The sequence below is a fragment of the Phocoena sinus genome, chromosome 9 (assembly GCF_008692025.1).
Source record: "Phocoena sinus isolate mPhoSin1 chromosome 9, mPhoSin1.pri, whole genome shotgun sequence".
Classification (NCBI taxonomy): Eukaryota; Metazoa; Chordata; class Mammalia; order Artiodactyla; family Phocoenidae; genus Phocoena; species Phocoena sinus.
The window spans coordinates 6,495,144-6,740,158 of NC_045771.1; the positions used below are offsets into that span (position 1 = coordinate 6,495,144).

At 54.3% G+C, this 245,015-nt stretch overlaps 11 protein-coding genes and 1 non-coding gene across 44 annotated transcripts; 2 read left to right on the plus strand and 10 right to left on the minus strand.

Annotated features, from left to right (window-relative positions):
* Positions 1 to 21,911: 21,911 nt before the first annotated feature.
* Positions 21,912 to 27,646, minus strand: LOC116759312 (zinc finger and SCAN domain-containing protein 2-like). 4 transcript variants are annotated; one of them, XM_032642913.1, is made up of 4 exons: positions 27,055 to 27,216; positions 24,263 to 25,150; positions 22,818 to 22,929; positions 21,924 to 22,639 (listed from the first exon to the last, which is right to left on the minus strand). In XM_032642913.1, the coding sequence occupies exon 2, from the start codon at positions 25,120 to 25,122 to the stop codon at positions 24,511 to 24,513; it is 612 nt and encodes a 203-aa protein (XP_032498804.1). In that variant the 5' UTR covers positions 25,123 to 25,150; positions 27,055 to 27,216; the 3' UTR covers positions 21,924 to 22,639; positions 22,818 to 22,929; positions 24,263 to 24,510. The 4 variants fall into 4 exon arrangements, with proteins under 4 accessions (XP_032498802.1, XP_032498803.1, XP_032498801.1 ...); XM_032642911.1 differs by lacking the exons at positions 22,818 to 22,929; positions 27,055 to 27,216 and adding an exon at positions 27,484 to 27,646 and having other exon boundaries at positions 21,912 to 22,639; XM_032642912.1 differs by lacking the exon at positions 22,818 to 22,929 and having other exon boundaries at positions 21,912 to 22,639; positions 27,059 to 27,216.
* Positions 27,647 to 34,799: 7,153 nt separating this feature from the next.
* ZNF775 (zinc finger protein 775) lies at positions 34,800 to 55,026 on the minus strand. The gene is made up of 3 exons (XM_032643991.1): positions 54,936 to 55,026; positions 44,657 to 44,737; positions 34,800 to 37,008 (listed from the first exon to the last, which is right to left on the minus strand). The coding sequence occupies exons 2-3, from the start codon at positions 44,688 to 44,690 to the stop codon at positions 35,477 to 35,479; spliced, it is 1,566 nt and encodes a 521-aa protein (XP_032499882.1). The 5' UTR covers positions 44,691 to 44,737; positions 54,936 to 55,026; the 3' UTR covers positions 34,800 to 35,476.
* Positions 55,027 to 58,667: 3,641 nt separating this feature from the next.
* Positions 58,668 to 64,589, minus strand: REPIN1 (replication initiator 1). 8 transcript variants are annotated; one of them, XM_032643715.1, is made up of 3 exons: positions 64,440 to 64,589; positions 62,999 to 63,184; positions 58,668 to 61,454 (listed from the first exon to the last, which is right to left on the minus strand). In XM_032643715.1, exons 2-3 carry the CDS (start codon positions 63,141 to 63,143, stop codon positions 59,740 to 59,742), a joined length of 1,860 nt encoding a protein of 619 aa, XP_032499606.1. In that variant the 5' UTR covers positions 63,144 to 63,184; positions 64,440 to 64,589; the 3' UTR covers positions 58,668 to 59,739. The 8 variants fall into 8 exon arrangements, with proteins under 8 accessions (XP_032499606.1, XP_032499609.1, XP_032499604.1 ...); XM_032643718.1 differs by having other exon boundaries at positions 62,999 to 63,113; positions 64,440 to 64,568; XM_032643713.1 differs by lacking the exon at positions 64,440 to 64,589 and adding an exon at positions 63,865 to 64,003 and having other exon boundaries at positions 58,668 to 61,451; positions 62,999 to 63,113.
* Positions 64,590 to 79,910: 15,321 nt separating this feature from the next.
* On the plus strand, positions 79,911 to 84,262 carry RARRES2 (retinoic acid receptor responder 2). 2 transcript variants are annotated; one of them, XM_032642765.1, is made up of 6 exons: positions 79,911 to 80,041; positions 80,988 to 81,185; positions 81,386 to 81,490; positions 82,435 to 82,530; positions 82,701 to 82,836; positions 83,034 to 84,262. In XM_032642765.1, the coding sequence occupies exons 2-5, from the start codon at positions 81,012 to 81,014 to the stop codon at positions 82,824 to 82,826; spliced, it is 501 nt and encodes a 166-aa protein (XP_032498656.1). In that variant the 5' UTR covers positions 79,911 to 80,041; positions 80,988 to 81,011; the 3' UTR covers positions 82,827 to 82,836; positions 83,034 to 84,262. The 2 variants fall into 2 exon arrangements, with proteins under 2 accessions (XP_032498656.1, XP_032498657.1); XM_032642766.1 differs by lacking the exon at positions 79,911 to 80,041 and having other exon boundaries at positions 80,579 to 81,185; positions 83,034 to 83,153.
* ZBED6CL (ZBED6 C-terminal like) lies at positions 83,420 to 95,314 on the minus strand. The gene is given in 8 exon segments (XM_032642758.1): positions 83,420 to 84,913; positions 89,746 to 90,009; positions 90,012 to 90,138; positions 90,141 to 90,286; positions 90,289 to 90,411; positions 90,414 to 92,854; positions 94,738 to 94,837; positions 95,297 to 95,314. Coding segments are annotated over 6 exon segments (975 nt in total). The 5' UTR covers positions 90,649 to 92,854; positions 94,738 to 94,837; positions 95,297 to 95,314; the 3' UTR covers positions 83,420 to 84,833.
* LRRC61 (leucine rich repeat containing 61) lies at positions 83,420 to 97,789 on the minus strand. 5 transcript variants are annotated; one of them, XM_032642761.1, is made up of 5 exons: positions 97,640 to 97,789; positions 95,555 to 95,628; positions 95,297 to 95,451; positions 94,738 to 94,837; positions 83,420 to 84,913 (listed from the first exon to the last, which is right to left on the minus strand). In XM_032642761.1, exon 5 carries the CDS (start codon positions 84,750 to 84,752, stop codon positions 83,976 to 83,978), a length of 777 nt encoding a protein of 258 aa, XP_032498652.1. In that variant the 5' UTR covers positions 84,753 to 84,913; positions 94,738 to 94,837; positions 95,297 to 95,451; positions 95,555 to 95,628; positions 97,640 to 97,789; the 3' UTR covers positions 83,420 to 83,975. The 5 variants fall into 5 exon arrangements, with proteins under 5 accessions (XP_032498652.1, XP_032498655.1, XP_032498651.1 ...); XM_032642764.1 differs by lacking the exon at positions 95,297 to 95,451 and adding an exon at positions 95,084 to 95,255 and having other exon boundaries at positions 95,555 to 95,770; positions 97,640 to 97,750; XM_032642760.1 differs by lacking the exon at positions 95,555 to 95,628 and having other exon boundaries at positions 97,640 to 97,785.
* Positions 97,790 to 105,854: 8,065 nt separating this feature from the next.
* On the minus strand, positions 105,855 to 111,196 carry ATP6V0E2 (ATPase H+ transporting V0 subunit e2). Its single transcript, XM_032642830.1, has 4 exons — positions 110,913 to 111,196; positions 109,088 to 109,135; positions 107,942 to 108,059; positions 105,855 to 107,536 (listed from the first exon to the last, which is right to left on the minus strand). Exons 1-3 carry the CDS (start codon positions 111,107 to 111,109, stop codon positions 107,966 to 107,968), a joined length of 339 nt encoding a protein of 112 aa, XP_032498721.1. The 5' UTR covers positions 111,110 to 111,196; the 3' UTR covers positions 105,855 to 107,536; positions 107,942 to 107,965.
* A 96-nt stretch (positions 111,197 to 111,292) lies between these two features.
* Positions 111,293 to 144,635, minus strand: ZNF862 (zinc finger protein 862). 5 transcript variants are annotated; one of them, XM_032642825.1, is made up of 10 exons: positions 144,392 to 144,635; positions 137,967 to 138,078; positions 137,549 to 137,764; positions 136,428 to 136,532; positions 134,235 to 134,932; positions 132,627 to 132,783; positions 119,283 to 119,387; positions 116,322 to 118,436; positions 114,531 to 114,717; positions 111,293 to 113,925 (listed from the first exon to the last, which is right to left on the minus strand). In XM_032642825.1, the coding sequence occupies exons 1-10, from the start codon at positions 144,413 to 144,415 to the stop codon at positions 113,913 to 113,915; spliced, it is 3,732 nt and encodes a 1,243-aa protein (XP_032498716.1). In that variant the 5' UTR covers positions 144,416 to 144,635; the 3' UTR covers positions 111,293 to 113,912. The 5 variants fall into 5 exon arrangements, with proteins under 5 accessions (XP_032498716.1, XP_032498717.1, XP_032498719.1 ...); XM_032642826.1 differs by lacking the exon at positions 137,549 to 137,764; XM_032642828.1 differs by lacking the exons at positions 136,428 to 136,532; positions 137,549 to 137,764.
* Positions 144,636 to 152,911: 8,276 nt separating this feature from the next.
* LOC116759725 (SCO-spondin-like) lies at positions 152,912 to 179,389 on the minus strand. The gene is given in 75 exon segments (XM_032643773.1): positions 152,912 to 153,126; positions 153,445 to 153,491; positions 153,595 to 153,713; positions 153,816 to 153,943; positions 154,089 to 154,246; positions 154,400 to 154,424; positions 154,427 to 154,537; positions 155,070 to 155,186; positions 155,323 to 155,381; positions 155,383 to 155,458; positions 155,707 to 155,909; positions 155,911 to 155,959; positions 156,230 to 156,276; positions 156,520 to 156,644; positions 156,926 to 157,030; positions 157,686 to 157,831; positions 158,199 to 158,339; positions 158,637 to 158,882; positions 159,241 to 159,279; positions 159,282 to 159,390; positions 159,393 to 159,432; positions 159,936 to 160,105; positions 161,056 to 161,140; positions 161,276 to 161,391; positions 161,441 to 161,568; positions 161,571 to 161,664; positions 161,869 to 161,989; positions 161,991 to 162,165; positions 162,898 to 163,116; positions 163,444 to 163,535; positions 164,319 to 164,488; positions 164,618 to 164,685; positions 164,688 to 164,743; positions 164,908 to 165,424; positions 165,528 to 165,732; positions 165,799 to 165,938; positions 166,051 to 166,203; positions 166,335 to 166,566; positions 166,651 to 166,742; positions 167,433 to 167,651; positions 168,102 to 168,317; positions 168,525 to 168,591; positions 168,593 to 168,759; positions 168,966 to 169,135; positions 169,201 to 169,238; positions 169,240 to 169,295; positions 169,409 to 169,518; positions 169,520 to 169,562; positions 169,906 to 169,951; positions 169,954 to 170,020; positions 170,073 to 170,200; positions 170,312 to 170,398; positions 170,400 to 170,514; positions 171,160 to 171,260; positions 171,262 to 171,293; positions 171,622 to 171,878; positions 172,109 to 172,203; positions 172,326 to 172,361; positions 172,363 to 172,516; positions 173,317 to 173,435; positions 173,437 to 173,552; positions 173,787 to 173,952; positions 174,150 to 174,354; positions 174,395 to 174,501; positions 174,503 to 174,573; positions 175,232 to 175,349; positions 176,172 to 176,316; positions 176,735 to 176,975; positions 177,202 to 177,373; positions 177,646 to 177,701; positions 178,146 to 178,325; positions 178,447 to 178,468; positions 178,470 to 178,539; positions 178,935 to 179,093; positions 179,322 to 179,389. Coding segments are annotated over 75 exon segments (9,339 nt in total). The 5' UTR covers positions 179,372 to 179,389.
* A 2,125-nt stretch (positions 179,390 to 181,514) lies between these two features.
* ZNF467 (zinc finger protein 467) lies at positions 181,515 to 190,539 on the plus strand. 9 transcript variants are annotated; one of them, XM_032642945.1, is made up of 5 exons: positions 182,133 to 182,577; positions 184,123 to 184,314; positions 184,563 to 184,638; positions 185,117 to 185,233; positions 188,646 to 190,539. In XM_032642945.1, exons 3-5 carry the CDS (start codon positions 184,605 to 184,607, stop codon positions 190,148 to 190,150), a joined length of 1,656 nt encoding a protein of 551 aa, XP_032498836.1. In that variant the 5' UTR covers positions 182,133 to 182,577; positions 184,123 to 184,314; positions 184,563 to 184,604; the 3' UTR covers positions 190,151 to 190,539. The 9 variants fall into 9 exon arrangements, 8 of the variants coding, with proteins under 8 accessions (XP_032498839.1, XP_032498836.1, XP_032498841.1 ...); XM_032642950.1 differs by lacking the exon at positions 184,123 to 184,314 and adding an exon at positions 186,050 to 186,163; XR_004351415.1 differs by lacking the exons at positions 182,133 to 182,577; positions 184,123 to 184,314; positions 188,646 to 190,539 and adding exons at positions 185,810 to 185,915; positions 186,050 to 186,163; positions 186,521 to 187,111 and having other exon boundaries at positions 184,615 to 184,638.
* Positions 190,540 to 210,948: 20,409 nt separating this feature from the next.
* On the minus strand, positions 210,949 to 236,731 carry KRBA1 (KRAB-A domain containing 1). Of its 6 annotated transcripts, none has more exons than XM_032643235.1 (18): positions 236,514 to 236,731; positions 228,843 to 228,969; positions 228,330 to 228,449; positions 227,534 to 227,668; positions 226,763 to 226,915; positions 225,915 to 226,046; positions 225,526 to 225,708; positions 224,487 to 224,642; positions 223,629 to 223,847; positions 222,989 to 223,162; positions 222,396 to 222,497; positions 220,117 to 220,269; positions 219,385 to 219,567; positions 218,391 to 218,585; positions 218,177 to 218,308; positions 217,131 to 217,235; positions 216,464 to 216,709; positions 210,949 to 214,926 (listed from the first exon to the last, which is right to left on the minus strand). In XM_032643235.1, exons 1-18 carry the CDS (start codon positions 236,523 to 236,525, stop codon positions 214,022 to 214,024), a joined length of 3,432 nt encoding a protein of 1,143 aa, XP_032499126.1. In that variant the 5' UTR covers positions 236,526 to 236,731; the 3' UTR covers positions 210,949 to 214,021. The 6 variants fall into 6 exon arrangements, with proteins under 6 accessions (XP_032499126.1, XP_032499122.1, XP_032499124.1 ...); XM_032643231.1 differs by having other exon boundaries at positions 220,117 to 220,368; XM_032643233.1 differs by having other exon boundaries at positions 226,763 to 226,918.
* A 2,247-nt stretch (positions 236,732 to 238,978) lies between these two features.
* TRNAC-GCA lies at positions 238,979 to 239,050 on the minus strand. Its single transcript has one exon. It is a non-coding gene; the product is annotated as a tRNA-Cys (tRNA).
* Between the last annotated feature and the right edge of the window lie 5,965 nt (positions 239,051 to 245,015).

The following is a 245,015-nucleotide window of genomic DNA, read 5'->3' on the forward strand; positions in this document are numbered from 1 at the left end:
ACTAGAGAAAGCCCTCGCACAGAAACGAAGACCCAACACAGCCAAAATTAATTAATTAATTAATTAATTAAAAAAAAAACCCAGCCATCAGACAGAAACCTGTCATGTGGCCAATCAGTCATCCCAGCTGTGTCACTCCCAGATGTGGAGGTCAGGTGAAGGCAGGGTCACAGGCCTGGTGGGATACCATATCCCCAAAACAGAGAACACAGTAAACTGAGATCAAGAAAAGCTCCCTCTTTCTTAGATGAAATATGAAGCTTTGGGAGGGGCTCTGAATAAAACCAAAGCCTCAGATGACTCCTCGATGAATCAGCAGTTGTTTATTCGCTGAGTCAACGATTTTGCAAAACGATCCTCAGCACACCAGCTTTTGGAGAATGGACTTCTGTGGGCAAGGCGGCTGATTCTGGTTGGGCCCGGATCTGGGGAAGGATGGGGCTTTCCTGCTCCCTAGTGGCTGTGTGGGTAATGACAAGGGCAGCAAAAGCACTCCCCAGGTGGCTCTTGCAAGGACTCTGCAGGTAAGACACCCCTCTTTCCCCTTCCCCTCCGAGACTCTCAAAGGGGGCGGGAGGGAGAGGGACTGGATTTCCAGAAAGTATATATGTAACATGTGTACTTCCTCCTGGAAGGCACAAGTTATGCGAACAAGGAGGAAGCTACCAGGACCCAGCACTGTATCAGACACAGAGGTTCAAAGACTCTCCAGACACATCCCTGGCTCAAGGAGCTCAATCAAATGATGGGAAAAGAGACTAAAGCTGTGGATATGAAAAGTGTACATGCGCTGCCATAGAAGCGTGTTCAGGAGGCCATGGGAGCAAAGAGGAAGGCTGTCAACTCTGCAAGATGGAGAAACAACCAAGTGGGAAGCAAACTTATCAACAAACCCATAAACCAGCCCTTTACTGTGCCAGGGACTTTAATGGAGGAGATTAGCAGGCAGTAGAGGCAGAAGCTACACACGGGAGCTTAAGCCTACCCGCAGTCTTGAAGGGCAGGTAGAAATTTCCCTGGGAAGGACACTCAGGCAGAGGGAGAGTGGCAAATGCCACAGGCAGTCAGAGTGATGAGAGCAGCTTGGGCACGTGAACGAAATGGGGTCAGGCTGCAGGACCACTGAGAGGCTACTGCAATAGTACAAGCTAGAAACAAGGACATGAACGAAAATAGTGACAGTGAAAATGGACGTGGAAAAAGGAACAGATTTACGATAGATTTAGGAGCTAGAAACAGCACAAGAATAAAAAAGGGTCATTCATGACTGCTTTTACAAGTGTTCCAAGTTGTCACATCGAAGGGAGTGCTACTCACAACATAGACATTCCTTATTTCAAAAAAAAATTTATAGGTTGTTTTATTTCCAAGATAGGACATGTGTGCTTACTACAATTTTGACAGATGGCAGTAAAAGTGTCTTGTAACTAAATTTGTACATGTTGATAGTTTTCAGATGTAATTAAAATGTCTTATTCAAACAGACTCCTTGTTTGTTACAATATTTATTATTAAGAAATAATATGCAGCCCTGAACCAAGATGGCAGAGTAGAAGGACGTGCTCTCACTCCCTCTTGCGAGAACACCAGAATCACAACTAGCTGCTGGACAATCATGGACGGGAAAAAATTCATCGACGGGAAGACACTGGAACTCACCAAAAATTATACCCCACATGCAAAGACAAAGGAGAAGCCACAATGAGACGGTAGGAGGGGCGCAATCACAGTAAAATCAAATCCTACAACTGCTGGGTGGGTGACTCACAGACTGGAGAACACTTACACCACAGAAGTCCACCCACTGGAGTGAAGTTTGAGCCCCACGTCAGGCTTCCCAACCTGGGGGTCCGGCAATGGGAGGAGGAATTCCTAGAGAATCAGACTTTGAAGGTTAGTGGGATTTGATTGCAGGACTTCGACAGGACTGGGGGAAACGGAGACTCCACTCTTGGAGGAAACACACAAAGTAGTGCGCGCATCGGGACCCAGGGGAAGGAGCAGTGACCCCAGGGGAGACTGAATCAGACCTACCTGCTAGTGTTGGAGGGTCTCCTGCAGAGGCGGTGGGTGGCTGTGGCTCACCATGGGGACAAGGCCACTGGCAGCAGAAGTCCTGGGAAATAGTCCTTGGCGTGAGCCCTCCCAGAGTCCGCCATTAGCCCCACCAAAGATCCTAGGTAGGCTCCAATGTTAGGTTGCCTTGGGCCAAACAACCAACAGGGAGGGAACCCAGCCCCACCCATCAGCAGTCAAGCGGATTAAAGTTTTACTGAGCTCTGCCCACCAGAGCAACAGTCAGCTCTACCCACCACAGGTCCCTCCCATCAGGAAACTTGCAGAAGCCTCTTAGACAGTCTCATCCACCAGAGGGCAGACAGCAGAAGCAAGAAGAACTGCAATCCTGCAGCCTGTGGAACGAAAAACACATTCACAGAAAGACAGACAAGATGAAAAGGCAGAGGGCTATGTTCCTTCATCACAAGATGAAGGAACAAGATAACACCACAGAAAAACAACGAAATGAAGTGGAGATAGGCAACCTTCCAGAAAAAGAATTCAGAATAATGATAGTGAAGATGATCCAGGACCTCGGATAAAGACTGGAGGCAAAGATTGAGAAGATGCAAGAAATGTGTAACAATGACCTAGAAGAATTAAAGAACAAACAAACAGAGATGAACAATATAATAACTGAAATGAAAACTACACTAGAAGGAATCAATAGCAGAATAACTGAGGCAGAACAATGGATAAGTGACCTGGAAGACAGAATGGTGGAATTCATTGCTGTGGAACACAATAAAGAAAAAAGAATGAAAAGAAATGAAGACAGCCTAAGAGACCTCTGGGACAACATTAAATGCAACAACATTCGCATTATAGGGGTCCCAGAAGGAGAAGAGAGAGAGAAAGGACCAGAGAAAATATTTCAAGAGATTATAGTCGAAAACTTCCCTTACATGGGAAAGGAAATAGCCACCCAAGTCCAGGAAGTGCAGAGAGTCCCATACAGGATAAACCCAAGGAGTAACACGCCGAGACACATAGTCACCAAACTGACAAAAATTAAAGACAAAGGAAAATTATTGAAAGCCTCAAGGGAAAGACGACAAACAACATACAAGGGAACTCCATAAGGTTAACAGCTGATTTCTCAGCAGAAACTCTACAAGCCAGAACAGAGTGGCATGATATACTTAAAGTGATGAAAGGGAAGAACCTACAACCAAGATTACTCTACCCGGCAAGGATCTTATTCAGATTCAATGGAGGAATCAAAAGCTTTACAGACAAGCAAAAGCTAAGAGAATTCAGCACCACCAAACCAGCTCTACAACAAATGCTAAAGGAACTTCTCTAAGTGGAAAACACAAGAGAAGAAAAGGACCTACAAAAACAAGCCCAAAACAATTAAGAAAATGGTCATAGGAACATACATATAGATAATTACCTTAAATGTGAATGGATTAAATGCTCCAACCAAAAGACACAGGCTTGCTGAATGGATACAAAAACAAGACCCATATATATGTTGTCTACAAGAGACCCACTTCAGACCTAGGGACACATACAGACTGAAAGTGAGGGGATGGAAAACGATATTCCATGCAAATGGAAATCAAAAGAAAGCTTGGGGATTCCCTGGTGGCGCAGTGGTTGAGAGTCCACCTACCGATGCAGGGGACACGGGTTTGTGCCCCGGTCTGGGAAGATCCCACATGCCATGGAGCGGCTGGGCCCGTGAGCCATGGCCGCTAAGCCTGCGCGTCTGGAGCTTGTGCTCCACAATGGGAGAGGCCACAACAGTGAGAGGCCCGCGTAATGCAAAAAAAAAAGAAAAGAAAAGAAAGCTGGAGTAGCAATACTCATATCAGATAAAATAAACTTTAAAATAAAGAATGTTACAAGAGACAAGGAAGGACACTACATAATGATCAAGGGATCAATCCAAGAAGATATAACAATTATAAATATATATGCACCCAAGCTTCCCTGGTGGCACAGTGGTTGAGACTCTGCCTGCCGATGCAGGGGACACGGGTTCACGCCCCGGTCCAGGAAGATCCCACATGCTGTGGAGCAGCTGGGCCCATGAGCCATGGCCGCTGAGCTTGCGTGTCCGGAACCTGTGCTCCGCAATGGGAGAGGCCACAACAGTGAGAGGCCCGCGTAACGCCAAAAAAAAAAAAAAAAAAAGACACATGCATCCCAATGTTCATTGCAGGACTATTTACAACAGCCAGGTCATGGAAGCAACCTAAATGCCCATTGACAGATGAATGGGTAAAGAAGATGTGGTACATATATACAATGGAATATTACTCAGCCATTAAAAGGAACGAAATTGGGTCATTTGTAGAGAGGTGGATGGATCTAGAGACTGTCATACAGAGGGAAGTAAGTCAGAAAGAGAAAAAGAAATATCGTATATTAATGCATACATGTGGAACCTAGAAAAATGGTACAGATGAACCAGTTTGCAGGGCAGAAATTGAGACACAGATGTAGAGAACAAGCGTATGGACACCAAGGGGGGAAAACGGCGGGGGGGTGGTGGTGGTGGTGGGATGAATTGGGCGATTGGAATTGACATGTATACACTGATGTGTATAAAATTGATGACTAATAAGAACCTGCTGTATAAAAGAAGAAATAAAGAAAAGAAATAATATGCCTTTATACATTTGTATAAATTTATACATTTATTTATTTATTTTTGGCTGCCTTGGGTCTTCGTTGCTGCGCGTGGGCTTTCTCTAGTTGCAGAGAGCAGGGGCTAGTGTTCATTGTGGTGCACGGGCTTGTTGCAGAGCATGGCCTCTAGGTGGGCGGGCTTCAGTAGTTGTGGCTCGCGAGCTCTAGAGCGCAGGCTCAGAGTTGTGGCGCACGGGCTTAGTTGCTCTGCGGCATGTGGGATCTTCCGGGACCAGGGCTTAGCTGTGGGATGTCAGGGGTCACAGCACTTTCTAGTGGCCTTTGTGCAGCTGTGGCTGTGAGAGACTGGGGTTTTCCGGGAAGACAAGCACCTCAGCTTGGGGACACTGAGTCTGGGGCACTAGAGGCAGGGCAGGCAGAGAAAGCCAAAAGGTCATGACTGATTCCTGTTTCCCATGTTATTCACACCAACCCTCCCACTGAAAACAACTAAAACAAAACAGGATAAAGATGAGTATGTGTGTATAACTCAATCACTTTGCTATATAGCAGAAATTAACACAACATTGTAAATCAACTCTACCTGAATAAAATAAACTAAAACAACAACAACAGCAACAGCAGCAGCAGACAAAGGCGACCAGGCCAGGAAGACTGTTCAAGGCTCTGATAACAGGAGAGAGAGGCCAGAACTAAGACCGAACCCACCGCTGAAACACCAGGAAGGATGTTCAAGGCTGGGGTGAGCTGCTGGAAAAGTACTGGGGGATGTCAGAGGAGCTGTCAGTGTAACAAGGCCATGTGTGCTGACTGGAGCCCATCAAAGTCAGGCTTGACCCTCCCGGGGAGAAGGGAGATGGGGCGCTATCTCCCTTGGTGGTTACATTTCAAAGGGATGGACCGCTCCCACATCCTTGAGAAAGATAGATCTGCGTTGTAAAACTGGCAGGAGGCTTTTAAAAAGAGTTACATCTCAAAGGGGCAGAGAAAGAGTTTGCAATTACAAGTTTTCTGAAGTAAATGCTTCAAGGAAAGGGAGGTCAAGAGTCAGGAAGAGGGCAGTCTAAGGCTGTCAGGCGGAGGAGAACATGAACAAGCTGGGTGAAACGTGGGCCGATTCATCAACACCATGCCTGCGCCTGCACCGCTGAGGGCGCCGAGGGGAGACACACAAACCTACTGGCGGAAGTGACTTTACACTAAGGTCACCATCCTCAACGGGCTCTAACGGGGCATCATCCCTCTGTGTTGTAGTCCATTCACCTCCCCCGCCCCCCAGCCCCATAACTCTCCTACCTTCTCCTCTCCCATCTTTAAAGAAGAATATTCTCTCACCCCGCTTCCCCCTCCAGCTGCCATCTGACTTCTCTCCCCTTTCTGTCTCATGATGCTGAGGTCAGTGTCTAGACTCAGCATCGCCTTGGGAAGAGGCGTCTCTCGGGGCTGTAGTCCCCTCGCTGGGAGGGAGGCAGGATGGTGAATGCCAAGGGCCGCTGCTCCATGCGCAGGTGCTATCATCACATCTGGCAGGACTTTTCTACCACCTTGGTATTATCAGAAGGACATCTGTCCCTGCAACCCAGGCTGCTGGCTGGTGGGGAGGCAAGAGCAGGATTTTTAATGAGCAGAGGAAGGCGACATGGGTGCACCAGGAACAAGTGGGGCCGAAACACAAGTGAGAAGCCAGGGACTTCCCTGGTGGGGCAGTGGTTAAGAATCCGCCTGCCCATGCAGGGGACACGGGTTTGAGCCCTGGTCCGGGAAGATCCCACATGCCGCGGAGCAACTGAGCCCGTGCACCACAACTACTGAGCCTGCGCTCTAGAGCCCGCAAGCCACAACTACTGAGCCCGCGTGCCACAACTACTGAGCCTGCACTCTAGAGCCCGTGCTCCACAAGAGAAGCCACTGCAATGAGAAGCCCGCGCACCTCAATGACTGCTCACCGCCCGTGCGCAGCAACAAAGACCCAACGCAGCCAAAAATAAATAAATTAATTAAAAACAAAAAAAGAAACAGGTAAAAAGCCAGGAGCCAGAAGGGACCTCAGAGGCCGATTACTTCTTGCATCTTAAACCCAGGTGCTCCTGCTTCATTGGCTGAGGGCCAGCGCCCGGGCTCAGACAGACCACAGCCCAGCCATGGCCCACTTCCAGAGCATTTTATTTATTTTTTAAATATTTATTTATTTGGCTGTGTCGGGTCTTAGTTGTGGCACACGGGATCTTCTTTGAGGCACGTGGGATCTTTCATTGCAGCACATGAGCTTCTCTCTAGTTGCAGCATGCAGGCTGGAGAGCGAGTGGGGTTCAGTAGTTGCAGCACACGGGATCTTCTTTGTGCCACACGGGATGTTTCATCGCAACACATGGTCGTCTCTCTAGTTGCGGCATGCAGGCTCTAGAGAATGTGCACTCAATAGTTGCAGAGGGCGGGCTCTCTAGTTGTGACATGGGCTCTAGAGCACGCAGGCTTAGTTGCTCCGTGGCATGTGGAATCTTAGTCCCCTGAACAGGGATCAAACCCGCATCCCCTGCATTGGAAGGTGGATTCTTAACAACTGGACTGCCAGGGAAGTCCTCCAGAGCATTTTAGGTAAGTATGGATAGATAATGAAGAACAATTCAACACTCCTAAGAACTTTTATTTTTAATTTATTTTATTTATTTATTTTTAGCTGCATTGGGTCTTCGTTGTTGTGAGCGGGCTTTCTCTAGTTGTGGAGATCAGGGGTAACTCTTCATTGAGGTGCGTGGGCTTCTCATTGCAGTGGCTTGTCCTATTGCGGAGCACGGGCTCTAGGCGCGCGGGCTTCAGTAGTTGTGGCGCATGGGTTTAGTTGCTCCGCGGCACGTGGGATCTTCCCGGACCAGGGCTCGAACCCGTGTCCCCTGCATTGGCAGGCGGATTCTTAACCACTTCGCCACCAGGGAAGCCCTCCTAAGAACTTTTGAGATAAACAAAAACATCCCCAAAAGCCTAGCTTGAGCCGGTGGCCTTGGGGTCCCCACAAGCCTCTCTCTTTGGTGCCCAGGACTGAGTCAGCACCTTCTGAGAAGCAGAGAATGAGGTTAACCTCATTATATACTTGAGAGTCGTTAAGAGATTAGATGATAAACGTTATCACTACACACACAAAAAGGTGAGGGGCAGAGGTGTTAACTAACCTCATTGTAGTAAACATTTTGCAATATATACGGTTATGAAATGATCTCATCATACACCTTAAGCTCACATATATGATATGTCAAGAATATCTCAATAAAGCTAGATAAAATTAAAAAGTTACCCTTCTATTTAATAAAAAATAAAGTTCACCACAAGGTGTGACACCCAGGTCCCCTGACTTCTCATCACAATGTTTTCTGTCTTTCACTACATGCGTTCCAGAAGCCTAATGAATTATAAGAGAAGCCGGGCATCAGGCATCCAATCTTCCTGCAGCTTCTCCAGGGCCCCACAGAGCACCTGGAATTAGCTGTTCATCGGAAGATGTTGGCAACTCTCCTAAAAATAACCCACCAAGTAATCACAATCTACATCAGTGAAAACAGGAAGCAGGTTTTATTATCTTGCTTTTAGAAAGGGAGAGCTTGCCTGGGGAGGTACAGAAAATCCTGCGGGGTCCCAGCTGGCAACAGTGGAGCAGGTGTCTGGCCACTTCCTGCAGCTCTGGGCTTTCTCCAGAAGTGACCCTTTGGTCGCCAACTTGAGGGCATCACCCCTCCTTGCAGTTGGAGGACCTGTGGATCCAAAGCACTCCTCAGTCTCAGCGCCTCTCTGCCATCTCCCACCAAGGGGATTCTGGCTTTGGGCCCTAGCATCTTCCCCGCAACCTCCAATCCCACCCTGCCTGGAGCCGCCTTCCAGGCACACTTGGTCTGACTTTGCCCTTCTCTCCTCCAACTGCCCAGGGCCCAGAAACCCACTGGGCTGGGCCTGTTGCAAGAGTCTAGCTTGAGTGGACCCTCCTTTGGGTTGGTTCAGGCGTTTCCCCTGGGAGCCCAGCACTAGGCTTTCTCCACACCCACCCTCCTGCATCCTCTCTCCATCTCCACACCCACCTCCTGCATCCTCTCTCCATCTCCACACCCACCTCCTGCATCCTCTCTCCATCTCCACACCCACCCTCCTGCATCCTCTCTCTGTCTCCAGGCCTACATTCTTTGCATCCTCTCTCGGTCTCCTCCGCACCAGCCCTGTACGTGGTTTTACTTTTGTGCAATGAACTTACAGCACTTCCCTCAAACATCTTGTACATTGCCTTCAACCAAGATATACCTGTTACAGATGAGGCCTCAGACCCAAACAGACTGGGGTCTTTCCAGCCCAATTGGACCTCCTCAGCTCCCCTGTTTCTGGATGGCACAGTGCCCACCACAGCTCACGGCCTTCCTCGGATCTCATCTGGCCCCAGGACGATTCCAGCCAGAAAGGAGGGATCCGGGCCTCACCAGGTGGGACTGCAGTATCTGGAAGGGGAAGATGAGGTGTGGGGGCCATTTCAGACTCAGCATCCCACCCAATGGGGGGGACTAACAGCTGGAAGGTGGCACCAGTAGAAGGGTTTCAGGCACTAAGTCCAACCCAAGGAAAATTTGCCTCCATTCTATTCACTGTGGAAGCGAAGAAACGTCTGGAGCCCCAACTTCCATTTCTAAAATCCCTCAAATTAGAGAAACAGAAATTCCTCATTTTATTCTTCCAGCCTTGAGTGAAAGTTCGGGAGGGTTTATTGGGGCCCTTTTAGAAGTCCTGGAAATCTCAACCCACTGACAATTCCACTTCCATCCCCCTACCCAGGTTCAGGTCCCTGGGGCCAGCCATGCCCCTCCGGGCCCGAGGGTCCCCCTGACTTTCCCCATCATGCAACTCCTCCACCTGCTGGGTGGGAAGCAGGTGGCCAGGAGGGGGTGGTGCCTGTGCTCAGCTGGGACGGAGGATTGAGGGGTGCAGCCTGGAAGTGGACATCGAAGGAAGTGCTTTGGAAAGAGGGGGACACATCATCCTGAGTGAAGTGAGCCAGGCAGAGAAAGACAACTACCATATGATAGCAGTTGCATGTGGGATCTGAAAGGATGCAGATGAACTTACTTACAAAATAGAAATAGACCCACAGACATAGCAAACCAACTTATGGTTACCAAAGGGGAAAGGTGGGGAGGGATATTTTAGGAGGATGGGATTAACATATACACACTACTATATATTAAATAGATACCCAATGGGGACCTACTGTCTAGCACAGGGAACTATACTTAATATTTTGTAATAACCTATAAGGGAAAAGAATCTGAAAAAGAACAGATATATGTGTATGTATATATATGTGTGTGTGTGTGTGTGTGTGTGCGTGTGTGAGTCACTGTGCTGTACACCTGAAACTAACATGGCATTGTAAATCAGCTGTATTTCAATTTTTTTTTAAGTTAGCAATAAACAATAAAAAAAGAAAGAAAGAGGGGGACGCTCGCCAACAGGCATTTGTGCCTTACTTCAGGCAACCTTTGGAGTGCAGAGAACCAGACAATTCCTGTTAGGAGCCAGTTTCCCCAAGATCACAGCTAGAAGTGGCAGAGCTGGGATTCTAACCCAGTTTTAACACCAAGACCCATGCTCTTCCTACCACAGCCATTTCTGTCTAGTGGCCACTGAAAAGTCAGCGGAAGCCTCTTCAATCCAAATACCTGCTTCTACCAGTCCCATGGCACCACCTCCCGCCCCACCTTGTCCAGAAAGAAGACCCAGAGCGTGGAGCCCAGAACCTGTCTCTATTGGAAGTTGACATTAACGCTGCATTTTTTGTGTGATCCCTAGTCATTTCTAGTGTTCCTCAGAATTTTTCTAAATTAGGGCAAATACAGAAATTACTTCCAAAAATTCACTCACAGTATTGTTACAGCTGGGCATCAACCTCTGAATTACCGGCAGGGGCTCAGTTTCCCCCACCTGCTCTCTTACTGTTCCAGAGGCACCGCGCTGCCCTCCCCCGCGGGATCAGAGCAGGGACATAGTCACTCTAAAGAACTGGGATTCTCTCACAAATTATTTATGTCATTTTTCCTTTTAAAAACATTTAGTTCAAAAACAACAAAAAAGAGCTTCCCTGGTGGCGCAGTGGTTGAGAGTCCGCCTGCCGATGCAGGGGACACGGGTTCGTGCCCCGGTCCGGGAAGATCCCACATGCCGCGGAGCGGCTGGGCCCGTGAGCCATGGCCGCTGAGCCTGCCTGTCCGGAGCCTGTGCTCCGCAGCGGGAGAGGCCACAACAGTGAGAGGCCTGCGTACCGCAAAAAAAAAAAAAGAAAAAGAAAAGAAAAACAACAACAAAGACCCTCAAAGCATTCCAACGTAGAATTAACATTCTAGAGGTCAAAAGTCGGTTCATACTCAACTATCTGATGCACAGCAAAGAGATCTTTGCTGCAATCTTATTTCCTCAGTAGCATTTGGAAAACTTTTCAGATTTTCCAGTTAATCTATCCGTAAGTCAATCCGACCACAAAATGATTTGGCTCAGTTATCTAATGAGATCATCTTTCCCCATCTTGAAAGGACTAGCAGAATGACATTACCCCCTATGTAACTTAAGCAGGGCATCTTCTTAGCCCCTCCCCCTTCTCAGCCATCCTGATCTCTTGGACAAAAGGAAAGGGCTCAAAACCAACACTCCCAGTCAGCCTCAAACACCTCCTCTGCCCCAAAACATCCACAACACTCCCGCTTTTTCGGGAGTATTAAGAAGGGAACTTTCAAAAAGCCAGAAGGATTAGGCAAAAACATACCTCAGCTGGTTATTAAGGGAGTTTTCCAACACACGACAATGGTAGACAGAAGGCGCTAATGAGTCCCGGTCCCCTCTCGCCCAGCCTCAGATCATCAACACATAGTCAATACTGTTTCATCTCTAACTGCACCTTCTCACGCCCATGCCCCAGACGATTCTGAAACAAATCCCAGAGATCATTTCATTCCCTATGTATCTCTGAAAGCTAAAGATCCTTTTATTACGTAAGCACAATAACCTAATTGTAACTGAGAAAAGATTAACAATTCTGTATTATCGAGTATCCAATAAGTGTTCAAATTTCCTCAATAACATCTACATTTTATCAATATTTTTTATTGAAGTATAGTTGATTTACAATGTTGTGTTAATTTCTACTGTACAGCAATGTGATTCGGTTATACATATACACATTCTTTTTTATATACTCTTTTCTGTTGTGATTTATCACAGGATATTAAATTTAGTTCCCTGTGCTCTACAGTAGGACCTTTTTGTTTATCCATTCTATATATAAAAGCTTACATCTGCTAACCCCGACCTCCCACTCATCCCTCCCCCAAGCCCCTGCCCCTCGGCAACCACCAGTCTGTTCTCTATGTCTGTGATTCTGTTTCATAGATAGGTTCATTTGTATCATATTTTAAATAAATTTATTTATTTATTTTTGGCTGTGTTGGGTCTTCGTTTCTGTGCGAGGGCTTTCTCTAGTTGCGGTGAGCGGGGGCTTCTTCATCGAGGTGTGCGGGCCTCTCACTATCGCGGCCTCTCTTGTTGTGGAGCACAGGCTCCAGACACGCAGGCTCAGTAGTTGTGGCTCACGGGCCTAGTTGCTCCGTGGCATGTGGGATCTTCCCAGACCAAGGCTCGAACCCGTGTCCCCTGCATTAGCAGGCAGATTCTCAACCACTGCGCCACCAGGGAAGCCCCTGTATCATATTTTAGATTCTGCATGTAAGTGTAACATCTACATTTTAAAGATTTGCTTACAGATGAAAACAGTCCACAACTTTTCAGCTAGTGGTTGTTTTTTCCCGCTCTTATTACGTGCTTCCTTCTCTCGCATACTGTGGTCGACTCAGCCAGCCGATGGAGTTGGCGTATCAACTCCTTTGGGGTCTACTCCCTTTTTAAAAGTCCCTCTAACACTTTCATGAGCAAACTTTCATTGCCGGCTTTTTGGCTCATTCTGTTTGGAAAGTTACTCTATGTTTTCTCCTTCTCCCTTCTGGAAACTCAGAAAAGAAACGTGTCGAATTTCATTACCTCCAATTTTCTCCCCTGTATTAGCCATCAACCTTCACTTCATCTCTAAGGGGACAGTTAACTTTACAACTCTGATTTAATTTTATTTTTTTACTCACTTCCATAGGGCACTCTGCAAAGCCTCATGGTTCCATTTATTCATTCAGAAAGTATTTACTGACCGCCTACATGGTCCCTGACTTGTGCATTATAATAAAAACGTGGCCAGGCTGGCCTTAGAGAACAAAAGTCCAATTCACTCAGCATCAGTTCTCCAAATGTGCGCTAGAGGGCGCCACTCTCCCATTGGCATCTGTTAGAAAAGTCTGGCGTGGCTAACTCACCATGCAGCTTATGTAAGCTCTCTATACCTCACCACATAGTCAACCAAATAAAGAATCTCACACAACTTTCCCCTTAAAAACGAAATAAATTCCATTTATTGGATGCACAGACAAAAAGAGAGAGAAATTACATAATTCCCCCCAATAGGTCCATTTTTCCATTAGACATCATAGACAGAAAGCCTAGGGCTTATAGGTTTTGCAAAACTATAAAAATGTTGCAGACTATTTTTTCATTGCAAAATACCAAAAGAAAACTGAAAAGTTGAAATCAATAAATATCTACAGAGAGCAACATATCAACTTTGCTGTTACATGTAGTCTCAAAAGTATTTCATTACATTTGAAACTATTAATAAGTTTAATTTGCTATATTATAAAATTTCCTGAATATGCCCCAGTAATGGCCAAAAAACCCGTGTCAGTTAACACAACAAACATTTATATAGCACCTGACGTGTGCCAGGCATTGTACTGTCCTTGGTGCTTACATCTGAAGGCGGAGATAATGAACAAGCAAACAGGTAAATAAACAAGGTCATGTTTGTGATAAATGCAAGAGAGAAAATAGAGCTGGTTGATGTGAAAAAGAATAGATGGGGAGTTATTGACCTAGAGTGTTTAGAAAAGGCCTCCATGAGATGACAGCTCTACTCATACCTCAGTGGCAAGAGAGCCCTGGGAATATCTGGGAGCAGAATATTCCAGAATATTCCAGGAAGAGGGAACAAAGGCAAAGGCCTAGTGGGAGGGAGACGCAAAAGGGAGGAGATATGTGGATATATGTATATGTATAGCTGATTCACTTTGTTATAAAGCAGAAACTAACACACCATTGTAAAGCAATTATACTCCAATAAAGATGTTAAAAAAAAAAAAAAGGGCAAAGGCCTACCCATGAAAGTGTGATAAAGAAGAGTAGGAAGAGACCACAACAAACAAGTGTTGCAGAGGATGTGGAGAGAAGGGAACCCTCCAGCACTGCTGGTGGGGAGATAAACTGGTGCAGCCACTATGGAAAACAGTATGGAGGACCCTCAAAAAATAAAAATAGGGTTACCCTATGACCCAGTAATCCCAGTCCTGAGTATATATCTGAAGAAAATGAAAACATTAATTCAAAAAGATACATGCACCCCAATGTTCATAGCAGCATGATTTACAATGGCCAAGATATGGAAGCAACCTAAGTGTCCATCAACAGATGAATGGATAAAGAAGAAGTGATGTATATATACAATGGAATACTACTCAGCCATGTAAAAGACTCAAGTTTTGCCATTTGCAGCAACATGGATGGACCTGGAGAGTATTATGCTCAGTGAAATAAGTCAGACAGAGAAAGAAATATACTGTATGTTATCACTTATACGTGGAATCTAAAAAATAAAACACGTGAATGATATAACAAAATAGAAACAGACTCACAGATATAGAGAAATAGTAGCTACAAGTGGGAAGAGGGAAGTGGGGAGAGGCAAGATGGGGTAGGGGGACAAGAGGTACAAACTACAAGAGGTGTAAAATAAATAAGCTACAAGGATACATTGTACAGCACAGGGAATATAGCCGATATTTTATTATAATAACTTAAAGTATAATTTATAAAAATTTGAATCCTTATGTTGTACATCTGAAACCAATATGATGTTGTAAATCAACTATACTTAAAAAAATTTTTTTTAATTAAAAAAAAAAAGCAGCAGAGGAGGAAGGTATAGTGTAATGGGAAGGGGGAAGGATTGCACAGAACAGACAACAGAGGTAACCCTAAAAAGAAGCTCTGTTTGGGCTTCCTTGGTGGCGCAGTGGTTAAGAATCCGCCTGCCAATGCAGGGGACACAGGTTCGAGCCCTGGTCTGGGAAGATCCCACACACCGCAGAGCAACGAAGCCCGTGCACCACAACTACTGAGCCTGTGCTCTACAGTCTGCGAGCCACAACTACTGAAGCCTGCGCGCCTAAAGCCTGCGCTCCCCAACAAGAGAAGCCACCGCAATGAGAAGCCCACATGCCACAATGAGAAGCCCGCGCACTGCACTGAAGAGTAGCCCCCGCTGGCCGCAACTAGAGAGAGCCCACATGCAGCAACGAAGATATGATGCGTCCAAAAATAAATAAGTAAATTTTTTTTAAAAAGAAGCTTTGTTTGGCTTTTGTTTTGTTTTGTTTGCTTGTTTGGGGTTTGGATTTTTTTATTGCAAATAAATTGAATTTTAGCAAATGCTTTTCCTGCATCTGTTGAGATTTTCATGTTTTTTCTCCATTACCTGCTGCAGTGGTATATTTCTTTAATAGAATTTTCTGATGTTGAACCATCTTTATATATGTCTGATAAAGCCTTCTTGGTCATGATGCATTTTAAAATATATTTCTGGATTTTATTTGCCAATATCTCATTTTGGATTTTTGCGATTCTACTCATGGGTGAGATTGGCTGAAAATTTTCCTTCGTTGTCCTGTCCTTGTCTGGTTTCATTGTCAATGTTTTACCAGCCTCATTAAAAGAGTTTGGGAGTATTTTTCACCCTATTCTCTGGAACAGTTTGTATATGAAGAATTACCTCATCATTAGAGGTTGACAAACCCTCCCAGTTAAAGCTATCGGGGCTCCTATCTTAATTTACTTTTATCTTTCTTATTATTTTTCTCCTTCTTTGGGCATATTCTGTTGTTCGTTTCCTAACTTCTTAAGTTAAACTCTTGACTTTTTGATTTTCAAATTGTCCTCTGTTCTGACGAATACATTTAAGGGTAACATTTTCCTCTCGCATGACACAAGGTTTGAAACATAGTGTTTTCATCGTTATTCATTCATAAATATTTTATCATTTCCATTACAATTTCTTCTGTAATCTGTAAATTATTAATAAGTGTGTTTTTACATAAACACATAAATTCCTGAATGTACAGAAGCTTTTGTGGGTTTTTTTGTTAATTATCGGTACATATCGTTTTACTGCGCTTCACAAATTGAAGATTTATGGCAACCCTGCGTCAAGCAAGTCTATCTGCGTCATTTTCCCAACAGCCTTTGCTCACATCACATCTCTGTGCCACAGTTTAGTAATTCTCGCAATATTTCAAACATTTTCATTATTATAATATGAAATAATATGTTAACACTTATGTTACAGTGATCTGTGATCAGTGATCTTTGATGTTACCACTGCGACTTACTGAAGGCTCAGGTGGTAGTTAGAAGGTTTTAGCAATAAAGTATTTTCAGATTAAGGTGTGTACACTATTTTTTTAAAGACATAATGCTACTGCACACTTAACAGACTACCGTATAGTGTAAACAGAACTTTTATATACACTGGGAAACAAAAAAAATTCATGTGACTTGCTTCGTTGCGATATTTGCTTTATTGCGGGGGTCTGAAACCGAACCAGAAATATCTCAGAGGTGTACCTGTATTTCTAATTTTATTGCATTCACAGAATATTCACAGATTGTATTCACAGAATACGATCTATCGGTGATATCTGGTTTTTTTTTAAACGTTGTCCAATAAGTGGGACTGCTGTATTCACTGGCTCTGTTTCTTGATTTTCTCATATTGCAAGATTTCCTGAATATGCTCCAGTGATGGCCAAGAGAGCAGTCCCATTTTATATAACCCTCTCTAGGCATTAGGGAGAAGTGACTGTAAACATATACCAATCAGGGAGAGGCAATAGGAACAGAAAGAAGATCCAAAAGGGATATTTTTGTTCCAACTCCAGCATCCTTCGCAGGGCATGAATCCAATCAAAACCAACATTCACGCAACAAGGCCATCTACCGGGTCACTGGGGGGCTGCAGAGAGATTTGCACAGTAAAAGTGAGGGATAAACCAGAGCGCCGGCTGGACAAGCCAGACAGCCCCGGACCCTGTCAGCCCCCTCCTGGGAACATGTGCTCAGGCATCCCTCAGAGTTCCCGAGGTTCATATTTTGCCATCACCCTGGCCGGAGCTACTGGGTCCAGAGTGTACCTGCCCCCGGGATGCCAGCTCAAGGCTCACAAGCCACATCGAAGTGTGGGGAGAATGAACTCTGTCCAAGGGATGGTGACTAGTCACACCAAATCTGTCTCTGGGATTCTGTGGGGGAGACAGAGAGGGACACACAGAGCAGAGGGCGGAGATGTCAAGGGCAGCAGCAGAGAGAACAAGCGTTATCCTCGAAGCAGCAGGCACCGTGAGCTAGCGCGGAGACGAGGTGGGAAAGTGACGGCCATGGTGTCCCGCTCCACCAGCCTGAAGCATGTTGCTTCTTATGTGCAGATACAGATTGAGTGCTCCCCAGCCCCCGGAACTCTATGGCGTCCATTCCTCCTGCAGGAGACCACAACGCACACACCCCCAGTAATTTCCGGGAGTGCTTGCATGCAGTGGAGGCTGCCTGTCCCCTCCGTCCCTCAGCCACTGTCTCTGCCACCTCTCAGGACCCACGTGCACCATCATGCCACCTGGCTCCGGAACGCCTCTTGTCCCACACACCGACACAGTTCACGCTGCTCCTATAAACTAAGGCGCTCTTGAACCTGCGTGCTTGAAACCTGATCTCAGGAGTTGCTGCTTGTCTCCTAGCAGATTTCCACAGGCTGGGGAAGGACCAGCTCAGCCCCTCGGGTCTTTCCCACATCTCAGAGGCCCCTGTCCCCAGGTGTTCTGACCAACAACAGCCTTTTAAAAATGATTGTTATTAAACACAACAGCTAACATGCTGGTCTGAAGCATCTGCGTTTGAAATGCTACCCAAGTCTAAAGCTAGGTCGAGAAAAGCAGTGGGTATTTGCTCTACGTGGGTTTCACCATCTCACAAAGCACATGGCCACCTCCAGTCTGTCCATCTACCAGCAGCTCTTTGATGAAAGCCTACAGCACCACGCAGAAGTAAACAAAGATACTACTCACGATCTCTTGTCTCTGCAAGATCCTTGGAGCGTGTATCTCGCTGAGACACTGCCTTAGGTTGGGGTCCTTGGAAGCAAAGCCTGAGTCAGGGATTCTGTTCAAGGGGAACGAGAACTGTTGGGAGGTGCTCTCTGCAGAAGGGAAGTAGGAAGTGGGATCAGGTGGGGGAAGGAGCCAGGGATGTGGTCTCAGCAGGAACCCAGTGTCGCCTGTTCCCTCGAGAGCCCCGAGCAGAGGCTGCACTTGGAGCTGGCCCCTCTGGGGTCAGCAGTCACTCGCAGTGGCAGGGGTGGGCCGGGGGCAGCCCCCTGAGCTAGGCAGCTGTGAACCATTAACAGCCGATGCCCACAATAGCTTGGAAAGGGGATCCAGCGGGGCACACAGCATCCATGGCACACATCCTCTCACTTGGGCGTTATTAGGGTGAGGAAAGTGAGGCTTCGTGATGTTTTGAAGGGGGGTCATAAGGTGGGTACAAGAGACCAGGTGGAGGAACTGCTCTGCTTTCTCGGGGCTGGCCTTTTCCTGGGCTTTTCTCTCCTGTGCTGTGTTCTGTGCTAATGGAAAATTCTCATAAAGCCAGGCTGGGCCGGCCAGGTCAGGATGGGCACGGCTGATGAATGCTCTGGTCCCCAGGGCAGGGGAGGGGGGGCGACCGTGGACGGGATCCTGGACCCTGGTGGAGGCAGCGTCTCGTCTCTACACCCCACAAGCTGCCTAAGAGAAAACACACTTCAGTCTGCTCCCTTTGGACAGTAGGGTCGATGGCATGTCAGAGTCAAAAGGTCCCCCTCAAAGAGGGGGGAAGTGAGGTAGGGCAGACCACCTGCACACACGATGACGGCCTGGACATCTTGTTAAAAGGCAGTTTCTGGGACTTCCCTGGTGGTCCAGTGCGTAAGACTCTGCACTCCCAGTGCAGGGGGCCCGGGTTTGATGCCTGGCCGGGGAACTAGATCCCGCATGCATGCCACCAACTAAAGAGTCTGTGTCCCCAACTAAGACCCGGCACAGCCAAAATAAATAAATATTTTAAAATAATAATAAATAAAAAACCCAGTGGTGTTTTTGTATATATTTTTTTAAATGCCGTTTCTGATTAGAGTCGGGAGGGGGGCTGCGATCTTGCCGTTATAACAGGCCACCAGGTTGCTGGGCAGCCACCTGGAGTCCACTCGCCCGCCTTCTCGCTTCTGGGCTTCCCTGGTGAACCATCCCTTCCCCACGCACAGACCACAGGCTCCAGGCGGAGCTGACCCTCTCCAGGCGGTGTGTGCCCAGGCCTGGCCATCCAGTGCGTGGCGTTCCCCAGGCCTGGTGCAGTCACTGCCCTGGCAGCAAGCATCGACCGATTCCAGCAGAAGAGAGTCAGCCCTGCAAGGGGTTCAGACCATCAGGGAAGGAGCTGAGCCCAAGCTGGCGGAGGGCCCAGCTACTGCCCGCGCCTTCCTGCCCCGCGAGGTGGGGAGGCAGCTGACATGGAGGAGAGCAGAGCCGGGGTCACGGTCAAGTCCCCGCCCTTCTCAGTTACGGAGCCTGCGGTTCCCCTTTATGGTGTTCGTGGATTTGAGTTGAACAAGGATCCTGCCTGATTCACCTACATCAGCCCCGGGTCTCAAAAGACCCTGTCGTTGCATTACTACCACTCAGGACCCTCTTTGGCTGATAGAGACAATTGATGCAACCCCAAATCTGAATCAAAGAGTAAGGCACAGAAGGAAGGTTCTGGAGTGAGCCTTGGCCATGAGCAGGCCCAGCCCCTCACCAGGAACAGGAGGAAGATCGCTCATCCGAGTCTCGGCAGCGCGGTGGCAGGCCTGGCGTAACTCCAGTCTCCAGAGCCTTCTGCCGCAGAAGACTCCCGGGCTGTGAAGTGCCAGTGGCCAGGCCCACCCGCAGCAGGAGACAGTGGCAGGACAATGACGGCACCCCTGTCCCTACGTGGGGCTTTGCAGTGCGCACAGTGTATATACACATTCATCCGATTCTCACAACCCACGAGGCAGGAGGAACAGATAAGGAGACCAGAGCGAGGAGAGAGACGCGACCAGCCAGGGCCTCTGGGTGGGGATGGGCCAGCCCTGGAGCGGCCCAGCACTCAGGTGCTGAGGGAACCACCTCGAAGGTTCTCAGCAGGTCTGCCTCGCTGTGCATTGAGCAAGCTGCCGGGGGACTACCACAAGGGGCCCCGGTATCCATTACGCACATTCAAGTAGTGGGCATTATCCATATGGGGGAGGCCGAGCTGACTCACTGCTGTGGCTTTGGAGCTATGTGACCTTGAACGTAACTCCTCAAGAAATGATGGAGGTGGAGCTGGAGGCCACCTCCCTGCTCCCAGCTGAGCCCCAAATGACCACTCCTCACATGAGCTGATGTTGAGAGAACATTGATTCCCCTTGGTCAGCTCCAGCAAGCGTCAGCAACCTATGGAGACGTCCAGCCTGGACATCCATTGACACACGCTCCCGCGGAGTCGATGGGGGTGGGGTCTCTCCTGTCCCACTGCCCCGAGGAGGGGAGAACCCAAGGCCTCCTGCAGCTGTTACTGCCCAGGAAAGCCAGCCCACAGCCAGTAAGATACACTCACCAGAGGACCCACGTCCCCCTCCCCGTCACACCTCCCATCACCTCCCATCCCACAGCCTCCAGCACTGGACCCACCAGCCAGTCGGCAACTACTTCCTGAGTGTTGTGAGCCCAGCCCTGTGCTAGACCCTGCTGGGGTTCAAGAAGGAATGACACAGCCCTTGCCTTCAGGGAGCTCCCAGTCTCAGTGGAGATTTCACACACTCACACACACACACACACACACACACACACACACACACACGGGAAACGGGAGTACCGTAAGTCCCCTACATACGAACGGGTTCTGTTCCAAGAGCATGTTCGTAAGTCCAATTTGTTCATAAGTCCAGCAAAGTTAGCTTAGGTACCCAGCTAACACAATTGGAGGGCAAGCTGCAATTTCATTCACGCCAGACGCTGATGGAATGGACGCTCACATCTTTGAAAGTTCGCAATTTGAAGGTTCGTGTGTAGGGGACTTACTGCATAAGACTCCACACGAATTTCAGGCGTGTGATAGTGTGTTAACACGGGGACTGTTCAGAGGGCGGAACGCGTGGGCTTGGTGGTCGGGAAGGCAGCCTGGTGGAGAAGAGGGCTTAGCTGGGGGGGGGGGGGGCACAGGTCAGAGCAACAGCAGGGGAAACAGAGGCAGGACCGAGGAGGGAGATGAGAGGAGAAGGGGCGTCTGTGAAGGTCCCCTGGGTTGGGCCAAGGATCAGAGAGAAGGAAGTTCTGGAAGCACAGGGCCTCATTTCTCTGACCTCCCCCAGAACAGCCTGTTATCCCAGAGCCTGGCATGTGGCAGACGGTAAGAACCTACAAGCGAACTGCACTGGAGACAGGAGCCCATGGGGGCCTCCTGGCAACCCTGACCAAACCTCAGCTCAGCCCTGGGACCTCTCACCTCAGCACAGCTCCCCACGCCCCGCAGCACTCACGTCCCTGGGATTTGACCTACATTTCAGGACTAAAGGCCTCTCTCCACCTCCAAGGGTTTCGCTAACCATAAGCTACTTCATGAAGTCTGGTTGTCATCAAAACCCAGCCCCGCCCTAGTCGGTCCCACCTTTTCTGATGGGTGGTCCAGTCTGGGGAGGCTGGGGAGCTCCAGGCCAACCTGTTCTGCTGTGAAGTCCGGACACACAGAAGCTTGTCTGCCAGCCTCTCTCCCTGCCCGGAGCCAGGGGGCCCCAGCAGGGAGGCTCTACTTCCTCCCCAGCCCTCCCCCTATCCGGCCGAGCGCCAGCCAGGTACAGCCCCAGCAAGCAACCGCAACCCAGAGAAGACCAGCCCAGCCCAGCGAGCTTCCAGCAACATCTGGGGAAGGGAAGCGAGGCTCCAGAAACCTGATGCTCTGTTTGTTAGGTTTGGGAGAAAAGAGTGACTAAAAGAGGCCCCTCCTCAGAATTCTTTATTCCTGAACAAGGGAAGGAAGGGCAGGGATTGGGGAGGGCAGGGGATGAAATGCTACTCGAATGGAGGCCCTGACCCGGGGCTCTGTGTCAGGTAAGGAAGGAGTGGCGGGTTAGTCCCGGGCCCAAGGATCTCGGCCTGAAGTCCAGGAGCTCCTGGGATTGCTCGTAGATTCTTGCGTCTACGTGACTATCTGTGTCTTCCTGGGGAGAAGGTTCATAACCTTTGCCATCTTGTCAGACGGCTTCACGACCCCGAAAGTGTTAAGAACGTTGTTCTGAAAGGAGAGTGAGGCCTGCAGGTATGTGCACACCCGGGGGAAGGCCTTGTCTCTGGAGCCGAGTCTGCTACCAACTTGCTGTGTTCTCCTAGGCAGTTCACCTCCCGTCTCTGGTGGGCCAGGCGGGAGCAGAGAAGCAGGCGTCCCACACAGGCACCGTCCCTGCTGCCACGGGAGAGCGGAGGTTCACAGTCAGGCAGTCAGCACGAGCTCTTCTGCGGCTGTGACTCCCAGCAGGTCCGGGGAGTTTCTTCACCAGGGCGCAGAACCTGCCTCCAATTCCAGGCTCCATGTGTCCCTCTGCTGGCACCTCCCGAGGTAGGTCTTCTTAGGGGACGTGTCCTCATGCCGGGGCACAGGCCCAGGGCCCCATTCCTAGTCACTGTGTCAGATGTGCCTTGCACACAGCCCGGAGGTCCTGTAAAGTCCTCATCTGTTCACAAAGGCAAAGAGACCAGGGTCAGGTCTGGAGTGGGACGTGGCCCTGCCCAGCCCCCGTCAGCCAACTCTCCAGGGCTACGAGGGAGCAGTCATGGGCCCCCTGCACCCGTCCAGGGCTTTGATTCCTCTTAGCCCCTACCAAGCACCCAAGCATTACTAATCCCATTTACCAATGAGACAACGTGGGTTCAGGGCACTTGGTGACTGGCTCCAGATGTCCTGGGTCCCGATTTAATCTCTTAATCTCCACCACTAAGTACTAGTCCACAGTGCAACAGCCACCTAGGGGCAGCAGGCAGAGGACAACTGATCGCTGAGAAGCCCCGTGGCTCTAAGGAAGGGCAGAGCGCAGGGATGGGTCTCCAGCGCTGAGCATGGGACTGGGCGTGGAACAAGGGCTCTATGAGAGCAGGTCCTCTGCCAGCCCCCAGCTTCCTTCCTCCCAACCCACTACCCAGGATGCCATGTCCCCTTCAGACACCCACAGCCCCTAGCAATGCCCCTGCCCAGGCTCACATTCCCACATCCCCAAAGTCCCATTTGCCCACCTGTAAGAGCCTCTCTTAACAATGATACAGTAGAAATGAAGGGTCTTGGGGTCCAGAACCCAAAATGAGGTCCAGGTTTCTACCGCTGCACCGCTAGCTCCTACGTGTGATTTAGGGTCAGCTTGGGTGAGTCTCAGTGTCCTTGTCTGCCAAATGGCTGAGAAGCCCAGGCCTCCGAGCATCAACTTGGAATCTGAGGCCCGGGGGACGGGTCCTGGCTCTCCCCTTTCTCACTGCATGACCTCGGCCAAGCCTCCTGGGGAGCCTCCCTTTCTTTTGCCCAGATGACCCCAGGACCTCGAGGCTCCGGCCCGTCCCACTTCCATCTCTCCTCAGTGCTTCCAGCTGTCCCTGAGCCGCACTTGAGATCACTGGGCTCTTCCCATTAAACATCTCAGTGTCCCCTCTCTCTGCCGCAAAGTCCTTTGTAGAGCAAATGTGAGTCTCCAAGGTAGGACCCCTGCCTTGGAAACCTTCCACACCCTTGCTCTCCCTGTTCGTCCCCAGGACCCAGTTCAAGCCATCAAACTGCCTTGGGCGACACCATTCACCTCGCCTCCCAGAGCACTCTGCAGTCTGTCCCCACAAGAGCCGACAGTCGGCATCACCCTGTATGAGCGAGCACCCCAGGGGACAGGGCCTGTGGCTGTGCTCTTCCCGAGAGCCCTGCACAGCACACTGCTTGGCACACTGGGGCGCTCAATTAATGACATCACCCTCTCTTGTCTGCTAACAGCAATTACAATCCTCACAATATACCAGGGAGGAGGACCCCTCACCGTTAGCCCCAACTCACAGATAAGCAAACTGGGTCATGAAGTGAAATGACTTCTCAAGGGTACCAAATAGTAAGCGCTGGTGCCAGGAGACCCTAGGGGCTGGGGGTGGGCTTGAGGATTGTGGAGAGTACCCTCTCCAGGTCGCTTTCAACTCTGACATTCAGGAAGTGAAGATCTAGTAAGAAGCTAGTCGTAGACCTAGGAGCTCACTACGCCCCACCTCCCTCACCTGTCCCCACCTGACCCCGAACAAGTCTGAGACGGGCTCTGGCCAGCGCCGGGTCTCACCTGCTCTAAGCTGGGTGGGCCTGCGGAGGAAAACCAACGCAGGGGCCCAAAGCAGCCGTGTGCAGCCAGCCAGAGGGTCCTGGGGAAGGAGCGGAAGGAGGCGGCCCACTCCTTTGAGACCCCAAGCCAGCCCTCCCAGTCTCCCGGGATCCCAGCCACAGAGGGGGCCGAAGCCCAGCGCCATCTCCAGAGGTCACGGATGCGGCTCTGGGGCAGAAAACAGCCGGAGGCAGCAGGTCCAGCGCGCATCAGAGCACGCGGCCTAAGTGGGCCGCCTGGCCCTCGGGCCCGTGGCCGTGGCTGCGCTGGTGGGTCTTGAGCGAGCCTTCGCGCGCGAAGCTCTTGCCGCAACGGGCGCAGAAGTAGGGCCTCCGCTCCCCGAAGACGCCGGGGCGGCGCGGGTGCGGCGCGGGCATGCGCGCGTGGGTGCGCTGGTGGTTGAGCAGGAAGCGCGGCTCGCGGAAGCAGCGGCCGCACTGCGCGCACTGGTGCGGCTTCTCGCCGCTGTGGATACGCTGGTGCGTGAGCAGGTTCTGCTTGAGGCTGAAGCAGCGCCCGCACTCGGGGCAGGGGAAGGGCCGCTCGCCCGTGTGGGTGCGCTGATGCACCTCGAGGTTGTGCTTGACGCTGAAGGCCTTGCCGCACTCGGGGCACACGAAGGCGGCCGCGCGGCCCACTCCGGCATGCGCCTTCTGGTGCCGCACCAGGCTGGGCTGCTGCGAGAAGGTCTGGCCGCACAGTGGGCAGCGGTGCGGCTGCTCCTCCGCAGGGTGGTGGATGACCAGGCCTCGATCGTCCCCCAGGCCCTCCTCCCCGTCCCCCACAGGGGACCTGTCCCCAGAGGATGCCAGTTCGGTCATGGGCACTTCCGGCTGCAATCACCGGCCCCTGGGGAGGCAGAAGCAGAGAGAGTAGTCAGGGGGCACCCGAGGATCATCCAGGCCCCAGCCTCAGGGAGGACACTCCCCTGGGCTCCCACGGCTTCCAGAACCCGCCACTCTCCAGTCCTGTTCGAGCCTGTGTCCCCCTGCTGGAATGCCCTTCTTTCTCCTCTACCCCTAATCACATCCTACCCCTCCTTCAGGCCTTTCTAAAATGACACTTCCTGCTAGAATCCTTCCTTGACCTCTCCAGCCCCTCCGGAGCCACGTGACCCAACCCTACGACCCTCACCCATCACGCAGCATGCTGCTCTGTCAGACCGCCTCTGTCTCCCTGCCCCGTGAGCACCTAAAGGACAGAGCTGCGTCCTTTTTTTTTTTGCGGTACGCGGGCCTCTCACTGTTGTGGCACAGGCTCTGGACGCGCAGGCTCAGCAGCCATGGCTCACGGGCCCAGCCGCTCCGCGGCATGTGGGATCTTCCCGGACCGGGGCACGAACCGGTGTCCCCTGCATCGGCAGGTGGACTCTCAACCACTGCGCCACCAGGGAAGCCCAAGAGCTGCTTCCTTTTATGCCCCGCATCAAACACTGTGCCTGCCGCACAAGGCATTGAATAAACGCTGATGAGCAATATTCAGGGACTCCTGGTATTGTAAGTTATACTGAACCTGGATGCGTCTTATCTCTCCAACCAGATTCTCAAGAAGGGGGGTAGGGAGGTGCATCCCCAATCTGGAGGGAAGGGTGGGTCAACAGTGGTTTAAAGATATTTTTGCAAAGCTTCAAAAAAGAAACAAAAGCCCCGTAAACTTGAAAGTAACCTCAGTTAAACATTAAGGCAGCAGCTCTTTGTTTATCAAAATGAGGCATGCCTGTAAAAGGTTTGCAAGTCACTGAACCACACTGTGAGCTCCCAAAGGGCGGGTCTCAGCTTGATTCCTCTTGGCATCTGGCATCGCCCCAGCAAAGCCTGGCCCAAGGCTGAGGAACACTCAAAGCTCAACAAACACCCCCGAGTTCAGTTCCATCCCGTTCACACTGGTTCTCCTAAGGATCCTCTTTCCCAGGGCACTGTGTTCCTCTTAAATTGTTTCCCACTGTCCTCACAACAGCCCTGAGGAAGGGGCAGGTGTATTGAACCCCATTTTATAGATGGGGAAACTAAGGCTCAGTGGGGCCCACTTACTTGCCCAGGGTCACACAGCAAGGTGAACCAAGACTAGGCCTTAAGTTTCCTCACTGTCAAAATCCCTTTTCAACACAGTAGCTGCTCACCAGCTAAGTTCCCCTCAAAACACACACACACACAAGACCACCACCCTCCTGGCCACCATCACAGAGCCATCAATACCCAAAGGACCACTGCTTCTGGGGCACTGTCTGCGGCCACCACCCTCATGCCTCCCCAAAACCCTAGGCTCCTGCTCTGTAGAGCGCTGGGGCCTGCTGGGAGGGAAGGAGCTGGCCACTCCCCTGCATTCCCCCACCCCCAACTGGGAAGCTTGCTGGCCCTTCCCCTGTTCCTCCATGCAGACCTTCTCCACACTTCCAGATCTCTCTGCTAACCACAAGCTCAGTGGACCTATCGGCAGAGTGGGGTCCCAGAGGCACCCCCTCTGTCTCCCCCTACCCTCAGGCTGGGGTGGAACGCCACTCACCCAGGAGAAGGGGACAAGTACTACTTGCAGTAGACCCCACCCACAAGTCTTTCCCCAGGCAGCTGCATGGACGTTTGCAAAGACAGATCATCGCCGTCCCCTTGGCCAATCTCAGCCCGGCCTTGTCTCTGGGCAGCCTCCCCACTCCCCAGCTATACCCCTGACCAAGGGCCCCGCCCGCCGAGAGGGTCCAAGGCCTTGCCCCCCCCCCCCCGTCTCCCCAAGGTTCCTCCATCCCATCCCACACTCACAGACCAGGCTGCGCCCCAGTTCCTCCGGCCTCCAACAGTGGCTCTTTCCTCGAGTCTGCGCTGCCCAAGGCAAATACGGTAACTCTCCGCAGCGCCTCCCGCGCCCCTTCTCCCTCACCCTCATAAAGACGGCCAGCCTCCCGCACCGCTGTCCTTTTCAAATACCGGCATTAATCAAAAGAGCTGACCCCACCCACCCGACCCCCCCGCGCACAGCCTTGCCAATTCCTGAGGCCGGAGCGATCCTGGAGAAATATGGTAAACTCTGCGTCGCAACCCCACCCCCACTAAGATATGTAGGCCTCCCACTCTGCTGCAGCAACCCACCCCATTCCGCTACAAGCACCGGCTCCCTTAGGGAATTCATGCAACCCACGCCCTCCCGCTCCCGCAGCGGCCAGGGGGAACCACGCAACCATGGATAAATACATAATTAAGTCGCTGCGCTCGCCACTCCCGGAAAGGGTCTGCGCGGCTCCCGGCAAATACGGTAGCGCGCCTGCAGTGACCCGCCCCCACGGGCCGGCACTGGCCTCGGTAAATACGGTAATCTCCCGCCGAGGCCCCAGTCCTGGCCTGGCCCGGGACTCACGTGGCGCCGCCTCCCCAGCCCTCCGTCTCCTCCGCAACGCCGCAGTCGCCGACGTCGCCGCAGCCGCACAGCAGCCCCGTGAGGCTGGGAGGTCTAACTCGCCAACAACCCGGCTGGCGGAACAAGGAGGGCTGCGAGCCCAGCGCCCGCCGGGACAGGAGAGGGAACCAGGCGGGGGCCGGTTCGGGGGCAGAACGCCCCAAGGGCCGGGTCGCCCCAACTCCCTCCGGGCCCCCTGCCCCAGCCATTCCCGGTTCAGGATTCCCCGAGGCCCCAGTTCAGCAGTTAGAGCCTCATCCTCACCTCCCTCATCCTACGGCAGGGCTAATAGCCTGGTCAGGCCCGCAAACTGACCCCAGCGCCTAGGAAACTGGGTCTGGGGGCGCTGGAGGGACAGAGCCTTTCCTTGCAAGAGAGAGAAGGGAGTGAACGCAGGAACGCCCCCGGCAGAGCCTTTCTGAGCAGGGGTTTCATGGGTGGAAGACAGAGCCCACCCTACCATATGGCTCGGGTTATGCTATTAGGATGAATGGGGGAATAGAGGAGACACTTACACCCCTACGGTCCAGTCCTCTTCAGAACTGAGCCCATTATAGTCAAGACAAAGATATCCTGTGAAAGAGCCATTTATAACACCCAGGGGAACCAGCTGACGTGGACAGGGCGGGGCTGAATTCGTTTCCAAATGCCATTTAATAATACCGCTTACTTATATATTACTTCTCTTATTACAATGTCCTTTGTCATATATTATCTCGCGGGAGCCTTCCAATAATCTTGTGCCGTCTAAGTTATACAGGTATTATCATCCCATTTCATGGATGGGAAAGTAAAATAAAACTGAAACCCAGAGCGCCTCCCCCACCCTCCCTACTCCCCTGCGACCCACAGCTCTGAGTGGCAGAGCTCAGTAGGCAGGCCCAGCTCACTCTCCCTGGCATCACTCTGGTATCTCGACCTGCAAACAGAAACAGTGTGCCAACCAGGATGAGAAGTAATCATCTCATCCAGAGTGAGAAAATGCCTCCAAATTTACATTTTATAGACAAAGAAACTGAAGCTGGAGAAGGAAAATGAGTTTTTAAATTAAAAGTGCTAGAGGAACATCAGCTAGCCTTTTCTTTCCCGGCCCTCTGTCGCTGCCAGGTGGATGAAACAGCTGGGATTCCGGAAGGTCCAGGCAGGGCTCCTTACAGCAGACTGTGGAATATGGCTGTTAGGGTGGCATTATCCCTGATGAGGGGCTCTAGAAGACACAGGCCTCCCAGCCTCAGGAGGTCCCTCCTGCAACTCTGCAGGCGCCCAGTGTGCCTTTCAGAGCCTGCGAAATGAATTCCAGGTGGGGCCCCACCCTCGGAGTAAAACCAATCCCTTTCTCCCGACACCAGACCTGAAGGTCAGGCCTGCCAGCTTTCACAGCTCACCCCGTGGACCAGTCCATCCCAGCAGGTCCACCCTGGGTCACTCTCAGCCTCTCAAGGACCCACCCCCACCCCTACCCCCATCCATGCTGCTCCTGTAGCCCGTCACCGAGGTATGTGGAGCTTCATGAGTGAGACATCCCAAGGAGATTGGTATTTCAAATAGAGGCAACAGGGAGGGAATTCTGGGAAGCCCAAAGAAATGAACCCACCAGGATAGATGTTTACCCCAGGGCGCTCCCCTGGCATTAACAAAAGGACCCCCTAACCACTGATGATAATCCATACCCACACTCCGCCCCGGGGCCTGTGGAGCTTGGTCCATGGAACAGCCATGCCTCCCAGCTCTCCAGCTCTTGTTGCAAAAGTTATCACCTGCCAGAGGGATCAGCTTTCATCCTTCCCGCAGGCCGCAGGAGAAATGGGGACACTTAGTAAATGACCAGATTTTTTCAAAGGCAAAATCAATAATATACCTGAGGATGTCACCTATACTTTTAGCAGCATTTTCTAGGTAACCTGTGCCAACATAGAAAGGAACACAGCTGGGGACGGGGGAGGGGAAAGCCGACAACACCACCTATAACTCATCTCTCAGTGGGAATGCCGAGGGCTCTGGGAGGCCTCCATCCCCTGCCCTGCGTCTGTGTGTGTGACTTCTGCTGAGTCACTTCGTTTCTCTGCTTTCATACACATACACTCCCACACGCATCTCCCCTTCCGTTTTCACGTGCTGTGGTGAGCACAATAGAATGGAAGCGCGGAGACATTCTGCAAATGCAGCCATGCTTCTTCGCACAGGCAGGGCCAGAGGCGGGCATGGCGATCCCCTCCACTCCACAAGGCTCATGTGACAGCTGCACTCCGGCCCTAACAAAGGCCTGGGCTTCTCACAGCCGAGAACAGCTGGCCCGTGACCTCATTCTGGGAAGAGGCATCAGCTCAGCCGAGTCCTGCCCAGGGCACGGTATTCCCTCCCCCACCTCCAGGGTACACCAGCTGGACAAACGATCCCCAGGTACTCTTCCGGACCCGCGTGGTCCCTCGCAGAGATCAGCCTGGTCATCCTCTGGCTCCCCCGGCTCTGGGTTGCATCCCCAGGGCTTCTGCACTCAGCTAGGTGACCATGCTGCCCCCCACCAGCTCCTCCCGTCTCCCCAGATTGGACAGTGATCCCTAACATCCCTCCCTAAGGCACCTGTGCTGACTTCAGATAGGGATTTAGCTCACTTTTGTTTTCCCACCAGGTCCTGAGCTCCAAAGGGCAGGGACTGTGTTTTCAGCATCTCTGTATCCCAAGTGCCCAGCATATCATAGGCCCTTGGTCAATGTCTGCTGAATAAACGAATGCATGTCTGCAGATTCCACCTAAGAGTGGTGGAGGGAAAAGGTGGCCCCTCGGCCAGCAGGTGTGCCGATGTAACGTAAGGGATGAGGGGCCCCAGACATGGCTCTGAGGGCTGGGAGGCACTGCGAGACCTGAATGGTGATGTGGGGCTCTGGGCACGAGTTCATATCTGCTTCAAAGTTCTTTTTCCTTGAAGTTAAAACCCAAGATGTGACCTAGGACATCAGTTCAACCTCTAAGCTTGCAGTGTGCTTCATACCAGTTAATTTCTATGGCGACTGAGCTCTGTTTGGGGAAAATCCTTTCCTTCGTCTTCCATGGTACAACTTCCATTGCCACAAATGCTGTGCAAGTAGCCACACGGGGAGGTTATTTTTAAAATGACCACAGCTATCATTTATTGCCTGCCGTGTGCCAGGTACTACACTACATGCCCTACATAGGCCCCTTGCCCAAGGTCCCTCAGCTTACATGGTAAAGCCAGAATTTAGCCCCAGAACTGACTCTACCCACTATTCCCACCGTCGAAAGAAAGCTCTTTCTAGATTGGGGTGAGGGGCAGGGGTGAGAGAAAACATTTCTACTTCTTCTCTATAGAAGCATTATTCCCAGGGCTGTACTGTCCAATAGCCACGTGTGGCTTTTTAAATTTAAATTAATTAAAATCAAATAAAATTGAAATTTCAGGTCCTCAGCCTCACCCGCCACACTGAAGGGCTCGACAGCCCCACGTGGCTGGTGGCCATGGTTTGGGGCAGCACAGATACAGAACATTTCACCATCACAGAAAGTTCTCCTGGACGGTGCTGCTCTTGGGTACCACCCCCTCCAGATCTGAGTGACCCGGGAGACACCATTCTATTTTTTTTTTTTTTTTTTTTTTGCGGTACGTGGGCCTCTCACTGTTGTGGCCTCTCCCCTTGCGGAGCACAGGCTCCCGACGTGCGGGCTCAGCGGCCATGGCTCACGAGCCCAGCCGCTCCGCGGCATGTGGGATCTTCCCGGACCGGGGCACGAACCGGTGTCCCCCGCATCGGCAGGCAGACTCTCAACCACTGCGCCACCAGGGAAGCCCACCATTCTTTTTTTAATCCAGAGTTCAGCCCATGGGGACCCATTCATGTCCCTCCCTCCGCTAGGATCTAGTAAGAGCAGTGATATGAGAAAACATACTATCTTCAGCCACAACACTCCTCCTCTTGCCAAAGGTCAAAGATAGTTCTTTACCAAACCCAAATTACTTTAAAAAGAAAAACCAAAGGCCTCAGCAGCAGCCCCTACTCCTGCCAGGCGCTCTCTACGAAGTCCCTGCCAGTCCCGCTCTCTCCCCTGGTCAGGGCACCTCTCCCTGTAGCTCCCTCGGCCTGGGCAGCCTGGAACCACACCCTCCCAAGCAGGCTGCCGCCTGGCCAGCTGACTCGAAGCTCACGTTCCTTGCCAAGAAGGAGCATTTTCCCCGTACCTGAGTCATTTGTCTTAGCTGCCAGGCTGCCCCTAACAAAGGACACAAGGATGACGTGGGCAGTTCCTGGAACTCCAACCCCACCAAGCTCATCTGGTGTGTTGCAAGCTTGGCCCTGGGTCCCCATCGCAGACAGGCACTTACCTGGCTGTGGACAGGCTATAAATAAGTCTTTTAAGATCTTGGTTTATTTACTCGTGGTTGTTTTCTGTTCCCCCATGCAAGCCTTTAATCTCAGCACGCTCCGGAACGTTTTGAACTGTAAACCACGAGGGTAGGTCTGACCTTCTTGTCTTTGATTTTTATGGCGTGTCTTTTCCTAAATTTTCTCTGACCTAGTTTATTTTTAAATGAAATGGAATTAAAATTGAAGTTGACAATGCCAGGCCTCCCTCGGAGAAGACTGCCATCGTGACAGCGGAAGAGATTTAGGCTAACAGGAGACCTGGGACCTGCCATCCACTTGCAACATGACCCACTGGACTAGTACCACCGTCCCCCTCCCCCTCCCCTGTATCACTGCCCTGCCCAGGTCATAACTCGCCATGAGATGGTGAATAAGAACGCCTTGCTGACAGAGCTGGGGCTGGGAACGATTTGTTGAAGAGTTGATCGTAGAGATTGTTCCAAGCTGTGTATCAAAATGAGTTTCCACAAAGGCCCAGGAGCTCCTCAAGGGCAGGGTCTGTGACTGCTATGGCCTGCATTGTGTCTCCGCAAATTTATGTGTTGACGCCCTACCCTCAATGTGGTGGCATCTGGAGATGGAGCCTTTGGGAGGCAATTAAGAATTAGGTTTAAATGAAGTCGTGAGAGTGAGGTTCGCCTGGTGAGACTAGTGTCTAAGAAGAGGAAGACAGAGACCAGGTCCTTTCTCTCTCTTTTACTTCTCCCCCACTCCTTCTCGCCCTCCCACCATGTGAAAACCCCGAGAAAGGGTGGTCGTCTGCAAGCCAGGAACCGAGCCCTCACCAGGAAAAGTCTCTGCCAGCACCCTGATCTTGGACTGCCAGCCTCCCGGACCGTGAGAAATGCATGTCTGTCATTAAAGCTCCCAGCCTGTGGTGGTGTTACGCTGGCCCGAGCCGACTAAGACAATGGCTTATTCATCACGGCATCCCTGAGGTCTGACACAGTGCCCGGCACACTGGAGACTTGTTTAGTAAATCATTGCTGTGCTACCGTGCCATCCCAACCTGGTCAATGGGACGTGCACCTCGGTAATTCTTCACCCTGATGGACTTGGCCTTGTCCCCATTGTGACGCAAAGCACCCATTTTTGAAGAGGCAGGTCCCCTGGGGTCAGTGAACAGGCATTCATTCTCATGACTTTGGTGGGAGAGGGGAGCTGCAATCGGACCTCATCGACCCCAAGTCTTACCAGTGCAGCTGTCTGATCTGATCACTAAACACAGGCCATTTGGGAACGATAACACATCCTATTGTATGGAAACTCCTGCTCAACTGATCTCTTCAGTATCTGCCTGCCCTGCCGCTCAGGAACGTGGTTTAACAGGCCTCTAATGCAGACATGGTACTTCTGGGACGCTTCCTGGAGGAGCAGGGCTTGCTTGAGTTGGCCTCAGAATTTCAGGAAGCAAATACCCCATCATTACAGTGGGTTTTGATGAGATCCCAAGCATTTTGCTTCCCTGAGCAGGGCCGGCAGGAGAGGGGCAGGGCTTTGCAGGGAGACAGAGCAGCACGTAGGGCTGGGTCAGAGCGTGCTTAGGAAAACCCTTCTGATTTGGCCCCCGGCTGGTCCTCAGACCTGAACTCCCAGATGGGCACACCTCACCCATTCGTGAGGTTTCACACAGCATGGTTTGTGATCAAAGGCCTGGACCACGAGTCAGCGGCCCTGGCTGAACATTAACCATCACCAGAATTGTGTTACCCAGGTAAGCTGGATCACCTCCATGTCTTTTTTTTTTTTTTTTTTTTTTTTTGCGGTACTCGGGCCCCTCACTGTTGTGGCCTCTCCCGTTGCGGAGCACAGGCTCCGGACGCGCAGGCTCAGCGGCCATGGCTCACGGGCCCAGCCGCTCCGTGGCATATGGGATCTTCCCGGACCGGGGAACGAACCCGTCTCCCCTCCATCGGCAGGCGGACTCTCAACCACTGCGCCACCAGGGAAGCCCCTCCATATGTCTTTTTGTGATGCTACAACACTTCGAGCTCCTGCCAGATGAAAGGGATTAAACAAAACCTGAGAAGAGGGGTGAACGGAAGCCAGGGTGACCGCACAGCTCCTGGAGAAGATAACACTTCTCTGAGTTCAAGGGAGAACCAGGCGGGCCCTTGGAGGCAGGAAGGCACAGTTTCTCCTCCTACAGAATCACCCTAGGGTTCCCCTTTTTCCTCTCACTTCCCAGCTATCCAACCCTGGTACCCCGATACCCACGCCCTCTGCAATCCCCTCCCCTCCTGTGGGAAGACATGGTCCAAGGCTACAGCCGGGCTGGAGTCCCGGGCCCTTCTGCTAGCACTAGGGCCCCAGCCGACCCTGCTTTTGGAAGGGTACGAGGGGTGACTTTTGAGGAGCTAGAGGTCAAGGCGGGTATGTGGGAAGTGATCAAATTGTCTTGGAGAGGGAACAGGGGAGAGAATACTGCCCTCCACCCCCAGCAAGAACTGGCCATGGGGACTGGCTGTGCTCATGGCCAAAGCTCCCTGCCCTCGTCCTGGGGCAAATGGATCCCTCCAAGCACACAAGGACCCAGAGAACAGGAAGGGTGGCTTAGAAAGGAGACCACATGAGACAATCAATCCTTCATTTCTCTCTTCTGCAACACCGGCGTTGATAGGGATCCCGGGCAGTGCCCACCGAGTCAGGGCAGCACATTCGCTGCTCTCCTGCTGCAGGTCCCTCCCCAAGGTACCAAACCCCAGCTGAGACCACCCCCGCCCCCCAGTCCCAGCCCCTGACCATCACACACACATACACACACACACACACACACACACCAGTCCTAGGGTCAAGCCGGCCACCACAGCACCCTGGGCAGCAGGGCACTTGGTGTTGAGGACCATCAAACCATTCCCTCCTTCCAAAAACATGTCTTGAGTAGCCATTAAGTGCTCAGCACTGGCCTCGCACGGGCATAGGCGTGCCCCTCCCCAGCTCCAGCTCCCATCTGGGCACTCAGTCTGTTGAGACTCCCCCACAGGGACACCCCTGGGCTATCTGGCAGCTGAGCACAGCTGGCTGGTGCCACAGCTGACCAGTCCAGACCTGCGCCATCTCACCCAGGGAGCCTCGCCCAGGGCCGTCGACAGCCCCCGCACTCAATGCCCGAGGGCTGCCGTCCCACCTCCAAGGAAGGACACAGACGGGCCTCAACCATCACAGACACATCCAGGCTCCAGGGTGAGGATGTCTGATCTTACCTCCTCCCTCAGCCCTTCCCGGGACTCTTCCCGGCCCCCGTTTTGGGATGCTTGTGGAATTCTGGTCTCAGGTCTGAGAGCCTTGAAGAAAGCACCTTTTGATAGGGTCTTACCCCCTGGGGTTCTAAAAGCCACCATTCCTGGTCATTCCCCACACGCACCACGCAAGCATCCCATCCCGCCCATGGGTCTGCTTGGGTCCAGGCCCCCTAGAGCGCCGCGCCCTTGGCGCTGGGGGTGGGCGCCAGGGCGCCCCGGTGAACGCGCTGGTGCTTGAGCAGGTGCTGCCTCTGGCTGAAGCCGCGGCCACAGGAGGCACACAGGTAGGGCCGCTCGCCCGTGTGGTTGCGCCGGTGGCGCGTCAGGTTGGGCTTCTGGCTGAAGCGGCGCCCGCACTCCGGGCACGGGTAGGGCCGCTCGCCCGTGTGGATGCGCTGGTGGATGGTGAGCGCCGACCACCACGAGAAGCTCTTGCCGCACTCGTTGCAGATGAACTGGCGCGGCTCGCCCGGCCCGCCCGCCCGCGCCCGGCCCCACGGCACGTCCCCGGGCCCCCGGGCCGGCGAGGGGCCGTGCGACGGCGACGGCGGCGGCGGCGGCGGCGGCAACAGGCCGGGGGCGCCCTGGGCGGGCGGCTCGGCGTCGTGGGCCTGCTGGTGGGCCCGCAGCGCGGCGCGGCCGGGGCGCGGCGCGGCCGGGGCGCCGGGCAGGTGCGTGCGCTGGTGCTTGAGCAGGTGCTGCTTCTGGCGGAAGCTGCGGCCGCAGTGCGCGCAGGGGTGCGGCCGCTCGCCCGTGTGGTTGCGCAGGTGGCGCGTCAGGTTGGGCTTCTGGCTGAAGCGGCGCCCGCACTCCGGGCACGGGTAGGGCCGCTCGCCCGTGTGGATGCGCTGGTGGATGTTCAGCGACGACCACCACGAGAAGCTCTTGCCGCACTCGTTGCAGATGAACTGGCGCGGCTCGGCGGGGGCGGCGGTCCGGGCCCCGGGCCGGCGCCACCGGCTCTGGCAGAGCCCCAGCCAGGCCCACTCGGGGCGCCCCCGCCGGGGCCCCGGCCGCGGGCGACAGCCCCGGTGGGCCGTGGCGTCCCGCAGCAGCGTCTGCAGCCCAGCGCGGGTGCCCTGGCGGTCCCGGGCGTGCGCGCGCTGGTGGATGCGGAGGCCCACCTGGTGGCGGAAGCAGCGCTCGCACTCGGGGCACGGGTGGGTGGCGGGCCGGGAGTGGGTCTTCTGGTGCTTGAGCAGGTGCTGCTTCTGGCTAAAGCGCCGAGCGCATTCGGGGCAGCAGAAGGGCCGCTCGCCCGTGTGGTGCCGCTGGTGGCGCGCCAGGTTGGGCTTCTGGCTGAAGCTCTTGCCGCACTTGCCGCACGGGTACGGCTTCTCGCCGGTGTGGGTGCGCTGGTGGATCTTCAAGGTCGACCACCAGCTGAACCTCTTCCCGCAGTCCGGGCACACGAAGTGACCCTCGCCGGCAGAAAGAGCGGGGCGCAGGGGGCTGGGGGTCACCCCCGGAGCCCGGCCTGCCGGCCCGCCATCCTGCTCAAGGGGAGGGGCCCACCTTGGACCCCCAGTCTCCTCCTGTCCCCCCCAGGCTCGAGGCTTCCCCACGGTCTGGCATGGCGGGAGGCTCCTACGCTGCCGGAAAATGTTCTCCTTATCCTTCTGGGAAAGCGCGGCCTGTGGCCCCAGCGTCTGCAGCAGCCACTCTGGCTTCTCTTGCTTGATCTTCATGACCAGCACATCTCCTGCCGGAGGCAGAGGGAGAGAGACGGCGAGAGTCATTCGGTGCTCGGTGGGGTGGAGGGAAAGGGCGGGAGGGCGGGAAGACGCGTCAGGAGGGCAGAGCTTGGCAGAAAATAGGGCCGGGAGAAAAGGATGCAGAGGAAGAAGAGAGGAGGGAGGGTGGAAAGGACAATAAAGGGGAGACTGGGGTGTACAGGAGGGCAAAGGAAAAAGACAAGGAAGAAACGATAGGTGAGCGTTGCCGTGCCAACGACCCCGCTGCCCGCCTCCTCCACCCTGAGGCCCAGAGGAGTCTTCCGACCCAGGAAGCAAGCAGAAAGTGGCCACGTTTCCAAACATCTCCTTCTCTTCCTAAGGGGATGGATGTGCTGGACACTCGCTGGACGAGTGCACGTCCAGTCCCCCCAGGGGTTGGGCAGCCAAGCCCCGCATCACTGCCAGGCCTCTCCGGGGCAGCAGCCGTGGTGCGTGCGCACCTCACCTTCTTGGCAACCTCACCTTTCTTCAACGAAACCATGAACAAGAAAGTAGGCCAGAAAGGTCTCGGCAGCCAGAACGCGTGCTGCGTCGTCCTTGTATTAAACGAATCCTACACAGCAGCTGCACGCTGCGGTACTAACCCAGCCCTTACACGGTGCTCAGGCCAGAGGCCGCTTGGCTTCGGGGCTCCTGGACAGAAGCCATGATGGAAAAGGTTTGCCGTAGACACTGCGTACAGACGGTCTGATTCCATTCATACGTAGGTCAAAAGCTGGCAACTAATGGACGAGTTAGAAGGGTAGCGGCCCCCCGACAGAGGGCACTGCGGTTGCAAGGGGGCCTGGGGCACTTCTGGGGCTCTGGCAATGTTCTCCTTCTGGATCTGGGTGCTGGTTACATGGGCGTGTTCACTTGGGGAATTTATACAGCCCGCGACCTGTGCACTTTTCTGTGTTACACTTCAAGAAAAAGTTTATGTTCAATAAAAAAATAAATGAAACGGGAACAAAGAAGAGAGACTCTAAACAACAGTTGCCAATCCACCTGCCAATGCAGGGGACACGGGTTCGATCCCTGGTCCGGGACGAGTCCACGCCCCCGCAGAGCAGCTAAGCCCACGCACCACAACTGCTGAGCCTGTGCTCTAGAGCCTGCGAGCCACAACTACTGAAGCCCGCGTGCCTAGAGCCCGTGCTCCTCAACAAGAGAAGCCACCGCAATGAGAAGCCAGCGCACTGCAACAAAGAGTAGCCCCCGCTCGCCGCAACCAGAGAAAGCCCGCGTGCAGCAACAAGACCCAACGCAGCCAGAAAAAAAAAAACAAAAAACCGCTGCCAATATTAAAAAGACAACAAAGCAAACCCCAAGGAAGTAAGAGGAAGGAATTAATAAAGACAAAAGCAGAGATGATAGGATAAAGGGAACATAAAGATAAAAAAAGGATTCTGATAAATCGCAAAATACCATGTATAGACATTATATCAATTTGAAAAATCTATATAAAATGGATGATTTTGCGAGGAAAAATAAATTAACAAAACTGACTCAAGAAAAGGTAGAAACCATGTCTATAGAAACAATTAGAAAAGACTGAAAAGAAAGCTAAAGTTCAACCTCGAAAATGGGTAACTGGCCACTGAACCGTACAAAGAGGTTCTACTAAAACTTCACGGCAAGGACTATTCCCAGCTTACAGAAACTGTGACCATGACTAGGGCAGGGGGAGGGGGGAAGCTCACATGTTAACATGACCCAGAATAAGACAAGGGTGGGGTAGCAGGAAAGTATAGGTTTATCGTTCTTTGAAAGTAGATGCAAGAAACAAACAAGCAAAAACATTGGCAAAGCAAGTGTGGCAGTGTTACGAGAACAATCTATCATGGCTTTGCTGGATGTTCTCCAGGAAAGCGAAGATGATTCAACACAGTTCATGACATTAACCTTTTAAACATTAAAAACCTTATACTATCTCAATAGATGTGAAAAAGTCCCAGGATAAAATTCAACATCACTTCTGGAGGGAGAGAAGGAAAAGGGAAAGGCGGGAGGAGGAAGAGAGGGAGGGGTAAAGAAAAAAGGAAGGAAGGAAGCTCTTAGCAAACTAGGAACATAAGGAAATTGTCTTAGGTTGACAAAGGAGCTGTATTAGAAACGGCAGCAAATGTTATAACCGAAGGCAGAAGATTAGAAGCCTATTCAAGTTAGAAGCAAGGTGAAAAAAGAAAGATATATATAAATCTTGGAAAGGAGGAGAGAACTGTCATTTGCTGATAATTATTAACCTAGAATGTGCATGAGAACCCACTGATGAAGTTTTAGAAATAAAAGTTCCAACAAAACTGCCAGATGAAAAACATTAAAATGCGTAACTTTTCAAAATGGCAATAAAGTAGCTGTAAGTATACCTAATATACCAGCAAAACATAAAGAAAACTATTAAACTTTACTGAAGGGATAGAATGTAAATAAAACAACAGGTACATCATATTCCTAGATAAGAAGCTCTCCATACCAAAATGTTTAAATTCAGTGTAGGGGCTTCCCTGGTGGCGCAGTGGTTGAGAGTCCGCCTGCTGATGCGGGGGACACCGGTTCGTGCCCCGGTCCGGGAAGATCCCACATGCCGCGGAGCGGCTGGGCCCGTGAGCCATGGCCGCTGAGCCTGCGTGTCCGGAGCCTGTGCTCTGCAACGGGAGGGGCCACAGCAGTGAGAGGCCCACGTACCGCAAAAAAAAAATAAATAAATAAAATAAAATTAAATTAAATTAAAAAATTCAGTGTAATCCTAATTAAGTAAATTATAACATTTACTATGTGTGTAAATCACCCAGAAATTCTAAAAATGAGCAAGGAAGAATTTGGCTTATGCAACATTAAAAGCTAAAATACTAACACCACACACCCGTTAGAATGGCTAAAATCCAAAACACCGACAACACCAAACGCTGACAGGGATGTGCAGCAACAGGAACTCTCATTCATCGCTGGTGGGAATGCAACATGTTAAGGCCACTTCGGAAGACAGTTTGTCTGTTTCTTACAAAACTAAAGATACTCTTACCATACGATCCAACAAATCACTCTCCTATGTATTCGCCCAAAGGAGCTGAAAACTTACGTCCACACAAAAACCTGCACACAGACGTTTATAGCAGCTTTATCGATAACAGTCAAAACGTGGAAGCATCCAAGAGATGTCCTTCGTTGGGTGGATGGATACAGTGGTACACCATACAATGGAGTATGATTCAGTGATAAAAAGAAATGAGATCTCAAGTCATGAAACGACATGGAGGAAACTTAAATGCATGTGACTAAGTGACAGAAGCCAACCGGAAAAGGCTACACGCTATGATTCCAACTCTGTGACGTCCTGGACGAGGCAAAACTGTGCAGGCAGTAAAAGGATCAGTGGTTGCCAGGGGTTGAGGGGTCAAGGGGAAAGGGATGAACAGGCAGAGCACAGAGGATTTTTAGGGCAGTGAAACTCCTCTGTATGACACTGTAATGGTAGGTACAGGACATTAAGCATCTGTCCACAGAATGTACAACACAAAGAGTGACCCCTAATGCAAACTATGGACTTTATTTAATACAAATGTGTTAATAAAGGTTCATCTATTGTAAAAACGGCACCATTCTAATGCAAAATGTTAACAACAGGAGGAACTGTCGAGAAGGGTATAGGGCACTCTTTGTCCTTTCTGCACATTTTCTCTGTAAACCTAATACTGCTCTAAAAAATAAAGTCCATTTAATAAAAGTCTTGACTGATGCAGTTGTATTGACATGGCTGTTCCACACTGAGCCAGGTGAGGTGAGGCTGTGAGAGTCCCTCCCACCACCAAAAAAAAAAGGCTAAAAACAATCATTAAAAGTGTAGAATAGGGTTTCCCTGGTGGCACAGTGCTTGAGAGTCCGCCTGCCGAGGCAGGGGACACGGGTTCGTGCCCCAGTTCCGGAAGATCCCACATACCGCGGAGCGGCTGGGCCCGTGAGCCATGGCCGCGGAGCCTGCACGTCCGGAGCCTGTGCTCCGCAACGGGAGAGGCCACAGCAGTGAGAGGCCCGCGTACCACAAAAAAAAAAAAAAAAAAAAATCAGTTCCAGATGGATTTAAGTGCTGGTTTAAAAGAAGCAAATACAGTATTAGAAGAATTAGGAGAATTTGTTTCCAATCTAGAGGTAATTGGTAATCTTCTTCAACAGGATGCAAAACATAAAAACTAAATTTAAAACCCCTGTACAACAAAGGATACTGCATATGAGCGAACTAGAAATGATCGTGTGGGACAGCCTTTTCCAACAGAGCTTTCCACAGAGTGAAAACATTTTACATCCAAGCTGTCTGATACATGTGGCCTCTAGACACAGGTGGTTACAGAGCACTTGGAATGTGGCTAGTACTACCGAGGAACTGAACTTACTTTTTAAAATTTAAATCTAAATTTAAATTTAAATAACCGTATGTGGCTATTGGCCACCTACTGGACAGCACACGTCTATGCAGAGTATATAAAGGACTCAGTATCCACAGTATTAATATCCAGAGTATATAGAGGACTCCTATAGATACGATGAAAAGAGGTGCACCCTCGCTAGTAACCAGCAAAGTGCAAAGTAAGAGTGTAGCATCTTTTCACCTATCACAGCAGCAAATGTTGAAGAGGTTGATAATATCCCGACTTCACAATACACATGGAAATTACATAGGAGGATAAGTACAACATGGGGGCCTAAACGAATTCAGACTCTTAGAGGACGACTTGACAGTGCTTATTAAAATTATAAATGTGTACAATCTCGCACCTCTTCCACCCAGCAATTTCACTCTAGGTGTTTATCCTAAGAAATACATATGAGTCCAAAGAGGAACGCCTAAGTATATTCACTGAAGTGCTATCTGTAATTAGGAAAAAGGGGGGAACAACCTAATTACCCACCAATAATAGTCTAATAAAATTTTCACTCCCGTCATAATGTGGACTACTACGCGGTGATTGAAAGGAGCTGTATACGCTCATGTGAAAAGATTTCAAAACATTTTAAGAGAAAAAAACAAAACTGAAAGTCAGTATCAGTCGTCTGATCCAACTTACGGAAAATAAAACCATACCTCTCTGTGTACATACACATGCCCGATCCAGGACGGTTCACACCAAACCCAAGATGGTGGCCACCCTGCAGGTAATATGGACCATAGCAGGACTAGATGGAGAAGTCAAAGGGGATTTACACTTTATATGTGTTATTTGAATATTCTCATAAAAATCCAAACATTATAATTTTAAAGTCTTTAAAATATCTTAGGAAACAAAGAGAAAACGTCCCCTCTAATCTGGTGGCCTTTAGTTTTGAGGCCAAAGAGCTCTGCTCCACTCCACAGACTCACTGGCCACGTGGGGGCAAAGAAACCGATGTGGTGCCCATGGGGGCAGAGGTGGCAGGGTTGGAGGGTCACAGAAAGCACCTGCAAGGGGCCAGCTTTCCACCTGGCGAGACGACGCTATGAGGCCTCCCCAGATGCTCGGTTGTGAGAGGTCATTTTATCAGGAGGAATAATTTGAAAATGAAAGTGGTGATTTAAATTGTGTTCGGTAGGAATCGAAAGCCCATGTGTAATGAGCTTCGCTGATTCAAAGAATGTTTCCTTAGATGCACTGAACTGTTGGCCAGCGGAAGTATTTAACAGGGCTAGCTGTCCAAATTGGTGGTCATGTACTGAATCCAAAACATACTCCAGTCAGAGGGGCACCACTGTCCCCAAGCGACAGGGCACCCGCTAGTGCCCCAGAGCCCCACAAAAGCCACTGCCTTTCCCTGATCAAACCTGGCCTTGATATCCATCACAGTGGCTGGGCTGCATGAGGAGGCCCTGAAGCCCAGGGGTGGCGCGTGTAGACCTGTGACGTGTGTTGCTGGGACTTCAGTCGTCACGGGCACCTTCCCGTAGGGATCAGGCACTGATACAGAGGAAAACAGGCTTGTGCCTGCCTGTTCCAAAGGTACTGGTCCTCAGTCAGCATAAAAAGCTCTAAGTGGTTCAGGTAAAATAAAAAGGTGCTAAAAGGAGAGCTATTGCTTAACGGGTAGTTTCTGACATTACGGGAAAATTCGAGAAATGGATAGTGGTGACGGCGGTGCCACAACAAGAACGTGCTTCACGCCACTGAACTGTACCCTTAAAGATGGTTAAAATGGTAAATGTCATGCTACGTATATTTCACCACAATTTAAAAACACACATAAAATAAATATAAAGTAAAAGGTATCTGAAAGAGGTGAGCTCCCAATTATCTGAAAGCTCTGGCCTTCCAGAAGAGTCATTCCTTCAGCCTGGCCAGCAGGCGTGGCAGCCTGTGGAGGCTGAGCTCACGGGGGCCCCCAGGCCCCAGTGGCTCCAGGGTCCAGGCCGGTGTTTTTCTACCTCTTCCCGAAGCTGCAGCTGCGGTACGGGGCAGAGAAGGCCCTGGTGGAGCCCATCTCTCATGTCTGCATTAGGATCTCCCTTATGAGTTTACATGGGCAAAAGGGTCCTTCAGCTGAAATGTTTGGAACTGTCTGCCCTAGGTTTTCCTGTAATTACTGTAATGTCAGCCACACACACACACACACACACACACACACACACACACACACACACACACACCTCAAGTGCTCTCAGCGTTCAAAGCGACAGCCTGGGGCAGGGGTTGAGGGGGACTGGGAAGTGGGGTGGCTGAACTCACTGCCCCAGAACAGTGTGGTGTCCATATATCATACTGCCTCCTTTGAGCTGGTGTTTTGTTTCTTTTTTATCCAATTGCCTGATTTTTGTCTCATCTTAGGCCCACTGCAGTGATTGCCCTGGGAGGGCGGGGGCTCTGGGGTCCATAGGGCAACTCCCCTGGAAGGGGTGGGAGGTAAAGAAGCCTGGTCACTGTGCCGAGCGAGGGGCAGAGTTCCCAGGCCTGGGCCGGTCCCCTGTCCTGGGGCCAGAGCCACCGTGCAGCCCAGCTACACCCAGAACAGGGCCTGCCACAGAGGCTGAGAGCGGGTCTCAGACCAGGGGCTGCTCCATCCCAGAAGCGGTAAGCGGGTGGCTGGGGAGGGGTCTCCACAGGGTACTTCCCACTCTCAACGGCACCTGCCCCCTGCCCAGGAGACACCAGGACTAACTGCTGTGTTTCCTCACCACCAGCTCCAAGTGCATCAGCTGACGCAGACCATGAACTGTGTGACCCCGGGAAGCTTAATGGACCGAACTGGAGACACTCTCCTGACCAACGAACAGCAGGGCTTGTTGCGACCACGTGTCCTCCCCGGAGCGCTGGCTTTCGGTGTGTGATCAGCGCCAACACCAAGCACTCCCTGATCTAGCGCTTGACAAACACCTGATCTTCCCCAGCAGATTTCTGCACGGGGTGTGTGTGTGTGTGTGTGAGTGTGTGTCCGTGTGTATGTGTGTCCGTGTGTGTGTGTGTGTCCCTGCCGGGCAAGCACAGGCTGGGCTTTGTCAGTTCTTAGCCCCCTAGTCTGTGTTTGCTCCATCCTTGGACGTGACCTCAGTGTCCTGGTCCCACCGTGTGGTTCTACAGGCCACCAGCAACTCCTGCTCAGCTACAGAGAGACAGGGAAGACAGGGCTGGGGAGGGGGCCGTGGTGGGCTCCCACCTGCCCCTCTTCTCTTACCTGTGCTGCTGTCGCCAGCCAGGCCACTCTCCATCCCCGGAGGCCCCTCGGCATCAGCACAGCGGCTCCCTGCCCGGCCGTCTGTGGGTGAGATGGGAGCAAAGGAAAGAGAGTTGGCCTGTGGGACAAGGACAAATGCCACTCACAGGAAGCAGTTCCTCTTTTTCAAAAGCTTTTCTATGACCTCTGTCGAAATGAGCAGGATTATTTTTAAAAGCACATATACCTGCCAGGCGGGTAAAATGTGTATAATTCCCGTTTTATGAAGAATAAACTGAGGCCAGAGAGGGCCGCTGACATGCCCCAAGCCACAGAGGTGGCCGAACGGCAGAGCTGGGCAAGGTCCCTGGGCTTCTAACTCCCAGACCAGAGCCTCATGCCCACACTCTCATCACCTGCGGGGTGGGGTGTGAAGGGTGCCACAAGAGAGAACCAGGAAACTCAAATAAGTTTAGAGACACCCCCTACCCTGCAACGTGGTCACGAGGACACCCTGGAGGGAAGAACCGTCCCTCCAAAATCGCCAGCCACCCCGTCTCTCAAAGCCCCCGTCTAGGTTCCAGTACAAACCCTTCTGGGGCCTCACAGCCACCCCCCACCCCTGGGCAAGAACACACGTGGCCAGCCTGGGTCCTAGGGACCTGATCCCTCATCCACCAATCTGGGGCTCATCTTTTGTTACTCTTCAGTCTTTTTTTTTTTTTTTTTGCAGTACGTGGGCCTCTCACTGTTGTGGCCTCTCCCGTTGCGGAGCACAGGCTCCGGACGCACAGGCTCAGTGGCCATAGCTCACGGGCCCAGCCGCTCCGCGGCATGTGGGATCTTCCCGGACCGGGGCACGAACCCGTGTCCCCTGCATCGGCAGGCGGACTCTCAACCACTGCGCCAGCAGGGAAGCCCCCTCTTCAGTCTTTTGAACATCTCCCGACTGGCTCATTTGGTGCCTGGAACGTGACTGGGATGGGTCCTGCTGGTCTGACCCCTTGGCGCGGCCCCTGCCCCTTCCAGGCCCCAGCCTAAACGTCACCTCCTCTGACTGGCCTTCCCTGGCAGCCCCGTGTAAAGTCACAACCCTAGCCCCACCTCCCATTCCTCTGACACTTTTTGCCACCGGACAGGATATTTACTTCTCTGCTTATTCCCCGACAGGAATTGAGGACAGGACTTCCCGGCCTCACTGCCGAGTGCCAGGGTCCGGGCCAGAGCCCGCACGTGGAGGGCACCAAACAGCCGTGTGTGGCACGAACATGCCGCTGGTTACGTGCGCTCAGGGATGTGGCCGCTGCACGTGGTGCTGTGGGCGGCCTCCCCCGAGGTCGGGGATCTCGTTTCCTACGCCTGCACCCCCGGGCCCCCTGCACTCCCAAACAGGCCCCAGCCTCTGCCCCACGAGACGGGAGGTTGGGCTCACGCTGCAGGACCAGGAACCTCTCCTCGGCCACCGCTCGGGCTCGGGGAAGCCAGTCTCCCCTTGCTCCACACCTCAGGCCCCAGAGAGCCTCCCAGAAACCCCATTTTAAGGGTCTCCCCGCTTCCTTCTCCCAGGTCCCCTTCCAGCAGCTACTCCGGGGACAGGGACCCAGGCTGGAGATATGGACCCTGCCCGGAGAGGTGGGGGGCAGGGGTGTCAGGGAGATACGAATCTGAGAAATAGAAAACTCACCCTCCCTGGTGCAGAAAGGGAAAGAGAACCCTCCCCTTTCTTTCAGAGTATTTTCTTTAGAAAACTTCTAATTGGAAGTTCTTTCTCTGCCCCTTAGAGGTGTATATAAATCTTTTTAAAGCTCACTAAGCCTCCTGCTGGCTTTACAACCCAGGACCGTCTTTCTCGAGGACCTGGGAGCCATCTCTCCGAAATGCAAACATCAAGGGAACAGCGGCCAGCGTCCCCTGCCCGTGGGAGGTGGGAGCCTAACTCTCCAGCAGCACCGGGCTCGGGGCTGCAAACCTCGTCCCATCACCAAGATACAAGAAGTGGATGTTTTCTTTGCATAAAGGCAATTAGCTATCACGGGTGGCCTCCCAATTCCAGGCGAATTTAGGGTGAACTCTGTGTGACAAATGGTGCTGTCAAGTCCTCTTACCCGAGGGCTGGCTGTGCTTTCCCTGGAGAACACGTGTGCAGTGGGGCTGCCCCTGCTGGACTGTGTAACAGGTGAGATTTCTGTCTACAGTCTCTCAGCAAATTGCCTGTGATGTGCACCACGTTCCAGTCTGATGCTTATTCAGTTAAAAACTTGTTTTCTTTCTCTCCTTTTGCGGGGAGTTTTTCTGAGTTGGCAGAAGATTTGGTTTTTAATTCTATTTCCCCAAAAGGGGTCTGTTACGCGCTCCTGCTGTGGGTTACTATAGACACTGACACCTGCCTGTGGTGTAGAGAAAAGGGGGCCACAAATGAGGGCAGGAGAAGGCCCCCCCTTGGGGCCCCTGATGGATGCCAATGCTCCTGCCTTAGCACCACATTTTCCTTCCAGGTCACTCTGCATCCCAGGCCGTGGGGTAGCCTCTCACCAACTGGAGATTTAATGTCTGCCTAAGGAGACTCAAAGGACTGGCGGACAAGGAGGCCGCTTTGATATGGGGAACCTCAGACAGGGGGGTGGAGGCTCGGGCCACAACTCAGGGCGAGGACAGCGGGTGGGACTTGAGCTCATTTACAAAACCCCTACACAACACAACTGAGGCCCCTTAAGCCAAATCAAATCAGTCCTACTTGATCCATTCTGTCTTGAGAGGTGTTACGGACTCAAAATCGCCTCAGGTGGCAGAAGGGCTTCAATTCTTGGTGACCAGTTCACAGGGAGTCTCTGAGCTGCACCAGAGCTCATGGTCCGAGAAAGAAGAGAAGTGGAAATGGAAGGAAAGGACCCTCGTGGGCCCGAGGGGAAGAAGGAAGAAAGGAGAGGGCAGGGGCTATGTCTTGGGGGGCCCATCTCCACCTGTGTGCTCAGGTGGGATGTGTCTGGAAAACAGGCCAACAGGTGTCCTCAGACAAACCCCTGAGACAAGCCGAACGGCAGAAGGTCCCTGCGTGTGGCAGCATCTTTCCAGGCCGACCAGGCCCCCGCACACCCCACCCTGATGCACCGCACTGCACACCTCTTCTCGCCCCACCAGACACATCACTCAGCTGACTGGAGAGAGAGATGCCCAGGGACACGGCGAGCAGGCCGCCCAGCAGAAGACCCTGGCCAGAAAACAGGAGGCAACGGGGGCCGATCCCCATCCACCAGTGCCCACACCAAGTCCCTAAGGGCCACACCCAGCTCCCCGACCCCAATCTCTGATGACCTTTGCCCTCCCTGCCCAGCAGGTCCCCTGGAGGGTGGGACACATGCAGGGGGTGGGTCTCAGGACAGGGCCCCAGTCACCTCCTCCTTCCCAGCCCCTGGCTCTGGGTCAGGCCGCAGTTGGGATGAGAGCCCCTTGACGGGGAGGCTTTGCGGGACAGATGCCATGACAACTGCCATGTCACACAAGGCGGGACTGTGGCCTGGGGCAGGTGCTGAGGTCTGGGGGCAGGGAAGGTATCAAAGGGGTTCGATCTTAGCAGAAATTTGGGGGGAAGGCAGACAGCAGCTGGGGGTGCACAAAGGCCATGGGCCAGGAGAGGCAGTGCAGGGACACGTCTGGGTCACTCTTTACCCTCCAGATCTCAGGGCCCTGGACCTTTTCCACCAGCCAAGTACACCTCTCTTCACAGACTCAGGCCCCACATGGGGAAGAAGGAGATGGCACCTCATGTGTCCTCTGTCACCAGTGGAGTAGGGACCGGCCATGTGCCCTCCACCAGTAGCTCAGGCTTTGAGGGATGCATCTCCCCAACTCCAGCCGAAGGCCCAGCTCACAGGCCCTGCTCAGCTAGAAGCCCCACCCAGGGCGACACCATGTGCCACCGTTCACCCATGTGCACGGTCCCTCCCCACAGGAAACCGCGCACAGGAGGCAGTCTTCCCAAGGTACGCTGCCCACCAAGCTGACCGCCCTCACACCAGTAGCTCAAGTCCCGCGGGGAGCAGCCCAGGCCAGCCTTTGGAAGGGGATGGGCGAGGGCCCGCAGCCTCCAGCTAGCCCTCACCCTGAGGATGTGCTCTCGGAGTCCTCTGGGGGGATGGAGACTCTGTCTGTCCTTCCCTCATTCACTGAGAGGGCGGGGGCTTCCCTGGTCACCTCGGTATTGACCTGGCTCTGGAAAGAAAAGGGGGTGACGAGCCAAGACTCGGTAGGGACAGGGAGACCGACTGTGTACCAGGCACTCAGCAAGCTCCGCCCACTTCATCCTAAGGAGCCACGGCTCTGAGACGTTAAGCGGTTTGCTCAAGGTCACACAGCTAGTAAGTGCTGGAGCCAGGACCGGCGAACTGGGGTGGGCCTGCCCCAGCCAGAGGCCCTGCTCCTGGACCATGCTGCCTCCAAGAGAAGGTGCAGAGTGTACCAAACCTCAAGCCACCTGGGCCTCATTTTCAGGAGTCTGGCCTCTAGACCCACATGTTGGTTATTTAAGTGTGTATAAATTAAGTTTAAAATTCAGTTTCTCTGGGGCTTCCCTGGTGGCGCAGTGGTTGAGAGTCCGCCTGCCGATGCAGGGGATACCGGTTCGTGCCCCGGTCCGGGAGGATCCCGCATGCCACGGAGTGGCTGGGCCCGTGAACCATGGCCGCTGGGCCTGCGCGTCCGGAGCCTGTGCTCCGCAACGGGAGAGGCCACAGCAGTGAGAGGCCCGCATACCGCAAAAAAAAAAAAAAAAAAAAATTCAGTTTCTCATCCACACTAGCCACGCTTCAAGTGTTCAACAGTCACACGTGGCTAGAGCCACCATAACATCCAGCAGAAAAGAAGACTTCCAGGTTCACGAAGTTCTGCTGGGCGACACTGCTCTAGATATAAAGCTCCAGGATGGCGGTGGCCCTGCCTGCCGGGGCCTGGGATGCAGAAGGCGCTCAGTTTATACTGGGTGAATGAACGAATGAATGGAAGAAATGGGAAGACGGGGCCCCTCTGGCCCCAGTGCTTCATCACCAACAACAAATACCTCAGGACAGGTTAATGATGTCCGCGGCCTGGGAAATGGATTTCAGTTAATATCAGTGGATGTTTCATTTAAAATATACAATCACAGGTGGTTGCCAAGGGGGAGGGGGTTGGGGGAGGGATGGAGTGGGAGGTCAGGGTTAGCAGATGTCAGCTTTTATATATAAATGGATAAACAACAAGGTCCTACTGTAGAGCACAAGGAACTATAGTCAATATCCTGTGATAAACCATAATGGAAAAGAGTATATAAAAAAAGACGGCTGCCCTGGTGGCGCAGTGGTTGAGAGTCCGCCTGCCGATGCAGGGGACGCGGGTTCGTGCCCCGGTCCGGGAAGATCCCACATGCTGCAGAGCGGCTGGGCCCGTGAGCCATGGCCGCTGAGCCTGCGCGTCCGGAGCCTGTGCTCCGCGAAGGGAGAGGCCACAACAGTGAGAGGCCCGCGTACCACAAAAAAAAAAAAAAAAAAGAATGTATACATGTATAACTGAATCACTTTGTTGTACAGCAGAAATTAACACAACATTGTGAATCAACTATACTTCAGTAAAGAATATTGATAAAATACAGTCATAGGCATACGCGAAGAAACTGATCTAAACACTAAATGCACACAAACATATCCAGAGACGATCATATCTAACATCCAAGGCGGCTAAGTACACAAACGTTCAAAGATACAAAAATACAGAGATACTCATACACATGAGAATACCTGCAAAATTGCATATGCAAAGCACCGAGAGATTGAAATATTAAAACATCCACCCATACACCTACAGATCCAGAGACACAAGTGTGCCAACGTGAACCACACGAGCACAAATCACTCCCCTTTCACACTGGAGAAAACAGCAATGGACTCCCTGCTGACACAAGTAACCTCACAATCCATGACCATCCCTCCAGGTCCACTGCTCCAAGGAACGGAACTCAGGGGATGATGTAGCCACCGGGAGAGGGAGCGACAGTGGGTGATGGGGAACAGTCACCTCCTGGGGTACCGGTGGGGTAGGCTGAGGGGAGGGGGGCGGCGTGAGGCAGCAGTGCTGCAGCTGGAGGGGAGAAGCTGGAGGGGCACAGAAAGCCCTAGAAAGAGGACAGGGCTCTGCCCGGCCTGCCAGTGCAGCCCCAGCCCCAAGGCCACGCTGCAGGGGTCTGGCCAGGAGGCGGCGGCAGGCCGTTCCCCTCTCCCCTGGGAACCTGAGCCCAGACTCCTCGGCCGAGTCTGCCCCTCGCAGTGCACTCACATTGGCTGCCCCTCTCCTCAGACCCACGCACGCCTGGACCCAGGATCAGGGGCCCTGAGTTCTAGCCCACCTGTCCTTGGCAAATCACTTCACCTCTAGGCCTAGGTTCCCAATGGCGAAGGTGACTGAAAACGCCTGCTTCGGGGGCTTGCTGTGAGCATCAGGTTGGGGTACACACTAGGCTTTCGAAATGGTCTTTTCTCTTTCTCGCGGCCTGAGAACAATCCACACCCGAAGGTTCTGAGCCCTCTCTCCGAGCACCCCATGGCCAGCTCACCCTTCCTAAACCGTTACCCTTCAAGCTGCTTCAGAAGCTCTGGAGGCCCCCCGCGCCCACACAGGAAGCCCAAACTCTGCTCAAAACGGGAGCCCGCCTCGCAGAGGAACCGGGCGTGGACAGCTTTCATGGTCAAGGCTGCCTGCAGAGCTGTGCTGACAGAGCAGCTCCAGGTACCGCCTCTCCCGGGAGATGGAGACTGGGTGGGGAGACGGCCTCCTCCGGGCCAGGCTGTGGGCCAGGGGTAAGGAGAGCAGGGCTGGGTCTGGGCCCTGAGCGCCAGGCAGGGGCTGGACTAAAGAGAGCCGCGGACGCTTCTGCCGGCTCAGCTCAGGCGATCCCCACGGCCTCACACCCCGACTTTGTTGCAGGGAGGAGCTGGTGTAGCCTTTGTCTCCCAGGACTGACTGCACAGCCCCCAGGCCCTCTCCCAAAGCCAGTCCTACGCAGGCCACTCCCGCGCGAGGCCTGGTCCCTGGGCTTGTGCTCTGGCTCATCTCTGGATGATCAGCGCTCTCTCCAGGCATCGGTCCCCCATCCCCGCACCCACTTCACCTTCCTCTCCTCCAGCGTTTCTGACCGAGGAGGAAATGCAAACCATTCCCAACAAGTGGCTTTAAAATGGTATCAGAAAGGCAGGGCAACTGCTGTTCCCACCTTCTATGGCCCGGTGCCCGAGGAGAGACAGGCAGGCCGAGGTCCTAGCCCAGACCAGGTGAGCGTCACCTCCACCCACCACCTAGAAGCCTGCCTCCACCCCACATCCCAGCATAAGGCATGCCCGGCATCCTTCTACAACTCCCAGAACAATCCCCGAGCCCCTCCAGGGCCCCCACCCCATCCTTCTCTCCCATCAGCCTCCCTGCTCCTCCCTCATTCCTCTCCGACTTCCCAGATCTACTCACCACCGGATCAGGTGTCCCCATGCACCCTCACTGTTACCTCTTCCAAGCCCTCGCCCGTCCTCCCCCTTCTCCCCATCCCCCCCTTCCTACTCCAGCATCTGCAGACCTCAGCCTCCCAAGCACCGTGGGGTCCTCAGTCCCAGGAGAGGGGACAGCGGTGGGGAGGAAGAGGGCGGGGCAGGCCATCGTCCCACAGAAAGACCACACGTAACGGAAGGAGCCCAGGACAGGGAGGCCAGAGACCTTGGGACCGGATTTGCTTCTGGTTAGTCACGTGACCCCGGGCCAGCCACTTTCCTTCCCTAGGCCTCAGTTTCCCCATCTGCAAATGGAAATAGTGCTTGGTCCTCTGTACAGAACTGTTATATCAAGCAGTGGGAGGGAAACATTGCGAAAGGACTCTGGAAAATGTTCACAAAGGTGCAAGATGAATTCTTTTTAGGTCACTGCATTGCCATCACCCCCTCCCCACTACCCAGTTGTCAGAACTGATAGGAAGAGCCCAGTTCAGTGACTTCAGTTTGCTTCCGCCAGCATTCCCTGGGAACCAGGTCCAGGGCCGGCCAGGGCAGCCAGGGCAGCTGCCTTATCCCATCATGCCCGCCCACCTCCCAGAGGTCCCGGATTCAACCCCTTGCCAGTCCCCAAAGCACCTCCTTCCAGGACCCCTGCCCCACCTGCCCTGCCCAACAGGCACACCTTTGCTGGGACTGTCACTCCCCCACCTCCCCGCTCCCAGGCCTGTCCCCCACCCATGGCATCCCCATCCCCAGTCTTTGCTCACCTGTCTCCCTTTAGAGGATAGAACGTCACCCACATTCTTCTGCCCCAAATCTAAGACTCAGGAGCCCGCCAGGGCCTGGGGATCCCCATTACCTGATCGAAGGCAAAGGATGAAACCAACTGCTCACAACACTTTGGACAGTTGTCATATTTTGATTTATAAACACTTTTTCACCCTTGCTGCATTCAAAGGAGCTTGGCAAGGATAAGGAGTGTTTCCCCCTTTTTGGATGAGGAAAGCAAGGCCCAGAGGGGACATTCCCTGCCTCAGAGAAAGTTAGAACTCAGGTCTCCTGCCCACCTGGCCCACTCTCCCTTGCAGGCCACCCCAATCCTAGGAAACCTTAGATTCCTCAGCTTAACCCTCACCAGGGGAGTAGGTGCCTGGACCAGCTCTGCACTTGGCCCTGGGCATCCTTTGCCCCTCCAGGCGGGACTCACGAGGCCTCTCAAAACTGCCACCACCTTTCACTACCGCAGAGCACAGCCCTCACAATCCACAGGTCACTAAATCATACCAGTGCTGTTTTAATACCTCCAGCGTCTGCCACCGCTGCTGCCTTGGTTCAGGCCTCAGCACTGCTCACCTGGAGACTGCACTGCTATCATACCTCATCTTGCCTCTCCAATCCATCCACCACCCAGACTCAAAGCAATTTTCCTAAAGTTACAATTTAGACATGTTACTACTTTGCTTAAAACACTTCAGTGGGTCCCCAGCACTTTCAGGTACTGCTAAAGATTTCTTGGCAAGACCATTTAAAATCTGGCCTCTGCTCACCTCTCACTGTACCACCAACCTACCCCCATTGTCCCCAGATGCAACCCCTTGACCTTGCCGTGTCTAGGGACACCTGTGATCAGTCTTGGACTACCCTTGCCCAACTCTTCTCTGCCCAGCCCAGGTCCAGGATCACTTTCACCAGGAAGCCTTTGTGGATACACCAGGCTCAGTTAGGGGCCCTTCTCTGTTTAACCTGTGTACCCACCCAACCCAGTACCATCTACATAGTATAATAATAATTTGTCTCCACAAGAAGACTGTAAACATCTTAACACAGGGAGTGTTTCTCTCTCCCCAACACCCAGCACAAGGTCCAGCATACTGTAAACCATTCGTAAAAATTTTAACAAAGGAACATTTAGATGAAAGAAACTTAAGTCCAAAACAGATTAGAAGCATAGAGTCATGGAACCTTAGCATTGAAAGGAGACTAATACCCTCTAATATTCTCATTTTACAGGTGAACACCTGGACCCAAAATGCACACCTAATAGTGGAGCCTGGACATAGCCGGCCTCGAGTCGGGGCTCTGACCACACCCCACCCCAGGTCTGGTGGACCAAGACACACACCAGGCTCCATCCTCCCAAAGGGCTGGAGGGGGCGGCATCTCTATACCCTCCACCTTCACGAGGGAAGAAACCCCCAGCCCCACTGAGATCTTTGCTCCTATGCCTGTCTTCCTAGGATGAAGGTTTTGGGGAGACCCCTACACACACACCTCCAATTTCTGTGGTGCTTCCCTCTCATTGTTCTCGCCCCCGATCCTCAGGCCCACTCATTTAATCATTTATTAAGCACCTACTATGTGTCCCTCTGCGGCGAGCACTGGGGTTCCCGCCCTGCAGGAACTCGATCTTTGGGGGAGGCTGACACCGCTCCCGAATATCGGGACAGGCTCTGGCAGAGCGCGCCCGGAGGAGCCGGGGGGGGGGGGGGGGGGCAGTCCCCGCGCTCACCTCCGCGCCTCTCCCGCTCTCACGCCCCGCTCCAGCTCTGACCCGGCCTGAAGCCCCTTCCCACGCACGACCCGGGCCCCTTTCCCAGTGAGCTGTGCGGGGGTAAAGTTCGGGGCTGAGAACGCGGGGGGCTCGGGGGACCCCGAGGCCGCCTCCAGCCCGAGTCTGGGTGGAGACAGCGCTGGAGGAGCGGGGCCGGACGGTGGCCCCGCGGCACGGTCCGTCCCTCCGCACGCCCCTCCCCGCCCGGATTCAGAGGGACTCGGAGGGAGGGGACGGGAATAAATACCTTTGACTTTGTGGCTAAGGTTAACGGGAACTGCCACCCCGGGGCGACTTGAGCACTGAGCTCCCCGGCCCCGCCAGTCCCGGGGCAGGCGGGGCGGGCACGCGCCCCTGATTGGCTGGTGGGCCTGGCCGTCCCCGGGGCCGCCCCGCCACCTAATTGGCTGCACCTCTCAGATGACCAGCTCAGCCCTATCGGAGAAGTCTGCGGGGCGGCTCCTTTGTTCTCCGGAGCCAATGGCCTGCGTGGGCGGGCTGACCTCGCCTCCCGAGGGGCCAGTCGCGGCCCCGCCAGGCATTAAAGCGTTGGCCGTGGGGCGCTGGGCCCGGTCTCCCAGGGGAGGAGGGGCGGGGGCAAGTCCGGAGAGCTGGTGACCCGACGGCGCTGCAGCACCCTCTCCTTCTCTCCGTGGAGCTCTCCCTCCCCGTCCAGGCCGCGCAGACGCGCGCTCTGAAACCGATCCAGTCGCTCGGCAACTCTCGGTCCGACGCCTGCGACGCGCCCGCACCGCCCTTGGTGCCGGGATCCGGGGGAACAAGACGCACGAACCCCGATCCGACGATCACAGTCAAGTGTGCATGTGACATGGTTGTGGCACTTGGCACTACGGCACACCAGGTGTTAGAGTGAGATGTGCGAGTCTCGTGCGACGGGAGAGAAATCGCCCTCCGCACTCACGCGGCCCTAGGCACGTCGTAGCCGCGTGATAAATGAACCTGGGGTCTCCAGGAGAGACTTAGACATCATTAAGTCCAACCCCTCCCTTTTTGTTGAGGAAAGAGCGACCAACGTTCCTAGGTCGAGTGTTACTGCTGATTTAGAGGCGGGGTCCAGATGGCCAAGGAGAGTTTTCTGTTCCCAGAGACAGTCAGGAAAGAGAATTTTCACATCTACTCACCCAGATCGGAAGGAAATGCTCCTTTATGTCAATAAAATTCCTCACACTGCTACCTCAAAGGGGGCCGGCCAGCCAGGGAAACTCCCACTGGTAGATTCTCTCCGGAGCTGCCCAGAAACCGCCTTTGGGACAGGAGGTGGATATCAAGAGAAGCTGGCCTCACTCTGAGACTTGCTACAAACCTTACTGTTAAGCCTATGGACCTTATTCTAATGGGTCAGCAGCTGCCTACTAAGCGTTTGCCATGGGCCCAGCTGCCGTTAAGCCTCATAACACAACAGAAACGGGGGTGCCAATTCTATCAGTTTTGCCACAATCTTCTCGTGCAGTTTTTTTTACAAAAGATACTTTCTGTCCCTGGACTTTGACTTATTCATCTGTAAGAGTTAATAATTTTCTAGTTACAGTCGGCCTTCCGTATCCACAGGTTCCACGTCTGTGATTTCAATCAACAGCAGACTGAAAATATTCGGTGGGGGGGGAAACTCCAGAAAGTTCCAAAAAAGCAAAATTTGAATTTTCCCAGGCACAGGGAACTATGTATATAGCATTTACGCTGTATTAAGTATTGTTCGTAATCTAGAGGTGATTTAAAGTATACAAGAGGACATGAGTGTGTAGGTTATATGCAAATACAATGCCATTTTATATATAAGGGACTCCAGAATCCAAAGATTTTGTTATCCACGGGGGGGCGGGGAGGGGAGTGTGGGGGGATTCCTGGAAACAATCCCCAGAGGATACTGAGGGACAACTGGGTTTGTGCCGGACCCTAATTGGTTCTATCCTCTACAGAAGCATTTGTAAAGTGTAAAACCCTGCCCAGAGGCCAGAAATCACTAGGCCATCAACTCTTTAAATAGAGTCTCATTCATCTTATTTTCTGAGTACCTAGTGAGAGTTCAACCAAGACTTGTGGAATTCCAGCATTGTAGCTCCACATCTGCCACTGGCTATGAGTGGGAAAGTCATTTCCACTCTCTGGGCCTGTTTCTTCCTTCCACAGAGTGAAAGACTTCCTCCAGATTGACATTTCATGACCAAGGGTACTTCAAGGATGGAAAAAATGAAGCACACCTGGGATCCTATTTCCATTAAGCAAAAAAAGGGGAGGCTGCACGTGTGAGTTTGCAAATGCACAGGAAAAATGTCTGGAAGGCCACCCTCAAACTCTTTACAGGATTCAAAGAGAAAAGCCATGGGGTCGGGGGAGTGGGGGAAATAAAGAACTTTTACATTAAAAAATAAATCTAAATTTTGTCCGCATTGTTTAATTTTGACAAGATAATTTAATACTTTTGTGATTATAAAAGAAGGAGAAACAAAAACAAAAACCAAACCTGGACTCTTTAGAAGAGGGCAGCTCCCGTCAGCAAAGGGCTGACCCCTCGAACGGGGCAGTCCCTCCTTCAAGACTGCTGTCAGCATGTGCTCTGCTGAGCAAGGACTTGGGACCCACTTGGCCCCCTAAGAGACTTGGGGAGGAACCATGGGCAAGTTCACTCTGTTCTTACTTTACCAGCCCCTTCAAGGCCACTTCCATGGCTTTCCCTGAACTTTGGTCCTCTCCTCACCATCTCTGCTCAAAAGCAGCGGACAGCATAGCATTAGAGGACACAATGCCGGGCATTTCCTTTACAAGTAATGATTTTTCGAAAAGTCAGGAACCCTGATCAGATTCCTTCTACTTCACCCTTCCCCTCCCCCATCCTAACCCTGGATACCTGAGGACCTGTCCCCTGTTCCCTGCTCATAATCCCCAGACATCCAGCTACTTTCCTCGTCACCCCGCAAAAAGCACTGCTCCCGTCACTTGAAGCCCTGAGCTTCCTTAGAGAGACATATTTAAGTGAGGATTTCTGGAGACAATGCTCCCAGGCCCTGAGAGAGTATTTGCCATCAACTACACAGGTTTTTGTTTTGGTTTTTTTTTTTAACTACACAGGTTTTGAAGTGGCCTCCTAACCCCATAAAGCAACATAAGGCTCTGTCTGCTTCCATCCGACACACTTGGAACCCCACCAAACCCTCATCCATCTCTCTCCACTCACGATTTGTGTACAGGTGTAAGTCCCCCCAGACTTAGGCCTCTTAGGGGTAAGACTCTTCTTTTTGTAAAGCCCCAGTTTCCATCACATCAAGCACACAGTAGACATTTAATACTTGTCTTCACCAAAAGCAGCAGCACTGCAGTTGCTCAATAAACATGCAGCGGTGGTCAAGAGCCTGGGTTTTGGGTTGAATACACCCGGGTTTGTATTGCCTCTGGTGATTACCAGTTATATGACCTTGAGCAAATGTTTTCATCTGTAAAAAAAGAGTACCTGCTGAACTCTAAATTGTTGGATAATTGAAGTAAACTTCTTTGCAAGGTGCCATCATATTAACAAATTGTGGTTGCACCAGGCTCTGTGCTAGGTGCTGGAAATCTATGCAGAAACTACTAAGACAGACAGAAAAAGGGCCTATTGCTACCTGTCAAAAGTAGGCACTCAAATGCATATGAAGCAACCAGTGCAGGGAAGCGTACACGTCTGCTACAGATACGGGAACCGTAGCAGGCCAGCCAGGGAGGCACAGCAGGACAGAATCAAGTCAGACGTTTTCTCCCTGACAACTGACACCCAGCAAGGCTGACTTGACCCCTAGAGAGGAAAGCCCACTTGCTGGGTGTGCCTGACCCCACCCCGGGGAAGTACGGGCGGATGTGCAGAGAAGCTTGACAAGCCGGCCACTCGGCCTGTCACCCACCCCAATGCCCAGCCCTGTCGGAGGAGAGCTGCTGCCCCTCCCTCCAACTCCACAGCTCCCCAGGACAAAGGAACACTTCTCAGCCACCGGTTCTAAAACCAGATCTTTATTCTCTAGTTTGAAAAGGAGGATAAGTGGTTGTGTTTAGTTCCAGAGAACAAGGCCCAACAGTAGAAATTACAGGGAAGCAGACTTCATTCATTATAAGGAAGAATTTCTAACAATCAGAATTATCCTACAATAGAACCAGGGCCTGGGGGGGGTGGGGGGGAAACTCCCTGTCACCTAAGTATTCAAGCAGAAGCTGGGCATCCAGACGCTAGAAATGCTGAAGGGGAAACTCACCCCCATTTCCCATCAGCTGGCCCTCTGTTATCAACGGGGCAGTCCTCCCCACTACATGCCGAGTTCTGAAGGGAGTGAAGGCAGGCTGCGGTGTTCAGACAAAAGCCCTGACGCAGGGTGGCTGACAGCCAGGGGATGCCCTAAGCGCTGGGAGGCTGGTGGGTAAAGCAAGTCAGACAGGTGGGGAGATGCCCAGGGCAGGGGACTGGATCCTCTGGGAGGAAGGCGAGCCAAGCACTAACAGTAGATGGGTCTCTCCAAACCTGGGTGCCTGTGCAGGGGCAGGACGGAGGGGATGTGGTGAGGCAGGCTGGAGCAGCTCGGCTTCGCCTCCCAGTACTGGAAAAGGCCCAGGTGCCGCCCGAGGCCGGCTGGTTCTCCCAGGTATATCCATCTGGCCCACTTTTCCTCCTGGGCGCTCATTCACTAAGGACTGAACCACACCTACTTCCAAAAAACGAGCTGAAGAAACTCATAACAGACAGAGACATTAAGGCGTTAACACCAGAGGAGAGGGGTCTTCCTGTCCACTGGTGGCCCCTCCGGCCGGAGGGCTCTAAGGGGTGGGTGGAGCTGCTATTGCTACTTTTCCAGGGCGCAGGGCAGTCAGGACTGAACCTTAGCAAACACCAGCTGGAGGCCGGGGTCCCTGCTCTGCAAGTGGACTCCCTGACTGCAGGGGTAGAGGACCCCCCTCTCTAACGGGGCAGGCTCACTTCTCCTCTCCCCTCCCTGCCTACAAGCTGTGGCACAGGGCACAGTATGAATGATGCCCAGGCCCGACCTCCCTCGGCCCCCGCCGCCCCTGCCCCCTCAGACATCATGCTTCTTCTGATGGGCCAGGAGCTTCTCCTCGTCGTCAAAGGTCTGGCCACAGATGGCGCAGCAGAAGGCGCCGTCCCGGATGTGGCTCTTGCGGTGGGTGATGAGGTTGGACTTCTGACTGAAGCTGCGGTCGCAGTCGGGGCAGGCGTAGGGGCGCTCGCCCGTGTGGATGCGCCGATGCGACACCAGGTTGGACTTCTGGCTGAAGGCTTTGCCGCAGTCGGGGCAGACGTAGGGCTTCTCGCCGGTGTGGATGCGCCGGTGTGCGGCCAGGTAGGGCTTGTGGCGGAAAGCTTTCCCGCAGTCCGGGCAGACGAAGGGCCGCTCCGGCGCGTGGTCGCGCCGGTGGGCGGCCAGGTGGCTCCCCTGGGAGAAGCGGCGCCCGCACTCCTCACAGGCAAAGGGCCGCTCGCCTGAGTGGACCCGGGAGTGGGCCACCAGGTGGGTCTTCTTGCCGAAGTTCTTCCCGCACTCGGCGCAGGTGAAGGGCCGCTCGCCCGTGTGCTGCCGCTGATGGGCCCGCAGGAAGCGCTCCAGCCGGAAGCTCCGCCCACAGTCCTCGCAGCTGTAGAGAGAGGGCGGGGCCTCCGCCTGGCGGCCGGGGGGCTCCCCTGGGGCCTCCAAAGGCTCCGGGGCCGGCTTCAGCGGGGGCTCCGGGGCGGGCTCTGACGAGGGCTCCGGGGGGCCGGCGGGAAGCTGGGGGCTCCCCGAGCGGGGGGCACCCTGGGCAGACCCTTCGGAGCGCTTGTGGATCTTGCTGTGCGACAGCAGGTTGGGTTTGTGGCGGAAGCGGCGGCCGCACTCGGTGCACGGGTAGGGCTTCTCGCCCGTGTGGATGCGCCGGTGCGAGGTCAGGTAGGGCTTATTGGTGAAGCGCTTCCCGCACTCAGGGCACTGGTGGGGCCTCTCGCCTGTGTGCACGCGGCGGTGGGCGATCAGGTTGGGCTTGTGGCGGAAGCGCTTCCCGCAGCAGGTACACTGGAAGGGGCGGTCGACGGCGTCTCCACCGGGCCGGGGCGCGGTCACCGCAGGACGGCCCCGAGGCCGAGGCCCGAGGGCCTTGGCCGCCGCTTCCTCCAGGGCTTCGGCCACGTGAACCCGCTTGTGAGCAACCAGCTGGTCCCACTGGGCGAAGCTGCGGCCGCAATTGCCGCATATGAAGGGCCGGGCCTCGGGCGCCGGGGGGTGGCAGCGCCGCAAATGGGCCCTAAGCTGCTTTCTCCGCCAGAAGCGTCTCTCGCAGTCGGGACAGGCGATGGGCCGCTTTGCCGCCGAGTGGGCCAGCAGGTGCAGAACCAGGGCCACCCAGCCTCGGAAGCTCTGCCCGCAGAGGTGGCAGGCAAAGCCCAGGTCTGGGGTGGCGGCGGCATGGACCTGGCAGTGCAGTGCCAAGAAAGGGGCGTGGCGGAAGCGACGGCCACACTCGGGACAGGGCAGGGGCAGCCGGGCCTGGCAGCGCCGGGCATGAAGCCAGAGGGCCACCCAGCCCGGGAAGTGCCTTCGACAGTGGGCACAACGATGGGCCCGACCTAGGGCCTGGCTGCCCGACTGGGCCACGGCAGTGCCTTGTGACCTCAGCCCTTGGGGCTCCTTCTCCAGGGTCTGGGGCGACTCCTGGGAGGGCCCAGAAAGGAGTCGCGGCTGGGCGGGGCCCATGGCCACGGGGCCCCTGCAGCGACGTTCCAGCATCGATTCTTCCTCTGCTGGGGGTGGAAAGGCACAGTCACTCTACAGAGCCACACAGCCTGCCCCCAGCTCCTCCCCTGCAGACCCCAGGCCCAAGAGGAGCTCGCCCCTCTCCACTCCTGGAGCCCTGGAATCTAGACTACTAGACTACTCTTCTATTTCCTTGTATTATATGATTTAAATCTTGGGCTTCCAGATACCATTTCAAATATATCTGTCTTTAATTCTTTTTTTTTTTTAAGTTGGAAGATATTTAAATTTATTTTTACTTTCCCACATCACTAATCATGGGTATGAGTGGCTTGTTTCTCCATCCGGAAAACATAGCACGATCAAGTTACTATTTTATCCAGTGGAGAACTCAGTCTTTGGGTTAATTAAGTCTTTACTGACCCTGGAAACTACCAGAAAGAAGAACCCTGACACTCCTTGGAATCCCCCTCAGCCCGTGTCTGGCATGGAGTAGACAATCCAGTGCTGGCTGTATGAACATTCCTGCCTTAGGACGGAGCAGAAAACGCAGTCACCTCTCCCTACAGCGCTTTTACGCTTTTCCAAGTATTTCCCTTCTGCCCTCTCCTTATTTCTACTATTTCCTGTTGCCGTATCGGAGCTTCACAGCAACTCAGTGAGGCTGGACCAGAGATATTAAGTTCCCTGTTTCATAGATGGAGCAACGGTGAGGCATAACAGGGTGACGGGACTTGCCCGAGGGCACAGAGTAAACCAACAGCAGAAGCAAGACTAGGGGACAAGTCTTCTAAACTCCCAGGCCAGTGTTCTTTCCTCTAAAATACCTGAGTTTGTAAAGATCTCACAGAAAGAAATTCCAGTGGCCTCTCATTCCTATGATCCTCTCCTGGGCTCTAATCTAATCCAATCTTGGGGAAGGCACTTTGGCCTCCCTAACCTCGGTCTCTCACAGGAGCGGCCTGGAGCGCCAGTGAAAGCGGCTCTTCTCAGGACCAGGAGGGGAACACCGGATGCTACTGCCGGCCCGGCATGACGCCAGGCCACTGCTTGCCCAGACTGTGCCCACATTCTCCCCGCCTGCCCTCCTCCACCCCCACACACAATTAGGCCGTTTCAGGAAGGAGAGTGCTCTTGAATCCCAGGAACGCCCTCGGGGGCGCTCCTGTCTCTGCCTCCCTCGGGTGATAGGGATTATTGGGGCAAGAAAAGGGGAGAGAGGAAGAGACTGTAATCTCTGGCCCCTACCGGTCCTGCCCCAACCCCGCCAGGGGCTGCCCCACATTCGGCTCTTCCAGAGCCTGGGAGCGCAGATTCCTGCAGGGTGGAGTGACGGATAGACTCCTTGGGACCTTCACTGCCTGCTCACAAGTTCCAGACACATCCTCCTCATTTCCGCAGAGCCTGTACTCCTCTCCAGAAGCACAGACATGACTCATTCCCAACGGTCAGAATGAGCACAGCGAAGACTCCCAGGATGTGAGAACGTGACCCCTTCCCCACAGGCACCCTCCTTCCACCAGGATGGGGAGGCCTGAGCACAGGGGCCATGGAATGGTTCGAGAACCCAACAAAGAAGGCCACACTCTACCCTGCAGGCTGTGGAGCTGGAGATGAGGCTTTTTCCAGCTCCTCCCGGGGATGTTCCTGCGGCTGGAGCGCCTGCTTCCGCCCACACTCTGGTAGTCCCCAGACGTCAGAGAAAACTGCAGCAGTAAAGACACCCCTACCCCCATGGCAGAGCTCAGACCTCTGAGGGCAGAGAGGCCAGCCTTACCTGTGGGGAGGGGAGAAAAAACGTGCGTGAGGCTGTGAGCTCTCCTAGGGCAGTCATCTTTGTGTCCTCGCCAGCCACCCCTCCCCCACCCCTGCCCCACCACCCCCCCGCCTGGCAGAGTGACCTTAATGGATACTGGATTAATAAATGAACGTGCCCCCTTCACCAAGGCAGCACAGGGCCGCGTCTGGGGGTCACTTCCTCCACTGCTAAGGTCACAACATGAATTGTCCAGGCCGATGGCGAAAAGGCCGGCCTATGGCAGGAACTCTGGAATCCCTGCTGGCTCCCCTCCCCCCACCCTCCTCCCAGCAGGAATTCCAGGTCTGTTTCCCAGGGGGCTGCGCAGGCGAGCTCTGGTGACCAGGACTCGGTCAGAATCCGCGGGCGCGTGCTGGGTGGCAAAGGGCCGTGGAGACCCCACACCCGCCTTCTGTATTCGCGCGTGTTCCCCCCGTCCACGTTCGCGGACACACTGCTCCGCGCTCCCCGAGGGGGCCCTTTCCGGTCCCCACGCAGAGCGCAGCTCGCGGAGCCTGTGCGCAGGTGCGCGGACTCGCCCCCCCATTCGGTCCAGCAGTGTGCCCCCCCCAAACAGCGCGCACTCGGTCACGCGCCCGGCAGGTAGGGCCGCCCCACCACGGGCCTGCGTGGAACCCCGCGTCCTGCCCGGGTCGAACCTCTCTGGCGGGGAGCGCGGAGGCGCGTCGCGCGTCCATGAGGCCGGAAAGCCGGCGCCGGCGGCCGCGCTCCCCACCCCGCCGCGGCGACAGCAGCAGGTTCGAGTTCACCACTGCCAGGCCCGTGCCCAGCCCCCCCGCCGGTTCCCAGCACCACGTGACTACAGGAGCTGCCGAGGGTCAGTCGCGGGCTCAGGCCCGCGGTCGCGGCCGGAGGGCGGGGCGGGCAGCGGGGCCGGCCGCGCGGGATCCCTCCCCCGCCCCCAGCGCCCCCTCGCGGCCCGGGCCCGGGCCGGGGGCTGCCGCCGCGGGCCCGACTCCGTTGCCATGGCGACCACAGCCCGGATTTTTCCGGGATGAGCCCGGCTCCAGTTTCCCGACCCTTTGTCCCAACGGAGGACGCACGTCCCTGGGCGACCGCGTGGTCAGCCTGCGGTCCCTCGGCTAGATCCGGCTTCGCTGGCCTAAGCGCTCCTAGCTAGCCCGAGCCTTCGAGAGGGCGCCTCCCACCCCCGGGCCGCCCCCTCGTCTTCTCCTGCCACCTCGACCTTTGGCCGCGCCGCGGAACCTGATACCGCAGGGGCTGAGCCTGGCGGGGGGCGCGGATGACCCGAAAGTCTGCCTTGTGGGTTGTTCAGAGCTGGAGGAAGGAAAGGCCTGATCGGGTGAACTTTGAAACGGGAATGCCCTCGTTTCCAGAAATTAGCGGAGCGCAGGCGTCCCGGCTTCCGCGGCCGCGGGGTTCGGGGCCGGGTCCGGGGCGCAGGGCGGTCCTCGTCCCCGGGGCGTTTCGCTTGGAAACGCACCGCAGCCAGTTGGCGAGTGCGGAGTCAGGTGCGAGTCTTGCGTTCGTGACTCATCGTCTAGCAGGTGGCCTTGGCTTTCCGCACGAAACACTTCCTTGATTTTCCAGGCTTGTACACTTTCACGTACTTTTATGTTTTGCAACACAGGCAACTTTCTAATTATACAATTATTTTAAAGCACAAAATCTGTTGCATTAATAGGAAATGAAATACAAAAATCTCTCATACTTTACCTCCTAGAGTCAATCACACTTAATATCTTAGTATGTATTATCGGGCATTTTTTTTAATGCTTATCTATGCTTGTTTGACGTTATTGGGATAATGCCTTACAAAGATGTATTCTGCCTTTTTCACTGAACAATACTGTGAATTTTCTGACATTTTATTAGATATTCTTTTTTTGATATTCTTTTATAACATGATTCTTAATCGCAGCATAAATGCACATAAATTTCCTACTTTTCTATATCTTTGTGGATTCATGATACAGGAGCTGCCGAGGGTCAGTCGGCATATGCTTTTATTGCATATACTTGATTTAAAAATTCTGGAAGTGGGGAACTGATAGGTCAAAAGCAAAGTATATTTTTCAAATATTTTCTAAACTATCTTCGAGGAAAATTTATTGGTTTTCTTTTGAGAAATGCCCCTTTTTCCATATCCTTGAAAACACAGGCTATTTTTTCAAATTTAATTTAAAGTTGTTATTTCTCATTGTTTTGAATGTTGTTTCTTTAATTACTAGTTAACTGGCTTGTTTTTTCACGTAGTTATTTATTAACTGTTTGTATTTTCTCTTGTGTGAATTTGCTTTTGTCCCTTTGCCCACTTTTCTATTTGTCCCTTTAAAAAAGTTGGGAAATTGATTCCTGCGTATATATCTGAAGAAAACGAAAACATTAATTCAAAAAGGTACATGCACCCCAATGTTCATAACAGCATTATTTACAATAGCCAAGATACAGAAGCATCCTAAGTGTCCATCAGCAGACAAATGGATAAAGAAGTTGTGGTGTACATATACAGTGGAATACTACTCAGCCATAAAAGAATGAAATGTTGCCATTTGCAACATTGTGAATGGACCTGGAGATATTATCCTTAGTGAAATAAATCAAACAGAGAAAGACAAATGCTGTATGTTATCACTTACATGTCAAATCTAAAAAAAAAAACCAAGCTAGTGAATATAACAAAAAAGAAGCAGACTCACAGACATAGAGAACAAACTAGTGGTTACCAGCAGGGAGAGGGAAGGCAGGAGGGCAAGATAGGAGTAGGGGGTTAAGAGGTATAATCTACAAGAGGTATAAAATAAGCTACAAGGATACATTGTACAGCACAGAGAATATAGCCAATATTTTATAATAACTATAAAAGGAGTATAATCTATAAAAATTTTGAATCACTGTGTTGTACACTTGAAACTAATATGATATTGTAAATCAACAATACCTCAAAAAAAGTTGGGAAATTGGTTTTACAATATTTCACATTGTTTGGGGGGCACTCCTTATACAGTAAAAAGCCTTTTATGGTTTCTGCCTTTGGTGTTATGTTTAGAGCACCCACACCATCCCTCCCCAAATGAAATTTTATGCTTGTATTTTTATCACGGAAAGTAAGTTTTAATATCTAGTAGTGTAAGTACTCCCCCATGACACAGATTCCTTTTTTCCCCCGCAACTTTCTTGGCTAAAATCACTCTCTTATTGCCTCTTGCCTTCTGAGATGGCCCACACTCTGTAGAGAATGTTTCTAAATAAATCTACTTCTTACCTAAAAAATAAAAATAAAAACTAAAATCACTCATTAATCTTCCAAATGAACTTTAGAATTTCTTGTCAATATTTTAAAATGTTTCTTGTCATTATTTTAAAAATCCACTTGAAGAGATTTAAGATTCATGTCCCTCCGTTTGTTCGGGTCTTATTTTACCTCTCACAGTCAAGTTTTCTTATTTGTAGATTAAATAGTATAACTTTTGTACTTTTCCTGTAATAAAATTTACAAATATGAAAAACACTTCGTCAGATACTTTGTCAGAGTTTTAAGGTTCAGAAAATATGGTAGACTGTATATTGTAGCATGTAGGTCAAGTTTGGTGGTTACAGAAGAATGGATTTTTCTATGAGTGCAATCAAGATATTTGAGTTTTTACCTAAATACTTAGTAATAATAGTTAATATTTAGGGAGTCCTTATTTTCTGTCAGACATGGTGATAAACTTTTCACATACGTATCTCATTTAATCCACTTAACAACCCTAGGAAACATACTCTTCTAGTGCTCATTTTACAAATCAAACAACTGAGACTCAGAGATGTTAAGAAATTTGCCCAACGCCACACAGCTGGATCATGGCTGATAGGAACCTGGCCTCACTTTTCACCACTAAAGTTGTGTCTGGGAAAAGCACCAAGTGCTGAGTCCAGCACAGAGTAATTGTGAAATACCTCTTAGTTCATGGGTAAATGTGGCACATCAGTGCTCCTGGATATAATACATTCCGGCAAGAACCCTCCAGGGGAATTCCTTCACAGACACAAAAAGTGCCTTCATCTGTCTGTCATCGGTCTCTCTGAGCAGAAAGGCTCTTCCCTTAAACAACGCCTTAACTACTCCCCAGTCCCCAGCCCCCACTAGAAGTGTCCTCATGCCCCGTTAGGAATTATCCACCTGCTGTACTTTGCTCTTTTGGCAAAGACAAAGGAAACTAAGTATAGAACGACGGGGCCTTCACTCTGCAGAGAGAAAATGCAAAGGAGTGGTGAGGGATTCCTGAGCCTTTATGCCAGTCAGAAATTCTAGGCCTTGGTATTCAGGACTTCACCCCTCAATATGCCTTAGAGAGGGATGTGGCGAGGGATGGTGCCGTGACCGGCCAAACGGTCAAATGGCCGAGCCCGATGGAGATTGCCTCAGCTTTGACGTGCCTGCAAGAGAAAGATAGGGCTGTACGGGGTCAGGGGCCCACTGGACAGAGGAACTTGAGAGGGGCCCTGGGAGGGTCCCTCTTTCCCTCCAGCAGTGCCTGACCCGCCCCCCACCCCCGACTACTGGATTAGATGGCAAAGTAGGTGGGTTTGCCAGGGGATGAGGGGGACGATGTCTCCAGAAATCCTCTGTGAAGATGTTACTGAACCAAACTTGGGTCCACTCGCCTGCTCAAAAAAACCCAAACTCCCCGATAGGTTTCAGCAAAGCTTTTTTTAAAAAAAATTTGGCCGCACCTCGGGGCATGTGAAACTTTCCTGGCCGGGGATCAAACGCGCGCCCCCTGCAGTGGAAGCACACAGATTCTTAACCACCCGACTGCCAGCGAAGCATTTTTAGAGGCCAGGTGAGGGAGGGGACTCGCAGGGTGTGTGATCAGCTGTGGACAAGTCTCTGGTTGATGGTGGTTAACAGGACGGTGTCACAGGGGTTAACACGATCGATCCTCAGGCTCCAGTAGGTCTGGGAGCTACGTGCTCACGGTCATCAAGTAGTTAAATGCTTGCATTTGGTGGGGATTTTAGCATCTGTAAAGCAACTCAGGAAATGTGCATCAGATACTGTAATCTAGGTACTTCAGGGAGGAGCTAAAGCAGAGGATATGCGGGAGGGGTCTGTCCCGGGAAGGCCCCATAGGGTCCTGCTCGGTTCTGAAACACCCAGGTATTGGTTAGCAGCAGCCTTGTATCTACAAGAGGGAAAACTGCATCTGTGTCACAGATAGCCTGTGCCTGTCCTCCCCACAGGACTCACTCATAACACCAGCAAATATTTAATCAGTGCCCACCATCTGCTGCTGTGCCAGCTGCTGGACCTGACCGCGAGCCCGACAGAAACGGTGCTGCTGTCTCTCCACAGTGTGGGAGGGTATTGAGAGAAGCTGGTTTAGCGATGGAGGTATCTCTTGGGTTAGTACTTCGTATGAAACAAAACCAAATGCTTGTTGCTAATTTCTGAATGAATGACTAGGGGAGTAAGAGAGAAGAGAGGAAATCTTCCCTCCAGTGGGAACCGATGTATTACTCACTCCGGCTTCAGACGGCCTCCCCAAGGCGGGTTTGGAACCTCGCACAGAGTCATTCCCAGCGGTGACGGACCGTGTGGGGAGGGGGCAGGAAGCACACGCACGCTGACCTCGGCGGGGCCACGTCTGCAGGGAGAGCCTCGCGCGGGTGCTGTCACCCGTAGGTGCTCACGCAGCCTCGACCCCGGGAGCCCTCCCAGCTGCCCACCTGGAGAGAACGCCCGACTGTCCAAGGCCGGCACCATGGGTGAAAGGAGCCTCTTCAGGAAGAGATCAAAGTGCTCCTCCTTCTGCAGTCCCCAAAATGTCCTTAAATGCAGGAACGTGGCCTGCAGGACGTGGGCAAGAACAGACACTGTAAAGAAGCCCTAGATGGAGATCAAATGTCATCCCCCCAACTCTGCTGCACAAAACACTTCTGTTGCGTATCTAGTTCCAGGAGTCCGTTTTTTTGTTTGTTTTCTGGGTTTGTTTTTTTTTTTTTTTTGTGGTACGTGGGCCTCTCACTGTTGTGGCCTCTCCCGTTGCGGAGCACAGGCTCCGGACGCGCAGGCTCAGCGGCCACGGCTCACGGGCCCAGCCGCTCCGCGGCACGTGGGATCTTCCCGAACCGGGACACGAACCCGCGTCCCCTGCATCGGCAGGCGGACTCTCGACCACTGCGCCACCAGGGAAGTCCAGGAGTCCTTTTTTTGGTTTTGTTTTGCTTTTTTATAAATTTATTTATTTTATTTTTATTCATTTCTGGCTGCACTGGGTCTCCGTTGAGGTGCGCGGGCTTCTCATTGTGGTGGCTTCTCTTGTTGCGGAGCACGGACTCTAGGTGAGCGGGCTTCAGTAGTTGTGTCTCACGGGCTCAGTAGTTGTGGCTCGCGGGCTTAGTTGCTCCGCAGCATGTGGGATCTTCCTGGACCAGGGCATGAACCGTGTCCCCTGCATTGGCAGGCGGATGGATTCTTAACCACTGCGCCACCAGGGAAGCCCCCAGGAGTCTGTTTTTTTGGAAAGGAAAAGAACATAGTGGGTCAAAAGGAAACCAGGTTTCCTGCAGCGAGAGCCTCTCCTGCCACCTGCTGCTCCTGGCCCCTTCTGGCCGCCCGGAGCCTGGCCTCCCGGATCATTTGATCCTTTTAAACAGAGATCAGGTTGCTCACTCCACGTTTTGACGACATAGCAAAGGGCTGCCATGGCCTCTAAGGTTCCGCGTAGTCTGACTGCCTGCCAGCCCCTCCGCGCAGCCACAGAAGCTCCATCCCACCGTAGGGCCTTTGGAGTTGCTGTTTCATCCACCTGGGACGCCCTCCCTCCTGCTCTTTATAGGCAGCACTCCTTCACTTTGTTCAGATTTGGGCTCAAGTATCCTCTCCTCAAAACATGCGCCCCGATGACCTTCTCTCTCCTCCGTACTCCCACCCGGATGAGGAGGTCCCTGATGCCACTGGGACAAATTGCCCCAAACTTAGTGGCCTAAGACAATGCACATTTATTCTCTTATGGTTCTGGATGTCAGAAGCCCCAGATCAGTTTCACTGGGTGGACGTCAAAGTGTCAGCAAGGCCACGTTCCCTGCAGAGGTTCTAAAGGAGAAACTGTTGGCCTGTCTTTTCCAGCTTCTAGAGCTGCCTGCGTGTATTCTGCGTCTCAGGGCTCCCTCCTCCGTCCTCAAAGCCAGGAGGCTAGCATCTTGCTTCAGTTATCACATCTGTCTCTGCCGTAGTCAGAGCTCCCTCTGCCTTCCTCTTACGAGGACACCTCTGATTACATTTAGGGGCCACCCAGATAATCCAGGATAATTGTAAGGGAAGATGCAAGTTAAAACTAAGAAAAGTAAGTTTTAATTCTCCCTGGTACAAAAAGGGAAAAACTCTCCCTGCCCTTCCCTAAGAGCATTTTCTTTAGAAAACTTCTAATTGGAAGTTCTTTCTCTGACCCTTTGAGGTGCATGTAAATCTTTTTAAAGCTCACTAAGCCTCTTGCCGGCTTTACAACCCAGAACTGTCTTTCTCGAGGACCTGGGAGCCATCTCTCTGAAATGCAAACATCAAGGGAACAGCGGCCAGTGTCCGCTGCCCGTGGGAGATGGGAGCCTAACTCTCCAGCAGCACTGGGCTCCAGGCTGCAAACCTCCTCCCGTCACCAGGATACAAGAAGTGGATGTTTCCTTTGCATAAAGGCAATTAGCTATCACGGGTGGCTACCCAATTCCAGGCAAATTTAGGGTGAACTCTGTGTGACAAATGGTCAAGTCCTCTTACCCGAGGACTGGCTATGCTTTCCCTGGAGAACACGTGTGCAGTGGGGTCGCATCTGCTGGGCTATAAAATAGGGTGAGGACTTCCCTGGTGGCGAAGTGGTTAAGAATCCGCCTGCCAATGCAGGGGACACGGGTTCGATCCCTGGTCCGGGAAGATCCCACATGCCACGGAGCAACTAAGCCCGTGCGCCACAACTACTGATCCTACACTCTAGGGCCCAGGAGCCACAACTACTGAAGCCCGCGCGCCTAGAGCCCGCGCTCCGCAACAAGAGAAACCACCACAATGAGAAACCCGTGCACGGCAACAAAGAGTAGCCCCTGCTCGCTGCAACTAGAGAAAGCCCACGCGCAACAACGAAGACCCAACGCAGCCAAAAAAAAAATTAGGGTGAAATTTCTTTCTGTCTTTGCCGTCTCTTAGTGCATTGCCTGTGACGTGCATCTCTTTCTGGCACAATGTTTATCCAATAATAAAACTGTTTTCTTTCTCTCCTACCTTTGTGCAGGGCTTTTCTGGGTAGGCAGGAGATTTTCTTTTCAATTTTATTTCCTCGACATAATCTCCCCATCTCAAAATTCTTAGGTTAATTACATCTGCAGTCCTTTTTGCCATATAAAGGAACATTCACGGGTTCTAGGGATTAGGGCCTGAGCAGGGACTAAAGCCTGGACGGGAATTAGAGCCATTATTCAGCCCACCATCCACTCCTACCCCATCACCTTCTAGCCCCCCTACTCAACTTTATTTCTCTTCATAAGTCTTATCACCTACCTGAAATTATTTGGATGTGTATTCAGTTAGATAGTTTTTGTCTAGTTACCCAGCACAATGTAAAGCCACGTGAAGGCAGGGATTGAACTGTCTTTTGTAACCACCGCGTAGCCACAGCCCCTAGAAAGGTGCCAGCCCCTGGCAGGAACTCCATGAGTGTTTGTGGACCAAATGGAAGAGGACATATGAGCTCTTGAGCCCATGGTGAAGCGAGTTGGATTAGACCACTCGGAGTTGCTGAAACAGCAGCCCCAGCCAATTATCAACCAGTGAACTTCAAACCTCCTCCCTCGGCTACTGCTTGTTAAGTAGGCAATGGAGACGGACAGAACTTTTAGTGAGACAGAAAAAAACACTTTTTCTCGCAGAAAAATTCCAATCAGTATGTGAGTGAGGCAAAGAACAAGGAACCTGGGAGAAAACTTCAGTCCATAGCTCTCCCACTGGAAGGGCTCTGATTGTAGGCAGCAGTGCCTTGAACGTACTCCTTTATCTGGAACATTATTGCAGAATAACTGGAGGGCAGGAATCCTCGGGGACCCTCTGGCTCTGAGGGGGACTGACATGGCCAGTCGCAGGCTCAGCAGCGGGGAGGGTGCTCCACGCTCGGGAGACCACGACCACCACCAGCTAGGGGTTTGGTCTTAGGACCACACATTGCCAGGAGAAGCTGCCACAAATCACCTTGGTGTGTCAGCCGAGAGAGAAAGTACTCGCTTTCCCCTAGAAATCGACATTTTTACCCTTTCAAGGTCAAATCTCATCTATGTCTTTTGTACTCCAGACTGGCGTCAGGCTGTCTCTTCTTCAACTAAATTCAAAAGATGGATTTAGAGGCCAGTGTGTATCCGTTCTTGGTTTAAAATCTACTAAAAGCCAAGCTTGATTTGGAAACACAAGACAATTCTAAACAGAATCTCTGTGAACCCGTGATTTAGCAGAAGCAGGTGTATTTTCAAGTGTTTTGTTTCCTGTGAGTGCTATGTGCGGCTGTTTATGAACTCCATCTGTACCTGTTCACCAAATAACAAAAATGCTGCCTCTAACCTTAGCTCATTCCTACCGAGACTCCTCTTGAAAAAAACCACTCGAGGTAGTTGGAGGGATCAGAGTGTAAACCTGGCTTCAACTTGATGCCTTCTGATCGGCTCCAAGATCAAATCCGGGTCACAGTTAGATTTGGTGCCTCCGGAGTTGGCCAGTGAAGTCTCTGATGTTCTCAGAACTGGTTTGCCTTCGCTGTCTCAAAACATGAGAAGAGAGTTTCCCCTTACCAGGATTTCAGGTTTATTTTGGGGGTGTTATTAGAAATTAAAACAATATAGCATTGTTTATATTAAACAATATAGCTATATATATATATTAAAACAATATAGCTATAAAATATAGCAGTTTAACTACTGCTCAGTAACATTCTATTAAGTTACTACATCCAACAAATAATATACCAAGTAAAATTCATTTTAAAAAAGAACACTTGAGGGCTTGCCTGGTGGCGCAGTGGTTGAGAGTCCGCCTGCCGATGCAGGGGACACGGGTTCGTGCCCCGGTCCGGGAAGATCCCACGTGCCGCGGAGCGGCTGGGCCCGTGAGCCATGGCCGCTGAGCCTGCGCGTCCGGAGCCTGTGCTCCGCAACGGGAGAGGCCACAACAGTGAGAGGCCCGCGTACTGCAAAAAAAAAAAAAAAAAAGAACACTTGAAAAGTATTTAATTTCAGGGATTCCCTGGCGGTTCAGTGGTTAGGGCTCCGCGCTTCCACTGCCGGGGGCCCAGGTTCAATCCCTGGTCGGGGGAACTAAGATCCCACAAGCCACGCGGCGCGACCAAAAAACAAACAAAAAAACCCTTTAATTTCACAGTATCTAAACTACCCTATGTGCCTTCCACTGGCTGAGATGCGGCTTATTATCCCTGCTGTGCGCTGGTTTACGGTCGTAACAAACATGCATATGATATATGAATACAAAACCACTGCAACAAATTGGCATGATTTATGGGTCAGATGGAGTTAAGAGAAGTTCTTAGGATTAAATCAGGGACCAAAAAGTGATGATAGGCTACCGCAAGTATGTAAGAAAAATAGTTCCACAGCCTTGTTATTTTAAAAAATAGGGAATTGTTAAGGGCAAAGACCTAGCTGGTGCTCACCATCGCCATCTAGTGGTAGATCATGGAGTGCCGTCTAATGGGCTCCTTGGTATCTGTTAGACATTCAGCTTGATATTTGCCTTCTGACCACTGCGATTTAGGAAAATATTTTGCACTCATGAAGCGTCTTTTTAAATGTATTTGATAAAGGTGCAAGTTCCTTTTATTAGTTTGCTGAATTTCCTTTAAAGCCTCATCATAATTGTATGTTACATTAATGGAAAAGTGCATCCACTGATTAAAATCCAAGTTTCATTTCCGGCCACATGAAAACGTTAGCATCCTGATTTCTTATCTCTTCCTTGGAGCTAAATAAGATTCATATGTTTATTCTCAAGAAGGCAATTGTTAGTTTTTCAGCCTAGCACTAGCCATCCTAGCTTTGTTCTTTCGATGACAAAGCACCTGATTATCGTGTCACAGACAAAAACTTGCCTCTTCTGATAATCAGGTTGAGTGCATAGCACCAAGTCTTAGGACGCGGACTCTGCTGGAGACCACAGGCTTTGCTCTGTAAAAGTGGAATCAGGTGAGGGCAATGGCCCAAATGAGAGCAAAAGGGCAAAGTCAAAGCCCCTATGCTAATGACGGCTCTCAGCCCCCTGACCCCACTTGGCACCCAGAACGCAACCAGCCTAGCACTACTCACAAGCAAAAGCTCACAGGACTCTTGGAAAAATTGGACGGCTACAAAGAAAAGACCTATGGATAATACCAACAATGGGGATCATTCAAACAATAACAAAAAATCAGGCTTGCTACCTGATCACCCTAGAGTGCAGCCTGCCGGTTGACAGGGCCCCGGACTTTCCACAAAACTTTCACGTGGGCATTTGAGGAGTGCTTCCGACACGAAAGACCAAAACCATGAACTGAAATAAGGAGCAGATAGAACGTTTTAAAAGAAATCCCATAATCACAGCATGGTATTTTTAAATAGGAAAGAGCTTTTGACACTAAAAAAACACTGAAATTTTAATTTAAAAGTTCAATAAAAGGTATGAAAGATAAGGTCAAGAATATCACATTACTAAAATCAGAAATGAAAGTGGAGACATTACTACTGATCCGACAGAAATAAAAAGTATTATGAGAGTACTACGAACAACTGTATGCCAACAGATTGGATAACAGATGAAATGGACAAATTTCTAGAAACATGAAACCTACCAGGAGTAAATCACAAAGAAATAGAAAATCTGAATAAACCTATAACTGGCAAGGAGATTGAGTCAGTAATCAAAAATATCCCAACGAAGAAAAGCCCAGGACCAGATGGCTTCACTGGTGAATTTTATCAAACATTTTAAAGAAGTAATATGAATTATTCTCAAACTTTTCCAAAATATTGAAGAGGAGGGAACACTTCCTAAATAATTCTGTGAAGCCAGCATTGCCCTGATACCAAAGCCAGAAAAAAAAAACAAGACTGCAAGAAAACTATAGACCAATATCCCTTATGAACATTGATGCAAAAGAAAAAACCTCAACAAAATATTAGCAAACAAAATTCAGCAGCTCTTAGAAGGATTATACACTATGACCAAGTGAGATTTATTCTTGGTACTTTCAAGATATTTCAACATATTAAAACCCACCAATTTAATAAACCACAATAACAGAATGAAGAAAAAATATACATGGGGAATTACCAGGCGGTCCAATGGTTAGGACTCTGCGCTTTCACTGTGGAGGGCTCAGGTTCAATCCCTGGTCAGGGAACTAAGATCCCACAAGCCTTGCGTGCAGCGTGGCCAAAAAACAAACAAAAACAAACAAACAAAACAAAATCCACATGGTCATCTCAACTGAAGCAGAAAAAGCATTTGACACAATTCAATACCCTTTCATGATAAAACCACTCAACAAACCAGTAATAGAGGGAAACTACCTCAACTTAATAAAAGCCATATTTGAGAAACCCATAGTGAACGTCATACTCAAATGGCAAAAAACTGAAAGCTTTTCCTCTAAGATCAGGAACAAGGCACGGCTGTCTGTTTTTACCATTTCTATTCAACAAAGTACTGGAAGTTCTAGCCAGAGCAACTGGACAACAGAAGCAATAAACAGATAAGCTGAACGTCAAGAAAATTGAAAACCTTTGTGCATCAAAGTACACTATGAACAGAGTGAAAAAGCAACCCACAGAATGGGAGAGAGTATTTGCAAATCCTATATCTGATAGGAACTAACATCCAAAATATATAAAGAGCTCCTACGACTCAACAACAAACAAGTTAAAGTATGGTCAAAGGAGTTTCATAGTGATTTCTCCAAAGAAGGTATACGAATGGCCAAAGAGCACAAAAGAGTAACCAAAAGGAACAGGAAGATTTGAAAAAGAAGCAAATAGAATGTCTAGAAAATTTTTAATGGAATCTAAAATTTAATAGAATGATTAAAAGCAGATTACACATAACTGAAGCAGAAATTAGTACACCTGGTAAATAATGAATGAAAGATTTAACCAGAATGCAGCACGTAGAATAAAGAGATGAAAAATAAAAAAATACAGAAGGGATTAGGAGATAAGGAAGCTAGAGTGAGAGGGTCTAACAAGCATCTGATCAAAATTTCAGAAGGAAATATTAGGGAGAACGTGGGAAAGGAACTTACAAGGCATAATTCAGAGAGTTCCCCGGATTTTTGTTTTGTTTTGTTTTGTTTTGTTTTGTTTTGCGGTACGCGGGCCTCTCACTGTTGTGGCCTCTCCCGTTACGGAGCACAGGCTCCGGACACACAGGCTCAGCGGCCACGGCTCACGGGCCCAGCCGCTCCGCGGCATGTGGGATCTTCCCGGACCGGGGCACAAACCCGTGTCCCCTACATCGGCAGGCGGACTCTCAACCACTGCGCCACCACGGAAGCCCTCCCAGGTTTTAAAAACAAGAGTGTGTGGAACTTCCCTGTGGTCCAGTGGTCAAGACTTCGCCTTCCAATGCATGGGGCTGCTGGTTCGATCCTTGGTTGGGGAGCTAAGACTCCATATGCCTCGCGGCCGAAAAAACCAAAACATAAAACAGAAGCAATATTGTAACAAATTCAATAAAGACTTTAAAAAATGCTCCACGTCAAAAAATAAATAAATTAAATAAATAAAAAGAAAAATGTGAACTCAGAATCCTTTAGAGTAATTCTTCAGGCGGAAACCTGGAATTCCCTCCTGATACCCCTCTCCGTGGAGCCCACGTTTGGTCTATCACCAAACCCTTTTACTTCCCAGGCGCTCCACTTATCCGCCTGCTTTGCTTCATCTTTACTGCCCCCATTTCTGCCACGTTCATTGACAACTGCCTTTGTCTCCGACAGAGGGCGTCCTGCACCTGGACACGTCCCCTCTCGTCCACTCTCTACGTACTTGCCAGGGTGAGTTTTCAAAAATGCTGTTTGTTTTGTGATTTTTAAACTTCTAAAAACGAATTTTACACTTTAAGCCACAAATTACCCAGACGGTATGAAATTGTAAAAATACGAAGGGCATGCAGTTTCCTCACTCCCCTTTACCTCAGCCAGACAGTTCCTCTCCTCAGAGGCAACCGTTGCTACAAGTTTTTTGTTTTTCCTTCTAGAAATAGCCCACGCATTTATGAACATATATAGACACCATGGTTCATAATGAGCACTTGACATGTGGCCAGTGTGACTGAGGCGTTGGAATTTTCAAACAAGAGACCGACGTTTCCCACATTGCTTCATTCCACTGAATACTGAAAATATTTGGGCTCGCTTTTCTGAACGGACTCTGTGCGAGTGTCATGGACACAGTTGTTAAAATTGTTCGGTACTTAAGTGCAAATACTATAACATCAGCAGTCTAGGGGACTATTGAAAGGAGTAGGAGACCATGAATTTAAGAAGCTTTTCGTTGCCAACACTCATTGGTTGAGTCATGGAAGGGTTTTACTAAGGTTTACTGCACTAACGCCAAGATTTTCTTTTCTTTTTTTTTTTTACTCCAAGATTTTCTTGAAACAAAAAAGAATGTTAACCAAATATTCAGCAAAGATTTTAAATGTCAGTGTAAGTTTTCTCACCAATATCACACCACGTATGATCAAGGTACATCTGAAGCTCCAAAGAAAGGAAAAGTTCCTTTGTGTCCTGTCCAGACAAATATAAGAATTTCAAATTAAATCTTTTACTGATAGAGATCAATAATTATGACTTTGCATACTTTTCTCACATGAATCAATACGTAAAGGGTTTTAATTACAGTAGACAGCGTGATGTAAAGTGGCTGCAAAATTTACAAGAAAAATTTGAAGAATAGTTTGTCGATTTGATACATTTATAGTTGCTTTTGAATTCATGCAATATTCTTTTGAATTTATGTCAATTATACTGAGTTGATACAAAAAGTAGTGAATGTACCTAACTCAGACAGGTGTAGTTTTGAAAGTGATATGCTTTTGCTTCAAGGTCAAATTGATTCTCTGAAAAAACATACACTGGTTTGTCTCTGTGGCAGCAAATATTAAAGGAAAATGTTTTGGGTGCTCAGTTCGGTTATTGGAAAACTTTGCCAGAACGACTCGGATATGTGAATCTCCACTTTCAACTGTGATGCCCGGGAATATCATTAACCACTACTAAGTAGCTAAGTGCTGTCACCGCTCCCCTGGGTTGGGATGTGTCACCTGGTGCTGAGCTCATGAATGTGCGTTAAGTAGCCCCTTCACATGTCCCCACCTGTGACTGCCCTGCAGTGTGGTTGCCCGCCCCTCACATTCCTTTCACCCAAAGGGAAATTTGTCTCGCTGTGTGACCTACACTGTATTTGCACCCAGCCCCCATCCTCCTTCCTTGCCAGCTGCCACCAAGCTGCACCAAGCCTCCCTTGCTCCCCCAGGCCTCATACGGCCCCTACCAAAGGCAGGAGGACTTCTGTCCCAGCTTGTCCTCAGCTCAAAGTTTTCTCTGGTCACCCACCCCCAGGACGTCTCCCAGCACGAGGCCCTGGGCTGGGAAATGTGTTCTGCATGCCTATTGTCTCTCTAGCCCCCACCCCGGAAGCTCCTGGAGAACAAGGACCCCAGCTCTCATCTCTGCTTAATGATTGTCGACAGCTCACAGATGGGACTGAAATGTTGATGGTGGGATTTCAGCCACCAGAGCTGGCTAATTGAAGCCAAGGATCTTTCTGGCGCCCCCAGAGCACACTGCAAAGGAAGCTTTCAGCTCCACGTGGAGAATCCTGGCAGGCGTACACAGGGAAGGGAAGAAGAAGTTGTGCCAAACACTGGGTCATCTGTCACTTTCCACTTTGCTCATTTAATCCTCAAAACAACCCCTAAAGGTAGGGTCTCTGACCCCCCTCACAAAGAAGGGAGCAGAAGTTCCAGGGATTTGGGCAGTTAAATGAGGTCCTCGCTGCGGGAGATCAGCCCTGGTGACTGACACACCAAGTCCCAGAGCTTGTTCTTATTTGCTCAGGACCAGCAGGAGTCGGGACCCCTGTCTTCCCTGACTCCCCATCAGCCTTATGAATCCCACCTCACCCTTCACCACATGAGACACTGCAGTCTGTTGCCACCATGGGTGGGACGTGATCCTTCACGACTGGACATGTTTGCTGGTGTTGGAGGTGGTGAGACACCAGAGTCACCTCTGAAGGAGACACCTTCCCTCTCAGAGTGGCTTTAGGGCGCGGGAAGCAGGGGGAGAGATCAAATGACTCCTCAAGGTCTCATGTGGTTTTGAGGATGTCTGTGTTTCTGGCAAGAATTTCCTGAAATCAGTGTCTCGGGGACGCTAGGGACTGGTCGCCCGGGAAGGGCCTAAGGAAAGGGCAGCCCTACCTGGGGGGCAGGGCAGTCCCACATCCCGCTGCGAAGAGGCCTGGCCAGCCGAGCAGAGCCGAGCAGAGCCGAGCAGGCCAACAGCTGGGGCTCCTCTGCGGGGGCAGCGGGAGGAGAGGGGAGGGGAGGGTGGGATGGGGAGGGAAGTCCCGGGAGGGCGGGCGGTCCTAGCAGGGGGGGGCGGGGGGAGGAGCCTCGGCTGCTGGGAGCTGGAGGGGCCCAGGAGGTGGGAGGGGAGGAGATGGGGGCCGACCCGAGAGACGCCGGAGGGGGTGCCGGGAAGAGGCTGACAGCCTGGCCAGGAGTAGGCCTCGGCCGTGGCCTCGGGAGGGGAAGCATAGGAGAGACCCCAAGGCGCAAGAAAGGAGGTGAGGGGGGAAGAATGGCAGGACAGCTGGACGGGAGGATGGGGCGGGCAAAGGGCGCAGCTCCAAAGGGCAAGATTGGGCAACTTGTCTGTGAGCCCTCTCTTCAAGGCAAGACCCTGGTAGCTTTTCACTGCGGGGGTCTCAGTTTCCACATCTGTGGCTTTCTGGTCCCAAGAAGACTGTACAGGCAGAGTTCCTGGGGAGGGTCCAGCCCTCAGGAGACCCCAGTCATGGATTGGGGGGGGGCGGGATCAGAGGGCTGGGAGAGGGCTGGTGGCGAAAGCTCCAGAAAAAACAGCTAGGGAGGAAGGGTCTGCTCTGGAAAGAAAGCCCTGGTGGGGCCGAGGAGAGGCCCGCCATTTCTGGGGTGGGGGGCTCGGAGGGCCAAGGGCACCGGGCCATTTCAGCACAGGGAGGGTTAAGCATCCTCCCACTTCCCACCCGCTCTGGGCCCCTCCCTCGTGTTTACGTCCTCCCCAAAATATTCAGCCTCCAGCTGGCCTCCATTCTGGGCCTGCCCCTCCCCACCTCCAGTCGGGGGGGGGGGGGGGGCGCATGCTGAGGGTCAGGGCCCGGGACCCCACAGAGCCAGCAGTCTGGGGACTGGGGTCAGAGAGAATGGGAGAGAAGATGGGCCAGAAAAGCGGGGGAGGGCTGGAGGGGGCAACAGTGCTGCCCCCAAGGCTGGCCTGAGGACCACAGCCAACTCAGCACCTACCCAGGACAGGGCCAAAGCCACCCTGAGCTGGACCTGGGAACAGTGGGGGCAGGGGAGGGGAGGGGAAGGGCCAGGGGAATACCAGGGGAATCTCTGCAAAGCGCCACTCCCTGTCCCTGCACCTCTGCCCAGAGCTCTACCAGATGTGGTCCCCAAGCCACAGGGCCCGGGAGTTGGTGGCTCCGCGGGCTAGCACATGAGCTGAGGATCCACACATACCCTTCGCAGGGTCAGGGTGACTAAAGGGAAGCCATGTGGCAGCTGCTGCTCCCACTGGCCCTGTGGCCGGGCGTGATGGGCTTGGGCAGGGATGAGCTCACGGCGGCCCAGCACCGGGGCCTGCAGGTGGCCCTGGAGGAGTTCCACAAGCACCCGCCCGTGCAGTGGGCCTTCCGGGAGACCAGTGTGGACAGTGCCATGGACACGGTGAGCGGCACCCCAGGGAGGGGAGGGGGATGGTCGGCACGTTCCCAGAGGCGCCCAGCTCTCCAGAGAAGGGCCAGCCAGCCCAGCCATCTCCAGGGACGTGCTGTCTCACGGTGGGGGGGAGGGAGGAGGGACAGGTCACGTCCAGGAAGGGCGCTGCCTGCTCGGCTGACTGCTGGCCTTCCTCTGTCTGTGGGTAGCCCTTCCCGGCCGGGACCTTTGTGAGGCTGGAGTTTAAGCTCCAGCAGACGAACTGCCGGAAGAAGGACTGGAAGAAAGCTGAGTGCAAGGTCAAGCCCAGCGGGGTGAGTGAAGGCACGTGCGTGTGACAGGGCATGCGCTCAGCGCGGGGGTGTGCGACTGGGGTTCAGTAGGAGATCCAGCGAGAAGCCTCAGGTTGGAGACCCCAGGGCGGAGCAGCCTCCCTGGCAGCTGACTTGCCTGTCTCGGCTGGTGGTTGTGATGGTTGCAGGTGGGCTGGGGGCCTGGACGGGCAGGAGGGGGGACGGCGGGCGGCGGCTGGGCTGCCCCCGAGGACGCGTGCTCTTCAGAGTGGGTCCACCTTCCATGCCATCCAAGTTCCTCTCTCAGGCTTCGTGTCACCGGTGGAAGAAGGCCATGGTATGGGCTTCGGGTGGTCCCCACCTTAGGCCTGGTGAATGCCCCATTTCCTGTGTGTTTTCAAGTGGAGATGGCCCAGCCCCGGCTGATTCCTAACAGGGCTTGATTGTCATCAGCCACCTTGGGGGCAAAGTCACTGCCATGGGGGCGATCCTGGGGCCGGGAACGCAACCATCTGGTGTCCAGTCTCAGCTCTGCCAACCACCAGCCCTGTTACTTCCCAGGTTCTTTGAAGGCCTCAGTTTCCTCCATCTGTTAAGGGAGGGACTGGATTATACTAGTGGTTTTCTAGACTTTTATACCAGGACCATTGTGCTCAAATCTTACAAGAAAATACAAATAAATATAACAGATGACAGCAGAGCAGCTCAGGTGGAAGTCAGGTGGGGAGAACCCACCTGGACAAGGAGTCCCACCTGCACACACTCACTCAGGGTTCATAGAAAACTGCAGGATGGTCTGACTTCCGAAATTTCCCGGTCTGAGAGTGGGCTGAGCCTGGAACCACCTGGCCTGCCGGGGGAACCCCCATTGTACACTGCCCCCCAGCTCCCACTCTCACCCTCGGGGCCGCAGGCCTCCCCTCACTCACCCGTTTCCTCTCTGGGCTCTATGCGCCCCTCGCCAGAGAAAGCGGAAATGCCTGGCCTGCATCAAGCTGGACCCTGAAGATAAAGTCCTGGGCCGGATGGTCCACTGCCCCATAGAAACACAGGTTCAACGGGTAAGAGCACTCGGAGGAGGGAGCAGAGGTTGGGGAGGGAGCTGGTGGACAGAAACTGGGCCTGTGGGAGAGGTCGGAGGCGGAAGCCTGCATGGAGGGGCGAGGAGGGCTCTGGGCCTGGGGGATGGGGGCGTGGAGGGGGCACAGCCTGAGCAGTGCGGCTGCCGCAGGAGCTGCAGGAGCTGCAGGAGCGCCAGGAGGCCCAGTGCAGGAGGGCGGAGCGCGCCGGCGAGGACCCTCACGGCCACTACTTCCCCGGGCAGTTCGCCTTCTTCAAAGCCTTGCCCCCCAGCTGAGGCCTGACTGGTAGGTGGCCTGCCAGGAAGGAGGGAGGAAGGAAGAGGCAGAGGACAGCCAGGTGGGGCAGGGATGGAGAGGAGGCTGGAGCTGCGGCTGGGCTGCGGGAGGCAGGAGGAGAGGGGCTGGGAGCCTGAAGACAGCTGGGACGGGGCCCAAACAGCCCCCGACATACCCAGTCTTAGTTTCTCTTCCCTTCCCTCTAGAATTTCACCCGGCTTCCTGGAAGCAGCGTGAGGGAGGTTAACAAGTGAAAGCCCGCCCTCCCTTCTCTGCGCCCAGGGAGGACTGTCCCATTGTCCCTAATAAAAGTGCTCTAGAGCTGCGTTCTCTCCTCCCCTCGCATTCCCTCCCTCCCTCCTGAGAGCAGCAGGAGGAAAGGGCCCCAGTGCTCCAGCCTCACGGGGAGGAAGCAAAGCCCGGAGAGGGTGAGGGCGAGGGCGAGCACGATGCCTCCCATCAGAAGGACACCCAGTAAGCTGTGTGCTCCTCCTTCCCCAGGAAAGGCCAGAGGCAGCGGGGACCCAGGCTCGTTTTCAGGGGCCCACGCCGGGGAAAACGAAGCACGCCCACACGCAATGACAGGCAGAGATGCAAATTAAAACACGAGTATTTAATGGGGATTGGCACGGGTGGGCATGACAGTGGAGCCTTCAGGGAGACCCGGGACTGGGGGGCACAGCACAGGGTCACGTGGACAGTCCAACCTGGAAGATGCGGCTTCCACGCCCCGAGCTCTGCCGCGTCCTCTCCCAGGATGGGCTGGGCAGGAGGCTCGCCATCCCTGCCTCTCACCTTTAGCCTTAGGACCGAGCAGCTTTATTCCACTAAGCCTCAGGCTCAGGCAGCCAGGAGTGGCAGCAGCTATGGACACGAGGAGGCCAGGCCTCCTCCCAGGAGCACAGCATAGGTGCAGAACAGCCTCACACGGTGCCAGCTGCCTGAGGAGGGTCCAAGGGAGCTGTGTCCCTGATGGATGGGTGGGGAATTTTCCCTGAGGGAGGTGTGATAGGGAGGGGGGCTGCTCTTAGGCAAGGGGGCCCATAAGACGCCCGTGTGCAGGACCAGTGGCCGGCATGATGAAACCATGAAGAAAAGCAGGGAGGCCACAGCGTGCCAACCCCAAGGGCCACGGCCACAGGGCGCATTCAAAAGACAAAGGAGGTGGCGCGGGCAGGGCTGAGCGCCTGCTCGGCCTGGGCCAGGCTGTCCCTGGCCTGGCGGTCCAGGTCGTGGCACTCCTGCAGCGTGTCCTGGAACTGGCGGCAGGCCTCCTCCAGGATGGAGCTGCTGCGCGTGGGCCAAGACTCCCAGTAGCCGGGCTCCACCCAGGGCTGGGCCTCCACGGCTCGCGGGCCGGAGCTGGAGCCGGGGCGCAAGGAACTGTCCAGGTCCCGGCACAGCTGGTAGAAGTCACTGCCGCGCCCGCTCACGCGCTCACCGTCGATGACCTTCAGGCCGGGCAGCAGCTCTCGGACCGAGGCCCAGTAGGAGGGGCTGGCGCACAGCGGGTTGCTGAGCCGGGCCGAGGGGTCGCGGAGCCGCAGGCGCTCCAGGCCGGGCAGCGCCGCCAGACACTGCAGCTGCCCGGGGCCAGCCAGCAGGTTGCCCGCGGCGTTGAGACTCTGCAGGTTCTCACAGGCAGCCAGGGGCTCCAGCCCCGTCAGCCGGTTGTTGGCCACGTTGAGCACGGCCAGCTGGCGCAGGGAGGCCAGCGGGCCCAGCTGGGTGAGCGCGTTGCCCGAAAGGTCCAGCCACTCGAGGCCCAAGCACTCCCCCAGGCAGCCCAGGTCCACCAGCCCCAGGCCCTGCAGCTTCAGCAGCAGGATGGACTCCAGGGCGAACTCACCTGAGCGCGCCTTGAGCAGCTGAGGGGTGACGCGCACCCCGTCGGCCTCTCCCGACTTCTCACCCCAAGGCTCCATGAGACGAAGTGGGTCCAGGTGGCCAGGGCCCCGGCAGCTCCGTCACGGTGACACAGGTGCCACTGGCGGTCAGCAGGCTGCTCACCCCAAAGGACGCCCCGTCCACTCGGCCTGGGCTGGACGCCTGTCTCCGACACCCCCGCTCAAGGGCCAGCAGGTCCCTGAGGAGAAACAGTCAAAGAGTAAGCGGGCCTCTGAGCGCCTCAGTGACCGCCCAGCCCCCACCGCCAGGGCCAGAGACCTAGACGGCCCGGCGGGACCCGAGGACGGGAGTCCAGGGCGCAGGTGGGTCAAGAGCCCCTCCGAGGGAGGTGGGCCAGGCACAGGCCCTTGCCTACGGGGGTCCTGACCCGGCCCTGGCGGTTATGGCCATGCTGGATGGGATTCAGGCCCACCTTCACCAATTCTTCCCGTCTCCCAGATCTGCTCCGGCAACACAATCTCGTTACTTTCCTTTCTCGTAACTGCTCACGATTACCTGTATTAATTAACTCTGAGGTGTTTCCTTTTAACCATTTACACTTATTTTTGAAGAGATAACAGGTCACCATCATCGCCAATCTCGTTTCCTTCCTGGGAGAGCCATGCATTGGCAAACACAAATGAGAGCACCTGGGCCTCCTTGACAATTTTTTAAAAAATCAGCAATGAATTCAAAGCGGTTTCCACGTTCCATGGGCCAACTTGTGACCTCTGGTGGCAGCTGTGGGGCCTGAGGGCTCAGCCTTCAGTCCTTGATGAGGAAACTGAGGTCGAGGGAGGGAAGGGACAGCGGAGGCACAGGGAGTAAGTGGCAGCACTGCCAGGCCCCTCACCTTTGCTCCCCGAACCTGCCTGTCAAGGCCAGCTCTTCACTGTGGCGCCAACAGAACAGTGCCCATTGCTGCCAGCCAGATAGCATGGCTCCAGCTGCAAACACGGGCAAAGGGGGGTTCGGGAGGGGAGGCCGGGCAGTCAAGGAAGCCATCCTGGAGGGAGGGGCAGGGTGGCACCTATGTTGGATCCAGAAAAGGGGAGGGAGGGGACTTTCTAGTCGCCAGTGGCCGTGGGGAGGCAGAAACCCAGGTGTCAGTGCAAGACAAGAGCGCGAGGCAGGAGGCCAGCGGGAGGGACTCCGGCGATGCCCAGCAAGCACAGAAGGCTCAGGGTCTAAGAGAGGAAAGCAAGCAGACCTCTGCCCCAAGTGGCAGCTCCCCAACCCCACAGGCTCTGGCCGGGACCAGGCCAGGCTGGGTGAGGCCTGCAGAGAAACAAGGAGCCATTCACTCCTGCTGTTTACAAAACCTGGGGCTCCAGAGCCTCCGCCAGGCCCCGAGGCTGCGTTTCCATAGCAACGTCACTCCTCAGGCCCCCTCCAAGGAAATCAGACCCAGAGCTCCTCCCACACGCCCCAGGATGCTGGTGAGGCTGCTAACACATCTGACCCCCACCCCGTCTCTGACAAGGGGGCCCTACATCTTTCCCCAGCCCCCCTCCAGTCTTCGGCAGCCCAGCTCCTTCTTCACTTCTACCAACGTTTCTGTCCAAAAGGCATGGAGGCACCCGCTAAGAAACCTGGTCACTCCGGGGAAGCATCTGCTGGGTTTGTAAGCAGTGAGCGATGCAGTCACCTCCACGTTGGTTAAACCTGCTCTGGCCCACAGGGCACCGGGCACCAGAGATGGGCCATAAAAGCAGTAGCCAGATAGCCAGAGACGAGGACCCCGCCCGAGGGCGAGGAGGGAGGAGAACGTGTGCCCGGAACCTGGCCATGTGACTGGAGGCCGGGCTCCCGTCTTGCACTTGGGGTGTCCTGTGGCATCGGCCTCAGGAGGCAGCGGCGAGTCCAGGATGACGGGGTCCAGGCACCGTCTGTGAGAGCGAGGCACAACGGGCCAGCCTCGGGGGGACACCACCTCTTCAAGTATCTGCGGGCCTCTCTCCAGGGGTGCGCACATCCTCCCAGCCACTACGTTGGGGGTGAAAGCGGTCAGGGAGCCCTGGTGTACAGCCAGGGGCTGAAGTCGGGCAAACACCCACATCCTCGAGGCTGAATGGAGGGCACCGATGAGCAGCCGGGGGTGGGGAGGACAACACGCCAGGCCTCCAGGGAAGAGCCACCAGCCCCGTGTCCAAATGCCCCGCCGCCGCCGGGGCGACGGGCTGGGGGGGAAGCGGTGCCCTGAGGAACCCCGCCAGCGATGGGGATGGAGGTGGTGCGCAAAGGGAGAGAAAGAACAAGGGGGCGGGCAGAGAATGGTGCGTGCGTGCCCACGTTCTGCGGAAGAGGACAGGGGAGCGGGAAGATGGCACTGGGACTGGACATCAGGCCTCCTGTGCCCCCAAGGTCCCATCTGGCAGGAGACACGTGCCCCGCCAGCACTTGGCTCTGTGCCCTCGGCCCTGGGTCCCACGCCCTTGTCTGCAGTTAGATGAACAGCACTGCAGTCAAACCCCGATTCTCCAGCGCGTCCATGACCTCTGCTCCGCTCCTGTGCCCCGCTTTACCCCAAATCTGCACACTTCAACCAGGCTGGGGCCCACACGCCTGTGCAAACCCAGCCAACGCAGAGGCCAGCAGCGGACAGCAGGCTCCGCGCAATGCGAGAATGGCTCGTCCACAGGCAACAGCGTCACCGTTCCTCTAAAAAACCAGAATCACCCTGGTCCTCTTACGGAAATGAGCGAACAGAGGCACTGGCCCAACCTGTGTCTGTGAAAAGGACTCGGTCACACGGACAAGGCTATGACTGAAACAGGTAACTCTGGATCTCCGGGGGGAGGCCCATCTTCCCTTGTTCAGAGCCAGCAGTTCTGAGTCTCAGTTTACCTATGTAGGGAATGGGCCAGAAGAGGATGCCGTGAGTCGCCAAGTCTAGGGAAGAAATGGTTCAACTCGGAGCAGCCTCAGGTGGACAGTCACCTGGCCGCTTCGGGGAACTGGGGCCCCTTCCTCCGCCCCATTCCCTCCCGACCACAACCTGGCGCAGGGTTCTCGGACCCGGCACTGCCGCCATCTGGGGCCAGGGTAAGTCTCTGCTGCGGAGGCTCCTCTGTGCGTCCCTGTCTTCCACCCACGAGAGGACAGTGGCAATGCCCCCACAAGCTGTGACAACCAAAACATCTCTAGGCGTTGCGCAATGATCCCTGGGGGACAAAACTGCCCCCGGTTGAGAACCACTTCTCCAGAGCCCAAGCCCCCAAGCTCGGGACCGTCAAGCTTCTCATCTCCTCCCTTTCACTGCCCTCGTCTTCCTCACAGCCCCCCACCCTGGTGCCTCGCCGGTCCAGGCCTCCCCTCTCCGAGAACAAGGAGAGCCGCTGAGGGGAAGCCACACAGCAAGGGGACAGTGCGTCTCCCAGGAGGAGCTCGAGGGGTGGCAGCACTGACCAATACACGGCCCCCTGGACTGCTTTAGTTAGGGCACATGACATCCCTGCCCCCACCTGGCCTACTACACCCGAACCTGCGAGGGAGGGACAGGACGTCTCAGTTTTAAGATGTGCTCAGGTGATTCTCGTTGAAGTCTGAGACCCACGTGCAATTTAAGGAAGGGAGGCAGGGAGGCAGCGAGAGGTCCAGGGCCGGGCCCTGATCTCACCACCCAAATGCACTGGATGCAGAGTCCAGACGTTCAGGGAGCGCAGCCCTAGTCCCAGCCTCTCCCCCAGGCACGCTGGCCTCTCCTCACAGGGAGCCTGTGCAGACATGCCCTGCAGCAGCTGGGGAAGAAGACACGACCCGAGCGGTGTGGAGGTGAGACTTCACTTCCTCTCGTGGTGCTCCGACCACTGGACGCCATCCGTGTAAAGCCTTATTCAAGAAAACGCCATTTACGCTGTTAAAGTGAAAATACAGAGGACGCGACCTCAAGGGAGGAAAGGAAATACGTCGGTTTCCATAGAGGCTGAGTGAAAGGACTACGGTGAATGGTTCCTGCTTCCTTACGTTCTCAGTAACTTCCGAACGTCCTACCGTGAATTAGTCAGTGACACAGGGGAAGCGAGGGGACAGGCTCCCGGGCTCAACCGCACAGCCAGGGCCAAAGTGCAAGTTAGGCCTTGGTGCCTCTACACCCCCCCTTCCCTCTCAAAGTCCCTCTCCCAGCGGCCCGGCGCCTCAGCGGAGCTGGACTTGTGTCTTCTGGGTGTGACGAGCCCCGGCCTCACCCTTCCTTCTTTTCCCATTGATCCCACCAGGGCCTGGGCCCCATGCCCTCAGGTCCTGCGCTCGACCCTAAAGGAACTCAGGCCGGTCAGTCACTGGGATACGTGCCCTTTCTTGCTTCCTCAGACTGCTTTCACTGTAGAAAGAAGAAACCCCAAGGCTTCCAGTAGTCTGGAAACAAACTACAGGCGACAACGGCCATGTGATGACGGGGCGTCCCGGCTCTCCTCGATCACACGCCCGCAGGAGCTGGGCGGTGCCCTCCACCAGGGCTCTTGGGAACCCCGGGATCCACGGCCAAGTACAGACCCTAAGAAGACCAGTGTGCATGTGGGCACCTCCCTCTTAAAGTGGCTACTCTACCATATTAGGGTTTCTTTCCTTTCCAGGAAGAGTGTCCACGGCTTACCCAGGCCCTAGGTGGCTGAGGATATCCCGCACAGTGCCTGGTTGCTCTCTGAGAACACAGACCTTGAGGGCCTGCCACCCTGACACACACGGACAAGCCGCGTGTAGGGCCCCTCGCCCAGCGACACTTTCAAGGAGCACCGCGATCCATACGCTGTTCGGTACAACTCAGTCACCGATGACCAGAGCCCGCCCTCCCGCCCACGTACTGCCGGCAGTGACTCCAGCAGTGGGCAGATGGAAGATGACATCTCCGCGAAAACGAAAATGACAATCTGTCAAGAACTGAGAAACTGTCCTCATTCTTTTCAAACAAGTTTTGGAGCCTGGCTGTCCCCGTCTAATGTCCTAGGACGTGACACTGTGCCCCCTCCCGTCATCTACGCAGACTTCCCACAGGCAGCTTCTCAGGGCATCAGACCCTGCGGTCAGACTCACCGGCCTGCGCGCCTCGGCCAGGTCCCTGCTGGGGAAGATAAGGGGCGCGGGTGTAGCTCGGGAGATGCTCCAGGTTGGTCTTCAAGAAGAGAAGACGCTCAGCCGTCTCCCCTGGGAGAGGGGAGTCATGCTCCACAATGGTGGGGCCGCCCAGGGACGCAAAGACACTTGCAGAGAAGGCGCCCGTCAGGGCGCAGGATAGATACATGGCGGCCAGTCTCGCCAGGTCTGGCCGGACGTCCCACCGCTTCTGCCAGTAAGCAGGGGGTCCTCCTGGGCACCCACTGTCTCGTTCTCACGCAGGTACTTCTTGCGGATGATGCTGACCAGGTGGCTCTCCGTGGAGAGGGAAGCGCTGCTCCTCTCCGAGACCAGCAGCCCCCCGCTCTCCACCTGCTCCGGAGGCTCCTCTCCCTCTGGCCCAGCAGCAAGGACCCAGAGGTCCCACTTCTCTGCTCGGGCGCTTCCCGGCCCTTCCCTTCGGCCCCAGGGCTCCTGCGCGGCTCAGGGGTGTCCACACGCACAGCAGTGGGGCCCTGCAGGGAAGGGGAGGGCGGCAGCAGTACTCAGACGCCACGAGCTCCTTCACCTCGTACGCGAGAACTTGCTTCCAATGGTTGATGTCGGCCCCCTCGGGGAGGGCAGCCTCTATCCTGCCCTTGAAGCGGGGTCCAGCAGGGTCGCCAGCACCAACTCCTCACGGTGGAAGAGCTCAGGGAGCTGGTGGTCTGTGGAGAGCTGCAGGGCCAGGCCCTCGGCCAGCGGCACGGCCGCGCCCATCTCCCCGGTGCTCCGCTCCTCAAAGCGCCCGCGAACCTGCGCCAGGAAGACGCGCAGGTAGCGCAGCTGGGGCAGCACCAAGCTCAAGGCGGCCTGCGCGGAGCTCGCCTCCCGGACCACCATCCAGAAGGGCTGCGGGAGCTTGACCAGACTGTCCGTCAGGCTCCGCAACACGGCCGACAGGGCTGCCCCTGCCTTCCCCAGCTGCCGTTTCTCCAGCCACTCCAGCAAGTGGTAGGCGGACACCCAGGGATGCGAGAGCCCCAAGAAGGGCTGGTGGGCCAGGAGGCCGCACTGCCGCTGCAGCTGGGAGGAGCCGCCGGGCTTCCGCAGAGCCTTGGAAGTGGCTGCAGCTGGCCCCAGCCGTGCCTAGCATGATCTGAACACTATGTTGGTGACACAGAAGTTTCCCACCAGGGAGTCGAGGCAGTGGGCGAAGCGGGGGGTGTGGGTGTAGCCCCCCGTCCTCACGGCCTGCTCCAGACTCGGGCAGCCGCCCGACACCAGGAAGCCCAGGCGCAGCGCTGTGGCCAAGCCACAGAGGCTGAGCAGCCCCTACAGCTCCCGCGGCCCGTCTCCGCAGCCCTGTCCAGGGGCAGGCGTCGGACCCAGGCATGGCCTGCCTCCTCGGGCTGCCTGACGCCACCTGCCGGCCACGCAGCTGCGTCACCCCACAGTGGGCGGTGACAGCCGCGTGGTCCACGTCCGCGACCCGGGCTGCCACGGAAACAGTGAGGTGGACGCGGCCGCCCTCGGCCCACTGCATCCCCTGACGCACCTGCTTGCCCATCGCCCCGTGCAGCAGGGGCAGGGCTTCACGGGAGAAGAAGGCTGGAGACGGCAGGCGGTAGCGATGGTCCACCTGGGCCCTAAACCTCCTGAAGAGCGGGGCCAAGACAAAGGAGAGGGGCAGCGCCGGGCTGCGGGGCAACTCAGCAGCGCTCTGGCTCCAGGCCCGTGCTCGGAGCTGGCTGGGGGCACACATGTCACCTCAGTCCTCCCCAGCTGCCGTCGGTGGGAGTAGGCGGGGGAGGCCGAGCCTGTACCAGCTGCTCGGGCCCGCCCGTCCGTCACCATCTTCCAGAGGTGAGGAACCCAGCGGCAGCGCGGTGAATGCAGCTCCTCGGGGCACGGCTGGTGGCCCCCGTGGGCAGGTCCTTCTGCTTCTTTTCGGGCCCCCCTCCCCGCTCCCCCCCAGGGCCGGCTGCAGCTGGCTTCCTCCCCACCTCCCGCCCGCGCTTAGCTGCCAAGCGACAGAGCAGAGCTGCAGGCTGCAGCCGCCCCTTAACTCTGCCCTGTCTGAGCTCGGAGGCACACGGCGCACGTGACACGGCAGACACTCCTGCAGTTGATGGTAAAGAAGCGTCTCACGTCAGGCACGGTCTCTGACCCAGGGTGTCCAGGGGGCCCGGGGAGTGCCCGGGGGCCCAGCCCTTGGCCTCAGCCTGCGCAGTCCTCCCCAGGAAGCAAGCGCCTCTTCTTCCACATCTTGAGGTGACGCGCCTCTCCGGCCAGGTGGGCTATGAGGATGTCGGCTGGCCTCGCCGCTTCATCCTCGCCAGGCTGGCCCGCCTCCAGCCTGTCCGGGCTGGCCGCCTGGAGCAGCAGGAAGTCAGAGGGGACCGGACTGCAGCTGAGCACTGGGTCCCTCGACTTCCTTCCTGCCAGCTCCCCCTCCTCTCGCCTTCCACTTGGACACCTTCTTCTCAGGCTGCACCGGGGGCTCCTGCCCCAGCACGGACTGGAGGCCACAGGGTCCGGAGTCTCCCTCTGGCTTATCCTGCCCAGCAGCGGGGTGGCCATCTGCACAGGGGGCAGCCAGGCCAAGACCAGGCCTCTCCAGGGCAGGCTGCTCTCTTCTCACTGCGGACACGCAGCCCCAGGAGGCCTTCCTCCTGCTCCTCCAGGAAAACCTGGTCAGGTGCCGGGGCCCGTACGCTGCTGCCGAGGAGCGGGCTGGTCTCTTCCCCCGCGGGGATAGGTCCCTCCCAATCCTCCTTTGGGAGCCGGGGCTCCTGACTTTGCCGGGGCCACTGTGGCCTCCTCCCCTTCGCACACAAACTCCAGTCTGACCTCAGCCTCTGGCAGATGCTCCCTGGCGCCCCGGCCAAGTTCAGAAGGGGTGTTGAGAGCTCCGGTGTTGAACATGGAGCCAGGAGAAGCCAGCGTGGCAGGTGGGGTCTTGGCTCTGATCATGGAGGAGTCAGCACACACAGGGGACTCCTGCCCCATGGATCCTGAGTGTGTTTCCTGTGGGGCTTTTTGACTTTTCCGACTTCTGACGTGCCTGGGAGCTTGGGGCAATGAGAAAACAGGCTCAGGCTGTTCTCTGGCAAGGTGACACAAGACAAGGCAAGATCTAAGGCAAGATGAAGAGAATGGCTCTCAGCCAGCTGCCTACTCACTTCGGGGCCCACTGACGGGACAGTGAGGCCGGAGGGGAGAGAAGAGAGCAGAGGATGTAAGGGGTAGTAACCATATGAAATCAATCCCAGGACAAAACTCTCCAGATGCCACCTCCTGGGTGAAGCCTGACATTCACTCCTCCAGACCCAACGGAGCAGCCCTCGACCGGAGCCCCCAGCCCTCTGCACAGGAGTGGTTTCTGTGTCCATGTTCTTTGCCACGTTAACTCACATCTCTTTTTTCCTTCAATGTTTATCCAGAGCCTAGAAGGCATTGGCAGTCTTCCTGTGTGATGGATACAGTATAAGGTAGGCCAGGCCCCTGTGTGCACGTGGCCCCCAGGCTGGCGGGGGGCAGATGAGAGTAAAATGCCCCCACACACACGGCAGGGAAGACAAGAGCCGAGGTGCAGGGCGTGCAGAGGCGCTGCAGTGGCGCCGCAGGGCTGGGGGACTGCGGCGGGAGGGACCTCACCAAGACGTCAGGCAGGCTTCCCGGGAGGAGCTGCGGACGCTGGCGCTGTCAGCACAGGCCACGGGGGTGTGGAGGCCAGTCTCTGCGTCCTGGGCACCGGGGCCATGCCTGGCACCCGCAGGGCCTCATAAACAGGCAACGTCGCTCGGTAGCGGGGAGCAACGCGGCCCGAGGCTTCCCGAGCCTCTGTCAGAGCACGCGGTATGGGGCAGCTCCTGATGCCAGTGACGCAGGCCCCCAGCGCCCCCTCCCCTCGAAGCCCACTCCTCTCCGGCTCCGGCCCCTGCTGCTCCCTGAAGTGCCCCCGCTGAGGACCCAGGGACCCCCGGTGCCCCGCCTAGTGCGCTTCTCCGCACTACAGCACCTGCCCACGCCCCCCACCTGGAATGCTGCTACCCGCAGCTATGGGACAGCACATCTCCTCAGCTTTCCTGTCACCTGCGACTCCTTTTCAGTCTCTGTTCTAGTCCCTCTTCCTCTGCCCGCCCCTTAATGGTGTTTCCTGGGCTTCCTCGTCTCCAGGCCTCGTCTCTCCTCCCACACCCTCTCCCTGACCAGGGCCACCTTCACCGGCTGAGCAGCGCCAGCCCCTCTCGGCTCACGACTCCCTCGCAGGCTTCCCCTCACCTGCGCGGCCTACAGTCTACTCGAGCTCAGGAAACAGGACTCCTGCTCACCCAGATGCTCAGACCGCAAACCTCAGCACAGTCCTCGACTCCTTTCCCCACCCCGTTCATTGTCCTGCAGGTGAGGCCAAATCCAGGGCTCTCAAAAGAAAAGACACATGAAGAAGTCAGAGAAGAAACATGCGGAAAGAAGAAAAGAAAATGAGAGGGAAGGAAAAGCCCAGTGAGCTAGGCTGTGTCTCCTTGGGAAGGAGAAGATTCAGAGTGAGACGGTGTAGATCCTGCCCCAAACAGCCGAGAGTGTGCATCTCTTCAGACCAGAGCGAGATGCGGCTTAAATGGGGAGGTTTACACCAGAACATTCTGACACCGAGTGATGTCAAACATTCAGAAGGATCACCAGGGATGGCAGGATGGCCTTTACTGGGGACGAGCCCGCTGGGCAGCTCAAGCGAGACTCAGCTGTGAACCAGGGTGGACGACGCGATACCGAGGAGCCCCTTCCAGCCACAGGGGCCTTGGAAGAACCGAGAGGCAACCACCCAAGCCCATCACTCGATGACCCAGTCAGCCACCACCAAACCAGGGGTCTGAAGCTCACGGGAGGTGACGCGGTGGAGGGGCTGGATCAAGGTGTAAATGAAGTACAAGACACCATCGTGGTCCAGGGCAAGGGCTCTAGATGTCAGAGCCAGAGGGGACTAACCTTCGCTCTTATTTTGATCGAAGAAACAGAAACCCAGAGCAGCAACGTGATGCCTGGTGGCAGAGCGGAGGACCAGAGCAGTCCATAGGCTTCACTGCTCCTGAGAACACAGAACACGGTACTGAAAGCAGGCCTATGTCCCACCTGCTCTCACTGATGAGGGCAGAGAAAAAAAAAAAACCTGTGAGTTAGGCTGCAGCCTGGGCTACACCCCAAGGCCTTCGCCTGAGGACGCACTAATTGAACCCAGGGCACCAACGGCCAGCCTTGTCCCACCAGTCCACCTGTACTCCGCAGGTACCCTTGAGCCACTCGACCATTTAACAATACTTCGTCAAATACCTACCAGGAGCCAGCACCGTGCCCTGAACATACAAACACAGGACAGTCACTGCCCGGCTGGCACGTGGGGCTCAGGACGAGAAGACAACTCGGAAACGGCTACTGGCACCAGGGCAAGGCAAGCAGGGTAAGTGCTGTGGAGCCAGGCCACGGGCTGACCGAGAGGCAAATCGAGTCTATGACACAGTTTAGATTCTGCCGTGGCAGGGTCGCTTACCCCAGGCTACTGCTTGAGGAACCTCATCCCCTGACAGTCCCCGGGGCAGGTCTGGGATCTTGGGCAATGACTGGCACCGCTTGCTCTTCACTGAAGCACACCAGGATGACAGCAGGGTGGATGCTGTGGAGAGCCAGCCTGGAGTCTACACGAGTCTAAAATGTAAAATTTAAAAAGAAAATCACCCACAGACTCCAGGACTTTGATTATTAGTAAGAAGTTGTTTGTGACACTTCTCATAAGAGCTGATACACGCACCTGATACAGCGACAAGGTGGAGACTCCAGGGCCGCATCGGGTGGGACCACACAAGGCAGGCGGCAGGTGCAGCCCTGGGAAGCAGGCGGGGAGGAGGGCAGGAGCAGGTAATAGAGGTGGGACTGGAGCAGAAGGGACAGTCTGGAGAGCCATGCAGATGATCCTTGGGCTGCGGTGTGGAGGAGGAGGGGATACAGAGGGACACCCCAGTCCCTGCTAAATACAGTTCAGTTACTGATATAGTGATTTTGAGGTTCTTCTGGAACAAATCTTCAGGAGTAGATGTGACAGATACAGGGTCAGGGGATAGAAGTCTGAGCTAAAGATACAGATCCGTGTAAAAGTCTCCATAAAAACTGAGGGGAAACACCGGTGGGAGAAGAGTGAAGGGTGGTTGCCCAGGCAACACTGACACTGCGGGCAGGGTAGAGGATGAGCAGACTCCAAAGATGCCTGACAGGCAGAGGACAGAGACACAGAAAAACGTAAGTAATGTTAGGGAAGCCAAGGGAAGACTTTCCAGAAAAGACAGACAGGGTCCCTTCAGCAGATGAAGCAAGTGGAGCCCCGGGGCTATGCAATGAGAAGCAGGGAATGCAGACACTTGCAATGTCAAAGGGTCACGCTTTGGGGTGGGAGGGAAAAGGCTTGGCTCTGTCTCAAAAGAGAGAAAAGGTACAGTGGGAAGAAAGGGAGGATTGCTGGCAGGAGTTCCTGAGGGAGAGGGACTCAAGGCACAGGTGGGTGGGTTTATCCTTGCACATGAAACAGAAGTTTTTTATTTTTCCTGACACAGCAAAGAAGGACGGCTATGGTGGCTGGCAGGTCCTTGAGTGTGGGCAGGGGGAGGGCCCAAGGCAGTATGTCCAAGAGCCTATAGATTCCCGAGGGGTTAGCAACCTGCTGGCTGAGCCTGAGACAGGACGTGCCTCAGCACTTACACGTGTGCTGGCTCCATGGATTAGAGATTTCCTCCTCACTGCACTCACCAGGCCTTTCCCCACACGCATGCCCAGAAGCACAGTGGTCACTTTTCTGTTTCTCCTGGGCCTGCCTCACCCTAGGGCCTCATGCAGAGCTCAGTCCACCCTGGGCATTCGATACCTATGCCAGACCTTTCTCCGAGTTTTCACTCTGCCCAGTCCCACCAGCCCCCTCTTCTCTCAGCCCCTGCACTGGGGCGGGGGGGCGGGGAGGTGGTACCTGTCTATCCACCAGACCCCAGGAGACTTCAAAGCACTTGGTTAGCCTACAAGTCCTCGGCTTCTCATTTCCCCACCCGCTCACCTATGAGGAGATGGAAGACGAAGAAAAGCATGGGACCAGAGGAATGTGTGGAAGAAAAAGAGTAGTGCAAACCACTACACACTTTGGGGTTTTGTCCCACATGCAAATTTGGCTACTTTTAAACCCTAAGGGAGAGATTTTAAATAACCAAGCTTCATTAGATTTCACAATATGCAAAAGTGACATAAAATGAGATGTTTTAAACTACACACCAGCAGAACCCTTTGCTCTTTTCTGCGAGGCTGCTCTCCACAATGGATTGAGAGCATGAAGTCCAAAGCCGGTCTATGGGGGTTTAAATTCTGGCTGCTACCCACCAGCCGTGTTCGTCTGCTACGTGCCTCGGTTTCCGAGCCTATACAACAGGGATAAAAGCATCCACCTCGCTGGCTTGTGAAAGATTAACGGAGTTAATGTACGCATACAGCAGCAGTGTTTAAAGACACTTCTTGGCACGGAGTGAGTGATGGATACGAGCCGCTGTCCAGTTCTGGCCTCACCGGGTGTTTCAGGTGCGGGGCACTGGGAAGGGGAGGGAAGCTGGAAGGGGGACACCTGGGCCGCCCGATGGGCAGGTCAGGTCAGGGAAAGCCGCCTCGCCCCCAAGTCTACGTCTGTGACCACAACGCCCCCTCCCCGGCTTACCTACGGCCAAAAGTCTGGCTGGCTAGTGGGGCTGGCGAAGCTGTGAAGCCGGCGCAGCTCCCACGGCGGCCGACCGCGCCCCCGCGGCGGGTAGTAAGCACAAGCCATCCGCCGCCCCGCTCGCTCCCACCCCCGCACCGCAGCGGGACCTACCTTGAGGCGCCAAGGGCCCTGCAGAGCTTGGTGGGCTGTCCAGGTTCCGGGGCGACCTCCGGGAGCGCCAGTCAGCAGGTCCTCCGCGCCCACCCCTCTCCAGCCGTCGGTACGTTCCTCCGGCAGGCAGCCAGCACCGAGTGCGCAGGCGCAGTGCGCAGTGCGCAGGCGCAGCTTCCCAGTGCGCAGGCGCAGTTTCCTAGTGCGCAGGCGCAGGCGCTGTTTCCCAGCGCGCAGGCGCAGGCGCAGCGGCCGGAAGCAGTGGTGTTACACCGCCTCCTCCGCCGAAAGTCGCGCGCTTTTCTCACCTGACCGGGCCTCGTTTGTACACGTTTAACAGTGCTGGGGGTGTTTTTTTGGGGGGGTGGGGGGGAGGCTTTGTTTCTTTGTTTGTGTTTAATAGTGCTAGTTTAGCTGTGTGACCTGGGAGGAAGCACTCGCAGGCGCTCCGGGCCGACGGTGGCCTGGTCTTCCTCCTCCACTGGCGGATTCGTAAGGCCCCTTCCATCCTCGGCTCTGCGCCGCAGCAGTCGCCCGACCGCCCGAGCGCAGCCCGGGGTTTGTGCGCACGTGCGGACGGAAGGGACCACGGTAATGCTAATGATCCGTGTGTCGGAGTCTCTTCCCGCCTTGAGGGCTCACCCAGCATTTCATGACACCCACCCAGGGTATCTCCTGGGGCAAATTCCCGGTGACACCGCGGAGGCCTCGCAGACAACCCACGGGTCGTCCGTGCGCGCCGCCACTGAGGTGCTCTGCCACCCCCCCCCAACTGAATTATCCCGGGGCCAAAAAGGCCGCGTTTCCTGGGCCGAGCGGAGAATGCCTCTCCTCACCTGGTCCCACCTGGACACCAAAGTACCCAACTCTTGTTTCATAGGCTATCTTGAGCTTCTTTCCACCGCCAGAGTCAGACAAATCCAAGGGCCTAGGCTTGGCCACCACCGGGCCTTGGGCAGTCCTCCCTGCTCACCTTCCCAGGGCTGATCTCAATTCTTTCCATCTCCTTCCAGCGCCCCCGCTCTGGGCCCATCAACTCCAGGCTGGTGCAGTCCTCCAGCTTGAGCTAAAACTAGGACCCCTGCAATGAGAGTATATATCTTTGCCCTTTATCAAAGTTATTTTTAATCTTATTTGATTCTCTCCATGCCTCAGAGATGGAGGTATTGGTTTCTCCATTATACAGATGAGGAAACGAGACTCAGTCACACGGAGAGTTAAAGTAAGAGATGGAGGGAGCCACAGATGATTTCACAGTTGTACTGTCGCATGAGGGTCTGTATAAAATGGGATCAGCTGGTCCCTTTGCAGTGTTAACCCAGAGGCACTCTAGAACCAAGGATGACTTGATTGCAAAACTGGGAGATACAAATAATAAAATGAAAAAACTGTTGTGAAGTGTGGGTTCAAATTATTTGCCCACTTTTAAAAACTGGGTTTGTCTTATTGTTGAATTCTTTATATTCTTTATATACTTATATTTTGTTCAGTCCTTTATATATTCAGGATACAAGTCCTTTGACAAATATGTGCGTTGCAAATATTTTTTCTTAATTTGTGATTAGCTTTTCAATTTTTTAACAATGGTTTCAAAGAGCAGTAGAAAAGATGGGGCTGTTTTTTATCTCACCACCATCCCCTCCAAACACACCGTCTTCTTCCCTCTCTCTTCCTGGCACTAGATTCTCTAGGATTAGGGGGACTTGTAGCTAAAATACATAAAGAAATTCTATAAACCAATAGGAAAAATACCCCCCCCCAAAAAGATAATAGAAAAGCAATCAATATGAACAGGCACATTAGAGAATTGGAAACCCAAATGGTCAACAAACAGATGAAAAGAGAGTCAGGCTCACCAGTGATTATTAGGGAAATGCAAGTTAAAACAAGATACCATTTCACACACATTATCTGATTGAAAAAATTAAAAAGGCTGAATAACAGATGAAGTCCAGGAGTTCATATAATGTTAGTAGGAGTGTAAACAAGCTCTTTGGAGGGCCATTGGGCAATATCTTGTGATGCTGAAAGTAAACATCACCCAGAACTCTGCTCTTTACATGGAGACATACATCCTAAGGAAGTTCCAGCACATTTGCACAGACACATCTAGGGATGCTGATTGTTTATAACAGGAAGACCTGGAGTAATGCAAGTGTCATCAACAAGGGAGTAGAAACATAACATGTATATCACCCTGGGCTAGATCTATCTGTCATAACACTGCATCAGTCAGCTATGTCACCATAATCCTGCATAATAAACACCTGAAAACCCTGACTTGGAACAACAAGCATTTAGTTTTTTTGCTCATTTGACTCTGCTTCTGCTGAGGTTTGGCCAAACTTGGCTCCAGGTCATTTTGGGATTAGTCTGTTCCCCTAATCCCCTAATAAAGAAACATTAGTCATGTTTCTTCGCTGGGTAGGCTGCCCAGGGCATGCATTTCTCATGGCGAAGGCAGAAGCGCAAGCCATCTGCTCTATGGGCGCCTGGAGCTGGAGACACCCCGGGAGCGTGTACATACAAGTCCCATCAGCCATTGGTTGAGGAGTGTGCCGATGGCAATAATTTCCTGACGGCACTTCCAGCCTTCGGCACAGAACATGAAGACTGCTGGCAGTTGGAAGTTGGCTGGTATGCATGGAAGTACTCAGAGCATGGGGAGATGCAGGGTACGTTGACTATGGCTACTAATATACATGTCTAGTCTATTATCAGTTTTGATCTTTGCTAATATAATAGGTACTGATGGGGCTACATTGTTGTTTCAATTTGCTTTCCTTGATTATAAATGATGGGAAGCATCTTTTCATGCTCAAAAGTCATTTCTACCACTTCTTTTGTGATCCGTCTGCTTGACTCCTTTTCTATTTACCTACTCTGTCCTTTTTATCTTGTTGATGACCTCTGTGTCTGTCATGAGTTGTAAATCGTTTCCCGTTTGTCATTTATCTTTTTTATTTAATTTTTTTCTTTTTGCCTTGCAGAAAATCTAAATTTTAATTTAAATTTATCAAACTTTATCTTCATCACTGCTGCATTTCTTGTTTGCCCCTCTTAGTTAGATCTTCCCCATTACAAGATAATTTCTTTTCTTTTTCTTTCTTTTTTTAAGCAAAGGAGGAACAGGTTCAGAGCAGTTATTTAACTGTGACCCAAAGTCACAGTTATGCAGCAAGTTGGAGGGTCTGGATTGAAGATTTTACCCGACTCCAAAGCGCATGTATCCTATTCAGTTTATATGATTAAAAATTCAGGGGTCCAATCTGTCACAGTATCTTCGACTCAAACAACAAGCAAACAAAATGCAAACTTTAACATACTTGTTAATCACATTAGTGTACATGGTCCCCTTGCTCTCACCATAATTTTCACCCTTTCCTCCACTCTCATCACCGTAAATCATTCAGCGTCTAAGGGTTAGCAATTATGCTAACAGTTGATCAGGAGAACAGGCTGGCTTCTAAATAAAAATAAACAGTGAAAATCTGTGGTGTGGGACTAACTCCGAACACCTCAAGAAAAAAAAAATGAGCTCTTTGGGATGGTAATCCCTCATTCACGGCTGGGCGGGAGGGAACCTCCCCACACGCTGGTCCCGAGGATTCCCAGCAGGAGCGTCCCTCCGTCCCTCCGAGCAGCCCGCGGGTTGGCGCAGACCGCGCAGGCGTGAGCCCCAAGATAATTTCTTTTTAATTCCCCTGTGTTTTCTTCTGGTACATTTATAGTTTCATTTGCATTTGTTAAATCTCTGATCCAGCTGACATTTATTTTGTTGCCGGGAGGGAGAGAGTCCCGACACTATTCATTGCCTTTACTCATCTTTTCCTCACGGATTAGCTTTGCCATGTTTATCAATTTATTTCTGGACTCGTTTTCTTCCATTGATGTGTCTATTCATGTCCCAGCACCACTGTCTTCATTTCTGTAGCCTTTCATACTGTGACTGTATAATACATTTAAATATCTGGGAGGGCTAATGTCCCTGTAAATACTCTGCTTTTTTCAGAAATTTCCTGTTTCTTTCTTTCTTTCTTTTTCTTCCTTTCTTCTTCTTTTCTTTTCAGCCGTGCAGCGAGTCTTGCGGGATCTTTGTTCCCCAACCAGAGATCGAACCTAGGCCCTCGGCAGTGAAAGCTTGGAGTCCTAACCACTGAACCGCCAGGGAAGTCCCCATGGTTATTTCTTACATGTTTATTTTCCCTGAGAACTTTAGAATTCAGCAGATCTAGTCTAGTACCCATTCTCTCTTCTCCCCTCACTCCCCCAAAGCATTGTTTTCAACAAGAGGACACTACATTTATAGATTACATTAAGGACATTTGACGTGAAGCACAGAAACACAGATGCATATACAGGCCCCAGGTATTTTTCATGGTGCTTACTTCCCAGGTCCTATCGCACACGTCGAAGTACCCAGGGGGCTTGCCACTTCCTTTTCCACAGGGTGGATCCGTGTGGTGTCCATGGTGGGAACAAGAAAAGGTGAAGGAAGCTGAGATCCTGGCAGAATGAAGGAGGCCATAGAAGTAAAGAGTTACTATGTAAAAGTCGTGTGATTTACTGATGGCATTTTTTTGACGAGGCAGGCACTTTAATCCGTTCCCTCAGCTCACAGTCAAAACCTCTACGAAGCAGGCACTGGTGCTATTATAAAACTGAGGCTCAGAAAGACTAACTTTCACTCAACTAGTAGTCGGGAGGAGCCGGACTTTGAACCCAGGGAGCCCAGGTCTCGATTCTCTATCTCGACCTTGAAGCTGAGCTGAGGCTGTTCAGTCAACAGCTCCTGGAAGGCTGGGCAGAAAGAAAAAAGAGAAAAATATGTTTGCCAAATCAATTGCTGCAGACCAAGGGCACGGCCGTTGCACCCAGGATCACGACGGATCAAGGCTGCAGCCTCTGCAGTAACCCTTCCCGCCTCCCGTATTCCTGCTTAGGAGACGGAGAGTGGGTGGGCACAGAGAATCATCTCCCTCATGTCTGCCGGGCTTTGTCAGGGGAAGAAAGGCTGACCTTTGCAGCAGGGGGGAAGCCATGCTACAATCCCGGCCCTTAATCCTGTGGTTAGGAAGCTGAGGTGGGGCTTCTGCGGGTTTCTGAGAATATCTGTCCCAGCCCCTTTCCGGGCAGATGCCTGCAGGGTAGGCATCCCCCCCCACCCCGGCCGAGCCCCCCCCAACCCCTGCCCCCGCCATCTGGCCTCTGCTGGACCACATGGTGCTGGGATTAGAGCCCGCTCAGGCACCCAATAATCCTCTAAAGCTTCGGTGCTTCCTTCTCCCCAGGGCATGGTCTCCAGGTCAGAAGCTCCAGGTCCTGCTGGGAATGGCTCACGGGGAACCCTGGTATTCAGGATACCAGCTTCCCTCAAGGTTCCCCAACCTCCTGTCTGGGTTGATAAACTGATTAAATTTTTATCAATCACGTGAGGGGTTGAGATTCTAGAGTAGTGATTCCCAACGTAGGGGTGCGGGAGAGGGACTTGGACCCCCAGAGAACATTTCAAAATGGCTACAGACATGTGTGATTGTCAGAGCCAAGGGCAGGGACAGCGGTTCTGCTGGCATCCACTGGGCAGAGGTCAGGGGTTCTGCTCAGCACCCTACAATGCACAGGACAGCCCCGCCCCCAATGGTCCCCAACAGAGAATTATCCAGCCCGAACTGTCAGCAGTGCCGAGGTAGGGAACGTCTGTCCTAACAGACGTGCGTGGCTTTGGTCCCAGCATTCTATGGGTTTGTTTGTTCCGAGTGATTCTTACGCAGGTTCGTTACATGGGAGTGTGGGCTGAATTAGCATAGACTTTGGTCACCTGCCCTCACTCTTCTGGGTCCAAGTCAAGTAAAACCGTGGTGGCTGCCAAGTGACTTCATTCCTGGAAACCCCAAGGTTTTTAAACAGACGTCACGTCCAGCACATGGCCAACCCCACTTTATTTCTCTGCTCCTCGTATTTCCAATGTTATCAACGAACCGACTTCTGTACAAAGCAACCCAAAGGCCCTCATCAAGGGCCTTGCTTTAGGTGCTTTATAAGGGAGGGGTGACCCTGCGGTCTGCAGTAACAGCCATCTTCTGTATGTAACTTTTCCTCTCCATTGAGAATCTGGGCTGACGGGTGTCCTTATTATAGGCTGGAATGTACCAGATCTCAGGTTGCTGAGGTGGGAAAAAGTCGCGGCAGACTGTTGGGAAGCTTGGCCTCAGAGCAGCATCCAGTTGGCAAGGCCCCTTAGCTCTTGCCCTTTGGATTCCCCGAGCAATACCTGGCATCTTGCTGTTGTCATTACACATCCTTCAAGGAGGTTTCATCCAGGCTCTGGTACCACCTGGAAAATCATCCCTGTTCCCAATAAGGGCCACGCTCTAAGGCCACAACCTCTCACATCTGCGCAGTGCGTTGCACTCCCAGTGTCAGCACAACCTGGTCTGGAGGTCTCCGTCCCTTGGGCGGCACTGCCCTCTGTCGGCCACCTTCTGTACGTGCAGCTGAGCTAACCTCACCTGCCTTGTCTTCTCCACAGGCTTGTCCGGTCAGTCCCAGGATGGTCTCCCAGGCTGCTTCCCGCTCTGCCACTAGGGGTGGTGCAGGGGTACCCCACCCCCAGCCACTACCCATCTTCAGGGATCTTTTGCTACTTGTAGTTGCTCTGAGCATCTATGTCGGAGGCTGACATTTACTGATGTGCCTCCCACTTGGCAGGGGAAGGGGGGTGGGAGATACTTCTTGCCTGAAACAAACAACGAGTCTGTCCACACCAGGCACTAAGAGACTTGTCCAGCCTGGCCTGGCTTCGGACCGCCTAAGGCCGTAACCCTGGGACGACCTGGCCCCATCCAGTTCCTGTCTGACCAAGCTCTGGACTGTCAGAAGAATTTACTGTTTGTTCTAGCCAATACCTGACCATAGGCCTCTGACGCCTAGCCCCTCCACCCTTTCTGAGAGCATTTACGACCGTGAATCTTTCCTCTGTCCCTCTGGGATGTAGATGTATCTCCTGCAACCCAGGAGTGGCTCCCAAGGACCCTTCCTCTGAGATGAAATCAGGAAGGCTCGGGCCTCTGTCCCCCAGTCTCTGTGGCCTACTCACACTTACGCCAACCCATCCTTTGTGACTTTTCACTCTCCTGGCTCTACTTGGCCCTGCTCACCCCTCCCCTCCGCTCTCGTTCTCCTGGTAAAGTGCCCAGTCACCCTGCAGGGGCACGGACCCCGCGGAGCTCACATTTCCCTGCTGTCAGTTGTTTCAGAATAAAAGCTGATTTCCCCTCTGTAACTAATGCCTGGTTGTGTTCATTTCTGACAAAACCTGCTCACCCTGCAGTCCCCCTCGGAGTGGGGTAAGAGCTTTGAGAGTAGCGCCATCCGTGCAAAGCGGGTGGGCACAGATCCTGGGAGGGCGTCCCAAGCTCCCCATCCCTGAACGGCTGCACAGGCAGAAAGGGAGGACGGGAAGATAGTGTGCTGGGAGGGGGTCTGCCAGCCCTGAGTTGCAGAAGCTGTCCAGAGAGCAGGGGGCGCGCCCTGGGACTCGGGGAACAGAGGCTGCCACGAGTGGTTCCATGAGAACTCAGGGACAGACATACACTGCACGTCTTCAGGCCACATCTTCCTCCTGAAGACCAAACCCACGTATCCTACCACTAGCTGGGCATCTCCATGGAGATGCTCCGGACACAACCAGCTCACCAGGACACACAGGAAACCCCAGGTCATCACGTGCCCTCTGTGGCCTGTCACTGAGAGGTTCCAGCCGCCAGGTACTGGGCACCGCATTTGCCCACTGCTCACCACAGGGTCCACCCCGCTTCCCCCCTCCCCCCACGGCCAAGGCGCTGGCCCCCTTCAGCTCCTAACTAGACCTTCCATTCGCCCACTCGTCCCCATTCTCACCACCAATCTCATCTGAGGCCCATCATGCACCCTGTAGAGATCATCCTGGAAACCAAGTCGGGTCACTCACTCCCCTGCTTCATCCCTCTGTGGCTCTGCATTCTCTCTGGATGCACTCCTCAGGGCTCAGGGTCTCTCCTCCAAGCACCTTCCACCCCCAGCTTCCTGCAGCTCCTCCCAGGAGCTCTCCCCTCCACTCACTCCATCCCCCAGCCCCAGGCAGGAAGCTGATCCCCGCCCAGGCCAAGCACGGAGCCTGCTGGCTCCCCCTGCCCCGTATGTAGGGGTATTAGGAAGGATGCAGGCCACGCTCTGGAATGTTGGGGACCGGCTTTATTGCAGAGCCCCGGGGGGCCATGCACTCTGTAATCTGGGGCACAGATGGGTGGTGGGGCAAAGTTCCACTTGAACGAGTCCTCCGTCTGCCTCCTCCTGCCCGGCCTGGTTCTGGGCAAAATCCAGGACAGCGGGATTCTCGCTCAGGTCTCAGGAAAATGTAGTCTCAGTGGCCACATCCCAGAGCTGCAGCTCCAAGCAGCTGCCAGTCCCTTTCCTGGGCCCCAAATCCACCCACCGAGGGAATGGGAATCAGGTGGGCAGGGGAGCGGCAGCCAGCAAACTTGGCCTCGGCCAGGACTTTGCCACCAAACAGGAATTTCCTCACCACTCATTAATCACTAGACACGGGTCAGGCTTCTAGCCGCCAATTGAGACTCAACAGCCCCACTCCAGGGGGGCCACAGAGGTCAGCACAGGAAGGGAGTTGGAAAGGGGGTGGGTGGGATGTTCAAGCGAGGCCCCGATCTGAGCAACAGGCCAAGCCCAGAACCAAGAAATCCAGGTGAGACATACCACGTTCTACCACCGCTCCAAAAACGATGCCTACTGAACAGAATGCCAATCAACTCAACCGTCAGTAAATACAAGAGACTGGCTTCTTTCCCAGGGAGGCAACGTGGCACAGCAGACGTGGGGGACTCCAATTAGCTCCGGGGCTGCGGGCAAGTGTCTGAGGTCTCCACCCCAACTCTCCAGGCGTCACCAGGCCAGGGGCTCCCCCACCAGGCCAGGGGCTCCCCCGCCGGGCAGCATCTCAGCAGAGCCCAGCCCACACCTGGCCCACACCTGGCCCTCCGCGCCCTCCCTCGCTCCAGATGACCTACGTGCTGCTGTGAGGGGCTCCGAAATCCACCCTCACCGCTGCCAGAGCCTGGGCCCGGCCTCAGCAGGAGCTGCCTCCAGTTTCTTCAGCTCCTGCTGTGCTCGGGCTGAGCCTCTGTGAAGGGAGGGAGGTGATCCAGGTGGGGAGGAAGAGGGAAGAGGATGTTCTGAGGAGATACCACTTCCTGAGCAAGCCAACGTAAGTGACTTCGTGACTATAAAGGATGCTAAACATACATGTTTCAACCTTGATCCACATTACTATGATGCTTTAGATCGTAATGTTTTGTGGGACTGTTTTTCCATTTCGTCAACAATTCCAGAAATTTCACATCGAAACGTGTCAAAATTTAAAGGAGAATTCCAAGAAAGGCCTTTGCCACACCTGACCAAGCTCCTCCATCTCACAGGGGAGGAGGCCCACACAGGCAGACCCTTCCTGGGGTCACACAGGAGGACAGTGGCGGGGCTCTGCCTCTTCCCCCAGGGCTTCCTCCCCGGCCCGGCCCACCTGAGGCTCAGAGCATCCCGGGCTGAACAGGACGCGAAGGCTTCTCTGGCTGCCCCACTGTGTAAAAGGCGCAGCCCCACCCTTGTGAGCTCCTGGCCTGGACCTACTCGGGAGCGGGCAGCGGGAACTTGAGGACTGGACATCTGCTCCGGCCTGGCTCTGAGCTCGGGGCTTCCTGAGGCCCAGACTGGCTGGGGAGGGTGGTACTTTCCAGAACCAGGCAGGCCTTGGAGGAGGGAGCACGGAGGGACTGGGACACAGTCGTAGGGGTGACAGAAGGGTCATCAGGGACAGCGGAGCCAAGGTCATCCAGAGAGCTGGGGCACCTGAAAAGCACATCACAGAACAAGTCACGGCCTCGCTGTGGAGACCCTTCTCCCCCAGCCCCGCCCTGGAGAGCCTGTGCCCATCACCCAGCTCACCTCAGACAGCCCCCTGCCCCCACCCTCTCCTCACTCAGAACAGATTCTGCAGCCGGCCGCCTCCTCTGGGGCCTGCAAACCCGCAAACAAGGCTGGGCCCACATGCTCCCCCCCAGGACCCTGGGTCTTCCGTCCGTCCCTGCCGCCCAGTGCACCACTGGGCAGGAAGGGAGCAGGTGCTCAGCATTCTTTTTTGTTTCTTAATAAATGAATGCCTGAATCCACATGCAAAGTCTTATAACCCTGCCTGACCTTGTCCTCCCCCAGCCCCGGGCCCTTCCCCACCCCTGCCCGCCTGCCCAGCAGTACCTGGGGCCAAGGAGGCGGCAGTGGTCACTCCCACAGGAAGTGCACATACCAGATCGTCTCATTCTTCAGCTGGGGCCCGAACAGGGGGTTCAGCTGAGCCAGGATGGCGATGAGCCAGCTGCCAGGGACAGCACAGTGAGGGTGAGCCCGGACACAAGGAACTCTGCCGTGCACACCTCACACCACGCCTTTGGTCACATGACCGACCCAGCAGCAGGGTCTGGGTTTTGGAGGGAAGCGTCTCATGGAGCCATCCACACTGCGGCCGGCACGGGGGCTCAGTCTGGGGCGTGTGGGTTTGGGTTTAGGTTTGGTTCGATCTGATGTTCTGTAGATTTGTAAGATCCCTGCGCTGGGGCTGGACCCTGGGATTAGGGAAGAGGTAAGACAGTCTCCAGGGGCACAAAGGGAGGCCTCCCTCAAAACCAGAGCTTGGATTTATTCCTCAGTTTGGCAGCCAGGGTGATTTAACACGGAGCAACCTAACAGAGGAGGATTGGGGAGGGATAGCAGAGTGCCTTTTTTGTAAAAGGGGAGGGGCTACCATGAATGGCAGTTTTAGAAAGAGAACCTCTAGACATGAAGGACCTGGAAATTGATTCCCTCACACTGTCCAGGCACTCGCATCTCTTGGAATGTTTCCTATATCCCAGGGACCTTTTCCAAGTTTGAAGACTACTGCTCATCCGGTGGTTCTAAACCGGCTGCGTCACAATCACCCAGGGGCATGCATTGAAAATACGGATTCCCAAGTGCAGATCATGAGAACTGGGCTTTAGTGGGTCCAGGGTGGAGCCCTAAAAGCTGTGTTTTTACAATCTCTCCAGGTGATTCTGATGTCCCATCAGGTACAAAAGGCACTGAGCCGGCCCAACTCACTCATTTTGTGGATGAGAAAACTGTAGTCTATGAACATGACAGAGCTTGTCCAGGTGCTACATTCAGAACCAGAACCCAGAGTTCATGACTTCCAGCCCATCGCTCTCTTTGCCTCTCCAACTGCCTCCTCTTCTGTGCTTTACAGCCTCAGCCTTTCAAGAGCTGAATGTACCAGTACCAGGACAGAGGGGAGAGCAGGGCTGGGAAAGGAGGAAAGAAGGGGGCACAAAGGCCCCAGCTGACTTGAGCTGGGAGAGCAGTACTTACAAGAGGTAACAGCAGACAGCGGTGGCCACCAGCATGGTGATGGTCACTCTGCAATGGAAGAGGACGTCAGGTCAGGACGGATGGAAGCATTGCCCCCAGGAGGCCTGGCCGAGGCCAGAGAAAGAGCTCCTGGTGCCAGCCCCTTTCCCGTCTGATGCCACCTGAACACAGGGAGGCTGAGTTCTACTCAGGGTAAGAATTGCTAGATGGAAAATAAAAACGCCAAGTGTCACCTCTTGGGGAGGCCAACCTTGATCACATCCAAGTTACATTATGCATCTTTCCCTTCACCTACCTGCCTTCTCAATCCCACTGTTTCTCCATCTTAATGCAAACATGTTGGGAAAAGACACTGCACAGAGCTGCACTTGCAGCCACACACCATGGAGTGGCCTCTGGAATCCAAAGCTCATCGGGCAAAGGGAAGGAAGACAGAAGACCAGAAGACAGGGCAGGAGGCAAGGAGACCGTGAGCCATCTCTGAGGCACAATGGGCAGTTATAATGACAATAGCAACTGGCTACCTTGAATCTACTCAAACGCTGGAGACAGAGGCTTTAAATGCAGGAGGAAAACTTCAGAAGGAAGAACTCACCAAGGTCTGCAAGGGAGGCGAGGCACTAAAATGGCTTACAAAGTGAGGCCATGGGACCTCAGCCCTGCAGGTCCTTTTTTTTTTTGCCACTCCGCACGGCATGCAGGATCTTAGTCCCCCAACCAGGGATCGAACCCGTGCCCCCTGCAATGGAAGCCTGGAGTACTAACCACTGGACCACCAGGGAAGTCTCTAGCTCTGCAGATCTTTAAGAACAGAGGCAACACCCAAATGCAGCCTCCAGCCAAAGCTAAATCTAACCCAAACCAGGGCCTAGGACCTCTGATCTAAAGTACTTTAAGTTGGTGCCAGAGCAATTAGCATTTGATCCGTTCTTTCAACATTACCAAGCACCGTGGGCCAGTCCTGTACTGGGCAATGGGGTCTACAGTGGTGAACAGGACATCTTCCACCTCGAGGAACTTGTAATCAAGGGGAGAGAGTGCTTTACAGCTGAAGATGGTATGAAGCAGAAACTGGTAAATGGTGCAAGAGGTAGAGAAACCTGCTAGGGGACCTTCAAAAAATAATGATACTGGGCTTGGTGGCACAGTGGTTGAGAGTCCGCCTGCCGATGCCAGTGACACGGGTTCGTGCCCCGGTCCGGGAAGATCCCACATGCCGCGAAGCAGCTGGGCCCATGAGCCATGGCCGCTGAGCCTGCGCGTCCGGAGCCTGTGCTCCGCAACGGGAGAGGCCACAACAGTGAGAGGCCCGCGTACCACACAAAAAAAAAAAAAAGATACTGTCTAAAAATTATTCAATACAATATGTGCCATGCACTAAGAGTCTTATATACATTATTTTGTGTAATCCTCACAGCAACCTTAAAAGGCAGGTATCATCATCACCCCCAATTACCTAAGAAGAAATGAGGCTTGAAGGTGTGAGAGACACTCAAGGTCACAGCTGGGCAGGAGTGGACAAACTGCAACAGTGTCTAGCCACAGCCTTTACCTTTACAGGCTGCAGAGGGTGACCCGTAACTGTCTCCACCTTTCTAAAGCACGAGCATCTCTGCCCTTTGGCCCCGACCGCCTGCCTGTTCCCTGCTGAACGCGGCCCAGCACAGACCTGAGAGGAGGAGTGGGGCGGCGTGCGCGCGCCTGGACAGTGCTCGCTGCACCGCGGGCCGCCGCAGCCGCCGCCGCCGCCCGCGCAGCCGCCGGGGAAGGGAGAGCGCGCGGCCGCGAAGGTGTCCACAGGGAGGCTGGGCCGCGCGATCCTTACCCGCGGTTGGGTCCTTTCGGCACGAACCAGGGCCCGGCGATGCCGATGAGGCCCCAGAACGTGGTGAAGATGATGACCGGGAGGGCGAAGGAGTGCGCCGTCATGGCCCGGCGCGGGATGCCCAGGCCAGGATGCGAGTCAGAATTGCAGATGCTCCGGTGCGCGGAGGTCCGGCCCAGGCAGTGGGCGCCGAGCATGCGCAGCAGGACCCGGTCGCCTAAGAAAGCCCTTTCAGCCAGCCCAACCCGCGCAGGCGCTTCAGCGCGTCACTCGGGGTGGGGGCGTGGGCGGGCTTTGCTCTGAGCCAGAGATAATTAGCTTTGAGCAGCTCCTCCAGTTTGCTAGTTTTGGTTACGGGATTAACAGGACTGAGGCATGTGTCGAAATAAACTCTGCTTTATTCAAATAGAAAAAGGTTGAGAATCAGACATGGTTTTTTTTTTTTTTTGCGGTAAGCGGGCCTCTCATTGTTGTGGCCTCTCCCGTTGCGGAGCACAGGCTCCGGACGCGCAGGCTCAGCGGCCGCGACTCACGGGCCCAGCCGCTCCGCCGCATGTGGGATCTTCCCGGACCGGGGCACGAACCCGCGTCCCCTGCATCGGCAGGTGGACTCTCAACCACTGCGCCACCAGGGAAGACCCAGACATGGTTTTTTAAACCACGTTTTGCACATCTTTGAAACCAGAGGAGGAGAGAACATCCCTGGGCCAATTACCTGGGGTGACCTCGTCAGCCACTTGGATGAGGGAAACGGCCCATCTTCACACTGTCCTGCTAAATACTTAGCACCCTAGGAACTGAACCTGCGCTTCGAGGGAAGCAAAGTGTCTGGAGTAGATTACACTCCAACGTGTCTGGCTAGAACGGGGGGCCGGGACCCCTCCTTCCCACCTGGTCTCTATGGCTATTGAACTCAAACTGTTAAAATGCTGGTCACTCAGAATGTCGGCCCTGTGGGCATGTCTATGGAGATCACAGGTAGGGAACGAGGGTGGAGGCATGGCTAGGACTCTGGCCAAAGGCAGAGAGCTTGCTCCTTCCATCCCCAATGCCCTTCAGCTTGTTTTTGTGTGAGGCAAAAATAGGAAAGCTCTCCAACAACAGGGTCTCCAGGCCCTGGGGTCTGAAATGCTGCAAGTCTCTTGAAACAAAACGAGATGTCAGCTTGGGCAAGGGGTCTCACCCATCTTCAGCCTGGGGTCCTGCACAAAATGGTCAGCGTCCTCTCTGCCATTAGCGAACAGAGGGGACCCAGGGCATGCCTGTGCCCCTCGAGAAAGTGGGTAGTGCAAATCCCTGTGACAAATAGCATTTTCAGTCGCCCCCCCGCCCCCGCCAAGGGGCCCAAGTTTCTCACGAGCTGGCATCGGAGGCTTCCTCAGAGCACAGATGTGGAGAGGCAGGGGCGTCCCTAGCTGGCCTCCACCTCCACGACTAGACTCGCACAGGGAATCGTGCGTGTGGCACTCAGGCACGGCGCTGCTCGCAGGACTGGCCTCTTGCTCTGAGGATTCTTAAAGGATAGAAGGTGCCATGGGGAGGATGCCTACGAGAAAGCCACCTCAATCTGAATCGCTATGGATAGGGTGGGGGGGCCCACTTTAACGGGCCCTCCTCCCTTCCATCCCACCAACTCGTACCCGCGGTGCCTGGCCTAGTGCAGATTCCTGAACTCCCCACAGTGACCTATGCGAATGGGGGAGGGAGGCCTGGGCTCCATCTTGGCCATGTGGGCGGTAACACCACCAGTGTTCAAGCTCTAAGGGCCCGTGGTACACCTCAGCCCCCAGAACACGGGGCTGTCAGGGAGACAGTGCCACAGGTGAAACGGCAGAAAGCGAAAACGGAATTCCTGGCTCGAAGCTGAAGAAAACAGGAAAGCGATGGCGCTAAGGCTAAGTGCTAAGGGTGGGGTGCTGGGAAGGGAGAGTCAGGGACACTGGGAACCAGGGGTTCTGCCAGACTGTGAGACACTCGCTACCAGCATCTCAGGGGTTCTCAGCACCTTCTAGGAGTGGGAAGTGGACAGATGGCTGCTTGAGGGCCAGGCCACTTGGACCTGCGTCACAGAGCAGGGACCCCACCTAGGGCCAGGCAGCATGGCCAGGATGGAGCACTACTTCCTGCCCGTCTAAAACAAGAGAAAGGCAGCGGCAAAGAAGCCCTTCCCTCTAACCTCCCCTCGTTTCCCACCTGTGGTTAGGAAGGTGGGACCCAGACACTACATCATCTCAGCCGGATGAGCAGCCTAGGAACCTGCCCAAAGCAGCTGCCCTGGAAGGAAAAGTGCTTTACTTCAGGGTGGAAGAGGAGATGGGCTGATGGGGGGAGGGCAACGGGAACCAAATAGCGTGGGACACCCTTCTGTGCCACCAGGGTGGTGGTTCTCATGCTTGAGTGAGCCCACGAAGTTCCTGGGGGGCCTTGCTGGAAACAGTCCCGGGGATCTGATCAGGTGGGTCTGGGGTGAAACAGATTTAAACAGACACCCCTAGTGATTCCCAAGCTGGTCCCCAGAGCAACTTTGGGAAGAGTGGACTAGACCATTATGCTGAGGGCATGTTGAGAGAGCACCTCTTCCCGTAATAAGGACTTGGGTGGCAAGGGACAAGGACAAGGGCTGAAGGCAGCCAAGTCCATTCTGCAGCCTGAGGGCCGTCTTTCAGAGCCGGAGACGCTGTCATCCATCAGTCCTGTGGCAGTTGGGGCACCAGCAGGCACTTGGCTTCTCTACTGCCTGCAGCAGAGTTGGGACAGGACAGTTGGGAGAGGACAGTTCTCTACTGCCTGCAGCAGAGTTGGGACAGGAGCCCAAGCCCCCCCAGTGCAAACGTGTCCTGTCCGCTCTGCTCCGTAGAAGACCCGGGCTCAGCACAACACAAGGGCTGCGACTGGTGGGAAACACCAGGCCCCCTCCAGGGAAACACTCCTCCCCTGTCTGGGAGCTGCAGGATAACCTTTCTTGATCGCTCTGTGCCAAGGGGTTCTGCTTGCCTCATCCTAAAGGAAGGCCCTGGGAGGAGATAGAGAAAGTCTCTGATGCGAGTCTCCCATTTGAAGTTGAGGCTTCCCTGCTTCTGCCATGGAGCCAGGGGGATAGATCCCAGAGCCAGGCCGCTGTCCCTAGACCTGCTCATCCCAGGCCCCTCACCACGTGTCTACCCCACGCCACTCAGGCTGTGGGCAGCCCGCTGGGATGCTCCCCAGCTACCCAGGGGCTGGAGGGCTCCTTTAAGCCCCCTACCCCCAACCGTCTCTCCCACTTCAGAAAAGTCCTCCTGCCACCAAAACATGGGGTGAAACCTTTCATGATGGAATCGTCTCCTGAAGCACCTTTAAAATGAGCTTGAGACGCGAACCCTCCTGCATACTCAAGTGCTGGAGGTCGCGCCCAGCCTAGGTGGGGCCTCGGTAAACAGGCTGTGCGCCTCCTGACCCCCGCCCCGCCTCCCTGGGATGTGGGCTGAATTATCTTGTCACTGCTGCTTCCCAGTGCTTAGGGAGTCCCCACCAAGCGAAGACTCTAGGGCAGCCTAGAATGCCAGGGCCTGTCACCATGATCACGAGGGCCAGGGCAGCAGGGGACTCCAAGGCAACCCCTCAGGGTCCTGCTCTTACGGGAGCGCTTTATCAGGACAGCCCAGGGCCTCTTGGCTGGGGTGGGGACACAGGAGTCCGTGGCGCGGCTCTAGGACGCAGTCCGTCAGGACCTCCATGGGTTCCCTGTAGGACGGGATGGGCGGCTTCTGGGTCACGGCCTCCTCCACACGGAGCACTCCCATCTTCTCCTTCCTGAGCCCCGCCCCTCGTGCGGGAGGAAAGGGAGGGTACAGTCAGACAGAGAAAACAGATCAGATGATAATTCCCTCCCCACAACCAACTGCGCCCCAAGGTATGTTTGGTGAAGAACCCCTGGCAGAACCCCTGGAGACGGACAAGGGCTGCTCTCTGTAGGCCCGATGGAGTCCCACTCTGCTGACTTTCACCCTGGGGCAGCGGAGCTCATGCGGGGGGGCAATTTTGCTCCCAGGGGACATCTGGCAGAGTCCGGAGACCTTTTTGCTTGCTGCAACGGGGAGGGTGCTACTGGTACCCAGTGTGTGTGTAGTGGGAAAGGCCAGGGGTGGCCAGGCGCAGGACAGGCACCCACAGCGAAGAACTACCTGGCCCTAAACGTCAGGGGTGCTGAGGCTGAGAAACTGCCTGGGAAAGAAGGCTTTATCATATACAATCTGGCCGTGTTCTCTGTTTGCTTCAGACGTACTAGTCCCATCGCCCTATGATTACAACTTGCAGAAGCGCACAGCTGATGGCGTCTTCTCCTTCACCCTCACAGATTGGGCACTGAGAGCAACTCACTCACCAAATGCGTGGGTGAAGGACTCCCATGTTGGAATCACCCTCTTTCCTTCTCTCCACTTCTACTGCCCGCTCCCTGCACCCGCCCCCCGGCTGCAGGTCCAGGGCCACCATGCTTCCTACAGAGCGTCCGTCAACCCTGAGGCCAGTCCACTGCTGCTGATCACAGACCCTGAGGTAAGATGACAGCAGAATCAAGAGGACGGAGACCCGCTATAGGAAGACGCCAAGGGAGAAAAACCACGGCTCTGTCACTGTTCAGTGACACATGAGCAGCCTGGAGAAGCTCTGGTTTTCTCTGGTGTTCGGCGACTACTTGAAAAGAGGAAAACTTCTTACTTAAGACTTCCAGTAACTTGGCCTCCAGGATAATGTCACCTCCCCCTCAAGCCCAGTCCCCACCTGGCCTTCCAGGCTAGGTGGGAGGCTTTCCTCACGGACCCCTCCCCTGCCTGAAACCCCCAACCTTCTCCTCCGCACAGCGCCGTCCTCACAGCCCCTGTGACCTGCACCGAGCTCTTCCCTCTGCAAACGGTCCGCACAGCCCCACGGGGATGTGGTGTCTCTGCCCTCGCTGGTCCAGTCCCCGAGTGATTTCTGGTACTAGTCTGCACCTCTAAAGACTGCCGTGGGCACTACTGGCCAGACGCTGTTCCAAGCCCTTCACGTCTATTAATCCGCTTTACAGATGAAAAACCATAGCACAGAGAGATTAAGCTGCCCCAGGTCACGTGCTAGTCAGCGGCAGGACGAGAATTTGAACCTGGGCAGCCTTGCTCTGGAAATTCCTGCTCTTAGCTCTATGCCCTGTGCCCTGCAGTGTGGGCGTCCTGCCTTCTAGCTGGATCATAATCTCCTGGAGGGTAGGTGTCCCGTCCTGAGCACCCACTGGTCTAGCAAATGGTAGGGCACGTGACACCTTAGGGCAAGCCCACTGTGACAGCTGACTTGAGCAGACTCTACCGGGCTGTGAGCTCAGCATGGGGTTGGGAAGCTAAGATTCTCTTCCTTTGCTTCCCCACGTCCAGGAACTCTGCCATGCATACTTACTTGTGTGGGAGCGGGGCGGCACTTGGGCACAGGTGTAGACGTGGCTGAAACGCCGACCTGAGGAGGTCAGGTACCAGTGCCGGATGGCGGGCTGGGGGTTGTACTCTGTGGCCGCCACGCCATTCACCGCTGCCATCATAAGCGTGTTGATCACCTCGTTGGAGAGCTTGGTCCGCTCATCAGTCCTGATCCGGTTCATGGCACTGAATCCGCGCTCACAGCAGGAGGTGGAGACGGGCACACAGACCACCACCGCCACGAGCCTGCTGAGCAAGGGGAAGCGGCAGTCCTGGGCCAGGGCGTTCCTGCACAGCATGGAGAATGGCAGGTTCTTGGCGATGGCTTTCAGGCCCAGCCACTCCTCCAGCAGTGCTTCCTCGCTGTATCCTGGGGGCAGTGAGAGTTCAAAATATCTGGCCAGGGCAAGAATATCATCATTCCCAAAACCGGCCAGTTCCATCCCACTTGGCCAGGCCATGGCGTCAAACACCTCCATGTTCTTGAGCTGAGGGGGACGGTCCACGTCAAACCTTTGCTGGAGGTATTCAATCCCAGTCAGGATCATTCTCTCCCTGTCCGCCTGGAACCGCTGTTCTGCCATCTCCATTCTGTCCAAGAAGATGCCGTGGAGCCGCCCATCCCTGAAGGCGGTATTGAACTCTTCCTCTTTGGGTCCTGCCTGGTGACGGAGGGTCTCCAGTGCTACATAGGCCCGTCCCAGCGTGGAGTTCACCTCCGTAATCAGCACGATCTCCTTCTGGCACACTTCGGACAAAGGCCTGTAGATGCTCAGGAAGTCCAAGAGGAAGTGGCAGAACTTGACGAAATGGAAGCCCTTTACCAGCTTCAGCACGCCCTTGGCCCTGTGCCCGACCTGGCCACCTGCTTCCGCCACGCTCTGCAGGTGCCTGGCCAGGGCGGGCCAGCTCACGATGAGCGCACTCAGCGTGCGCCTCTTGCTGGCCACCCACCTGACGGCGTTCAGGTCCTTCAGGCGGATGATTTCCTGCTCCAGCGGGGCCGCGCCTTCCTGCAGCTCATTCAGCCTTTTGTTTGAGGACTGATAGAACTTGAAGACGGTTCGGATGTGCCGGTCACACTTCTTGACCAGGTCGATGCCTCCACAGGCGTCAACCACGGCCAGGTGTAGCCGGTGGGCCACACAATGCACCGGCAGCAGCTGGGGGACGATCTCCTGGAGCTTCTCCACCAGACCTCCTCTGCAGCTCAGCATGGTTGAGCCATCGGTTCCCAGGCCCACTACCCAGCCAGGCTTCCGGAAGGGGATGTCCAGTTCGTCCAGGGCAGAGATGATGGTCTCAAAGTATCCATCCACCGTCTCGCTGTAGAGTGGGGCCAGAGTGATGTAAGACTCCTTCACCTCCATCCCCTTAAAGTAGCGGATGTAAATGCCCACACAGGACTGGTCGGAGGTGTCTGTGGCGCTGTCCAGCAACACGCTCACACATGGGGAGTTCCGGACATCCTCAAGGATCTCCTTCTTCAGAGTCTCGGAGATGTATTTGATGAACTGAGTGCAGGCGGTGCGATTTCGGTACTTGCCCAAAATCACGGTCCCAGTGCTTTGGAGGAGTTGCAGGATCTTCTCAAAGTCGTTCAGGGGCCTCGAGTGGTACGCGATGGAATAGGCGGCATTGAAAAAGTGCTCCATGTCGGCCATCAGGTCGCTGGAGATATCGGGGACGAGGGCGGCCTGCGGGGTGTCTTCCTTGACTTCCAGGGTGTTGACACAGAGCTTGTGTGCTTTGCTGACTTCATGGTACTTTAAAGTCTCCACTTTAAAGGGACCCGTGTAACCTCGGACTAACCGGGATGATTTGTCGTGGAGACTAGGTCTTTCTTTGCAAGCTGAGCAGAAGAGCTTGGTCTCTTTGGGGTCAATTACTAACCATGGGAACTGCCCAAACCACGACCTCTGAATTGAGCGGGGTCTGTAAGTCCTCTTGATTTTCCTCCGTCCATCTGCTTCTACGTCACAAAGGCTGGGGTTGCAGTAGGAGATGCACGTCTCCATGGCAGGAGCTGGGAGCACTGCAGATTCTACAGCCGAGGCCTGCGTGTGTGCCTCTCTAATGGCTACCGTCGTCTTCTTCCCTTTGGAGCAAGTCAAACTGTGCTCGGTTTTGCTGCCCAGAACTCTGCAGCCTCCTATCAGCTAAGACACCCCAATTCAGTAAGTACCCCTTATGCAAAGCAGAGAGGATGAATGTCATCCACCTTTCTAGAAATCAGTAGTGGCTTCTATTTAAACCCTTTCCCACTAGTTTCTCTGAAAGCCAGTCTGTCTCCCCAAGAGTTGTCTGCTAATCCTTGTGGGTTCTTTAGCCAGCCTCCCCCTCCCTGTCCACATATCTACCCTGAGATCATGTGACATCAGATGCTAATAAGCTTACTTAGCACCTTGGCCACAGATGCTATTAGATGGTTTTAATCCTCTTTCGAGGCACCACAAAGAAATGAGGTTAAACATCCAAAAGTCTTCTTATGAGTCTTGGAAACAAGGGAGGCACAGAAGTATACACAGTAGTTATTAGCCAGTAAGTTACTGACAAAGATACACGAATTGCTAACTCTCACAGACCAACAGTGTTGTCACTAAACACCAGAGGAGCGGGGAGAAGGCAGCAGAGGCTCCCAGCCGTGGGTCACAGGGCTCCTCATGGCCAGTGTCCACCACGCACCACCCCCGTCAGCTCTACCACAGTCTCCCCATTTCACTTCTGCTCATCAAAGCTCCTTATTTTTCCCAAACCATCCCAGTTTCTCAGATTCTTCTACACTGTGAAGGCACAGTTAGTTTCTTATTCACGTTTTTCTACCAATACAGGGCCTGGTGCACAACAGGTCCAGCAGGAGGATGGCGGAACTAGCACTGTGTGACTTGCCAGGGCTGCCTGGGCCCCCGGACAACCCTTCAGAACCCAGCAGGTCAAGACCCACCTGGAGGACGGCCTTTCCCCCACTTTGGCCCGTTTGGGTCCTTGATCCAGGGTGCAGCTCTCCGCTCCAGTTTTGAGATCAAGTCTGGTTTGGCAGCAGCAGGCCCTGTTGCAGGGACGAAGAGTCACAGCGACATCACAGCTCTGGACTGTCAAGTCAAGCAGCCCATCTGAAAGATCCAGGGAGGCCTCTGGGTGCATTTCCTAATAAAACCTTTCCCACCAGGGGCGCGATGAAAGCATACCCATCTAGGGTGCCAATTTATTTTTAAAACCCATAGAGGCACCAAATTAGGGTGCATCCCTTAGCTCCATGGCTCACCCATGGGAGCATGACTCAGCTAAACGAATCTGGAGGGGAAAGGGTGAAAACAGGAAGAAATACGGAGGACAAAATAGAAGGAGAGAGGACAGGGATGATAAAGAAAGCCACACAAGAAGTGGGAGAGGGCCACCAACAACTGCCCCTTGCACGTGGCCCTCAGCAACACCCACAGCTGGCCTTGGTACAGGTAGCTAACTACACGGGGCACCTGGAAAGCCCCTTAGCGCTGTCTGCCACCTGCAATGGAACCTGAAATCCGACTAGAAGAGATTCATGTCTTTGGGTTAAGCACTGCCCTTTACTGAAAATATGAATATTCTGCAGGGCTATGCAAAGAAATTGCTTTCTTGATTTAAAGTAAAATCCATTAATCTCTACTTACATGCTTTTTATGTATCTATATGAAAGGGTGTATAACCTTTCTTTGGAAAGACATATACAAGCCACTGGTAACTGCGGGCACTTCTGTGGAGGGACTGAAGGACAAGGTAAAAGGGAGATTATGAGATTATTTTCACTATTCATCTTTGGATCATTCAAATGTATTTATATGTTCATGTGTGTGTATGTATCCACATATTTACTACTAATAAAAATATAATACATTATTAATCTGTGGTAGATTGAACACTTATTCATCTTCAAACGTCTCTAAAATGAGGGCAAAGGGATAATAATAAAAAGAAGCGTAAGCCTAAGAGAAACATTGTACTAGAAATGTTAATACATTTTTAGATGAAGGAAAGGAGATAAAAGAGAAGAACTAACAGAGCTGGACACCAAATGCCAGCAGAGTGGGTAATAAGGACAAAGAAGTGAACTTGACCCCAGAATCCCCAAAAGAGCCAGTACCTGGAGGCACCAGGTGCAGCAGAAGGTGGTGGGTAAGGAGAGACCGGTTCAAGGCCAGGTCCGCTCACCTATTCCGGGAAGCCAGAAAATACCACCACCCTCCCCCAAGGAGGAGAGAGAGGTTGGTCTACAGAAAAACTTAACCAGAAAGGTTCCGGGCCCTGGGATGGTGGGGTGAGTGAAAGATGAAGAAGAGCTGTGATGCAAACAGATGGAGACAGTCTACAGACCAGAAGCTGCGTTACCCGGCTCTGAGAACACCACTTTGGGGTACAGCCAAGCAGGAGACTGGAAGTTTTCTTTGGAGAAATGGAATTGCCCCTCCCCAAGCCTCCTCCCCCAAAGACCTACGGATCCAGACCTTGCCGGGCTCTTCAATGAAACATCCAGGTTCACAGCTGGTCACCCTACAATGTAACCTACCCCTTGAGTCTCAGCCATGCACACAGAGCTTCCAGCCAGTTTTTAAGGCTTTACTCTTAAATGTGAATGAACCTAAAGATATTTATTTAAGACAAACTGCTAACAAGTAGGAAAAAGGATTGAAGGAACTAGAGATACTACAGGAAGCAAAACAAAATTTCAACCCCCTCCCCTCAAAACTAGAACATTCCCACAGAGAAAAGTCATGATAGTTATCCATGAAAAGAGCAATAAGGGCTCTTAGTTTAAAATATGATAGAAAAAAATGTTTTAACTTAAATAGAATTGTTAGAAAATAAAATGGAGGAAAACTCCAGGAAAGTAGAACAAAAAAGACAGAAGCAGGAAATAGGAGAAAAAGAAAAAAATAAAACAAAACCAGAGGCTTAATTTAAGAAGTCTAATATCCAACTAATAGGACTTTTTTGGAAGAAAGAAAAGAGAAAATATAAAGGAAGAAATAATACAAGAATGTTTCCCCAAAATGGAAACTGTGAGTTTCCACATGGAAGGGAAGCACCAGATATCCAGAACAAAAGATGAAAAAAAATCCGTATCATTAAGCACTAAGTACTTCAAAACACTGGAATAGGCCTTAAAACTTTTCAGAGTGGAAAAACAGGCTGCGTTCAAAGATTTAGGAATAAAAAGGTATTTAGACTGCTCAACAGCACCTGTAAAACCTAAAATCAATGCTTTCAAAATGCTGAGGAAAAACATTTCCAACCTGGAATTCTATACCCAAACCACATTATCAATTGTGAGAGCAGAATAAGGGCATTTTCAGATATACAGTCTTTAAAAAATTTCCTCCCATGAACCCTTTCTTAGGAAGTTACTGAAGGATGTGCTCCAACAAAATGAAGACATAAACCTAAAAGAAGCAAAAGATCCAGGAAATAGGAGAGAGATGAAGGAAAGTCTAAGCCCACAGCTGTGCAGCAGGCCTAAAGTATAACTAGTTTAGATAGAGCAGAGGAATGGAAGGCCCAGTGACAGAAGTTTCCAGAAAAAAAAGTGAAACGGATAGGTCACAGGATGTTTGATGATGTGGAAAAGACTCTTCAAAGGAGTTATATAATTCCATGGAGAGTTTGAGAAGAATTGGTGATAGTACAGAAAGCTAGCAAAGTAAAAAAATAAGAAAAAATTTCAATTCCTAGGGGGGAAAAATCCTACAACAAAGGAAACATCATCATAGTATGTCACTTTGATTAGAAGTAAATAATACATGATCATTATTAGGCAAATAATTTACATTGAATTAACCAAAAAAGTATGATATACCTGTTCTGAGAGGATGGAGGGAAGAGAAGTGGGGGCCTGGGGTGATGTAAGAGGGCCATATCTTCATCCTCCACAGTAGGAATCAATAGATAATATCTAAAATCAATAAATCAGGAATAGCAATAAACATATGCAACAGGATATTAAAGTGTGATTCTGTCTGCCTGTTTTGGCTGAAGGCCCCCCCAAAATAGGAGCCAACTCTCCCCCATTCCAAAGCTAGACCACCGAAGCCAACTTGGAAAGAGTGGCTGAAACACTGGGCTGTAACCCAAGCACTTGCCACTAAGAGGGAGTCAAAGCACTGGGAGTGAGGAGGTCAGGAAGTTGGATATTAGAGATGCTTTGGAAAGAGCTGTCAAGTGTACTGTGAGCCCTCCACACTCCCATGGGGAGGGGTGGGGTGGACTGGGCTACTTTCCTCTGACCTTAAGCCTAATGGGAATGACATCCTGACCTGTATTTCCTGGAGCTGTGGGGCTGCTCAGGAATCCAGGCCTGGAAAAGACTAAAGGCATAAACTGACCAATGGTTCCTTGGTGGTGGCCATGTTGGGAAGAGCCTACATTCACAGGGCTTGTCAGAGCAAAGGATATATAAGTGTTTTGCATGGTCCAGATGTGAGCCCTGGAGGGAAAGAGAAGAGGCCCAGAGCCACTTAAAGGGGCTGCCCCCGTCTGCCTATTAGTGATGCTCCCCTAAGGAGCCCATATGGGGCAGACTGCCAAAGCAGACATTACCCACTGTAGTGAGAGATCTCCAGTAACGGGGGTTTGGGGGAGTGCAGAACCCATAAACACACTTGGAGAATCACCTTTCAATTATCCCAGCTACACGTAACTGGTATCAGATTACATGGATGTAATTCTTGTACCTCTCCCCCCCACCTACACACCACCATTCCCAGCCAGGATGCAGCAGAAATCCTGGAACAAGCTGGGAGGTAGGAGGAGAACTTCTTTCTTCCTATCACAAGATTCCGGATTCTAGACCTAAAGCAGGTCGAGGTGGGAGAGGCAAGAAACTTCAGCTTTAAATGAAGTCCAGATTTTTAACCACTACACAAGGACTGGACTTTTGTTTCCTGATTTTTTGTTTTTGGTCAATTTTTGATATCATTTAAAACCTACAGAAAAGTTTTGATAATAAAACAAGGAACTCCAATCATTTGCATTTTGTTCCATTTGCTTTACCATGCCCATGTGCCCTCTCTCCCTCTCTCCTCTTCCTCTCTCTATATGTATAATATATAAATACATATATATGTATATGTGCAGGCTGCACACTGGAGTTACCTGGAAAGCTTTAAAATATGTAAGTAATATATATATATATAATATTTTTCTGGACCATTTGAGACTAAATTGTTTTCATTCCTCCCTTTATCCCTAAATACTTCCGTGTGTAGTACTCGAGAAAAGAGACATTCTCTTATCGGGTTTGCAAAATTCTAACACGAGCTCCATGACCCTAACCCTTGCCTAATCCCTGCCCCTTGGAGTGTGACTGAAATGTGTGAACTGATATCACACCCGTAATTACATTACATAGCAAAAGAGATGTTGTCTGGGTGATTACTTAATGTAATCACACTAGCCGCTTAAAAGCAGAGGAAGTCAGAGAATCAAAACACCAAAAAAATTCAATGTATTATTGCTGGCCTAAGGATGGAGAAGGCCATGCGGAAAGGACCTGGGAGTAGGCCCTAGGAGCTGAGAATGGTCGGCAGCCAGAAAGAAAATGGGGACCTCAGTCCTACAACCACAAGGAACTTGATCCTGCCAACAACTCAACAACCCAGTGATTCTTCCTTCCCAGAGCCTCTTGGTAAGAGGCCAGTCTGGCACGCTTAATTTCAGCCATGTTAGACCCTAAGCAAAGAACCCAGCTAAGCCCACCTGGACTTCTGAACTCCAGAACTGTGAGATAATAAATGGGTGTTTTTTAGCCACTAAATTTGTGATAATTTGTTATGCGGCAACTGAAAACTAATATGTCTTATAGAGTCAAAGTATAATGATCAAAATCAGAAAATTTAACATTGATATAACACTACAATTTAATCCACCATACTGTTTTCCACAGTGACTTACCATTTTATATTCCCACCAACAGGGCATAAAGGTTCTATCCTCAGCAATAGTTGTTTTCTATTTTTTTTGATAGTAGGCATCCTTATGGGTGTGAGGTGGTATCTTATTGTAGTATTGATTTACGTTTCCCTAATGATTGTGATAAAGTATCTTTTAATATGCTTATTGGCCATTTGTACATCTTCTTTGAAGAAATGCCTATTCAAGTCCTTTGTACATTTTTTAATCAGGTTTTTTGTTGTTGCTGAGTTTTAGGAGTTCTTTATATATTCTGGATAGTAAACCCTTATCTGATATATGATTTGCAAATACTTTCTCCTATTCTGTATGCTGTCTTTTTATTATATTTATATGTATGTCTTTTTTTTTTTTTTTTTGCGGTATGTGGGCCTCTCACTGTTGTGGCCTCTCCCATTGCGGAGCACAGGCTCTGGACGCACAGGCTCAGCAGCCATGGCTCATGGGCCCAGCCGCTCCGCGGCATGTGGGATCTTCCCGGACCGGGACACAAACCCGTGTCCCCTGCATCGGCAGGCGGACTCTCAACCACTGCGCCACCAGGGAAGCCCCACGTATGTCTTTTGATTCACAAAATTTTACAATTTTCATGAAGCCCAACTTGTCTATTTTTTCCTTTCTTGCCTGTGCCTCTTAGTCCATCTAGCTAAAGGTTTGTCAATTTTGTTGATCTTTTCAAAGAACCAACTTTTGGTTCCATTGATTTTTCTCTAGTTTTTCTATTCTCTATTTATCTCTGCTCTCATCTTTATCATTTCCTTCCTTCTGCTAGCTTTGGGTTTCGTTTATTCTTCTTTTTCTAGTTCCTTAAGTTGTAAAATTAAGTTGTTGATTTGAGATCTTCCTTGTTTTATTTTTTAGTAAATTTATTTTTATTTATTTATTATTTTTGGCTGTGTTGGGTCTTCATTGCTGCGTGCGGGCTTTCTCTAGTTGATTCACTTCTCTCTTGCTGCTTCCAAGATTCTGCCTTTGTTTTTGAAATTCTGATTATAGTGTGTCTCAGTGTGGGTGTCTGAATTCATCTTACCTGGAGTTTGTTGAGCTTCTTGGATGTTTATATTCATGTCTTCGATCAAATTTGTAGAGATTTTAGCCATTATGTCTTTCCCTTTCTCTCTCTCTTTTCCCTCTGGGGCTCCCACAATGTGTATGCTGGTCCACTTGATGGTTTCCTGCATGTCCCTTGGGCTCTGTTCACTCTTCTTTGACCTTCTTTGTTTCTGTTTCACAGGCTCCATAATTTCCATTGTCCTATCTTCAAGCTTGCTGATTCTTTATTCTGCCTGCTCAAATGTTTTTGTATTCCTCTAGTTAATTCTTCATTTCAGTTATTGTAGTTTTCAGCTCTCAGTCTTCTTTCTAGATCCTTCTTAGGTTCCCTCTCTTTATTTATATTTCCATTTTATTCATACATTGCTGTCTTGGCTTTCTCCACATCTTCCTAAATTTCTTTTAGCATTTTTAAGACAGTTGTTTTAAAGTATTTATCTAGTATACCTGCCATCAGGTCTTCTTCAGGGACAGTTTTTATTGATTTAGTTTCTTCCTTTGAATGGGTCATACTCTCCTATTTATTTGTATGCCTTGTGATTTTTTGTTGAACACTGGATCTCTGAATCTAATAATGTGGTAACTCTGGAAATCAGATTCTCCCCGATCCCCAAGGTTTGCTGTTTTTATTGTTTTCGATTATTGTTATTATTTAAAAATTTTTAATCATTATAGGCTACTCTGTGCCAAGGATCAGCCTGAGGTGTAAACTTAAAGTCTTCTCAGGTCTTTTGGAGTCTTTCCCTGGGTATGCAAAATCACTTTCTAATTTTCCTCCTAGATGTTTCTGAATGTCCTAGTCTTTAATGTCTGGTTTTCAAAAGAGGGAAAAGAGAAAAATTAAGAGGAGGGGGAGGAACTTGCAAAAATGGGGGAGGTGCAACAACACTGGCTGCTTACTTCTTTGTCTGCACCTCTGAGATGAGAAGCAGCGATCGGGTGATCACAGCACTGATCCCTGATACTTAGAGGACAGCATCCTTTTTGCCCACCCTAATTCCTGCAATCTGTGTGCAAGCCGCTCCAGGAACATGGCACAGCTGCCTGCACCATGGTAGGGGTGGGGGATGGGCAGCTGCTAATGTGCTAAGAGCTGAAATTGACCGAACTTCACCACAATTTACTTTCCAACTCTTCTCCTGTAAGTTGCAAGCCTTTGACAGATTTCAGAGTTCCAAAATAGTCACATCAGAGGGATTCTACCAGTGCAATTGTTGTTTACGTGAGGAGACAGATTCCTGGAGCTCCACCACCGTCCCAGAGTCCTCCTCCTAATCAGGACAGTTTTGAAGAGTACTGTGCTGGACATTTTATTAATTGAAATTAGATCATTAATGTGAATAAAAAGTGACTGGAGGACTTTCTGTTTACCTGAGTGTGACAAGTCATGCGCCCTGCCCCAGGTTTCACCCTGTAAAGAGAAACCAAAACGGAGGCCACAATCTGAACAGACCCCTGGACCAAACACTCATAGTCACATAACCAAATCTTAAGCTGTCCTGATTTCCTCAAAATGCTGACTCTGGTCTTAAACAAAATTGAAGTTTCCTTCATGTCAGTGTGACCTTACAGCTTCCAAGCCAGTCAGCTACACACAAGAAAAGGTACACAGTGCTACGACCCTAAAGAGAATATAATCACAGTTAAAAAACAATGTACTTCTTCATTTATGCTTTACAAATTGAGCTTTAACTGCTGAGAGCCAAGTTTTTAACCACTTTGGGTTTGAAGTCTCCCAGTTCATGAACAGTTTGTTCCTTGCTCAAAAAATATTCATAGCAAGTAAAGCTCTTTGAATTTTCTTTTGGCAACCCAAAGGGTGAGAAGGAAAATCCCCAAAGAGCTGATCCAAACAAGTGCTGATGGAAAAGAATGAAGCTGTTTTATGAGTGCCTCCTACTGAAGTTCATGCTTTTAAAAATAATGTCTACAGGTGTTACTCAGAAATAATGAAACAAGTACTGGAAGAAACAGCTAAAAAATTTGGGCAGGAGGACCTGGCAACAGACAATGGTAGGACAGGGAACTGTCATTTTTTGTTATATGTCTCATGAGAACTACTTTGATTAAAGAAACATAATTATGAAGAAATATTTTTAAAAGATTTACTGAAAACTTTCATGATACTGAGTATCCCTGGATGTGTCTGCCTAAGTTATATTACCCTGGGGACTGTCACCTCTGATTGCCCCTAGTGCACCACACTGGCCCCAGAAGTGCTGTACCCCAATCACAGCTCTCTGAAGCTACGCTGAAATGCTGCCAGAAACCTTTCCTTTTTGTTCTCTTCAGAACAAGTGAAACAGAAGGGAATTTTCAAACAGATTTTCCTATGTCTTAGTAATGGAAAAGTGACTAAGAAGACAGAACTATAGCATGACCACACACACACACACACACACACACACACACACACACACACACACTCCATAAAAACCCATAAAAATGGCTTGGCCTACAAAGACAGATTCTGATCCTTCCAGGCTAACTTCAGCCCAAGGTTGGCAGGCCTGCCAACGAATCAGTTTGGAGACGGCCACTCTGGCACCTTGCCTTGGTTCTTCTCTCTCTAGCTCAGCACGGCCCCCACTTGGAGGCCGTATATGGCCCACCATACAGCAGCTGGCCTCCTAGGCATCATATGAGCCATTCTAACTCCTGCTCATCTCATTGAGGGCTCTCCCGCTTAGTTTTGCTTTCCACTTAGTGACATGACTTCTTCCCCCAGCTATGTGAGGTCTAGCTGTAGCTGATGACCTCACATGGAGAAAAGACACTGCCCACCTGAAGTGAGTGACCTGCCACTCAGCATATGATGACACCTTTCCTAGTAAAAATGAGGGTTACCACATAGCCCCTATACTGGCTTTTCTGTTTCTGTTACTGACAAATATTAGTTTCTTAACAGTGGAATATAACTGAGTTTTCTTTTTTTGCAGGGGAAGCAAGAGACATCACCAAATATGGCCAAAGTTTGAAACAGAATTTAAAGTACAGAAATAAAAGAACAGTTGGAACTCTACAGAGTGATAAATAGTTCTAAGCAAAAGCAAGTCCACAAAAGTAGAGGTTGACACAGGAAAGCATTAAAAACAGCATAAACCTCTTTTATCCATAATCAAAATGACTGTCCTCTGCAAGTTCAGTCCTATTGATAAGAGAGCTGGTGAGGCCAAGGACGCTGTTGACAGGTGAGTGGACCTAACCTGGAAACTACCATCAGTTGAAAAGCTTTAGTTGACGCAATTTAACTGCCACACAACCGACAAATTAATGTTAAATTTGACTGCATCAAATTGAGACTGTCTTTTTAAAAACAGGTACAAAAATTATAAAACCTAAAAGAACAAATCTACTAGTTGTAAATCCTAATAAGAGCAACGGAAGAATCAGCTGCGTTTCCTCAAATGATAAGAGCGAAAGGAAATCAACGGCGTGAACGTGCCACAAGGCAGCATGATGAACACCGGACCACAGAGACCCGTGACCTGACCTGAGCTGGGCTGAAGTGACCACGGCCTCTCACCCCAGGGCATCGGCCCCTTTCTGCACCTCAGTTCTCATGGAGGCGGAGGCAAGAGCACTAACAGGGACCTACAGAGAAGGTCTGAGACAGCCAGACCAAACTACTAACCCTCTTGCTAGGGGGACTGGGGACAGGAGTGGAGACTTCTAAAAAATTCTAATACTGCTTGAATTTTTAAATAATCTTATATTACCCTATGGTTATTTTAATATTAACAATGATTAGCACAAATCTTGAAACTAAAAGAACTGGAGTCCAACTGGTAATAAACATATACGAGGCAGGAATTTTAGCCGGGTCTAATGCACATGCAGTGGGTGGAATAGTAAGAATTTCAGTTTAGCCATTTTCCAGCTAAATAGGTGGGATTCTCAAAGCCATTGGGGCTGTTTTCTCGCCTGAAAATACTACTACTACCTGCTTTACAGGTTTGGTTTAAGGATTAGAGAGCAGATACGCAAGACACTCAACATAGCCTTTGGTAGGTGTTCAGTCAACAGCAAAAGCACCTATTATTATTTCCAGACATAAGAATAAAAGAAAACATAAAGGCTTCCTGTAACACCCAATAGAAGCAGATCACAGTACTTCAATTAAAAGATAATAAACGTTAAAAATGGATGGGAGTGGACTTTCCTGGTGTTCCAGTGGTTAAGAATCCACCTTCCAATGCAGGGTATGGGGGTTCGATCCCTGGTCGGGGAACTAAGATCCCACGTACCGCAGGCAACTAAGCCCGCGCACCTCAACTACTGAACCCACGTGCCACAACTAGAGAGCCTGTGTGCCACAACTACAGGGCCCACGTGCTCTGGAGCCTGTGGCCACGACTAGAGAGCCCACACACCACAACTACTGAACCCGCGCACTCTGGAGCCCGTGTGCCACAACCAGAGAGCCTGTGTGCTGCAACTACTGAGCCCACACGCCACAACTAGAGAGCTCGTGTGCCACAACCACAGAGCCCACATGCTCTGGAGCCCACGGCCACGACTAGAGAGCCCACACACTGCAACTACTGAGCCCGTGTGCCCTGGAGCCCGTGCACCACAACTAGAGAGCCTGTGAGCTGCCACTACTGAGCCCATGCGCCACAACTAGAAAGCCCGTGTGCCGCGACTACAGAGCCCACGCACTTTGGAGCCTGCAGCCATGACTAGAGAGCCCACACACTGCAACTACTGAGCCCACATGCTCTGGAGCCCCTGTGCCACAACTAGAGAGCCTGTGTGCTGCAACTACTGAGCTTGCGCCGCCACAATTAGAGAGAAGCCTGTGTGCTACAACGAAGAGCTCGCCTGCCACAACGGAAGACCCACGTGCCGCAACTAAGACCCGACACAGCCAAAATAAATAAATAAATAAATAGGAAGGAAATTGAAAAACCAAACCAAACCAAACAAACAAACAAAGATATAAAAAAAAAAATGGATGGGAGGGGCTTCCCTGGTGGCGCAGTGGTTGAGAGTCCGCCTGCCGATGCAGGGGACACGGGTTCGTGCCCTGGTCCGGGAAGATCCCACATGCCACGGAGCGGCTGGGCCCGTGAGCCATGGCAGCTGAGCCTGCACGTCCGGAGCCTGTGCTCCGCAACGGGAGAGGCCACAACGGTGAGAGGCCCGTGTACCGCAAAAAAAAAAAAAAAAAAAAGATAATGCCAAATAATATTAGGTTTTCTATTTTTAAAATACTTGTCACAGGAGGATAAAGTATTGGAGGAAAAAAACCTTGTCAAAGCAAAAATAATAATTAGGTCCACTATATTTCAACACTGTTTTACATCCCAATTATCAGCTTGAGGCCCTTTAAAAGGTTATTTTTAAACATGCAAATCATTTACTTTTGGCCCCAGTTATATCCTCAAGGCTCTTTAAAATGCTTTTATATCTCAAGCATGAAAAATCATCTCAACTGGAGGACAGCTGAAGGATAAAAGCTGGAGACCTAATTAAAGTAGCGAGAAGGACTCACACACATGCAATTCCGTTCCTAGACCCCTGGACCCATTTTAATTCCACAGACAACTGAAGAGGACAGCCCCATCCTCTATAAAGCCTTCCCTGATTCCTGCCCTCAACCCTCAAGCACAATTAATTACCCCTCCCGCGGTTATACTTATTGTTCATCCAAACAACACTTAACTGAGGCTGAACTGTCCCTTAATTTCCCCAGTTCGTTAAGATTTCCCCACTTCCTAACATACGCACGTTGAAAAGAAAACGCTGCTGTCTGGCTGAACAATCCAAGTCAGGCCCAGGTTGTGGGAGACACTGTTACACCACTCGTCACCCACCACCTTCCCCATGACTTTCCACAGGGGTCCAAAGGGCAAAGGGCATCACTGCTGCTCACTCCTTCAAAGGAAAACCAACTTCTTGTAAGTGGGTATGTATTCCTTAAAAACGAATTTCCCTCTCGCTCTCTATTTTTATTTTTATTTATTTATTTATTTTTGGCCGTGCCTCATGGCATGTGTGATCCTAGTTCCCCAACCAGGGAGAAAAGCCGGGGCCCCTGTATTGGAAGTGTGGAGTCTTAACCACTGGACCACCAGGGAAGTCCCTCTCTCTCTCTTTTAAAGGCTGTCAGTGGTAGTGATGCTCTTTGAAGGTGCACTTGGTACAAGTGCCCTGGCCCAGAACACGATTACAGCACCTCTCTCCTCATAAAAGAAACAATTTTTCACAGCCTTTCTGAATGTTTGGGGAGCCATTTAAAAATTGTGAACAGTGATAAAAACAGGTAGTCTATAGGTCAAGTATGTTCAGAAAATAATCCGTATCTCAGCTGCACATGAAAGGGCAGTGTGTAAGCTGGGGATATGACATCAGGTAAGCCACAAACACCCCAATTTCCTATTCCGTAGAAGTCACGATACAGGTCGCTGTCGGAATTCCTAAGTTATGTACAGCAGCCTGTTCTGCAAGGTTTCTGTTACAATATACGCTAGTAAAAAAATAGTAAATAACAGCTGCATAAGATGAAAAGTTGTCTTTTTGGTGCCACATGAAAATCCTGGGTGTCTGATGGAAAAAGGAGGCAAAGACAAGAACAAGAAGCAGATACAGGAGAGGAGCCTCTTCTGGGAAAGTAATGAACAGCACGTGCTGTTCTTCATTCTCCAGTGCCTATAACCTAGTGACGCCCAGGCCGAGACCGCCCACCATGCTGGCCCCTGATGAAGCAGCCCCAGCACAAAGTAGAGGGCGGAATCCAGGAATCCTCCCGGAGGCCCTTTCTCGCCTCCCTGCCTTTGCTCACGCTGTCCCCACCTCTGACATGTCTAGATGCCCGTCCCTGTGCACCTGGCTTTCAACTCAGTTAAAATATTTCATACTCTGTAAAGACAGCCCTTATCCCTCCCTCGGATGCCTGGCCAAATTAAGTCAATCTTTTCAGCAGCCCCAGGACACTCTTCCTGAATCTCTAATGGAGCTGGTGTTGTTGCATAGTTTCTTATTATAGTGTCTGTCTCTCCCACAAACCTGCCAGCCCCTTGAAAGCAGAGACCGTGACTCGTTCACGTCCATCCAGCACGTAGTAGGTACTCAATAATGTTTGGTGGAAGATGGATGATGGGTGTGTGGATGAAGAGGAGATAAAGCACAGTACCCCAAAGCAGGGAGAGTTCTGAGACGCAGAGATATAAGCACTCTGCCTATGCACAGTGAGAGGGCAGAAATGGGAACACGACTACAAGCCACTGCTGCCCTCGTGGGTCCCCACGTCAAGTGAAGGTGGCAAACAAAGGTCTACACGGATCTTTACCCAGGGATGCCAACAGCTCATAATTCATCCGCATCACGTCTCTGTACAGCTCCTTCTGCCGCTTGTCTAGCGTGCCCCACTCCTCCCGGGTGAAATACACCGCCACATCCTCAAACACCACGGGAACCTCCTCAAACAGCCCCTCTTCAGAAGGATCCTGCAACAAAGAGTAGCAGTCACTCAATACTCCTCTCACGTCAGACACCCAGCGTGATCCTTCCGGGGTCCTGCTCAAGGCATTTTTCTCCTGGGAAGCCTGCCAAGAGGCCCCGATGCACTCTGAGGAATTCATTTATCCACCAAAAGTCAAAGAAGCAAATGTGTGTGGCCCAGAATTAGCAGGTAAAAAACCAAACGAACCTCAGTGTTATTCTAGAAGGAAGGGATGATCCTTCCTCTTCTTTCCTGGAAGGAAAGGAAAATGCACTGAGGAACAGGGGTCTTGCAGAACCTCATGGCTGCACCCTGTCCTTTACAGCCCCAAGAGGCACCTTCTACTCATCTACGACTGCAAAGGTAGCCAGCTGCCTCTAGCAGCCCCTGCTAAGGTTCCCCACCAGGATGGGAAGGAAGAAGCAGTGAAAAAGAACTAAAGATGCTCATATTCAGTGACTAGGTTAACACACACTTTACTGCTAAAGGAATTCAGATTGTAAAAGGTTAGACCTGTTTATTAGCTTCGAATACTAAAAACTAGAAGGAACATGAACATGAAGGGAAATGAGCTTTGTCACTTTTCTGGATTCCATAAAAATTCGAGCTTACTAACTTTACGTATGATGTTAGGCACGCGGAACGTCTGAGCTCTTCTCATCGGAATACTAGAGGGGTTGCTCAAAGTGATTTGTAGCAAAATCCCGCTTACATGGAAGAGGTGAGAAAAGGGGCCAGATCTGGTTACTCAAGGATTCCAATTAATACAGTTTCTTTGCAGGACAATTTTCCAAAGAATTAGAAAATAAACCTATTTTATTTTACAAAATAAACCTGAGGTGAGAACTAGAGTCTCTGAGGGCCCACCAGTGCTGCAGGGAGTAGAAGGAAAGCACTGGGCTGGCGGTCAAGGGCTCTGAGGGGAGGTCACTGCCGCAAGAGCCCTTGTTCTCTGCCTACGTCACTCCCCCCTAAGTCTCAGTTGTTCCCCAACAAGATGAGTTTAACTAGGTTTGCTCCACCCACCTCATAGCAGCATTAAAAACACTACATAAAAGGACACGTCTGAAGAAACTTTGCAGTGTTTAAAAGTGCTACATGATTTTGAAGTTAACGTTAAAAAATCTGTTTACATTGATTATTTAAGAGCTCTGTGGCTGTTTTGTGGCTGTGGATTATTTCTTGAGTTCTGTGGTCGTTCTGGATTCTGGATAAAGATTACTGTTCTGAATTTAGGTGTTCTCTTTATATGAGAAGTTAGAATATTCTGGTCCACTAATTATGTTCTGTCATCTGCCAAAAGGAGATGATGAGAGTAGGGCTGCTGTCACAAATAAAGGAGATAATTAATACACGCAAAGCACTTAAAACAACACCCAGCACATTACAAGCATGTCAGCTACGGTAACATTATACAGAATCCTTCCCCTTGAGCAATCATTATAAACATATTACCTGGCCACGGGGTTCAGGTGAGTCATTACACAAAATGTTAAAGTCTGAGGAGCTGCGGATGTCATCAGCAATTTCTTTTTGCCTGAAATCAGGAATGCAGTCTAGGTACAATGCAGGAATTGCTCCACTCCCTCCAGGGTCCTCCAGTGCAGCTCTTGAGCTGGGCAGGAGCTGGACCATGTTATCATAGATCCCCTGAGGCCCTGGGGGGTAACATATGGGATAATCTGCAGTGCAGAGGTGTCCCGGACTGGCCAGTACCTCTCTAGACACATCGTGGATGCTCCGGAAACGGGCTGCCCAGCTGGGGTCCCGAGCTGCCAAGGCCTTGACACAGAGCACATGGGCCTTGCTCTTGGCGTGGTATTTGAGAGTCTCCACCTTGAATGGTCCTGTGTAACCTTCTATTAACCTTGACCGTTTGTCTCTGACGGATGGGTACTCCCGGCAAGCCGAGCAAAAGAGAGCCGTCCGCTCCTCATTCATGACCAACCACGGGAACTGCGCAAACCACGCCTTCTGGATGGACCGGGGTCTCAATGGTTTTCTGCTTCTTCCTGTGCAGTCTCCCTGGAGGCTGCCACCCTCTGAGCTGCAATGGGAAGGACAGGCTTTCTTCTGAGGAGGCAGGTAGAGTCCAGCTTCTCTGGCGGGACCTTGCATGTCCATTTCTTCCATGAAGCCCATCTTGTTTTTTCCTTTAGAAAAAAGAAACACATGGAATTTTCTCTGAAATCCTATAGGTCGAGTCACTGCAACTCACAGAGGTGCTTAGACCATGGACTATCGAAGCTGCAACCACACCCACAACGTGACAGCCTGCACCCGTGTTCTCTTCTCTCCGGCCCCCAACCCCCAGGTCCACCTTGCCTAACCCAGAAGAAACCAAATGGGCTTTAAGAAAACAGTTTTTTTTTTAATAGAAAGGACAGATATACCTGGCAAAAAAGAGATCTCTGCAACCTAAAACAGTGGCACAGTCTTCAGGAGAGCAGACTTATTTATGGATAAGAACACCGAACTAAGAGAAGGTAGGGTTAAAAAGGTAATTAAAGCAAACACTGCCACTGCACACTTGGCAGGAACCCCCCTCCTTGGTACCCCTGCCAGACAGGCGTCTGCACTTTGCTCACGTACCTTTAGAGCAAGAGAGCAATCTACCTTCCGGGCAGACAGTTTGGTCCCCAGAGTCTTCCTTGAGCTGCAATCCATCTTTGAGTACCTTCCCCTCAGGAGTGCTACTTCAGCCCTCTCCCACACCACAACCCTTCCAAGAAGTGAAAAATCCCATGACATCACTAAGACTTTTCTTCTTTAAGCTAAACCAGCAGTTTCTTTATTCACTCCTTGGTTGAAATGCAGCTTAGACAACTCTAACTCCTCTGGAGCCATTTATTATGCACCAACAAGTTCAGATGCCCAGTGGGCAAGGACTCAACAGTACTTTCTCCCGGCCAATGGACCAGTCAGTCTACGAAACTGTAGCCAACCCCGGAAGCACAAAGCTACGAGTAAAGAGTCAATGGGCTCAAAGTTAAGAGCCAAGCACAGCAGAAACAAACCGAAACAAATTAGTATCTGTGAAGTCTAGGGCTCCTTGTGGTCCATCTGAGATAAATCACATGGGAGAGCAAACGTCCACAATTCGATCCGTCGGGGAACTCGTTCCACCTCCCTTTTCTCCTGTAGAAGGGGCTGGGTTAACGCGCTCATCTTACACAATGACAGAGGCCATCTGGCCTGGCTCTGGGCAAGCCAATCCCTGCACAGGACATGCTTATCAAAGGAGGAAAGCAAACATCAGTCCCCAGGACTTAGCAGCCATCTGTTTATTCACCCATTCATTCCATGATTGTCTACTACGCAACCACGTGCCAGGCCTTGTTCTTGGTACTGGGACTACAGTAGTAAGTAAGACCAAGTCATGCCTCCATGGAACTTAGAATATATAATTATTCGTAAACATCTACTCTCAGGTAGAAATAAAATAAAGGGAGATGAGAGTTTGGAGAACAACATTGGGGGAGGTGTGTATATCTTAGACGGGGTGACAGTTGGGGGAAGAACAGCATTCGTGTGTAATTGGTAGGGAACAGGGAGAGGCAGAGGATGAGACTGGAGCCTTGGGACCCAGCTTCCTGCTCCCTCCCTCCAGCTAAGGACCCCTCCTCCCGGGGGCAGGTCCGCACTCACCTCGGTGGAGGCTCAAGAGACTCCTCTGGCCCTGGACATTGGCTAGCCACTGCTCTGGCCCTCGCTCAAATTTATAGAACAGCTCTGGGTTGGCAATAGTTGGTCCTGAGTCAGGAACAGAGAGATGCACTGTGAGGTCGGATCCAGGTCACACAGGCTAAGAAGGTATGAAAACTATTGGTCCAGAACAGAGGCTCAAACTCAAATGCGGAGCGGGACCAGACAATACTCTGAGGAAACCAGGCAGGATGTGGGAAGCTGTGGATTTGAACCCAGGTGTGGGGTAGCTATTCAAGTCCGGGAGGGGCCGCCAGCTGAATACAGGGTCAGCATGGCCTCTAGACCATCCCAGTTTCCAACAGAAGCCAGAAATCATATTTCTATATGAAAACCCCCCCCATGGCGAAATATTGACAACTTATTTAAATATTTTAAAGCCAAAGAAAAGAGATGAAAGAAAGAAAGAAAAAAAAAGGTGTAGGCCAAATCTGGCCCACAGCTGCTACTTTGCAACTTCTGGTTTAAAAGAATCATTGGGGGCTTCCCTGGTGGCGCAGTGGTTGAGAGTCCGCCTGCCGATGCAGGGGACATGGGTTCGTGCCCTGGTCTGGGAGGATCCCACATGCCGCGGAGCGGCTAGGCCCGTGAGCCACGGCCGCTGGGCCTGTGTGTCTGGAGCCTGTGCTCCGCAACGGGAGAGGCCACAGCAGTGAGAGGCCTGCGTACCGCAAAAAAAAAAAAAAAAGAATCATTGGTTTTCAAACCATTTTTAGTAGACAGTAAGACCACAACCCCTCCATCCACAGAGAGCTGAGACTGTTGCCCCCAGAACCCTGAGGGGTCAAGAAGAAAAGAAGCAGAGAAAAGCATGGCGCATGGCCATCAAATTGAAATCCGAAAAGAGTACGTGCGCATGTACGCATGATGAAATACATTCCTCTCTGTCCATGGTCTAGGAAGTCTACCCATAGAAGCAGAGAAAGGACATTCAGAAAATAGAAAAGATGAAAACTACCTACATGGGCACTAAGTTTCAAGCTGTTTTATTTCATTGAACCTCTATGACAAGCCTGTGAAGAAAGAAGCCAAGGCCTGAAAAGGCTAATGGGCTTGGTCAGTACCATGTGGCAGAGCTGGGACGGAGACCAGATTTCCAGGCTGCAGATCTGATGCTCGTTCCACCACCACCCCACCACCTCCGATGTCCTCTGGGCACTGAAACAAAATCCACCCTGCAGTGCCACAGTCCACAGGTGGGGCTTCCCTTCTGGCACGCTGGGATATTCTGAAGCATCCAGGTCTAGCGTTGACACGCCCAATCTCCCCACTTCTCTTGGCTAATTTAAGTGGAAAAGAGAAAGGGTGAGGTGTGAGTCCGCGTGCAGTTAAGTCAGATATGGGACTGAGTGGATAAACAGTATAAAGATGACTGGAAAAAAATGGGCGGATTCCAGAAAGTTCTCAAGTATGTCATAGTCGGACATGGTTGGGAATGCTGACCTAGATTCAGGCAGTGGGGAAGTGAACAGGAGCCCATACCCAGTGGTGCCACCAGCTCATCAGAACCACAGATCTCCTCCTGCTGCTGGCTCAGCAGCGTCCACTCCTCCTGAAGCAAATACACCGTGATGTCATCAAACGTCACAGGAGCCTGCAAGGAAAAATGACACCAGCTAAGCGCCAACTTCTTCCTTCATCTTCCACACCTGAGCTCACAGCCACCTGAGGACACCCCTGCTCTGGGAACAGATCAGACTGGGGGAGGGGGCGTTATCAATCCACATACAAGACGTATACCGCATTACTCTCACCCCCTGGGTGCAAGTCACAGCGGGAATAAGACCCATTCTTCTAGGAACAGCCACACACGGCAACAGAAGTGCCATAACGAAGGCCAGCTCTGGACTCTCGCACGCGTCCCCCTGCACACCCCTCACCAGCCTTCGCGCGGGATCCATTACTTCTCAGCCAGTGCGTCAGCAACAACCAACAGCACTTCTTTTGCAAAATCTTCAACGTGGTAAATCCTCACTTAGGAAGAGGTATCTGATTTCTGGAAGTAGTCAACCGTCACTGAGAACTATGTCTGTGAATGTGGTCAGTTATCAAGATAGGCAAAGCTTTAGAGCTGAGAACTGTATTCCATGGGGCTTATAAAGGAGCTCTCTCTGTTCCACCAAAAAAGGGCGAGGAAATTCAGAAAACGTTTCAGGAAGTTCTGGATTAAGATGGCAGATTGAACACGTACACTGAATTTTGCTTCCTCCTGTGAGTTTAAAAAGACACTCTCCCCCCGAAAAAAACTCCAAACAAAACACCCTCTAAGGACTTCCCTGATGGTCCACTGGTTGAGAATCTGTCTGGCAATGCAGGGAACGCCGGTTTGATCCCTGATCAGGGAGCTAAGATCCCACATGCCGCGCAGCAACTAAGCCCGTGAGCTACAACTACTGAGCCTGCACACCACAACCACGCACCGCAACGAAGAGCCCATACACCACAGCGAAAGATCCTGCGTGCCGCAACTAAGACCCAATGCAAATAAATAAATAAATAAATGTTTTTAAAAATTGTTAAAAAAAAAAAACACCCTCTGGGATGGACAACACAACAAAGGGACAATAGCAATACAATTTTGTTAACTGAAAAGCAGATGAAAAAGTAATAACTGAGCAGATCCAAGAAAATCATACCCTCAGCCAGCAGTGGGCAAATGGAGAAACAACCCAATTTACATTTGCTAAATCCTCAAAAGACTCAGGATCTGGCAGCCCCAGGAACCTCTGGCCTGGGAGTGAACGCAGTGAGCTTAAAATAATAAGAATTTGGGGGAAGCCGTTCGGAACAAATGCCTGCCCAGATCCCCTACACAGGCTCCAAGTTGGCAAGTCCCTCCCTTCCACGTGCTCAGAGCGTCCAGTTAGAATTCTGCTTTTCCACTGTTAAGCGTCAGCAAACAACTGGACTACCAGACATCTGAGGAAAGGCTCTAACAGGTCTGATAGAGATCAAAACAGACAGGAAATGAGAGAGGGTGAGGAGGAACTGAGGAAATGGAAGTGGGGCATGGAGCAAAAAACCTTTAAAAAACAAAACTATCATCAATAGCCTCAGAGGTAAGATATTGCAGCCATGAAAAAAGCGGTTATAAAAGAAATAATCGGAAAACAGAATCTGTTGCTGTTTACCCTTTTAAATTTCATACCACCAACATTTATCAGCTAGTCAAAGAAATTAAAAAATAAATAAAACTATCAACAAAAAGGAAATCCCCGGGCTTCCCTGGTGGCGCAGTGGTAGAGAGTCCACCTGCCGATGCAGGGGACACGGGTCCGTGCCCTGGTCCGGGAAGATCCCACATGCCACAGAGCGGCTGGAGCCTGTGCTCTGCAACGGGAGAGGCCACAGCAGTGAGAGGCCTGCGTACTGCAAAAAAAAAGGAAATCCCCGAACCCCCCAAAATAATATTTTGGGAAATAGTATCCTTGGAGTAAGTCTAAGTCCTTCCAAAGTGACAACTCTGGAGGGGACACAGTCACTTCCATTTGTAACAAGTTCTAGTACATTTGTTTAAAATCGCCTGTAATTTTATACTCAAACTTAAAGCACGTGAAATATCAACTTCAACATAGAAGCTTCTTGAGAAAAACAGTACAGATAATTCTTATCAGTCACTATTGATTTGTATATTTTAAAGTAAGTTGAGTATTTTTCTTATGAGTCAATATATGTTTACTGCAGAAAATTTAGACAATAAGCAGAAAAGATGTTTTAAGATCACCCCCAATCTCCTTACTGAAAAACAACTACTATTGACATTTGGTATGTAACCTTCCAGTCTTTTGTCTATGAATATGTATAAATGAACAGTCTTAAAAACAAACATGGGGGGCTTCCCTGGTGGCGCAGTGGTTGAGAGTCCGCCTGCCGATGCAGGGGACACGGGTTCGTGCCCCGGTGCAGGAGGATCCCACATGCCGCGGAGCGGCTGGGCCCGTGAGCCGTGGCCGCTGAGCCTGCGCGTCCGGAGCCTGTGCTTCGCAACGGGAGAGGCCACAGCAGTGAGAGGCCCGCGTACCGCAAAAAAAAAAAAAAAAAAAAAAAAAAAAAAAAAAAAAAAAAAAACAAACATGGAATTGTACTGCCAATGTGTATTTTAAATAACTATTTGCTCTCAGAGTGTCTTCCAAAGCAAAATATGATTATAATTGCAAAAACCTGCTGCAGGATGGGCTCCACTAAGAGCAGGCGGGTGGACAGGAAAGAGGTACACACAACATATGGCCTAAGGAGAGCCATTGTGGGGAGCGGGGAAGAAAACCCTCGAGATTATACTGAAGGCAGATCCTAGCAGGATGACTGTATACCAGGACTACAGGGCAAGCTGTTCCGATCAGGGCAGGTTAGAGTTTGTGACCAAGGGCAAGCAGGGTTCCCTATTCATTCCCACCCACCCTGTCTTCCTGAGGGAACAGGTGGGCATAATGAAAGCCAACAGACCCATCACTTTATGAGAGCCACAAGGATGAAGAGTATGGCCAGGGCTGAATGTTTAGATAATGAAGAACTGTCTTCCCAACGAGTAACTACGCTAGGCCTTGAACCTCTCTTTTAACGAGTATTATGGCAAGAGCCTTCAGACGACTGCAATGTAAAGGAAACACAAATCTGCTTGAATAAGAGGAACTTCTTACATAGAAAGCAAGGACTATCTCTGGATGTTCAACTTTACTGATTCCCACTGTCTATAAGGCAGAGCTCCGAGCTCTCAGCCCAGCACCAAGTCCCCTGGATCTGAACCTAACTTACCTTCCTAACCTCAGCTCTAGGTATTGCCCCACCTGGAATCTCTACTACAGCCAGATTAGTATAATTGCAATCACTCGGACACTTCCCTGGTGGTCCAGTGGTAAAGAATCCGCTTTCCAATGCAGGGGACGCAGGTTCGATCCCTGGTCGGCACGTTAAGATTCCACATGCCAAGGGGCAACTAAGATAGCGTGCCACAACTACTGAGCTGGCGCGCCTCAACCAGAGAGCCTGTGTGCCAAAAACTAGAGCCCACACGCTCTGGAGCCCACGTGCCACAACTAGAGAGAAGTCGGTGCACCGCAACGGAAGATCCCACATGCCTCAATGAAGATCCTCCGTGTGCTGCAACTAACACCCGACGCGGCCAAAAATAAAATAAAAAAAATAAAAGATTAAATTACAGCCACTCCACCTATCTTGTACCTTTCCTCCCTCTTCACACCCAGTCTTTACATTCCCTGACTCTGCCTACTTCCTCACACTCACTCATCAAGTTCCTACTCACATTCCATCTCTTTCTCGCAAGGGACTTCCTGCCCACCTAGCCCAAGCACTTCTACTTCTCCCGAGCAAGGAAGGCTTTATGCCCCTCGTGGTGCCTGGTCCACAGGAAGCCTATGCTGATCATCGTATTTTATAACCCCCTTCACCATCACCACCCCTTTCCCCACCACCACATTATACAGAAAATATTTCATAGGCATTTAATTCATTTTTTCATTCAACATATTCTACTTGTTTCTGTGTGCTTGGAGATCCTAAGATATAAAAGACACTATCTCTATTTGTCAAGGAGAAAAACCCATCAGGAGGTGACAGACAACTGTGATATAAGTGCAATAATAAAACTGGGGGGTGGGGTGCCGGTGGTGGCTAGGAACCAGGGATGTTGAGGCAATAAATACATACACAGTAAATACTCCTACTTGGCAGCAACGACAATAGTCTCCCAGAGGGCACATGAGGTGTCAAGACTGCAGTGCTCTTCACAGCACCCAAACCTACAGCAAAAGGGCTCCTGTATGAGATGCTATCTTGAGTCATTCATTCAGAAAATACTGAGAACCTATTACATGCCAGATACTGCTCCACTAGTCTAGCTGGGGATAGAGCAGACAGTGAAGTCAGCAAACAAATAAATGTGAGAATTTTATATAGTGACAGGGCTGGGAAGAAAATAAAACAGGATAATGGGTTAGAGTGACGGGGAAAGGTCTTTGTCCTCTATCCATTATTCTGCCAATGGCAAGCCAAGATACCCCCCACTTAATCCAATAGGCTAAGACTGCTTTTAGTTAATAAATATCACAAAATAGCATCTAAGGAAGATTCTAATAATACACCAAGCCACTACCTCAGGTGGACCCCCAGTCTTCCAGCTTTGAGAGAAAAAAGTGATATTCAGAATGGAACTTTAGAACAGCACAGCTATTGCACCCAGGCCTTAGTTATTGTCACTCATCTGCAATACCTCTTGCACTGCTGGTTTGTTTTGCAATTACTTTATTTCATCTTTGGATAACATCCTCATTCCCTAGGTTAAAAAACTGATGTACCTGGGAAGGGTGTCCTCTTGAGACACCTTACAATCACGATTAGAATCAAGGGTGAAATTTCCAGTCCCCACTGTTTTCAATTAGTGGTTGGGCCTGAAAAGGACATAAAATTTCTCCTCCACCTCCCCAAATATTTGTATTTCACTCTTCTCACACCAAAGGCTAAGAAATCCTACAACTGAACAGAATCCCTTGAAATCAACCTCAAATCACTAATTCCACTTTTCAGTGCCAATTGTGTACAGCCCTTCTTCTACTGCATTTTGCTCTCCCTCTATCCAAATTCAGGTTCAGGCTAAACTAAACCTCAGGATATTACCTGAGGGTGTGAGCCATTTCCTTTACTTTTTTGGTATCCCCTAAAGTGCTTGGCACGAGGCTGGCATGCAGTTCACCTTCAATCTTTCTCTGGTTAGGTTCTGTTGAGCTTTATTGTCTTGGACTGTTTATAGGTTGTTTCATCTGGAAAATGCATCACGGTAGCTTGTGGAGAGGATGGAGTACAGAAGAGATGATTAAGCAAGGAGTAACTTTTGTAATTCAGAGTCCTTCCCAGTCTTTCCAGGAAAAAGTACAGCATCAAAATAACCTCACTATCTTTTCTGTCTTTTGTCTGTTGGACAACCCTTCCAGGCTTGTCCATGTTATTGAAGTGAAAACTGCGGGAAAGCTCCTGGAGGAAAGTAGTCATTTCATATGTACTTCCAGCATCTCTGTCAACTTAAATCACGGATCACAAATGTTTATTAAAAGAGCAATTTTTTTTTAAAGGAGAGACTCAGTATGCACTCGAAAACGTTTGTTGAGGAGGTTCCCTTTGTGCCAAAGAAGAAACAATCCTCAAGAACTGGTACCAAATAATATCCAGAAAGATCTCGGTCCCCAAAGGCTGCCAATGTCTCCGAATCAAGTACGTGCGACCACGCTCGTCTTTGCTGACACCGACTCCGAGCTCTAGCAGTCCTGTCAAACCCACTTAACTCTACCTTCAAGCACCTTTCCCCACCTTTTCTTCCAATTCACAGCCTCTGGTTCAAAGCCTGAAGCAAGTTTATGAAATATACTTCTAAGCAATACTCAGAAAATCCACGAAGTAGATAAGCTAGAAACAGAAATCGGCAAGAAATATGCCAGATGCCTTGTCTTTTTCTTCTCAGCCCTTTCTTGGGAAGGGGGATCCAGGCAGGGCCAAGCCCTCATCCTGCCTCTCGGTGAACCCTATGCCTGGCTCCCAGTGGGGTCCGATCCAGCCTCAAAGCCTTAAAACACGCTGGGCCTCTTCCAAACGCCAATGGTGGTGTGGGAAAATAGGAAGCACTTTCGCACTACTACACTGAGCGGGTCACCCACCCAGCGTCAACCGGGCGGCGGCTTGGCGGAGGGCTGCTAGGCCAGCCGCGTGGGGAGGGAGCGGAAGGCTGCGCGGGACTCGCCCGGAGTCGGCCGCCCAAGTGCCGAGGAAGAGGCGGGCGAGCGGGCGAGTCCTTCCCTGCAAGGTTGGCTCATCTGCGAGGACTCCGCCCGTACCGCCCGCCTCGCCCAGATCAGGGATCTACGGGAGGGGAGTGGGCGGCCCCAGGGCCCTTCCAGGCCTACCTTCCCCGACTCCCTGGGCTCCATGGCCCTGCTTTCGGTGGCCCGTGCTGACCCCGCCACGGCCTCCGGGCCACCCACTCCCCCCGCGGCCTGGCCTGAGGATGCCGTAGCCGCGACCACCTTGGGGACCGGGACCCCCGGAAGGGAGGGCGCCCCGGCGGGGAGGGAGCGCGGCCCGGAACCAGCTGTCCCTGGTCAGAGGGCGCGGTGGCGCTCGCGGAGCCAGGAGAGGCGCGCAGCTGGTACTTGCGTCGCGCCGAGCGAGCCGCTTTACGGCAGCAGCCTAGCCCGAGGCGGCGGGGCATCATGGGAAGCGCGGTCCAGGCTCGGTAAGCGGCTCCCGAGGCTGCTATTGCTCCGGGAATACGGGGTCCCGATTGGACGAAGCAGCTAGCTCTCCGCCCTTCCCACCTCCCTCCCCCGGCGATGGTTACTAGGTAGCGTACCCACGACGCTCTCCCAGGCCCTATAGGAAGGGCAAAGTACTCTGATTGGGCTATAAGATTGCTCGTGCTTGCGTCTATTCCCTCGCATTTTTAGGGCGAATGTCAACCTTGAAGATTCCAGACTGTATCTAATCCAGGAGGTAAATACTTTTTGTAGCATTCGTTCAAAAAACATCATTGGTTGCCTGTCATGTTGCCAGGCGCTGTGCAAAGGTTTGGGAATGCGCAGTTGAGTCAAACAGAAACTTTGCCCCCGAGGAATTCGTAGTCTACTGAGGAAACAGACCATAAACGTAACTACAAAATGAAGAGACAGTGCAACGAAAGACGTAAACACGAGACTCTATTAAAGCACACTTTGTCACCTTAGGGTGCGGTGGTGGGACGATATGGGGTAGTTAGTCAAGGATTTCCTGAGGAAGTGCTGCCTGAGTTGAATTAAAACGAGGTAGGAGTTAGCCACGTAAAGAAGGTGCTATGCTGTCCCCTCTAGTTTCATGTGTTAACTCCTATGCGATGGTGTTTAGATGTGGAGCCTTTGGGAGGTAATTAGGTTTATATGAGATCATGAGGGTGGGGCTCTCATGATGGGATCAGTGTCCTTATAAGACGAGACACCAGAGAGCTTGCCCTCTCTCTCTCTCTGCCATGTAAGGACACAGAGAGAAGGCAGCTGTCTGTAAGCCAGGAATAAAGTTCTCACCAGAACCCGACCATACTGGCACCTTGATCTTGGACTTCCAGCTTCCAGAACAGTGAGAAAATAAATTTCTGTTGTTTAAGTCACCTGGTCTATGGTATTTTGTTATGGCAACCTGAGCCAACTAAAACGGGAGGAGAAGAGGAGTGTTGCTAGGAAGAGCAATTGGGCATGAGAAACAGCCTCAGCAAAGTCAGGGAGGTGAGCAAACAGTGTGTGTAGGGAAGGTGTGTAAGACAGGGAGTGGTGGGAAATGACGCTGGAGAGACACGAGGGATGGATGTGTAAGGCATTGCGTGCTGCCTTTAAGGGCTGGAAGTAAGTTTTTAGCTGGTGACTGGTGTGGGCAAATTGCACTTTAGTTATTGCAGAGTAGAAGGTGAATATAAAGGGGAAAAGATAGAAGAGAGAAAACCAAACTCTAAATACATATATTTACTCTCCATTCTTCTCTCATCTTCTTTAAAGGTTGTAAAATTATATAAAGTAATAGTAACAATGTGTTGTTTCGCTTGTAATATATATGGATGTAATAGGCACAATAATAATACAAATAAAGGACAGTAAAGTGCAGAAATCTTAAGTTCAATGTATTTTTACATGTGTACCATGTAGTCAACACCCAGATCAAATATAAAAAATTTCCAGAACTCCAGAAAGTTTCCTTGTGGCCCTCCCATTATGTATACATAGGGGTAAAACTACAGAAAGTAAGGAAATGACCTTCATAAAAGTGTTGTCCCACTTTTGCACAGCAAAGGAAACCGTAAACAAGATGAAAAGACAACCCTCAGAATGGGAGAAAATATTTGCAAACGAAGCAACTGACAAAGGATTAATCTCCAAATTATACAAGCAGCTCATGCAGCTCAATAACAAAAAAACAAACAACCCAACCCGAAAATGGGCAGAAGACCTAAATAGACATTTCTCCAAAGAAGATATACAGATTGCCAACAAACACATGAAAGAATGCTCAACATCATTAATCATTAGAGAAATGCAAATCAAAACTACAATGAGGTTTCACCTCACACGGGTCAGAATGGCCATCATCAAAAAATCTACAAACAATAAATGCTGGAGAGGGTGTGGAGAAAAGGGAACCCTCTTGCACTGTTGGTGGGAATGTAAATTGATACAGCCACCATGGAGAACAGTATGGAGGTCCTTAAAAATCTAAAATTAGAACTACCATATGACCCAGCAATCCCACTACTGGGCATATACCCTGAGAAAACCAGAACTCAAAAAGAGTCATGTACCACAATGTTCATTGCAGCACTATTTACAATAGCCAGGACATGGAAGCAACCTAAGTGTCCATCGACAGATGAATGGATAGAGAAGATGTGACAAATATATACAATGGAATATTACTCAGCCGTAAAAAGAAATGAAATTGAGTTATTTGTAGTGAGGTGGATGGACCTAGAATCTGCCATACAGAGTGAAGTAAGTCAGAAAGAGAAAAACAAATACTGTATGCTAACACATACATATGGAATCTAAAAAAAAAAAAAGGTTCTGAAGAACCTAGGGGCAGGACAGGAATAAAGACGCAGACCTAGAGAATGGACTTGAGGACACGGGGAGGGGGAATGGTAAGCTGGGAAGAAGTGAGAGAGTGTCATTGACATATATACACTACCAAATGTAAAACAGATAGCTGGTGGGAAGCAGCCGCATAGCACAGGGAGATCAGCTTGATGCTTTGTGACCACCTAGAGGGGTGGGATAGAGAGGGTGGGAGGGAGATGCAAGAGGGAGGGGATATGGGGATATATGTATACATATAGCTGGTTCACTTTGTTATACAGCAGAAACTAACACTACACTGTAAAGCAATTATACTCCAATAAAGATGTTAAAAATAATAATAAAAGTGTTGTCCCAAATGCCTAGCTCAGCAGTGTGGCTTCTGGCCAACTGCTTTCTCTGGCTCCACAGACTTTGAGGGTGGATAAAACAGGGGTTACATAAGTAGAGTAACTGGAAGGAGTGGAGTTGTGGGAAGATGATGAGCACAGTTTGGGACATGATGATTTTAAGTATCTAAGTGATATTCAAATTGACGTTCTAGTGAGCAGTTGAATGCACAAGTGCATAGCAAGTGTAACCTATCTGCGAGGACAGAAATCACGTGGACAATCAAATTATAATAGCTGCTTTATTATCAGGAATTTCAATCCTTTTACACATTTCCTTTCCTCAATATTTCTGACAGTCCTTCCCCATTGAGGGATATATGTGATTAAGAATGAATGACTGGGACTTCCCTGGTGGTTCAGTGGTAAAGAATCCACCTTCTGATGCAGGGGACGCGGGTTCAATCCTTGGTCAGGGAACTAAGATCCCATATGCCACGAGGCAAGTAGGCCTGCATGCCACAACTACTGAGCTTGCGCGCCTCAACTAGAGCCAACGTGCTGCAAACTACAGAGCCCGCGCACTCTGGAACTCACGCACCACAAGGAAGAGCCCGCGCACCGCAACTAAGACCCGACGCAGCCAAAAATAAAAAATAAATCTTTTTAAAAAAATGAATGATTATCATTGGTTGCCTGTTGCCACCTGGTATGAAGTAGGGACTGCACCCACCCCCCACGGCCTTTGAAACCAAACTGAGACCCTGACTAGCCATGCAGCCCTACTATTGGAGGAGGGATTTCTAGATGCCCTTCCCGCAAACACATTCCACCCTAACCCCTGGGACCTGTGGATATGATGAAATATCACTTCCTTGATTGTGTTACACTATACAGCACAATTGACCTTAAAATAGGAAGATTATCCTGAACTACCTGGGTGAACCCAGTATAATCACCTGAGCTCTTTGAAAAGCAGAGAGTTTTCTCTGTCTTGGGGCAGAAAGGAAGCAAAAACGATTTGAGGCATAAGGGGGAATTGACGTGCTATAGCTGGCTTGAAAATGGAGGGGAAGGAACAGAGAGAGCTGACAGCCCGCAAGGCGATGGGGACCTCGGTCCTACAACCGCAAGAGACCAAATCTAGCCAACAACCTGAATGAGTTTGGAGGTGGGCTCTCCCCTAAAGACTCCAAATAAGAGCTTTGTCTGGCCCAAACCTTGCTTTTGGCCTTGTCAGACCTCAAGCAGAGAACTGTGAGGTAACAGACAGGGGTTGTTTTACGTTTGTGATTTGTTACACAGCGGGAGCTAACTGAGACAACAGAGATGCTGCTTTGATTGGGTTGCCCACGCCCATTGGTCTCTGTTGTCTCATGTTAGGGGTCTGTCACCACTTCTGCCATGGTTGATCCCTGGTGCACCTGTTGCAGGAAGGGAGACCCCTTCCAGGGCTCTAGAGTGGGCTTTTGTCTAACACTCAGAAATGAATTGTCTGAGGAGACACACGTGCTGACAAAGCAAGAGACGTTATTGGGAAGGGGTGCCCAGGCGGAGAGCAGCAGGGTAAGGGAACCCGGGAGAACTGCTCTGCCACATGGCCCGCAGTCTCAGGTTTTATGGTAATGGGGTTCGTTTCTGGGTTGTCTGTGGACAATCATTCTGACTCAGGGTCCTTCCTGTTGGCGTGTGCATCGCTCAACCAAGATGGATTCTGGGAGGTTGGTAGGACATATGGACTGCTGTCTCCTCTCTCTTTTTGACCTTTCCAGAATTCTTCTGGTAGGTGGTAGCTTGTTAGTTCCAAGTCCCTTACCAGGACCTCCTGTTGTAAGATAACTCATGCAAATTGTTATTATCGTGCCTGGCCGGGACAGGTGGTTTCAGTCAGTAGTTCCCCTAACACAGCCAGATACCTGCCAGGCTCTTCACTGGCATTCCACCGGCCCACTGGGGGATACACCACTGAATTCCCTGGGAATGCTCTTTCAAAACATTACACCCAGGTATAGGAGAGAGAAGATAGATAGATTTCAGTATTGACCTAGGAATTAGATTTTTCTAGAGAATGGGAGAAGCTATGAAGGAATTGAAGATACTCATCCACACTGTTCAAGAAAGAAAGAGGGGCTAAGCAGGGGCTGATAGATTTAGAAAATGGGAGGACTCAGATCCCGGAGGAAGAGGGGAGGTGGCACAAGAGTGGTGTGGGTGAACACGTGAGAGCCGGAAGGGCAGGAGAAGGAAGTCAGGGTAAGACAGTAGGATGTGTGAGAAGGAACAGTTTCTAGGAAACACACAGAAACTGCATCTGCTTGTTGGCAGCCCCTTTCAGGAATCCCACTTCCTTGGCGCTCTAGGGGGTCCCACTTCGGGCCTCCCCCAGAACAGTTCAGGCTCTCGTTGCTCCTGCCACAGTCCCCCTTCCTGTGGCCCACTTTATTAGCTGAATGTCCCTCTCCCCTTTGCTGGATGGGACTGTCGCTGGATGGGACTCTCACGAGTGGGGGCGGGCTGAGGAATACGAAGGAACGGAGGATAATACACAGAATCATTGGGCACTGGAGCAGAAGCATCCAGCATGGCTTCCTCCCTCTCCACCCCGTCCTGGCAGCAGAGCTGGAGACAAGGACTTGGTCCTGGAAAGTGACCCCAGAGAGCAGACCTTGGGACTTGGGAGAGTGAAGCAGGGAGGAGAGAAAACTGATGGAAGGGTGCATTTTAGAGTAGGCATTGGGGCCTCATTCCACGTCTAAGAATTATACCGAATGCCCCCCAATAATAGTCCATTTGAACAGTGGCGGGGGGTGGCGGCTGAGCCGCTCCCATCCCCAGGAGGTGAGGGTTGCCCCAAGAGGCATTAACTGCATTCCATCCTCACACTTGTACTTCTAGCTGTGCTTGTAGGAAGGTCAAGTGGACACTCTCTGTGGTCAGAAAAGCCCTGGGGCAGAAAGCAAAAGAAGCTTGAAAAGAAAATATTGAATGGCAAAGCAGCACGTGAAACAGAATGCTCAGCGTCATTAGTCATTAAAGAAATACAAATCAAAACGCAGTGAGACACCACACCACACCCACTGAATGGCTAATAAAAAAATTTAAAAGGACAGATAAGAACAAGTGTTGGAGAAGATGTAGAGAAACGAACCTGGTACATTTCAGGGCAGGGGCAAGGATGGGAAGAAGATGTAAAAGGGTGCAAGCCCCCGGGGAAACAGTTTGAAAGTTTCTTAAAAAGTTAAACATAAATTTACTATATGACCTAACAATTTCCACTCCTAGGTATATACCCAAGAGAAATGTAAACATGACCACACAAAGACTTGTATATGAATGTTTATAGCAGTTTTATGCATAGTAGACCAAAACCAAGAAAGTACTCAAATGTCCATCAGCTGGTGAATGGGTAGACAAAATATGGTATATCCACACAATGGATTCCTTATTCAGCAACAAAAGGGAACGAGCTGCTGACATTCTATAATATGGATGCGTGAAAGGAAAATCAAAATGGAGTCAGTATTGCTAAGAGAGCTCTCGAAAATGGAGCCAGGCGGATTCCCTGGCGGTCCAGTGGTTAGGGCTCCGCGCTTTCACTGCCAAGGGTTCAATCCCTGGTCCGGGAACTAAGATCCTGCAAGCCTCGTGGCACAGCCAAAAAAAAAAAAAAAAAAAATGGAGCCAGGATGGAATCTGATCTTTTGACCTGATGAAGTCGCCCAGAATACCTGCCGGAAACTCAAGATACCTACCAGACCCTTACCCTAAAATTACTTAGGATAATCTGTTTACTTCTTGGACCTGTAGACAAAACAATGTTGCCTGCTATTTTAGTAACAAGGAATGTTGCCGGTCATCAGTGCATCAACAACTGTAGCCACACCCCGATGGTGCGCCCTGTGGGGACTTCAGGATGGAGAAAAACACGGTACTGATCCTAGATACTTAAGATGCTTAGCTAAGGAGTAATTTCAATGAGCCCAGACTCTTGCATCTTCCCATATATAGAAAAGCACTAAAATCATTAACTTGAGATCTCTGTATTTTGTGAGTAGCAGTAATCTTTTGATGCTCGACTGCATTTTTTTCCTCCGGCGCAAACTCCTATATGTCCCGGCTCCTCCACTACCTCTTCAGAACAGTTCCGCAAAGCTGTCTGAGAGGCTGTCTCTCGGGCCGTACTCCTCAGTAAGGTCGCCAAATAAAACATAACTTGCAATTTTTAGGTGGTGTGTTTTTCTTCAGTTGACAGACCTTCTCTAAAACAACTCCTGATTCCTTACAGACAAATATTTTCTGACTCACATCAGAGTCAATCACGATTCTCTCCAGGCAACTTTTAACAACCTGGTGGCTCTTCGTCTTTATAAGCCCCTGACTCTTTCTCTCCTTCAGAGTTACCCAAATCTGTGTCTCCTGAATTGTAGTTTTTAAAACTCCAAATAAACTTATTTGCAGCTTCCTGCATTATTTACTTTGGTTGACCGATGAATCTCAAAATCACCATACTAATCCAAAAAGCCAGACATTTATAGGAAAATGTCCAGAAAAGGCAAGTCTACTGAGGTATGAAGCAGCTTAGTGATTGCCTGGGGCTGGGGGTGGGAAGGACTGATTGTAAATGGGCTTGAAATGATGGAAATGTTCTAAACCTGGAACGTGGTGATGTTTGTGCAACTTGTGTTTTCTATAAAAGTCACTGAAGTGTAAACTCAGAATGGATGAATTTCATTGGATATAACCGCAAGAATACTTTTTAAAAGGAGGAGGAGAAGCAGACCTCAGCATGAGATGAGTGTATCTTCCATGGAAATGGCCACCGCAGCTGCAGCTGGTATCAGATGGGGCGAGAGATGCAACCTGGGGCCCTAGAGATGTCTTATATCAGAGATCTTCAGATTTTACATCCAACCTGCTACAGATGAGGAACTGAGGCTCAGATATGGGAAGCGACTTGCCCAAGTTCACTAGCATGAGGGGTTCACAGAGGTTCCCCAGGTGACAGTCCTTGTGCTGGTCCAGGCCAGGGCTCAGAACCACCCCCCGCCCTTCCCCTCTGGGCCCAGGGATGCAGACTCCGCACACGGGCTTGCTGCCAATGCCACTTTATTTGGGATATGCTAGTACCAGTGCATGGATGGAGGGTAGGGTGGGCATGGGAGGAGGGCTCAATGCTGTTGACCACGTGAGAGGCAGTGGTCCTCTTCCAGTGGAGCCGTCAGCGCTTTGAGAAATCACCTCCTAGAGGACAAATGAGCGGGAGATGCGCTATCAAAAGAGGCAGAGTGTGGGGCCTCCCTGGTGGCGCAGTGGTTGAGAGTCTGCCTGCTGATGCAGGGGACACGGGTTCGTGCCCCGGTCCGGGAAGATCCCACACACCGCGGAGCGGCTGGGCCCGTGAGCCATGGCCGCTGAGCCTGCGCGTCCGGAGCCTGTGCTCCGCAACGGGAGAGGCCACAACAGTGAGAGGCCCGCGTGCCACAAAAAAAAAAAAAAAAAAGAAGGGCTAGGGGGCGTGGAGGGCTGTGGTGTCACACCGGGTGGGGACGCCCGTGGTGCCACCACTCGCAGTGGTCTGCAGGCACGCAGGGGCCCCCGGGGCCTGCCCCGCACTGCAGCTGCCCTGAGTCTCCGTGGCGTTGGGCTCCCGGCACGTCTGCTCACAGGGCCCCAGCTCCCCGGGGGCCACCTGCTGCCACATTTCTCCGCGGGGGGGGGGCACTCTGCCAGGGAAGACCACGGAGCCCACCACTCGGGTCAGCCCTGGGTGCAGCCTCGATTCTCCCCCCTCCCACACTGGGCACCCTTGGGTCCCTGCTCCTGTCCCCAGCGCTGCCCACTTGGCTCCAGCAGCCTCCAGACTTCTGGGTTTCCGAATATACCTCTCTGCTCTATCCACCCTCCCAAATACTAGCGGGGCCCAGCTTGGTAAGTGGAGGTAGCACCGCCTAGGACATGCAGGCCCCTCTCCCCTTATCAGGGCCAGCCTGGCCTTGGCTTTGGAGGGACCAGCAGGGATGTGGGCAGCCCACATCTCACCCCGACAGCCAGCGACGGGGCAGCTGAAGGCTCCGCCTTGGCCGACACTGGGAAGAGACTGCTCTTGTTCAGATGCCTGCCACGCCTTCCTCCCCGCCCCCGTTCTCAGCAGCCCCGCCCTCCATCCCCACCCACGCCCCCAGCCCTCACCAGCGGGTGCAGTTCTGGGTGAGCAGAGTCCCTGGGGGCAGCTCCCGGCCCTGCTCTTCAGGGGTCAAGCTGAGGCCCCAGGGCAGAGCTGGGCGCACACACGTGCCGTAGCGCAGCAGCTGTCGGGGCGGGGCAGGCTCCGGTTACACTTGGACCATCCCCCCTTCCCCCCACCTGCCTGCTCCCTCACGGGAGAGTCAGGGCATGGTGCCCACACCCACCTGCCCTCCAGGGCAGTCACAGCCAAGCTGGCAGGGCTCCTGCATGCAGAGGGTGCCAGGCTGCAGGTGCGAGCACAGGCGCGGGCACGAGGTCGCACGGGGGCTGAGCACCTGGCCAGGTGGGCGCTCTGGGGGGAGCGCAGAGAGTGAGGTGGTGTCCCAGGGAGGGGGCTGCCTCGGGACCCTCCGCCGGCCGTGGCGATCAGCCGGGACGGGTCCTGGGCTCGGCAGCACGGCAGGGAACAGCAGGCACCCAGCGCCCTGGGTGCTCACCGGGGCAGGGCTGCAGGTTACGTTCCTGCCGCTGCTCCGTGTCCTGGGCCTGGCACGGTGCCCCCGCAGGACCTTCCTTGCAGCTGCTCCAGGCTGACCAAGGCCCGAGGGCTGGACGCTCATGGGGGCGGCACACCAGGGACCCGTTAACACAGGTGCTGTGGCAGCGGTGTGCAGAAAGGGCTCAAACCCTTGAGAGCCACGGTGAACAGAGCCTCTGCTCCCCAGCAAGGCCCATAACCCTGACCTGGCCCGAGCCTCCCACCCAGAGCTCCCCGTGTCCCTGCCTGGCCGCCGGCCGGCAGCCACACCAGCTTTTGCAGTCCAGCCACCCCCCTCGGCCGGAGCCAGCACCCATGAAGCACTGGGGCTGGGGAGGCCACAGCAGCAAGAAGACATGGGCACATGGCACCCATCCTGTACCAGCTGGCCAGGGGGACAGCGGCAGCCTGGGAGAGCGGTCGGGGAGGACAAGCAGGGTTGGGGCTGGGGCGGGCGCACGTGACGGATCCCTCTGTTAGCCAGCTGGAGTCCAAAGCCTCAGGCAGCCCTGGAGCACCCTTCCTCCCGCCCCTCCCCCCACGTGACCTGTTCTCCACCTGCCCTGGGTGTGGGCACCACCCTGGGAAACTATTTTTTTTTTTTTTTTTTTTTTGCGGTACGCGGGCCTCTCACTGTTGTGGCCTCTCCCGTTGCGGAGCACAGGCTCTGGACGCGCAGGCTCAGTGGCCATGGCGGCATGTGGGATCTTCCCAGACCGGGGCACGAACCCGTGTCCCCTGCATCGGCAGGCGGACTCTCAACCACTGTGCCACCAGGGAAGACCCCCTGGGAAACTTTAAGGCTTCCTGAGAGCATCCTTAGGATGCAGCCTGTCTTGACTAAGGCTCACTCGGGCAGGACCCCCAGCTGGTTGCTGAAAGTGACTCAGAGATCCACTCAGCTGCCCTATAACTCATGGCCCAGCCGTCTGCCCGCCACCTGTGTGGCACCGTCCCTGCAGACACTGCACGCGGACCCAGAGGTCGGCACAGCTTCTCGGGCAGTGGTCGGCACGGTCCAGGGTGGGCACGGGGTCCCGGGCCTCGCAGCTCTCTCCTGCGGACCAGAAGGTAGGAGTCTGTGTCGGGACTTCGTGAGTCCCGAGCCTTCCCTGGGCACCTCCAGGGCCAGAGGCAGCATCCCCGTCAGGTGCCATACCCCTGGCCCCTTCTCCGATGCTGGAGCCGGCTACCTGGGCAAGGCCCCATGTTGCAGCTCTCAGTCTGAGCCCATGGCCCCTGGCAGCCTCCTCCAGCGCAGCTGGAACCCCCCACTGCAGGGTATCTGGCAGCGGCTCCAGGCCCCCCAAGGACTCCACTGGCATAAATCTGGGGAGAAGAAGCGGAAGTCGGTCCCAAGGCCTGCCTCCTGCCTCCAGCTGAGCCCCCTTCCTCACCTTCTAGCTGCTGGCCCTCCAGCCTCAAATCCAGCAGGCCCTGGGGACTAGCTGGAGGGCGAGCAGGCCAGCTAACTGCTGGGACGCTGACGTGAATAACGCGGCCCAGCCCTACCTGGCCAGGCCCCACTCCACCGCTTTCCAGGCCCCTCCCCCTGTGGCCTCCGCCCCTCCCATCACCTTGGCAGGCTCCAGGGTCTGGGCAGAGACGCTGCTGGCTGAGTGGCACAGTGCAGAGGTCTGGATCCCCGGCCCATGGCCTCCCCGTCTCGGGGTCCAAACAGGGGCGGCAGCGGTGCTGCTCTGAAGCCAGCGTGGGGACCGAGGTGGAGGAGAGGCCAGCTGGGTCCCCGGGCCAGTGCTCCTCTAGGGCAGTCCTGGAGGCAGGGCCCACAGGGTGACCACTCGGACCAGCGGCTCAGAGGCAGAAGACCTAGGAAGGGCGGCACGTGAGCATCCTTCCCGGGACCCTCCCCCAGACCCAGAGACCACAGTAGATAGGGAGGGAGGGGCTCAGGTTGTGACCAGGAAGGTCTGGAAACAGGAGAGGCTGAGGGAGGTGTAGGGGGCCAGGGCAGGGTGACCAACCATCCTGGTTTGTCCGGGACCATACTTGTCCTAGAAACTAAAGTTCCAAGTCCCGGAAACCCACCCCTCCACCCTGGGCAAACGGGGACTGTTGGTCCCCCTGGTCCCGAGTTACCTTGACAGCCCCGGCTGGTGCGCTGCTGCTCCCCACGCTGGTACTCACTGTGGGAGGGGGCAGTCAGGGTGGGCTCAGGAGGCAGGACCCAGCCCAGCGCCGTGGGCAGGGGGCTCACGTAGGGGTAACCTGGGCTCTGGGCTCAGTTGGAGCAAGAGGAAGCTGGGACCAGGCCCGTGGGGCTTAGCTTGGCCTTCTCTGCGCGGCTGCCCTGGGGAACCCCTCCCCCTCCCCGTTCCACTCTCTGGTCCCAGCGCTCTGGTGCCACCTTCCCTGCCCCCAACACTCACCACTCTTTGCAGCCCAGCTGCAGGTGGTCCCCGGGGGCCAGGGTCACCCCAGCTCCTTCTCCTGAGATGTGCCGGTAGTTACACAGCTCTGAGGGAACGCAGCCTCCAGCCTGCTCCAGCAGCCTCTGTGCAGAAGGGGACACCAGGACAGGGCTGTGTGGCAACCATTTCATCATCCTAGTGCCGGCACCGTGCAGGGCCCACAGCAGCTGCACGTGTGTGCTGCTGAACCAAGGCATGGGTGAGCGGCCACGAGGCCGAACGTGAGAGCTGTCAAGGCCCCGAGTACCGCAGGTTTGCAGGAGAGGGGTTCATCTTGGACGTCACGGAGGGAAGGAGGCGTGGGGGTGGACAGGGTCCCCTCCTCCTGGGGCGTCTCCCCTAGCTGCATGTGTCACCTCGTCACCTCGGGGCAGTAGCAGCCAGGCTGGCAGGGTGGCAGGTGTGTGGCACAGAGCCCAGCGCGGAGGGAGCCGCAGGCCTGGAACTCAGAAGGAGGTGCGCAGCTGTCCTCCGCGGGGAGAGGCAGGCAGGCTGGTGGGGGGCAGCCCGGAGACACCCTCCGCTCCCCAAGCCCAGAGAGCACAGCGCATAGTCCCATCACATCCCCTTGAGGTGACCCAGGAAGAGTGCGAGATTGTCCCCCTGCTGCATGTAAGGACAGACCAGTGTCGCCCCATCCAGCACCCACTCAGCCCCTGTGGGTGCCTCCAGGCATGGGTGAGGACGGTATGGACCGTGGAGAGCCAGGGAGCTGCATGGGGTTCGGGGCCTGGCACTGGCAGGTGCTCCAGGGATTAGCAGATGGGAGGCAGAGGGGCAGAGACAGAGGGCAGCTAGGGCAGGAGGTGGGCAAGACCCACTGTGCCTGGGGGCAGCTACAAGCGGACATAAAGCCACAACTGGGCCTGTGGCTGCCAAGTGGGAGAACTGTGACGGCTTGGGGGCGGGGGGCCGGGGAGGAGCCTCTGTGAGGAGGGGGCTGCTGAGGGCAAGGCCAGGGGTAACTGCGCTGCCGAGGGCGGGCTCAGTGCAGGCGCGGGCAACCGCTCTGAGGTCCTGGGGACGTTAAGCATCGCTCTAAGAGGAGCCGGGAGGCCGAGTGGGGAGCCCGGGAGGTCCCTGTCAGCGTTCAGCTCCCTGGCTTCTTGCTCCTGGGGCCTCACAGAGCAGCTGCTGATGAGGCAAGGCCGGAAGTGGCCGTCCAGTCGTGTGCGGGGGGGCCCTCCGGGTGCTGGGCCCTGGTGTCGGTAGCGCTGCTGGACCAGCACCTGGCATGAGCACCGCGTCCAGATGCTCCACACACACTCCTCTAGAGACCAAACTGGGGAGAAGGGGTCAGCCTGGGGCCACTCTGGGCTCCCCAGCCTCTCCCCTACCTGCTCTCCCCTCTTATCCCAGCCCCAGCCAACACCCCGAGCAGGAAAAGGGCGAAAGAAAGCCAAGGGTTCTGGGAGGTCCCAGCTGGCTGGCTTCCCTGTCACCCAGCAGCAAGGGTCACATCTCAAAGGGCTCTAAAGGATTGATGGTGGAAAGGGGAAAAAAACTAAAAAAAATATTGGGATGCGATAGATACAGTACAGGTATATTTGGGGGAGATAATATGGGATTTGGGAAAACACATGATCCCTGAATCCTCCCCAGGCAGGAAACAGGCTTCACTTCCCGTGCGCGCTAACCCAGGCAGGGCCCTGTGGAGCAGGCCTGGGTGACCAGGTGGAGGAAGGTCCCACTGCAGGTGGGGTCGGCCTCGGCCAGCGGGCAGGGGCAGGGCCCCCAAGGGCCCCAGGAGCAGCATCCAGCGGCCCCAGGCAAAGCTGCTGCTCACAGCATCTGGGTGTTGAATGTGAGCGATGCAAGGCTATGGGCCTGATCGGAGGTGGCCAGGCACCTTCCCGTACAGAGCACTTAGCCAGGACACGGCAGGGTCAACAGAGGCCCTTCTAGGATGGGACGGGGGAGCGGGGAGCGAGGGAGGAGGAAAGGGCCTCAGCCAGGAACCAGGACACCTGAGTCTGAGTCTAACTCTGCCAGTAACTGTCTCCTGACTTGGTGTGTCCCTTCCCCTCCCTGGGGTTCAGTGTCACCAGCTCTAAGTCAGGAGGCTTAGAGGCTGCCAGAGGCCACAGGGTCTGCAGAGGTGAAAGCTGACAGGGAAGGGGAGAGGCGTGGGCTCCAGGCAGGGTGAGTTGTAACCGGGACACAGGCCAAACGGTGCAGGAAGGTGCCTTCGGGACAGTGACAGCCCTCCTCACAGCCAGCAGAGAAGCAGCCCACCTGCCGAGTGATGTGGGCGCAGGAGAAGGGGCAGCCCTCGCCAGGCTGGCACTCCCGGTACAGACGCCCGGCCGGGCAGCCTGCCTCTGAGGCAGCACCTGCGTCAGTGCCCAGCTCCAGCCCCGCTGCCCTCACTGCCTCCTGTGCCCACCCTGAGGCCTGCCTCTACTCACCCCGGCGCCCGCCCCCAGACAGGCCAACAACACCCTCCCGAGCCTGCCCCTCAGGGCCTGTGCCACGCCTGCTCCTGCGTTCCCCCCACACCTCAGCACAGCCCCAGCCAGCCTCCTTCCTCCTTCACTTGCCCATCACTGGCCTGGGTAAGGGGCAGCCTGTGGGGATGGCACGGGAGAGGTCAAAAGGCACCTGTGAGTCAGGGTCCAAGGCCAGAGTGGGAATCAGCTCAGTCGGAGTGTCCAGGGCAGAGCCTGGGCTGGGACTCACCTCTGCAGGCCTGGGTGCAGCAGACGCGGCTCAGGCGGGCGGTCTGGGGCAGGGCGGCCGGGCGCAGCGCCGGGAGCACAGCTGCTCCCCTCCTCTACACGAAACACTGCCGTCCTCCCAGGGGCCCCAGGAGCAGGGTGCATACCTGGGCAAGGCAGGTCTGTGCAGGTCAGCCTGCCCTCGGAGCAGGTGCTGGGCGGGGCACGCAGGCACAGGAGGGAGAGGGCAGCTCAGTCCCGCCGGGTCCTCCGCACACACCCCTCCCAATCGGCCCTCCCTTCCATCCGCCTGGCCCCATTTCCCTCTGAGGTCTCAGTCACCCTCCCCGTCCTCTAGCGCCTCCAGCCCCTGCTCCCTGACCCACTCAGGGCCCTCTCAGGTGTCCTGCGGACTCTGTCCTATGGGGAAATGATCACAGGGCGCTGCTGCTGACAGGGGCCAGACAGTGGGAGGAAACACCACACCGCCGCCCCCTTCCCCCTCACAGCACACGCCCAGCCCTCCAAAGTCTCCCAGAACTGCGGAGCTGGCTGCCTCGGTTTCCCCACCTGTCAGACAAGGGGTTAGGGGGCCTGCCACATCTCCTCAGGGCTTGTGGGAGCCTAGCATGCATCCGCTGAGACCGGGAGAGCTCAGGTGTCCTCACCCCTGCACCTGTCCCTGCATCCTGCATCCTGCCCGCACACCCGCCTCACCGGCAGTTGCAGCCATCGGGCCTCGCCAGTTGAGTGCCGGGACGGTGCCGCTCCCGGGTCAGCAGGCCCAGGCAGCTGCAGTGGCTGGGCTGCACGCAGACAGCGCCGTCGGCACTCAGCACCTGGCCCGGCGGGTAGTAACCGCCTGGCTGGCAGTGCCAAACCCAGTGCTGGGGGACAGCAAGGGAGGGCCCCGGTCAGCGGAAAGCAGGGTCGAGGGGACCAGGAAGGGGCGCCCGGGAGGGAAGATGAAGTGGAGGGGGAGGGGGGCAGAGGGGAGAAGGTGCGAGACTCCAGTTCAGAACTGCTACGTTCTACACTCAGTTTATGCCACGCTTCCACCGGAGTTTCTCCTCCAGGGGAGGAGGGGGAGGGAGAGGAGAGCCTGAGAGGAGCTTCCCTGGGCGGAGTGGCCTCCAAACGTGAACCCCATGGAGGGATGAGTGGGGACCGAGGCATCTCCCAGACCTCCTAGAACGTAGGGAGCAGGCGACTAGAAAGCTGGGGGGAGGGGGGCGTTTGGGAAGGCGCTGGGGCTCCCTGGGGGAGGCCGGGACCAGGCACCGCCTCCTCGTCCTGCCCTCGTGTGGGAGCCTCCCGACCTCCCTGGACAGGTCCGAGCAGGGCCTCCAAGCGCGTCCCTTCTCCCCAGCCCTTCTCTCAGCATTTTTGATTCGGGTCGGCTTCCTCACCACCGCGCAGGCGCCGCTGGACAGAGACCCCAGCGGCCTGCCTGTGTCCCTCTCCATGGTCCTGGGCGGGCGCTCAGAGGATAGACCCACACCCCCGCAGACGCAGGCGCACACGCGCGCGCACGGAGGCAAGGCCTGTGCGCCGATACGCCCCTGGGGTTTACGATGATATAACGGGATGATTGCCCCAGCCTATGTGTTTATGCTGCTTCTGTCACAAAACGTTTAAACTGAGAAACGTTTGCGGTAAGGAAGGCAAGGGCTGCTGGGTGAGGCTCGCTCCCACTTCTCTCTGGAGCAAGTGGGACCCTGATGGGCGCTGACCCCGCCCCTTCTCACCACTGCGGGGCAATCCCAGGTCAGAGGGGCCACACCCCAAAGCCACACCCTGCCGTCCCGCAAAGTGACCCTCAGGAACCCAGACTCACCACGAGGTCGTCACAGGAGCAAGGACAGGGAGGGCCACAGGGGCTGTACTCGGCCCCTTGGATGGCGGTGCAGTTGGTCACTGGGGGGAGGGGACAGGATAGGCAGGGAGCTGGGTGGGTCGCCTACCCCGGCCCACCCAGGCCCCTCTCCCCGTCATGCTCCCTACAGCTTTCCCACCTCTGCCCCCTGACCCAGCCCCGTCGCCAGCAGGTTCCTGGGCATGGCAGAGCCTGGCAGGCGGCCCCCTGGGCCCGAGGCCCCTCGCAGTAATCCCCCAGGCCCTGGGGTGGGGTCCGGCTCTGGAGGCCGCCCACACAGGAGTGGCGGGGGCTTGGCTGGTGCAAGGCGGCAGGCATCCACAGGGCGCAGAGGCCACATCCGGGCTCCACAGGACTCACGGTCACACCCCAGCAGGAGGCAAGGCTCCTCCTCTGCCTCAGGGCCTGGGCAAGGAGGTGGGGCTGAAGCCAGTGGGGGCAGCAGTGCCAAGCTGGATGGTGTAACGCCGGGGTCCTGGTGCAGAAGCGGTGCCGGTGGCGTCGGGCAGGGCCACAGGAGGCCAAGCACTCGCTCCATGGGGTCCAGGGTGACCACAGGAGCCTGTGCTCCTCAACAAGAGAGGCCACGATAGTGAGAGGCCCGCGCACCGCGATTAAGAGTGGCCCCCGCTTGCCACAACTGGAGAAAGACCTCGCACAGAAACGAAGACCCAACACAGCCAAAAATAAATAAATAAAAATTAAAAAAAAAAAAAAAAAAAAGAATTTCCAGACCAATCAACATTTTACAAACAGGAAAACAGAGGCCCATACTGAATGCCACTCGCCCGGGGTCATGTGCTGGTCACGGGGCTGGCAGAGCAGAGCCACGCGCCCTGAGTTCAGTGCTCTGCAGCAGCAGCCAGGGTGGGAGGGCTGGTCAGTCCCCCTCGGGGCAGGAAGCAGGGCCCTGTGCACTGTCCAGCCACTGCTTGCCCAGGGGACACAGAGATTGACAGCTCAGCCTAGGCACATTCACTTCTCCCCCGGGGTCCCACCTGGGAGAGGCATCAGCTCGGGGCGCGGCTGGGAAGGTCGTGGGGCTGCAGAGGAGCTCAGGGAGCAGGGTCCCTGGGGTGACAGGGAGGGGTTGACAAGGCCGTGGGTGGTGTGGGGATAAGTGAGGGCAGGGCGTGGAGGAAGAGGTGGGTGCCTCATCTGTTCAGAAGGAGTAGACACTAGCTTGAGTCTCCTGGATCTTTCTCTTAGTATTTCCTCCCTTTTAGTTTTCTCCAATAAAAATGTTTTAAAGCCCACTTGTCAAATTTGTGGACACTCCAGAAAAAAAAAAATCTAAGAGAGAAAAGGCAAAAGAGAAAGGGGCAGGGGGAGAGGAAGAATGAAGGAGGGAACTGGGGGGAGGACCAGGGGACAGAAAATAAAATGAAAGAAGAAAATTAACTGAAAAGAAAGAAAAAAGAACGGAAAATTGAAAAAAAACAGAGGGAACGGGGTTAGCGCGCCCTCTACTGGCAGATCCTGGTATCAGTTTTGAGTGTTGGATGCTTCGAGGTTTCTGAGCAGAAAGCAAGTGCACCCCAGGAAGTGAATTACACTCAGGAAAGACAAAGAGGCAACTGGAAGGAGAACGTAGAACGCCCCCACTCCAGGCTCTAGTTCCATCATAAATCACCTCTCCCAGCTGAGCCTCAGTCTCCCCATCAGTCAAATGAGCACGATGCCTGGGGGGAGGGACAGGGGTCAGAGTGAACACTACCCCAGCCCACCAACCTCCAACGCCACCGCTACCTCCATCCACCGTCTGCCACCTCCTCCCCCAGCCCTTGCCCCCTCCCCACGCACCAGTGAGGTTCCAGGGCCATAGCAGGTCCAGCTGCAAGTAGGGGGGCTGGGCGTGCCACTGAGTATAAGCTTCCTCTACGGGGCTCCAGCCCTGCTGCCCAGGTGCCTCCGTGGGAGGCCTTAGGATGGCAGCCCAGGTGGGGCGCTCCAGCTGCTGGGGCAAAGCATGCAGGCTCCCCTCGGGGAGTTGGGCCAAGCCCAGGGGAGAATAGCAGGGATCTGGGTGCATGAGAGAGGGGCTGGAGTTGGGGGAGGGCAGAGGCTGGCAGGAGCCTGCTAGGGGCATAGTTAGGAAGGCACGAGGGGAGTTGGGGGATTTGAAGGGCCCACACAGTTGACCTTGCGGTGTCAACAGGGACAGAAGGCTGGTTCAGGAAAGGCAGCGATGGAGAGGCAACTTAGGCCGGGATGACGTCTAGATGCTTAGGCAAACCATCCTCCCCATGGAGGCAAGAGGTATAGCCCAGCGATCCTGTTTGCCCTCCCAGGTTGGACAACCCTTGGGCAACATCCCCCCTCTGCCCTACGATAGCCCGTGGCTCTTACCTCTGGGGGGAGGCAGAATGTAGGTGATCAGAGGGGCCCCGATCTGGGGGCTTGGGGCTGGAGGGGCCATGTGGCGGACCGTGGGTTGTCTCCTGTGTGGGGAGACTCAGGCTCACACCAGCCCCTGGCCCAGCTCCCTGACCTCTCTCCACTTCCTGGGGCACTTTCTCGCCCACGACTTCCCAGGAGCTTTGGGAACAGCTCCCCAGCTGGAAAAGCCCATCCTCTTTCTCTTGTTGTGAGTTGGGGGTTTTCACTTCCACTGAATACTTAAGAGAACGTAGAATAAAACCACCAGTCCAAAGCCACTTCAGGGGCCAGGACCGAGCGGCTGCAGTTCCTAATCCAGGGCTGCTGTCGCTAATTGGGTACCCTTGCGGGCACGAGAAAAGGGCATCTCTGGATGGAAGCGGTCCTCCAGGCTAGAGCCTAGCCCCCACTCGCCACGTAACTTGTGCAGTGAACCACCTGTACAACTGTGCGTGCGGGCTCTCTCCTAACCTCAGCAGCCTATGGGTGCACTTTTAAGATATGGAATCTGGACCCAAAGGCACATCAGTTTCTGAGCCTTTGTATCTTCCTGTTTTATTTATAATTCAGTTTCCAAGTAAAGATGCTCTTGAAAAGCCCAACTTTGTCATGGCTGCTCTTAGTGGGAATAGGGAAGGAACCAGATCTAGCCCAGCAGAACCAGAGAAAAGAAAGCGTCCTCAAGGGTGACCTCACAGGGGACGCAAAACCCCAAAAAGGTCAGAGGAGGCAGGCAGAGATTGAGGCCTGGCCTTAGGAGAGCAGAGACAAGCGAGCGCTCTTCCCCCCAGCCCCACCCGAGGGCCCCTTCCTTCCCCAGCATCCAGGACCCAGGCTCCCATCACCCTGAGGCTGGGGTAGCCGGTGCCCCCAACTCGGCGCTGCCACCTGTGGCTCCCTCTGAGTCCTCACCACCCTCCTCCCCTTGGGGCCCCTCTGCTACCCCGCAGACCCACTCACCAGGCAGGACACAGTGGCAACATGACTCTCCCACTCCCTCCACCAGAACCCAGCCCTGGGGGCACAAGAGTCAGACCAGACGTGCTGAACTGGCCACCTGCCTGGCCCGACCCGCGACCCTGGCCTCTACACACCTCGCCCCGCCCCCGCTGCCCTGGCCCCAGGGCCCCTGTTCCCCCCTCACCTGGGGGCAGCTGCCCAGCGGGCAGTAGTGGGAGCTGCGTGACGTGCTGCCGTGCAGACACTGGCAGCCCTGCAGGGGCCCTCTCGCCAGCGATCCCCGACTCGGCGGACCCTCGCCGGGCCTCGGCTGGACCGGGGGAGGGAGGACCGCCCCTCACCTGCTGAGTGGCTCAGCTAGGCAACCGCCCCATTCTGTTTTGCCCGGAGCGAGGGGTTTCCCAGGACTCAGGACTTTCAGTGATAGAACCTGGAAAGTCCTGGGCCAACGGGGACACTTGGTCACCCCGTCACCCCGACCCCACCCCGAACCCAAGAAACTGCAGCTGGCCCAAGCGAGGGGTATGGAAGCAAGCTGTGCCAGTGGAGCGGTCCCAGAGGGACCTACAAGCCTCACCCCAGGTACCTCCAGAGGCACAAGGTGCAAACCAGAGGGCCCATACCCGTCCTTGGACTTGTGGGCCCCCTGCACCCCGTTTTTGGACCTCCAGGGCATAAAACTGATGCAGGAGAAGGCCAGGGATCCCCAAAGATGTGCTGGGAGTCCTGGTGTTTAGACTAATAGGGGCACAGAGTGTGGGGGTCCTTGTCTGGGGTCCGTGGTGCCCGTGGAAGCACCCTGAGCACAAGCGGCTTCCCAAGTGGGAGCTGGAGGTGAGGTCAAGGTCCCCGCAGGTCCCTGGCGGGTGCAGTAGCTGTGGGCCAGCGAGGCAGACATTGTTGGCGCTCTGGAAGGACCACTGAATGCTGCGGCTCCCACAGGGGCCCAGGCACTCGGTCCAGGGAGACCAGGATGACCAGCCACAGTTCACTGAGGGAGGGCCAAGAGTCAGGGCCGCAGCAGGGCTGGGTGCTCCGCCGGCTGGTCTGGGAGGAGACCAGAGACCCCTCAGGAAGGGCCGGGGGGGCCTCACCGGCACAGCCTGGGTTGGGCCGGCAGCGCCGGGGCCGTCCATCTCGGCAGATGCAGAGCCGGCAGTCGGCCTCGATGCGCTGCCCACGCCAGTAGTGGGTGCTGTCCACCAGGCAGGGGCACTGCCACGGCCTCACACACCGCCCCTTGTCACCCAGCACCTGCCCTGTGGGGTGCCAGCAGCCTAGGGAAGGCCCAGGGTGAGGCTTCTCTGTGGAGAGCTCGGTTCCGGCAGACATGCCCGCTGTACCCCAGGCCCAGAGCTCCCTTACCTGGGCTGCTGCAGGGCGGTCAGGGGGGCACTCGGCCTGACCAGAGATGTCATCACAGATCAAAGGGCAAGGGGCACAGGGATGGAACACCAGCTCCCCGGAGCAGGTGACATTGGGGCAGCCATCCTGAGGGCAGGGTCCTGAGATGAAGCCGAACCAGAGGTCATCAAGGGTGGGTCCCCTTCAGGGATGAGCCGCCCACCAGCAGCCCCTCCACACTTCACCCACCTTGCCCTCCTCCTGTCCACTCACTGGTCTGGCGGGTGCTGGGAGGGTCCCCAGGCAGCACGGCACAGGTGTGGCCCCCGTTCCGGGGTGGGCGGCACTGCCGCTGCCGGGCCATGGTGCCCCTGCATGGCTCAGAGCACGGGGACCAGGGAGACCAGGAGGTCCATTCACTGTCCACTGTGAGGAGAAAGGGCCGACCGGTGGGGAGGTGGGCCGTGAGGTTGGGCCGGGGACCAGCGCCTTCCTCCCGCCGGCTCTCTGTAGGCCCCGCCCACCCCACTGGCCTCCTGGTGCCCAGGACCCCGCACCTGGGCAGGTGGCCGTGACGCAGGCCTGAGTCTGGTGCTTGGGGCCCGGGCAGTGCCGCCGCACCGGGAGACTGGGCGGGGAGCAGCGGCGGCTGCAGCCCTGCACCCCGGGGCCGCACGTCTGGCTGCACAGCGCCCATGGGCTCCAGGGGCCCCAAGCCTCACAGCACTGCTCTTCCCAGGAGGGCCCTGCCTCCCCCGCCAATTCACAGTCAGGCTGCCCAGCGCACACCTGGGGAGGGAACGGGGTCAGGGCGACTTTCGCCTTGGGGGCACAGTGGCTCTACCTTCCGCACCACCCGTTCCCCACCCTCACCAGCTGGAAACCGAGGCAGAGGCCATCCGGGTAGGAGTATTCTGGTCCGGGAAGCCCTGTCCTGTTGGGGCCTCCTGGGACTGGCAGCCCCTCTGAAGGGAAGACGAAAGAAAACAGGTAGGTGGGAGTGAGAGTCACCTCCCAGGCCTCCGCCAGCCGTGGCCTCCATCAGGGGAACAGCGTGCCTACCACAGCCCAGCTCATCCTCGCCCTGCGGACAGTCGGGGAGCCCATCGCAGAGCCGCTCAGGGTTCAGGCACAGCTGGGGAGCCAAACCGCAGGGGAAGAGGCTGCCGCAGGGGGGCAGGAGGCTGCAGAGGAGGGCGGGGCAGCCGGAGGCACGGGCGGGGGGTATGAGGCAAAACCCTCAGGGGACACAGCCTGGCTCAGACACCTTTGTGAGGGGTCCAGTGGGGGCAGGCCACAGGGGAGGAGATGGGGCCTGTGGACAGTGCCCAGCCGCCACCAGGTGGCCAGGCCGTGAAGGTCTGACTTGCGGGGACACAGAGGGGACCCCGAGGCCTGGTAGGGAGAAGCTGGGGGGAGCCCCCCCAAACTGCCCCCCCCACCCCCTGCGGCAGAGACACTCACTGCCCACCCTCTAATGCATCCAGCCCAAATGTGGGCAAAGACAAAAGCCCTTTCTTCTCTCCCCCGGGGCTGGGCGGGCAGGCAAGAGTGTTCAAAGAGAGTTTCCGGGAAAAGATTCAAGGAGGACAAAACTCGCTCAGATTCGGCGGCCCCCAGACCTGAGTCGCTCTCTAGCGAGCGCCACCCCGAACCGCAGGCGCCGGGGTCCCCGTCCGAGCCGTGGGGACAGTGTGCGGCGCCGTCGCACAGCTGCGCGGGGGCCACACAGAGCGGGCCGCGGGCGCAGGGCGGGAGGTGCGGCGCGCAGGGCCGGTCGCGGCCGTCTTCGCCGTCCTCGCCGTCGCAGCGCCAGCCCCGCGGGGCGCACTCGCCGCTGCCGCCGCCGCTCGCGAAGAGGCCGCAGGGCGGCGCTGCGGGGGCTTACGCGCTCCACCCCGGCGGGGCGCCCGGGGATGCCTGCAGGCCGCCGGGCCCTTCCACCGCCTCCGGCTCCGCTCCCCCTCCAGGCCCTTCCGGCCCCCTACCTGCGCCCGGCCCTCCCCAAGTCCAGCCGCTCCCGCTTTTTGCTGCCCTACGGGTTTTCCAAAAGCTCTCCCGCCGCATCCAAGAATTCCCGTTAGACGCCAGTCGGTTTAGAGGGGGGCCTTGAACTTCTGGGAATAAAGTCTGGACTCTTTCAGTCCCCCGCAAACGCTCTTCACTTCCTTCATTCCAGTGTCTCCAGGAGGCTGAGTCTGGGCCCTGCTCCTTCCCACCCCCAGCATCTGCCCCAAGGCCTCCCTCTGAGGTGCTGTCCCCTCCCTTCCAGGCCTCCAGACCCCATTTTCTCACCCCCTTCCCTCCAGGAGACTCACCGGGGCTGACGCTGAATTGGGGAGTAGGTGCAGTCTCCCTGGAGACAGCAGAGGGGCCAGGCAAGGTACCAGCCGGGGGAGTGGGCAGAGAGGGGAGCGGGCAGTGCCCTGGCCCCTCGTTGGCTCCATCTGGGCAGTCCCAGATTCCATCACACAGGTGGATGGTCCCCACGCAGGCACCATCGATGCAGGACACCTCCCCAGGGGTGCAGTTCACTTGCCCTGTAGCCAGAGAAAGGCGCTGGTCCCAGGGCACAGCCCCTTTTCCTCACTGTTTGGGGTGCCCTCACTCACACACCCACAGGTGCCCATTTCTCAGCTGGAAGCTGGATTGGTGAAGGAGGGGAGGCAGACAGGTGGGGGCCCACAAGATGGGTCTCTCGGAAGGGGACGCCTGGTGGACTGGAGTCCGGGGTAGGGACCGCTAACCCCAACAGGACTCCTCGTCAGCAGCGTCCGGACAGTCAGGGGGCCCATCGCAGAGCAGGGCAGGGGGCCAGGCAGCGCCCGTTAGCGCAGGCCAGCGAGTCCTGGGGGCACGGGCAGCCCTGCTCATCCGTCCCGTCTCCACAGTCGTCCTGCCCATCACAGATCAGGGCCAGGGGCAGGCAGTGGCCGGAGCTGCAAGACATCTGCCCCTCCCCACGGCCTGGGGTGGCACAGCCTGGTGTGGGGAGGGCATGCAGGCTGAGGATGCCGACAAAGGGTCCCAGAGAAGCCCCCAAACCCAGAAACCAGAACAGCCCTGCCCACAAGTCGCAGTTGCTGGTAACAGGAGCGGCAGCTTAGGAAGCCGCCCTAGGACGCATGCTTCCGTTACACTTTCAAGGACTAACCCGCCACTCGGCCACTGCCACCCGGGACGCTCACCCTCCTCGTCTGAGCCATCGCCACAGTCATCCTGGTGGTCACAAAGCCACCCGTGGGGCACACAGTGCCCGCCCTCCTGGCATGGGGCCTCTCCCTCCGCACAGCCAGGCACCAGCTCCTCCCCGCGGCTACCGTCATCCCCAGAAAGCCACTGACTTTGCTGGCAGGTGCTGAGGATAGTGTCCTGGGCTCAGCCAGCCCGGGGCACAGGGCTCCCCCCAGGCCCACCACTCACCAGTTGCCACAGTCTTTCTGCAGTACGGTGCCCGGGGGGGAAGAAGCTGCCTCGCCACTTGCAGGGGCAGGAAGCCGGCTCGAGGCGGACTCCTCCTGAGATCACAGAGGGCAGGGCTCTGGCAAAAGGGGCGCGGCAGGCCTCTGGGCCATCCCTGTCACCATGGCCTTGTGGGCCCCTCCCCTCTGCCCGCTCTGACCCTCCACACAGTGCGGCAGAGCCCCCTCAGGACAGAAGCAGCCCTCCACACGGGCAACGGCCTGGCAGTGCCACCCAGGCTCAGGACCGTGGTCATGGCAGGTTGGGGGGGGGACGCACGGGGCCACAGGCCTCATACCCCTGGCCCCCTTCACACTGCAGAGCTGGGTGGAGAGGAGAGAGGCTTGGGTCCCTGAGGTGCAAGGGCACCAGGATGCAAGAGCAGCAGGCGAGCCAGCCTGAGGCGACACTCAGGGAGGGCACGGGGGCGCGTGGCGTAGACTCTTGCCGAGCCCCTCCCGAGGCTCTTTGCAACGTGCACGCTCCACAGAGCCGCAATTTCACCGTGTTTGGTTCATCTAGGGAAGTGTCTGGCGCACGGTAAGTACTCCACACGTATTCGCCCTTGAATGGATGAACGGCTGGCTCTCAGCCTAGAAGTATTCTAGAAGGAGCTGAACGTGTGGTGGGATCGGGCAGCCGGGACCCAGGGTGGGGCACACTCACGGCAGAGCTCCTGGCTGCGCCAGCGCACGTGGATCCCGTGCCGTGCTGGCAACGCTCGTCTGTGTAGGCGGCGATGGCCGAGCAGAGACACTCACAGTCGCCCCCTGAATCACATCTGAGGGAGGGAGCGCTCGGGCCCAGCCCTTCCCCAGGCCTGCTCCTCTCGCCTGCGGGTGTCACGCACACACCACTCGAAGTGCTGCTCTGGGGGCTCCTCCGCATGGCACCGGGCAAAGAGCGGCTGCCGCATCACCCCGCAGCGGGCGCGGGCCCAGCCGGCCCGGGGGGTGTTCACCTGCGGGCACACCACGGTGGACCTCCTCCACAGCACCCAGCCTCTCGAACCCCCCACCTCGGGTTTCCGCAGCTGCCCCTCCTCCCTTCCCCCTTTCCTGCCCATCCTCACGGCGCAGGGGTGCCGCAGCTCCCCTGGCTCGGGGCAGAGAGGATTGAGGCACCAGGAGTGGGCAGCCAGTTCAGCCGTGGGCTCCAGGCAGGACTCCCTGGCGTCTCCGAAGGTCATTACTGGCGTCTCCATCAAAGTCTCCACACAGCCCCGCCACCCGGCCGCGGAACTCGGGGGACAGCTGCACCAGGACCCGGGTACCCGGACGGAGAGGGCAGCAGGGGGGAGGATTGTGGAGACAGGATCCCGGAGGCCTTCTTTAGGGCAGGGGGCTGGGAGAAGACCTAGGCACCTACTATGTGGGCCTGCTTGACCTTCCCAGGTAAGTACCACCATCCACCAGGGAGCGCTGGCTCCCTCTTTCGGGGGTGATGATTGGTGGGGATAGAAGAGACCTACGTTTGGGGGGCTAAGGGCAAGAAGTGAGAGCCTACTTTCCGAACTAAACCCAGGTTGGGGGGGGTGGGTAGGGAAATTCTCCAAAGGGCAGGATTCCAGACTCCAGGACGGCCTGTGACACCCACCTGCCCCAGAGGCCTCAGTGCAGGCGACTTTTTCCCACAATGGGGGTTATTTTGATCTCCTTTGATTTCTCAGTAACGGTTATTTCTAAATCGCCAACTGCTTGGGTTTGGGTGGTGGGATGTTAGGAAATTTATTTTTATTTCTTCTCTCTAAAACTTGGTATTTTTAAACTGTTTCTTTGGTGAGGAGGTATTGCTTTCATAATGAAGAAAAATATAATTATGAAAACATAATTTGGAGACTCTGACCACACACGAGAAGGAGTGAGAGCTTGTGGGGAGCTTCAGGGTGGGGGTCAGATGGCTGGGGGCGGGGGCTCGCCTCCATCCCAGAGCAGGGTGAGGCCCAGGCAGGTGGTGAGCTGCAGGAAGAGGCCAGCACGGCGCAGGCTCAGCCCGGAGCCCGTGTAGACCTTGGGGGGGCATTACACTCACCCCATTCACTGTCACTGCCTGGCCTGTGGAGGGAGAGAGACATTCCGACTCAGCCTTGGAATAAAGGGGCTCCAAGATCCCCACGAGGCCCTCCTAGCCTCCCCTCCAACCTTTCCTTTGCTTCTCTAGCTGTGTGACCTGGGGCTAGTCACTAGACCTCTCTGGGCTTTAATTTCATGGAGCCTTCCAGAATTATGATTCCCAGCCAAGAGAAAAGGCGCCAGCCCCACTGCACTGATGGCTAGCAGTGGGGAGACACGGGGAACCCCAGACCTCAGCTACCCATGCAGAGCTGTGACGCCACCTGGGGTGCCCCTCCCTGTCAACGTCACCCTTCAATGTCGCAGCCACCTCTCAGCATGTGCACAACGGTGCTCTGCAGCCGCACGGTCAGCGCCTTGGTGCAGGTGATGCCGCAGGCCCCGCAGGGCAGGTCCTAGGCAGAGACCGTGAAACGGCCGCTGGCCTCTCGCACCAGCAGATACTCGCAGGCCCCGGGGAAGGTGAGGGCCAGCCCATCAAATGTCACATAGTGGGGGGCACCTGATGCCTGGCACCGTCCGTCGCACCACTGGCCCATGCAGCGCCACTGCCGACCCCGGCACACCCTGTGGGCAAAGGGGAGAGGGGAGACAGATTCACGAAGACAGGGACCTGGAACTGTATCCAGGGGAGGCAGCCGGTCCAGATTCCAAGCAACTCCAGACAGACCCTCAGTTTGGAGAGATGCTGAGGACTCCCATTGTCCAGGCCAGTCTGGATATCCCACCCACCATCACCCCAGCCCCTAGCCAGGGGTCACTAGGTCACAGGGTTACAGGTCACGGGCTGGGCATACCAAATGTTATAGTCCTCCTGGATTGCAGCGTTGGGCAGGTACCACTGCCCACTGTGACAGCAGGGACAGAGCTCGGGAGGTGTGCAGCCCTCACCCTGAGCAGAGGCCGGGGACAAAGGGCTCCTTGGAGGACTGCCTGATCCCCCACCACCACCAGTTACACACAGGCAGGGGTCAGGGCAGGGCTCTGGTTAGGGTAGCCCCCTCCAGGACTTACCAGCAGCACGGCTCCTGGGGGAGAGACACAGCCTCCCCATGCTGCCTGGGGGGCAGGAGCCATTGACACTGGGGCTGTCACAGGTGAGGAGGGAGGCACCAGGGACGCAGACGAGCCCACGGGGGCAGAATTCCCGCGGTGGGGCGCAGCGTTGAGCAGTGCAATTCCACAGGCCCCTCTCCTGGCAGATGCTGTCAGACGTGGGGAGGCAGGTAAGGGCCTGGCCCAAACCCAGACTCACTTCCAGGCCCCTGACCTGCCCTGGGAAAGCCTCAGGATCCCAGGGGTCTGGAGCCCCTAACGTTGAGGGAAAATCCAGCTCTGACACTGGAGAACCCGAACGTCTCACCCCCGACCCCAGTTGTCACAAGCACAGGAAGTGTTTCCAGCACCTGGCCATAACTGGGCTAGACACTGTCACCCTTTCCTGCCCCAACTCCAATAGAGGCCATTCTCTGAGCTCTGGGGAGGGGCAGAGATATTGAACAACCCTACTCCCAGCACAGGCAGGAAAAGGATTTCACTGAAGTCTCACTCTCACCCACCAAAGCCCGAATCTGGCACAGCCCCTGTAGGTCTGTAACTTGCCTTTACTTCCTAACCCATTGAAGAGCCTCTGGACCCACACTCACCAGGAATTCAGAGATCTGGGTTCTAGCCCTTCATCATTAACAAGCTACGTGACTCTGCAGGCTATTTAGCCTATCCAAGCCTCAGTTTCCTCATCTGCAAAAGGGGAACAATTCTTCCTCTTCCTACTTTACTAGGTTATTGTAAGAATTAAGTAAGATTAAATAAGGTAATATACGTGAAAGTGCTTTATAGGCCCTAAAGTGCTCCACAACTGAGGGCGAGTTATCAGCATTTTGTCATTCTGACGTGCATGCCATCGGCCCGGAACCCACAGAGCTACATCCCTGGCCCCTTTTCTCTAAGCTCCACCTCTTCACCCCCAAGCTTTTTGCCTCCCCTCACAGGTGTGTGCTCTTACCAGCGGTTGCAGCCCTTCATGGTAGCACTGCCAGGGGCATAGCGATGGGCCCCAAGCTGGCAGGGGCATGAGCCGGGGGGCACAAACTGGCCCTCAGGGTCCCAAAGCAGCCCCAGGGGGGCAATTACAACCGGCCACACAGCTGCCCAGCTCCCCACAGCCTTCAGTCTCCCCACAGTTCCAACCGCACACTGGGGCACACTCCTGGTACTCCTGGCCACCAGGACACAGGACAGCTGGGCACAGAGATGCATGCAGGTCAGGGGCACTGCCACTGCTGCTCTGCCCACCCCTCCGGACCCGATAGTCCCTACGTCTCTGAAAGAAGGCAAACCCAGCAAACTGCCGAGGTCAGAGATCCTTCTGGGGACCCTCCCCTGCTGCAAAGCCATTGGATCCCACTGAGCCATTCCTAGAAGGTGCTGGAAGAAAGAGCCTGGGGATGGGGCTGGCCGGCTGAGCAGACCCACGGCAGAGGGTCTGGTCTCTCCAGGAAAGCAGGGAACCCTCCTGGGCACAGTACCGAGCATAGGCAGCGAGCACGGGGCACGGGCAGTCCCCGCCGTGGGTGCAGCCACACACAGGTGCCGAGCAGCGCAGGTGGAACCGTGCCCCGTCCACCAGCCCGTGGCACTCCTTGGAGGGAGATGAGGAAGGGGGTCGGCTCCTCCCCCACGGATTCCCCTGTCTTCTCTGGTCCCCACTGCCACCTCCCAGTGCTCAGCAGTCCTGGCACGGCACCAGGGCCCTCCCGGTAGCCCAGGAGGAGGGCAGGGCAGGTACTGACCCCATTTTCCAGGTGCAAACAGGAGGAGTGCCCCCAAGCTGGCTACCTGGAAGACTGGGCCATGCAAGATGGCACAGGCTGCCTCCACGAAAATGTGACGCTGAGTGTGGGTGCTGCAGCGGGAAAGTGGGGCGCTGTCCTCCGAGGGGCACCTTCCCTCGCCTGCCACTTGGAACTTGCTAGCAAAGGCGGCAATGCTGGTCTCCATGTTGCCAGCAGGAGTCAGGAAGTCAGCCTGCTGGTTCCAGGCCCTCTGTGGCTTTGCCCAGCCACTCACCCGCCCTCTGGCACACCTGGAGGTCATGGCGGGTGTCCAGGGTGATGTAGGCTGCAGGGTCAGACGCTCCTCAGAGGATGCGGGCCCCAGGCCAGCGCAGCAGCAGGAAAGTGGAAGAGGCGCCGGGAGACGCTGAGGCCCCCAGGGCCGCTCCAGGGCAAGACCACATCCTGCCCGTCCACCAGTACTGCTCCTGCAACAGGGGGTCTGTGAGGGGGCCACCCCCAAAGGGCTGGGCTGGGCTGATGACGGTGGGGGGAGGGCACATTGCAAGATGGGGCTGTGAGAAGGGGAAGGACCTGGCGTAGGAGGGGGGAGGGCCTGTGTCATGGTGGGCTGCCTACCCTGAGCAAGGGGAACTGGAGTGACCCCTGGGAGGTCACGCATCCCACCTACAACCCCCACATGATCCTTCGCACCCACTTTGCCTTTGCCCTTGGAGTCAGTGTGCAGGAGGGGCTGGGACTGGGCCCTGGCTGTCCAGAGCTGGGAGGGGCCTGCCTGCCTTGGTCACCCCAAGAGGCCTTTCAGATCCCTCAGAACATTATGAATTGTATTTTCCCCTCAGGGAAAATGGGGCAGAAGATGCCCTGGGAAATTTCCACAGGCCTTTATGTCTGCTTCAGAGATGGCAGAGTGAGGGGGAAGTTGAGGCAGTGATTTGGGCTGAGGGAGTCGCGGGAGAGTTGGGCTCAGGAACCACAGGGCAGTGTGGATGGAGGGTGCTGGACACAGCCCAAGTCCACAGGGAGAGGAGAGATGACAGGAGGCCCCTGGGGCCTGAGCCACACTCCAGAGGGCTGCTGGGAGCAGAAGGCCTGGTAGGTAGGTACCCTGAGAGCTGAGGCCACCTGAGTCCCTGAGCTGGACGTGGGTGTCCCCCAGGGAGACCTAGATGGCGTGGAGGCAGCTCCCAGCATTGCAGTCCCCGTGCTCCCGTACAGTCAGTAGCGGCCTCTTTACGAAGTCCTGGGGCTGATGGTGAGGAACATGGTGGCGGTGGGGCAGACCCTGAGAGCAGCTCCTGTTCTACTGGTCACCTACGGCACACACTGGGGCAGCTTCCACGCAGCACGTACGCTGACCGCCTGCCAGCCAGCCAGACTCTGTGAGGTAAGGGGCTTAACCCTCACCAAGGGCTGGCATATGTGACGTGTGTGTGTGTGTGCGCGTGTGTGTGCGCGTGCTTGCGTGCACCCACATGTGCAGGTGTGTGTGTGCCTTTTTGGGCAACACGTCTCCTCTCCCTCCTCCCTGTGGGTATGTATGCTCATCTCTATGTGTGCCCGTGCACACACACACGCTGAATCTATGTGCACACGTGTGAGCATGTCATGTGCGAGCTCCTGTTTGTGCCTATGTGTGTAAGAAGGTGGCCTGGGCCTGGAGCTGGGAAGTCACCTAACTTTATTGGGGGAGGGCTGGGAGGAAGGAGGACCCTCACTTCCCCTGGGGTTGTTTTACAGGAAGTAGCGTGTGACAAGCCCAGCCGTCCCGTGTGTGAGAAAGGACCGTCAGGTTGGGTTTTGTTTTGGGCCCCTGGGCTGGGGTGGCGATGACGGCGGGACTTTCACAGGAACCTAAGGAGGGGGCAAGAACCCAAAGGGCAGGCTTGTGGGTCTGCGGCTGCCATCTTCTCTCCAGAGTCGTTTCTCTCTCAGCTTTTCCCTGGACGACTGTGTGTGCTGTTTATTTAGTGGTTTGCTTACAGTCCCTTCTCCCCCATAGCACCCCTGCGAGGGCCCCCGCTCTGGCACGACACCCCGCTCCCGGACTTGGTCCTCTGCACACCTGCACCAGGCTGAAGCGGCGACCTGCGCGGCCGCGGAAGGAGAAGCTCCGCCCATCGAAGGTGAGGTAATGCCCGTCCCCGCCCACCGCGCCCTCGGCTGGGCACGGCGCCTGCGCGCAGAGCCAGCGGCCGTCCTGGCCAACGCTGTGGGCGCGAGGGACTGGAGAGCGCGCTCCGGATCGGCCCCACGGCGGAGGCGGGGGCTGGGGGGGGAGTTGAGGGGGGGTGGGGGTGGAGTGGAGGGGGGGTGGGGTGGAGTGGAGAGGGGGTGGGGGGTGGAGGGGGAGGGACCGAGCTGGAGACGCCCTCCTACCCCCCCCAAACCCTGGTCCCTCCCTCCCCCAGCACCCCCTTCTCCCCGTTAGCACTAGAGGTCAACTGATGGAGGTCACCGGCTAGGTTTTAAAGCAGGGCCGTCACTTATGCCTTGAGAGGTCACAGGTCTCTTGTGAGGGAGGCCCCAGAAGGGAGGCAGGTTGAGGAGATAGCATAACGGAGGGATCAGAGGGGACCAGGGAGCCTCCAACCCGAGCGAAAAGGCCAGCAAGGCCCGTGGACCCACCGCGGGCTGCACAGCTGGCGCACGGTGTCACCGGGGTCGTAGCGCCGGCGTCGGTGGTAGCAGGGCCAGCGGGCGGCAGGCACACAGAGGGCGCGGTCCCAGAAGAGGCCGGGCGGGCACTCGCAGCCGCTCACGCACTCTTCCCTGCAGGACCCCTCGCCCCCCTCGCCCACTGCCGAGCAGCTGGGCGGGCAGGCCGAGGCGCAGTCCGAGCACAGCCGGCCCCCTAGGCACAGGCGCTCTGCGGGCACAGGAGTGGCTGTGAGGCCCAAGGAGCTTCCCTCCTCCCGCCAGATCCCGCTGCCGCTGGAGAGCCAGCAGGCCTTGGCAGCCCCCCGAGAGGGGCGCTCAGGGGGTGGCGGACCCCCTCAGGAAACAGGAGCCACGTGACGGCCCTCGGTCAGTTCCCAGTTCCACAGGGTGGGGAGGCCAGAGGCTGTGCACAGAGGGACAGGCGGGAGCCCTACCGCAGAAGCCGGGCTTCCTCCAGCGCACGTGGATGCGCCGCGCCGCACGATCCTGGGCGTAGCTGGCCAAGGTGGAGCACGCGGCCTCCAGCCGCTCCTCCCGCCCACTGCCCGCTGGGGCCCCAGCACAGTAGGCAAAGAGGCAGGCCTCGTGGTACTCAGCAGGGGGCACCTGCCGAACCGGGACAGCCCCTCAGCCAACCAGCCTTCTCCAGTACTCATCAGCGCCTCCCTCCTCTTGCTTCCAAAACGCCCTGGTTTATAACCAAACAGAACACTGCAAGGGACCTTAGAGATAATATATAGGAGCCTCCCAGAGGGGGCGCCCTGACCGACGGCCCAAAGCAATTTGGTGGCTGGACCAGGTGCCCCGTTTGGCAGCTCCCCAGCACTCCCCCTTCCCACCCCTCCAGTGCCTGATGCCACCTCCACCCCCACCCGTACCTGGGCATGGCATTCCCTGCATGGACCGTCCAGCAACTGATGGCACACATCCTGGCCTGCAGCCTCGTAGCACAGTGGTTAAGAATCTGCCTGCCAATGCAGGGGACACGGGTTTGAGTCCTGATCCGGGAAGATCCCACACGCCGCGGAGCAACTAAGCCCGTGCACCACAACTACTGAGCCTGCGCTCTAGGGCCCGTGAGCCACAACTACTGAACCCGTGTGCCACAGCTACTGAAGCCCGCGTGCCTAGAGCCCGTGCTCTGCAACGAGAGAAGCCACCTTAATGAGAGGACTGCGCACCGCAACGAAAAGTAGCCCCCGCTCGCTGCAACTAAAAACAAGAAAGCCCACGTGCAGCAACGAAGACCCAACGCAGACAAAAATTAATTAATTAATTAATTAATTAATAAAAAATAAAAGAATTCTAACTGCCTGTCGGGGGAGCAGGTGACGGCCGGGGCTGTGCCTTTCCCGCAGGCTGGGATCTGTGGACCCACCGGGGAGTTTGTGGCTGGAGCAGCTGTGGCAGGGCTGGGAGTGGCCATCCCGCCAGCTGTGTCCCCAAGGCCAGGCTCAGCACTCCTCCAGGCTTCCCACAGAAGCGTTAGCTGAGCCTGCCCTCGGCTGGCACAGCCATGTGGCAAAGCAGTGGCCCTCAAGGCTGGCTTCGGCAAGGGCTGTGGTGGGTAGAAAGAGAGAATGGGCAGAGCCAGACGGTCAGCCTGGACCGGACTTCCCTCCCCAGGCAGACTCCCACCTCCAGGCAACCCTGGATCTGGGCTAACCTCAGGCGCTTACCCAGGGTGCAGTGGGTACCCCCACCCCCACCCCGAGCCTGGGCAGCAAGCCCTCACCGTCAGGTTCCATGGAGCAGGCCTGGTTTCCGGGGACCTGGGTCCACCAGGTAGGGGGAGGGGAGAAGATGTTAGTGTTCAGCCCCATCCCTGGGAATGGCCTGGGACATTCAGTCTGGTCACCTACTCTGAGAGGCTTTATCGTGTAATTTTCCCTTCTTGGTCTCCATTTCCAAAGCGAGAATGATCTCGGGAAGGCGGACTGAAGGGGGGTCACGGGGAGCAGGCATCGTGACTCTCCCTGCACTGCCCATGGAAGTGCCCACTCATCCCCCACCCCCACCCCCACCCTCCGCCCCTCTGGAGCCCACCCACGACCTGCTTCCCAAATGCCCGCTTCTCCAGGTCACCACTCAGTCCTCCCCTATTCTAAGGATGTCACCCCACGGCTCTCTCCTGCTCGGCAGCTAGCCCAGGCTCCACGTCACTCACTTGTAGATGGGGCAGAGCCCTGCACGGCCACTCCAAGTCAAGTCCAGCCTCCAGCCCCGGCGCTGGCAATGATGGAGGCTGGTGCAGGGCACCAGGTCCTCCTGACGGGGGGTTACTTCCTCCTCCACCAGGATGGTCTCTGTCCACTCACACCACTGCCTGCCCATAGATGGGGAGCGACAGCTTCGGCCACTGTCCGCGTCTCTCTGGGAGGCCCTATCCTGTGACCCCACTCCCCGTGGAGAGTTAGTTAGCTGAGGGGGAGGCTAAGTTACACAGGCTGAGAGAAGCGGGTGCGGGAAGGAGTCTGGCTGCCCCAGAGGGGCCTGGGCCTGCGGCAGGAGGAGAAGGATCTTAGTCCGAGGAGCCCCAGGGTGGGCTGCTTACCCGTTAGCCAGTGCCCATGCCGTCCCGCAGAGGAGGGCAGGGAGCAGCATGGCGACCCCCAGGTCACCTTTGGGGGCTGTGAGGCTTTGGGGAGCCAATGCTGTGGCAGGTGAGCAGAGGCTGGGGCTGGCCTCCCCAGCCCCACACTGCTGCTACTGCAGCCTGGGGTCAGTGTGTCCAAGGCGGCCTGAGACAGCGAGCGTGAGGCCCGTGGCACTGGGGAGGTGTTATCTCAGCCCCATGCCCAGCTGCCCAGAACCAGATTGGACCTGCCTACACATCGCGCAATCCCCTCAGAGGCCAGCTGAGGCCAGCTCTCCCTGGAAACAATCCCCTTCCTGTGTGTGTGTGTGAGTGAGTGTGTGTGTGTGTGTGTGTGTGTATGTGTGTGTGATGGGGGGTCCGTGTGTCCCAGGTCACAGCCAAACAATCCCCTTCCTGGTGTGTGTGTGTGTGTGTGTGTGTGTGATGGGGGGCCCGTGTGTCCCTGATAGTACACTCTCAAGCCCTACCACCCATTAACGTGGACAGGGGCAAGCCTCACTCTCTTTCTGGGACTCAATTTCCTTACCAGTAGAAACCTCAGGGGCCTCCTGGGGAATCAGAGGTGGGACAGGGGCTCCACGAATACTTTGAAATTGTGTGTGTGCACGTTTTTCTGATGACAGTTCCATAACTTTTATTAGATTCTTAAGGGGGGCCGTGACCCCACAATAGTGTTAAGAGTCACAGGGCCACGGCCTTCCAGCCCTCAAATCCTGAGTGTACGAGCCTCTCCCCTGTCCCTTTCCTGCTTCTCCTGCCAAGCACTCCAGAAACGAGGGTCAGTGAGCAGAAGGAATGGGGTTTCCAGGGCGATTGGACTGTTTGCGGACAGGGGGTGGCGTGCGCCCTTCCCTCTGTGCGGTCTGACTTCTTACTGAGGGTGATCATCTGTGGCTGGCGGGGGGTCCACCTGCTCTCCTCGGGTCCCTGGGATCCAGAACCAGGAAGCCCAGGTAGGGGAAGGAGAGCCAGCCTCAGGGAGGAGTGCCTGGGCTAGAAAGTGTGGGGGGCAGGGGGCAGAGGGGCCTGCGGGCAGGGCAACCGGATGGGATCATCTGAGCTGAGCATCCGGTTGGAAGAGGGCTGGGCAGCAGCTCGCTCCCCAGGGGAATCCTGGTTACATCCTGGTTACCGGTTACCAGCTCCGAGGACACCCAGGCTGGAATGTGGCCTGGGCCTCAGATCCTGTAACCCTCCGACCCCTAAACCTGATGTGCCTCCAAGCATCCCACACAGTCACCCCACCTGTGGTGGGCAGGGTTGGGGGGGGGGCTGCCGGGAACCAGAGCCCTGCCAGGCATTCTTCCGGGCCGGCCCTTCGTCCTGGGGCAGGAGAAGGCGCGGTGAATCCCTCAGGGAGCTCTCGGAGGGGGTCCTCGCAAAGGTCCAGGGTCAGGCCGTGGACACCCAGCTGTTCCCAGCCTCTCACACACGCACACCTGGACACTCTCCCTCTGGCACCTAACACACACTCACACTGCAGGTCTTACAAGCACAGACCGAGGTGCCTGTGCCCCATCCTGGCACACAGTGACGTGTTCTGCTCCCAGGGCCGTCCTGCAGCCCGATGACCAGGCCACACACTGAGTGGCTGAAGCAGCCCATACAGAAGGTAGAAGAGCCCTCCACAGCTGATTCCAAGGCACCCTGTGCTCTTCCAGGCACCACCTGTTCCTGTCCCCTCACCCTAAGCATCAACAAACGCTGATGTGCCCCTGCTACATGCTGTGCTTCTCTGTGCCCTGGTGTCCCCTCCAGGTGATGGGGTGTGGAAGCCAGGGGAGGCTGCTCTTCACACCGAGTCATCCCCACCCCTCCCGGAAAAGCCACACGCGGATTGGGGAGAAATACAAGTCACATCCTTCCCTCTAAAGAGGCCAGGAGGGAGGAAGCTGGAACCCAGAGGAGATTGGAGAAAGAGATTAGAGGGAGGCCTGGAATAACCAGCCCACATTTTAGATGGAGGAGGACGGGATACGGGGAGCTTTCAGGGGGTTGGGGTGCCCAAGTGGCAAAGCTGAAGAGAAATGTCACAACCAGGGGCAGGGATGACTGAGGGCTGAGGGCACCCCTCCACACCCGACTGGCAGGTTTCCAGCCGGGTAGGAGGATCCGCTCCCCACCACGCCCAGGGGACTCTGCCCTCTCATCAGCAGCGGCTCCCCTGGATGCCGTCCTGGGGAGTCTTCACCCCATCCAACTCCGGCCTCACCCCCGACGCCTCCTCGCCAGCCCTGCCTTTTTCCAGGTGACCTGGTTCAAAGCCCCCATCCCAATTTCTACTTCGAAGGTCACGTTCTGAGCAGGCACTGGGGCCCAGCCTGGTCTCCTTCGGGCTCTCCTCACCGCCCCCAAGGGACCCGGCTCCCGCGGTGGGTCTAAGATCGGTGGGGGGCGGGGGGGTACGGGTCTGGGTGGATCCGAGTGGGATCAGGGTGGAGAGCCGGGGCAGGGCCGCAGTTTCCCAGACCGACCCCACCGACCGACAGTCGGGGACTCGATCCCGCCGCGGGAGCGCGGCGCAAACACATTCCGCCGTGCACTTGCGATTCAAAGACAGCAGCGCAGACGCTAGCTCCCTTCCCCTTAACAGGCCCCCTCCTTTTCCCCCCAACTCCACACCGCCCCCCGACGCCCCGCGCTCCACCTTTCCCCTGGCTCCTCCCTCCGCGCCTGCCGGCACCCTCCCTCGCAGCCCGAGTGCCCTTCCTCCTTGCCTCCTCTCCCTCCTCCACCCCTTCCCCCCGCACTCCTCTCCCCCCCACCCCTTCCCCTCCCTCCTTAGCTCCCACTTGCCATCACCTACTGCGGGCCGTCGTTCCTCCAGACCCTCACCTGCCCGCCTAACCCGCCGGGCACCCTCTCCACTCCTGGGCACCCTGTCCCCGACCTCCCCCACTGGCTGCCCCGCTGCCCCCTCCCGCCTCCTCGCTCCCTCCCCCTCCCGGGCGCCGCTTCCCCGCTCCCGCTCCCTCCGCGTCTTTTCCTCTCCCCTCCCCGCGAAGTTTCGGGGCTGTCAGTCTGTCAGTCTCCGGGCAGTCCGCACCCGGACTGCAAGCGGCGGGCGCCATCGCGAGCCGAGCCCGCGGGGGCAGGAGGCCGGGGCGCCGGGGTCCGGGCGGCAGCGGGGAGACCGTGGAGGCGCCCAGGGCGGGCGCTCCGCCGCTTCCCCGCCACACCCGCACTCGCAGCCACCGCCCGTGCGGCGCAGGTGACAGCCCCGGGGGTGCGGGCGCCCGGAGCGCAGCAGGGGTGGGGTGGGGCTGGAGGGGAGCGAGGGCAGAGGAGCGGCGAGGGCCGGAGAGGGGAGGGGTGGGACCGGGGAGGAGGGCCGGCTCGGGGGTCAGGGCTTTGAGGAGAGCGGAGAGGCGGCATCCGGAGGGATGGGCGGGGGCTGGGGAGAGGGGTCCGGGTGGGAGTCAGGTGGGAAAGGGTGAGAGGCCCCGGGCAGGGAGTGGGGCGTCTCCGGAGAGGGGGCAGGGTGTGTGGGAGGGGGCCGAGGAGCACGGGCGGGAGTCGAGGCGCGGGGATCGGGCGTTCGGGAGGGGCGCGAGAAGGGCGCTGACAGGTGAGCCCGGGAGCCGGGAGGGCGTCGGGACGTGTAGTGAGCTCCAGGCGGAGGGGCTCCGGGGGACAGACGGAGGCGGGGAGGGGGGTGGGAGGGGTCTGGGCGACAGGAAACCTTGGGAGGGGTGAGAAGTCAGTGGGGAGCAGAAATGGGGAACGGAGCCCCGGAGAGGGAGGGGAGGGACGTGGAGGTGGGTTGGGAGGCAGGGGCGGGGAGGGCAGGGCCGGCGAGGCAGTCGGAGGGAGCGCTGAGCCTCACACCCGAGGCTTGCTGGGGGCCGGGCGACTAGGCGGGAGCTCGGGGCGGGGGGGGGCGGACTGGAAGGGGGAGGGGAAGAGCAGTTCTGGGGAGTGGGGACCAGGAAGGAAGGGAAGCGAGAGCCCGCAGGGGAGGCAGAGGGGGAAGGGAGACGGGGCCTCGGAGGGGAAGGAGAGCTGCAGGAGGGAAGGAGGGAGGGAGGAGGGAGGAGGGAGGGAGAGGGTGGTGTGGGGAGAGAAGGAGGAGGGCTGGGGAGCGGGGGGGTGGGTGGAAGGGAACTGAGGTGAAGAGAGGAAAGGAAACCAGAGTGGGGGAGGAGAGGGAGAGGGGAGGGGAGAGCCGGGAGGAGGAGGGCGGTGTTGGGGAGGAAGGAAAAGAGGAGGGGGAAAGGAAGGGAGAGGGTTTGCGGCCGGGGAGGGGGAAGGAGCCGGGGGAGAACCGGGAGGGGAGGGAAAGGCGTCCCTGGGCCTGGGGAGGAGGGGAGCTCTGCCGCGGAGGCTGCCCCAGCTGAGGGTCAGGGGGGCGGTGGCTGCGGAGGGCAGACCCGAGGGGGCCGAGAGGGGTTGGCAGGCAGGCTGTGGGCAGGGGGAGGAGCCGGAGGGGCGGGGCAGGGGGCGGGGCTGGAGAGCCAGCCAGCTTCCGTGGGGAGAGAGGGCGGAAGGCGGAGGGAGCGGGAGAGGGGAGGGTGGAGGGAAGGCTGCCAGAGACTGGGGGGGAGGGGAGTCTGCTGGGGGAGGGGCAGGGGACCCGCTGGAGGAGGAGCCGCGAAGGCGGCGCGAGGGCCGGGTGTCCAAGCCTGGGAAAGCCCCGCGGGGGAGGGGCGATGGTTTGGGGGAGGTGAAGCTAGAGTTATTCCTGCCTCCGGTGAGGACCCTCCTCCGAGGGCCTCCGCACCAGTTGCCCAGTAGTGATACTCACCTCCGCCCCTAGGCTGGCTCCTATTTCACCGGCTCCTGCAATGACAGCTGGAGGGCCTAGGAGACGAAGTTCCCCGCTCTCCCCTCTGGTCTCCTACCCTCCACCCTCTCCCCAGAGAATCGGTTGATTCCTGACACCCCCAGGCAAGGGCCCTGGCGGGTGGGGAGCGCTGAAGGGCCGGTGCTGGCTCTGAGAGACCTGCAGGTGAGGGTGTCAGGCTGATTTCCAGAGCTGAGCTGAGCTTAGCTTGCAGAAACGGCTTCATGGCCTTCGCCTTGGTCCACCTTCAAAGGTCTCTGCTTTCTGAAATCCACGTTCCCTCATTTCCCTCACCTGTACCTGAGGACATCACCTTTGGAGCTCCTGGAGATAGCTGACGGGGAGAGGTTGGGCAGAGCCAGGACCCAGGTGGAAGCTGAGAAAAATCTGAACAAGGTTGTATTTCTCCTTAGGGTCTGTGGCCGGATCCCCAGGAGGAGTTATCCTGGGTTGCCATGAGAGAGACCTTCGAGGCCCTCAGGTCCCTGGGTGAGCCAGCAGAACTGAAGGAACTTGGATGGGGGGCAGGGGAATAGGGGGATTCGAGAGCATACTACGCCTGCTGCTCCCCTAATCCAGACAGCAGAGCATCCTCAGGAGGTTGCCACCCCGATACCCCGGAGACCCGAGGAGCCTTTCTTTAGGGCAGCATCCTTTTGGATTTCATCAGGAAGAATGCCTGGTCCATGTTGGAGGTTGTGCTAGTACTCACAGAACGCCAGGATATTTAAATCTATTCTCTCTTCCTTCTGTCGCCTGTCCTTGACTCAGTGCAAGAGGGCTGAGGTCGATACCTGGCCGAGCCACTGCAGGGCCTGGCTGTCCCTTGTCCTAGTTAGAGACCCTTCCTTCCTGAGCACATGGGGAAAACCCATTGGGTGGGCTGGGAAGGGGAAGACCCCCCCATCTTTGATCACCTCTTCTGTACTTTGTGCTTTACTTGGACCCATCCTTTTGCCTGTAACAGGACTCTCTGTGGGACAGCCGGAGATGGCCCCCCAAAGTGAGCCTGGGGAAGAGTCCCATAATGCCCAGGAACAGATGTCCCCTCCCCGGGAAGAGAGAGTGCTGGGCAAATGCTCAGGTAAGTAAGTGGGGACCAGGGAAGGTGGCTCAGGGCGGAGTCTTCCTTCCTTTGTTCATCAGGTGTTTACTGAGCACCTACTACGTGCTCCATGCTATTCTAGATATTCAGGATACCTCAGTGACCAAGGAGACAAAGATCCCTACCTTCCAGGAGCTTAATCCTAGTGAGGGCAGAGGGTCAACAGACAACAAATGTAGAAATAAGTGTACTTATAACCCGTGTTAGAAGAGGCTATGTGCTTTGGGGGCGTAAAGCAGGGTGAGGGAGCCTGAGACCACTGCAGGTAGGGGTGGGGCAGGCTGGAGGATTAAATAGTGGGGTGAAAGTAGGCCTCATTGGGAAAGTAAGATTGGAAAGAGGTGAGGGAGGCAGCTAAGCAGATACGGGGAGAAGATGCCTAAGGCAGGCGGGGACCTGGCTTTCTGACACCCCGATCTCCTCTAATGATTTGCCTTGGAACTGGAGTCCATCTGGTGGCTGGGAGGTTCCCCATCTCCCCTCCTAGGAGCCTCATGTAAGCCTCAGGGCAGGGACCCTTCCTTGCTTCCACTATCTTACACACACATATTCCAGAAACTCCTCACAGCTGTGGCTCTTGCAACCTGCACGGCCTTAGCAGCTGCCCTGCTTGAAGGAGCCTGAGGCTGCCCTGGGGCAGCTGGGAATTCAGCCCCTGCAGGTATGATGTGGGATGCAATCCTGCCGGTGGGGCTGGGACCGGGGTGTCAAAAGCCCCTGCTTCCTAGCGCCAGTGGGGAGCTCTGTCCATCTCTGATGTCTGCGGCATCCTTGAGGTAGCCTGTTCTCTGCCAGGGCGTGAGGCCCCCAGACCAGAGGAAGGTGCCCCCACTGAACAAGCTGAAGCTCCCTGCAGAGGAGGCCGGGCATGTGCACCACGGAAGGCTGAGCCCATGGGCTCCTGCCCAGGTGAGTCTTCCCAGCTCTCCATCCCACCAGGGGGCCAGGCGGAGGGAGCAGGGGCCTGCCAGCTCCCGAGCTGCTATCTGAGGAGGCAGCCCCCCCAGGCTCTACCAACCCAAGATGGATCAGGCCCTGGCACCTTTCTGCTGTAGAGCTTCAGCACGCAGAGGGAATTCTACATCCACAGACAACAGGAATCAGAGAGGCTGGCCACCAAAGAGAAACACACTCTCACCTCAACATCCTCCAGAAGCCTTAACTTCCCAGCCTGTCTCCCCCAAAGTTCATTCCTGTTGACAACTTGAAATATGATTCCCAGGAAGACATATGGCGTTGACCAACCTTTTCATTGTCTCTCCCCAGACATGCTCCTTCCCCCAAATCTCCACTGATCTCGATGCTACGCACATGCTCCGAATCTGTTGTATTTGACGCATCTCCCCCATACGCAAGGCGATCAAACAGTTCGTTCTCTCTCCACAGTCCTACCCGTCACTTCCTTCCACTACCACCAGCTTTATCACCTTCTGCTTGAGTGATGTCACTTATTCCACAAGGGCTTATTTCGTGCCCACTAGGTCCAGGCTGTGTTAGGTAGAGCGGGAAGAGAGGGGCTCTAGAGTGACACAGTCCTGGTTTGAATCCTTGCTCCACAATTTTTGCCTGAGTGATCTTGGATAGGCTAGAGGAGCCTCAGCTTGTTCACGAGAAATAAGACTCACTTCTGCACAGGGGTTTTCGTGAAGGTTTGTGAGAGAGTGTATACAGGGCTCCATCTGCAGTTGGCACTCAGTACATGGTGGCAATCCTCCTTTTTATTAGACGCATAAAGAAACAGAACACAAGATGTCTGCCCTCCAGAAACTGAAATATGATACCAATATGAGCCAGAATAAAGAATGAAAAGAACAAATTACAATAAAGGCATGTCACAAGGAAGTGTAAAAGTGTCAACATTTAAGTGTTTTTATGAGATCCTCGTGCGTTGGATTGGTCAAAGATTTTGTTGACTTGTGCTCCATATTGAGAGAGGTGTAGACTCCAGCTTGGATGAGGGTGAGGGTGGAGGATGGGAAAACATTCTAGGCTAAGAGACTTCGAACTAGGGAAGTTGACATGTGACTGGGGTTACAGAAGACCAGCTTGCCTGAAGTGAGGGGTTTATGCCTGGGAGTATTAAGAGAGTTGGACTAGGTTGGCGTGAGCCTCGGATGCAGCTAGAACTTGCTTTATCCTCTAAATAATAGGGAGCTATTGACGGTTCTTCAGTAGAAGAGTGGCACAGTGAAAATGAAAGCGATATCACAGTACGATGAGTAGCTGTTTGGAGCTGATGGACGGATAAAGGAAACTAGGAGTAAATCTAATTGTGAGACTGCACGTGGACTGTAACCAAGGCTCAGGCTATTACAGACGTTTAGAGCCAGACAGGACCTCCGATCAGCCGGTACAAAGGTTCTCAAACAAGAATCACTTGGGGAGCTTGAAAGAAAGAGAACAGATTCACGGGCCTGGCTCCCATAGATGCGTTTTGTGAAAGTTGCCCGGGAGATGATGACATGGCACCAGATTTAGGAACCATGAGCTGGTCCCACCTTTACGCCTAAGCGAGCTAACACACTTCGTTCAAAGAGATTAAGTGACTCAACCACGGTCACACTGCTGCTTAGTGGCAGAAGGGGACACTCCCGGTCTGGGTCCTGAGCTCCTTCCTCTTGGCTGGGCCATTGCAGTGCCCAAGAGCGGGCAAAGCTCCAGGGGAACCCATCTCCAACCTGCTCCCTAAGAGGGCCCTCCCTGCTTCTCCAGCGGTGGCACCATCCATTGGTCCTCCAAGTCCTGTAAACTCAATCCTCTTCTTAAACTGGGATTTCCCACCTGGCCCTAGAAGCAGCAGCGAAGGGCATATGAGCAGGGGGAGACTTTGAGAAACCACAGGAAGGAATGCAGGGGTACTCAGTGGCCACTGGGGAGGAGTTAGCAAGGGGGGCGTCAAAGGTGAAGGTCAAGGTTCCGAGTCCAGCCCGATGGGAGAAGGAGGCTGTAGACCTACTGTTGACATCAGCGGGGTAGATCTGGGAAGGTGGGGTGTTTGGCGGTAAGCCTGCTGAGCTGTAACCAGTTTGCAGGACACGCAGGGGAGTTGCTCAACTGGGGATGAGAGGTTGAGGTTCCAGAACAGAAAGATCTGGGGGGGCCACGTGGACATATGAGCCAGGACAGGAACCTGAGGACTGAACCTTGAGGGAGAGTAAGGGGAGGCTAGTCCAAAGGCAGGGAGGCAGGCAAACGGGGGCGAAAGCGTCCCCGCAGCAGAGCGCGGGAGGCAGACTTTCAGTGATCTTTGGGTTTGGTCATTCCCAGGAATTTCCAGTGGAAAGAGCAGAGGCTAGACTTCAGGGCTCCAGGAAGTAGTGGTCGTACTGGCAGATAAACGGCGCATAAATAAATGGGGGCTTAACAGACTCGCCTTGTTTTGATCTTTCAGGGGAGGAGTGGATGATTCGGCAGGTGAAGGTGGAGGCGGAAGATCACGAGGCAGGAGAGGAGGTGGAATGGCCCCAGCATCTGTCATTACTCCCCAGCCCCCTTCCCGCACCTGACCTGGGGCCTCTGGCCGCCGCCTATAAGCTGGAGCCGGGGGCCCCAGGGGCACTGGGCGGGCTCGCGCTGGCGGGGTGGGTTCCGACCTCGGAGAAGCCCTATGGCTGCGGGGAGTGTGAGCGCCGCTTCCGCGACCAGCTGACCCTGCGGCTGCACCAGAGGCTGCACCGCGGCGAGGGCCCTTGCGCCTGCCCGGACTGCGGCCGCAGCTTCACGCAGCGCGCACACATGCTGCTGCACCAGCGCAGCCACCGCGGCGAGCGGCCCTTCCCGTGCTCCGAGTGCGGCAAGCGCTTCAGCAAGAAGGCCCACCTGACCCGCCACCTGCGCACGCACACGGGCGAGCGGCCCTTCCCGTGCGCAGAGTGCGGCAAGCGCTTCAGCCAGAAGATACACCTGGGCTCGCACCAGAAGACGCACACGGGCGAGCGGCCCTTCCCCTGCCCCGAGTGCGAGAAGCGCTTTCGCAAGAAGACGCACCTGATCCGCCACCAGCGCATCCACACGGGCGAGAGGCCCTACCAGTGCGCGCAGTGCGCGCGCAGCTTCACGCACAAGCAACACCTGGTGCGGCACCAGAGGGTCCACGAGGCGGCCGGCCGCGCCCCATCCTCCCCCGACGCGTCCGCCTCGCCCACGTCCCCTGCCCCGTCCCCAACTCCGTCCCCTCCCGGGCCCAAGCCTTTCTCCTGCTCCGACTGCGGCCTGAGCTTCGGCTGGAAGAAGAACCTTGCCATGCACCAGCGTCTGCACCGTGACGAGGGGCGCCCTTTCGGGTGCGACGAGTGCACACTGGGCGCCACCGTGGACCCCGCCGCTGCCACCGAGCCCTCGGCCTGCGCGCCCCGAAGTACACCGGCGCCCCCAGGCGCTCCCGCGAGCCAGCGGTCCTTCCTCTGCCCGGACTGCGGGCGCGGCTTCGCCCACGGGCAGCACCTGGCGCGGCACCGGCGGGTGCACACGGGCGAACGGCCCTTCGCCTGCGCGCAGTGCGGCCGCCGCTTCGGCTCGCGGCCCAACCTGGTGGCCCACTCCAGGGCCCACAGCGGCGCCAGGCCCTTCGCCTGCGCGCAGTGCGGCCGCCGCTTCAGCCGCAAGTCGCACCTGGGCCGCCACCAGGCGGTGCACACAGGCAGTCGGCCCCACGCCTGTGCCGTGTGTGCCCGCAGCTTCAGCTCCAAAACCAACCTGGTCCGCCACCAGGCCGTCCACACGGGTTCCCGCCCCTTCTCCTGCCCTCAGTGCGCCAAGAGCTTCAGTCGCAAGACCCACCTGGCGCGACACCAGCGCATCCACGGCGGCGCCGCCCACCCGACCTCCGAATCTGACCTCTTGGCTCCCGTCTGGCCCACTCCCACCGAGGTGGTGGCATCCCCGCTCTTTTTCTGAGCCTCGTTCTAGGCCGGAACGAGGCCTTTGCCTTCTTTTGTTCCCTGGTTCCAGAGACCCGTGCCCGACGACGACATCTCCTGGGCGGAGGAGCACGACGGCCTGGACAGCCTCTGGCCATTTTCCTTCCCTCTCTGTCCTGCTGGGGAGAAGTCTGGAAAGGATAACCGGCTTTGACAGTCCGGGACAAAAACAGTGCTGAGAGTGAATCCTTGCCGGGAACAGTTCAGGCCTGAGTTCCTGGAAATCTCCCACCCAGAGACCCCATCGGAAAGCAGACACTTCCCGGACCACTCCTGACCAAAGACTGAGTCAGGAACCTCTACGAGGGAGGGAAAGAATGGTGATCTGTGTACTGAAAGTTTCATTAAAATTACAATCTGAAGGTTCTGGGGCTGTGAAATGAGTTGGTGGGATGGAACCCCAGACTTTTCTCATCCAGTCACCCACCTTAATCCACACACAGACACCCCTTCGCTTCCTATCCTGCGTGAGTTAAATTTAGCCAACTGCTGGTCATGGCCTTTATCAAATCAAAATGTGATCCAGCTAATTGCTAAATCACCATCTTGCTCCCTGCCTTTAGCTCAAATTGACAAGGAAGAAACATCAGTATACATTTCTCATGCCAAGTGTCAAAGGCTAGAACTGTAGGGAATGCAAAGAAAGGGGACAGGGTGCCCCTGGCCATTCCTATGGGGACGGCATGCTGCAAAAAAAAAAAAAAAAAAAAAAGTTGCTGGTGTTGATGAGGGCTGAGGCTTTTTTTCCAATTCTAATGGCACTATCACCAAAAATAACCCTAGCAAGTATTTTTTTTTTGGTACGCGGACCTCTCACTGTTGTGGCCTCTCCCGTTGCGGAGCACAGGCTCTGGACGCGCAGGCTCAGCGGCCATGGCGCACGGGCCCAGCCGCTCCGCGGCACGCGGGATCCTCCCTGACCGGGGCACGAACCTGTGTCCCCTGCACCGGCAGGCGGACTCTCAACCACTGCGCCACCAGGGAAGCCCCCCTAGCAAGTATTTATTGGGTACCTACTATGTGCCAAGCCCTGTGCTAGGCACTGGGAAACAATAGTAAGCAAGACAGACAGGACCCTGCCCTCACAGAGCTTGCAGGAAACGTGAGGAGTGCGGGGTGAGGGCCAGCACAGAGGGCTTTGGGAGTGGCGTCCCAAATTCAGGAAAAGTCAAAGGAGGTTCCCGGGATGAGGACACCTGTAAAGTGAGCCCTGAAGGATGGGAGCAAAGAGCAAGTGGGTAGTCCCTCCTCCTGGTCCTTTTCCTGGGTTCCCACCTCCTTCCTATCCCAGTCTTATAAGTCCAACTGGTCTGAATATGCAAGACCTGGGAAATCTTAGGTGGGGCCCAGCCCCACAGCCATTCTGGTGATGACCATTGTGCTGGAGGAGGCGGAAAAGACGAAGAGCCAGGCGGCCCTTCTGAGTGAGAGCACAGTAGTGAACAGAGCACAGTGTCTCTTGCCTGCTTCGGGCGTCCCCACGGCTTAGCTGGCTCCTTCAAGCACCCACACCAATGAACCGGCACCCAAAGCACACACGTGCTCCATTCCTAAGTTGTTGCCTTTCCACTTTGAGAAGGAGGGGAAATGGTCAGCGAAGGAGCCAGCCTGGTGTGTTTTAAATACAGGTTTCCCCAGCTATCCTAAAGTAGGGCGTCCCTATGAAACCTTCCATTAGCTGAAACATCGTAAAGTGGAGAAGCAATCACTTTTGGACACATCTTGCTAATGGATGCACAGAACAGATAGAGAAGAAGCACAGATGCTCACAGACACAGTTCAAAGCTGTGGTGGCTTGATGCTGGCATGCGGAGCATGGTCCCCAGGAAGGAGTTTCGCAGGGTCTCTCTCACTGCTTGGGGTACGCTGCCTCTATAAGGGCAAGACAAACGCTGGCTGCTATTTTCACTTTTCATAAAAGCAAAACTCCTCTTCAGATTCCTCGCAGTTAGCGGAAGCAGGTACTAATGTAGGTCTTTCATAAAAGTGAAGTGGCGTAATTCGAACTTTCAAAAAGCAGGAGATCCCTGTAAACCCCACAGCCGGCACGCTTCGTATCAGAAAATACTCAGATGCTCTAAATGTTCCTATTTTTCTTCTAGGTAACACTATGCTTGGGAAACTAAGTTAGTGATAAAGAGGCTGTTTGGCATCGATGGAATCAGAGCAAAATGAAGTCGGTAGACTTAGAGCCTTAATCCAGGCTTTAGTGAAGTCTGCCTATCACATAATTAGGAAGACAAAGAACTTTCCGAGTGGCCTCCTCCTGTATCTCCTTCCTCTCCATCTGCAGGGTTGGACGAGAACATGCCAGTTAGAGTGACCTGCCGGACATCCCTGCGAATCTTGAGTCGGAAAGATTCCAGATGTTCCCCCGGCTCGGCCGGCTAGCTCAGAAGGCAGGGAGACAGGCGTTGCAATCCTCCACCCAGAAGGACTGGTGAGCTTTGGAGTCCAACCAGCCTTGCGTAAACGTTGTAGGGAATTGAACAGAAGATCTTGACGTTGTGGCATCTACAGTCCAGATATAAGACAAGCAGCTGGGTGCCCTGGGACGCTCCGGAGAAGAAAAAGGCAAGATCCCTGACTCACAAACCTAAACCTTAGAAGGGAGACAGGCTTGAGTTTCATAAAACACCTGGACCATCGTATGTGGTGGTCTGGGCCCACCAGACCACCACAGGTGAATATTAGAACACCACCAGGTGTTCTATTCTGTTCTTCAGGATACAGGTATTGGAGGAGTTCAGAGAAGGGGGAGGGCCTGGGCTGGAACAGTCAGGGATGGCTTTGCCAGGAGGAGGGTCCTGGTGAGTCTGGAAGGTGGCTACAACTGGAAGAGACCGAGAGGAGGTGGGAGGAACCAGGAGGAACTGGGAACCCTTAAGTGCTATACCTTATGTTGAGGCTCCGGGCTGCAGGGGATCAGGTATTTGCACAGTTTGAGATGAGAACAGGTCACCCAGCTCAGGGCCAGTGCAGAGAGAACTCACATCTCCAGGACACCCTGTTCCAGGTCCTCTGCCAGTGAGGCATCGAACATTCAGGACTCCCTTCTCCCATAGCCCTTCACCGAGCTGGTCCCAGCACTACACCTCCCTGTGTCAGCCACCCCAAAAGAAACTATCGAGGGACGAGGGACAGGGTAGGCAGTATGAAAAGGGGTTGTTGTGATTACCGCTAGTCGTAATGGTAGCTAATATTTATCTAATACTTGCTATGTGCCGGGGCCTGACCTGAGTTCTTTACATATATATTAACAGAGCCAAAACTCACAATAACTACCATTATTATCCCCATTTTATAGATGCGGAAACTGAGCACAGAGCAATTAGGCCATTTGAACAAGGTCATTCCTTCCTTCCTTCATTCATTCAACAAACACGTATACAGTACCTGCTTGTGTGTCTGACACTGTTCGATGCTGGGAATAGTAATAGTAGTTATAAACTAAAATGTGTCCAATACTCTGCGCTAAGTACACTACAAATTAAGGGCTTTGCAAGTGTTGCTCTGTTTTTCTTTCCGCCACCCTATGAGTGGGCATCATTGTCCTTGGTCAAGTTTTTCTGATGAGGTAAAAGAAGCTCAGAGAGTCTAAGTTACTTGCACAAGTCACACAGCATATGTGATGAAAGCAACCCAGTGCTCTGATCCTAGAGCCTGTACTTTAAAAAAGCACATTTTACGTTTCCACCAACAGTGCAGAAGGGTTCCATTTTTCCTGGCCAACCCTGGTTGTTTTCTGTTCTTTTGATAGTAGCCATTCTAACAGGTGTGCGGTGATCTCTCTTTGTGTTTATTTGTTTTTTGTTTTTTGGTTTTTTTTGCAGTACGCGGGCCTCTCACCGCTATGGCCTCTCCCGTTGCGGAACACAGGCTCCGGACGCGCAGGCTCAGCGGCCATGGCTCACGGGGCCCAGCCGCTCGCGGCATGTGGGATCTTCCCAGACCAGGGCACGAACCCGTGTTCCCTGCATCGGCAGGCGGACTCTCAACCACTGCACCACCAGGGAAGCCCTCTTTGTGGTCTTGACTTGCGTTTCCCTAGAGCCTGTATAGTTAAACACCAAGCTCGGTGTCTTTGCAGAGGGGACCCTCAACGTTCCTGGTCCTCAGGGGCTCAGTGGATGGATCTAGTGATCAGTGTGGAAGGGAAGCATGCGAAGGGCCATGGGATGAGGGGTGAACAGCAATGAAGTGCACGTGGAGGGTCGGGAGGGGTCTCTGGAAGGTGGGGTGACTTGCTGAGATCTCACCTCCTCGGACTGGGCTCTCGGCCAGCCGGGTACTGTGGTCACATTCACTCACCGTATTAAGGAGTGTCTGTATCCTGGGAGAGGGAAAGGGGTTCCTGCCCCTGGGCCCAAGGCAACAAACCACACTTCCAGGGGTCAGACCCCTGAGAAAAAGCGGGAAGCAACTGAAAGCAAGCTCGTGTAGTGGTTGCAGAATGTTCCCTTTCCAGAAGTGATGGTGAATTATGGAGTCACCCTGAGGCGGGGATATGGGAGTCGGTAGGGAAGGGTGGCTGTCGGCTGTAACCGGCTTGTAACTGGGACAAGAGCCTGTATCACAGGCTTCAGTGACACCGCCCAGCGCAGCCTGTCTCTGGGCCCCAGTATCTGAGAATCGCCTGGCTGTTGCCTGCCTGTCTTCGCTGCCCCGCAGGCCTCTCCCCTGCACACACGGGGGCGGCGGGGTAGGGGGCTGAACAGCCCGGGTCTGTGCTGCGGCACTCCTTCACCAAAGGCGCTGTGTTTGTTTCCTAGGGGCCCTGGAACAAAGCACCACACAGGGAGGATGGAAAACAGCAGACATTTATCCTCTCAGTTCTGGAGGCCAGAAGTCCAAAATCAAGGTGTGGGCGGGGCCACGTTCCCTCCGAAGGCTCTGGGGTGGGTCTGTTCCAGGCCTCCCTCCCGGCTTCCGGTGTTGCTGGCGACGCTTGCGATTCTTGACTTGTAGCCTCGTCCGTCCAACCACTGCCTCCTGTGCTCACGCGGCCTTTCCTGTGTGTGTGTGTCTGTCTCTTCTCTTCTTTTTCTTTTTTTTTAGATGTTGGGGGTAGGAGTTTATTATTTATTTATTTATTTATTTTTGCTGTGTTGGGTCTTCGTTTCTGTGCGAGGGCTTTCTCTAGTTGTGGCAAGCGGGGGCCACTCTTCATCGCGGTGCGCGGGCCTCTCACTCCCGCGGTCTCTCTCGTTGCAGAGCATAGGCTCCGGACGCGCAGGCTCAGCGGCCATGGCTCACGGGCCCAGTTGCTCTGCGGCATGTGGGATCCTCCCAGACCGGGGCTCGAACCTGTGTCCCCTGCATTAACAGGCAGATTCTCAACCACTGTGCCACCAGGGAAGCCCCTCTTCTCTTCTTAGAAGGACCCAGTCATAGTGGACTAGGGCCGCCCCAGTGACCTCATCTTAACTTGACTGCATCTGTAGGGAACCAATTTCCAGATAAGGTCACAGTCCCAGGTCCCAGGGTGAGGACTTCAGCCTGTCTCTTTAGGGGACACATTTCAACCCATCGCAGGGAACTTCACAGAGATACTGTGTCAACCCTGGAGGAGGACACACTGAAATGCAGGCTCCCGGTGCTGGGAGGGGACGGCTGGCTCCACCCTGGAGGGAAGGGGGCTCGAGCGGCACAGCTCTGATCAGACTCGACTTGTGTTCCCCAGAGCTCTTGCCTCCCACGTGACAGGCTGGGAAACTAGCTCTGGAGAAACAACAGAGTGTTCAAAAAAGCTCAGCGACAGTAACAGAAATGTCTCTTCGTGTTCCTTTCTTCTACAGTAATGTTTTAAATTGATATTTTCTTACTTCTAAAACAGTAAAGTAGCTTTGACATGACTGTAAACAAAGAAAAAGCACAGTTGACTTTTAGGAGACTGTAGGAGCAGCTGAGAACTGAGCTATCTTCATTCAAACGTGACTGTTTTGTTTAGTGTCTCTGAAAACTGTGTGCGTGTGTGTGTGTGTGTGCACGCAGGCACGTGCCTATTCTAGGGTTTATTTGTGGGGAGACCTAAGATGGAGGAACGGCATGGGGCTGAGTGTGCCTTGAGGGGTAAGTGGGTTTGCAGGGCAGGGGGTGCAGTTCAGAGAAACGGGCTGCGCTGGGGTGGGGGTGGGGCTTCTGCACAGCATCTGGAGGGAGAGAGGATGGGCAGACTGAAGCGGGATGAATTGGTCTGCAATAGTGAACATTTTTTCTGCCCCAGGAGACTCGAAAACCCTCCTCGGAGTTGTGGTGGGACCTGGCATAGGGTGGTCACAGCGCGGCAGATGCCCTTCGGGAGGAAAGTAATTCCGAGGACCTGGTGGAGAGCTTCACCCCACCTTAGGGTGGGAGAAACAAACTACTCTACCTTACTGGTATTTTGTTAACCAGAGACAAGTCTGTATTTCACAATCAAGGGGTGACTACTCTGTTGCAGATGGGTGACATCCTATCCTTTCCTGGGAGCAGTAATTTGGGGAAAGGCTGCAGAGCCCTGTGCTGTGGCCTCAGGTGGTGGAGAAGCTGGGGGTCCTCACGACAGGGCATTGCTGGAAACACTTCCCCAACTACCTGACAGAGAACAGAGCTCCGGGCTAGGAGGAGGTCAGCCTCATGGCAGGGACGCTCTTGGTCAATACCAGGACCTGGATTTACACCATAGACTTATGTAATATCATTACATAAGGTCATTAGGGGCATTTCAAGCGGATTCTGCTTTAGGCTCTCCAGATGCCAGACCTGGGCTCCCCTATAGCCCGGCCAGGTAGCTCCTTTCCCTCACTGAGTTTCTCCGCTCAAGGTTTCCCTGGAGGGCTTTCAGGGCCCCTGAGACTCGGCCCTGTGGCCCAGCTTCCCCCCAGAAGGGCTGTGTTTTGGTGGATGAGGCAAACTCTCTCCGAGTAGCTGGTCCTCGGATTGTCTCCTCCGGGACGCGAGCCCGCGCATCCGTGTCGCGATTGTGCTCCCCACACTGACTGGTCCTCGCCGCGCGGCTGCCCAAGCCCAGGCTTGCCGACCACCTGGGCTACTATTACCTCCTCCCATCGTCTGGCCTCCAGCTCCTCCCACTTTCCAATGTATTCTTCAACTGGTAGGGGAGTCTTGCTTTTAGCTTGTTATGCCCCAGCCTAAAACTTTCATTCATTTCCGACAGTTTAAAAGCACCTTCTTCACTAGGCATATCCGAATTCACAGTAGCTGGTGCATCGTCTTAGGTCAGCTGTGGATGCGTCTGTCTTCCTCTGTGGGTTGCGAGCTTCCCTGGCATCCAGCCTGGCTCCCGTCCCCCAGCCAGCACTCAATAAATATTTGGGGTTTTAATTCAAAGCCCTCTGCAGTTGGCCCCAACAAACCTTTTTTAACTTATTTCCCAAACCTCGTGGGGAAAAACCCTCCCCAGCCTCAACTGATCTTGTGTTCTTTCGCCCTCATCTTGCCGAGTCTTTCCCCACCTCCCCTGTTTGCCTCCCTTGGTTTCCCCATCATGAAGTGCCCACCCAGCTCAACTTCCCTTTTATTTATTTATCTTTTAAAAAGTTATTTATTTACTTATTTATTTGTACAGCAGAAATGAACACAACATTGTAAATCAACTATACTTCAATTTTATTTTATTTTATTTTTTATTTTTGTTGGAGTACAGTTGATTTACAATGTTGTGTTACCTTCTGCTATATAGCAAAGTGAATCAGTTTTACACATATGTATATACAATTTTTTAGATTCTTTTCTCATGTAGGTTCCACTTCCCTTTTAAATCCTACCTCTTCTTCAAGCCCAGATGGAGGGCCCCTCCTCGGGTGGGGCGGTGGTCTTGGCCTCAGGGATCTCCTCCTTTAGGTTCTCAAGGCCGCATCTGATGCTATCTGCAGCATTTTGTTTCCAAATACCTAAAACTTACTCAGCGCTTAAGTTAATTCAACAAAGTGCCCTTGGGTTATCCTCATTTCACAGGTAAGGAAACTGAGGTTTAGAACAGTTGAGCTCTCAGGAATGTGAGGGCCTCGTCTCCCCAGGCAGACTGGGGGCAGCTCCAGGTCGGGCATCTTGTTTACCGTGTGGACTCCTAGGACCCAGTTCCCTGGGTGCTAGTTGAACTGTGTAGCTGGAAAAGGAGCCCACCCATCTCTCCTCTCCTGAGAGCCTTGGTGCCTAGAATCCACCTTTTCAGAGGCATAGCTTCGGGCTAAGTCACAGTAATGGCCGAAGCATAAATCCTGGAGAGAGAATAAAATTCAGCGATCCATCCCTCCCCACCCCCCACCCCCATCCCCCCCACCCCCACCCCCCTGCCAGAATGCTTACGGCTGAATTGACTGCTCAGGTGCAACTCTCAGAGTTAGATGTCAGGTATATCTCACGTACTTTACGTCTCCCCCGTTTCAACAGCCAGATGTAACATATGGCCTCAATAAAGGTGTTTCCTCCAGATATACCTATACCTACGTTACCAGATGAGAAGACAAACACACAGACCCAGAAGAGGCAAGAGCCTCAGTTGGGGAAGCGGACGCGAAGGGAAAGCAAGAACATTGGTGTTGGAGGGGCCTGGGAATTTCCTAGACCAGCGGTCCCTAAACTTCTGTGGACTACCAAGCAGGTTGGTAAGACGTTTGAAACGCTCCCCAGAAAAATGTGCAGAGAAACGACAGTTTGCGTATAATTTCAGAGGGCACGTGACCACTCCACCCCGACCCCAAGCCCACCCGTGGCCTTCAGAGTCTCTGAAGCTCTGAAATTTTAACCCCTCATCCTGCACGTGAAAGACAGAGTCCTGGAAAGGGAGAGAGGCCCCCAGCCCGGGGCTGAGGGTGGGAGAGAAGGGAAGACAGAATCCTCGGTGTGGCCAGGGCAGGCCCTGCTAGCAGGTGTCCGGCTCTCCATGTGATCCTCCGCCTAGGCTGCCCCGGCCACAGGAGGAGCCTAAAGGCAATTTGGAAACTGCGATGGGGCTGGAGGAAACACCCGGGCTCTGCAACCCCCTTCCTGTTCAGCAGGCTTGGGAGGGTCGGGTAGTGAAACCCACAGCTAAGTGAGCTGAAGGGCTCGGACCAGATCAGGGATCATAATTAGCCAAAGGACCAACACACCTTCACCTCTGGGCCCAGACCGAAGCCCCCCCAGCCTGGCTGGGCCTGGGGGCTGGAGTACACCCCCGGGAGGGCCTAGCTGGGCGGGAACCAGGAAGCCCAGTGCCTCCCTGCCCATGGGGTACCCCCTCCCCATGAACAGTCTGACCGGGCCTTTTCATTTCGCAGCTGCAGCTGCCGGCACACCCCTGTCTCATCTGGCTTTGCTGTGCTTTGTTTCAGGAAGGAAACAAAGCAGCCATCCTCACCCCTCACCCCCACTTCTATTCTCAGTCAAGGTCACAGGCTCTTCCCCTCCTCCTGGGGCCAGTGCTAGCCACCACCCCTCAGGGTTTAGAGAACAATCTTCCGAGCTTTCAACAGCTCTGTGAAAGTGGTTGTTTGGGGAACCATTGCTGAGCGGGACAGGGGAGAGGCCCCCAAACTCGAATTGACTAGCTGGAGTCAAGGAGGTACTTGAGAATTCCTGGGGAAGATCGAGGACCTGTCCAGCGTCACCGCGGGGACTGCCTTCTGCAAATGTAAATGGTTCGTTAAATGAGCTGCACTGCCTGGGTGGCAAGCAAGAAGCAACTTTATTTTCTCTTCCTTCGCCCCGTTCAAACCCATTCTGTCAGACCCGCCTCTCCACTGGACCAGGTTTCGCTCCTGCGCGACCTTCACCCGGATACTGAGTGACTGAAAACAACCACCACTCACGTGCTCACAGTTCTGCGGGTTAGCAACTTGGGCTGGGCCCTGAGAAGAGGTTTTTGGCCCGCCCCACCTGGGGTCCTTCATGCCACTGTCGTCTTGTGGCTTTGGGGCTCAACAGGGCCTGGACGGTCCCAGCTGGCCCCGTTCACAAGTCTGGTGGTTGGTGCCGGCTGTCGGCCGGGCCCCTCCTCTCCTACTCCAGCTTTCCTGATGCTTTATTCACGTGGCCCGTGAAAGCGGCCTCTCCTCAGCCTCTGCATCTCCAAGTTCCCACTGTCACCGTCAGTCAAATGACCGACCGACTTTCTCAGTTCCAAATTCCCAGAGGAGAACACTGGACGGTCTAAGCTCAAGGTAAGTTTAGCCAGGCTTGGTCAGCCGTGACCAGGAGGCTGAGGTCACCTGGTTGTAGTACGAGTGCCATGTTCTGCCCTGTTTATGGGAGAGATGGAAATTCCCAGGGAGAGGGGTGGCCGTGAGCCCCCAGGCTGGACAGACAAGCCCAAGAGGCGTCTGCCGCGGGGGCACTGCGACCAGATCCAGCCCCGTGCCAACTCTTATACTGACAGTTCCTCCAGGACCATCAGGCTGGTTAACTCTGAAATCGTTGGCGGTTACTTAGAAAGCTGCTTCGGCAGAGTGGTGTGGCGGGAAGTAGATTGAGTGGGTACGAAGGTAAGGTGGAGGGGGGAGTGGAGGCCAGATAGATGTACAGGCTGCTCGGAATAGGCGTCTGGGTCTTCTTCATCCAGCACAGCTGTCCTTCCGGGAAAAGCTTCCCCCTTATTCTTCCTGCTTCACCGACGCGGCCGGGTGAGGCTGCCACGCGCTCGCAAGGTCCTGCCCTCCCTACTGGCCAGTTGTCCAGGTGAGAACCCAACACCGGCTGGGCCAGCTGGGGCCCTTTGCAGGGCACTGAGCTTTGCATCAGAGACTGTGTGAGTCAGACCCTCCCGGGGAGCAAAGGCCGTACTTGTCAAAGTCGGAATCTTTTGTAGGCCGTATTTCTTATCACGCGGACGAGGCGAATGGAGCTGACCACAGAGAAAAGCAGGGATGAGAGCTGGAGAGAGTCTTGGCATCAGATGAACCACAGATTCTTGACATTCCCGAGGCCAAATTGCATTCCTGGCTTTCTGAGGGAGCCACGGAGATGCGCCGCTTGGGTTTCCCTTCCAAACCAACTCCATTCCGCTGTGGGTGAGTGTGGCACGGTCGGCCTGCAGAGCCCACCTCAGCTCGTGAGCCGAGACCAAGCCCTCCCCAAGAAGTCCCTAGCCAACCTGGAGTGTGGCTGGGAACTCAGGCCTGGCTATCCCTGCCCACTGTGGATCTCTGCTCTGCAGCGCCCTGTGGGTCAGCCGAGACTCTATGCCTCACGGTTTGAAGTCCCACCTGCACGACTCTGCTTCCTCCCAACTTTCCTTTCTGAGGTGTCAGATCCACATTGTGCCTAAGACTGTTTTCTCCCTTTTTTAATCTTTCACAGGTGTTACCTCCCAATATATCTCTTACCCCCTGCCTCTACCTGCCTCCAGAAGGACCCATCTGACACCCTTTCCCGGGAATTCAATGAGCCGATACATTTCCCTTTACATCTTGGTTAGTTGAGTTGGGCTTCCGACCTTGCAATCAAAAGATTCCCGACATTCTACCCTTGGCTTACACAAACAGTATTAAAAACATGAAGTAGGTCCTCCAGCCCCTTGCCCAGAGCTCCTTCCCTTCCCGGAATCCCTTATTCTTCTCCCACCACCAGAGGACCCAGCTGACCTGGTTTCCCATTGAAAGAATGGCTCTCCTGGCCCCTGGCTTTTCCCCACAGGCTGAAGGAGGCTGGAGCCCAGCGCTCGCTCCATCAGCGGCGGGAGCCGGAACTGTGGTCCAGAGAGTCCCCTCTCGTGGTGTTCAGCTGAAGAGAAAAGCACAGATCCATGGAAACATCCACTCCTTCTCTTCTTAACCACTGATTCTCAGAAGATGGAGACTTGCCCTTCCCCATTCCTCCAGGTGAATCAGCAGCGGAAGGGCCTAAGACCCCTGCTCAAAGGGAGCCCAGTTCAGTGCAGGCCTCCAAGGGGCTGTCAGAGTCTGACACTTGCAAGTTTCCAGCTGGGGTCAAGGTTATTAATAACCCACCTTGCCCAACCAACATCCAGGTGGTAACCATCCCCGGTGATGCCACTATGCCGGGCATCATTGAATTCCTGGCCGCTAGAGGAAAAGAAGGTGGGAGCAGTGGCCCTTCAAGGTCATCTCCATCAGCCTGTTTTCCAGAACCATCCTCCAGACCAAACCAGCCACGATGCCACAGGGGCAGAAGTGATCACTGAGGCCCCGGGGCCAACGCCTGCAGCTAGGGATGCAACTCTTCCTGGACCACCTGGAGCCATTTCCAGGCAAACGTGGGAGACCCATGCTGGTGAGGCAGCCTTCCCTCTAGACTTGGAAAGATGAGTTCTGATGGACTGGGCTCCAGCAGCGTCGAGCAAGAAATGGAAGAGAAGGAACACGTCCCCTGGAGTGGGGCCCGTGAAGGAAGAGGAAGCCCCTGGCAGGACTGTGACAAGAGGACTCTGCGCTCTTACATGGTTGTGACTCTATGTACCTCCAGTACGACTGGGAAGAGAGGACCCTGGCAGGAGCTTGTCTGGCACCAGCGTGGCCCTTTCACTCACACGGCTGGGCAGGTGGCTCAGTGTTCTAAGCGTCCATTTCCGCTCGGCACCATGAGGGTGAAGTGACACTTCACTGGACGAAATGAACTCGTGTATAATAATGACAGGATGGAGCACAGGGCCCGGCGAATTCTGGGTCTAAAATTAGCTAACGTTACTGAAAAACACATTGGATCTTATTGTATAAAACTCACCCAGGGCAGGACTATTTTCTGCTCTTACCAGCCTCAGTCCTTACAGAGCGTCATGGTTGTGAGCGGCACATAGTAAGTGCTCAGCGAGTGGTAACCAGCGTTCTTTTTTCCCCCACCGGGAGATGGGAGCTTTTAGTGATGCTGATGGGGGTAGGAAGGGCCCCCAGGAGCCCGGAGGAGGTGGGAGGGCTGAGTCAGTCAGCAGATGCCCAAGGCCTGGGCAAGTGGGAGTGGCTTAGGGCACATTCATCTTCTTAGGATTCTGTGGCTCCTTCTTTGGGGAAGGGAGAGAGCATCTTGAGAGGGAGCAATTCGCAGACCAGCAAGGGGGAGGTTAGGGATGGCTGAGAGCTCCTAACCTGAGAGAGGGCACCGCAATAGGCGGCAACCTTCTGTGTGGAAAGCTGGATCAACTGGTCAGTAGGGGAAGGGGAGCGGGGCACTGGGCTGGTGATGGAAAAGAGCTGGGGCGAGTGACAAATGCTGCGGACGAAGGTCAGGCCAGCGCCAAAGACACATTCCTAGAGAATACAGGGTCTAAATTAGAATGTGGGCTCAGCTCGGAATCATTATATTTCAGCAGCAACACAGAAAGACAAGGCCACCAAGTAAATCGCGTTATGGCTGAATCCTTTTATGGACTCTTGGAGACTTTGATAAAATGTCATTGGGATTATGGGTTTTTTCCCCAGACTTGTGTAACGTTGTTTCAGACCTTAAAATCCCTTCAAGTGGGTGTCAGAATTCCGTCTGAAAGTGTGCCTCAAACGTACAAAAGCCGAGAGCCCTGGTATAGCAGGTGAGACGTTCTGGCTGGAAACCCGACAGAGGTTGGTTTTTATTCTGAATCCACCACTTTTACTAGCTGTGTGACTGCAGGCAAGGCTTTCACTCTCTCTGAGCCTCAGGTCCCTCCTCAGCAGGGGGTGATTGGAGGATTAAATTAGGTAAAGTTTGTTGTGGTGCCAGGCACATTTACTAGCACTTAATAATGTGAGCTATTGTGGGGTATTTTTATTTTCTTCTTTACACCTTTTTCTTTTTCTTTTTTTTTTTTGCGGTACGCGGGCCTCTCACTGCTGTGGCCTCTCCCGTTGCGGAGCACAGGCTCCGGACGCGCAGGCCCAGTGGCCATGGCTCACGGACCCAGCTGCTCCACGGCATGCGGGATCCTCCCGGACCGGGGCACGAACCCGTGTCCCCTGCATCGGCAGGCGGACTCTCAACCACTGCGCCACCAGGGAAGCCCTGTTTAGTTTTTTTGTAGGTGAACGTCAGCATCAGGTCGTTTTTGTTTGCCTTAAACGCTAGCTCACAGGCATCACCTTCGCGATTGCTCAGCAGAGCGGAGGGAAAGCCTCCTGCATGAGTGTTCCAGAACATTCTCTTCCATGTACCAGTATGGGTCTATAAACAGAAGTCACAGCAAAAGTGGCAAGGTCCCACGTGAGGAACTGTGGTAATGAGAGAGTAAAGAGAATGGGATGGATTTTAGGAGTAAAGTTGCCTGTTAGAAATGTGTGTAGGTTTGGGGAAAGTAGCTCACGTGAGGGGCACTGACTGTAGGTCACACCGTCCAAGGTCCAAGTTCATGTACCGTCTAAGTACTCTGACACTGTGATGTCCCTCTTGGTGTAGGCACCTCTCCACCTCTCTCTCTCTCCCCCGCTCAGCCCTCTCGCATAGCGCTGATAGCATGAAGTCTCATCCCCACAACAGCTGCTTTTCATCAAGCGCATGTCATGTAATCAGTCTGCAGTCGGGCTCACCTGTCCACCTCGGAGACCAGGGCCTCCTGTGTGAGGATGAGCGAGCAACCGGGGCCGAGGAGATGAGGGTCCAACCTCGCAGACCCGGGGCCGGACACCGGTTCAGTGGCGGTGCCAGAGTGTCCCGGGAGTGGGCGCAGGACAGCCGCCCACATTGCCCTGAGGGGCAGTCAGGTCTGAGAGCATTAGCTTCAGGATCTCTAAGATACCAGAGAACATTAAGAGTCTAAATCCCACCTTTCACTGCAGGGAGAGTTCTTTCATTTTGTCTAAAATTTCCCTTTTCCAGTCTCAAGGGGAGGCCCTCTGAGTGGTCACACCTAACAAGCCCCGGGCACCTCGCCTGTGCTGGGCACCACGTGGGCGCTGAGGGACAAGCTCACCAAGTGTCAGCCGTGGGTAAACAGTAGGTCACCTGACTTGCACGCAGGGGAGCGCGGGGGTGGCGGCTGAGGCTCCCTTCCTGCCGCTGCGCTGGCTGTGGACACAGAGGCTGCCGCTCGCCTGGCTCACCCCACACAGCCGAGGATGCTGACGGGGCCCGGTGGGGTCAGCAGCATGAGGGCCAGTAGCCAAGCCATCACCAACTCTGCAGTGGTCCATGGCCACCTCACCCCTGGGGCTGCTGGAGGCCCCTCTTCCCAGGCTGTCCCCTCTCTCCCTTCCTGGGGGCAGGGACTTGGACAAAGGCTATGGAATCCTCACCGGCCCCTCTGCTTGGATTTCCATCCCTTTCCCAAGGGTCAGGGAGGAGACTCGATGTCCCACGTCCCCTCAGCCATGAGCGAGGTGCGCTGTGCAGGCTGGAAATCGTAGTTCCTGGCAGACGCCTCTCCTTCCCTCAGGTTTTCCCTGGATCTGGGGACCCTGAACTGCCTGACGCAGTGAAGCAGTGAGAGGCGCTCAGCATCCCCTAGTGTTGATGAGAGCCTTGAACCTGAATCCAGTCATAAGAAACAATGAGTCCAAATCAGACAATGGGGTCTTGTACAGGACAACTGCTCTGACATATTAAGAACTGTCAGTGTCCTTAAAAAACTAAAAATACAGTTACCATAGGATCCAGCAATCCCGCTCCTGGGCATATATCTGGAGAAAACTCTAATTCGAAAAGATACATGCACCCCCTATGTTCATAGCAGCACTATTTACAATAGCCAAGACATGATAGCAACCTAAATGTCCATCAACAGATGAATGGATAAAGAAGATGGGGTATATATACACAATGGAATATTACTCAGCCATTAAAAAGAATGAAATGATACCATTTGCAGCAAGATGGATGGAGCTAGAGATTATCATTACTAAGTGAAGTCAGAGAGAGACAAATATCATATGATATCACTTATTTGTGGTATCTAAAAAAAAATTATACAAATGAACTTATTTGCAGAACGGAAACAGACTCACAGAGATAGAAATCTTACCAAAGGGGAAGTGGTGGGAGAAGGATAAATTAGGAGTTTGGGATCAGCAGATACACACTACTATCTATAAAACAGGTAAACAACAAGGACCTACTGCATAGCACAGGAAACTATATTCAATATTTTGTGGCAACCTATAATGGAAAAGAATCTGAAAAAAGAATATATATATATAAAATGTATATATATATATATATATATACACACAAAAAACGGAATCACTTTGCTGTACATCTGAAATTAACACAACATTGTAAATCAAGTACATTCATTAAAAAAAATAAAAAAAGAATTGTCAGTGTCATGGAAGAAAAAAGGGTAGGGGCGGTTCTAGATGAAAGGAGACGAGAGATGTGTCAGCCAAATGCAATGCATAAGATTTAGTTGAATCTTGGACAAAAATAAATTGTAAGTCATTATTGGGACAATTGGGGAAATTTGAATGTAGACTGCATTATGCAATGAGGTTATTATGTCAAAGTTAAATTTTTTGGGGGGTGTAGTAGTATGATTATGTAGGAGATTGCTCTTAGGATATATATGATGAAATATTTCAGAGAGGAATGCCATGATGTCTGCAGTATACTTACAAATGGTTCCGCAAAAAAGAAAAAATGTCTATACATATGGCGAGAGAGAGAGGTAAAGCAACTGTGGCTAAATATTAACAACTGGTGAATTCTAGGGGACGCGTGCTTGGCTGTTTGTAGTACTATTCTCTCACATTTTCTGTAGGTTTCAAATTAAACGGAAACATATCAATTCCACTGCATGATATATATTTGTAAAATTGATACAGATATGTATTGTTAATGCTAAACGTCTTTCAGAAACCATTTGACTTTCCCTGTCCAGAGCCTTAAAATACATATTCAGTGATCCTATTTTAGGGGATTTCAAAACAGGAAAACAGCCGTGGGCACTGCAAGCCAAACACCGAACAGTGAAAATATGTCCAAATAAACGATGGTGCCTCAGTTGCATGAAATATTGTCCAGCGATTAGAACTATGATGTGAAACAATCCACATAGTCACATGGAAACACTTAGGATCGACTCACTTCTGGCTGCAGGAAACATGGTGGAGGTACCAAATTTGGGCTTTGCTAATAGAATGGACTTTGCCCAATAAAATGTGAAAATTGAGAAAGGGTATTTCTGGCAGGGGGAACAGCAAGGAAGAGTGTGAATGTTTGGGCTCAGTTACGTGTAAGGAGTCGGGCTGAAGTATATGTTCTGTGAGAGAAGTCAGTGCGTGATGAGATTGTTCGGCTAAGTCGAGGCCAGCCCGTGGAAGGCTCTGGACGCCGGGGTAAGCTGAGGGACCTGATTCTGCCGCCCGTGGGGAGTCTCTGAAGGACACTGATCCCACTCCCCACCCCCAGCAAGGTGGCAGCAGCACCAAGGTCTGCTTTAGGGAGAGAAACCTGGCGACAGTAAGACATGGGCTCACCCCACATCCAGGACGCCCACACAGGATGACCTCATGTGCTGCACAGTGGAAGCTTTGAGGGTCCTTCAAATTGTTTAGGAATAGAAGGGGCCTATTCATGGCTTCTCAGCCTTCCTTGCAGCCCTCGGACCACACTGGTTGCAGCTTTGATCTGTAATTGCTTGTCCTCCCCTGCAGGTGGCGCCGAGGCCCTGGAACTGAAGCCCAGCAGTTGTCTCCTAAACTGGAATTCAGAAATGCAGCCACTCTACCTCGGTGTGACAGAGAAAGTGGCCTCCATGCAATCTGATGGATGGTGAGAGGCGTCCCAGGCTAAGAAGAGCCTCCTTTTCTGCTCACAACTACCTGAAAGTCAATATATAGGTGACACAGGGCCGGGCCTCACTCCAGACCAATGGAATCTGTTCAAGTGGGCCCCGACCTGACCCCAACGTGTGCCCAGGTCTGCTGCTCTAGGGTCTTGTCCTTCGTCACCTTAAAGACCACCTCACCACCAAGCCAGAAGCATTTACAACATTGGGAGTGGAGAGGAGGGAGTGTCTGAGCCAAGTGGACACAGATGCTCCAGGACTAGGATAGAATGTTTCTAACTTCTTTCCTGTAATAATGTGTGACCAGCCTCTTAACGGGGCGGGGTGGGGGGGGGGAGCAGAAACACAGCGCTGAACCCCAGGTGTCAATGGTATTAGCTCACAGTTTCAATTAGAATCCAAGTGTTCTATAAACTCTCGGAAAATTTCAATGAATTCATTCCAATACCCTCACTCTCTGGTGTCTCAAATCCAAATAAAAGCGTTGTTCAGATATTCAATACATGTTTATTGAACCCCTACTATGTCCCTGACCCAGTGTTGGTGCAGAAATACAACATGTCCCCGCCCTCGTTCATAGAGCTTAGATTTGGGGGTGGGGAGCATTCAACAAATAACGCACAAATAAATGTTTCAGGTTAGTAGTTTTAAAGATAATCTTTTTTTCTTCCTCCCTGAATTGCCTCAGACTTGAAGGTGCAGCTTTCACTGTGCTCTTGCTCTGCATGTTTTAGGATCTCACTTTGCTCTGAAGCCAGATTACCCAAGCTCCCAGCACAGCTCAGTCCCCTAGTGGCTGTGTGACCTCAAGCAAGTTTTCTCATTTGTAAAATAAGAATGAAATAATGGGGGCTTCCCTGGCGGCGCAGTGGTTAAGAATCCACCTGCCAGTGCAGGGGACACAGGTTCGAGCCCTGGTCCGGGAAGATCCCACATGCCGCAGAACAGCTGAGCCCATGCGCCACAACTACTGAACCCGCGCTCTAGAGCCCGCGAGCCACAACTGCTGAGCCCGCGCGCCTAGAGCCCGTGCTCCGCAACAAGAGAAGCCACTGCAGTGAGGAGTCTGCGCACCGCAACAAAGAGTAGCCCCCGCTCGCCGCAACTAGAGAAAGCCCGTGTGCAGCAACGAAGACCCAACGCAGCCAAAAATAAATAAATAAATTTATTTTTTTAAAAAAGGAGATAATGATAGTATTTACAGCTACCTAAACTGTTGTGAGGAATGAGGAAGGAAGGAACTCATAAAAAGTACTCAATGGTTTTCTTCATATAAATCTTTGTTGGATTTGTTCCTAGATACTTGAATTTTTGTTACTATAAAAATGTTTCATTCTCTTTTTTAAAAAAATATGTATTTATTTGGTTACACCGGGTCTTAGTTGCAGCACGTGGGCTCCTTAGTTGCGGCATGTAGGATCTAGTTCACTGACCAGGGATCGAACCTGGGCCCCCTGCATTGGGAGTGCAGAGTCTTATCCACCGTGCCACCAGGGAAGTCTCCCCCAATTTTTTTTCTAACTGCCGTTGTTGGTATATGCAAATACTACTTACTCTGATACATTGGCCTCTAGCCATTTATAAACTCTCCCATTAATAGGCTATCTATAGATGTTTTCAACTGTCTATATATATAGTCATATCACCTGTGAGTAATGACTCCTGTGTTCCTTTTCTGATCATCAAACCTGCAACTTCCTTGCTCACTGTTCTGCCTAGGACATCCACTGCAGTGCTGAATTACAGTGTGAAAGGCAGCCTCCTTTACTTGTTCAATAGGTCATCATTAAGTATTAGGTTTACTGTAAGCCTTTTTTTTTTTTTTTGGTAGATAATCTTTATCAAATTAAGCGATGTCCTTTCTCATCCCAGTTTACTTAGAGCATTTATGGATGTTGGCTCTTCTCAGATGATCTTCATGCAGCTACTGAGATGACCTTTCTCCTTTATTATGATGGCGTGTTACCACTAGTGATTTCCAAATGTTAAAACCATCTGAATCTCTGCAATAAAGCCAACTCAGTCATGACTTTTCTTCTTTTTATAAACTGCTGCATTGTTTGGTAATACTTTAAGATTTTTGCTTCTTTGAACACTTTTGGAGATTAGCCTGTGACTTTCTTCTCTTGTACTGTTCTCAAGTGTTGGTTTCAGGGTTATGCTAGTCTCACAAGTGAGTCAGAGTATTCTATATTTTTCTGTTCTTTGGAATACTTTGTGTATTAGTGAAATTACCTTCTCCTTAAATGAGGTAGAATTTATCAGAGAAGACTTCCAGGTCTGTACTTTTGTGGGAAGATGTTTGACCACCGATGCAATTTTTCCAATGTCATGGACTAGTCAGGTTTTCTATTTCTTCTTGAGTCTGTTTCGTTAAGTTGTATTCTTGTGGGAGTTGTCTGAGTTTTCAAATTTTTGGCTAAGTTTGAAGTATCTTTTTATCTTCATACGGTCTGTAGCAGAATCTGTAGGGGTGTCACCGCCTTCTTTTTTCAGTGATGAATCACACCACGAACTGGTCAAGTTTGTTAGGTTTGTGAAAACCACAATTTTTGGCTTTCTTGATTGTATCTATTATGCGTATGCTATTTCAGTAATTTCTACTCTTATGTTTACACGCCTTAATGTTTCGGGGGCTTTTGCTGTCCTACTTGTACCTCCTTGTAAATTCTCAGCCTTTCTTTTTTTTGCACGCTCACCCATTTCTAAGTACGGATTCAGCTTTATCCTACAAGTTTTGATATGCCGTACTTTCTTATAGTGCAGTTCAAAATATTCCTTATGATTTCTTCATTGACACACAGGTTATTTAGGAGCACAGTTCTTATTTTACTTATATATATATATGTATATGAATTTCTCATTTCTTGTTATTTGCTTCTAGCTTAAAAGCTAAAGTATGGTCAGAAAGCATATTCAGTGTAATTTGAATACTTTCAAATTTGTTTACACTTAGGGCTTAGTATAGGGTCAGTTTTTGTAAATGTTCTGTGTATGCTTGAAAAGAATGAATATTCTGTAGTTCTGTGGTGCAGTGTTCCGGATTCATCAATCGAGCCAATTTTGTTAATTGGCTCGTTCAAATCTTCCATATCCTTCCTGATTTGTCCTATCAATTTCTTAAAAAAACTACGCTAAAACTTCTCAAATACAGCTGTAAATTTGGATGTCTTCCCTTTTATTTCTTTAAACGTTGAGGCTGGTTGAGGGGAAAATGGAATGACTGATAACAAACAAAACCCACAACACTGTCAGTACAAAAGGTGGCAGGAAAGACGGGAACCCCCCACCACCAAGTGAGACAAACGTAAGCACAAAATAAGATGCTATATTCGAATCTCAATGTATCAGCGATCGTTTTGCACATAAATGGATTAAGGGCTCTGAGTAAAGGACCAAATTTGTCAGGCTGGATTAAAGGACAAAATCTAACCGTAGGCTGTTTACAGAGGCCACATCTAAAACACAAGGACACAAGGTCTAGGGCAAGCCTGGTCTGCCCATGCGCCGAGCTCCTTCAGCAGAGAGCGGTGACGTTGTGGGGCATCTCAGGCAGGGACTGTGGCCCCTGCACCCCTTCACCTCCACGGCGGCCCCCCTTCTGCTGGACTGTGTGGGGCCCGCTCCGATGCCGACAGGCTGAGGCGGGACCTTCCCACCTTCCTGCCTCACAGCGGCCTCGGGCTGGCGGGGTAGGTGGGCCACCGGGGACCCTGACCAGAGGGAGCTCCGTGGGAGCAAAGGTTCTCTGCCCCCATCTCCAGGCCCCGGGAATTCCTGAGTTCCAAAGGCCCCTCGGTTTCTCCCACCAGAGTGACCCCATTTCCTCACGAAGTAGTTGGAGATGGACACGGGATCAAACTCCTACACTGCACACAGATTGCTCACCAAATCAGAGATTCTAGAAGGCTTTTCAGTTAATAAAGGGTTTTGTCCACTTGGCAGGCAGTGGACCTGGGGGACAAATGTGGCTGCAGACCAAGGAGTGTCTCACCCTTCATTTTATTACTCGTTTTCTACATTCTTGAGAAAGGACTTGCACTTTCCTACAGGGTCCAGGTGGACCCGGAGCCCCCGGCCTGGGCCGCAGCCGCCGCGGTGCGCGCTCCCCGCCAGCGCCAGCAGGAGGCCTGCGCAGCCCGGAGCAACCGCTCCTCCTGGCCTCTGGGCCCGCGTGCTCCCTCGCGCATTGATGTGCAGGCTGATTTGTAAAGCCCACAAAACCGAGCCTTCAAACGTCACGCAGAGGAGGACGGCGCGCCCCGCCCCGTCCCCCCAATGAGAAGGGCGCGCGGAGGGGCGGCCGTCCAGGGTGATGGGCAGGCGGACGGGCGGAGGCCTCCTCCGCGAGGCCGGGGCCCCTCGCCCGCAGCACCGACCCCTCTCCCCGCCAGGCCGTCAGACCCTTACTACTGACTCTGAAACGGTCCCAGAGTCGCTCCTGCACAGCCTGGGAACGAGCTGTACTCATTTTCCTGAGTGGAAAGCCTAGAACTTTTCTGCTCCTTACGCTCCATCGAGTATGGCTAACCGGAGGCTTCCCTGGTGGCGCAGTGGTTGGGAGTCCGCCTGCCGATGCAGGGGACACGGGTTCGTGCCCTGGCCCGGGAAGATCCCACATGCCGCGGAGCGGCTGGGCCCGTGAGCCATGGCCGCTGAGCCTGCGCGTCCGGAGCCTGTGCTCCGCAACGGGAGAGGCCACAGCAGTGAGAGGCCCGCGTACCGCAAAAAAATAAAAAGTATGGCTAACCGTGAAGACTGTCTCTTAAACATCCTACTTACATGATCTGACGAACACTAGCTTCTGAGACAGTCACCTTGGGACTTACTCTAGTCCTGGAAATGCTCTAACACCCCCTTCCCATGGTCTGTCTGCCGGCTACTGCCGTCGGCATGAGTGGCCTGCTCCTTCCACAGAGGCAGCAAGGAGCACAGGCCAGTCCTGGCGTGTGTCCCCAAAGACCCTGATTTTAGGGGCGCACTGGGTACAGCAGCCACAAGGCCCCCCTTAAGCACTCATCGTGGCTACAGCCGCTCTGGCCCCGAGTCGGCCTGGGCCTCTTTGCCGCACCCGGGTTCCCTGACAGCACAGCTAACCACGCCACAGGGCCTTCCCGGATGACATGTGTGTACAACCATCCCGAGGATTCCTCAAATCAAGTAAGGACTCAGGCGGGGAAAGATCGGGAGAGAAGATCTGACCCTTGGGAGGGAAATGCGGCAGACGACAGGCAGGCCGTTCCCCGTACTACACCGAGTGCCACCTGAGGGCCGGGGCCCAGGGCAGGCTGAAGGCCGCCGGGAAAGCAGACCTCGTGACCCCGCTCATGCTTTCTTCCCCAGTACCACCGAACGTGACCTTAGCTGGAGGCAAGGTCTTTACAGAAGTAATCATGTTAGTGAGGGCGTGAGGATGGTGTCCTCAGACGAAAGGGACATTTGAGGCATGAGCTCAGGGAGAGCACACTGCGAACATGAGGACGGTCAGCGACCGGCCACGGAGAGGGGCCTCGAACAGCCTCAGAAGGAGCCAGCTCCTCGACCTTGGACATCTGGCCTCCAGAACCGCGGGGATGTAAGTGTGTGTTGCTTAGGGCGCCCGGCCTGTGGTACTGTTACTGCGGCCCCAGGAAGACAACACGTGTTGCTCTTTCCCAGGGAGTCGTGTGGGAATTCCTCCCCCAGCCGCGGAGGGGGCTTGGGGGGCGGGGTAGGGGGGTTGCTGATTCTCTGGAGGCTCTGGGAGGGCAGGCTTGTCCCCAGTGCTGGGAACAACCAAACAGCCATGCCCTGGTGTGGCCCCTCTGGACTCCTTCCTGTAGGAGCCATGGGCCTTTTCCTTAGCAACCAGGGTCGGTAATTTTAGAATCCACCACAGGTATATCCAGCTGCCCCAAATGAAAGCTAAGCCCCCATCCGCCAGGAAGAGGACAGCCATGGCTTCTCAGCGCTGAGGTCAGGACAGCAGGCGGGAAGAGGTGCTCTCCTGCGTGGCGCCCCTGCAGTGGCTCGCAGCGCCCCGGCAACGTGGTGTGCGCACGTGTGTTCGCATACCGCCCCCTGCCGGCGCTGGCAGTACCAGCGTGAAGGGCAGGAGGGGAAGCGACATCTAAACGAACCTGAGTCAAGAAAGCCAGAGGCGTGGCTGGGGAACGCACCTCCCTGAGCAACAGGCATCCTGAAGTCTGGGGTGGTCAGGCCAAGGGCAGACCCCCGGCCCCCTCACAGTCCAGACACGGGGAAGGTTCTGCTGCAGGGGGCCGAGGGCGGAGGCCGGCCTCCAGAAGAGGCCAGGGGTGGGGCATCCTCGGAAGGATGCAGCCCATTAAGACGGCTGCTAGGGGGCCCCCACCCAGGGTCCCTGTGCTCCCCACCCCACAGCTCCCCCTCAAGGGCTCTCTGGAGCCCCGCCAACAGGCTGCTTGGATCCTTGGGCCACTTTAGGGTCCTGGGCGGTGCCGCTGTTGCAGCCCGAGGCTCTGCTCCCGCACTGGCGGCCACCTGGAGGGGTGGGGCAGCAGGCAGCAAAGGGGGTGGGGGGCTCCAGTGGCTCTCCGGGAGTCCGAGGGGGTGACAAGCGGTCAGCACAGCGGGGCTGCCACATGCCGAGGAGAGAGGGCCGGAGCTGGGCCCAGAAGCCTCTGCCAGGGGCACGTCCGGGGGCAGCTGAGGCACCAGGCGGGGCCTCCCGCCGGCCAGGCCTGAGGAGTCGCCGGCCCTGCAGCCTTCCGCCTGGCCCCGCAAGATCTTCGGTCTCGGCCTGTGGGGGCCCTTGTGCCTCCAGTAGGGCGGGTGTCTGTGAGCAGGGCCACCGGTCCAGCGACGGCCCCAGAGGAGGCCCTTCGTCCCCGGGCCCCACGGGCGCCGCCCCAGCCGATCCACCTGGGTTCTCACGGTGGCCACTTCCTGAGCCAGGCCGGCCAGGGTCCCGGCCAGCCGATCCAGCTTCTCTGAGAGGGCGGCACCGAGGCCGCGGAGCTCGTGCTGCAAGGAACTCCCGCAGGGGCACGGTGGCCGCGGGGAGGGGCACGGTGGCCGCGGGGAGGCGCACGGCAAAGCCCCAGAGATGGCGGCTCCGGGGGGAGGCCCAGGCGGATCTCCGGGAAGGGGCCTCGGGTGGGTCCCGGCTGAAACCAGAGCAGTACGCCGGTGAGGGTCCTCGAAGCCTCAGGACCTTCTCTCCCCCCAGGGTCCCTTCAGCTAGTATCTCATCCTGCCCCGCTAAGGCCGGGCTTCAGAAGGGTAGGATCCTAGTGACTCAGGCTGGGGAATTATGGATGGCTGTTCCCCAGAGTCACGGCCAGGATAAATCACAGACCGGGTCTCCATGGTAACCAAGCTAGCTTAGGACAGTGGCCTTCCCATCTTCTAGGAAAAGGTGGGTTCTCTATGCCACCTTTGGGCCCTACTGATGTCCCGAGTAACTCTGCCCTTGGGAGTCAGTGGGCAGGGCCTGGAGAAGCCGCAAATGGCATGAGGCCAAGACCGTGGGCAGCATCTGGAGAGGGCCCAGGAGGGCCAGTCCAGCCTGGGTCCCCGGTGTTGCTAGTGGGGTGATGAGGGAGCTGTATCAGCACCCAGTGCTACTGGTCACCAGTAAACCACAAGCGTCCCCACTCCCTCCTGACCTTTACCCTCCCTCTTCAGAAGTTACAGACATAGAACTTTAAGTCTTAAGTTACTATAAAAAAAAAAAATCACCTCCTCCTTCACCCTAAGTTCCCTTGGAACTGGTCTCCACCCGAGGCAAGCCTCATAAAGAAGCCCCGTTACCACCCGGAGCTGCAGGACAGACCTGCTCTCCGGCCACGTCTGAGTCCCCAGCCCGGCTCTGGCCTGCGCTTCTCAGGACCCCAGCCAGAGCTTCAAACAGAAAAAGTGGAGACTGGAGCCCAAGGACCCAAACGATGCCCGGCCACGTGCTTCAGGAAGGATCTCGGCTAAGGGCCCGCGATAGTGCTGCTGTCCTAGGTGCCCTTCTACCCGTCGCGCAGCAGCGGGGCTGCCGGCCTCAGGCCGGCTCAGCGCTCCCGATAAAGCAGCTGCACCTGCAGGGGCGCCAAGCCCACAACACGAGGGAGCCCCTCCACCGCAGGCTTCAAGTGTGAGGATCTGGGTGCACGGCCCAGAGCGGACCAGGGGCCGAGCCCTGCCCTCCCGAGGCGGGTCTCTGACGTGGTGTAGGGAAGAGCTTCCTCGGGGTCGGGTGACGCAGAGCCACATCTCTGGAGACGCCCCCGCCGGGCCGCTTACTACTGCGCCTGTTCCCCGCTCTGTCCTCTAAAGCCGCCTCAGACCCCGAACTTTGATCCTGGACGCACCTTTTCTGGGGAAAGTCTCAATGTCTGTTTTGCCTCTAAAAAGGGTCTGCACACTCTTATGAAACAGCCCACTAGTGCTGGAGGAAAACCCTGAGATGACCTAAGCAAGCCGAAGTGAGTTCAATGCGAGACTCTTCCTGCCTGTGACCCAGACGAGCCTGGAAGGCTGTTATGAAAACGCCTTTCCCAGGCTGTGAGCCCGGGGGTCTGGCTGGCCCACCCCGCCACAGTGAGCTAAGCAGCAGGGAAAGAGGGTGGGTGGCCGTGCAGACGCTGAGCCCCCGGCAGCCCCATGCTTGCAGGGCTCCTGATACTTGAGGGGGCGGGGAAGCCACCAGCTCACCTGTAACACCTGGGCTTCCGTCTCCGTGCCCCAGGACCCTGGACCCTTCACCAGCTGTCGGATTCCAGGACGGGGGCCCACAGGCTGACCCAGGAGGCTGGCAGGGCCCAGACCCCGACCTTTTCTCCAGCTGAGAGGCAGGGCAGGGATCCACAGCTGCCCCCGCAGGAAGAGCACAGAGCACTTGGGGTGTGGATACACATCGTTTTCCCAGAGCCACTCTGACTGGGGATACTTGGACATGACCTAAAAAAAACCCCAAAACAACCAAACTTTCAACTTTCAAATACTGGCTCAACGAGACGCAAGAGGGATATACTCTGGATGCCCATCTCTGGGCACCAGGGCACACAGGACGAGGGTGGCCCAGATTGTTTCTGGTGTCCTCTGCGGCTCCGGCATGATGCCTCTGGCTCTCCCAGTAGGTGGGGGCTGGAGAGCGCCATGCCTGCAGGTCCCACCCCGAGTGAGGCCCCTCCAGAGACCTGCTGGAGGCCCTGTGGGTCCACGCCTGGCCCCCTCTGCTGTTTCCCGACAGGCCCACAGCTGGTGAGGAATGTGGGTACAGCCGGGGCTTGCGCAGAGGCCAAGCGGTGGGCGGAGCCACCGGCCTGAGTGCGGGGGGGGGGAGCCCCCTTCCCCGACCCTGCACCCCACCCATCCCTACCTCCTCCGGCGCTGCCCAGGGGGCCAGGCGGGCCCAGGATCTCCGAGCACACTTCTCTCCAGGGCGGATGGGACTGGCCTCCCACCTTCTCTTCTGCTTTTCCTGCTGGGAGCGAACACTGGATCAGGTTCGGAACGAGAACTGCGGAGGCCTGGAGTAGCAGGCAGCCGTTTCCAGCTTTCCTGACGGTACGGCCGCTTCATTTCCCCGGGTGGAGGGATCTCACCTGTGACACTGTTTCTGTTTACCGCCAAAGCTACTGGCAACACAACCAGGTAAGGAAGCAGGCAGCCCCCAGATCTGGGTGACCTAGATCAGTGACCACTTGAGTGACCCTGCTTCTCCCTTCTTGGGCCCCAATTCCACGCTTATGCTTTAAATAAGCCAAAAAAGAGTGAACCTGCCAAACCCCAGATACCCTACCCTCCACCCTAATAAAAACACAGTCAGGGCTGCGCACTCTCTCTCCCCCGCACCTCGCCAGCGGGCGTGCCACGTAACCTCCACGGCCTGCAAGTAATCCATCCCGTGCCTCCAAGTTCCCTGACGGCTTCTGCCGAAGTGCATCCTACAGCACACAACACTGGCTCCAGTGGGGCTCCAGTGTGTGGGGCTGGCCCGCTACGAGTAACACGAGCTGGGGTGAGGGCCCCAGGTGTTCCTAGCTGAGAGCTTCACTATCGATATACTGGGACCGACACGACAGTATATATACGTTATTAAGTGTGTGTAATGTGCGTATAGTATATACACATATAAATATATATATATATATATATATATATATATATATATATATATCAAGTTTACTGTCGGACTTTCCAATTAAACACACTCATTTAACACTCCTGGGGCCCCGTGCGCCTCAATGTCCCCGCCTTCTCTCTTGGACACAGCTCATCCTACGGAGAACTCAAGCGTGACGAAAGTAGAGAACTTTCTGGCAAGAGTCAGGCAAAGTGATGGGTAGGATTCAGAGAACCCAGTCTCTGGACCCTTGGCCCTTCTGGGGGACATGCCCCCTTCTCAGGAGACCCCAGGCTCACCTGCACTGAGACCACGGTGGTCCCCGGTCTCGCCTCTTCTCCGGCCTTCACCAGGGCTGCTGCCAGCACGAGGGCCGCCAGGGCGTGGGGAAGGAGGGCCAAGGCCCTTGCAGCTGGGAAGGCGGTCCCCCTCTGTCACAGACAAAGCCGGGGTCAGGGCGGTGCCTGCACCCTGGGGCGGGGCTGCCGGCTCTCCTCTCCCCAACAAGCTCACCCTGCAGGAGGGGCTGCCAGAGCTCAGGCTCCAGCCTTGGGTCTTCTCCTTCTGAGCTGCTGGAACTGGAGCTGGGGCTGGGGCTGGGGCCCGGGACAGGGTCGGCCAGGCAGGTGAAGCGCAAGGGCCCCCCGGGCAAAATCCCCTTCAGAGAGTTCTCCAGGCAGTGGAGTGGGGAGGGCTTGGTGGCTGGCCCTGGGCAAATGGCAATAAAGAAGCCCTCTGTCCATCAGCCCAATGCCCGGCAGGAGGGCCCTCTGCCTAAACGGGCGGGCTCGTGGAGCTGGTCCCTTTTCAGCTCAGCCCCATACAAGCTCTGGTGGACCCTGAACAGCGTCCTCTCTGGCCATGCGGAGTGGACAGATGCAAAGCCAGAGCCTGGCCCGGTCCCCAGTCACTCTGGAAAGGCTGCCGGGGACCCTTCCAGAAGTCTCAAGACCCTGGAAGCCATTAGCAGTCTGGTTCCAGCCAGGCTCTGGGTCTTATAACCCAGGCAGCCCCTCCCACTTGCACTCACTCAGGACCTGCAGCCTGAGGAGAGATTCAGTTATGTCCACAGGAGGCCCTCCAAACCAGCTCTTTCTTGCCTGGTGGGAGTATTAGAAATACTGTACTTATTCAAGTGAGTCAGACCCTACCAGCCCACCTCAGCTAGTCTAGCAAGGAATCCCTGAGTTCAACGACACTGCAGCGGCAGGACACACGCCTCCACCCCCAGGCAACTAGTACAACAGAGGAAACCACCAGTCTTTTCCCCAGAGAAACGCAACTTCTGGATAAAAGCAGTGCTCTCCCCACTTCTTTTCAGCACACCTCGGGGTGCTCCAGCCAGCAGTCTTTGGGAAATGTACACACACTCCAGCTGGCAGTCCCGAATGGGTGAGATAAGGAAGGAACAGAGGAGTACAGAGGGAAGGGGAAATCTGTTCCCTCATCAAACACTGTTATAGGGAGGGAAGACACGCCAGCAAGTCCCGGGGAAGAGGCAGCTCACCATCTGGGAGCCACCTCCACGGTCCTGGCCTGGCGGCCCCGGGGTCCTTGGGACCTTGCTGGTGGCAGGCAGGGATGGTGCCAGAGGCAAGTGCCTGTGGGCTGGCCAGGCGGAGGCTCCTGGGGGGCACGTCACCCCCTCGCTGTCCCAGGTGGGCTGGCTCACAGGCCTCGCCCCTCAGTCCTGTTTCAATGAGAAGCCAAGAGGCCTGTCAGCCCGGGGGCCCCGTGTTGGCACCGAGGCCAGGAAGTCACTGGACAGAGAACAACTTCTGTCATGTTGGATTCTTGGGCTCACAAGCTCCTGGAGCGCACCATACAACAGCCCCACAGATGTTCCCGGGAGCCTCCCGAATCCTCCAAGATCTCCTTATGCCCCGACCCAGCTACCCAGACTCGCAGCAGCCCCACAGCTCAGTGGCCGTGCTGGACGCCAAGGCACGTGGGGCCAACAGCCAGGATACAGACACTCTGCGGCCAAGGCCCCGGCTCAGGCCCGGATTTGGAGCAGCAGCAGTGGGGCTGGGTGTCCCGTCCCGCCTCACCGCCGACAAGCCTCTGCCCAGGCCGTTTCCAGGACATCATCTCATCTCAGCCTGGGATGGGAGCCCACCAGCTTCTGGGGAGGCAGCGCCCAGGGCGGTCCCTGGCGCTGGCCTCCAGCTGCTCTGGAAGGCTGACAGGGAACCTTCCAGAAGCCTCAAGATCCTTCAGACGCTGGGCAGCGCTTTACCTTCCATGCCCGCCGTCCAGTTCTTGGGCTCCACCCTCCATGGCCCCCTGTGCCCTGCCGAGGAGCAGGGCCAGGTGGGCTGCGGCCCAGGTGCAGGCGTCTCTCTGAGGCAGTTCTCCAGGCCCTGGAGCGGGGAGCTTCCCTCGGGGCTTCCTGTGAAAACCCAACGCTCGCGGTCTTGGCTGGTCAGAGCTCGGTCCTGTGAACCCCAGGAGCCTCGCCTGTGCCCTGTGTCCGGTGCAGCCGGAGCTACTGGAGGAGGCGCAGGGCCCAAGGCCGGTCACGCCGGCTCAGGGCACCCGGGGGTGGGGGCGGACCTGGCCCCAAACCCATCACTCCTGCCTCCCGGCCGCCCTGGGAGAGGCCTCCCCAGCTCGGCCACCTACACAGAAACTGGTCAGCGGGCTGTGATGGGGGAGATGGGCCCTGAGGCTGGAACATCGTCAGGCTGCCTTCGCTACTCAAAGAGGGAAAGGCCAAGGATGGAGCAGGTCAAGAAGGGCAACGCGGGTTTCCCTGGTGGCACAGTGGTTGGGTGGCCGATGCAGGGGACACGGGTTCGTGCCCCGGTCCGGGAAGATCCCACAGGCCACGGAGCGGCTGGGCCCGTGAGCCATGGCTGCTGAGCCTGTGCTCCACAACGGGAGAGGCCACAACAGTGTGAGGCCCGCGTACCGCAAAAAAAAAAAAAAAAAAAAAAAGGGCAACGCTAATGCCTTTCAACTTGGGAGTAAACCAAATTGCCAAAATCGTATTTCTAGTGACAGAGCTGTGGATACAATAGGAACCAGATGAACTGAAATTCTTTTTCTTTTTTTTTTTTTTGGCTGTGCCATGCGGCATGTGGGATCTTAGTTCCCTGACCACTGACTGAACCCGCGCCCCCGGCAATGGAAGCACGGAGTCCTAACCACTGGACCACCAGGGAAGTCCCCGGACGGAAATTCTAGAAAAGGCCCTTCCTGGGTCAGCTGTCACCTCAGCCATGCTCTTCCCTGAAGGCATTTGCTGATGCTGGGCCAGGCAGAGCAGGAGAAAAGAGACACTGCCAGAGCTTCAGGCCACTGTGAGGCTGGAATTGCAAAGTCACGAGAGGAACCCCACACACAGCTTTCCCCACGGACGCTGCTGAGTTCTGGGGCAACACGGGGAGCTGGGGAGCTGGGCTGGAAGCTTCTACAAGGCAGCGTGAGATCGCCCGCCGTTTGGGTGACTCAGAAAACCAGGTCTGTTGACAGAGGATGCTCGAGAAGGAATGTCCTGGTACCGACCGCAGCCCACCACACAGCTGCGGGGAAGAGAGGAGGGGGCAGCACAGCGCTGAGGATGCTAAGACCAAACGTGGGAAGACGCCAAAGGGAAGCATGAAGACAGAAAGCACGGTGGAGAAGCTGCACGCAGGATGCCGAGCCACACGCAACGTCCCTGGAAGTCACAGCAGCGGGTGGCTCAGCAACACAAGGCAGCAGAGGGAGGCAGACGCCACCCTTCCTCCGCAACCTTCCGTAGCTTTTAAGCAAGACTGAACGATCTATTACCTACTAAGAACTAAAAATTAAAAAGAAAATTCGGCTGCATGTTGGGAGGTAAAAGCCCCCCCACCCTCACCCAAGGGGCTAACCCGTGGCAGGTGCAGGGACCCAGGCCCAGGGACACCGGAGGCCCCAGGCCGGCCCGATGGCCCCAGCTGGCCTGGCGCAGAGCCCTGGGTGCAGCTCCAGGCCTTTCCACTGACAGTGGGAGAGGCCAAAACACAGAGGAGAGCCCCGGGGACCGGGTGTCCATGGACAAGGCAGGCGGAGAGCACTGGGATTATTCAGGTGGAGAAAAAGGTCCAGTCCTGCAAGGTCCCAAAGAGGGGACAGCTCACATGGCGGCCTCCACGAGGAGGTACCCCGACGCGCAGGCACCAAACACACCCTCTAAGGTGGTTTCACACAAACCTCAAGACGTTTTTCCTTAAGTTGGAGAGTCAGTGAATATGACAGACACTGACTTCTTCGTGGCTGGGATAAGGAAGAATTTGATGTTAAAGGAGATCTTTTTACTTTTTAAGACATCTTAGATGTCGTCCTGCCCCTTCTGAGCCAAGTCACTAAAAGAGACCCCCGCCCCCCAAAACAGGTCCTGCGTCTGCTCCCGCCGTGGCATCCCCGCTCTGCTGTCGGCACCGGGCAGGACAGCCTGACTTGCTTGGGCCGGACACATGGCGGTGGGCAGGGCGGGCGCCTCCCGTCCTTCCCCAGAATCCACTCCCAGCCTCAGGCCGGCCAGCTCACCTTTTCCAGGCCGATGCCCCTGGCTGCCCGCAGGGCTCTGGAAATCCAGGTCCCCGTCAATGCTGCTGGACGAAGAGAAGCTGGTGGAGGTGCCTTGGGAGCCTGCAGGGAGGGCAGGGGTCTCTCATGCAGCCCTGCAGGCCCAGAGCCAGAAGAGGCCCCAAGACCACCTCTGCGGGAAACAGCACAGCTGGCGTCATGGGAAAACCACAGGAGAAGAGGTCCCCTGGGCCCTGGGCTGTGAACGGGCACCCAGACCGGGCCCAACGCCTCTCCCATTGGGATCTCCCCTTACGTGAGGGCACTCGTGGCGCTGATTAAAATCCCGTAGCACGTTAACCCACATAAACCCAACCACTGGTCTTGTGGGCCTAGAGGGTAAGTGAACCTCTCAGTGGAGACAGTGGGCAGAAGAGTTTAACTGGCTTCCACCAAATGCAGAGGCTGTTTGGGGGTAGGCGTGAGAGGGGGCTGGGGGAGAAGGGCTGCACCCCTGAGGCCTGGGATGAGGAGGGTGGACCCGACGGTGTCCTTGGCATCCCCTGTTCTGTGCACAGGGACAAACGCCACCCCGAGCCCATGACGCAGTCTACCTCTGCTGTGTGATCCGAGGCGCTGCAGCTCGGGCCTCTGAGACCCAGGGTCTCCTGGCTGGGGGCTCCGGGACCAAGAGCTGGCCGGCGGCTGGGAAGGTAACGACCCACTCAGGGGGATGCCCCTCAGACAGGCCTCCAGGGCTTCCAGGGGTGAGCTCGAGGCGCTGCCGGCTGGGATAGGGGAGATGCCCCATCACCATCTCTGGCCCATCCCCCCGGCCCAGCCCCGGCTGGCTGCCTGGCCTGCCTTCCACAGGGGTGGCGAGTCCTGTACCAGGCGTGGGAGCCTGCCGGGCAGGACACCCTTCTGTGCAGGCTCTGATCTGCTTTCTGCTCCCCAATCTGGGGAAGCAACGCCAGCTGTACTCAGGCCCAGGGGCAGAGGTGGGAGAGCCACACGTAGGGGCCAGCTTCCCAGCTATCGGGAATTCTCTGCAAGACCACGGTCCTTACAGTGGAAGGCTTCCTGGGCAAGGGCCTGGGTTAAGGAGGACGGGAATTAAGGGAAGGGATTAACTGCCTGAGAAGGATGGCCAGGTGGATGCCTCTCCACCCAGGAGACAGGCAGGTGCCCCGTCCCCTGTGGGCGCTGAGAACCCCACCCGGGAAGACTCGAGCAGACAAGCCCAGGCCTCACCTCGAGCTGCAGAGCCCCAGCTGGGCACTTGGACCCAGGCGGTGCCTCCATTGTCCCCAGGGCTGCCCGCGGCAGAAGGGCCGTGGGTCCGCTTGCTGAGCTGACAGGATGTGGGCTCTGGGGGCCCCTGGGCCCAGCCGTCCTCCACCTTCACTGCAGAGAGCACGCTGCCGGCTCCAGGACCAGGCCCGGGTGGAGGGGTCTGGAAGGGGCGGGGCCCTGTGGGAAGCCCCGCATGAGGCCTTCTCATAGGGTTAGGATGGGGCATCGAAGGCCCCCGGCCTCCACAGCCGCCTCAGCTCCAAGGTCGTCGCTGCTCAATCATCAGCAGATGGACCCAGTCCCACCCCCGCCTCCAGAGATTTCTGCTGAGGGATGATGCCAAGCAGCCCACCCCCGGCAGCACCGAGCCAGGGTCCTGCCTTCAAGGGCAGCACGCCCATCTCAGATCCATCTCAAGGGCAGCACGCCCATCTCAAAGTTCTGGGACGCTGATGACCAGTGGTGAGCCCATGCGAATGTGACAAGAACCCCCTCGTCAAAATGATACCCGGCACGTCTACTGCCTGGAGCTACGTCTCCTATTTTCCGTCTCTCTCCCTCCCAACCATCCCCTGCTTCCTCTGGAACCCTCAGCTCCTACTGTAAGAGCCAATCTGGAATGTCACTGCACTGCTGCACCTCCTACTCGCCTACGCCCTTTTACAGCACGATCCCCGACGTCTGGCTACTCCAACCGACACACTGATGTGGACGCCCGAGTGTCTGGCTGTGGAGGGTCACCTACTGCCCTGCTTGGAGTGGAGAAAGGCAGTGGTTGACGTCCAGGGGCCTCCCTGCCCAGCCAGTGGCCTTTACCTCCAGAATTCCTTTTCCAGGCCCCTGGGTCCTCCTGCAGCCATGGGTCCCTTGCTCCTGAGGGGCTGGGTTGCTTGTCCCGGGCCTCTGGGATCTCCTTCAGACAGTTCAGCAGACTCTGGAGGGGACAAGCCCCTGAGGCTGTCTCTGTCTTCACTACAGAAAAAAGGAACACACGTTGCCCCTGAATCGGCGACTTCAGGCTCGGAGACAAACAGCCAAAAGGGGAATTCAGTTCAAAGGTCCAAGGCCAGAAATCTGGAGATGCAGGTCTTCTTACAACTCACTCAACCTTGCACAGGCCACCGTCTTCTTAGTGCTTGGTTTAAAAATGCCTGTCTACACACCTCCCAGAACTGGATGGATGAAAGGAGGATGTGAAAATGCACCCTACGGGCAGAGCATATGGTGCCACTCTGGGTACAAACGAAGGAAGTGGGCGGACTGGGTTGCTACTAGATGGTTCTCTGGGCCCTGAACAGAACTTAATTTGAGGAGGCCCAAGCTTTTTACACACACACACACACACACACACACACACACACACACAGAGTGTACCTACGCCTCACAACAGCCCTCTAAGGTGGGAACAATTATCCCCTTTTACAGACTGGAAACCAAGGCTCAAAGCCTGGAGGAGCGTCTCACAGTCTGCCCGGCTAACAGGTGTCAGGGTCCAGGGCTGGGGCTCCTGCCCCCACCACGTCACCCTGCTCCCCCAAGCCCACCGCAAGCATCCCACTTCGTGTCAACATGAAGTGACATCACTCATCATCTCCTCCTCAGGTGTCCCATATCAGGACGAGTAAAGAACCCAAAGAACCCAGGGCAAAGTCTGAGTTTTCTTACACCAGCTGACCAATGCTGTTCCCCTAAGACAGCCATCTGGCTCCAGAAATGTGACACTGATGATACTGGAATGGCCAAGTTGGCGATGATCCTCAGGGAGGATGTTATATTTATAGACAAAGATCCATCAAAGGGCAATTCCACGGGCTCAGAAACCTTGGCATGAGGAGACAGGTCCGCAGGGACTCACCTGCCCAGGGCGGGCTCCCGGGCCGCAGCTCTGCTCCGGTCAGCTGGGACGCACCCAGGCTGCGGGCTGGCGGCAGTAAGCGCAGGGGCCGCTCGGGGTGCTGGGGCCCGGGCTCGAGGATTTCCTTCAGGCAGTTGATGAGGCCTTGCAGGGGGCTGTTCCCAGGAGAGGTTCCTGCAGCTCCTGCAAGGCCCGCACGCTCAGGGCAGCCCTGAATGCGGCAGCTGTGGGACCTTCAGGGTCAGATTTCCCACCCGTGAGAATGCGGGCGACGTCTGAGCGCCACGCCGGGCGGTCAGGAGGCTGAGGTGGGAGCCACACGACGCCTCCCTTTTCCCACCCCCTCAGCTCCGGCGCAGGCCCCGCCCTCGGGAAAGGCAGCCCCTCACCTGCCCCCGTGGCCCCTCTCTCCTGATTCCTGTGGCTCTTCCGCCTGCCGGGGCTACAGGTAGGAGGGCTAGGCTCCTGGCTGGGGGCTCCTGGGCTTTCCTCCTCCACAGGCCTTGGCACGTCAGTAGTTTCTGTTGCAGGAGAGACAGGAAGGCCTCTCTAGCCCCAGCTCCCGACCCTGAGAAGTCACCCAGGATCTGGTCCCCCGAGAGGACAGGCCTCTCCAGGCTCTAATCCCTGAGGGGCAGCCAAGTCCTGGGAACTTGGATTTGCGGCAGAGCCAGCTCCCGCAGGCTTGTTCCAGGAGTCCATCCTGGGGAAGGCAGGGTCTCTCCCTGTCTCCTTCTGGTGTAAATGTAAGCACAGGACTGTCCACTCCGGGACCCTCCCCCACCCCCAGCCTCTGACTCTGGCTCAGCAGGGCATAGGCCCATAGCCTCAACACGCAGGCCCAAGCCTTGTACATGTTTCTCAAAGCTGGGCACGTGGCAAAGGTGCCAGGTGACACCTGAAACTACAGGCTAAATGGGGTATGTTTTTCAGGAGTGCCAATTTTATGCCAGATTAATTTGAAATGTTTCAGATAAAAACAGATATTCAGACAAATGTATAATTTGCAAAAATTTTTAAATAAAATGAGGCCCAGAGAAATTCCAGTGGCCACCTTGCCCTCCCCGTCTATTAACGCTGCCCTGGCGAGAAGCTCTGAGAGTCAGGTCCGGTGCCGCAGGCACGCTGCACACAGCACCCCGCGAGTGGGGCCGAGCACCCCGCATCTTCGCTGGTCCATGGGTGGAGGCCAGCACTAGGCCTGCTCCCTGGGGCCCCCGTGCTGGGTCATACTCACTGATGGGGAGGGGGCTCCCCTGCCCCCTGGCTCTGGGCGGGCTGCGGGATGAGCTGCCGCTGGGCATGGCGGCCAGGCCAGGCCGGCCGACAGGTGTGTCCGGAAGGCAGCCGAGCAAGCCTCGGAGAGGGCAAGTATCCCCCATCACAGCTGCTGCTGGGGGCGGGACACTGGAATTAAGCCCTGCAGGAGGCAAAATGCCCCCACCATTGTCCCATCCTGGCCCTTCCCTGCCGTGTTCCACTAACAGCGGCCAGGACGTCAGTAGCCTCTGCCCTGTCACCTCCGGGCTCTGACACGTAGATTCACAGTCTAGGTCTCGTTCTGACAAGATCCTTCTCACCCGACCATCAGCTGAGCGGACTCAAAGGAACCCTACGGGCTGGGGCTGCTGGGGACAGACCCCTGAGGAGGTAAGAGTGCCAGCGAGCAGAGCTTGGGGAAGGAGGGAGAGTCTGGTGAGGCGGGAAGAGTGCAGGCTCGGGGGGCCTGGCCGCTCATCTACAGAACAGGGCTGGCCTCGCCCACCACGCAGGGCACGCCACGACGGGGGCCCCAAGGGCGTGGATGAGGCCAGGCAGAGCCAGTAGAGAAGAGTCAGAAGCTGCTGTCTCACCACGATCCACGCACTCAGAGGACAGGCACGCCGCCCGGGTTCATGCAATGGGGCGACTCCACCCAGGGCCTGGCAGGGGCCCGGCAGGCGCACAGCGCTGCCCACAGCTTGAACTTGTCTGTGGGATGCAGAGGGCCCGCCCGCTGTCGACTCACCCTCGGGGCTCGCCCCCTCCCCGTCCAGGCTGGCTCCCCCGCTCTCAGGGCTGACTTCCCCGAACAGGAACTCTGGGATCTCCTTCACCAGCTGCACCAGGGCGCTGAGGTGCAGGCTGTGCTGGGGGGCTCCTCCTGCCAAGAGGCCACAGGGGACCCCCCGCATTAGCTCGGCACTCATGCTGCTGCTTGTGGCGTCACGCTGCGTCTCATGTAATCCTCCCACCACGTGAGGGGCAGCAAAGGAGAGACCCATGTCCGCAGACAAAGAGGACCTGGGCTCAGGGCACAGCCAGGAGCAGGACGCTGGGGACCACGGGTAACTGAGCTCCTGTTGCTCGTTCCCTGTTACTCCTCCGAGGGGACCACCAAGGAGGGCTGCCTCCCTGTGCCCTGCCACTATCCGGGCCCCTGCCTTTCCGGGCACCCTCTGGACTACATCCACCGCCCAAAGCCTCTGGACCTTCAGGGGCTGCAGGCTGGCTCTGCACGGGTGGTGGTGGAAAGGGGGCCTAAGGGGGGAAAGCTCTCCAAGGGTGACCCCAGCTTTCTTCTGAGCACTTCATGCGATGGGCAACAGTGTACCAGGCTCCCGGCCCAGAGGGATGAGGGGTGAAAGGTCACGGAGGGGTCGGTGTGGCGAGGCGGGGAGGGTTGCAGTCACAGCGTCCCGGAAGGAACGGAGCCAGGGGCTGAGGACACGTGGGAAGGACACGAGTGAGTCCACCTGGGCCTAGCCTACCCAGGAGGACCAGGACCCCAAAAGGGCCTGTCCTCGTCCGCCAAGATTACTCACCCAGGGGACCTCCTCCCCGCGGAGGGTCCTGCCCATCAGCAGCACAGCCCCCGCCCCCCACAGCTCCTCCAGGCTCCGAGGGACACAGGAAGGCAGAGAGGGGCAGCAGCTCCACTGTCCCTGGGAAGGAAAAGAGGGACAGTCCCCCGAGAGTGGAAGCCGGCCTCCGCCCTCCCACACGCGATCGCGCCAGCAGCCCAGGCACCTGCAATCCACGCACCTGTGCACGTGTGTGTCCGTATGGCCACCCAAACCCCAGGGACAGTCAGAACCTCGGGGACCAGTGCTGCTTTGCCAGTCTGTTAGGGCCCCCACTGAATCACACCCAGCACCCTAGTACAGTCCACAGAAACGGCAGCATAAAAGACCCACGAGGCCCCCAGCTCAGCGCAAGGCTCTCGACGCCACCTCATTGTGTAAACAAAGCCCAAGGCCCAGTGGGTCCCAGGGTCCAGAGCGACTCAGGACCCGGCCTCCCGTCCACCCGCCAGCCAGCTCCTGCCTGCCCCTCACCCAGGGAGGCCAGCGTCTCGTAGTTCTCCCGCATCACGTCCAGGTAGAGCGCCCTCTGCCCCTCCCCCAGCAGCCGCCACTCGTCCTCGGAGAACCGCACGGCCAGGTCCTGGAAGGCCATGGACACCTGTGGGCACAATCTCAGGGGAGTTGGCTGGTTCCCTCCCGGCAAGGCCCGCCTCGTCATCCTCAGCTTGCCTGTGTCTCCAGGTGGACACCAGAGCGGGGGGAGTAGTGACAGAGAGCGTGGGGCGGGCGCCTGACACATGGGAACGGGCAAAGGGGCAACGGGAGTCTGCTCAAGAGACAGTGACGGGGGTCAACTGTGTCCCCCAAAAGTTACGCCAAAGTCTTCACCCCAGTACCTGAGAACGTGGCCTTATTTGAAAATAGGGTTGCTGCAGATGTAATTAGTTAAGATGAGGTCATAATGGAATAAGGCAGGTCCTTAATCCAATATGACTGGTGTCCTTAAAAGAAGAGGAACAGAGACAGACCCACAGGCAGGAAAAGTCCATGTGACAATGGAGACGGAGGTTGGAGTGATGCAGCCACAAGCCAAGGAATGCCCGGGGCCACCAGAAGCTGGAAGAGGTGAGGCAGGATCCTCCTCCAGAGCCTTTGGAGCAGGCTTCGTAAGATTAAAGAAACATTTTGTCCTAACTTCTTTAAAAATAGTCATTAAGTGGGCTTTAAAATGGCCATCAGACCCTAGAAGATGACGAGCATCTCGAAGGCATGTATTTTAAATTACAGCAAAAATTAACTTCATGCAAATTAAGCACAAAGTTTATATTTATATTAAGCAGAATATAAATTACGGGAAGGGTCCTTCTGGCTTAGGAACAAATGCTAAACTATTTATCTGTAAGAAAAAAATTATTACATAAAATGAAGACACTCCTAATAAAGCAAAGATAATCTACTGCCTTGTTTCATCAACTCAAAGTGAGTGATTTTAAAAACCATCGCTGTGGGACTTCCCTGGTGGCGCAGTGGTTAAGAATCCACCTGCCAACGCAGGGGACACGAGTTCGAGCCCTGGTCCAGGTGGAGCAACTAAGCCTGTGCGCCACAACTACTGAGCTTGCGCTCTAGAGCCCGCGAGCCACAACTACTGAAGCCCACGCACCACAGCTACTGAAGCTCACGCGCCTAGAGCCCGTGCTCCACAACAAGAGAAGCCACCGCAATGAGAAGGCTGTACACTGCAGAGAAGAGTAGCCCCCGCTCGCCGCAACGAGAGAAAGCCTGTGCAGCAACGAAGACACAACACAGCCATAAATAAATAAATGTAAAAACCATCGCCGCTACCAACCATGGCCTTGTCACCAATGGCATCTGCTCCCTGCTCTGTCTCCCGCTGACCGCTGGCACCACGAGGACACACCCGGCTGGAGGCAGCCTCTCCACGGGCTACCTGCCTTTGGTCCAGAGTCCGAAGGCCCACAAGTGGTCAGACACCGCAGTCTCTTCCTCCTCGGCCCCCTGTGCATTCTGACCACCGGACAGCCGCTCAGCAGGCCAGCGGGCTCTCCTGAACTAACCTCTGACCCCTGGCTGGGTACGGGCACCTCCTCTCGGGAACACGCTCAGACGCTCTCCGAAACATCTCTCAAAGAGCCACCCTCATCTCTTCCTGGCCTTCTGGACAGAGAGATCGTAGCCAAAGTTCAGGTCCGTATGGAAGAGCAGGCCTGACACTGCTGCCCCGAGAAAGGCTTGCCTGCGAGGCTGGCCTGAGGCTGGTGCTGGGGAACTTGGATTTGGGGAGGTTCCCACGGTTTCCTGACTGATAAGGATGGTTTGCTGGGCCCAGACTGTTTGTACACACAGTGTGGTTGATGCTGAACACTGCTTTCCTTCTGGGACTCCGGGATTTCAGTACATGCCAGGAGGAGGGTGTCTACATGGCCTGCATCCAGTGAAAACCCTGAGTCTCTAGTGAGCTTCCCCGGGAGAGAACATTTCACACCGGTTGTCACAACTCACGGCTGGAAGAATTAAGCACGACCTGTGTGACGCCACCAGGAGAGGACGCGTCTCCTGCTCCGTCGGGACTCTGCCCCCGTGCCTTTCCCCTCGGCTGATCGCGACTGTGTCCTCTGGCTGTAACGAATCACAGCCGTGAATACAACTGTACGACGGGTCCCGGGAGGCCTCCTAGCAAATCACTGACCCTGGGGTGGTCTCAGGGACCCCGACACAGGGCCCCATTACACTTCCCAACAGGACACGAGCACTGTGCGGGCCCAGAGGGTGTCCCACCTGGCACATCTGGCAGGGAGGCCTCACGACCCAGCCTGGCCCTAGCTTTGCAGCCTCGTCCCCCGCTGCTTCCACTCACACCTCCCTCCTGGCATCCACAGCCCACCTGCCTCGCTCTGTCCTCTGTTCCTCTCTCCTCTTCTTCCGTCTCTCCCTCCCAGAGTCTGAATCCCAGCCAGGCTCGGGAACCCTGGAGCTGGTGGAGCAGGGAGACGCTTTGGTTAGGGAGTCCCTGTCTGCTCTGCGGACCGTGATGGAATAAAATTTGTTTTTACGGCAGAACAAGGAAACTGAAGCATAACGTACTCCCGGCCTGTGCTGGGCCCCCCTAACGTGCAATGGGCATCTACATCATACGTTAAGCAGACTTCCACAAAGGCAGGAATGTCTGCTCAACCATAAAGATCAATGCGTTTTTTCCTTCTTCATTCTTTTCTTAATTCTGTATGGGGTCATGGTGACCTGCTGTACGTGTAGATCTGGACTGTGTATCTTTGGTGAACTTTATGTAAAATGTCAGTGTGTCATTTTGACAAACGATCCTTTGTCTCTAGAATGTACATAACTGTGCCTTCGACCTCTAACGAGTGGAACAGTCCTCAGAGTTTTCTGAAAGACTGTCTCTCGGGTTATAATCCTCAGGTTGGCGTGAATAAAATTCTCTATTTCTCCTTTAGATCGACGACTGGTTAGCTTTTTGTCAATGTTCGGGAGGCTCAGACTTGTCCCAACAGGCCCAGGGGCTGAATGGGGACAAACACTGCCAGCAGGCTGCATGCACACGTTTATAGATGCTGTTGTGATGAACACATGTGTGTCCTTTAAAGGTAATGCTGAATTTATTTTAAAATACATGGAAAGGCTAAATTCTAATGTACTAAGTTTTCAACGTTAAGAAAGAGGGTCACAGAATCAAAAAGGTTGGCACCCCCTATCAGTAGTCCCACTCTCTCACCACCACAGCCAAGGAAAAGTGGGGAGGGGGCAGGAGAGGGTCAAGGAGTTACAATTACTTCACTCTCTTTTCCCTTAGATACTCAAATACGTGTTAAGTTCCCACTATGACCAATGCGCTAGAGAAAAGTAAGTGTCCCCAGAGCCTGGAAACAAGTCAAACCAAGCCCTGGAGGAAAGATCGGCCACCTGGAGGGGCCCTAGCAATGGCAGGGAGTTTGGAAGCCCTAGGTCCTGGCCTTTGGACCTGTCAGGGAGGCTGGAGGGCAGGCGGAGGGGCTGGAACCAGGTCACTGCTGCCCGAGGGGAGAAGGCACCAACACTGCGGCACTGTCACCATGGACCACGCCTAGAGAAGGGCACTGGGGGCTCCAGAATCTGTCTGGGCTTCCTGGCCTTGCCCAGGTGACAAGAGTCTCTGTCCTGCACCGCAGGGCTCTTCCTAAGGGAGACGGGTGCTTCAGGCCATCCTGGCTCCACGATGCCAGCTTATCCAGCAAACCTCTGTGCTCGGACTCTGTTAACCCTGGGCTTCCCATGCAGATTTCACGTTAGGTGGTCAAACACGTAATCGGCCACCAAATAGTTCCAGTTTGATTGTCAGCTCTATTTTTCACCGTAAGTTAAGGAACTGGCATATTCTGATTTATCTCTCTGTCCTTTGTGAGTCTGGTTAGTGTACGTTGATCCCCCTGAGAATTATAAGGGTGGGGGGATGCACCGACCGACACCAGGCTCTGCACCTGCAAAACAAAAATGCCACCCAAAACACACGCCCATTTTATAGGAGGCCAGTAAGGAGAGCCAAGGTGGGCTTCGAGGCCACGTCTTCTCCACCTTCTGGCAGCTCCACACAGGGCTGGCTCTGCAGGTCCCTTAGCTCAAGGGAAGAACACGCAGATCCCAGCTACCGAGCTGCAGAGGGCCCGCCTGTCTAATGAGGCCCCGCCCCCGGCCCTCTCTAGGGAACACCAGCCACGCTGAGAACTGACATGGCCTCGACACCTCCCTCTCTAGAGATGAGAGCTGGGGTCGTGGTACCTTCTCTGCCTGTACACTTTCCCCAACACGCCACATTTTATATGTGGACCAGGTGCGTGAGACCCCAGCCAGCCTCTCAGCTCCATCCATCCCTGTCCCTCCCTCTAACCCACTCGGATGCTAAGTGAGATGTCACACACAGGGGGCCTAAACATCAGCAGAGGGGTGATTCCTACACACTTCCGAGCACTTCAGATCTCTCGTTTGATCGACAGGATGGCCCTACGCAGGCAGCTGCTCAAGTACTTTATCCTGGGCTTGGGGCGAAGGTTCCAAAGCAAGGAGGGGTGATGCGGCAGGAGCGGGCAGACAGCCAGGGGCCAAGTCTACGACCCTAGACTCTGCTTGACTGTGACTATAACCTATCAGATCAGTAAACCTTAACAAACCAAGCATCAAACAACCACTTTTATTTTTTTTTGGCCACGCCTTGCGGCACGCGAGATCTTAGTTTCCAGACCAGGGATCAAACCCACGTCCCCTGCATTGGAAGCACAGAGTCTTAACCACTGGACTGCCAGGGAAGTCCCAAACATCCACTTTTTAGAAAATCATTATTACCCAGTACAGTTTGTGGCGATAGATTGTGGGAGTATCTGTAACAAACAAATTCTCATTCTCAGTAACCTCTTAATAAAAGCTGAACTTTTAACAAGATTTTCAAGGTGGTGATGGAGGGGAGGGGTAGGGTCTTGGGTGGCTAATCCTGTAGCCACTGATAATGGCAGAGTCCAAATGGCATGGCCCTTGCTGGAGCAGGAAGTGGGGAGAGTAAGGGTCCAGCAGAGCCAAGTGGCAGGTCTGTTGCAGAGCTAGTTCAAGTCAGCAGACAGCTTCTCTGTTTGTCAAACTGGGTGAAAAATACTCTGTCCTTATCTTCTCCCATCAGAAGCTATTTACTACCTAACATCTGAAAAAACAGAAAGGCTTTTAGGTTCAAAGGATTTACTTCAGAATTTCCTTTTAATTAAGACTGATTTTCTCACCTCATCTTAGATCTACTAAATCATGATTATGTTTAGTGCTTTCAGAGCCCAGAAATTGACATTTTCAAGCTTCCCAGATGATTCTGACACATTCTAAGTTTAGAATCACAGGGCCAGGGGAGAGCTGCCCTCCAGTCACGGCCAGAGACTGGGCAGAACCTGCCCCGCCTGCCAGAACGAAAACTACTCGGGTGAACGGGACCCTCTCCTCCCACCAGGGGCCAGCTGTCCACCATAGCATGTCTGTGAACTAGAAATCACCGACAACTGAACCTTTAAGGATCAGTGAACATTTAGTGCCAACTTCCACTCACAACAGGGGGGTTCTTCAATTTCTCCTTGAACACCTATAGCAACGGAGGGCTCACCACAGTCCCATCGTTGGCCTGATCTGTCAGTTAAGAAGTTCTGGAACACGAACGGGCAGAGTGTGGGGCTTTGGGCTTGACCTCAGGAGCCAGGCTGCTGGAATTCCAACCCCTGCTTTGCTTCATATTAGCTAAGGGCTCGGCAAACTCATCTATAAAATGGGGATCAAAACAACCTCTCTCGGGACTTCCCTGGTGATGCAGTGGATAGGACTCCGTGCTCCCAATGCAGGGGGACCGGGTTCAATCCCTGGTTGGGGAACTAGAGCCCACGTGCATGCCACAACTGGGAGTTCGCATGCCACAACGAAGGAGCCCATGTGCTGCAACTAAGGAGCCCGCGAGCTGCAACTAAGGAGCCTGCCTGCTGCAACTAAGACCTGGTGCAACTAAATAAATAAATAAATATTTTTAAAAACCCCAAACCTCTCTCATAGGGATGTTGTGACAATTAAATGAATTAACATAGGAAAAGTGCCTGGAACAAACGCTGGGGCGCGATAAATGCTATTCTTACAGCCGAATCTGTCTGCCTAACGTCCACCTGTAGGTCACAGCCGGCCACCTCCAGCTGCAGAGTGGGCTCTTACACACACCATTCCTGACCTTGAGTGCCTCTTTATCTCCTGGCTAAATATACCAGCTCTTTTAGACACCTGGAAGAGATGGTTTCCAGGCCATTCACCACCTCAGCCAAAAGATAAAACTCTTGCATGACAAAGTTCTTATAAAACGGGAATGGGAATTGACTGCGGCCAGGGGAGGTGGTTCCATCAGTAGTCTCCCCCTACCCAGAAAAAGCAGAGGAAGAGTGAGGAGTGTGTGTGTGTGTGCGCGCACGCATGCGTCAGCACAAACCCGGTCTCCCAGCATGTTTCAGGCTCAGACTCTGGGCTTCCAGATCGGATCCCGAACCCTGCTGCCCCCACCTGCGGGCTGTGCTCCCACGCCCCTGACCAACTGGCAGTCCTGCTGGACAGGAAGACAGGAGGCCGTCCCTGTTCCTCTCCCTCTGACTGTGACCTACCACTCCTCAAGGCCACTGCTGGGCACCTTCTCCATGAAGCTACACAATGGGAGGACACACTCCAGAACATGAGATCTAAAAGATCCAACCCCTCATTGTACAGAAGAGGAAACTATGGTACGAGGAGGCCTGAGCATGGGGCCAGCGGGCATATCTGAGCTGGGGTGTCCATGGGCTCCCTAACTACACAACCAGATCTGCAGAGGGGACTGCCCCTGCTCCCACAGCATCCAAACTGCTTGGCTTCTCCCTTTCTCCCAGGAGCCTGTGGGGCATTAATGTCGCCAAGGTCCTGGCACAGTGCTGCTCTGCCTGGCCACAGACGGCCCCAGCCACTCTCCCAACACCACCATCCCTTCCCCTGCCCTCAAACCACGGAGCCCACAGTTGTCTGAGGCTGGCCCAAGCTCATGAGCCACCACAATTACAGAGCTGGCCCCAGGGACCCACCCAGCAGAAAAGGAGCAACTCCCCTTTGGTACCATCAGGTTTCCTAGCACCTTCACACAACTTGCCCAAACTGGTCCCAGGCTATGACAGATGGGGCTCTCCCTCCACCTCTCGGACCTACACATCTCACCTAATGGATAAAACCCGGTACCTCGTTCTATGCCCTCCCCCCGCCCAGAGTCCAGGATCCTACCAAGAACGAAAGTGAACAGATTTACTCATTCTCCTTAGGCCTTCGTGCCCATCGTTCCCAGTATAATTTATCATTAAAAGCCAAGAAGAGAGGGTGATGCTTAACCCAAAAGAACGAGTTTCCAAAGGTGGAGAGAGACTCCAAGTATGCGTACACTGCGGGGCGGGGAGAAGGGAGGGGGCGCCGGGGACCTAGACTTCTCCGCACCAAATCCTGCGCACCAGCACTCTCCCCCGCGCCCGGCCAAAGCTGGCGGGTCTCAGGCTCGCCCCCGCCCTCCAGGCACGCACAGCGCCGCGTGGAGCAGACCCGCCGAGGCGTCCGTCTGTTCTTGCCGGCTGGCGGCGGGGTCCCGGCTCGCGGCGCCGTCCGCGCTAGCCTTACCTGGCGCGCCATCCCGAACTCAGCCTCCGTTCCTGACTTCCGGCACGGCCGGGGGCACCCGCTCCCCGCCCACAGGCTGCGTCGCGACCCTCGGCGGCGGCGGCGGCGGCGGCTGCGGCTGCGACCTAGGTCGGCGCAGGAGGAAACCAGGCCGGGCGCGCAGGCCGTTGAGGAGGGGCGGGCGTGGGGCGTCGCATCCCAGGAGAGGGGGACCAGCCTCCGCGGCCCTCCGGGCGCAGGCGCGAACTACACTTCCCAGAAGGCGCCGCGGCGCCGCCCGGAGGAGGGGCGAGGTGAAGGCGGGGCGAGGTGAAGGCGGGGCGAGTCTGTTGGGCGCCCTCTGCCCACTGGTTCAGCCGAGACCCCGAGAAGCTGCCAGGGGGGCTTGGCGCCGGCATCTGCCGGGTGGTCAGCTTGCGGTGTGCTTGCACACGTAAACCCATCTATCCACACATCCATCCATCCATTATTTACTGAGCGCACCCTATGTGCCAGGTGGGATGCTCGGATTAAACGGGAACCGCCTCTCCCAGAGGACGCATCCCGTAAACCGACCTTGACTAGGGCCGCCGGGGAGGCGTGGGGGAAGCGGGTCCCGAGAGGTGCGGAGGGGGCTGCAGGCCAGACCGCTCGGCTGGGATACTGTGTGGGTCAGAGTGGCTGCCTGAGCCCAGCACATGCTCAGATCTGTCACCCCGCTCCCGCGCTCGCCATAGCATTGACCCGTGTGCCGCTATATCTGTGTGACTATTTGCTGGTCTGTCTTGTTGATTGTGGTAACCCCATAAGTTCCTGACACGTAGTAGGCCCTCAAGTAAATGTGATGAATGAACGAAGCGTGAGCCCACCATTCTCCAGGTCAGAAAGGGAGCAGCGGGGCTGGGGGAGGGTGTCGGACTCCGGGGAGAGGACCCCGGCTGAGCCCAACGAGCCTCATTCCTGGTCTGGAAGACCCCGATTAGGACAGCTCGGAGAAGGTGGGCTTCTGGGGCAAACCTGCTCTGGTTGACAGAGGCTTACAGGAGCAGAGGAAGGCCGGGTCCAACGAGGAGGAGGGGCCTGCCGCCCAGAGACCCCTTCCCCAATCCCCCACCCTGACAGTTCTCTTCCTCTGGACTCTTTGGGGAAAGGGAATGTCTGGCCCAGCAATCCCAGAGTTGTTCCCTGTAGCCCCTCTAGTCTTCCATGGGCCTCCGCTGGCCTTGTTGCTGATCACCTCCCAGAACTTTGGGATACAGTGTTGACAATCTTGGCCTGGCCTCCAGGGAGAGGCCGCGGGAGACCACTCTCAGTCCCTGCCCAGCCCCATACCTGGGCAAAGCCCCCTCCTCCACACCCAAGGAATCACTGACACAGGACCCGTGTCTGTGTAGCCCACTGTCCTGAGGATCTGAAGATATCGCAAGGTTTCACGCCATGGAAAAGGACAGTTTAAAATTCAACATCTGATCTCAGGAGTCCTAAAGGCCACAGAGCCCCTTGCTAAGTGCCTTACCTGTGCTTTGGGCCTATGTCCTGTCATCTTGCTGAGGTCAGCTTCCTCCTTATAGGTGTCCCTTCTTCCAGCTCGTGCCAACGTGCCACCCTCAGTCTCAATCCCTAAACTTTAAAATCCCTTAAGGGATTAGCACACTCCTTTTGTCTAGCTATCCTTATCGTTCATTTGACCATTTATTTATTATTTATTTATGGCTGCGTTGGGTCTTCGTTGCTGGGCGGGGGCTTTCTCTAGTTGCGGGAGGGCTTGAACCAGTGTCCCCTGCATTGGCAGGCAGATTCCTAACCACTGCGCCACCAGGGAAGCCCCTGACCATTTCTTAATTTGACTCCTTTGCTCACCACAAACAGTTCTTGCTGAGCTCTGTCTTTCCCGTGTCTGGCATTGATTAGGACTCAAATATGTCTTAAGTAAGTGGATGATTCCATAACATCCACTGCTCTGATGTCTGTAAGCGTCGTGAGGATAGAGTGAGGGGGCAGGTCACAGAGCCCATGCCACTATAGAGAAGATGGATTAGGGACAGTGGTGTGTTCAAGCTGGCTTACACCAGAGAGTCACTTGTTAGCATGTCTTCCCAACTCCATGATCAGTGATCTTATGTTTGTGGCTTGACATTGGATACGGTGAGATTATTTACACCATGAAATTGGAAAACACTACAAATCAGTGCTTTGTAGCAACAACCCCAGGAGCTGGTTGTTAAACACTAACCAGCAAGCACTGATTTAGGGCAATGAAAACATGTAGAAACAAGCCTATGTAGAACAAGACCTGTGGTAAGTGAAATTAAAAAGTCAGGGTTGGAGGAACTTATCACTCTGGGGCTGTAGTGCTCAGTGACAGGGTTTTAAGTTACCCTGGACTTTTTCCCAGATTTGAGAAGGCTCGGTGTACTGCGGCCCGGGATTAGGGAAAGGAGCAGAGCCTTCAACACCAGCTCCAACTAGCAAAAGTGAAGGACAGCAGGGGGCACCTGGATTTGAACCAGGGACCTCTTGATCTGCAGTCAAATGCTCTACCCCTGAGCTACACCCCCTGACATAGGTACAGGCCTTAGTACTACCTTATACCTGTGCAGCCATGCCCAACATTCCTATAAATTTTTGCCACAGATATTCATCACACTGGGCCTGCTGAAAGCTGCCAAGCTGGCCTCACTTTAATTTTATTTCCTTGATGCAAAATAAGAAACAGTTTGCCCCTCCCTGTAGCCACCTCCCTGCTGTTTCTGGAAAAGCACTGACACAGATATTTATAGCAGGAAGAGACTTCAGGGTCGCTAGTCTGTGCCCTTCGCAATGGGATCTGAAAACAGAGATTCAGGATTACTGGTCCCCCCAAGCACACACAGATCCTTACAGATAGGCTCAGGACCTGAATCCATCCTCCTGACTTTGGGTTCAGGACCCTGTAATTAAACCAATGACTCTCTCATCTTCCTCTTGTCCCTATCTTCCATCCATCGGAAAATGTAAAGGCTACATAACGGGAGCCTCGGAAGAAATTACTCGGGACCATCAAGGGGGCTAGAATGTGGGCTTAGCGGAGCAGAGTGCCATGCAGCTCAAGAACAACAGGGAAAAGCTAATGGGAACACTAGGATTTGATCTGGTGCGTGGACTGCGCCCTTTGGGCCAGTCCTCAGATTTCCTGTGCTTAGGAATCATCATGTCAAACATGCAGATGCGATCTGGGGTTAGGAACAAGCTCCTCATAGAGGGTCGGGAGACCCCACTTTGAGGAACACCTGCCACAGATCTACCTCGGCCTCTTCTGCGCCACCTGCAGGAAGACTTAGGTACTGAAACACCCAAGAAGGGGATGGGTTAGGAACTGTATCACTTGCCGCAGGGTCAGCCAGAGCTGGTGGGAAGAGGCAGGATGAAAACCAAGGACCACGATCAGACTGCTCATCCTCTGAAATCTGTTCTAGACCCGTGGTTCTTAATTTTAGGGTGCATCAGAATCATCTGGAGGGCTTGTTAAAACAAAGATGACTGGGCTCCCCCTGAAAGTTTCTGATTAGCAAGTTCTCAGGTAATGCTGATGCTGCTGGTCTGGGGCCACGCTTTGAGAACCACTGCTCTAGATCCACACATCTGTGACCAGGCCCTTTCACACTCGCAGTCACACCCAGGGCACCTGTTCACCATTGCTTCTTCTGTGTGTTTACCGAGCACTGGTGCCTCTACTCTACCAAAGACGTGTGTCCTGAGACCCTCTCCCTTTCCTCCCAGTGCCTGCCGGGAGCCCCGAGGGTGGTCTTCTTTGTCCTGGGTTAGCCCTCTTCCCAGTTTACCATTTAGGAAGCGAAATCTTAAGAAGCTTCTGCCCCCCTCCCCAATATGGGGAAAACTCGTTCAAGCAAGTCAAGGAGCAGACCCACCTCTTCCATCCAGAGCAACACAATTCGAGCTGAAGATCCCAGTTTGTCTCAGAAAAATCCAGCCCCAGGGGGTTGTGTTATTACTCCCGTATCACAGATGAGGAAACAGAGGACGAGAGGGTATCTTCGGCCCCACAAAGGAGAGTATCCAGGTTGGAACATGGAAGCCTGGAGTTCTCTAGAGATGCAGCCACGTCCTTGACTTTGGAGGTTTCTTGGAGCTTTTATTCAACTTTCATCTCTTAGGGTCCTACTGTGTGCTGGGCACTGTGGTGCCCTCAGCAGAAGCTGAGATTTCAGTGCTCTTTGAGGAGAAGAAATGGGCACCCATGTGTGCAACAAATGTTTCTGAGCACTTGGCCATGAGCTGGAAACTGTGCTGGGCTCCGGGGATACTGGGTGAACGGTATCAGCTCCGGGAAAAGTGGACAGTTCCATTCTTACTGATAAAATCCACGCAGCAGTTGTCTCTGATTTTAGAGAAGAACGTTTCTCCAAGAGGCATTTTACAACTTGACATTTTACAACTGCAGTGCATCGGTGTTACCTGAGGTTTTTATTTTCTCCCTCTGAGCTCATGTTCACTTTCTCAGACGTCTTTGTGAGGAACAGTAGGGAATAAATAAGGTGGATGTGAATTTGAACCAGTGTCCTCTTGATCTGTAGCCAGAAAGTTGTGCCTCTGAGCTACAAGCACTTGCGTGTCAACAACCCCTAGTGGGTACCTTTTACTCTTGACGCCACTTTCAGACTCCAGGAACTCACTGCTGCTTCTGTGTGTCTAAGGAGCGGGCAAGCCTTTTGTATGGGTTGAATTGTGCCCCCCAAAAGGTATGTGGAAGTGCTAACCCCGGTACTTGGGAAAGTGACCCATTTAGAAATAGGGCCTTTGCAGATATTATTAGTAATTAGTTAAAATGAGGTTATAGTGGATTAGGGTGGGTCCTAATCCAATGACTCGTGTCCTTATAAAAGGAGAAGAGACAGACACACAAACAGGAAGAGGGCCGTGTGAAGACAGAGGCAGAGGTTGGAGTAACGCAGCTACAGGACAAGGAACACAGGATTGCCGACTACCTCCAGGAGCTATCATTTTAGCATCCTGGCCACAGAAATGAGAGAAATGGGAGTGAATACACGATTCTGCATTTCCACACGGACAAATCTTGGCTGCTAAGAGCGCTTGCATGAGTTTTTGAAATGAGAGAGGAGATTAAAACATTTCTTCAAAATGCTGAGAAGACCCATTTCTGTGGCCTTGAGGCACAAGTGGAATATCTCAGGTGCACAAATATTTTGACTACCCAGAATCTATCACTCCAGAGCTTTAATACCATGCTTTTTTGTTGTCTGGTTAAGAAGACCTGTTTGTGGAACAATAATTCAATAGTTGTGTTTAGCTGATACCCTGTGCATGGTGATCTTGTTCATTCACAATAGAGATAGGAACTCATGGTGTGTTACTAGGCATATGTGAAAACCACATCCAAATGCTACAGAAGAATCCAAGGAAATACCTCCCAAAGCCAGAGTGGACTAGAAACACGTTCACTGCTCTCTCCCACGTCGGTGTCCTCAACTCCCAGGTTTAAGGACCATGTGCTTGTCAAGCTCATATCTGAGTGAGTGCGGAAAGCAGTCTTTAGTGAGAAATTTGAGTAACCATAGTTATCTGCCAGGATCACCAAACACTTGCCACTATACCTTATGACCTTTAAGTTATCATGACTTAACAGAAATAAGGAATATGAAATGAAATCACCAGATTTGGAAATCTGACCTATGGTTCAAGCTAGCTGTCAGATAAAGATAATTTGGTGAAAGACTGCAAATGGTATCACGCCTCTCTCCATGGACACAACTGTTACTCATCTTAAAATATTATATTTTACTTTTTCTTTTGATGAAAACAAATCAATCTATCTTTTTTTAAGAAACAGTATGTGTCTTTTGTGTTAAGAAATCCTTCCCTTCCCTGAGAATATAAAGATAGTCTCCTTTTTTTTTTTTAATGAAAGAAGTGGAAAATTTTATTTGAGCCAAATTTGAGGAATATAACCCGGGAACAGCATCTCAGAAAGTTCCAAGAACTGTTCCTGAAAGTCTCCTATTTTTTTTTTTTTTGCAGTACGCGGGCCTCTCACTGCTGTGGCCTCTCCCGTCGCAGAGCACAGGCTCTGGACGCGCAGGCTCAGCAGCCATGGCTCATGGGCCCATGTGGGATCCTCCTGGACCGGGGCACGAACCCGTGTCCCCTGCATCGGCAGGCGGACTCTCAACCACTGCGCCACCAGGGAAGCCCAAGTCTCCTATTTTTAATTCAAATAATTAAAAAAATTTTTTTTTCACATTTAGGTCTTTAATTCATCTGGAATCTACCTTTCTGTGTGGTGAGGGTTTTTAATTAGTAGTAGTAGTTGTTGTTTTTAATATGGAAAACCAGTTATTTCAGTACCACTTGTTGAACAATTTGGCCCTTTCCCCGCTAGTTTGTAACACTTTTATCATGTGTTGGAGAACCATCTATCTATCATCCAACCAGGAAACCTTTGCGAGAGAAAGAGGATGCTATTCATATTGATGCTGGGACCACACGCATCAACTGGGACTGTCCCAAGCAAATTAGGACATAGAGTCACCATATTGGTCAGGGTTGTCCATAGAAACAGAACCACTAGGATGCATATAGTTATATATAGAAATAGAAAGTGATTTGTTATGAGGAATTGGCTCAGTGATTATGGAGTCTGAGAGGTTTCACCATCTGTCTTCTGCAAGCTGGAGGTCCAGGGAAGCAGGTGGTGTAGCTCCATCCAAGCTTGGAGGCCTGAGAACCAAGATAGCCAATAGTGTAAGGTCTGGTCTGAGTCCAGAGGCTGCAAAATCAGGAGCGCTGAGGTCTGAAGGCAGGAGAAAGTGACGTCCCAGCTCAAGCAGAGAGCAGATTCACCCTTCCCCCACCTTTGTGTTCTGTCCAGCCCCTTGGTGGATTGCATGCTGCCTGCCCTATAGGTGAGGGTGAACTTCTTTGTCTGTGTGTTGATCCGTTTCTTTGTTTAACGTTTATTCATCCATTTATACAACAAATAGTTTTGAGAGCTCAGTAAGCGCCAGACACACAGAAGAAAACAGATGAAGGGTCCGCCTTCCCGGAGCTTCCATCACGGTGAGGGTGACAGATAATTAATAAAAATCTATATTACTGTAACGCAGGTCATAATAGGGACTGTGAGAAAAACAAAAACAGAGCAAAGGGCTGAAAAATGATGGGGCGCAACTTAAACAAAGTGGCCAGAGGAGGCCTTGCTGCTGAGCAGACTCTGGACGGAGCAGTGAGTGATGGGAAGGGGCCCCGGCCTGTGTCCAGGGAAAGGTGCCAGGCTTCAAGGTGGAGCGTGTTTGATGCTTTGGCGGAACAGCAAAGACCAGTATGGCTGGGGGCAAGCGCTGGGAACAAGAAAGGAAGGGGCTGGGGGGAGAAGCAGCCAGGGCCAGCTCCTGTGGGTTCCAAGGAGGATGGACTTGGGATTTCATTCCGAGCAGAGCAGGGAGCTGCTGAACCAAGCGGGACACAGAATCTGACTCACGTTTGAAAAGATCACGTTGGTGCCCAGTGGAAGTAGATGGACGGGGAGAAGGGAGACCTGTCAGGAGAGTGTGACAGTGGGTTTGGTGGGGGACAGACAGTAGGGCCTTGACCGCAAGTCCTGATGGTGTGCGGCCAGATGGGCTCAGATGCTGATACATCCCACCGAAGAGCCGCCATGACTTGCTGTGGGCTTTGGATGCAAAAGGGATGAATTGACAGTGGCTGGCAGGTGTCTGGCAGAGTCGCTGGGAGAATCGTGCCTTTACTTAGCTGGGCAACACAGTTGAGGGGTGGGGAGCAGGTTAAGGGTGAGAACTAATAATTTCCTCTTGCCCATGTTTGGTTTGAGAAGCGTACAGGATCTCTAAATGAAGATATCAAGTAGCAGACCCTAGCTCAGGAGAGAAGGTACCACAGGGGAGTCATCCTTCAACTTTGCATTCTCCTGTTTCTCCCCAGGTTCATCTCCCTTTTTTCTCCTTCTGTGAGGCTCTGCTCCAATAAATGTTCTTGGTTCTGCACATCTGAAATGTCTTTATTTTGTCCTCTTGCTTGAATGTTAGTTTACCTGGGTTCAGAATTCTAGATTGGAAGTTATTTTTCTTCATACCTAAAAACTATTTATTTTATAATGTTATAAAATGTCAGTAAAGGGGGCTTCCCTGGTGGCGCAGTGGTTGAGAGTCCGCCTGCCGATGCAGGGGACAGGGTTCGTGCCCCGGTCCGGGAAGATACCATATGCCGCGGAGTGGCTGGGCCTGTGAGCCATGGCAGCTGAGCCTGCGCGTCTGGAGCCTGTGCTCTGCAGCGGGAGAGGCCACAGCAGTGAGAGGCCCGCGTACAGCCAAAAAAAAAAAAAAAAAAAAAATGTCAGTAAAGACAACTTTATTATTCAATTGCACTTCTCACCAAAACATCAAATTTTTAAAAAATTTTGAAATACATGGTTCATGTGTATAAAAGGATATGTTTATCAGTGCTTAATACTTTGGATTATAATTCTTAGCTACAACACAGTTTGTTTTT

Excerpts from the sequence above, each read along its gene's own strand:
- LRRC61 (XM_032642761.1), bottom strand. The coding sequence starts at position 84,752 with ATGGAGCCTTGGGGTGAGAAGTCGGGAGAGGCCGACGGGGTGCGCGTC.
- RARRES2 (XM_032642765.1), top strand. The coding sequence starts at position 81,012 with ATGTGGCAGCTGCTGCTCCCACTGGCCCTGTGGCCGGGCGTGATGGGC. Across the intron at positions 81,491-82,434 it reads GCAAGGTCAAGCCCAGCGGG|AGAAAGCGGAAATGCCTGGC; the intron begins GTGAGTGAAGGC and ends GCCCCTCGCCAG. Across the intron at positions 82,531-82,700 it reads TAGAAACACAGGTTCAACGG|GAGCTGCAGGAGCTGCAGGA; the intron begins GTAAGAGCACTC and ends CGGCTGCCGCAG.
- ZNF775 (XM_032643991.1), bottom strand. The coding sequence starts at position 44,690 with ATGGAGAGTGGCCTGGCTGGCGACAGCAGCACAG. Across the intron at positions 37,009-44,656 it reads GGCTGGCGACAGCAGCACAG|GAGATGTGCTGGTCATGAAG; the intron begins GTAAGAGAAGAG and ends TGCCTCCGGCAG.
- ZNF467 (XM_032642950.1), top strand. The coding sequence starts at position 184,605 with ATGAGAGAGACCTTCGAGGCCCTCAGGTCCCTGG. Across the intron at positions 184,639-185,116 it reads CGAGGCCCTCAGGTCCCTGG|GACTCTCTGTGGGACAGCCG; the intron begins GTGAGCCAGCAG and ends TGCCTGTAACAG. Across the intron at positions 185,234-186,049 it reads AGTGCTGGGCAAATGCTCAG|GGCGTGAGGCCCCCAGACCA; the intron begins GTAAGTAAGTGG and ends GTTCTCTGCCAG.
- ATP6V0E2 (XM_032642830.1), bottom strand. The coding sequence starts at position 111,109 with ATGCTCGGCGCCCACTGCCTGGGCCGGACCTCCGCGCACCGGAGCATC. Across the intron at positions 109,136-110,912 it reads CCGAAAGGACCCAACCGCGG|AGTGACCATCACCATGCTGG; the intron begins GTAAGGATCGCG and ends CTTCCATTGCAG. Across the intron at positions 108,060-109,087 it reads GCTGTCTGCTGTTACCTCTT|CTGGCTCATCGCCATCCTGG; the intron begins GTAAGTACTGCT and ends TGTCCCTGGCAG.
- LOC116759312 (XM_032642911.1), bottom strand. The coding sequence starts at position 25,122 with ATGACCGAACTGGCATCCTCTGGGGACAGGTCCCCTGTGGGGGACGGG.
- ZNF862 (XM_032642825.1), bottom strand. The coding sequence starts at position 144,415 with ATGGAGCCCAGGGAGTCGGGGAAG. Across the intron at positions 132,784-134,234 it reads CACCTGAACCCCGTGGCCAG|GATCCTTCTGAAGAGGGGCT; the intron begins GTAATATGTTTA and ends TCTTTGTTGCAG. Across the intron at positions 114,718-116,321 it reads GCCGCCCCGCTCCCACACAA|GGGCGGGGCTCAGGAAGGAG; the intron begins GTAAGTATGCAT and ends CTCCCGCACGAG.
- REPIN1 (XM_032643712.1), bottom strand. The coding sequence starts at position 63,903 with ATGGACGCGCGACGCGCCTCCGCGCTCCCCGCCAGAGAG. Across the intron at positions 63,114-63,864 it reads CCGCGCTCCCCGCCAGAGAG|TTTTCTCTGACGTCTGGGGA; the intron begins GTTCGACCCGGG and ends TTACTGCTGCAG. Across the intron at positions 61,455-62,998 it reads CCAGCTCCACAGCCTGCAGG|CAGAGGAAGAATCGATGCTG; the intron begins GTAGAGTGTGGC and ends TTCCACCCCCAG.
- KRBA1 (XM_032643230.1), bottom strand. Across the intron at positions 220,369-222,395 it reads GGGGCATCGGCCTGGAAAAG|TAGCTCCGGCTGCACCGGAC; the intron begins GTGAGCTGGCCG and ends CGCCTCCTCCAG. Across the intron at positions 218,309-218,390 it reads CTGGCAGCCCCTCCTGCAGG|AGGGGGACCGCCTTCCCAGC; the intron begins GTGAGCTTGTTG and ends TGTCTGTGACAG.